The sequence below is a fragment of the Thunnus albacares genome, chromosome 15 (assembly GCF_914725855.1).
Source record: "Thunnus albacares chromosome 15, fThuAlb1.1, whole genome shotgun sequence".
In the NCBI taxonomy this organism is placed as follows: Eukaryota; Metazoa; Chordata; class Actinopteri; order Scombriformes; family Scombridae; genus Thunnus; species Thunnus albacares.
In genome coordinates, this window is record NC_058120.1 from 15,655,879 (window position 1) to 15,943,925 (window position 288,047).

The 288,047-nt window shown below is 39.4% G+C and overlaps 13 protein-coding genes and 1 long non-coding RNA gene across 48 annotated transcripts; 6 read left to right on the forward strand and 8 right to left on the reverse strand.

Moving 5' to 3' along the window:
- Positions 1–12,186: 12,186 nt before the first annotated feature.
- On the reverse strand, positions 12,187–99,277 carry LOC122998366 (doublecortin domain-containing protein 2). Of its 26 annotated transcripts, XR_006407406.1 has the most exons (14): positions 98,701–99,257; positions 98,278–98,326; positions 97,891–97,967; positions 97,622–97,753; positions 96,871–97,026; positions 96,706–96,754; positions 92,978–93,110; positions 91,047–91,147; positions 86,988–87,116; positions 86,638–86,724; positions 83,915–83,984; positions 81,790–81,844; positions 80,781–80,810; positions 80,507–80,653 (listed from the first exon to the last, which is right to left on the reverse strand). XR_006407406.1 is itself a non-coding variant. In XM_044375225.1 (13 exons), exons 1-13 carry the CDS (start codon positions 98,982–98,984, stop codon positions 12,202–12,204), a joined length of 1,422 nt encoding a protein of 473 aa, XP_044231160.1. In that variant the 5' UTR covers positions 98,985–99,274; the 3' UTR covers positions 12,187–12,201. The 26 variants fall into 26 exon arrangements, 18 of the variants coding, with proteins under 18 accessions (XP_044231160.1, XP_044231159.1, XP_044231158.1 ...); XM_044375225.1 differs by lacking the exons at positions 80,507–80,653; positions 80,781–80,810; positions 81,790–81,844 and adding exons at positions 12,187–12,206; positions 63,219–63,368 and having other exon boundaries at positions 98,701–99,274; XM_044375224.1 differs by lacking the exons at positions 80,507–80,653; positions 80,781–80,810; positions 81,790–81,844 and adding exons at positions 53,063–53,477; positions 63,219–63,368 and having other exon boundaries at positions 98,701–99,277.
- Positions 99,036–101,836, forward strand: LOC122998368. Its single transcript, XR_006407414.1, has 3 exons — positions 99,036–99,131; positions 99,442–99,591; positions 100,320–101,836. It is a non-coding gene; the product is annotated as an uncharacterized LOC122998368 (long non-coding RNA).
- A 36-nt stretch (positions 101,837–101,872) lies between these two features.
- colec11 (collectin sub-family member 11) lies at positions 101,873–105,127 on the reverse strand. The gene is made up of 7 exons (XM_044375242.1): positions 104,458–105,127; positions 103,649–103,811; positions 103,473–103,544; positions 102,858–102,929; positions 102,704–102,757; positions 102,494–102,589; positions 101,873–102,283 (listed from the first exon to the last, which is right to left on the reverse strand). The coding sequence occupies exons 2-7, from the start codon at positions 103,779–103,781 to the stop codon at positions 101,892–101,894; spliced, it is 819 nt and encodes a 272-aa protein (XP_044231177.1). The 5' UTR covers positions 103,782–103,811; positions 104,458–105,127; the 3' UTR covers positions 101,873–101,891.
- Positions 105,128–106,627: 1,500 nt separating this feature from the next.
- On the forward strand, positions 106,628–146,080 carry myo6b (myosin VIb). Of its 2 annotated transcripts, XM_044375582.1 has the most exons (33): positions 106,628–106,934; positions 111,772–111,918; positions 115,346–115,415; positions 115,531–115,604; positions 116,042–116,171; positions 116,511–116,616; positions 117,224–117,279; positions 117,373–117,470; positions 117,594–117,758; positions 118,459–118,539; positions 120,218–120,398; positions 121,463–121,607; positions 123,092–123,249; positions 123,621–123,712; positions 124,203–124,275; positions 125,666–125,793; positions 126,743–126,838; positions 127,345–127,515; positions 128,672–128,710; positions 128,900–128,993; positions 129,859–129,989; positions 130,265–130,342; positions 130,490–130,619; positions 131,978–132,068; positions 132,715–132,865; positions 134,122–134,330; positions 134,462–134,540; positions 136,761–136,921; positions 137,073–137,123; positions 141,080–141,183; positions 142,588–142,722; positions 143,738–143,956; positions 144,532–146,080. In XM_044375582.1, the coding sequence occupies exons 2-33, from the start codon at positions 111,802–111,804 to the stop codon at positions 144,729–144,731; spliced, it is 3,813 nt and encodes a 1,270-aa protein (XP_044231517.1). In that variant the 5' UTR covers positions 106,628–106,934; positions 111,772–111,801; the 3' UTR covers positions 144,732–146,080. The 2 variants fall into 2 exon arrangements, with proteins under 2 accessions (XP_044231517.1, XP_044231518.1); XM_044375583.1 differs by lacking the exon at positions 137,073–137,123 and having other exon boundaries at positions 106,629–106,934.
- A 524-nt stretch (positions 146,081–146,604) lies between these two features.
- On the reverse strand, positions 146,605–167,930 carry impg1b (interphotoreceptor matrix proteoglycan 1b). 3 transcript variants are annotated; one of them, XM_044373929.1, is made up of 18 exons: positions 167,518–167,930; positions 162,941–163,156; positions 161,590–161,756; positions 161,406–161,434; positions 160,627–160,661; positions 160,470–160,516; positions 160,212–160,361; positions 158,518–158,576; positions 158,034–158,233; positions 157,507–157,935; positions 155,872–156,422; positions 155,409–155,498; positions 150,833–151,052; positions 150,111–150,321; positions 148,721–148,906; positions 148,416–148,599; positions 147,852–147,935; positions 146,605–147,259 (listed from the first exon to the last, which is right to left on the reverse strand). In XM_044373929.1, the coding sequence occupies exons 1-18, from the start codon at positions 167,582–167,584 to the stop codon at positions 147,176–147,178; spliced, it is 3,009 nt and encodes a 1,002-aa protein (XP_044229864.1). In that variant the 5' UTR covers positions 167,585–167,930; the 3' UTR covers positions 146,605–147,175. The 3 variants fall into 3 exon arrangements, with proteins under 3 accessions (XP_044229864.1, XP_044229865.1, XP_044229866.1); XM_044373930.1 differs by lacking the exon at positions 155,409–155,498; XM_044373931.1 differs by lacking the exon at positions 148,416–148,599.
- Positions 167,931–186,481: 18,551 nt separating this feature from the next.
- On the reverse strand, positions 186,482–189,211 carry htr1b (5-hydroxytryptamine (serotonin) receptor 1B). Its single transcript, XM_044375398.1, has one exon. The coding sequence runs from the start codon at positions 188,790–188,792 to the stop codon at positions 187,659–187,661; it is 1,134 nt and encodes a 377-aa protein (XP_044231333.1). The 5' UTR covers positions 188,793–189,211; the 3' UTR covers positions 186,482–187,658.
- Positions 189,212–200,694: 11,483 nt separating this feature from the next.
- LOC122998127 (snake venom 5'-nucleotidase-like) lies at positions 200,695–208,074 on the forward strand. Its single transcript, XM_044374764.1, has 9 exons — positions 200,695–201,582; positions 201,721–201,943; positions 202,209–202,397; positions 202,769–202,966; positions 203,391–203,545; positions 203,895–204,003; positions 204,115–204,264; positions 205,598–205,798; positions 206,912–208,074. Exons 1-9 carry the CDS (start codon positions 201,238–201,240, stop codon positions 207,067–207,069), a joined length of 1,728 nt encoding a protein of 575 aa, XP_044230699.1. The 5' UTR covers positions 200,695–201,237; the 3' UTR covers positions 207,070–208,074.
- Positions 208,075–208,916: 842 nt separating this feature from the next.
- On the reverse strand, positions 208,917–226,661 carry LOC122998126 (sorting nexin-14-like). 5 transcript variants are annotated; one of them, XM_044374759.1, is made up of 31 exons: positions 225,474–226,658; positions 225,133–225,317; positions 224,883–225,003; positions 224,594–224,667; positions 224,064–224,142; positions 223,927–223,970; positions 223,746–223,833; positions 223,568–223,652; positions 223,327–223,483; positions 223,052–223,127; positions 222,776–222,820; positions 222,600–222,680; positions 222,246–222,360; positions 221,651–221,806; positions 221,421–221,545; positions 220,698–220,756; positions 220,136–220,162; positions 219,159–219,305; positions 218,336–218,468; positions 216,086–216,272; positions 215,341–215,424; positions 214,936–215,036; positions 213,646–213,757; positions 213,387–213,427; positions 213,016–213,135; positions 212,067–212,190; positions 211,164–211,328; positions 210,636–210,731; positions 210,414–210,505; positions 209,965–210,021; positions 208,917–209,168 (listed from the first exon to the last, which is right to left on the reverse strand). In XM_044374759.1, the coding sequence occupies exons 2-31, from the start codon at positions 225,267–225,269 to the stop codon at positions 209,127–209,129; spliced, it is 2,970 nt and encodes a 989-aa protein (XP_044230694.1). In that variant the 5' UTR covers positions 225,270–225,317; positions 225,474–226,658; the 3' UTR covers positions 208,917–209,126. The 5 variants fall into 5 exon arrangements, with proteins under 5 accessions (XP_044230694.1, XP_044230696.1, XP_044230695.1 ...); XM_044374761.1 differs by lacking the exon at positions 225,133–225,317 and having other exon boundaries at positions 225,474–226,661; XM_044374760.1 differs by lacking the exon at positions 220,136–220,162 and having other exon boundaries at positions 225,474–226,654.
- A 540-nt stretch (positions 226,662–227,201) lies between these two features.
- Positions 227,202–235,887, reverse strand: LOC122998128 (heterogeneous nuclear ribonucleoprotein Q-like). Of its 3 annotated transcripts, none has more exons than XM_044374766.1 (12): positions 235,749–235,887; positions 233,816–233,975; positions 232,706–232,824; positions 232,324–232,431; positions 231,942–232,055; positions 231,448–231,624; positions 231,085–231,220; positions 230,366–230,571; positions 229,917–230,066; positions 229,703–229,824; positions 229,263–229,588; positions 227,202–228,729 (listed from the first exon to the last, which is right to left on the reverse strand). In XM_044374766.1, exons 2-12 carry the CDS (start codon positions 233,961–233,963, stop codon positions 228,704–228,706), a joined length of 1,632 nt encoding a protein of 543 aa, XP_044230701.1. In that variant the 5' UTR covers positions 233,964–233,975; positions 235,749–235,887; the 3' UTR covers positions 227,202–228,703. The 3 variants fall into 3 exon arrangements, with proteins under 3 accessions (XP_044230701.1, XP_044230700.1, XP_044230702.1); XM_044374765.1 differs by having other exon boundaries at positions 227,202–228,732; positions 235,749–235,886; XM_044374767.1 differs by lacking the exon at positions 233,816–233,975 and having other exon boundaries at positions 227,202–228,732; positions 235,749–235,886.
- Positions 235,888–243,019: 7,132 nt separating this feature from the next.
- On the forward strand, positions 243,020–245,236 carry cga (glycoprotein hormones, alpha polypeptide). The gene is made up of 4 exons (XM_044374769.1): positions 243,020–243,104; positions 243,204–243,315; positions 243,608–243,792; positions 244,334–245,236. Exons 1-4 carry the CDS (start codon positions 243,078–243,080, stop codon positions 244,406–244,408), a joined length of 399 nt encoding a protein of 132 aa, XP_044230704.1. The 5' UTR covers positions 243,020–243,077; the 3' UTR covers positions 244,409–245,236.
- Positions 245,237–245,426: 190 nt separating this feature from the next.
- znf292a (zinc finger protein 292a) lies at positions 245,427–257,192 on the forward strand. Its single transcript, XM_044374757.1, has 8 exons — positions 245,427–245,642; positions 247,543–247,697; positions 248,615–248,693; positions 248,989–249,124; positions 249,296–249,498; positions 249,866–250,002; positions 250,349–250,490; positions 250,604–257,192. Exons 1-8 carry the CDS (start codon positions 245,493–245,495, stop codon positions 256,757–256,759), a joined length of 7,158 nt encoding a protein of 2,385 aa, XP_044230692.1. The 5' UTR covers positions 245,427–245,492; the 3' UTR covers positions 256,760–257,192.
- Positions 257,193–259,712: 2,520 nt separating this feature from the next.
- On the forward strand, positions 259,713–266,430 carry orc3 (origin recognition complex, subunit 3). Its single transcript, XM_044376046.1, has 20 exons — positions 259,713–259,921; positions 260,028–260,082; positions 260,189–260,286; positions 260,943–261,081; positions 261,220–261,324; positions 261,433–261,596; positions 261,691–261,824; positions 262,589–262,748; positions 263,024–263,137; positions 263,269–263,402; positions 263,594–263,657; positions 263,782–263,898; positions 264,018–264,097; positions 264,468–264,601; positions 264,750–264,844; positions 264,940–265,037; positions 265,133–265,274; positions 265,429–265,545; positions 265,813–265,892; positions 266,183–266,430. Exons 1-20 carry the CDS (start codon positions 259,898–259,900, stop codon positions 266,286–266,288), a joined length of 2,160 nt encoding a protein of 719 aa, XP_044231981.1. The 5' UTR covers positions 259,713–259,897; the 3' UTR covers positions 266,289–266,430.
- A 446-nt stretch (positions 266,431–266,876) lies between these two features.
- Positions 266,877–269,731, reverse strand: LOC122998850 (akirin-2-like). The gene is made up of 6 exons (XM_044375886.1): positions 269,537–269,731; positions 269,018–269,197; positions 268,703–268,846; positions 268,471–268,620; positions 267,687–267,758; positions 266,877–267,527 (listed from the first exon to the last, which is right to left on the reverse strand). Exons 2-6 carry the CDS (start codon positions 269,193–269,195, stop codon positions 267,517–267,519), a joined length of 555 nt encoding a protein of 184 aa, XP_044231821.1. The 5' UTR covers positions 269,196–269,197; positions 269,537–269,731; the 3' UTR covers positions 266,877–267,516.
- Positions 269,732–270,587: 856 nt separating this feature from the next.
- LOC122998463 (cannabinoid receptor type 1B-like) lies at positions 270,588–274,436 on the reverse strand. Its single transcript, XM_044375376.1, has 2 exons — positions 273,738–274,436; positions 270,588–273,004 (listed from the first exon to the last, which is right to left on the reverse strand). The coding sequence occupies exon 2, from the start codon at positions 272,926–272,928 to the stop codon at positions 271,504–271,506; it is 1,425 nt and encodes a 474-aa protein (XP_044231311.1). The 5' UTR covers positions 272,929–273,004; positions 273,738–274,436; the 3' UTR covers positions 270,588–271,503.
- Positions 274,437–288,047: the final 13,611 nt, after the last annotated feature.

Here is a 288,047-nt window from a genome sequence, read left to right on the forward strand (position 1 = left end):
TGCATGTTCACAAAGAATCTGTTGTGTTGAACAAATGGCATTAATCGGGGATCATTCTAGGCTCAAAGGTGAAAAGGAGAGAACAGAACCTGAGAGAGCACTTATGACAGACCTTAATGACAAAAAAGCAGCAGGCTACTCCTTTCCCCTTTTCCTCTCTCTCTCTCTCTTTATAGCTTATTTGCCTTTGCTAGTTTCTAACCATGTCTCCAGAGGATTATGCAACGGTGGCTTGCCACATATCTTTTTCCAGGGCTATATTTGTGTAGCTCCACTTACCCTTTACACAAACTCTCAAGGCACACCCAACATTAAAAACTAGTTTTTGGAGTGCCTCTGTACAAGCAATTCATCTCCAGATCTCTTGTTCTCCTGCTGAGCTTGTCTCACTGCTTCTTCAACAGTAAGCCAGCCAGCATACTCACATGTGCTGCTCAACTGCTGCATTCCCCCTCCTCTACCTCTAGCCCTTTCCCTAAAATAGACCCATCGCTGGGCCTCTGAACATTTGGCTGTTTCCTTCCTCCCATCTCGTCCACGCCTGTTAGAGGGTTACAGCTGCTCTCTTGCTGACCACAGTTTCCATTGCTCATCACTGTTTAACTCCCAGACCCCTTCTGGAGTCCATTACCAAGGCTAACTTCCCCAGATTTATCACCACTATGACCTGCTGCAGCCAAAACAACAGCAGCATGAACACGCTGAAGGCTGAATGGGCTATTCTGACTGTTTGTAGGCTCGATGAAAGTGCTGCAAAGAAATGAGGCCTTTGTTTATTAAAAGTATATTTCAAGGATACCTTCTGTACAACGTGCCTGTGTCTAGACAGTGTTGTCTGTGCATGGTGCAGACATTTGGAGGAAGCATGAGTGTGCGACATTGGAGGGATGTAGCCAAGATGGCTTTGATTGAGTCTGTGCTCCAAGTGAGTGGATGATGGGATCACTGCCATGCTTTTTTTCTTTTAACTTCATCCATCGTTAAGTAATTTCCATCTACATTTTTCAGCCACACTGTTTGAAACTCACACAAATCAGTGATGGAAAGAAAATGTGTTCTCAACATAACCCAAAACACGCCCCGTTTCAGTTTGAAGTTCCCAGAACCCTATGTTTGTCAGTCACATCCCGCTAAGGTTATTGAAATGACATGAATTCAAACCATATTGCCATATTGCAAAGGGCTCATCAGCACTTTTAGTATCTTGTGTTGGCTTGACTTTTTAGTATTCACAGCACAAAAACACATCTATCCTCTATAAGTAATGCATACTGGATGAGGTGCGGCTGATGGTCAATAGATTTGCCACCCCGACCTATACCACTGTCTCTGTTTGTTTCCATTACAAAGCAATTCTTATCATGCATAATGCATTTCTAAAATCACTCTGTCATTAAATCATCAAAAAGTTAGAGAGGCAATGGTGAGAGAGAAAGCAAAGGACGAGGGGAGGAGAGAAAAGCATGAGAGCAGCTAGATTATGCATCCCTGAAAGAGCTTATGGGAGAGACAATGAGTCTTGAGATGCAACACTAAAGTATTTTTGTTTCACATGATAGGCTTATTAATCACAGTAATGAATCACAAGACGGTTTGCAGAGCAGTGATAAACAAATGCAGATGATAAGCCATGTATAAGGCCCTCTGATCCCGAATGCAAGAGGGGGAGACAGAGAGAAGAAGAAGAAAAAAAACAATGTTTGAGGAACTGGGGTGACCTTATATCCAACCAATAATGGCTCTAAAGGTAGGAGATGCCTATGCTTTGTTTGTTTTTTTCTATTGGCCTGTGTCCACATCATGTGACTGTCAAGTTTCTGTCTGCGAAAAAAAACAAAATTGTTGACATTCCTTTTATTCTTGGTGGAAAATACAATATTTTAAGATTGTTTCTGCATTAAAGTGTGTTTTGATATCATTTCTAGCAAGAAAAGTGCATTTTACTTTTGTAATCTTCATTCAGTTACTGTATATGATGTTGAGATTGTCAGTTATTATGAAGATTGTTTCAGTTCCCGCCAGAAAAATGTTGGAATGCAACGTTTTCTATCATTGCTATGGTGGTTGCTATGGACTCATTGTCTTTGCATTGTGTAGTTATCTGAGCTGTTATGTTATTTGCATTATTTCTTATTTTATTTTTTTAATTTAAAAGGGACACTGTACGGTTCAAACATAAATGTCACCATTTGATGCGCCGTACCAGATTATAGCTGTGAGCTAATTTGCATCTGGAGTCCCTTAGCAGGTCAAAGCAAACAAGAAAAAAAAAAACAGCACAATAACAAACAGTGCAGAGTAAAAACAACATGCAAAGTTATGCAAAAAAGAACACACAAGACCCACAATAGCACATCACAATGTATGCTTGTCAAAAGTCAGTGAGTACAGAGCTGAGCAGCTTTTAACAGACTTTTTAAGTTGGTTTTGAAAGTGCTGATAGAGCTGCAGCTCCTCACATCGTCAGGCAGGGTGTTCCGCTGATTTGTGGCTGTTACAGAGAAAGCTGATTGCCCAAATGCAGTGCAGCGAAATGGTATAGTATAATCTCATATAGAGGATATTCTGGAGGATCTAATAGAATTTAGTAGTAGAGGAGGGGCCAAACCATTTAAAATTTTATAAACCAGGCACAAATTTGAAAATAATCTAAAATTCTTGAAGCTCAGTAAACTGTATTTCTACACTTTCCAGTATCCTACAGTGATGGAAATGCATTAGCTTTTTGTCCAGGATTTTTAAAGTTTGTTTGTATAAAGACTCAAGAGGGCTTATGGCTGTTTCTCCAGCTTGCCCCCAACATGTAATGCAATAAGACATATGGGAAAGAATCATTGCATGCATAAATATCTTGGCTGCGTCCAGAGAGAGAGACAGTTTCTAATATGTCTGAAACTTTTATGTAACTATTTTATGATGTTCTTTCAATAAAAAACATTGATTTTAGACTGCCCCAGGGAGGACATATTTCTTCTTCTTCTTGGATTTCCGACAGACTGCATCAGTCCAGTGGGCAGAAGACAGTCCGCTTTGCATATGTTACAAAACTTTTATTTACTATCTACTATTTACTTTTAATTACTGAGTTTATTCCAAACCGATCAAGATTTTTGTGTGCAGCTGGTTCAGTCCCCCTCATTCACACACACACAAACACACACACACACAACATTGGCTGAACAAACATTTTGAATCCATAACAAACAAGCTCCTTAAACACAGTTTGAAGCGTTGCATAAGTCCCACCAACACTGCACACCAACCCAAAACCCAATTTCTAGAGCACTAGCTAAAATATCTGAAATAAACCAACATTTTTTACTTTTTCTTAACATAGATTATCTAGATGCAGTGTAATTACTAATTTGGCTGTACTAGATTTGATATATTCAGTAGATGTATCTTTTTACGACCCACCCTGCTTTGCAAACTGGAAGAACTATAACTGTGGGGCTGATTTGTATCAAGCTGCATGGCGCGGCTCAAGGGAATTGTGGTTTTTAAAACATATTAGTGTTTTTTCTAGAATTGGAAGTTGTAAATAATGAATTGAGAGTACAATGAGGAGTTTACGGGGATAGTAAACACATTTGTTTAATCAGATTTTAAATATCTAATTGTTAATTTTAACCATATTGTACTCATATTTGACAGCACCCCCAGTTGTTGAATATACTCACATGATAGCTGAGGTCAAAAGCTCTCTGTTGGTCCCATGTCTGTAGCCTCTTTTGTTGCTGAATTATAAGCCTTCAAATATGCACAGAGGTCAAGGTTCAAAGGTCAGTATTTCAAAGCAGGAGCCATGTAGAACCTTCATACTCTCCAGGCCGAGAACTTTCCAACAATGTATTTGGTTTAGCTCTATGACAAAGTTTTATGAAGCCTTTTGTTTGTTTATTTGTTTTTTTCTTTTTTTAGTGGAAATAATGATCACAATGAGTCACCTTCAGAGATTACAATACTGCTGACAATCTAGGGCATTACTACAGTCTTGGAGGAAGGCCTGAAGTGTTTGGGTTAGGTTATGTTCAGGTATATTAAAATTAAATTGGAATTTTAAAATCTGTTTACAGAATGGACTAGTAATAGTAATGAAATGGGATATGAAACTTGAAATAAAATATTGACTGTACAAATGAAATATAGACTGTGCTATGGACAAAGAAATGAAGTTTATGAAATATATGAAAGTGACAAGAGCAACAGGAACTTCCACTGAGAATAAAAGGAATGCCAATCATTTTGTTTGTTTTTGCAGGCAGAAACTTGACATGTCATGTGATGTGGACAAAGGCCAATCGAAAAGAGTAGGCCAAAAACACATAGGCATATCTCAATTTTAGAGCCATTAATTTGAAACTAACGCATTTAGCACTTTGGACCAACGTAGCTATTACAGACTGGGTTGTCACATGCTGCAAATCCTACCTTTCAATTTAGGTCTGTTTGTTTGCTCCATCTTTATCGCCTTGTTTGCTTGTTTGTTTGTTATTTCACTTATTCATTTGATGGCTTGCTTTATAATATGGTAAAAAGCTAGTTGTGCATCTAAGTAATTACACTGTAATTGATGAGCTAATAGACATGTAAATTATGCAGTAGTGTGATGGCAGCAGAGTAGAAAGAGTGGATTGTGCTGTATAATTACAAACTCCAGCTGCCACGCTCCCATGCAGGAGTCATAAATTAAGCACACAAAATTTGAATAACTATGATTGGAGCAATTGTGCACTGTACCTTATGGCAATTATATTCCATGTGGTTCCTATATGCTGTGGTGTCTTTTGCAAACACACAGCTCACCTTTACAAGGTGCAGAACCATGTGGTCCGGTGTAGTTTAGTTGATAAAGCATGTGGTTGTCCTGCGTTAGGAGTTCACTTCCCAGTGGGGTCACAAAAATGCACTCAAATTACAGTAAGTTCCTTTGGGTAAAGCCATCTGCAAACAGCATGTAGGCCTATTTTACTGCTTTACTTGCTGCACAAGCAGGGTGTTTAGTCTCCTTTTTGAGTGAATATGATCTTTGTACCTGAACTGAATCTCTGTGGTGGTTTAAACACTCCTTGCTTTTAATGATCTGCTGCCATATCTGACAGTTAGAAATTTTCTCATTCACTCTTGCAATATAATTCAAGACCAGCTTGAGCCATGTTTAAAGAGGCCGCAAAATTCATCAGCAATCAATCTAGTTTCTGTACACAACCCAACCCCTTTTTTTTCCTTTTTACAGTGAGGTGGGGTAGTGGTGGCCTAAAGGTTAGAGAAGCGAGCTTGTCAGAAGGTTGTCGGTTCAACCAGACCGGCAGGATAAATCTAGGTGGGGCAAAATGAAAAAGCAGCACTCGCCCCTCTCCAATGCCCTTCTTGCCCCCACTCCCTCATTATCACCACTGAGGTACCCTTGAGCAAGGCCCTTAACCCTGACTGCTCCAGTGGAGCTGCTCAGTGGCTGGCAGATCAGACTGTGGTTGTACTAGGGAGCTTCCAGGTGTAAATGTGTGGAACTGTGTAAATGTGATCAGGGCGTTCCTACAAAAGAGAGGCTTCCTCTCAGTGAAACTTCCTGAATAAATAAAGGTTAAAAAAAATGTACATTTGCAACCCTGCTCCTGCAAAAAGCACCAGGCTGTACTGTTGTCTATATTGACAACATTTAAAGCCCAGACCTGTTGGTAGCACTGAAAGCAGAGCCATGATTATAACCCTGGCATCAGTGGAGTCATTGGTGCAGCCTGATGGGTTGAAGAGCTCTCACGCTATCTGTTACTCATACTGTCCCAGTCCTCCTCTGTGCTCCTGTGCGTAATTACAGCGGTTAATCTTCTGATCCTCCCTTGTCTCCTGCCTACTCTCTGCCTTCCTTATTAGCCCTCTCTTGCCCACCTGAGATTTTTGTCTTCCTCCTCTCCAATTTTTCCTCTCCTAGTAGTCCAATCAGAGTTGCCATTGTTTATTGTGATAAGTTGGGATAATGAACAAATGACCTGCCACCTGGAGCACTTAGAGCCTGGTGTTAAACTCGGGTTATAAAAACCTCTTCCAGCTCTATTGATTTACTGGCAACATTTGATTGTACCCACGGGGCAGGGGGCCTGCAAGGCTGCACAGAGCTCTTACTGTTTTACAGTCCTTATTACACCAAACAAATAAATCTCCTGACCATTAATTCACTGCCTGTGCCCTCACTCTCCAGACTGATAGGCCAAAAATCAGAGCAGATTCAGACTGCTTGGCAGACCCAGCTAGATAACTAGGTAGTTAGAGGCAATGTTTCTTCTCCTTGTCCCTGTTCCATATTGGATTAGCACACCGCAGACAACTTTGAGTGTTCTCGGAAGATTTTATGATCACTCAGGACAAATACACAAGGAAATGATTTGAGTTGGACTATCCTGTTTTTGCAAACAACGGTCATTATTTCTATATCCTGTGAGGCCCTTTTACGATGCCCCCATGGTGCTTCTTTGGCTGCTTCTCCCCTACATATAGAGAACTAGGACGTGGCACCTCATAGTTAACAAAAGTCAACCGCAGGGAGAGTCAGACCAGTCTGATTTTTACAATGGAAGGCAATTGTAAACACTCAGGGGGCCCGACAAATGGAACTGAGAAGAGCATTGCACTGGTCCCAGAGCAAAGGCTAAATCAGCAATACATTCAGCCTGTAATTTCAGAATGAGGCAATCCTCTTGTAAAACATTAATAAAGGGCTGTCCAATGAAATCCACTCCACCAATTAATGATTCGAAGTGTTTGTTGGAATAAGCTGCTTGATGAGGATCTTGCCTGCTCTGAAAAAAAAAAGGTGTAGACTGTAACGCTGCTGTAAAATGAGTGTTGTTAATTATTTATGGGAATAGACATGTTTGTGCACCTTCAAACCCCTATCTCTCTCTCTCTGTCTTTCTCCCTCTCTCTCTCTCTCTCACACACACACACACACACACATTACAGTCCCTCTACACTCCTACATTACAGTATACAGTACTGTGCCAGAGTGATGAATAAACTTCCTGCAACACTAGAAGATGAAAGATTCACTGATTAGTTCTTGCCAACATGTTTACCATACTTTGAATCACTACCATACCCCCTGATTGTAGACTTATGTAACGTGGGTTCAAATACACTTTACATCCTGTCCACTGGTTTCCCTGTGGAAACTGACGTATAATTGTCAGCATATGTTTAACATACACACATTCTGTAGCTTCACTCACATAACGTATACACAAACACACACACACACATACACATAGCATGCACACTCATGTGACGAATCCTCAGTGATGTCACCTTCAAACGAAAGATGAAAAGCTGCCAAAACCATGCTAACCTCAATGACTGGTTCAGATTAAACAGCTTGGTTAGCTCACACAAATGCATACACACACATACACAAACACACATGTATACACAACATGCGTTTATAGTATGCAATCCCGCTCTCAGAAGTCATCACTCAGTTCTGATGTCTTCATCATCCAACAGGGACCGTGCTGGAGGAGAGAGATGCCTGCTTATCATGCAGGACTCACTGGCCACAGCGTGACAGTGGCTTTGAACACTTAAGCTCTGCTGGATATACATAGGCTACAGCACCTGGAAGGTATAGGAGATGTTGGCTCACAGATACCTCTGACTCCAGTTGAAGGATAAATCCTTTTCCCTTGTGGCCAAACATGACATGTAAATATTCATACACATACATCAGTGAAGTTATGATCAGTCAACGTTCAATGTAAACATTTAGAGACAGCATAATCCATCCGAACCTTTCAGAATCTCAGACCTGATCAAAAGTAGGTGTGCTCCTTGACTACACACCACCTGGGATTGCTGCCATTATGACGTGTTCAGTCAGGGCACTCAGTCGCTGGATAAAAAACAAGACCACCAGACAAGCTAACCAGCTAATCTGCCGAATATTCTGTTAATCTGACAGGCCTTGTTGAATAATGAATATGTACATTATCACAGAGGGAGGTATCGCAGGGGACGCAGTGGATCACTTTCCATGTGGTAGCTGGACATGACATGTCTGTTATCAGCGTGATTTCTAATGAGTTAATTCGCAGGTAAGTGTACATTTAGCAGGCCGTGTATGTGTGTGTGTGTGTGTGTAATTATGACAAAGGTGGAGCTTTCTTTATTGGGAACATATCGTACTTTTGAATTAACCAGCAATAATTCTTTCAATTACAGTAAGATGGCAAGTACAGGGCTCACAGGTTCAGTTTTAAAAAAAAGATAACCTCTAATCGATGCGTATGCTTGTGTATGTGCATATGTTTGGGCCATTAATGTAGCTCTGAATCTGCCAACGATCTAATCACCAATCTAGAACAATATGACCCATGAATGATAAATGAAAGCATGCATGCTGCCATGACAAAGGACCTCGTCTTGTCAGCTGCAACAACGCTAAATGACTTTCCACTCTGAGATGGTTGTCTCAGTGATTTACACCATCTCTTTCTGGGGCAGTGATTTAAATCAAATACACATTTTATTGTTTATGTATTGATTATCAGGATTTTTTCCAAGCTCAGTTTGAAAACATCTCATATACAATGTGACATTTTACAGCCGCGGCTTCTACTGACAGCCTTTTGTAAAGTTCACGCTGAACACCAGACAACAAGGTGTCTACATCCCGAACCTATTTTCATACAATTCTTTTTATCCCGGTGCCCCTTCCCCCTTTATTGGCCCCCATTTCATTCCATTTCCTTCTGGGAGTAAGGCCCGGCTTTACCTTTCAACCACAACACGTTACCTGTCACAGCGCAGAACACACACACGCACATCCCTGAGTGTGGTGCAAGAGGCATGTGACATCTGTTCTCTCTCCGGTGGGCTCCTCGTGTCCTCGACCTCATCCACATCGTTTCTGAGCACCTGGGAGGGAGGAGGGGAGGATGTATGACAAGGGGACATAGTAGAGAAAAGGGGGATGAAAGGGGGCTTCTATGTGTGTGTGTGTGTGTGTGTGTGTGTGTGTGTGTTTGTTAGTGGGAGGTAGGTGAGGTTATAGAGAGAAAGCAGTCAACCACAACATCAGTCAAGACTGCCACCACCCTTCCTCCCACCATCACTAACTTTTCCCTCCATGACCTTGACCTGAGTTTGGTGCTTTTTGACAGCGTAGGTCCTTGTTGACACCAGCTGTGCTTACCCACTGTGCCAGATGCACAGAATGTAGGCTACTGTGAGGTTGAAAAATCAGAGGGTGGAGTGACATAAAGTGCTATACCGTAAATGCACGCTGAGGTATAGTGCTGCAGTTCAGTGACCTCAATGTTCGAGGTAGTCTGATAGGTAGTAAAATGGATAGCTTTGCAGACTTTTGCTAGCTGGTGGTTAGAAAAGTAGGGACATGGAAAGCCAAGCTGGAAGCGTCAGAGCAGGGAAAGTAAATGCACACTCCCAAATAACTACTATGGTAGCGCCCTTGAGCAATAGAACTGCTTGAGTCATACTGCTTAGCAGCAAGCAATGACCATTATGGCTCACCACTGAAGCCGACACAGAATAGCCTTAAGTTGCAGCTCATGTAATGGCTAGTAGACGCTGGCTCCAAGAAAACTCTATATTAGTGTACACCCACGTCAAAAAGGAGAACTCTCTATATAAAGCCAATACAAAAGGGTTTCAAAATTCTTCCATTTCCTGCCGCTATGCAAAAGTGAAGCGAAAATATCTAATTTCTGGGAGCTGCCATCTTGCTTGTGTGATGTCATTTGGAGCCAGAGTCTGTGCAGTAGAGTCGGGTGGCGGGATGACGGCCCGTGGGACACGTCCCCTCAGCCGTCCTGCCACCTGACGGAGGTTTGAGAGCGGCGGTCACAGCTGTCAATCATGATGTCACACCCCTTTTTATATCAAATAACAAAATTATCAGAAAAATGAGTACTTGAATGAGCATGTCAGATGTGTTCTCACCTATTGGAAATACTCCATTTGGTTTAGGCCCCGGTAGAGCATGCAGGAGGCAGGACATGACGCAAAAAGTACATTGCAGTTGTAATTCTGTGTTTTTAAGGTTTTCACCAGAAATAAAACAGCTTTTATTTTACGAGAAATCACAGAAAGTCCTCTCTCCCATTAGCGCTAGCTTCACAGCAGAGCATTCAGGCCCAGTCAAAACAATGCAGCTTAGCTGGCTTTGAATTCTCCAGAAAATGATCTCCTGTATTCACACATGGGCTCAATTGGACATTACACAGACTTTGTACTAAGAAAATGGCGGGGTAAAGTCTGCTTAATGTCCGGTTTGATTGATTCACACATACAGGTCCTCTGGGTAATGTCCAGAACATTTCAGGGTTGCAGTGCATGTGTGAAAGGGGCTTAATATACAAGTTCCCTATGTCAAATAAATCATCATAAAATAGCTAACTTTGTATGTGACATCACCTAATATTTTTACTAGTTTTAAGAGGAAGTTAAGGCTTAAAGTATATTTTGGTGCATCTTTCCTTATTTTGAAAAGTCTGTCAGGCTATCAAACTCAACGTTTCCTCTATTGTGGAATAACCTCCCTACTAATTCTAGCATATTATGTAAATAAAAACAATGCATTTTGGTCAAATCCAGAAGTATAACACCTCTAATCTCAAGCATAGGAGGACTTTAGCAGTATTGGTGGTGAAGGTGTCAAAGTGGTCATGTTAGAAATAGAAGTTGCTTCTGTCAACAAAAAGAAGCTGTCTTCACCGGAGCAGTTTGAGACATTTACCCAGTTAAAGTTACAGAAATTGAAAGAGACCTAGAGTTTGCTTTTCTATTACTATGCATACCATTATAAATCTCTATTCTTAAAAAACCTGCAATAATTGACTTTCTGGTCACTTGGGAACGGAAACAAGCTGCGACCACAACACTGACATATCATCAATAAAGTTAATGTGGGAAATGTGTTTGCAATATGTCTATTTACACATTCAGCAGACACACAGCAATGTTAGCATGCATTTGGAGTCTTGTTTGTGTCCACGTGATAATTGTAAGTCTATATTCACTCTGCTTTTAGCTCTGCTTTGGCATCCACCAACTCCTGAGGGAAATATCTGGCTGCTTAATGGCTCCACTATGTTCACCAGCTAGTCACTAACTTTGTCTGTGTCATTTGTTCCTGATAAGTAGTGTACAGTTGGTTTGTGGAGCTTTTTCTGTGAAAATACCTGCCTGCTGCAGCTGAAAACGACACTATAAGAGCAGTGAGAGTGAATTAAACCAGTAAAACCAAAACAATGAGCTAAAAGATGCTATAATGCTCTGTAGAGCTCAGGGGAGCTGCAGAGTTGTTGATAATTCTCTTTGTCACTACAAGTGACCCATTTGGCAATGATCTATTGTTATGAGAAAAATATTGATTAAAGGTGATTTAACAAACTTAAGTTATATTGGTACAAGCCATTGTATTTTCATCAAGTCTAATGTAGCTTCCTTTATTCCATACTCATGTGTCATATTTTGATAGTGTGAGAAGCGTAACTGCTTGAAGCAGAGCCTGTGTCTGTTTAACACATTGACTCAGCAGGGTCATGGGTTCGTTGGCTCAGGCTCAGCTTCCTAACAGCCTTTTCAAATCATTAAGTAATGAAGTGAGTGCCATTCAAATATAAATGCATCCACAAGCCAGGATCCTTTCATGTTTCAAACCATAAATAGTCTTGGTTTTTCCTCAGAGCAATATACCTATCAAAACCATTTCCAACATCTGTTATCCCTCCTAAATAAACTGCAGGATGCTGAGCCAATTGCTCTTGCTGTGCACCAAAGTGTTTTATAATGCATGGGATACAAGGCAGTTATGCTTACTTTTTCTTAATTTGTTAATTGATTATTGCCTAATCTGTCAAAGATCCTGGCTCTGAGCCCTTGTGACTGAACGCACTGTGGTTGTGTTTGAAGTCGCTGAAAACACACACACACAAACACACACACACACACACACACACACATGCATGCTGAGACACACAAACACACAGTGAGATAAGCAAACCCCCAGATGTAAGTCTCTTGATACTTGCTGATTATTGCGAGTGCAGCCACCACTGACCTTGGCACACATATCCATAGCAGCCTCCTTCCCTCTGCATCCATCTCGCTCTCCCTCTCTCTCTGGAGTGGCCCCTGGCCTGCAGCTTATTGGGGGGCCTGGAGCCAGCTTCCCATCTTAGACAGGCCCTAATCTGGGAGGCAAATGATAAGGCTGAGGTTTACAGGAGGGGCTTTGCACACTCACCAAAATTTGCATTTAAAGGCCCTCAAGTAATCTTTAGGCTTATTTAAATCTCAGCAAGACACTAGCAGGAGAGATGGAGGGGGAAAATTCTGCAGATCCACCTCCAGTGCTTCTTTCCCATGGTAGACCAAATCCCCGCCATAAATGAGCGAGGATGTGGATTGCTTTGCTGTTCTCACAGCAGCCCGTCTCTGTGTTATCAATGGCATTTAATTGACTGAGAATTATTTTTGCTCCCCGCATCCAAATAAAACCGCCACATGGGACAAAAGCTTCAACCATCACTGTAAATCGGTTTGTGAAAAAGGCCATTTTTGCCAGAAAAATACAGAGCTATTGACACACAATTGGCTGTGCTAGAATGGAGTTTTTTTGCTTATTTGTTTGGCTGCTTGTTTTACATGAGTAGGTTTGACTATGTGTTTTTTTCATGTGCTCTTTGTTCATGTGATTAAAATAAATATGAAAGAAACATTTGCGAACATTTGTGTTTTAAGCCCCCACAAAGGATTGCTGCTGTATGACCACCTAAGCAAGACATTATTGTCATGCAGGTTCTTTCTATTTTCTTTTTTTTTTTTAAAGCCTCCCTCAAACTTACAGTTTCTCCTCTGTTATATTTATTCTCTCTGTATTTTCTATCACCAGTCAGAATTATTCATTCGATGAAAAAGCCAAAAATGGAAAACACAATAATGAAAACAACAAACAGTTGCTGGCACACCGCTAGAATATATTCTGTCCCAGTTTTTGTGTAAGTGTGTGCATATTTACCAGCTGCTGCAGCTATCGAAGGTACTGTATTGCTGTCAGCATATTCACTAGTTTACTGGCATCACGTCCTGCAGTATGTATACCATAACAGCACAATGCTTCTGCTCAGCCGATTCGCGTCAGCGTCAGGGGGGTTATTTTCAGTGTGGGACTATATGGTGGATCCTACACATCCAGAAGGGATTTGAAAGATTAATCCTCACCTTTCCAACTGAATGTATGTAATTTGGTTTGACAAACACCAGCCCTACAGGGACATTTTCTTCATTAATACTTGACAATGTGCCTTGCGTCTCAGGCCTGAGGAGATGTAGCGGTGTGACGGACGAGAGCATTAAAGTGACCCAGATTCAATCTTTCTTTCTTTACTTGCAAGCTTTTAACACTGAGTATAGCACCTGTGATACAAAATTCAGTTGAGAAAGCAACAAAGATGGGGTGTTAAGGGCCATTATAACAGGCCACAGAGACGAGACGCGATCTGATGATCCACTCAGACTGTAATACACCCTTAAATATTCAAGGGCTGCAAGGTGTTTAAAAGTAGCTTTTGAAGAGCTTAAAAAAACATGTAACAACCTTGCGCACGATATCAGCCAACAGAATACGATGGTTGTCTAGTTCAAGTTAACAATGTTTTAGAGTTTTAAATCTAAATTGTTCATTACACATACATCTGCAGAGGAGGTGGTGATTTTAGTCTTAACAAACAACTTTGCCATTAAAAAATTATGTCAGTAACGAACATTTACGTCTTTCCTCCACCACAGGGCAAAACAAACTCTACAGAAGGAGCTGTAAGTAGAAAAACACACACCGTACTGTATATATTCTTTATCAAAACAATAAGACTAGACAATATTAAAGCACATGGAAAGGCTAAACCTGATATCATATTTAATATTCTGCCTGATTTTCTCTTTTGCATAACCCTCTTCACAGCCTGGAGACAGGTCAAATCAAGCTCATGCATATAAAAGCTGTTGCCCTGGGCAAAGATTTAACCAGCCCGGATGAGTCTCAAGGCTCATTGCAGTGAACAAAAAAAAAAAAAAAACATTCTTGCTGCCATTCTAGCTCTGAGAAATATGAGGAGACACGAGAAAAGAGATCTGGACAGAAGCCCCCTCCACCTCCGAAACTAACCGTTAGCTTGGCTTCTCAGTCACACTATGGAGACCCTGCTCACTCTTCCATGCCGCAGCCACTTCCTGCTGGCTCTAAACAATGCAGACTCCATTTGGGCCGCCGTAATGGCTGACTGCTTGACATAACCCTTGTCAGTGAGAGCTGAGATAGGTGACACTTGACAGATGTGTAATTGCTGGAAGAGCTCACTGACAGGTGGATGAGCTTAAAGACACCTGATATGCTTCTGAGGCTGTTGACGCAGGGGATTACACCTTTAAGAGGCACCGGCTTCCCCCGGTTGTTGTTGCTTTTTTTCGGTGTACTTCAAGTAAGGGAAAAAAAACTATTTGGGTAATCTATTGGAAGAGAAATTGGTTTGATTTGTTTGAGCCAAGATATGAGTCAAGCATGACAGCGAGAAAAGGTTAAGTCTCCTGAAATAGCCCTCATTTAATACATCTAGATGTATATTCTCTGTGAGGTAATGTATGGTTTTGACATCATCCCGCGCTGGCTTGTAAAGCCTGAGCCGAGGCGTGATAGCTTTCCCTCTCAGGTCAGCCCAGGTGAGGCGGTACCAGAAGCTGGAGATAACACTCCACCCCTATAAAAGACAGGAAGTGAGATAAACATTCGCTCCTTGATTAGGAGCCGAGGTGGGGGCTGCCAAGTGGGAGGTGGTGCAGTCATACGGGTGGAACAGTAAGATGTGGATGGGGGAGCGTGTGTGTATATATGTGTGTGTGTGTGAGTGTTGTGTTTTATGTGTGGGACTGTAATGCAAATCAATGATCTCCTTCAGTGCAGAGCAGAACAGCACAATGCCTGCACACCTGTCCATCATTCAACATCTCCTGTTCCACCTCTTAAAGCTGGGTGGGGAAAAAAAAAAATTGCTTTAGCTCACAGTCAAGGGGCTGAAAGCAGGGGAGGGGAGCGAAGGAGGTATGCTTAGAGGCCCAGACATTCACTTTTCTTTTTTCCTTGCCGACAAGACCATGTTATTAGAACTGCAGTTACTAAATTGGGAGGAGGGAGACCGATGCTTTTGGATGTGACCTCAATTGCACTGGCACACTATCTCAACCAAAGTCTCATTTCACCAAGCAAGACAGGGGAAGAGAAAAGAGAAATTGACAATATCTTTTGTACCATCATGCATAGACACCAGATAGAGATTTAGTGATGATATAGGGGGGGTGGTGGCTCTAGCTGTACCCCAGAAGCTCAGCTCAGTTCATTGGGGGTATTTTCACTTATAATTGGGGTAGCTTTCATCTTGCCTGCCAAAAGGCGAAGCAGCGAAGAAGAGCACCAAGAGGGAGCTATCACTTCCCCTATTTCCTGGCCCCAGACAAAGGCATCCAGGCAGGCAGCCTGCTGAAGATGATGTATTTCTGATCAAAGAGCCTGGAGTTGTCAGCAGCCCAGGCTAGCACAGCAACCTGATTGCTCCTGGATAGATTTGTCCCTTTGATCAGAGCAGACTCTGACTGCAGGCACTGTTTATACAAAGGGAAGATGGCAGAGCGAAATCTACTCAGTGTTATGTGGAAACAGGCGTCGGGCTGGGGGAAGGACTTTTGCTTCAGGATATGTTGGCTCACACAATAATACAGGATGATATCTGTTATAATTACCACTAATGAGATAACATTGCAAAAAGCCTTTACTGCAACTTGTTGCTGTGATGCTTTTGCGCTGACAGCAATTTTTTTTTTTTTTTAACTTGCATATTACTGTTGATTAGCTGATAAAATTCTGTGTCTAATTACAACCACATACATCAGATATGAGAGTGAGATAATGTAATGTACTTGAACAACTGGTATTTTTACAAAGTGATCAGTTAGTTACACTAGGCAAACATCTTACACATAATCCAAATAACCACTGGCTATGAATTTATGTGGGCTTGAGATGGCACATATTTTGTCATGATATATTGATGTAAATTCAGTTAATGGTATGAGTTAAGAGTAGTTTTATAAATGTGCTACAGAGAGATATTAATGCCATCAGTCTGTGGGATTGTACCTACAATTCCCACTGTGACCTCGGCCGTGTTTTGTCGGGAAAGAACAGCCTGCTTGTACCGAGCTACACGGGTTCAAACACTAAAATGTCAAACACACTTGACTTTAAAACACTCCTGGAAGGTTATGGTGGGGTATGAGACACAACATGAAATACCAAGAGACTAAGGCTGTAAGACTTAAGATGTCCAAAAGGGTCTTCCCAGTTCACTAGATACTGGTAGAATTTGTTAATGCCAAAGACATGCATAGACTCAGTGTTGGAGAGGCTTCATTAGAATAAATTTAAGTACAGAATTCTTAGATCAAGCTATGAAAATGATATTGTTTACATCCTTTTAAAACTATCTTGGCGATATCTACATAAATACATATTTAATTATCACTGTCAAAGTATTTCTTGACAGACAGAAAAATAAAAAAGAATAGTCAACATAACATTTATCTTGTTTTCCTCCTCCTCATTCTGCATGTTAGATAAGTTCAGGCCATAGCTTTCAGGGACATCAGCCTTTTCTGTTTTTCTGTATTTTCTGTCATGTTAAACATTAAAAAGGTACAGCTCAGCACACCTCCCGCCGAGCGACGTCAAAGTCAAGGTTAATTTATGGATGCAAAATACTTCATCTCAAATTTTTCTTTTATTCATTTTTTTTTTCTCTTTATTTTGCTCTGTTGGTGACAGGTGCTATTTAAAGAGGTTCCAGGCACAAGCATACACACAGTTTAAGTCAGTGGAAAGAGGCCTGAGTGGTTATGTAAGCTGTGATTAACATATCTGACGGCTGCATTTGGGTCAAACAGTGATGGGTAATTCAGGTCATTTCTGACAGCTGATGAAAACAGAAATCATCATGGCGGGCGGTGGGCGTAATTATGTATTTATGAGTGGAAGAGGACCTTGGGGGTAGCAAGCAGAAGAGATGAGCACATACAGAGAAGTGCGCCTGAGTGCTGCGTACCCTGCCTTGCTACTGTAATGACAGCTCATTTCCCTGTGTGGATGTTTTTCTCAGCTCGGTGCCAAGCTTTTGTTAGCCCCACCAGCTTACTGTACCTGCCAGCCAAGCCTTTTATGGACAATACAGGAGGGTTAAGTGTTGTATTATTAAGGGATGAATGCTCTGCTGAGACCCCGACCAAGGGAAACGAAAGCATGTAGGTTTTACCCAAAGGGCCCTCCATGGCAGCTTGTTTGTGTTATGTGAAACACTGTTGGGGTTTAGGCAGATGTAAAGATGCATTTGATGTTGAATAACTCCACGTATATGCGGTTTATGCATACATGCATACATCAACCTCCAGCACCGTATGGATCTGCTCCTTCCTGTAGTATCTTATTGTCCTACTGTGCTCAGCACAACATATAGATCAATATGCAATAACCTACAATAAATGCTGTGTTTTTGTAGTTAGTTAATTAGTTAGATTAATTAATTATTCTTCCAAAATTACTTGTGTGTTTGTGGCAAATGTCAGACAGATAAAGCAATCACAAAAGACATTACAGCTAAAGACAGGTATTAAACAGCATAGTGCTCCATAATATCAGGTAGTATAATGCCTCATGGAAATATCACTTTTTTTTTTTTTTTTTAAATTTATATGCTCGTATTCGTAACTTCAGTGTAGCACTCAAATACACAGTTCCTCGCCTCACATACAAAAGACAGTGAACTAAAAAAGGAGAACGGATAAAGCCGAATGCAAATAACTCTGGAGTAAAATCAAAGCCATCTTCAAATCAAACCCCCAGTAACGCTCTCCCCTTTCTCTGTCAATCCACTGTGACATTTGTGATATGGGCAACACTTTCAATCTATGGCTGCCTACTCCATTGGCTATGTAAAGTTTAATGAGCACCTTTTGTGGAGTGATATGAATAATGTATACATTACGGAGCTTTAAAGCGCCTATGGTGCATCTGTCTCTACGATGGACGGAAGCCGTGGGAAGGACCAGTGAAAATTAAAAGGCCTGAGGGTAAAGAAGGAGAGAGATAGAAAGAGCGAAAAGTTGAAGGCAGTCACATTAATTTGAATGCCTCAATGTGCCACTTTCAATGCAGAATAGAAGTCATCAGCACAAGCACAGACCCCCGCCCCCTACCTACACAATCTATCTCTCGTCTGTTGCTCATCTGTGTCAACCTGCTCTTCTGAACACGCTGTGACATGGAGGGGAGGGAGAATGTTTTCTTGGAAATTCTGGAGAGCGCAGCAGGTGATGGGGGGGAAAACACAAGTCAGTATAAAGCAGACAATCCTGTTCCTGCACTCCTGCAGATGCTCATTGATCTCTGACGTAAAAAGGAGATGGAGATGCACTGTACTCTGAATGACAAGCTCACTGTTGTAAAAGGAAGTGTTTTAAAAAAGACTCAAACTCTGCACTTTAAACACAAAGAGCGACGGAAAGTACGCACTTCAAAGTTTACTGTAACTGAGGCAAGAAAATAAATTATTTGAAATAAAATTCAAAACCAATGTTTTAGGAGTTGCATCTTATAAAATAATCTATCTATAAATGGCGAGGATAAAAGCAGGTTAATTGTTACTTGCACTTGATGCTAATTTTTTCCTTAGAACATACTTTGGAAACCTTATTGGAAGAGAAGTACCCAAGCCTTTAACCTCTAAGAGCATTACAGCAATAGCTCTTCCTCCTTTGCCTGTCCTCTCTACCTCGCTCCATCCTCTGCTCATCCAGACCGCTCTGTCACAAACCCCCTAAGCCGAGAGCTCACTGGCAAAATTAGAAATCTCCTGCACGTTGGCTACTGCTCCACCAAAACCCCCCATTCAAAAGATTGGTGGGCCTCTATCTTCTTAGAGATCTGCTCCCTGTTGAATAAGCAATGGAGCGTTCCCACTTCACTTGTCCACGCCAGGCTGGCCTGAGCGACCCTTCCCTCCCTTACCCTCTCCCCCACAACCCCGTCACCCCCCTCCCCTAACCAATGTTTCCATCTCCACAGATTGACCCCCCTCTCCCCCTCTCCCGTCCTCCTCCTCCTCCTCCTCCTCCTCCCTCAGCCCTCGCTCTCAGCCGACAGGGGTTACATGGACACACAAAAGAAGGCTCCGGCTTAGTGGCCTTGTGATGGATGCATTTTCATAGGCCAATCTCTGTTATCTTGGAGAAACAGGTCTCAGCCTCCATTCTCTCAGGGCTTTACAGTTTTCTCTCTGCCACTCACCCCACCCACCCTTTCCTTCGTTTTTTTTCCTCCGCTCCTCCCTCCCTCCATCCCTCTGTCCTCCTCCACCATTTTCCGAAGGTCACTCATTAATACTCCTGAGCATTGATGCTGACCCTGTGACCCTGAGCTTGAAAGCCTGGCTCTCCCATATTGAGCATCCCCGCTCTTGTCCCAGTATTCTCACCCCGGCCTGAGTGCGGAGGCCTGGACCCCCCCAAGGTCAAGGACTGGCTGACATTGGGCCCCAAAATAATAGGAGGCCCTTCCTCTCCGCATCCCCATGGACGCCCCCTGGGTTGTCCCTCTTTAGATTGATTGGCTATGCAGCAACATCTCCAAGTCAATCAATTTCATTCATTTAATGCAGATGCGCCAAAGTTGAGAATTTATCCATGGATTTCAATTTCTCCTGGAAAATAGAAACTCTGAAATGTAATGGATTTGTCAATCTCAATTCAAGTGCAAACACGTATTCTCCTTTTTATACCTCTTATTAGATGTTGCACTTCATTATCTTTAAATTTACACTTAAAGATAAAATTGGATGCCACTCAGTTCACCAGACTGTTTAATGAATTTACCCCATTTCTGTTTCAGTGTTATCTTGTTATTTATTTGTAAATGATTGAAAGTAAGGAAGGCGAAAATTATATGCAAAGCTTGTGACAGACAACCTCGCATTCATATCAGGTTATTTACAGAGTAGAGACATTGCAACACATTGCCATACAGTGTGTAGCAATCAAATAACAATCAAAAGACAAAACTTGGACTAGAACTGGCTTCGATCACACAATGTATGAACCTTTGATTCACCCTCAAATATGAATTGCAGTGTTAAAAATCCACCTACAATAAGCTCCTTCATTTTCTGCTCACTCTGCAGTTTGCAGCTTCCTCATTTCCCAGCCGTAGAGTTTCACTAGGCCTTGATGTATCATATATCTCTCTGTTTTTCCTGCGTGGCTCTTTTTGGGCCTAAGGTCAAGGGGTGAAATAAAGCAGACCCCATTTTGAAGCTGACAGGGTCTCCAAAGCCTGAACCCGAGGGCAGTCCCCCCAGCCCCGGCCTGACAGAGGCCGCGTCCGACAAAGGTGCAGTTTGTTACAAGCTTCAGAGGAAAAAAAAAAGAAACACAACAGGGAGGGTTATTTGGTGTTCCTTTGACCCCTTAAGCCCTCTGAGATGAAAGGCTTTCAATTTTTACCAGACGAGGAAGACCACTTCAGCACAGAACACGAGTATGGGCTTCAAAGCTCAGCAGAAATTTTAATCAGAGACAAATTACTGTATATTGTGTGGTGTACTGTGCTCCATCGCCACAGTCTGAAGGGGCAAAGGGGCAAAAATAGTACAGCATTACAGAGAGGAGAAACGGCGTAGTAGTAAAGCTCATATGGTCACTGTCTTTTTAAATTATGAAAATCAACTGCAAGATTATGTCAGAGTAGTTAGTTGTGAAAGGTAGGGGAGGTAAAAGCCTGATGGGCTTACATGTATCTGCCATCTTAAATCATGCAAGCTGAGGGCAAATATCAATACCACAATGCTGCTTAAAACAGCATTCTGCCTAATAAAAACATATCTATCATTTACAACACAAGGGTAAGAGAAAACGTCCATGAGTGCTCTGTGCCTTATACCATTTGCTAAACATTTTATCAAATTTTACAAAGCCTGCTTAATATTTAAAGCCTCGGTCATGCAGCCTAATGGTCTAGGGCAGGAATAAGCTATTCAGGGGTCAATTGTTTTATTAAGATTAATGAGGGGGAGCAAGAGGGTACGTCATATCTGTACTGCTTTCCCTCTTTCTCTGAGCACCAGTGAGGCATATTAAAAGGAGTGAGTAAGGTTTGCCACTTAGCTTATCTACGTAAGTGGCTTATGGATGTATTTGTCCAGGACACTCAAGGTACATTTTTTTCATCAATTCATTTTTCATCAACTGATGAACTTACTTCCCCCGCAGAATATATCAAGGAATGCTTCAATTCTTGACTACCTTTAAGTATGTTAGATTAGCATAAAGCGAAACATAAATGCTGCAAATCCACAGCATATGCGCAAGTGTTCTTCTCTGCTGGAGATTAGCAGGATATGCACCACATATTAAAGATTTGAACTGTTGATTTTTCCTCTTTTCAGAATTAAAAATGAAGAGCAACAAGGCTATTTTATTAATTCCTGCCCGTTTTATTAATACTACAAAGGTTTTACTGCATCAGGCATAATTTGTTTAATGCAACCGTCTATTTGTCTCCTCAATCAGATAAGAAAAGACTGTTAGAACCTTATGAATACAATTGTGAGGCTGGAAATAAAAAGCACTGAATGGCGGTTGCAGATGACTAACGGCCACCTTTAATCTACCCAGCAGCTCAAACTGCCATGACTCTGATGGACTGGTGCATCTTTTGTCAAAAAAAATACCCAATCTGATGCATCAGAAAGAGGAGCAGATGGAACTAGAGGGTGGGCGGTGACAACTGAGAGCTAGTAGGCGTTCATCTCCGCAGACATTTACACTCCATCAGCCATAACCCCCAAACCACACTGATGTCATTGTTGTAATTGCTTTGACACTTCGAAGCTGGCACTAATCCTGTTTGGACAGTGACTTAAACTGTATGGAAAGAGGGGACACATTGGTTATGTCCACCAGTACATCTGTCCCTATTGGCTGGGACAACATCTGTTTGTGCTGCGTGTGACTGTGGTGTAAATGAGAGGCCAGAACTTATTATAGCGCAAGTTTAAACGGACCTTTTCTCTGTGGTGAAAACCCTCTTGAAATGTTACATGATTCAAATCCCAGCTTAAAGCCCACAAAAAGAGAAGAGTTTAAAAAAGGAATGTTTTTAATGGTGCGGTGTCTCTTTTGCTCACTGATCTAATGTGATGCGACACTGAAAATGTTTTTGGTTGAGGCAGAATGACAAGACTTGTTGTGAGAACAGTTTTAATGTGTCTGCTTAGACATGCTGAGATTATACTAGGGCTGCAGTAAAATGCACGGTGCACAGCGTTTCTATGGGAGCATTTACATGATGATACATAACTGTCAAGTATGTATAGCAGTGTAATGAATTAATTTTCAAGCCAAAGCAATAGCAAAAAATAGATTAAGAGAGGACATTTGATTCATGCTGCTGGGACAGGTTTGAGATACATAGGGGTTGGATTGCAGGCTTGGAAAACAAAGATGTCACATGACAGCAGGTCCAGAGGGGTCATTTCATTTCCACTGGACTGCCTTTTTTCTCTAGGCAGAGCATAATGTGAACAATGTTTTAGAGGGCCATCTTCAACCACCATCTTCACAACATGCAAGCCTTTCATGTGTCTGTCTCTCTCCTCGCCTCAGCCCCATCCGTCCTCTCCAGCACGCCTGCATGCACCCTGACACGTTGACAAGCTGGGAGCAAGTCAATGTTGTGGTTGACCTGGGAGGCTAGGCCAGAGACGTTTGGTTCGCAAAGTGAGAGGTAGACAACAAAGTGCAGTGAACTAAAATGCCCCAAGCCAACCTTTAGTCTTGGTCAACATCTGCAAGCCGTTGGGGTTGGAGGACAGAATTGGTGAGTAGACATGGAAACTCGACCTTTGCCTGTCCAGACCACAACAATAGTGCTTAACAGGACAGTTCATATTAAACCTAGTTCCCTTACACTGAATTGTGTTGCAGATAAATTCATAATGTTATTTTCATGAGTTCAGACCCTGTTTTTGATACTATTTATCAATCGTCATTTTTCAGAAGTAGCCACCCAATGCATTGATTACCTCTCTAGTAGTTTTCATTGTTCAAATCGCCTTCACATGCATCAGAGTTCACAGGAAACAACGCGTGCATGTGAGTTGCTGTTAATTTTATGTAACTGATGACAGCCTCACTGTTTACTGCTGTTCACTCTCCTGCAGCCGTATCACAGTTGCAAGTTACTGCTGATGCAAACCAAACATTTCCTACTGCTACTAGTTCATATTAAAAGCATCAACCTGGCTAAACACAATGTGGTGTTTATTGTGAACAGTTACATGAATCGCAGTTTCGGATTGCTTTTAAATATTACAGGAAGTGATGGAACACAAATGGCCTAAGGGAGCTTGACCTTCAACTCCTTAACAATATAACCAACTCCATTATACTGTGCTGTTGTGTGGAAAACTACTGGTGCTGTGAGCAGCATGAAATAAGATCACATTCAAGTTTGTTTGTGCTGCCACCAGTGTCGCTGCTGTTCATTCATATAGCATTTCAAAAGCCCCCACAGCATCATCCTGTAGGCTCTGCGTCTTCCCCCTGAAGGGAAAGCAAGTATAGCTGTTTGGTGCTTCCTTGTGGGGAGCGACGAGGTCAGAGCCCGGACGCCATACATCATGGTTTACATTCACATAATAAACTATTCCCCATGAGTTGGCTGACTGAAGTGTGGATGGTTATCTGGAATGTTAGCGGTATTTAAAATAAGCAAAACAAATAAAGATTAAGATTCGTCTCATCATTCATGTATTAACTCAACAGCATTTATCTAATCCAATCATTAAAGGGTCAGTTCACAAAGATGGTATTAAAAAAATAATTTTCTAATTTAGTGGTAATACATGTAGCCATGCAGATAGTTTTGTTTTCATTTGCCAAAGACAAAGATATGTATCGACCTCTGAGACCTCTGCCTCCCTTCCAATACATTTAAGGTGAATAGTATTTTGTTTTCGGTGCTCACAGCACTGAAAAAGATAATATGAAAAATTCAACAGCAGTGTCTCTATCCATAGACAATATCTAAAATACTCCCAGACCTTTTCATTGGGACTTTTTCTTCGGGTGAAAATAATTCCAAAACTTATTTTTAGAGATATAAAATAACAGTCTCCCTTTTTATGTTCAAATTTGTATGTAAGTTTATCACACCAGTCCTGACTGCTGTTTACTACAGATGTTTGGCTTTAGAAACATTAGTGGGTAAAACAATAAACTCAACCATGGCTTGGGATAATATGTAAATGATCAATATTTCTAATTGCAGAGAGGAATGATTGCCATAATTATGTTGACTCTCTAATGAGTCCACCTGTTGGCACCATGCAGAAAACAATTTTCCACTTGAAGAAACATAGCATATGTAAACTCTCATGAAATGTAAAACCAATGGAAGGTCTGCCGTGCTCTGGCAGCTGCAGCCTACAATTATGCAGCATCCGACGGTAACTTGAATACCAATCTGACAAAACAGTGTCTTTCCTCCAAAGAAATGGGATGCCGTTTTACTCTTGAAAAGAAAAGTTATAAAGTACATCAGTCAAACCTAGAGCATCCGTTTCTATTACTATGAATGTAGTGAAATTTTGAAACTCAAGCTTGAACCCAGAAGCAACTGATGTTGCATGTATTGGATATGTTTAGAGGACTGTTGGGAATATAAAAAAGCTATGAAGTTTAATATTTGGTTTATTAAGTCTGTGAAGCATCAATTCCGGGAAAACAAAATATACAGTATTGTACACATACTGTAACCCCACTGCTCACTTCAAAGGCTTGTCCTGAAATTCAAGAGGACAGTTATTGATCCAATCCCTCAATGAATCGGGAATTGATAACTGGACACTTCAGAATGCACTTTTATGTCTTCTCACTTTGAAGCTCTCCACTCCCATCTTTCCAGGGGATGTTATTTTACGCAAGCGCCTCTTTAATGTTCGAAACCCACACTCCTCTTTGGTTTCACCAGCATTTGGAAGCCTTGTGTCTATACATTCTCACACAGCATATTGGGAATCCTTATTCTGAATGTAAATGTAAATTAGTGTTGGGCACGACAAAGGGCACCTTTCTTTCATTTGAGATGAAGTTGAACAGGTTCCAGGGCAGGATCAGGTCAGGTGTAGTGAAGGAAGAACCCTTCCTTTATTGTCTCGCACTCCCTGCCAAACCATCATTTTCAATATCCCACTGGGGCCTCTCTAACCCTCAACATCTGTCCCACTTTACCACTCGGATGGTAGAAAGCCGGCTAGTATGACGGGGCACACTGCAGCAGCGCGCAGGGTTTAGAAACTGCTTCCAGACATCTCAAAGTGCTGTCATCTGTAATTTCGTGCATTTACTCGTTCAATTTATTTGTCTGCAATTTACTCCAACTAATCACAGGTGTGTTTGCACTATCTCTGTGAGAATATTTATATGGATAAAACACACATGAAACCAAAGGCCACGTTGTTTAGAAGTGAACCTGGGATGAACAGTCTTCAAATATTTTTAATTGCAAAAGTTGTATTCAATCCATCTTGTCCTGGAAAACCATTTATTCTGACTGTCACTGTGAAGCACTGTTTTTCGTCTTGAAATGACATACTTTTCACAGCTGGTGAAAAAAAAAAAACAACAACCTGCAGGTCAGTTTAAAAAGTCTTTGCCCAGTTGAGTAAATAGACTATAAGGAGACAGAAAGGGAAACATCCACAGTAGTCGAGCAACACCGTGGTACCATGTAAGACATCATAAACTCATGTAAGTCAAAAACAGGATGCTATATATTTTGTGAAGGATGTTTGGGGCAGCTAGAACATTATAATTGCATGCCAGTTTTCCCTTTGGGAGAAAATACCTTTCCCCATATGTGGCAGTGATAAAGTATAGGTTTCTCCTGTCTGGCGAGAAAGGTATATCTGCCCTCTAACTAGACAAGGGGGAACAGTAGAGAGAGGGAGAAACAGAAAGAGAGACGGAGGTGTATTAAGGCTGCTGGAGACAGACAGGAAAAAGAGAAAGTGAGAGAGAAAGAGAGGGAATCCAAACCACTGTCTGTGCAGTTAGTAGGTCTGGGGTGATTGCATGAGGGACAGGAGGGAGCTCCATTTACATTGTAGCTGCAGAATAAAAAGCAGCTTTGGCTTGTCAGTTTTCTGACTAGCGTCATGAACCGGGAGATGCCCATGGCTGCTCGTTCTACTTCAACGCAGTTCAATACCTGCCATCCTTACCCTTCTCCTAGTCAAAGGGAGGAATACACAGATGCATACACACACACAGGGTCCCTCTGGTGTGTTTGTGTTTCTGTTTGTGAGCATTTGTTCCGAATCAGGCACCTGGCATCTTTTGGGAGAGCAGGCATCACCAATGAGGCCCCCTGGACTGTCACATGTCTGGATGCAGACCAATGCCCATCACGGAAAACTGATCAAAAGCAAAGGAAAGTGCGAACCTTGAACTTCACAGTCCAGTATGCATCCCTGTTGCTTATTATATTCACACACACAAACACACACACACACAAACTCACAGCATGTAACCATATGAATATCTCTCTGCTGATCAAATATTCTAGAAAGCAATTTTTTCTCTTGTTTTGAGTGAGAATTGAAATTCACTGCAGGTTAAATTGGACCCTCTCTCCAGACTGCTGTAATACCCCGTAGTAGGTATAATCAAAGTAATTACAACAATACACAGGTGTTCCACGCCGCACGCCACTGAACACAGCACACGTCAGTGACAGTGGATGGAGTAAACATCACTGGAAAAAAAGAGGAAAAAAAACCCTAACTAATTCAAATCAAGTGTCATTACGGTTACTTTATTGACAGACCGTAAGTGCACAAACAAAATGGCATTTTTTTGTCATCTGCTGCTTAACATGGACATTTTAGTCTCCGTCTGTTCACGTTGCTTTGCTTCCACTTTTCAATTATGATAATCTAAATCTGGTAGAGTGAATTATAGACGAACGACATGATTTTTTTAAGCCCTACAGCAGAGAAAAAGAAAGTGAGTACAGTATATAAACAGTATCAGCAATGCTGATAAGCTCCCTGTGATGAAAATCCCTCACTATTACAGTTATAAGATATTTTCTTTGAACATTTTTAAAATATTTGTATATTTAAATTTGTCTTATTTATTTCTATCAGATCACAGCAAAGATGTGAAGAGGCATACAATCACATTAAAAGCTCCCCATCTGCATTCTCTAAATCTCATCTTGGTGAGAAAGAGAATGAAAAAAATAAAAAGGGGAAGCGTGAAGGGGGGGGGGGGGGGGGGGGGGGGGGGGGTCAGAGAAGAGAGAGAGAGAGAGAAGAGAAGAGAAGGTGCAATTACCAAGAGCGTAGTCTGAGGGATCAACTTCACTTCAAAGAGGCTGGGCCCCGCGTCCCATGCTCCACACAGCCCCAAGTACCAGTGTTGTGCGAGTAGGTAAACATGAGCAGATCACAAGACTGTTAATAGCAGCCAGATCTGAAGAGGTCTCCACCTTGTGCCTTCCTGCCTGCCTCTTAGATTCTCAGACAAGCCCTTGCCTGGAAGGAACAGACTCACCCGGCACACTCAGCTACTTAATATGTGTGTGTGTGTATGTGTGTGTGTGTATGAGCTCATGAGAATTATCCCAACAGCTTTTTTCATAGTAATTCAACAGCATAAGCACACACAACTCCATGCTGGAGCCTTTTAAACCCTCTCAGCATGCAAAACCAACAGCATGCAATGCAAACCCCTAAAATATGTGCATGGTAAATGTGCTATATGATATTTCTGAATCAAAAGGATAATGCTGCAAACTGTATTCATTTTTAGCAGTAGTTTCAGATACAGCAGTCACTGGGTACACTACATTTATCTATCTGTGTGTGTGCATTGCTGCTGAATTATTACAGTGTTCACTTTGAGACTTATTGCCAAGAATTATCTTGTTCCAGTATGCAGCCAACTCCACGAGTGGATTTTCATTCATCTTTTTTTTTTTTTTTTGACAACAAAAAAGATACTCCGTCTAAGCCCACCCTCCCCGAAACTCGTTGTACCAATCCAGGGCGATGTCTACTGTATGTGAAGTGCATTTAACGCCCACTAATCTGTCATCACTGGATAAATACGATAAGGATAGCAGCGATTCCCCAGGAGTTATCACAGGCCTGACGGCTAAACAGGATTAAACGGTTGGCATTATGCAATGCAAAGAGTGAATAGCGACATTTTTTAAGGAAACACACGCCAGCTTGTAACACACAGCTTGTACACTGACATTCACTACCTGTGATTGTTGTTGTTTTTTCATTTCCCTGCACAACTGGGGTGGCATGGTGGCATAATCCATCGAGGGGCTATTTTCAGTCACATGACCAGGGTTCAAACCCCCCGTGTCAGGACGTATTCACCCTGATGAAGTGTCACTAGACGCAGGATTCCTACCAGCTCCGGGGGTATGAGGTAGGGGGGGTGGTGCTGTATCTGACCCTGCTGTCTGACCTCCCCCAGAGGAGCCATGCAAAAAGAGACTTTCCCTTGGGGGATCAATAAAGAATCACATTAAAAGTGTAAATCTTAGACCAGCATGTCCTCAGCATTGCTAATTCTAAGTCTCAGTGCATGTTTGAGGCTGTAGATATGAAGGCACTGACAGCACTGCTTTCTCAAAGCAATATTTCAAGGAAATCAACTGGAAAGGCTGACATCTGTTGGCTAGGATTTGTAACTGCAGCTGAGTGGATCTTAGTGGAGGCAGCATGGTGACAGACTCGGGTGTTATTGCACTGAGGTTTGAAACAGTTCAGAACTGCTGCCCTAGAAGAACAGAGCAGAAAAAACACTTAAAGAGACACATGGGGCAAAACTCCCGAGTCATGAAGCGAGATGAAAAGATGCCTCCAGGCTAACCTCACAGCTGAAGCGGAATCACCCTGAGTGCTTTTAGTGTGCCTTCTCCTCGGATGTCATTTGTTAAGAGAGTAAACCCCTTCATGCTTGTGTGAAACTTAATTCCCTGTTCTGTCCTTGAGCAGTAAACTCTCACCCACTCCCCGGCAGTTGAGAGTGACCCCTCCGTTAAAACAAAAAAAAAACAACAAAAAAAAAAATCACACACAGTCCTCCTTTCCTCTTCGACCCCTACTCCGCCAGATGTTACTTTTTGTCTGTGATTTATCGTGCAGTTTAGATAAGGGTAAACAAATAGTCATCACAGTTATAACTGCAAACACTGCTTTTCCGTCGGGCTTATCGCAGGTCACAGTATACAAAGTTAACCGACGGTGTAGAGACAGGAGGAGGGAGTGGAGTAGGGATGGAAAAAAAAAAAAAAACTGACAAAATTGCAGCTTTTTCTCTGAGTCGCCAAATCAGCCTGAGCATAAACACACCTAAAGTCCTTCTGCACACATACACACACACACACATAAATACAACCCTGAGCCCTGACCTGTAGGAATGTGTGCACTCTGTGGAGGACGATTAGCTGGCCTGCCTCTAGCTTCTCCAACACAGAAACCTCATTGTGATAAAGCCCAGTCAATGTTTGCTGACACACGTTATCTCCCGTCCCCTCTCTCCCTGGGCCTCCGGTCGGATCGAGCTGCCACAGCTCTTTACAACAATTTAGGGAACCATTTGTTTTTCAAGGAGCTGTTTACACAATGGCCACCTACAACACAGGGGACACAGAGGGAGAGGCACGGGAGAGGGAATCGTTTGAAATATAAATCACAACCGTTGCCGGCTTTTATCGGCAACAGCTCTGCTTTTTTTTTTTTTGTATTCGACTTTCCGATCTGCATCCTTTATCGTCGGGTGAGGCGATAAGAACAAACAAGATGAGGTTTTGTCAGCCACTGCCAATGTATGTAACTACGAGAGAAGAGGGAAAAGAAACACTTATCTATTGTATGTGCATGTGTGCGCATGTAGAGGAGGGGAGGTGATAAAAGAGAATATTCCTCAAGGAGGATCAATAGTTGTTATTCAGACCTGCATGGGTCCCTCCATAGGAAGCACTGACACTGTCCTAAGAGTCTGCCAGCTGTATTGATTTTAATTTATTTTTAACTTAGTGATGGATATGGGACATGTCATGAGAGAGAGGCATTGGTCAAATAATTACCAACATCTATTCATTAATTGGAAGGCAAAAGAGATAGAACACTCAATATTCATTAAAGCCTGCAAAGACTTTGCAAATGTGCTGTCTGACACAAGGATGTCAGAGAAATATGTCGATCACCTAATCACACAATGCAAATTTGTCCCTGTGAACCAAAGTGGACACAACACACTGACCTGTGAGTGTTCTTCACTTTGTTTTCACTTCCTGTTCAGTGAATAAAATATATAAACTTAAAACATATTAAATAATTTATTATTAATATCAATATATTATTAATAACTTATTAAATTATTATTATTTTAATTCCTTTATCTATTTCTACAGTATATTCTCTACTTTTGTTTATGCTGCACAGTGCATTTATAATGCACAGTGCAATATTTTTTAATAATCAATAATGTAAAGAGTCTACACCTGCTCTATATGAAAAGTGCCCTGAAATAACCTCTGTTATGATTTGGCGCTATATAAATATAATTGACTTGACACTGAATATTCATATTAAACACATTTAATAAGATCTACTTTGCGATACAACTAAAATTATTCATGATTATTCGTGATTCATCATCTTTAAACACTGCTTTGCCACACTGCAGCATTTTTTTAAATCTGTTGTTTAGCCAAGAAACATTTTTTTTTTTTCTTCTGGCAGAACACGTTCAAATATTGACACACATCTTGTGTGTGGCGCAGCTGTTTGGTCAGTAGGTACCAAAAGTAGCAACTGGCAGAGACAGAATGCTCAAATGCACACGAGAGGCGGCATTTTCTGAAAAGCTTACAAATAACATCTTCAGTTATTTCTTGATTAATCCAGTTTATGAAATTCAATCCCAAATAATGAGCCGCAATTAAACTCAAACACTGTTTGAGAGAGGTAAATCTAATTAAGTGAGTGTGTGAAAAGTGATCAGATGACAATGTTTTGTATTACATCCTTGGAAGTTTCTGGCCTCCACAGAATATGAATCAGACTATTCAGCAGATGGAAGGTGCGGCTGTTATTGCTGTAACAGAATCAGCAGTCTTGTCATACATATGCTGCATAAATATATCATCAAAACCCTTGTAACCTGCAATTACCTGATTGGCTCACTGAGTGTGAGTTCCTTTGGTGTGCATCAAGTCAAACTGACCAAAGTGGCCTATGGGTTCTTGCAGACAGGCACCCGTGGTTATTGAGTATCACAACACTAATTATCCTGCATGCAAGCTACTGCAGGGCTTTGCCCTTTGAGAGAAGCAATCAAACAGCTGACGAAAGGCTGAATAATCACACTGCACTGAATGTGCTGGGCATAGCACATGTGTGTATGTGTGTGTGTTGTTGTTGTTGTTGTTAAGGGTAAAACAGGTCAACAAGTAAGTTTGGTGATAAATATCGATCGCAATGCTCAGATGAAATCAAGCAAGTTTAAGTGTCTTTTTTTTTTCAGGTCATGTTTCTTTTGGGATTTAGATGAGAGAAAAAGCAAAGAGGCTGCTCATCTGTGTGAAAAACCAAATCAATGTCTTATGTTGCATCATACAGCCTCCTTTCCCACCAAGCTAGGCCAAGGTCGTGGTTAAGTTATGATTACAGTATGATGCACTCAGCGAAGATACGCAATAAAGAGGTCTCTGCTGAACCATAAAACTGTCAAAATACATCACAAATTGTCAGATGCACCACGTACAACATCGCAAAAAAAAAAAAAAAAAAAGACTCTCACTCTTTCTCCCACTCCTCTCTCGAAGCAATCATCACTTCCTCAACTTGACACAGGCTGAATATTGCATTAAACGAGTATGTGTTGGAGAAGAGAAAAACTACATTGATTTTAAAATCCCTTGGTTCTGCTATAGTGCCATGCAGAGTAATGATCAATTATTTGGCCTCAGTCTGACGTTACTTAGAAGCCCCTCTTCCCCTAACAGCAATATGAAGTCTACACTCACTATACAAATCCACCAAAGAGAATCCATTGATTTAATCCTTGGCTGTTCAACTCCTGCTCTTCTTTATCTATGCATTAATGCTGTAAACATCCACCAAACTGGGGGAGGTTAGGTTCTTCCTGCAAACCAGGAAAAAACAAGAATAACAAGTTTTACTGTAGCCAACATATATGTACTATACTGTATATACAGGCAGTGATATGCTGCAAAAATAAGCCTTTAAAAAGTGAAGCCTTTTAAATGTATATTTAAATGTTAGTCAGGCCTCAGTGGCTGTTGCAAAGATAGAGAATAAGACTGACAGAAAGTGGAAGGAAAAAATGGAAGAAATTGTGATGTAACATGATCTTCTGAAGTAATACAGTGTTTTTTACTGCTATTTATTAAATGTTACCACAAAAGGTCTCTTTTCCTCTCTTTGAATTCTAACATAACTCACGGCAAATGTGCTATTAGACTTCACTGGCACCTGCCGTGGTTTCATTTCAAGGTGGTTAAGATACTTATCAAATTTATTTTGCTGGAAAAACATCAGTACGAGGAATATGATTTTTTTCAGATCCCTACAGAGACCAAATTTTGACACATTTCCACACTCAGTTTGAAAGCACCATTTGAAGATGACGGTAAATCACACTACACCACAGGGGCCATGAAGCAAACTGCACTTCGGTCCAATTTTTAAGCCTGGCTACAACTCTCCCCCTTCGCACCTCAATCCACTAGCCCAATGGAGAGAGGCAGCCTAAATGCACCATCAGCATTGAGGTTTGGCTGAGCTGCTACAAGGGTATTATGTTCCAAATTCTCTCCAGCTGGAGTGAGGAGAGGCTCGCCCATCTCCTTTTTTTTTTTTTTTTTTTTTAAACCCATTCCCAAATCACAAAAAAATACCCTTCTTTTACACCATCCATCCATCCCGTTCTTGTCTTCCCTTTCTCTCTCTCCACAATTCAGTGTTTAAACAATCAGGCGCCCAAGAAGTAGCGTCTGAAATTTGGGGGGCATCAGGGAAAGCCTTGTTACAGTGGTCGGGGGAGTGATGGAAAGGGAAAAAAAAAACATAGAAAGAGAGTGAGAAGGAGGGGGTTGAGAGGAAGAGAATTGGAGAGTGAGTAAGGAAAAAGGAGAGAGCTGCTGGGGCAGGTGCAAGCCGTCCGCATACAAGGTGGCGATTAGGGGGAAAGTGGCCCTGTGTGAGGCAAGAGGAACATCTGTGCCTATTACCGCAGCACACAAAAGACTAGGAGGGGGGGTAGGGGGAAAGACCACGGTCTCCAACATGAGCAGGGCCTCACCAAACACCACAGGCTGAATTGCATGGCCCAATTTGAGGCTTTCAGCGCTGCTCGTCATTAGCATTTGAAAAAGCAAGGCAGGAGCTCGCTCAGTGAGTAACTCATGGGTCGTAGCAAGAGAGTGACTTAAGAGCTTGGAGGAGGTGGAAGCCCCCCCCACCCACCCCCCACCCGGCCTTATGCCTTAAGCACCTTTCAGGCAGAGGTCTGTTGAATGGAGCATGTTGTGGAGTCATATCTACATTACCACTGCTTAAGATTATGGATAATTATGTAAGAATCAGTGTAAAAAAAGAAGAACTGAACACACTAGAGTAGAGAAATGGCAACCGTATTTGTTGATATAACTGGTGCTGTTTAAACATGATCAATAAATGACATTCTCAGAGAAAGTGTTGTATCCAGTGAGGCTTTTCAGACTAATACGGCGCTATCATCTAAGTAGTTGTCACAACTGCACACTTTTAGCATGTGTCCGTGAATGAACTCGCTCCGCTGAATATAAACTCAAAGCCCATGATGCGCTGCGTCTATACGCATCATTGCTTACTGTATCTCCGCGTTGGCAAATGAATGTTCAATTTGACTCCGACCTTTTCGAATAACTGTATTTCAAAGTGTGTCAACCTGGTTCAAAAACACAGCTAATGGATGGCAAAAGCATGAAAAATAAAACACTCATTCTGGTGAGCGGTGCATCAAACTTGTATACTGGATTGCACTCTTTTTTTCAGAATTGAGAACACTTGGGAGGGAGATGTATTACTTATTTAAATGCCACAAGGCATATATCTGTTTGCTTGAATATTCTAATTTATTCCAAGACAGTAAGTGCCTTGCTGGAGTGAATTATGGATGGTAAATCAAGACGCTGAGTTATTAGTTATGACACCATAAGGTTCTGTCTTAGTCAATATATCTCTCTTGGAAATTGGTATTATTTAAATGGGTTAGAGTGTTGAACTGGTAACTCGATGAGAAATCCTGATTTGAGCAACACTTTAGAGGTAACATGATGATTCATAATGTTACAACAGGAATCACAAACCAGTGAAAACAAATGTCTGTTGTCAGCTTTCTAAATTAATTTAACAGACTGATTTCACAGCAAAGAAATAGAGAAAAAAATCATTACGGTGGGATTTAATGTTAACTATGACCACTGCAATTTCATTTGCCATAAGCAAGGTCATATCAGAGGCTGCTCAGTGTTTTAAATTGCAACAGAGACATACAGGTGAACTTCAGCTTTACACACACCCCAAAAGTTCTTTTGAAAAATTACCTTCATTTTTGCCATAAGGCTGGTGCCCGGTAACTCTCTCTGTGGGACTCATCTGTGAGAAAAAAAACATGGTGCCTATCTTACAGCCCAGAGCTAAGCAGTCTCTATTGGATGGGGAAAAATGTTCAGTATTTTTCAACAGTTAAATATCTAAAATTAATTTGGCCTCAGGTTTCAATTTAAGCACCTAAACATTAGTTTTTGTTCTAGGTCACTGTGCACATACTCTATGCTTTAATTGACTATTTATGACACATTTAATTTCTATAGAGATATTTTGAAACCAGGGATATTACGCTTGAAGGCCAAAACATTACCTGATTAATTAATATCTGGAATGGCTTTAACCCAATCCAGAATATTTTATTATGTTTGGATGACAACACCTGTCCATTCACTTATAGTTGCAGTGCTGTAAGTATAGCTGTTACATATGTAAATCACAGTGCCAGCACACAGCAGCTGTTAAAAGTTAAAATTCAAAACACGGCATGATTACTCCAATCGTAACATTTTACCTCCTTAAATATCAATTCACTATCACAAATATCACTGCCTTCTGCGTATGGGAACACAATAGGTAACAGTCACAGGCAAATCAGCAGGAAGAGCTGACCCTTTTCCTTTTACATAAGTACATTTCCTTGATCTTGAGTAAGATGTGTAAAGACATAACAATACATTATGCATGTTAGAGAAGTAATTTGGTCCTATCTGATGAAATTCTGCATTAGCGAACATTAAAGCAGGTAAATTCAAAGGCAGGTCTTCACGCAACTATGACCATGCATGCTGAAACAGAAAGAGATCAACAAGGAGGCTTGAGCTCCCCGTTACTTCAGCTGGCACAAGGTGGTTTCATTCATTAGACTGTTTATGTTATTGGGCCATGAGGTTACACTGGTGAAACATTAAAGCTGGTTTTGAACAGATTAGTAAAACCCCCCTATTTCATCATTTGAGTAACTGCTTTCAGAGGGTTTCAGGATTTCAGTGCACATAAATGTTTGATATGCTGCAGGAGTGATGCATGTGGGCTGCATTGTGCTTGAGAAGCACGCTTCCTGAAGGTCATCAGATCTAATTGTCAGATGGACCAACTCTTGATTGCTGCAACAAATCCCCACAAGGATCGTAGGAAGCCTGGTATAAGGAAATTGCAGAGTGTGTTGTCAGCACAATTTCATGTTTACTGAAAATAAAGCAAAAAGGAGGGCATTTAGGTCAAGTACTGTAAAGAAAAGCCAATAGAATTCAAACGTGGCACCATGTATATTGACAAAACAGTCACTTTCTGTCTTAAAGAACTGTGAAGATGTGTATGCTTTAATACACATCGCATCTACTGCACTATAAGTGTGTATGCACTTGCATCCTTGCAAATAGTGATCAATGCGCACTATCAGTCCTCTAACCTCTCCATCAGTGCAGCAAAGCAGGCACTGGCTCAATCCTTTCCCAGCGTATGATGTAAATGTCCTGTGGTGCACATTTAATGTGATGTCACTGTACTATTGACATGCAGGGATGGACCGGCGGCCGAGGCTGATTTGTTTAATATCTAGTTGAGAGAATTCTATTGACTTTCCTTTTTTCCTCATCTGCTCACAAGATGAAAACATATCTTCCTACGCAGAAGCTCTGACCTAATATGCCTTTCTAATGTTTTTCAGAAGGACATACTATATTGTGTGTGTGTGTGTGTGTGTGTGTGTGTGTAGGGGGACGAGGGGGGGGTATGTGTGTTTTTGTGCACTGTATGTGTATGTGTGTGTGTTTAGGTCCATTCAGGACTTATATCGATATAAGCCAGGCTTAATCCTTTCACTCTGATGGCTTCAATGACAGCAGCACACCATCAGATAAGAGGTCATTGAACTGCAGCAGCCACCTCTTCATTCAGAATAAATGGGGTGCACCAAGAGTGCACCTTACTATGTGCCACATTGCTCTGGTCATAATGAAAATGTAATGCATTTTAGGGTTCCAGCTGCCATCGCTACTGCGCTAAACAGAACTGATACTGTTGATATTACTCGTATAACTTGCCCCATTTGTTTCTAGAAATGATGCACATACAAAAGAGAAATTTCAACATTTGGTATGTATGAACTTACTCTCCAGGTGTCTTTTCTCAAAAAAAGAAAAAAAAAAAAAAATCAATTGAACCTATTTGTGAGTATCTTGGCTCAATATTGGCTGCATCATGAGTGCACATATCTGTTTTTTTTGTATGAGTACACCATGATTGGTTAGACTTTCAGCCTGAAATTGAAAAAAAAGGTGTATCTCCTAAATATTCCAGTATGTCCATCAACCTTGAGGCCAATATGAAGCAGGCATCTATCAAAGCCCGTGTCAGACTAATGCTCTTTCCTGTATCTTGGCACAGCATGACCATATGGAACTGTAGATGCTTCCTTTTGCTTGGCTAACCAGTCAGGTTGAAAGGAGTGAGTAGCGCGGGGCAGAGAATTCTTTCTAAAACCATCTAATATCCACACGGGTGTTGCTTTCTGCTCTGTCTGTCTCCAATCCCACTGAGGGACATGAAAACCAGAGACCACAGACAACCTTGATTGAGGCACAGCTGAAACATGCTAATGCTCTGATTTTGTTTTCATTGGGAGGGCTCCCTGGCTGTGGCATATCATTTGATTTTTGCATGCATCGAATCGCTCCATGTGAACTGTCACAACATGTGTTTCTGTCTGCTGACGCCTCAACGAGCACCTCTCTTTGAGCAATCATCTGGGGACAACGCTGGATGTTTATTTTGGCAGAAATCCCATCATGCATTCATGCCCATTTCCTTTGGTTCGAGTAGTGGCCCTGCATGTCATTGTAAACTAGACTGAAAATAGAATATGCACATATGGAGTCCTAAGCCATGCACAAACAGGAAGATTTGAAGATCCCCACAAGCTTTGAAGTGCTTCACAACCTGAGCAATTTCGCAGTAAACTAATTATAATCCAATTTTCTAATCTCTCTTTTTTCTTGCTGCAATATTCTACCTCTCTCTCTCTCTCTCCTGTTCTCTCCACTCTTGATAGTTTAAGACCTGGCCCATTAAAACAACCGGCGCTTTTAATGACAGCATGTTAACGCAGCACAAAAAGAACATTCTCCTTTGCCTTTTCTTCATTTAAATTCAATTATCACCGAGAACAGTTAGACAGCAAGGGAATAATAATAATGAGGGGTGTGCACAGGATGAAGGTGCGCAATGGCCGCACGGTGACATCTTTTGTTCTGTTTTCGGATTGGCAAGATAATGGCAAGGGCTGCCATGAGGGGGGCCAGGAAAAGTGGAGCTCACCACGCAGGTTATCTTTCATGCTGTACAGGATAATCACGGAGTGGTGAAAGCTGGGGAGCAGCAGAGACATATCTTCTTGGAGATCAAGGTCAAAACAACTCAAAGGAAGGTGGAAATTCAGTTTCAAAAACACTCACAGCTGCCTGAAACATATTGATCTAGCTCCTCTTCCCTCTACCTCCAAAGTCATTTCTCTGATAGGCCCTGGTAGAAATACATTATTTTCTTGTCATAGGCACCACAATGGATCACTGTTAAGAATACACTGCACTTATAGAGAGAGGAGAGGGAGGAATGTTAAGAGCATTGCGTGCTATATTTGAAATAGCAATTCGCAGAGTGACCCCTGCTTCCCATCAGTCCTGTAACACTTTACCATTCAACAAGCTGAATTTCCATCAGTCACAAACATATGACTAGAAATTAGGACCATCAAGAACTGGACATCTGACATCTGGACACAAATAAGCTAGGTGAGCTCAAAAAAACAACAATTTGTCAAGTGTGGAATTGCTATAATTAAGCTTTAAGGTATAGATAAATGTTACGTGTCCAGACTGGACTCAAGCTTGCCTTTAAAAATGCATAGCTGCTTTATACACGGAATCACTCTGCAGAAACTTTACACAGACAGATCAATAACGACGCCTAGCACTGAGTCCTCTAAGGCATTGCAGTAAGCTCAGTCACTGATGTATCTGAGCCAAGTGGCCTTTGCAACAAAGGAATAGCAACTCCCTCTTATTCCTTTGATTCATGCCCTTGGAAGTTGGCACATATTCCCACCAAAGCATGTCTAACTATCTGATTGAAGTGCTTGATGTTAAGCAAAATTGTTATCCTTAATTCACAAAGAGCTACAGATCAAAGTATATGAGACAAGCTTTAGTGAATAGATTATTTAGCATTTGATTTAATTCGCTCAAACTGATAAAACCAGTTTTCTATTGCTTAGCAGACAGTGATGGACAGTGACCATGTTTGTGAAGCTGCACAGTGTGCTGCCAGATGTAGTATCAATAATCAAGCATTTAGCTCTGTTGTCTTTTAAATAGTTTATTGTTCCTTGGTATATTTTGGTCATCTCAGGCTGACTGACTGCTGGATGTTGTTCAGACGTTGTCACTCCCAAGTCCTCCACCTCTCCTCTTTTGTTCTGAGCACAAATCCTTCTTTTATTATCCAGGCAGCAGCATAAGGTCCTGACCCCACTTCCCTATTGCAGTTTCCTCCACATTTGATGCTTGCCTCCCCCCTCTTGGATTATTGTAATACTCTATGCACTTGCTTTGATGTAATAACTATGTGCAACTTGTAGTCGGTGTGGAATTTGATGGAGCAATGACCTGACAGATGAGGGAGCGCAACAGACAGCTTGTGTCAAATGTATCCATGTTTTGGATTTGTCATACAAGCATCTATTCTTTATGGGGATTTTGTTGGAATGTTTTATTGTTTTCTTCTTGTTTACTCTAAACAGAATTACACTTTTTTCTGTAGCCATCCGTCATATTTTTGGAGAAAGGCACAGCTATTTACAGCATGTCAAGTAATTGTGCTTTCCACAGTACATTTAGTTGACTGTTGTAAGTACTACAAATGATCCATTGCTGCAATTAATAACCTTGAATATATCGAGTGACCAACCTGAAAATGAACAATACAAATAAACATTACAACCTTGTATATTGTCATCTTTTTAAAAGTAAGGTTTAATCATTCAATCAATGTGTCAAAGTCAAATCCAAGACTAGGTGGTGGCACTACTGTATATACAGTACTTCTTATTATCTTCTGCCATTTTAATTTATTGACTAAGGACTTAATTGATTTACTGACACCATCCTCAAAGTCACCTCATCTGAAACGTTCCAGAGGAACAACATCACCTCCGTGGATGAGTAGCTTATCCAGCTAATTAACTGTTGTTAATCAGAGGAAACAGATCTAATGAGATAATCCCTTACAAAAATGTAATGGTTGATATCAAGCAAAGCACAACAAAACATGCATTCTGGTGATTCGCTAGGTCTGTATACAATAATACAGGAATGTTACAGTATATCATTATCATGTTTACATTCTACTGTATCTGAGCATCAACGTGGATACTGTGAGTCCGTGTATTATTCTCTTACAAGGTTGGGGCTTTTATAGTGTGGCAAAAAAAATAAATTGCTTATGGCCAAAAACCTGACTTCAAACAGCACAGCTGACAACGAAGTCAATAAATGTGTCACATCAGGCAATCCAGGGAGCAGACAAGGCCAGGCTATTCTGAGATCAGAACCCCTTACTGAACGCAAGGCATTCTAGGTGACTGACTTCATGTTGATGAAACTCACCTGTGTTGGGATCTGACAGGGCAGTTCTACCGAGATTTGGACACATCAATCATTAATAAGAAGAATGTGGCTTTTGTTGGCTTCATAGGGACTTGCAGGAGATGGTGACACAAGCATACACTCTTTGAGTCTTTCTCCCTGGCTTCACAAACACACAAACACCTCACCTACACACACCCATTGACATGAAGTTTTCTCCGGTAGAATAATTGTGTGCCACCCCTGGCTGTCAAGCCATGTCAGTGTCTCGTTAGCACTGGTATTGGCTCTGTCGTAGCTGGTAGCATCAGGAAAGGTCAGAGTGGCAGTGTCTGCACTGTCACACTGAGCACAGGCTGGACAGACACAGCAAGGCTCTGCCCTGTCTGTCTGGGCAGATCCCAGACAGACTGATCCATGGAGGCTGAGAATCCATGGAGGCTGAGTTTTTACAGAAACACCTCAGAGAGGACCGGATGTGTTTGGTTACTACTGTAAATAAAACATAATAGAAAGTAATAAAGCAATATTGTAGTGGTTACCAAAAACAATGATGTACAGTAAGTAGTGTAATTCGCACGGTTTGAAAGAGTATCTTAGCTATACTCTTACAAAACGCAGCGTGGCCATATTCTCTACAACAATTAATACTGCATGTTTCAGGCTGCCATGTTTCCACTGTCTTGTTTCTCTCCTTCACCAATCTGAGTTTGACTCGCATAAGCAGCACAGAATGTATTTGAGTTTTTGAAACAGTCATGATATAACAGTATTCAGATTGGGGAGTGGATGAAGGCTGACAGGTGGAGAGACACAAACAGGAAACCTTGCTGATGCCCTGTCTGCCAAACCCCTCTGATACATGTCCAAAACTCTGACGGGACTGAGACAAAAAAAAACTAGACCCAATTTATTTCACTCTGTTGCTAGCCTTTCATTTTTGTGACTGGCGCCAGGGTGCTTATCAACTGCAAGACTATTAGCCGCATCAAATCAATGTGTTCATTGCTTTCTCTTGCCTCCATTGCTCTCTTCCTTTTTTTTCTCCTCCTGTTCCTCCCTCTCTCTCTCTCTCTCTCTCTCTCTCTCTCTCTCTCTCTCTCTCTCTCTCTGCCAGACAGGTCAGATATTAGAAACCTGTATTATCAGGTCTTCCCAGGATGCTGGTGGAAAAGTTGATTTGCAACGCCCGATTGAATCTACTTATCCTTCATCCCTTTCCAACCCCCAGCCAGCTGCCCCAGCAGACAGAAGCCCAATGGCCTATCTACACTGAGGTGCCAAGGAATAAAAATATCTATCTACAGAAAAGGGGTTGGGGGGTGGGGGGTGGGGGGTGGGGGGGGGGAGGCTGGGTGAAGAAAGGGGAAACGAAGAGAGGGACAGAGTGTCGGCCCACATGTCACAGATTTGGACAGCTTCGGGGGGACAGAGGGGAGGGGGTATAAATGTACTCCTTGCCTCTTCCCATCCTTACCCCAGCCCCATCCCCTTTGCAAACCTTTATCTACTTGCATTATACATCCATTTATCAGTCAGCAAACAAAACATGTCAACCCCTCCCTCCCCCCCCCCCACCATCCTGAATCCCACCAGCTCACACTGCACACACATATGCGGGCAGTGCTGAGCAAATCATTCAGACAAAGTTAAATTAGTCAAATCACTGAAAGGAGGCGAGCAGAGCAAAGGTCACAGAGGACATTCATTAAACAACTGTAACTTGTGCTAATTGAAGCCAGCTTGCGATAAAGGAAAAAACGGAGAAAAGAAATATTTATCTGTTGACTGGGCTGCCACGGCTGAGTGGCCGTCAGTAGCACAAAGGGAGCCATTATGGCTTTATCTTTGTAAATAGAGGGGAAAGTGAGTCTTGGCTGCAGACGGAGGGATGAAGGCTTGACGGAGGAGTCGGAGAGGAGAAAGAGGGAAGGGGAGGAAGTGGGTGAGGTGACTGATGAGGAGAGTGTGGAGCTGTGGCTGGTGGAGAAAACGGGGAAGAATACACGCAGTGGCAGCAGAGGGGGAACAGCTCCAGAATGCCGCCTTCATCAGGAGGCGATGGCAGGGTGTGTGTGTGTATGTGTGTGTGGTGGTGGTGGTGGGGGGGGGGGGGTGCTCAATTTGTGAATGCAATTACTGTAGACCTCCCAAGTCTGACTACTGAATCGAATCAACACTGTGGTGGCAACTCGAGTGCCTAATTTCATTCTGTATGCCCTTCATTCACAAGACAAAACAGACAATTAAGAGTTCTGACTATGGCAGGTGTCCTCACATAAAGAGTGTCACCAAAAAACTTCTTTGTAAGTGCGATGGGTATGAAAAGTAAAACACTGAGTTACAGCTAACTGACTGGCCTGGAGCTCTGTGCTCTGCTGCAGTGACACAGCCACAGATCTAAAAGGACAGCTGTCAATGGAGACACAGATGTCACCGGACCAGAAATCTGTGGTTTGGACAGGGCTTACTGAAGTTTCAGTCTTTGACTTTAATCTCAGACACGGTTGCTCCCTTTAACAAATTCTCCTCCGCACAGAACTCTTTGAGTTATTGGCACGGCTGCACCTGCAATTAAAGCCCAAAAAAGAAACCCTATTACTACCTGCGTATCTTTGGGGTTTCCTGCAGACGTTTTCTGACATCCGAGCCAAATGATGTTTGACTTTTGGGCCTTGGAAACTTTTAATGGAGTTCATTGTGCAATCAACCTGGCTGGAGGAGCCAAGTGAACTCTGACTTTGTAGTATTGATCTCCCCCCAATGTGTTTACTGGCTGAGGTCACCAGAATCCCTTCTCCAGCCTGTAAAGGGGTCAATAATGTCAATACAGTAAATTAGGTAATTCTGCTGTAAAACATCTCAGGATGGTCAATTTCCATTTTAGTAAACTTTATATGCGTGACATACAATTACGTCCACACGTCAACATGTCAAGTTGTCACACACTTCCAGCAGACAGAGGAGATTGAATCTGGACCAGGCGTCTGGATGTATATCTAAAGGGGCGGATCTATGAGTAAACAAATCACCTTTTGTCAAGTCCAATGATAAATCACTCCTCTATAGAAGATGGAGGATTAGTGGCATTTAACCCTTTACTACCTTGCCTCTAAAGAGATAAGGGTCAATAGACCACTATACTACTGTTGCTGAGGGGAAACAGCACATTTTTGCAAAGAAAAACTGAAATTAGATGCTTATAATGAACACTTACTTTTGTTTCTTTGTTTCTAAAGACTTGATTTAATCCATTTTTACACATTTGTTTTGCTGATATTGGCTTTATTTCATCATTGTTTGGGGTCTTCTAGATATTTCATGTTTTATATGTTATACAGTACCAGTCAAAAGTTTGGACACATTTTCTCATTCAAGAGAATGGGACGGTGTGTCCAAACTTTTGAATAGTGCTGTATATATATATTCCTTTTGTTTGCCAAAAAATCATTCGAAACACAAGGTAACATTATTTATGTATGGGATCAATTAGAACCCAAAGAGGTCTAACTCCCTGTGAGACCTATTACGAGTAAACTCTTAAAAAACTTCAATATCAGAAATCCAAACAAACAAATTACAATGTGTGTGCCTGCGACTCAAATCATAGATGTTTTCAGAATGAACAGTAATGTAGCTTTTGCATCCAATGTAAAAAAAAACATTTGATGAGTGAAAGTGCCACAAGTAGTTTGGCTCCTTTTCTTGATGTGGCTATTGTGAAAAGACATACAGTATATTCTAAGACTGCTGGAACACTGTCTATACCCTGATATTATTTAATATGCACCAGGTAATTAAAAAAGTACTTTGAGTATAATTTATCTCTAGGTCCATCTAAATGACACCTTTATTCCTTGTGCTTCTTTGCTTGTACCTATAGATAGGTATGCAGTAAGTATTTCATTGGGACCCTGAATGTATTAAACATTGACACAGTGATGTGTGAGCTGTAATCTAAAGTGTTATTGAAAATCTTTTATATTTAACCATAAAATTAGGAAAAGTCTATAAGTGTCAAACTGACTAAAAAATGTAAAGTGTGATTTTTTAGTTTTAAAGGGCATGGGGTGTCCAGTACCCTAAACAGAACATTAGAGTTTGTCCATACTGTATTGTAACTCTGGTATACACTATAGGAGTGCCTTCAGTCAACCATCAGCACTGCATGTCACTGCAATCAGCAATCAGTTATTTCTTTTCCAGCACTCCAAATATCTCCCTTTTTACTTTTAGAAAAAGACGGATGATTGAACCATCAATCTGGTGCTTTGGGGTCATTTTCAAGACATAATTCTTGCTTAACGGCAATTTATAGAGTAAGGAATAAAGTAGCATCAGTAGCAAATGCATACTCCAGGAGACACATAATGTAGGCACCAGAGGACTAGCAAAAAGGTAAGTGTAATAAAAAATGAAAACGTACCGAAGAGAAATATTACTTTCGCTACAGTGGAATTTACATAAAACTGCAGCATCTAATAACGATAATACAGACCCAGATATAACGTCTGTTCACATTTTTGAAATATAAGACTACTTATCAGGAGATAAGACTTTTTTGTAGGTGAAAGAATCATGGCACCAATCCCGTGACAGAGAGACTAGATGGATCTGTATTACATCTGTGCCATTTCACTCTGCCTCTCTGCAAGACAGCTCTACAATTCAGGGCTGTGAGATTAAAAAAAATATATAAAAAAAAGGGTACAAAAAAGTGCCACAATTTTCTGAAAGCACTGCCCATTTAGTTCTGCTCAGGGTGGACACAAAAGGTTGAGCCAGCGGCGAATATTGGAAAAGCTAACGGTAGGGCTTGTATAATCATTGGGAATGGTCGGGGGCGGACAGAAGCATAAAGCTCCAAAGCACTCCAGACAGACACACATCACACCAGGCCTTCTGAGATGGAAGTCCTGGGTAGGGCCTATTGCTTGATACCACAAGGGAAATAAACTGCTTAAAATAGGCACGAGGGCAGGAAATGGATTTTATTGGAGAACTAATCAAGGGCGCCGTTTTAGTGGGGCACAATTTAGATTTTGATTGGATTCCTACTGACATCGGGGTTATCAATGCGTCTCATACTGGGAGGTGTAATTTGATCTTTGATGTCCACACGGTTGTCGTGATGTATGTCCTGCTGCATGGGCAATGACTGCTGTGCATGTGTTTGTAACAGCAGCACGTGTGTGTGTGTGTGTGTGTGGGTGAATGCCAGTGTGTACAGGGTTTGTGTTTGGGTGAATGTCAGACAGGGAGGTGCAGAATATAGTGGCTACTTCCCTCTTTCCCTTTTTTGTTTGAAGTGTCCCTCTGGACCCAACTGAGTAAATAGTGATAATAATTCTAATCAGTATTAGTTGTTTCAAAGAGAGAGGGAGAGAGAGAGAGCCCAGAGAGCATTAGGGTCCAAAAAAAGAAAGCTACCTATCACAACCTACTGCACTCACTAACCGTATCCTTATAATTCACACCAGATACTTTAGAGAGTTAAACATGTTGAAAAGAATAGGAGCAGGTTTAGTTCAGATGATTAAAGTCCACCAATTAACCATTCAACTAACTGAAATAATTGAATCAAAAGTCTACAAAAGTGGAAAAAGTAGTGCATTTATAAGGAAGTGAATTACTTTGCTTACCATGATAATGAAATCAAAGAGATAAGAAATGTTTGTAGCATAAGCTTTTACCCACTCTGGCTTTAAAACATCTAAAAAATAGCAGGGCGCTGGTTGATGTTTGGTTATCAGTAATGAATCACATTAGTTGTTACATACATGAACTATGAGTTGCATATTAATCATGATGAAATCCTTTAAATCCTGATTGGTTCAGAATATTTTGCACTCTTATTCTGTTCTCTTATTTTTAATGATGATATGATGTTAATAAAACACACGAACACTTCAGCCTTTTATATAAGAAAAAAATAAATGCACATGGAGAAATGAAGATGTTTCCCCATTCAATTATACAAGAAACATTTGAATCAAGCAGTCTCCTCTTGAAGCCTTTATTTATGCAGTTACAGTACTTGTCATTTTCCTCTCTGGTTTAAGCAGCGGAAAAATTGTTCAGTGTTTGTTTCTTTATCTATTCATAATAGTTTGTTTATCTGAAGACACGTAGCACATGCAGTATGTCAACTTAATAAAAAAAAAAAAAGCAACAGTAATAAAGTGACAATAAAGTTACCAATAGGAATGGTATTATCATGAGTTTAACTTGAGCTGCTTTTCACTCATTGTTCTGATTTTCCAGCCTGCATATAGACTTTATCATTGGCAGTTGACTCTCGAAACAGCAGAGAGTCAAAGTAAACTTGTGAAGAGAGTAGTGGTCCAGATTACAACTTTAAGTCTATGTAAAAGAAAATCAGAGATTTCTTTCACATTATACATGTTAGAAAATAATTGCTGAAAACACACGAAAAGACTGAACTATGTAGTACTGAATTGTAGAGTCAGAGCATTAAACTGTTTTTAACCATTTCAGTGTTCAGGATATTTTGGGTAGGCCTGAAATGGTGGGTGGATGATGTACAGGGGTTACTAGCATGACCCCTCCCCACTATATAAACACTAGAATGCACAAATTCATAGTTACTATTTTTACACCGGGTAGTTTTACAAACTTTCATCAGAGACAACCGGGATTCACTTCAGATAATCTGCTGTTGTTGGCGAATGGGGACATTTTCGGTCAACATTAGCACTCAAGGAGTTATTTTAAACCCAGATGAAGCGTCCGCTGACGGCAAATGCTCCAAGGATGACGGCCACAATGAAGCCACTTTTCAGCAGAAAAGTGAGTAAGATTAAGTTCACCAAACTCCATTGAAAAAAATATGAATTTAACATAACGATATTTGGTGATGTTGTTAACTAGTCATTTAAGATACATTTTTACTGAAACAAGTCCACATTTACCTACAAAATATGTGCCGAACTAAACAGCAACTCCTAATGTTATTTATTTTAAAAAATATCATCCATCTTGCTTGCCTAAAACCTACAAACAAGGCCTATTTTAAATTGTATATTTATTATACAGGACTTTGGTAACCCAGATTTTAAAGGAGAATGAATATTGGACTGTTAGGTAAGCAGAAACGTTACTCCAATGGGTTCCTCATGTTGCTCTGTGTCACCTGGATGTGTAACTTTCATCTTAACAATGTTTGCTGTGTTTCTGAAAGTTTGTTTTGGAGTCTTTCTACCCTCTAATGGTCAAAAATCAAGCAATGCAGCTTTAAATTTTCCTTTTTGGGGGGCGGGGGAGATTAAAGTAGTTTTTGCTGCATCAGTAGTGCTGCTCCAGCCTTAACATGGATCAATATTACAGTCAGAAACTAGCCTAGCTTGGCAGTTAAAGAACAATAATTAAGAACAGAATGAATTGGCAGCTAGCAAACAATGTAGATGCACATCTGTGAACAGCACGTACTGAATTTACTTTGATTTTCACACTGGCTTCTTCCCTTGACTTGTCTGTTCTGCCCACACCATCAGGTGTCACGAAAAACGTTTTTATTGAATTCGACATCTGCTGTGCTGACTCGCAATATCTGAACCCAGTTTAGCTTGTAATAATGTTGGCAAGCAACAGAACTCAGTCAAAGCTCTGTCCAAAAAAGGTGCACTCGACTGGACTGTTACTGGACTGGTCTATCAGCTGCATGTGTCTATAACAATAATAATGGATGGAGCAGAATAGCTGAGGATGAATGAATTGCTTAACACACTGTACATTTACAGACTCTGTGGGCCTTTTTCTGTTTTGCAGCTTCCTTTAATATCTCACAATTTTATCTTATAACTTCTGACTTTGAAAAATACTTATAATATCCTGTTATGCTGAGATGAAGAACAGCGGCCTTTTTTAATGTGCAACATTCTAATCCCATTTAAGTTGCAGCCAACACAGACTAGTGCCAAAATATCATCAAAACCAGGCGGCTTTGATGCCCGGGCCAAGGCTTTAAAGACAGAGGAATGTGGTAGTGGGGGCTAGTGCCAGGTGTATACCACAGCGTAATTAGGCCTGAATCGAATTATAAAGCAGCATATAAAATATAATGTCACTTATTAGCAACATATTTTAAGTGTATTACTGTTAGTATGATTGCAGATACTCTAAGAATAATACAGAGAACCCACATCGGCTAACAATTGAGTACAAAGGGTCAAACAAGTCCTCTGCATATAAAAAAAGCATGGCACTTGAACAATCCATATGAGCAAGGAACACGTGTTCCAAGAAAGGTGTCAACAATTCAGACCAAACTCAACTGGATAATGACTTAAGAGATTCTGAAGGGAGAATACAGGCGAAGCGGACATCACGTCTTCAAAAGGGGGAACAGACTGACCCAGACTGCTTTTCATAGCTTGACAGCTCATTCAGTGCCTACACATTTCCATACAACTATTTTTCACATGTGGGGTGTTTGTGAGATTAAAAGCACTTCAGTGCAACATGCTATGTTTGCATGTGAATGGAAGCCATACAGGGAATGTCACATCACTTATCTTTTGTATAAAACTATGGTGTTCCTCTTGTCAGCCGCAAATAAGCCCATTGTATCCTGCTGATAAAAGGCAATCAAACAAAGTATATAATTGTGAAGTCAAGCATTAATTGCCTGTATAACAACCGCCTAATGCTGAAATAATTAAGAATGTCTCTTACTGGGGACTGGCAATGCAATTATCACCTTGATGACTGTGCCATACAAAGACATTCAGAGGAGGGAGACAGAAAATGAGAGAGAAGCAAATAACTAAAATGACGGGGATAATGCAATTAGAATATGGCTGAGAGGGGAAGGAAACAAAGGGGAGACAGCCTCAAGGCTTTTTCCAACAGGGTTGCCATGTCTACATGCTTAATTTGCATCCTTATAATGTCGCACAATTATACTAGATAAGCATCCAAAGTGGTGCAGGGAGCTTGTGCAGCCCTTACATAACTATTTCATAGTTTGTATCTTTGTTTCTTACTTTACTTTCAATATCTGCAAAGACGCCGCCGCTTGAATTGTCACTTCCTGCTCCTGTCTCTAACCTGCTAGCTGATTCAAAGTTAAATCCAATAAATATTCAGAATGAGCAGGTGTCAAGCAATGCTTCACTTTAGACATTTACTTAAACCTTCATCATTCTGATTCACTACGTTTCAGTGACAGCCAATATGCCCTAAGCTGTGCCATGATATCCACTGCAGAAGGTGCCACTTTTAAACTACACCTATATTACAGATACCACAGCTTGTAATGCAGTATGTGATATATACAATAGTGGACAAAGTCATCATCTATAGGAAAAGCGGGGAATGTTCTATTCCTCATTTTGCATTATTAAAGGTGGAGATCAAATGAAATATTCAACAGATGATGTGCTGCTTTAATATTCATAGAAATGAACTTTATATTAGAGAACACATTTTTATGGGAAGTAGACTGGAGGCCACTGATTAAATTTCATTGTTTGATCACTATGCAGGGACATTATGGGGTATTATGAGAGCCAGCCGGTGCCCCCCTTTAGCAAACATTTAGGGGCAGTCTCTGAGGCCACGCCACTTTGACAGGGCACATCACAAGTTTACGATACTTAGATGTGTTTCAAAAAATGGAAGAAAAAAAAAAGCTGACTTTTTAATGCAGCGCCCCAAACGTTTTTGAATAAAGATGGGAGGTGTGTGGGAAATATGTAAGTCATAGCATGTCTCAAAAAGCAACGATACATATTCATGTATTTACTGGCAAAGATATCACCTAAGGCGATCATGATTCTGTAAATATGAATAAATCAGATAGGTCCCTGTAGTGCAGTTTCTGTACTTTTATATGCTAGAGTGGCTCTTGTGTTGTTTTGTTTTATTTTGTTTTGTTGTGTTTACATAAGAGTATTAAAGAGTTAATTAAGTTTAAACTAAAAACAAACACAAGCTTCATTACACAACTATCAGGAGAGACGCTTCAGACACTGATCTATTTTAAACTTGGATGAGATGTAGACTAGCTGTTATACAGAGTCTGGACCATTTATTGCTCTCTCTTTCTCCCTGTCTCAAACACACACACATACCCTCTGGTCAGAGAGATCAAGAGAGGGGGATAGGGATCCCTGCTGCGACTCTTAACAAGATGGCATTCTCCGAGGTCACAGAGGTTGCCAGAGTTCGTGTCTACTTTTAAGGGACGTGAAACTCTACTCACGGTTTTCTAACAGTTGTCTAATTGGATTAGGCCTCAAAGAGAGGCCCCCTTTTTTATCCCTGGCTTTTGTCCATTCGCCTCAGCAGCGAACGGAGCTTAAAGGGCTCCAGACACTGAGGAGGACGGACGATGGATTAGGTGAGGTATCCTGACCAATTAAGACGAGGCCAGGTGTCATGCTGATTGCAGGAAAATTGAGACCTCGGCCGACATGTGTCTAATTCCCCGCTCACTGCCCAGCAACCACTCATTTGCCTGTACGCCACACACTGCTCCCTCCCCACCCCCTTTTTCTCTTCCTTGCCTCTTCTGCAAAGGTAACCTGAGCTGTCTTCCCTTGACCCTTCTCTTCCGTGGAGAGCTAATCAGACCCACCTGGAGCTCCCCAGGGGTGTGTTAGCTGCTGGCTCAGCTAGCAACAGCTGATCCAAGAAGGAATCCCTGGGACCAACGCTGCAGGCCTGGCACCCAACACACATTGACTCAGGATCAGCCAGGGAGATTTTCCAACTGATGGTTCATTGAACCTTGAGCAGAATCACCACCTAGCTAAGATAAGAAGGAGAGAGAGTGTGTGCGTGTGTGTGTGCATTTTTGTCACCTCATGGGGACCTTTTCCAGTATAAACACCAACCTTGTCGGGACCAGTAGTCCTCATGGGGACCAAAGCCCAGTCCTAATGAGGCAAAAACATCATTTTTGAGGTCCTGGTTAAGGTTGGGGCAAGGTGTGAATTAAGGTTAGGTTAAGGTTAGACATGTATTGGTTAGGGTTAGGGCTGTCCACAATGAATGGAAGTCAATGCAATGCCCTAACAATGAAATCTGCGCAAACTTATAAACAAATACATTCATACAGGCTATCATGCAATGTCAGGTAATAAATGTACAAAGTTTTGCATATATTATGCACCAAATGGTAAAAGAAGAAAGAAGAGAGCTGCTTTTAATATAACCCAAAGTTTTATCCTGATATAGTTTTTTTTTTCCTCAATTCCCAGGCGTTCTCTACCTAACTGACTAACTTAAAGCAGCTGTATTAAAAATGTTTATTCTAGAAATGGCTCACAAGACTGCTTGTTTGTCAAAGGGTCGGTTGTAGTGACACACCCAGAGAGACTCTGTAGTTCTCCTCAACTCTGTGGGGCGTTTCAGCAGCCGAATGTTTTGGTTTTCTAACCAGCAACTTTACTGGTTCGCTCTCACCACTCTCATAGCGTCAATTTTTGACACAGCAGGCAGCTGTTTCAGTGAGAAAGTATCAGCACCATACAGCACACAAAATTAGCGACTAGCCGGTGAACAAAGTGGTGCATTTTAGCAGCCAGATGTGGAGATGGAGACCAAAGACAGAGCTGAAAGGAGAATAAATATTGAACTTAAACTTGCCAGACTGTCAGAAACATGACTCCAAAGGCCTGATAATGTGGCCAAAAAAAATATCGCAGGTTATTGCAGGTGTAAATGTTTCAAATAGAATAATAACACTACTAATAAGATACTAGGAGTATAGTGCCGTGTGTGCCAGAATGTGACATTAAAAAACACTACCCTTGATATGGTATCCATAAAACAAACAGTAAAAACAACTAACACCTCATTGTTTCATTATAAACACGCGGCACTGTACACAGGTATAAATAAATCAAAGAGAATGATTCATATATACTTTATATATGTGCTTTTGCTTTACACAATTTTTGTTACTCGGGCTCAGGCTCACTAACATCACAGTCAAATGACTGTCACATGCAAACAGCCTCATATTCCATAATACATGTAACACTGATTCCCTTAACTATTAATCAAAAAAAGCAATAATAACAACAGCTTTTTTCATATTATTTGAAGCATTAAATTATTCTAATATAGCCGAAGGCCAACTGAAATGGAAACAGGAACATGCAGATCCAGTCCATTATGCATTGTTAAACGTTGATCTATGGTTTAATATTTGCTTCCCAACAGCAATGACAATGTGTTATTACCTTGACAGAGGGCCATAATGTTCGTTGACATGTCGGTGATTATTTAAATAAGCTGCAACAATAAATACGGCTCCACATGATCTGAGGTATGAGCCTCACATGGAAAATGTGCAGACAGAGGAGTAAAAATCTAAGTTTGGAACTGAGATCATTGGAGGCTGAGAATGAAAAATATTAATGAGGTGTATCAGAAAACCAGCTCATTGTAATACTGAGATTAGACTCCAGAACAAAGCTCAAGTATGATGTGAAGGGAAATGACTGAAATGAATGATTTAAGACTTGTTAACGTGTTAGAGCAAGAAAAAAAATGTGATTATGTCTGTTGTCAACATGGAAATAACTAGCTGTATATGCCTAAGGCCTAAGGAATTAGTGAAACTGGTAAGGCTGCTCATACTGTACATTGTTTAATCCACACAGCTGTGCTGCAGCGCCTCTATATTCTTCCTCTATGTACAGAAGTTTCTTGTAAATAGTTACAGAAAACACTAAATCAACATCAGATTGTTGCTGGAAGTTTCAAAAGTGGCTGTTTCACTGAAATGTGTCTCAGAGCAGTTGGCATCCACATGCGCAAGGGACACACATTTCACTTCGGCTAAGGATGCAAACGTATTCCTTTGACAGAGACACAATAAGTAGCAAAGCATCAGCTAAAATAAACATAAAAGCCTCTTGCCAAACACCAACTGTTATGAAAGGCAGCGGATAGTGAGCATACTGGCATCTACAGCAATTAGAGGAGAAGGGTTAGCGAGGACTCCGCCTGGCCCAGACTTGCACGCCCGCTCTCACACCTGTTTCTGCTCCTGGTCCAAACCAAAGAGAAAGAGAGAGAGAGAGAGAGAGAGAGAGAGAGAGAGAGAGAGAGGCTGGTTACTTTGTCGCAGTGCCATCTTAGCCCAGCATCGTCTAATGAGATTAGATGGTTCACTAATGAGCTCTACAGTGAGGAGAGTCAACTGTGAAGTGAAGGTCAAAAATTTCATCACTCAGATGTGCTGTTGGACTTCAGGAGTCATTAACTAATAACAAACAAATGATTTAAAGGAGCCCAGCTATGGTATTTTGGTTGGCCCCTTGAGACTTTCTCTCTCCCTCTCTCTCTGTTTTAACGAGCATCTAAAGTATGGAAGTAAAAGAAAAACACTGAGTAGCTCCACTTCATGAATGGAAGTGATTTTGGGGAAGACGTGCAGACTAAATTAAATGGTCAAATGCTTTTTTCTGTAGGAAGCCACAAATGACACAATTCAGTTGACTGTAAAGAAGTTAAATGGTATCTGGAAATTAACAATGCACAAGTAGTTTATATCTTCTCTGCAGATTCAGATCAAATCACAAATGTAGGCACATTGTATTCATTATGGCCCTTTGAGAGGGTACAAAATTGCTGAGAAAGACTGCAAGCTTTTCCAATAACTTTTTTTCCCCACATCTCTATCTGGGATCTTTACCAGATGCCCCAGTGGTGAGCTAAGCATCAGGGCAGCAAATGAGCATTTTTCGCTGGCACCTTTATTAATGTGCTGACATAATGTCATACATGTTTAACCAGGTAATAGAAGGCTGTAAAATAATGATCCATATTGGCTTTTAAGACAAGGTATTAATCTCCGGCACCTCTTTTGCCCCTTTACTCTGCCACTTCATTCAGCGGGGGTTAAAGCAGATTGACCTCCCTTCAAATAAAATTAATTGTTTTCGGTATTAATTTTATTTGCCACAAAGAAAAGCTGCAAGGCTGGTGAAATGTTTACCCATATGTCAGCATTTCCCGTTATTGGCACACAACTAAATGTTTGCATTTTTTTTATTCCGGAAGGATTTCTTATTATGTGTAATACCCTGTTAACCAGTGATAAAATGAATTTCATTTTAGCAATATCAGGAAGATGTAATCAACATGCAATTTGCTTAAGTGCACAAAACTATCATTTTTGTTAGCACTGCATATTTGCTGAAGAAATATCGCATGCCAGAGTGTATTAACACAGGGAGGATGCCATGCATCTTCCCATCAGACCTGAGAGATCCTTGTCACCACTATCTCCTGTAATCTGTTTAATACTGTTTATGTCTGTCCAAATTGAACATGTGGTATGGAATGACTAATGTCAGTCTCATAATTTAGTCATAACGCTCTGTACCCTATAGGGACCATCTATGGATGCTTAGTCCATGAGTGCACTGCATGAATAGTGATCCATTCACCCTTCACCTTTAAAAGCCTTGATGGCGAGCCCCATTCAGATGCAACTACTCTATCAAGCCCAAACCATCTTTTAGATAAAACAATAAAGATTCGATGTGGACGTGTGTGTGTGTGTGTGTGTGTCTTCATGCCTGCGTGCATGTGTGTCCACAGAGCCAGCTCCTGCGTGAGGATGATCTCACTGACCCACGTGCTGAAGGAGAGAGAGAAAGAGAGCACTCGAGGTGATGACTTCTCCACTCACTTAGAGAACTTTGACTTATGAGGTGCACTGCATTTAGCCAAGCTAATGCAAGTGAGGGCTGTGCCATTAACCTCGGGAAGAGAGGCAGGCCTAGGCAGTATGATGCATTCAGATTGGCAGAGAACAATATTTCACCATGACAAGCATTTCCAATGAATAATTAAGTGTTTAATATAATGATCTTGAGAGAGAGTGAGAGAGAGAGAAAAGAAAGACAGAAAGAGAGAGAGACAGAGACAGAGAGAGGAGAAAATGGTAATTCCACAATTCATTGCCCTTAAAACCTATCTAGCATTATTACCCAGCAGCATTGCATGGGGGAGAGGGCTTTTGTTGAAACAAATAGGTTTTTGATGGCTCCGCCAGAGTAGGAACGGTTATTAGGTTTGAGAACTCTTTCATGATGGAAGTGGTATCCTGCCGAGCGGAGATCATGAAATTTTAAGTGGGGAATTTACAGCAGAAAGACTGCGGGACAGTGAGGCCGTCTGGGCAATGCCTGGGGACACATGTGTTTTGGTGAAGCATAATGCTCGTCTAATGTCACTGCGAATAAATAGTTAACAAGCTGGAGATAGTTGTGCTTGTTGGAACTGCAGCCTGGTTCACAAAAATATCTTCTTTTATCATTGTTACAAGAAGAATTTGGGTTTAGAGTCAGTTGGGAGAGATGAAACACATCTACAGCAGGGCCAAATCTTACTCTGACAAAATAGTGTCAAGTTGCAAAGTCTGCGGGACAAGTTGTTCAATCAAATGCCAATAACAGAAAAGCAAAAAGATGCTGAGATAAAGGAAAAACTACTCAAGCTCCTTCAGTGTGACTGGCATCATGTCAATACAGTGCAGAGTTTGTACTCAGTGCACGTTTGTTTAAAAAGAAAAGCTATAAAAAGTTTTGGGATTTTATATTTATCAGAGGAGCAACTTAGATCACAGAGCATATACCTTCAATCATCACATTGATGACAGTGGAGCCTGACCACTACTGAAACTTTTTAGACTGGTATCAATATCAATATATGAGATTAAAAAAAAAAAAAAAAATTGATAGGGATGCTCTGGAGGCGTGGGAGTTAAGGCACTGACCACAAACCACAATGTCCCAGTCTGGTCAGGACCTTGCATGTCCCTCCCTATCTCTCTCTCTCTCTCTCTCCATATATCCTGCCTTCTCTCTACTGTTAGCTATCTAATAAAGGTATAACATGGCTGATAATGATATATTGGCTGATAATAGTTTCTAAACAACATAAAGAAAAATTCCTGATATGTGATGTATTGGGTGGCAATTGAACGGCACATTTTACAGCACAGAAAAGAACTAGTGGAGACCTACAGTATAGCTCAAATAGTGATATCACAAAGACTCATTTCAGAGTGTTTGTAATGCTTATTTATTTACATAAATAATATGCATTTCTTTCTGTGGCCACTACACCACTACGCCTCACAGACCTGTAATGTTCCTGAAGCCTTGTTTTACAGTTAAAAAACTTTGTCAGTGCTCTCCATTGGAAACATTGTGTTAGAGTGACAGTTTCTAAATGATTTCAAAGTAGTATATTTATTGTTATTTATCAGCCGGCACATACAGCAGTAGAATATACTAGTAATAAGCTAAAATTGTCAGATAGAAGCAGCTATGCTAATGTATCTGTCAGGCTCTACTTTACAGTACACAAGACAAGAGTAGAAGACAAGTTAAGTGTTAGCAAATACCCAAAAAGTTGCTTAATTTTGTTTATCAGAGGAGCAACTGTTGGATAGTCCCATTACATTCAACATACAGCATCACCTTGGCTTAAAAAAACAGGCTATACTAGCAGTTGCTACAGGAAGACATACACATACATTAGTGGACCATCTCTTATGTGGCCTTAGTATATCTGAAACATGCACCGATGGACTTTACCATTTTTCCTCTACCTCTAACAAACTTCTCAATCAATGTTGTCCTCTAAAAGTAAGCCAAGGACTACATTCACACATTAGCATGATTCACAGTCCACCCACGCCCTCCAAACACAGTCTTACATGTCTCCAAATGCCCAACAGAGAGCTAATTTCACTCCTCACACTGGTGACCTTTGGCATCATATATATGTAGTGCTTGTTGCCTGTATGACAGATTCCCATGCATATTCATACCTACATATGGCCCGCCAGAATGAAGCCTGTCTACTTGCTGCAGACTGTAAAGCGCATGAGGCAGTTCATTACTGGGTGTTCTCAATCGGGTCCAGTCGAACCCTTAGGATTTGCCGGTGTGTATGTGTGTGTGTGTGTGTGTGTGTGTGTGTGTGTGTATGAGACGGGTTGATGGTGATGAGATCATTTTTGGTTGTATGTGTGTGTACGGGGAGGAGGATGTATTGATGTGTGTTTTGTTGTGGGTTGCAGGCGAGAGTGGGATTGCATTGAAAGAGGGGAGGGATAAGTTTGTGTGTCTGTGGTGGAAGTGATGGCGGCGGTGGGAAGTGTGCGTGTAAATGGCGGGGGTGGGTACATGTCTGCGTTTGTGCATGTGCTTGTGTCTCTGAGCGGTGTGTGTGGGAGTCTGTTTGTGTGTGTTGTGGCACACGCTCACAGGCTTTCTCTTGTTTGTGAGGTGAGAAGAGAGAAAAGTGGAGTCCCTCAGCATGCCTCCACCTCCTCTTGCTCCATCTGCCCATTTCGCTCAGTTCTCCATAAATTAAAAACGCTCTACATCTGCTTTGGGGTACATTGTTAGTTGTGTGCATTCAGTGGTTCCTCTGTTTATGAAAAATTAAACACTTTTCTGCATTCGATTATTCCCCAACTCCCGAAAGCCCCTCTGCAGCAAACATGACAGAGGCCCATGCTTCACCCCAACATGCTGAGAAGAAGACCAGGGCCTCCACCTACGGGAGTGAGGAACATCTCAAGTAAAGTGAAAAAAAAAAAGAAGAAGAAGTAATTAACATCTGTTCATGGTAATAGTAAGCACATGTGTGAAGCTAGGAAATGCTATTCAGCACTGGCAAGTTGACATGCTTTCACAGCAGAAATCAGCCATGACAAAAAACAGTTTGATAAACACTGACAACAAAACCAAGTGCGCTACATGTGTTGGTGTATTTATCTAAACTGTGCATGATACACATGCCTGTTTGAAAGCAAGATGGTAAAATAGCAAAACATGTTCACATTGACTTAATAGAGAATGAATGGTGAGGCTGCAAAACAGCAACCACTCTTAAAACGAAGGAACCTCCACCACTATTTCCCTCGAACTGTCAATTAAACAATCCCCATGTGCCGCAAAATTCCCCAATGTGCACTTGTTTCCCTCCCTGAATGGATTCACTGAAGACAGGACTGGCTTGATGAAATATCATTTCCAGTAAGTCAGAGCATCTGTATGCAAGAAGATGTGTGCCTGCAGATGAATAGACATTTTAAGGGACAGTGTAGATAATTGGGACAAAAGGGACCACAGGATGCCCCCTTAGAGCAGTCAGCCTTGAGTGGAATAATGAGTGTAATCAGAGGTTGTGGTCACAATGCTGCCCTATACAGAACACCCAGGCCACTGGGGAGGACCTGTGTTTGTCTTTGACATTAACATGCAGGGCTCCAGGGCAGTCATATTTGGCCATGGTTTGGTAACTGTGAGCCTTGTAGCAGAACAGGTGTTGCAGGCCGACGAGGCCATCAATCTCTCACTGGCCTGTCTCTGTAGGATTCAGGGTTAATTATCGTCAAATAAGCCATTAAGGAGAAGGATGGAAGCACAGAGGATGAGGGGATGCTAACCTTGGCAAGAGAGGGACAGCTGGGTGGCTGAGTTAGGTTAAGTTGGCTTTGATTGTTGCTAAGGTACTAATTCTGCCTTGGTCATGTTTATATAAAAATGTAATTTCTGGAAAGATTAACTTCTGTCACAGAGCCAAAAAGAATGTATCACTTTTTAAGAGACAGAATTGAAGAATAATATTTGAAATTTATATGTTTGCATTATCGTACAATAACCTTTTAGACTACATTCCACAGTGTGTTTGTAGTGGTTGAGTTGCACCAGCTAATTATAAAGCCAAGTTTGTGTGGGAAGTCCTTCCTAAGTTCTTCGTTACTACAAGCTAGTTTTTGGGAATTTACTAGATTTGCTCCATTATAACTTAAGAAATGTCTTAGCTAGTAAGGACTTTAATCATGTATAACACTGGTGGCTAGGAAATGTTTGATTTGCGGTGCCATCCAATCAAAAGCAATAAACTAAACAGGAGTACAGTGACTTCCAGTAAACAAGAAGTCTCTGTGGCATCACAAGCTGTAATGTAACTACCCACAATAACAGTTTTAGGAGGCCACATATATATATTAAACTGTCAGTCCTTTGTAAATGTAGTTATGACTTTGTTTTAATTATGGACAAATATCTGTGTTTTAATGCAGTTTAGAATGAGGGGGAAATATCTAATTAACCTATGCTAATCTAACCAGTACTACTTAGTCATTTAGACTGTCATTTTCATAATGCTTTGTAATTTGAGGTAGAAAAGTTTGGTACTGGTACTGTATAGTGTGTCATATTTGTGAAAATCAGCTTACATCATTATTAAACAGCATTTTGATCAGATATGTTTGACCATATTCCAAATTACATTTTGGACTGATCACACATTAGCAAGATAACGTTATAGTTTTGCCAGTTTGTTACACAACAGTAACACCTGGCAGTTAGTGGGTGTAAATACTTAGTTAACTAAGTTAATTAATAATTATGTAGGAACTACTTTGTGTTTGTTTTTTTTGTTTTAACTAGACTAAGTTTGAAATTGGTGGTGCAAACAGCTCCTGAGTCCCTGCAGTACATGCCTTGATCACTTTTTTCCAAGAATAATATGATAAACTGGGAAATAATTTGACCACTATACTCAGGTTATCAAGAGAGAACACATGCTCAGGTAAAAAGTAATGACTGAAAGCATCAAAGGTGAGAGTCTATGTTAGAATTATATAGATTCATACCTATATAAAACACCCTCATAAAGCGCACCTTTTTATTGCTGTTCACCTTTAGTCTTAACAGTATCCATCTCATTGTGGATTACTTCATAATGCATAAATGGAAAATGCCATTAGGGTTTCTTTTCAAGCTCTTAACATATTAATTGGCATTACAGCGAATGTCGGATCATACAGTAAATTGTATCCGGTGAAGTCACTGACACCTGACCTATTGAAAATTTTACAGTGTGCTTATACCTTCATTTATCTACTCAATGTGCCCATGAATATTTAAGGCTGACAATTAAACCCCAGCTGACCTGCAGGATGGAGCTGGACCAGCGCTGTCAAAGTGATGCTGCATAAATGCGCCCACACAATCGCACTCATCAAAAACCCCAAAATGCACCCCCACCACCCTCCTACCCATGCTCCCACCTCTCACATGTACACAAAATTGCACATAGGCATATGAGCTTTGTCACAATGTCACACGGTCACAGTGACACGGCCCGTGTATGACAGGCACATCACATATGTGTCATGTTTAGGGGGCATCAACAGACATGGTTTGTGTTTTGTGTATGTAAATGTTTGGGCAGGGTCAAAGTTAATGCATGTCAGTATCCTGCTTCACCTTGGTTTGGTGATGCAGACTGTGTATGGGGTATATAACTCGACAATGGAATATTGAACAATGTAATAACATATTGCATAAAACAGCTACATACTGTGTGTAGCAGCTAAATTGTTTTGCAGTGACAAATGACAGGTTTGCAAAAATTAGAAGAATTATCACCTGACTGTGCGGTTTCCCTCAGTTCTGTGGAGCTTTATAGCATCTTTTAGCTGTTTTGGTTTTCCATTCTCACCACTCTCATCGCTGTCATTTTTGGCTGCAGAAGGTTTTTTTGGGTAAAAGCTCTCAAGACCCACCGTACGCTACAGTAGCACCAAATGTCAGGCAAAATTAGCATCTACTGTAGTTGGTGAACCTAGTGGAGCATTTAGCAGCTAAAGAGACAGATATTTTCCTCATGAGTTGGTGGAAACCAAAATCAGATCTAAAAGGAGAGAGGATATTGAACCTAAATTTGCCAAATGGTCAGAGACACGACTTAAGATGAATGCTACTGTTGTTCCGTATCTGCCAACATGTTCACCATATCAAGTTAAAAGGTAATATTACGTGTATCAGTGTTGTGTTTACAGCTTGTTTCTGCTGCACCAAGGCCAAAAAACTGTTATTGCCGGTTCAAAGAATGAAAACCTCAATTGTGAACTCTTTGGTGACATGATAATTGTGTAGATATTGGCTCTCCCATAATTGAAAGAAAACTGTTTTAGCAACACATCTAATTATTTAATCAAAAGGGTAATGTAGTGAAAACTGATGCACCTCAACACTAATAATATATGGAGTTCAATCAATGTCTCTCTGCTGTCAAACTCTCAAGTTATATTTGATGTGATCCCAGATCAACAGCATGCCATATTCCCTGACAGATATCCATACACACAGTCTGAACGTAATAACCATCACATTATGTTAGACTGATCAGGCTGATTAAAGATATATCTTCGGAAAGTGCCCATGCTGTCACCGTATTTTCATCTCCAACCTTGTATTAGTGCATTTGTCCCCTGAATATGGGTTATACAGTATAGTCTTGGTTTTTAATGACATAAATAATACAGTAAGTCCATTGAAATTAAGCAGTCTTATACAGATGTAGGCTTTCTTACTTCCCTATCCAGCATGAACCACAGTGTCTATAGGTCAGATTACTTTTTCATATGTTATAAAATATAAATGAACCAAAGCTTTTTCAACCCCCCTAATCACTTTCCTATATTTTTATCACAGTGGCCGTGAGGATAGAGGGGGAATGACTTCCCATTCTAATCATATTGTCATACCCTGAGGTTAGACCTTCCATTTTGCATACTAGAAGAAAATGGCATTGAATGAGAGACTTGATATACCGTGAGTGTTAAATATATGTAAAAAGTATTCCATTTATTCATGCTTCAGCAGTGCATTATGTCAAATGTCTCATCATTAAAAAAATAATTTAAGACAAGCCAGATAAAAACTCACTAAAACTTCTCCTAGCCTGTCAACAAGACTCTTCAAACTTTCATGGATTTACTGATTCTACCCAGATGTGAACTCTATTACTTTAAAGCATCCCGAGCACCCACGATGTGGCAATTTAGTACAAAAACATTTTCTCTAAATTGTCTCACACGTCGGCATACCCATTCTAGACTCCTTTCAGGCCCAAATCCAAGTTTCCATACATGAAAAATGTCTGGTTAGGGATCTATCATTATGGCAATCACTCCCTCACTGTTGTATCATTTCTTCTCAAACACACATCTCATCTGATGGCCTGTAGAATGTCTCAGCTAGGGCCAGTATTTCCAGATACACTATTATTTTGCACAAGCGGTGATCTCCACAGGCAATCTGCATCTAGCTGTGGCGTGTGTTTGCCATGGGAATAGAAATCAGACACCTGTCGGTGCATTTGGAATGTTTTTTTTTTTTTTTTTTATACAACAGCTACCAAGCAGCCGGGCATATCAAAGGAGCGGAGTGAAAATGTCTCCTTGTGGAGTAAGAGAAAGTTATGTTGTAAAATAGGAAAGATATTATGGTTTACAGGCATTGGGGACTAATATAACACTCCTTGTTGTTGCCTCCATCATCGCTGACATCTGGGACAGTAATCATACCTTAAATGGAATCACAGCAATGATGACAGCTTTTCGGATTTATCACTCTTCTCTAAATACCTCTACATTATTCTGCCAATTTTCTATCACAGAGGATCAGTGAAAAAAGAATATGCACCTCTCAATCACAATAAAAACAGACCCCTATAAATGCAGTATATATACACACACATTGTTTTATATTATTTTGATTGAAATGATTCTAATTTGTTCTTGTGTCTATTTTTTTATACATGTGTTAGTGCAAATAAAATAATCACATATTGTGGCAGGCGATATGGTCTATATCTCTATTTGTCGCTCTTCATGTTTCTCTTTTTCCCTTTTTAAAGTCTGTTAAAAGCAGCTGTGTGACAGTGACGTTTGAGTTACCAGCAGTTTGGATCGGTCCGTTGTCTAAATTTGTCCCTGGAGGATGTTTCAAATGTGTGATACCAAGTCCTGGGGGAAATAACAGCAGCTGTGAATGCCATATTGATGATGTTCTTTGCCTCGGTGTTTTCACTGTCAGATCGGCAGCCACTGTAAAGCACAAGGAGAAAAAAAAATGATGTCATAGGGTCACGGAATAGAATATCCGACTGAGAACCTGGATCATGTGAAGACTATGTGGTGAAAAACAGCTTTATGGTATAAACAGTGTGAACGCTCATAGTTTAACCAAATTGATGTCACATTATCAATTCAATCAGATAATTAAAGGAAGGAGAGCACAGTGTTTTCTGTTCACTTAGAGCATGTTGTTACAATTTAAATTTTAGTAACAGTGCATACCATCATATACAGTCTAAAGGTCAGATCTCAATTTATTCTGCAGCAGTTACCCTACCTATATTACATATATAATACCATTAATTCTTGTTGAGTGTCTTATGCAAATTCAATCCGTTCTTATCTCTGCAACTTCATTAATCTGCGGTTACATCCATCCTCGCCTACTTCTTGATCAGGCTGGAGCTCAATACTCTTCATTAACTGAACCTTTTTCCAGGGAATATTCAATCTTACATGAGCCAGGTCAAGCAGGACTACACAGCCGGGGATTGTGATTCTAATCATGTAGAGGAGGACAACATACACCCGTACTTGTTTAATTGGCTCATATACCCATGTTGAGCAGGTGCTGATAACATCCCACATGCACTGTTTTTCATAAGTGCGTGGCTCCTCCACCATCGCCCTCCACGTGCCCAAGAGAAGCGAAGAGGGCAAGTAAACGGATAGTCTGCTTGAGATACCCTCTGAGTAATAGCACCCTGTACGTTTGAGGCTTTATAGGGGCTTCATTTGGAGGACCCTTCCCCCCCCCCCGTCCCCCTTCCCTCCTCCCCACTCCACACATACACTATTATATAAAAAACATTATTAATATTCACCAGAAATTACTAAGGAGAGCAAGAGAGGGTTGCCATATCCAGATGGATGCCCCTTAAATCTGTCTTCAATTAGTCTCCACTAACTTACATCTTCCAGTTGAATTCTGATTAGCTGATCTGGCAATTTACTGAGCCTAGCTGGAGAGCACTTGGTCCCCCTCCTGAGTGCAACCTAGCTGCATTTGAGTATTATGAACCTTTGATCAGTGCGCCCTTATTACCTATAAAAGCCAATACCATTAGATTTTGCATTTCCTTCCATAGTGCTTTCTCCTCATTTATATAAAAGATCATAGGCTCATGTACAGAAAAAACGTCCAGTGAAGTAAAACAGATGATAATACCTTTTAGTTAATATATCTCACATCTCTCTAATGCAACTATGAACCTATGGCCTATCCATCTGTCTCTGTAGCTAGCTACTTCCCTCTTGTGGCAAACCAGGACACAGAGACGCCTGAGAAAATTACTGAGGTCAACATGTTCACTTTCCTTCTTCTTGCATTTTTTAAAGCTTGAAAAAGGAGGTTAGAAATGTGTATATCAAAACAACACTCTACTGACATTCATCTTCACTGCCGACCCCGTGCTCCTTCCCTCCCTCCCCACTTCCTCTCCCTCAGTCCGTGTAGAAAGTGGCTCACCAGGGGAGCTAAACCCCTGCCCATTAACATATAGAGTCTTTATTTAAATCCCATTCACTTTTCTATCCATTTCCAAGAGTAATGCCAGCAGGTTACAGTGATGGCATTGCATGAGGCCCTGATTGAGCTTCAATTTGAACATTTTATCTGATTGTGAGGTAAACAGTATCATGATGGATAAGATCTCATTACAATAGGAAAGTGAGAGTTTAATTTCCTGTACATGTTCCATCTTTATTAATGTCAGAGGCAGCTGGTCGTCAATTGCATTACAGGCCTTGGTACTCTGGCTAGGCATCCTGCTTGACACAAATGAGGCCAGAGAGCCAGCTTAAAGGGATTACATTTGGCACAATCCTCCAGCCAATTTCGATTTTAACATTGTTGTATATAAAGCATCACACATTGTAAAATGCTTAACAACTTAGTGAGTTAAAATAGCCTACAAAACATTAAGTGTTATGCCATTCAATTAATCTATGTTATTGTTGTCTTGATGAGTCTTCTCCTAATGTCTTGAAATGGCTGCCGGAGTGGCGAGAGACCAGCTTGCGTAGAAGCAGCGGACTTGTGTTGTTGTATGTCAAGAAGGAAACTTACAGAAGAAGACAGTGACTGTCACACCCTGACATTATTCGTCCACTGAAAGAAAGAAGTGAAAAAGAAGAAAAAAACCTTCAATAATAAACCTGTCAACACTCAAATCTGAATACCCAGGAGCCACAGCTGTCTCAACTCTCCTCCCCTGGCGATAGTCATCATCATGGACACTCTCCTTAGAGACAGCATCTCATCTATCAGTCAGTCACATACACACACACACACACACATCAAACACACAGCCCTCCTGATCACATCATCCCTATTCGTCCCATTATATCTTTAACACGGTCTAAAATACCTCTGCTTCTCCAGGAAGGGAACAGTGGAGGATTGAGGTGCTGTTGAGGTGTGTGTGTGTGTCTGTGCATAAGTGTGTGCCAGTCAGTGGCTTCATTACTAGCGCAGCCTATTGCCTATGCCTGTCGCTAAGACTCTGAGACAGCCTTGTTTGTTTGTTTCCCTGCTGTAATCCTCAGTCGAGGTTTGACGTGCAGAGGGGAGCCTTGGCTGTGTTACCCACAGGCCTCTGGGAGCTGGAGCGCTGTGGTTTGTACCAGGAAAAGAGAGAGAGAGAGGCACTGAAGACTTACACCCCCTGCACCTGATCATTACCATGCTAAATTTATATTGATTGCTGTAGCTTAAGAGCTAAATGTGAGTTATTCCCCCGGCGCGGTCCATGTGTAGGATCTGTGGTGCTGGGCTGCTGGTAATCCAGAGAAACCACAACATGTAGACTATGTTTGGCCATAGATACGGCAGTACACATTATACAGTGCCAGGGAGCATTTATGTTAACCTGACCACCCCTTCCAGCAGTGATTTTCAATGATGAGTTGCACAGCTCTTGGATTTCACATTACATCCAACCTTGCGTGCAGAAACTTACATGAAGCAGGGAAGGTTGCGGACCTGGAGGAGTGGGCAGTCTTCAAGATGTTTCCAGCTTTTCCCGCCCTTGCTCCCCTGGATAAAGTTGTGTATTTGCAGTGTCTCTTCTCCTCCAGGCAGCTTTCATCACACATATGCATATGTGCTTGCCCTTGACATTATCATCAGCAGATTTGTGCTAGGGGCCCCGAGGTAAGGTTGAAATACTGCTGAGGCTTCTGAGAGAGTGGCCTGCTTTAGAGAGAGTGTCCGAGGGCTAAATAAGCACCCAGAGACGAAAGCAGAGGAAGGGAAAAAGCTCAGTAACTGAACCTAGCAGAGCGCCCCTCAGGGGACAGCAGTAATTAAACAGTGATTAAATTAAGGGGCAACGCGGGCAAAACGCTGGCTGATTGACACTCTGCTGGCTCCTCTCTCTCTCTCTTTCTTCCTCTATCTCTCTCTCTGCCTCGCTCTCTCTGCGGGTTCAGCTCTGTCGTGGAGCATTGCTTTCTATTGACCTCCAATTACACACCCACTCTGAATTCTTCAAGGTCCAATTTTCGAAAACTATTTTCTTAACTGTGTTAAGAACATGGATCACTGCACATTTGCTTCTGAGAAGGCTGAGCTGCAGGACTGGAATACAGAAGTTGAGTAAAGGAAAAAAAAAACACTTAAATGCATAGTGTCTTTGTTCTCCCAATACTATCAATGTTTACTTCAGATGAACTCACAAACTACAATCGCTCTAGCGTTGCACACAGAGTACTATCAGTCTTTACTACAAATAGTCTCACAGAAGTACAATCACAAGAAGCTGCCAGTGACTTAGAAGCCGTACTCATGCGGAATCCAAAGTGAGTCTCACCCTTTTCAAGCCTGTAGTCGGGCAGCTTCAGAAGTGCCTTATCAAATACTTTCCTATGGGGGGAAATACCATAAATTACCTTTGGTGACTCCTTAAACCCAAAGCAAATAGACAGACAGAAGAGCTGAGAAACAGCAATAAAACCAGCTTTAACAAAACAATCAGAAAAACCGAGACACTGAAATTGCCTTCCTTCGAATCTAAAATTCTCCCCACGTTCCCGGCTTACCCTGCTTGCCACAGTGCCCTAGGTCTTCAGGCCATTGTATAGATTTTTATAAACCAGGTCTTGTGCTTATGAAAATATTGAGGGTCCTTAAACAATCTGTTAAGTCTTCTGATAGTGAAGAAGGTCCTCTTAGTGTGTAATACAAATTCAAATAGCTGTATGGAGATGGATTATGGGGCAGACAAAGAACAGGGGCCCACTTTAGAGGATGAGTTCAAGATGACAGGTATTGATTAAGTGCTCAATGAGAGCATGCCTATGAAAGGCCAGCCACCACACAGCTCATGAAAGAATCATATAGCTCATACACAAGACGCTCAGCAAACATACAGGCGTGGAGTGTAGGCGTGAGCACATTCGAGCTTGTCATATCGCAGGCCAAATAGCAGACAACCTGCTCACATTTCTTGGTTTTCTGTGGCTAAAAGTCATTAAAAAATGATATCAAACTTTTCTTATGTATTTTGAAAGCCTATTAGTACCTATATATCTGGTTAACTACTGAAGGCAGCAGACATTAACAGCCAGAAGATACGCTTTTGTGGCTTTTGTGAGTTTGCCCAGTAAGACAGAAATGATTCCTTATGCCAGAATCCATTATTCTTTGGTTTGAACAGCACAATTTGACGCCGCACATTCCTTTACTCCTGACACTGGTATTGGAGGTAAAGGGGGAAGGATGTTCTCAAAGATAACATGTGAATTTAATTTCTTGGTGAAACAGCGGAACTGGGAGACTTAGCTCTCCCGAGCATAAATTGTGCAGTCGATGCGCGGTTGTCAGAGTTTGTGATGATGCTGTGCGCAGACAGCCGTAATCGCAACAGCACTGCCAGCCTGACCCACCTCATCATCCTTGACATTTAGCACAGCGCTTTTCTCTCTCTCTTCCTTCTTCACAGTAAACAAATGTTTTAACCCTGATTTGTATCAGCGTAACCAGAGGACATGCGGTGACGTAAAGTGTGGAAAACTTATGAGAGAGGGTGGCAGAAAGAGGCAGACGAGGGAAGAGAAACACAGAGAGAGGGGAGGGAAATTGAGTAAATGGAGAGAAGGGAGTGAGAAGAAAAGAGATAAAGACAGAGGGGAGGGAAAACAGAGAAACAGAGGGAGAGAACAAATCAGCAGGGAGAACAATCTGGTCAGACTGCCACCTAACAGGGGGTATCTGAGACTAATCTCTAAGGAAAGCTGTCAGGTCTCTGCAGACAATGTTCTGATGGAAACGAGGCAATAAATGCTTCTGCATAAATATGCAGCTTCCTGCCTAACAGTCACTGCCCAGACCTGGGTCCGACCTCATTATCCGTCGCTAGTACTGGCAGGTTTGCATGCCAAGTTACAGGACCACTAAAAAACTCCTAATGCTGACCTCAGTGGGAGGTCCTCTCCAGAAAAAAAAGTTAATCAAATCAGAGGGGTTTTTTTTTCCCCTTTTAAAAAGCGTAAGTTGTGTTGAATAAAATCTATACTTGACTTGTGAGGTTTGGTTAAATTTCAAAAGCACTCAAACAAACCGTAATTGTTCAACGAGCAATAAGACTTTCTGAGTGGAAACCCAAACATTAAGTATGTATGGTTACTCTTTTTCCCTTTATATATGTAACTACGTGTGGTTTAAAAGTGGATCATATGAATAATCAAAGAGAATGGAAACATCTCCGCTTAAATCAAATGTGTCAGAAAGGAGCATTTTCACGTAGCCATCACCCAAATATTTTCAATATACAATTTCAGATCCATGAATAGCATTGACAAAAAGGCACATTTGACTTGATTACCTCTTGGCATTTCCCGCCACGAATGACGGCAGCAGTAGATAAGGCAATCACGGCACTGACATAGTGTAAATATATGAATATGCTCATTTATCCTGCTCTTCAGATAAAGATATAAGGGCACGTAAACGCATGAATGGACAACGTCTCCCAGCAGCCAGGTCCCTGCCTGCCTGCCTGCCTGCCTGTCTGTCTGTAGAGGCTGACAGTACAGCAGCGTGCCCTTCATTATCACCGGGTAATGCTCATCACAACGGCCATGGCTTTTCTCCATAAAACCCCCAAGTCTCACTCACAATGAGAAATAGGGGAGATAAGGTGCAGGAGACCATTTCTCTTGACATTCACAACGGCAAACTCATCAGTCATGCTGTCAAAGGCACTGGTGTTGGCTAGTTTGGGATTTATGAGAAATAATGATGGGTTGAAAATAGCCGGTAAGGGCTTTGCTTTTACCTTTGGTTTGGGAGTGTTGTGTATTGAGACACGCTCTGCATAAAACCCAATTTCTTTTGTCAGTGACCCTTGCACTGATTTCACATCCAATCTCACAATGTTCGGGGAGGGTTTGGCTGGGCCTGTTTAAGTTCGCGCTGACATTTCCTCCTCACATGATAAAAGAGTACGTCAGCAATAAGTTTATTTAAAAGAGAGAGCATTAAAAATGGTCACCACTCCCTTATATTCGCAGAGTATTATTCAAGTGAGGGTCAAGGCCTCTGTGCTGTTAATCACTCTTTAATTCATCTTAAGAAAAGAAAAAAATAGCTCTGACTAAAGAACATTAACACGGACCTGTCCTCTCCAGGACTAGATCTGAAAATGGGAACAACAAAACAGTAATAGCATGTGTCAAACACTCACATTTTCACTTCACACTAGTGACAGGCAATGACAGATGCTCCCAGTGCAATTCCCTTTGTAAACATTCTGGGACACACTATCACTCATGTACGAGCGGTTATTGTGATGTTCCACAAGGTCTACAAACTTAACATAAATTATTAATTTTCCAAAGTCATTTGAAAGTGGATTTCAATATTGTTGCAAGAGCAGCATGCTTGAATCATATAGCACAACTGCACAACTATAGATTATAGTCAGTAGGACTTTTAATAGGATCCCTGTGGGACCATACTGCGGGGATGTCCTCAAGCACCAAATTATTAGTCAATTTCAGATTATCGACTTTATTAATTACTTTTCTTAATATATCTTACGAGAGTGCCAGGAGATATAGCCTAACTACCTAAAAGCTGCAAATGAAATGCTCCACATACATTTATATTAAATATATTAATGAAATACTGGATTGCTGCAGTGTGTGGCTCACATGTAACTTGAAAGTTTATGAACCAGTATTAAGGTGCACCTGCTAAAAAGTGTTAATGCTCTACCAAACATTGCTGATAACCAAAGTGTTGTGAAATTACTGGACAAGAGAGCTCTGGGCAATTTTGTTTCAAGTGTGTGAATGAGACCTCTTGAAGCTCAAGGGTACTCGGATCAGTGTGGAAATTAAGCCGTGAGATTGTAGCTGAGGGGATGGTGGATTGACAGCGACATTAGCCCCTTAGCACCTCTGCTGTATCACACTATAGCTCTGTAAAATAGATGGACAGGAATAGCAAATTAAATCTTCTTAATAGTAGCAAGGGATGTACAGTCTGGTTGGTTTGAACTGCAGCACTGTACAAGTGCGGGACATGAAGGGTGGTGTTTTTAGTGGAATAAAATGAAGTGGCTCTGAAGTGTTTTGGTTAATGGGCCTACTCCAACCAACTTCACACAGACGGGACAGTAATATTTATATCAATTTGAAATGAGCTCCTTCACAATGCCTCCTGCCCTATTCTTGAAAAAAGTTCAAAGGTCATGCTCCATTCTTTGCTGTTAATTTGGATTGATTTATTAAATTCATTACATTACTAACATGAACAGACGCTAAAGGGTTACTCAGTAACAAAAGAGTGAGAAAATACTCATGGCTACTGCACTGAGAGCACACTGAGCTGCATGCTTTTGTTGCAGCTTTGTTGTTGATGGTTTTCTTACTACCTGTTTTTCTTTTCCAGGTTCAGTGACACCACATTGCTTTGCTACAAAGACCGACCTTAATGTAGACAAAGCCAAGTCGGCAAATCTTTGCACAAGCAACATGCATGCACGCACACACTTTTAACAGTAGGAGGTACACTGAGGGAGCAAGGCGTTTTTCAATGCATTTAGATGAGACCTTTAACAAAGGTCCCTAATGCAGATATCAATGAAGCAAGGGACTGGGCTATCGGAGCGAAATTGGCTGACGGAGGGATGTCACCCCTGTGCATGAAAAATGATGGATCCCATTTGTAAACTTCTCTTCTACCCTACTGCCCCCCCCCCCCTTTTTCCTCATGGCCACATGCACATGCATCCCCCCCTCCCAACCCTCCATCCCCCCTTCATCACCTTCTCTGCCATTGGTTATTAAACAAGGAAGTAAACCTATGACTTTGCTGGCAAATAACAAGTGATCTGGTAAAAAAAAATTGGCACTTTACTGACCATTTCATGTGACTGTCAGGAAGCCCACAGAGGACTAGGAGAGTTCAGTGACAGGATAGATTAACATCATGGACCTTGTTTTTCATCTTCCTTTCATTTTTCATACTATTCTCCAAGGACAACAACAAAATGAAACCAATATCTATGAATCCACAAACAAACAAACAACTAGAGCTTTCCAAATATTAGATTTTGTATGTTGGATTGGACAATCTACTGTTTCTTTCCACTGACTCTGAGGTGGGGCTTGATTTGCGAGGCAACACCTAAATCTATCTAATGCACAGAAGATGAGCAGACTGCTGCATTAGAACATACGCCTTTGTACTCTGAAATAAAACAGATTTATACCTCCTATATAAAACTTCTCTTTTTTGTAAGTGTAAAGATGACATCTGAATGCAAACATCAACTCAAACGATACAACACATGCACACATGCATAATACAACAATTTACAGAGCTTGCAGAAATCATGCTAAGCATATAAAGTGCAATAAGCAACATAATATGCATAGTGAGCATTTCTAAGGAAACAATGATATATTGCTAATCATCTTAGAAGGAATTACTGCATTTTTAAAAGCAGTGTGTTGAGTCAAAGGTGTAGAGGTTAATATAGGCAAACAGGCATCTCTGCTGGAAAATGAAAACTTCCTAGTGAAAAGTGATGGCCAGCCTAAACGCTGACATTGCGGTTTCGGTGATGGAGTGACTTTGGGAGGGTTTGTGGTCTGCCAGTGTTCAAAGCTGTGCCTTGAGGGTAAGAGGTAAATTTGCTAAGTTAATCACATAATGAGGCCAATTAAACATTGGAGAACCCTGGTGAAATGAGAGCTGCCATAGAGTGTTCAACAAATGAGGCTTTGTGGCTCTGCTGATTCCCTCTCTGGACAGGGGCTGGACAACCCAGTTTCAGCTGATCTGGCCTCCAATAATCCTCTACTAAGTATTCACTTCAACATTTATGCAGTGTATCTTGTTAATGTATGTAAAGTAGACTGGATTATGTGTCTGTATTGGGTGAATTTAAGCAGGAATGTGTACATTAACATCCAGGGCAGTCTGGATTAGAGCTGTATTTAATGATTTATTTCATCATCCATTAATGTGTAGATTATTTATATGTAGTAATTGACTATTCATTTAGTGTATAAAGTAGAAACTAGTGAAAAATGCCCACCACACTCTGAGAATCCACAGTGATGTCTTCAAATTGCTTGTTTTGTCCAAACAACAATCCAAAACACAAAGATATTCAATTTACAATGACATAAAACAGTAGTCCTACATGAAGTCTTCCAAAGTTAGATAAGTTTGAGTTGTTTCAAATAGGTTTCTGTAATTGTGTTTTTTTCTATGCTCTTATCACTTGTCACTGAAGTGGACAATGATGTCAGGTGCTTATGCTTATCAGGATTTATTAATATTCTAATCACAGTCTGATTCTGATAGTTTGCTTAATTTATCAGTTGGCAGTCACATCAAACCAAACTCACATAATCCTGATTTGAGTAGTAAACTCTTAATTTATTCAATCGTTTTTTAAAACTTTTACTTTGATTATTGCTTATTAAGTCATTTATATGTAATGTCACTGAGGACAACTTTTGGATTTGAATTTTAAAAGATTTGAGACCAAGTTTTCATGGTCTTTAGGAAATTCAACAAAGCAAAATCAAAAATTAAACAGTTGATAAATATTTTTTTAGCATCCAACTAAGTGACTGGTTATTTCAGCACTAGACTGGATTCATCCTGACGGTGTTCAAGAGGAGTGTTATGCAGACTTTCACTTGAACCCTGAATGACACTAGACTTGTTTCACCAAAATGAATGCAGAAATTTACCAAATATTTCCTGACATTGCACCTCAGTTGGTCCCCTTGATGATAACTGCTGGGATGCGTTGTTGACAAGAGTATCTGAGTGTTAAAGTACTCTTGGGGGGTCTACAGGAGGATAAATCACTCCAGCTGCAATTAGACTTCCCTGAGTGCTTCCTACACTACCTGTAACTCCACAGGCATAGCAGGCCTGAGGTCAAAGACTGAGGGTTATACACTGAACAAGATGAATGGCAGTGGAACAGTGTATTCATGTGCCATCATCTTACACATAAGAGTGCTAAGAGCTCAATAATCCCGGGGTATTGTCCTCTTCCGAACCATCTCTTGTTCACATACAGACCAAAGGGCTGGAGTATTATGACTCCTCGCTTTATGATACTGAAATTTCTGCTTTACCTGTTCATCTACTGAGAGCTAAGGCCCGTAGGTGTGTAGGTTAATTTGGAATGCAGATCAGAACTAGCCAAGGATAGAATATATTGCTTGAAAGCTGTAGGGCTACCATAAATGAAAAGCCATATCACTGTCACAGACACAACACAAAGCAATAAGGAACTGCAGAGAGAGCAGTACATTAAAACATGAATACATGGGGAGATATATGGACACTAATGAAAGAATATTTCAGCGCCATCAAGGGTTTATAAAAGGCCCACCACGCTCCGCTAATCTGGATGTAGAGGATTTGCGCAGAGTAAGATGGACAAGGGAAATTAAGGCAGGCACATTTTACCAGATCATATGGCGATGATTTGTTAATAAAATGCAAAGCGACAGGCTAGATGTGAGACAGCGACTAAAGCATGGCCGTGATTTAGACTTAATCCGTTATTATCCCGCCTTTGAAGTGACCTCGCTGTGCATGTTCCCACTGTGACCCAGAAGCACACTCACAGCTTCTTCATTAGCCAGGATGAAACAGAGCCACAGCACACATGACTTTGATGTCCTGACCTGTCCACACAGATCCACAGACATACAGATGCACATGCACACAGCAATACCTACATACACTCACACATCACTGGTATCCTTATCACTGACTACACTGAGGCATGGAAAAACATTACGGTTTTTAATCAATTACGGCACTCACCTTTGGGGCAGCACATTCATTACATATGATAGGAGCAGCTAAGGGACAATATTCCGATTGCGTGCTGAGATTGAAATGAAAGAAATTGTATGGTTAGAGGGTAGACAAAGACTGCAATTTCGCACAGCTGAACATCTCGGGCTGAATTTACATATGTGCACACAAAAGGGCTATATCGCATGTGATTTCACTGATATAATTTATGTGTACCTAGTGATTTATCATCCTTAGATCACTGTGTAGAAATAAAGCGCAGATCTCCTAAAGAGGTCCACACATGCTGCCAGTAAATGATAGCTGTTGTAAAAGTTTATCATGGCTATGAAATGGAATGAATCAATCAAAAAAAGGCACAGGTTCCCGTCGTGCAAAATGGTGCCCCAATCAGAGGTAGTTATTCGGTAAGGGCCCGGGGGTTAAAAAGATTAAATACATGCAGCACATGTACACAGAAACACCGGTCTTTGTTAAAAACAAATCAGAATACTCACAGGCTGTAATTGAAAAATGCAAGTCGTTGGAAGTAATATTAAACCAGAAGTTTCAGAAACTTAATCTGACTGTTCAAAGAAGCATTCCAGATGTGCTGATAACCATTTATAATGTATGTATATATACTAGCATCTACATATACAGCTTGCCAGTAAGCTAACAATTAGAGATATGTTGATGTTAAAGTACTTTACTGAATCCCCATGCGAAACTATAGATACATACAACATAAAAGGGAAACAGTTCTGGAATTAGGTACAGTACATGGTAATTATGTGGGATAAAATCTTGGAGGGCACAATTTTTACCATGACAGGTTATGGTTGTGTTAGGTAAATTAAAATGTCAACAGACAGAATTAACATAGGACATTCATAGTAAGCATAAATACCGGCTTAATCACGCTTTAATGAAGGAAGCTGAACATTTGGCGGAAGATGGCTCATCGGCTGACATGACGGTAACAGACACAGGAACGGAAATGACAACGAATCACATAATTGGCACAGAAACAACAGCTGCTGGACACGAGCTCTGAACATGTAGCTGTGGCTGGTCCAAAGTAACATCTCTCCAAGGCCTAAGACTACACCAAGGCCAGATGAAATGCCTGAAGCAGGTGAGACTGGGACCTTGCATCAACCAGTGTCTCCTGAGAGAAGAGCCAAATCAGTCGAGTGAAGCTCAGCGGCAGGACACAACCCACAGTCCACCGAGCATCAATATTCCAGTTGTTGAAGGAAGGTAAGTCATCCATGAAATCTGAGAACCTGGAACCAATCCAGACAATCCAGAGGTGTCATGGGCCTATCAATGAAACACCAAGGGAGGAGGGTGCCCACCTGATGACCCCAGTGAAGCTTCTACCCCTTGTCCCACTGCTGGTTGTGATTTACAGTCCGCATAAACAGGACTGAATCATTGACAGAAGAAGCCTAGACTCGACTGATCCTCCTGAAGTTCTGTTGCTACTAGTTTTGATTTACAGTCCACATGAACAGAACTGAAACATTAACAGAAGAAACCCGGATTCGACTGATGTTCTTGAAGTTCTAGGATTGTAAAACCAAGTCCTATGACCTCAACAGTGAGTACCTTCCAGTGGAAGTACATGAAAATTTATCTCAAATAATTTTAACACTTAAATATAATCTTAATATCAAATTTGCTCAAGTCACAAAATGATTTCAGTTGACAGAAATACTTGAAGACATCATGTCTAACAAACTCTGGGACAAATAATATCATTGGCAATAGAGACTCTCAGGTGGGTCACACAGACTGTGTCGCAGTTCAGAGGTTGGATTCTGCAAATGTTGTGGCCCAACATGATGGGTGCTTCGGAGGAATGAGACTGCTCTTCCTCCCCAAAACCTACAGAGCAGTGCATTCAGGCAGTCCTCCTCACCAACTTGTAAAGTCAAATACTTTAAAGTTAAAAACTTCCTTGAATGGCAAGTTTCATGATTGCTAGATTTGTGACTTTTCACTGTGACACAAGAGGGAGAACTAGCAAATAATGTACCAGGTTTCTGGTATAGATATTGTACATTTATATATATATTTTATTTATAATGTGAAGACTATAGGAACAAGAAATGTCTGGGAGATGGCTCTGGATTAAACAACTGGTTACAAAAGTTGACAGAAACATCAGTGATTATGGGGTACTTGGGAATACATAGGATACCTTTTAGTATCCTCAATATTAAGGCAAAACAAGGCTCTATTTTTCAAGAAAAAAAATGAAATGGGACATTCCTTGTGGTTTGTTGAAATTTATTTGTTCTAAAAATTCAGACACTTTAGATGATCCATCCCCTGAACTGAAACCTGGCAACTGTCTACAAGCCATTAAGATACTATTTGCTCATATTTTGACAACTTCCTTTCTAACAGGAAATGGAGGTCATCAAAATAGTCCATTTCTAGCAGATGCCACTAATCTAATCTAGTCACCAGAGTCAATACAGTCCATAAATACAGTTTTCCATCTTTTTCTGGCTGCAGTGCCAACTCCTCTAGTCAGGGGGCTGTAGAGATCATTATTTTTAAGTATGTATGTTACTTTGGAAATAATATTTTAAATATCTCCATGAACCCATCAAAATTTCCAACACAATACGTTACTCACAAAGTGCATTAATGTATGGTTTATGTATATGTAAAGCTTTCCTTTAACAAAACCTGGAATCCTTAAAGAAAGAACCCATCTGTGTATTTGGCACACAGTCTGGTAGAGTCTACTCCCTAACAAAAAAGGTGTGAGCACCCATGCGGTTAGCTGCACAACACACATGTTTGCTGCACCTTGTAGAAGTGGAGTTCTTTCCCCAGGCAATGGCCCGTCAGGCCAGACAAGCAGGCCGGGTGTTAAAGTGTGAGCTGGGTACACAGAGTAACAACAGGGCCATCTGCCCTGGGAATGCACACATCCATCTTACTAAGGACACCAAGTCTGGGAACAGATAAAGGAAAACAAGGGGGGGCGAGAGAGAAAGAGGGAGACTGATGAAGCAAGAGAGGGGCAGAAAAGGAGGCAGTTCAGATGAAAGGGAAGAAAAATAAATAGAAATGGAGAAACAAATGTATACACGCATGTCTGTGTGTCTGTGTGCACAATGTTGATGATGGACTGGAACTGCAAAGGAGAAAATGAGTGAAGACAAGGTGAGAGAAGAGAGAACAGAGGTTGGTATAACAGTAATGTAGATAGAGTTGCACTACATAGAGAAAGCTTAATAATTTCAACAAGCATAGTACATATGTAGGATTTTTCTCTCACTGATGTGATCATTTACAGGCTTACAAAACCTGAAGTGGACATTAGACAAGTAGGTAGTCAGAAAAGAGCTCAAATGTCACTATAGATTACTTTTAAAGCTTAATTTTGCCAATTAATACACCACAACACAATTACCACAGTGCCACACTAGGAAACTTGAGACTTTTGTAAGGTTTTAATTTAATATTCACACTTTTATTCATAATTAATTAATGTATTTGAAAAACAGAATGCTATTCTCTTTTATTTTACCCAGCATGACATCAGGAAGGTCAGCAGAGATGACAGCAGCAAGTCTCAGCTCCCACCGTCATCCCTGCTTCATAACCATCTGTATACTGTATGACTGTAAACTCTGCAGTCAGCAGAGTGATATCATCTAGCATTCTCCATTTGTTTTTATTTTTAGACCATTTCCTCATCGCTGTGTAATCAGTATATATGGTCCCACTGATATAGCGCTCTCTCTCTCCCTCTCTCTCTGACTCCACATTACCTTATCACACTGAGAGCTTTTAGCTGTGCTTCCAGCCATTAGCCTCAGACAGTAGGTAGCTACCAGGCTAGAACAGTAAGTGAGAGGGAAAAGTGGCCTCCTGGTGGCACTAGATGATGTCAGTGGCGGAAAAGGGCTTTTTATAACACCACCTGTCCATCTTGCTAGGAGGCCTGATACAGGTCTTGAGGCATGTGGAGCCTCTCTATGAAATTACCTTTGACAATTTTCATTTCACTTACACGACATATAAAAGTTCACAGACACTTTTGTCCTATTCAGCCTGTGGCTGCAGTGGGCTATAAAACTTCCCACTATGTGCCCTTGAGCAAGGCACTCAACCAAGAACCTGCACAAAAGCTGCCCAGTAACTTTTGATACAAGACTGTGATACTACCGGGGCAGATCCTAGGTCAGCACACCTAAAGCATTTTTTCCAGATGTTTGCTGTTAAAAGCTGTTTGCAGTATGTGGGTAAAGGTCATAAAATGAAAATATGTACTTTATATGTGTATATTCTATTCATCATCAACTAATATTTTGTGTGTTATAGAGTGAACTGCACTCAACACTGTAAGCCATCATTTAAAATCACTGTAATTCTAACACAGAGAGAGAACAGAAATAGTGTGTCCATTATTTCCAGCAACTTTGAGGCTCTCCGGCTGAAACAAACCTAAAACACTTTAAGCTTCCAGCCTCCATTCAGAGCAGAATAGCTGGTTTAACGTCACGTTGAGAACAATTGTTCAGCTGCTTACTGAAGCGTTTGAGCTGGTCAGAGTGCTTGCCATGTGAAACGACTGACGTGTTATTGACAGATGGCCAGGCTCCTGCCCTCCACGGGAGACTTCTAAACAAAACAACTACTGGATACACCAAGGTGATCCTCACATCAATATCAATCAATTATTCACTTATTTGTGCTGGCTTGCGAAAAGCAGCTTGACTGCATCTCATAAGTGCTAGACCGACATGCATTTTGTAAGAGGAGAATGGAGGGAGCTCGGCTATTACCCTGCGTTTCATCCTACAGTTGTGGTGAACTAACTTTCACACTGTCACAGCGTGACATAGAACTGCGATTAAGTGGGTCAATGATTCTTATTGTCTACATTACAGCCATTAGCTTTTATGGAAGAATACATCATGTGCGCCAGCTCTATATTTGAAGTAACATGCAGAGAAGCCTGTTTTATTCATTTTCAAATTTCTTTCGACACAAAACTGGGGTCAAGCCTTAAACTTTTCTGCATGCTAAGTGCACTTGAACTGAATACATAACTAGGGAGGAATATTTTTGTGTGGGTGCCTCAGATATAATACATGCTGAAGAGGAAGAAGTGGCAATAGTACTGTAGTTATACAAGCAGCTGTGTCTAGTGGCTTTAGCAGTACTTGAGGGAGATCTAGTTTATTATTCCTTGTTTAGTCAGCCTCTCTGGACTTTTTCCTTGAAGTGCTTCATGTGAAGTATAAAGTAAAGAACTACTACACTATGTTTAATATGAGGTGCCTTGGTTTGCTTTAGCACATACCATCACACAATCTCTTTCTCTGCCTCATGTTACACAGAAATATTATAGCTGTGCCCTGAGGTCAATGGCAAAGGCCCTCATTCTACACATCACTACACCCTTGTGTTCTTCATAGCCACCACTATGAAAGGGAGTGATTCACTTTTTTTGATCCACTCCAATATCATTAAGTTATTAGTTGATTTCAGTGGATTTAATCAGCATAGTAATTCCTCTCCATGGGAAGATAAGTCTCTCTCAAGAGCAGTTACGCCGTCCACTATGCCTGCTGATTAGACACAAGCCCCCCAAAATAATTCATCAGAAAACTGCAAAAAATAATTTATCAAAAGTGCTTCTCACAAAACCCGCTCAGGACCTTTGCTTCTTAATAATTAAAGTCCGCAATTAGGCATCTTACCATGCGCTCAGTGTGAGGCTCCATGTAATATTCATAACCATACATAATTATGCAATATATTCACTGAAATAAGAGGCCATATATTCACGGTGGGGCTGTCAAGAGGCAAGACATTTTTATTTGGTTTATAACACTGTTTCATCTTATACATGAGCAGCTGGCTTCTGGAGACAGAAGAGAAGGAGGACGTCTGGTCCTTAGCAGTCTGACACTGTATTCTATGGCTCTGGCTTTTAGAGGAAAGAGAAAGAGAGAAAGGGTGAGAAACAGGGAGAGAGAGAGAGGATAAGTATTGAGTGATGCTCTAACCATGGGAACCTCTAATATCAAAGTCTGCTGGAAACAACTAAGACATACCTTAGTGGTATCATACACTGACCACAAAGTCTGTCAATGCAAGATGCAGAAAGAAAAGTAGGGGCATTAAATTAAAATGGAGACGAGATGGGGTGCTGTCTCACTTGCATTGTATGATAAATTATACATAATGCTCATACCAGCATGGTAAAGAACTATAGAAAAAAAAATAGTCCCAAAGCCCTTGATGGAGCCTGAAGCAAATAAGCAAAAGCAGCAGTCTACAGTGGACACACTGTGGACAAGGTTGGCTTTCATCTTGAGACGCAGTTCAAAGCTACGGGCTACGCACAGAACAAACTGGCAATCAAAGCTACTGTGTAACTGGGCAGTGGTGTACTTCATAGAGCCTGTCGTCTCGAGTGCAGCAGAGATCACACGCAGACGCCTCTCTCACATCACAATGGCTGATTTTCAACACAGTCTTTGGAACTTATTATTTTTCACCATGTTAAAAAAAAAAAAAAAAAAAAAAAAGAAGAGACTTATTGCTGTTGGGACCTGCTGCATTTTGAAGGCCTTTCATGACATGTATATGATGAATGAGAAGAAAAGCATACATTTTTATCCAACTTTACTGTAGTTAACAAAGCATCTCATTCTCCTGCAGCGAAGCCATACCCAAGGATACCATTTGTCCTTTGCCTGAATAAAAACTCCACCAGTATTACTGAATGAAAGAGAGGAAGAATATATATTCTGTATGATAAGATGTATTGTAGAGGACTAAGATCCACAGAATATGTGATTACTTGCGTGTCATGAATATCATGGCGCTCTTTGTGGTGAGATTTCATAAGCATTTAATATCCTCACCACGCATTTATTGTGCTTACAAGTTGTTATAATTTGTTACAATAACATGGAACACGTTGTATCCCCATATGGTTGATGAACACTGCTGTGCTCTACATGGAGCTCTACTACACAGCATTGTGTGTTATGTATTTGAGATTACAATTTGGATTGATGACATATTTAATAATGGTATTATTTGCTTAGTACATACCTTTGGAATGAATGTCATGCCGATCAAAGCAAGGAATGTTAATTTTTGACTTTTTCTGTGAAAAAAAAAGAAAGGATAAAAACAAATTTGTTTATATGTAAACATTCAAGAGTCATTTAAGGCTTCTTCCTCTTAGTAACACACAAAACCAGTGTGTTTTTTAGTCCCCATTGTATGCTGTGCAGCAAAACAATGACCTTTTTGAATATGACACAATTTTACTGTCGATATAATACAGATGTGATTAACATAAATAAGAGTTAAAGTCAAATAGGCGTAAAGGTCATCACTCAGGACTAGTCTCGGGTCTGCAAGGTGATTTACAACAACTTAATTTGACAGTGTGGAGTAATTTATCTGTGACAGAGCAAGCCATGCAACTCTCTGCATGTAGTGTGCACATACAGGGGACAATATGCCATGACTGCACACATCTCATATCTACCCAATCAGTCAAGATGCTTTACAACTTCTGTCAGAGGCCCTAACAGTTCTCATAAATTACAAGGCTATTGTACATGGTGCCAATAACTTTTGAAGGAGAATCTCAGCCAAACTGAACCTAGTAGTATCTCTTGCTTTTATACATGGAAGTCAAAATGGAATATCCCTGATAAAGTATATGCAGGAGGCAGGGCAAGTACTTTGATGGTAGATTTGCTTTTAAAAAGGCCTCCTTTTTTCACTCAGCTGAAAAATTCCTTTCAAGGATAAAAACTGGCCCAGATATTGACATTTTGATGCAAAGCAGGTGGCAGACAGGTTTGATTCTATCTCTTGCGTTTCCTTTCACATCCCACTTCCCTCCACTACAGCTCTGAGTCTCAAGTTATGCTTTGCATCTGTGTCATCTGCAGATCCACTGCGACAGCTGGGGAATATGAGGCATGAATGATGCAGAATCATTTATAAACAGCGACAACATTATAATGTGATAGGGACAGAAAAGTGAGTACGTGGGTCTGGAGTCTGCAACCAATAATGGGCTGTGATTTATTTCAAATGCCCCCTGCAGTGCCCATTGATATTCTGTAGGGAAATCATAACCCGTACTAGAGTGTACAAGGCTGTATCTGGACCACTGGTACAATCAATATGTGGATAATTGAAAGAGAATACATGTATATACGTCAAAATCATGCACACATGTACGAGTGAAACAATACTGATAATGAATGTTGTCAGGTAGATACATCTGCACACATGTGCACGCACATGTATGTGTATTTGTGTACTTTTATGATAGCATGGATGACACATGAGTGAAGTTGGGAGCCTGCTGTTAGCGCAGGATGCAGTGATTTTCCTGGTGTCACACTGACATAGCGAACCTCAGATTGAAGGGCAGACAGTGATAACCACCTGCAGGGATTCACATCTCGTTCCATTTAGTCACCTTTGGAATTTTCACAAGGGACAATAGAGGATGCCAAGAAACCACTGAATGGGCCTCACTACCAAAGCCTATGTTTTGTAGGCAATTAGAATGAAATTGCCTGAACCAGCTGAAAGGCACACTCCCCCAACAGAGGAGAATGTCAAGTTTACATCATTGCTTCGGTTTGTATTTTACCACTATGCTATCTTTTTTCCACCATAATCAAATGTGTATTGCACTTATTTCATTTTTTTTTTCAGATGTGTTCTTCTTTAGATCAATCAAATAAATGTCAGACCATGCAATTCTACTTATAATAAGAAGTCCTAGAGAAAGAAATGGATTTTCACAGTAACAAGGTACATATTCCTCTCATTCTGTCTGAGTGCTTCCAAATTACAAACGACATGGGAAATATAAAGAGTGGTGAATAATCCCTGGTTCTCAGCATGGCACACCTTGATGTGCAGGTGCCTTTAATACTAGAATAAGTCATCGGAGATTGGGGAAGCAAAAAAAACCCCACTCAAGCAGATGGTCTCCATAAAGCATGGCGTAAAGCTCTCCCAGATGTTGAGAGGTGGTTGCGGATCTGGTGACATGCAATGTGAGAGAGGAACTGGTAATGCAGAGTGTATTAGTGGTCTCTTTATGGGTGCATTAGATGCTGTGGAGGGGAACGCGGGGGCTGCTGCTGCTGCGACTGCCAGTGAGCTACTACCAGGCTTTATGCTTTGATGAACCTACCCTTGAAAAACCAGAACATCCGTGACCGTAATTTGCAGAGCCTAGAAGACACCTCCCTCTCTTTAGCCTCCTGGAAAACATAAATCAGTTTCTCATATCATCATCTAGTCATATTCAATGCATATGCAGCTCTAATCAGTAAATGTCAGCTTTCTCCTCTATTAGTGATATATCAGATTCATAATACTCTTCCACATATGCAGTAAATCTCCAACATAGCCTATGTTTCTTAAAATTCAAATACAGGGCTGCATGAAGTGAAGAAGTGAGGACTTCACTCGAAAGTTAAGATACAGGGAGTGGAGTAGCAGTTCAGTTTAGGATGCCTCTGTAGTGAAAGCATCAGTGCATTCCAAAGTGTCATCTCTCTCCTTACCACTAAACAGTAGCCCAGACAGGAAGCCAGAATAAATTTCCCCAGTTCACTGTCCCCGCTGAGGACTCGCAGAACATCTCAGTCTGATTAATGGCTGTACACTGTCTAATGAACAGTAATTGAATGGTATAATGCAGTAGGTCCTTAAAAGCCCAGAGGAGTCGTCTTCTTCTGCCTAGCTCTCTGGAAAAGCAAGGCAGTGACATTGTCTAGAGTTGATTATAGTTGACCTTGCATGGGGAGAATAGGGCCTCTGAAATGGCTAACCTAAGCTTCGGGGAATAGGAGCACAGAAAACAGCTGAAAGACAAATGAAATGGACTTGAATTGGAAAAGGAAAGGAATGGATCAATGCAGCGGTCAATAATGATTCGATTTTTTATCACAAAATTCTTAAGAAGAGGAAGACAATTGATCAAACATCCCTCGTCGTATTGGCATTTCTAACAATATTAATTAAGAAAAAATGCTTAGCTGACTGGTTGATAAATCAGTCAATATTGTTAAATCAAAACAAATGATAGTTGTAAACACAATACCACACCAGTGAGTACAAATCTACCCTTGTCCACATTTCCTACAAGTGTATGACATCTACAACATAGACAGAGTCCCCCCTCATAAAATCAATCAGCTCTTTAACAGAGTGCACTCTAAAGGAAAACCCAACCTTCAGAAAGTCCAACAAAAGTCAGTCAAGTGATTATAAGAAAAGCTTTGATAAATGTGCATCAGGCTCTGGCCCGCCATCCTTCGCTCTCTTCCACTGAGATAGCCTGCCTTCACTCCCAGCGGACATCTCCACTTGGCAGAGATGCTGAATCTCGTTATTCTTTATTTGGCCTGGACCACACAGGTCAATATCACACGCACACACACACTGCCTCACCAGTGTACTGTCTGTAAATATATTCACTATTTAAATTCAATGCAATAAATCATTTAAAGCTTCGGCTGAAAATGTAATCATGTAATTGAATTTGGTCATCAATATCTACTATATACATGCACATATACCGACTGCATGGGGTATTTCACAAGCACATATGAGCACCAGAGTGGGAGGAAATCTGTCCGAACTCGGCTCAAAGTATGAGTCATAGCAGTGCAGTTATCCCTCATTATTATTCACAGCCCTCTAAATGATGAGGTTGCCGACAACGAGACAGCGACAGTCTGTTTAGCCTCAAAGGGAAAGGGGAAGCATATGCATGAATGATGGTTAGACTTTCAGTTAGGTAAGTTTCACCTGCAATACTATTATTTCTGGTCTGACAACAACTTTTATCAATCTAAAACATAGATGAATATAAAACGATTGCAATACAAAATCTTGGTACACTAGAGAGTGGTCTGATTTTTTTTTTTTTATTTCTCTCCTTCATGGTGTCTACTATAACTTTCCACAGTTCAGGCTTAAATTATACTGCACAGTACTGTAAACTGGAATTACCTGCTAAATCCTGCTTAAGATGTGGTGAGGCATGATGTTTTCAACTGAATAGCTTGCTACCAAAATCCTACTTTCTCCCTATGTCAGTCTTCATTAGCTGACAAATCAAAAACATTCTTGGTAAGATGATTATTGCAAAAAGTAGCTGAGTCTGTACAGGGATTATTATTATTATTATTATTTTCCATTACCTAATGGTCATTCCTTGCAATCCATAGCCAATCTGAATCAGCAACATTCATGTATGACTAAAAGCGATAAGTAATGAACGAAGCTATTGATGAGGTCTTTAGCCAGGGTCATAACTGGCCCCCAGAAGTCAATAATTATCCTGATAAGAATATCTTTATTGCAAAAGTGCATACGGCAGCAAAATCATCACCACACCAAAACATTCCCCTATGGTGTAATTGCCACTGCTTGAAATTATAGTTTTCATTAAAACGAATGTTCAAGGTTATTGATTGCTTAAATAAGACTCAATATCTTCTCATTTTAAAAGCTAAATGAAATTGCTTGGAATAGTAATATCACCCAACTATTGTGTGCATTCATCACAGTTACACTGCTTCATATTGCTGTCCCTCGAGGATTATTAGACCAAAATAAGCGTATTTAAATGAGTGCAATTTCTAGGAACCACAGATCCATGCAAAAACATCTGTATACACAGCTCAGGCCTACTTCATCACTGTGAACATACAAAATAATCAGAGTAAAGGGCAAACATCAAATACAACAACATACTGTTATGGGGCTCTACTCGAATCACAAAGACACACTTTTGTGTATTTTTTAAGCTTGATGCTGTGGTCTAACAGGACATACTGTACATACTCACAGTATCGATAGCTACAGCTAAGCGCTATAAACTCCTACTCTGTGAAGTTGTACCTGGGGCTCAGGTGTCTTTGATTCTGTGTCTCCAGTATTGCACCCTCTGCCTTTTACTGACTCTGCTTGCCCTGAAGAAAGGCTACACTGGTAAATACAGAGTACACAATACGCAGAGGACCATGGAGAAAGAAAAACAGGTTACACACCCATTAGATAAAAGTATAGTTGCTGGAAGCAGGTCTATGTGACGTTCTTGTAATTATGGAAATGGTGATTACCATAATTGCTGGTTAGACCATTTTTATGTGAACTAATCTAAAAGCAAATGAAAAAAATGGACATAATAATAAAGTAAAAATGAACTAAACATGAAATAGTGACTACAAGAAACTTATAAGTGTACTTACATTTTTCCTGGAACCACCAGACAAAGACCTCTGTAAACACAAACCATCTGAATCATGGAGGGAGGCCTTGCAGGGACTTGCAGAACATCCCCTATCCTCATACTCCTCATCAACTATCTTTGCCTCAATCTGCAGAGAGGGAAAAAACAAGATCCCCCTTGGCTTACATTGTACTGTTGTATTGATTTTGTTATACACATTTAGACTGGGGAAGAAAACATGGACGTAGTCACCGTGACGTCACCCACTGGTTTGTCGTCTGCGGTTTTGAAGCCTCGGGTTTAGCAATATGACCGTCACCATCTTTGATTTTTTGAGCCAGCGGTGACCATTTTTGGACGAGAACGTGGACCTGATCCTAGCGCTAGCTGCTAGCTTGGTTAGCATGGTGCATTTACAGCATCAGCAGTCTATGGTTAACTGTGATAATACTAATGCTAATTTTCGTTAGCGAAAAACAGGCCTAAAACCATTAAAACAAAATGTACTTACTGGACAAACTGAACGGCCAACTCCTTAGAGCAGGGGTGTCAAACTCAAATACACAGTGGGCCAAAATTTAAAACTTGGACAAAGTCGCGGGCCAACACTGATATTTATTGAAAAAATATTCCTCCAGATATGACAATGAACCTTGTGCCATGCATAGATTTTAATCCCAAAAGTTCCTCCGCAACACACAGATTTGAGTCCACTCCAAGGATGAAGACTGACAGCTGGACAGTATCAGATGTGTCGCTGCTCACATCCACAGCAAGGGAGAATGCAACGAAATCTTTTCCCTTTTCCATCAGCTGGTCATATAGATTGATGGCAAGATCACATGTGCGATCAGCTATTGTGTTTCAGCTCAGGCTCATATTTGAAAATGCTTGCATTTTCTCTAGGCACACGAAGTCACAAACTTTCATCATGCACTTTTTCACAAACTCTCCCTCACTGAAGGGCCGGGGTGATTTTGCGATATCAGCTGCCACAATAAAACTAGCCTTTACAGCAGCCTCACTTTGTGATATGGCTTTTTTTGAACATAGTCTGTTGTGAAACCAAAGTTCTTTTCATCTCCTCTACTTTCTGGCACCTTTGGGTCATGTCCAGGTCTTTGTACTTGTAGTGGTGTTTCGTTTCATTGTGTCGTCTAATGTTGTATGCTCCACATACAAGACAAACAGGTCTGTCTTTTACATATGTAAACTGATATTCAGCCTCCCACCTGTTCGGAAAGCTCCTGTTTTCTGTCTTTCTTTTCGCCACTTTTAGGAGGGGTAGCACGGTGCCATTAGTAGCATAAGGAGAGGGTGTTTCTGGGTCCTGTCCTGATTGACGCGCCAAAACACCAGCAGAGCATTCTGGGATTTGTAGTATTAGCGGTACATGCGCTGTATAATACCGGCGGGCTAGTTCTAGTAGTCATTTGGTATTGCCTCGCGGGCAAAATATAATTACACTGCGGGACTTTTAGTACAACCAAACGCTGAACAAACTTTTTTTAGGCGACCAAAATGTTACACTTTACTTTCATGAACTGAAAACACACTGTGAAAAAGCAGTAGGTACGCCTATACCCTGTAAATCTGGGGTTTTGTCATGGTTATGTTGCGTAACGTTAACCGACGTTGTCGCCGTGGCAGCAACTTGTCAATGACATGGTAGCCACGCCCAAAAGCATACGTTGCTTTATCGTCTATTTTACTTTAAATGAGACCATAATTTACAAAATGAACATCATGCTGTATTGAAAAAGACTTGAAAATTGCGATTGAGATTTTAAAGTTATTAGGAAACAGTTTACTGACATAATACATCAAGTGAGAAGTAGGGTAATTTTCTCATAGACTTCCATAGAATCGGAGTCGCCCCCTGCTGGCCATTAGAAAGGCATGCAGGTTTACGGCACTTCCGCATTGGCTTTATTTTTCAGACCTTTACATTTTGCTGGCATGGTTTGGGTTCACCAGTTCCCTTACAGCAGTGGTTCTCAACCTTTTTTGGGCCAGTACCCCCCTATCCGTTATCCAGTTCCCCCATGTAGGCTAACTGTCTTCCCTCAATGTTAATGTTCATTATTATTCTGTTATATCATTAAAAAAGCATGTCATTAGAAAAAAAGCAACAGGGTTATAGTGAATGGATTTGAACATTGATTTTCTCATCCTCCCATCGTCAGGCTTTAGCCACTAGCCAGCAGGATGGCAGGAATTTTGTCTTTATCTTATCCATAGACTTACACCTATTGGCCCAATTCTTTATCAGTACTTTTATCAGTTATTTTTAATGACTAAAGATCTTTTTTTTATCATCTTTTTTTCATAAAAGAAATTAAGAGAATTCAGAGCAGAATTACAATAGATTTCTATTTTAAATATGACAAAATATTGTTTCTATAGCAGCAACAGTAATGTTTCAATCAGCAAAGTCACTATATAAATCCAATATCTTACTAGAAAGAAATCAGAAATATCAGTAAAATAAATAATATTCCTGACATTAAAATACCGAGTGAAGTTTAGAAGGAATGAAGAACACAGATATCAGTCACTATCAGGCATTCCTCCTGTCCTCCTCCCTCTGCTGCTGGTTGAGAGGAGGAACTGGTTTGAGAAGCTAAGTCTAGTCAGTAGCTAAGTTTACAAGAATTTGACAAATTTTAATACACATTACAAACTAAGCTAAACACAAACACCGACAAATAGAGCAGAGTAGAGGACAGAGAAGCTAGCATGACCATAAATGACACAAAAAAGCAGTAGAGACTCAGCATAGTTTCCTTGTGTCTACACAGAAAGCAGAGCATGTTTAGCAAAGCAGCATCAGCAAGAGCTCCGTGTCTACACCGCAGGCATTCAGGTACAGTATTGAGCATAGGTCACCCGCGTTTTGGAAGTGCTCAGAGCCCAATACACAAATTTGACTGTAGTTACGCACGTAAAATGGAGGAAAACAGACTCTGATGATAAAATTGTGAAAATGTGCATGTAGGACTAAACTGGCATTAAAAACAGACACACACAAATGCTCCCCAACACGACCTCAACACCCTCCTTTTCAAAAATATTGGTTCCGGCACCCCCAATGTTCTCTGAACATCCTCTCGGGGGCAGTACTGCCCGCGTTGAGAAACGCTACCTCTAAGGGAAGGATCACTGCAAATCAACACAAAGTTGTTCTGAGTGATCACCTTTATCCTATGATGAAACATTTCTATCCTGATGGGAGTGGTCTCTTCCAGGATGACAATGCCCCAATTCATAGGGCACAAAGGGTCACTGAATGGTTTGATGAGTATGAAAATGATGTGAATTATATGCTTTCTCCTTCACTAGATCTCAACCCAAGTGAACACCTATGGGAGATTTTGGACTGACGTCTTAGACAGTGCTCTCCACCACCACCATCATAACATCAAATGAGGGAATATCTTTTGGAAGAATGGTGTTCATCACTCCAGTAGAGTTCAGAGACTTGTAGAATCAATGCCAAGGCTGAGAAACACCATATATATATATATATATGTGTGTGTGTGTGTGTGTGTGTGTGTGTGTGTGTGTGTGTGTATATATATGCAGCTTGTTGTATTGATCTTTCTTGAGCCTTTCTTGGGCAGAAAATTATACTATACTGCACTAGAGGTATATTCTTGATTCTGTTTGAAGGTGAAAATTACGCAGACAGGTAAAGCTTAATGGGAAGAAGATGGAAAGTCGATGCCATAATGGCAGACACTTTCTTCATCTTATAAATTCACAACTGGCATGAAATGTAAACAGCTTGCGGTGATATTTTTCAGTGTTCATACTTTTGTGTGTTTGTTTGCTTCCAGTGACAACAACCTCTAAAATTATGACAACTGATGAGCCTGTATAAAGTCAGAAGCGTACTGTTAAGTTAAATGGATTCAGGCAAGTGTCCAGGTGGCCTGTGTTTGTCTGCAATGATGCTGATGATAGTGTTTTTAGAATGGAATCAATTCTTACTTCCTGTCTGATAACCAGACCCAAGCTGTTTCAAGATTGTATGTTAAAGATCTCATCAGGCTGCAGTATGGGGTTGCTGTTTTACCTGATCAATTGGCAGGTCCACCTTCAACTGGCCGTCTTCCTGAACCTCTGTTGCTCCTGCCGTCTCACTTCTTTTGTTTTGTGCATTGAACACACTGCATTCTGAGAAAAGTGATTAATCACAATTACCTCATCTGGCGGCAGTCACTGCCTCATTCTTTTGCACACTCTCATTCTCTCTCCCTCTCTATCCCTCCATCCCTCACTGCCCTCCTGTCCTCTCCCTTTTCCTTTCCTGTTCAACTTCACAAGAGATCAATGTTGCTGTCAAGCCATTTATTTATTTAGAGTGGTCCCGCAGACGAAAGGGCCACAGAAAGCCACAGCTGCCCTGCCACAAATATGGCCAGGCAGCGTGAACTTTAAGTCTAGGGTTAGTTCTTGACAGTGACAGGTTGCTCTTGATGCATGTAGGGAATAGCTTATATGGCAACGTCTGTTTTTTCCTTGTAAACAAACTCCTTTTGTCTGAAGCTGCTGGATCTGATACGGGGTGGAATGTGAATAATGAAACACACTATTGGACTTGAATCTACTTCAATAGCCTTAAGTGATTTCATTTAAATAATAAATAACCAAGCATATTAGATTAATCGGTGATAAAGACAAAGGAACAATGTATGGAAAAATACATTTGGTTCAAAAAGTAGGTTTAGCTGAAAGAGGCAATTATGCAGCTATAGGCTTTATTGTAGGCTTTATTATGTTTTCCAATCAAATATTACTTTACTTTTTTCTTTCTAGACCAATTTCAGTTGGGAAAAGGCAAAATGATTAAAGAAAGCTGGTGCCAAAAGTGCTGCTCCCGTACCAGGTGATGCTTGTGAGCACTACTTTGAGCTATTGCCTGCATGGCATCTAAGAGGTGACTGAGTTATAAAGAAGACTTATAAATGTTGTCTTTTTAACTCTGGGGCCTTTAGAAACGTGTTTTGTGGGAGGAAACCATAGTATAAGTGTCCAAAATGTGACCAAGGAACTGCACTTTGGCTTAGATACAAACAACAGCATCGGTATGAGCTGAACAAGAGAAAGAAAGTCACTTATATTTAATAATGTCACCTAACTTAGTTGTAACATATGAAAGGATGTCAAACTGTGGTAATTAGCCTAGCTATGCTACCATATAATGTATTCGTGGCCCGGGATGAGTCTTTCAAGTTGAGTCACTGTATTATTGTGCACAGATGGTAAAGCGAACACCCATTAAACAACAGCTACTGAATAACAAAATAGCGGAAGCAAAGACACAATTACTGTCTATTAATGATATACAGAGTATCACTTTTAAACAGCACAACCGCTAATGTTCAAACCCATCAATATATAGCAGTATTTTGTCATTTTTATGATCCTTCGTCTGCGTTATTTGTGATTAATAACTTATTACCATTTTGATTCCCACATCAGAGGAAAATTAGAGCATTTTGTTTTTCTCCCACATAGTTAACAAGGCTTTCTGGATAAATATTCAACAAAATGGCCTGATTGAATTCATCTATGATTTAAGCCTCCTTGACGGTGTTTGAAGTCTTGTTCTGTTTAATATTCACAGAAAAGAGTTGTGTTTCTTTCAAAGAGCAGGGAGCTGTGTTCTGTTTGGACTTTAAAGAGCAGGTTAAGAATCCAAAGAAAGCTCCGTCAGCTGGCAAACTGGTTTTTCTCTACGTTCCCAACACACACTAGACCCATATTACAACTAATTTGACATGCACAGATGGAGGATTGTACAGTAAAACGGTACATGAGTTCACATACCCAAACATTCGCATATACACATAAATTTTGTAATGTCTTCATAAGCCAACAGGTTTATTCATATCCGCATAGTGAGAAAAAGAGGTGTTGGATTAAAAAAAACACTATGACGACAACAAGGGGCAGGGGAGAGAGCCAGGAAGAGAGATATTTCTATAGAATTGCTCTGCTTACCGCCTGCTGGGAAGAGAACTGGGTTCCTGGACACCTGCCTCTGTTGTTTGGTTCTCTCTGACTTGGCTGTGTGTTTCTTCATCTGGCCCCTGGCTGTGTGCTCAAGGTCCTCTCCAAAGCCTGTGTGAGCAAACTACATAGAGAGACAAAAGAGAGGAGAAAAAAGGAGCACAGATTAAGGCATATCTCCTCAGATTTCTCTGTGATTCATTAATGACTTTTTTTTTGGTGTTGTTTTGTTAAGAGGGAGAAGAAAAAAAGACAAAACATGGCGGGGCAAAACTTGTTTCTCCTCTCTTTTCAAAGCCTTTTTACATTTTCCATTGATCTCTATTTTTCATGAGCTGATATGCTTTGTAGCTCCCCCGTGACTCCTACTGTATTGAATTCATCTGGTTCCAATACATCCCGTGCACAACCTATCAATCACTAGGGAGTGTGGCAAACTAATCATTTATTGATGAAATGGGGCAGCCATGAATTTCTAACTGCATTTGTCTTATTTATCAAGCCAGATCAAACAATGAAAATCCAAACAAGCTTTAAGGGAAAGGGAGGGAGTCGGAGGGAATAACTTATTCTTCAGCAGTAGACAGCAGAAGGTTATTGATGGAGAGGGGAGGGAAAAAAAAGAGGCTTGGGACATAGTTGCATGGTGGGAGAGTGAAGGAGTGAGAGAGGAAGAGAGAGAAAAAGAGAGAGAGAGAGCAGTGGGGAGAGTTCAGAGTGATGTTCAGACAGCAGGGTACACATCTGAATTAATGCTTCCACAAAAGGCAATTTTCTCCTCACAGGCTCCTCATCCCCTCTGTAGGTAGCAAGGTGAGGTATGTCTCCCTTACAGAGAATGAGAGACACAGACACAGAGAGCAGGAGAGAGCAGACTTAATGTTTCTTTTCAGCTACAGTGCTCTTTACTGCAGCTGCCTGGCTGGATCCCTGGGCTGGCTCGGGGGATAGTGTAGTGATCTCAGGCTTCCACCAGAATACACTTCTAGCAATGGTGTTTGCAAGCTCACTAACATGGAGTCTGGGGAATAGCAGCGTTGTTTCTTCACTTGTTTGCTTTCTTTAATGTACAGGCAAATTCTGTTGATATTCTTTTGAATTTCTACAGCCGTTGGTGGGCTGAGGGAGAAAAATAAAACAACAAAAGAAGAGTGAAGTTTGCCTGGTATATTCAGCGAAGGCGAGTTGAAACAGAGTTCACATTCTAGCGCTGTAGTGTCCACAGCCACACGAGATCAAAGACAGAAGAGCAGTGGCACTGTCGCAGTGGTGAGCTGTTAATTCAGTTTCAGTAACCTCAATTCATCTGTGAGTGATGTGAAACAACTTCACGGTAAAGTTCCAAATCAAAATACATCTGGGCAATCAAAAATTGAACAGCTTGTTCTCTGTGTTTACAGCCTGGTGGTGAGATGTAAATAGATCTTATTTAAATCAACACAGTTAAATCGAGAATGTCTCACTCAGGGAGAGTGGTGAGGAGGGCGCAGGGGAGGAGAACGCGGAGGACAAGGGGTGCTGCGGAGCCAAGAGAGTACCGTACAAGTAGCAGCACAACTAGAAACACGGGAGTGGAAAAGCTGAGGTCATCTAGTCTCTCGCTCTGCATTACATATCTACAGTACCGTGCCCTGTGGGAGCAGACAACTGGGTGTATCAGGAGGCCCCAGAGAGAGAGCAAGAGGGAGAAAGAGAGTGCTAGAGTTAGTGTGAAGGGGGCTCAGGGGGACCGAGCAGCAAGTAATCTGTGGCCCTCTCAAGTGGCACAGAACAGGAGTCAACAAGAGGACACTGTGATATGATAGCCAAGGGAAAACGGGGGTCCCAACCAATTGGGCCGACCAGCCTCCAGCCATACTGGCTGTGGTATCAGTAGGAGCCACTCCCTGGCTAGGTCCTCAGTGAGCAGACATGCTGGCAGCAGTGAGGGGGTATAGTTTTCCACGGGGCACTGCTACTTCCCCTCAATGAGATCATCCAGGAATAGCAGAGAAAAGGGGAGCAAGTCATCGCTGATGTCAGGGAGTGCAGCTTACATACTGTTTTCACAGTATGCGTCATGTGAGGCACATGTGAAGCACAATTGCACTGCTCATTATGATTACTATAATATGAGAGTACTTTGCTTTGATGCACACCATTATTCTCCTTTTCTTTGTCTATTTGCATTCCTCTCTTCCCTATTAATCTTCTCTTTATGCTATGTCTACCTCAAAGGTTTCTACCTCATCATGTCTGTGAGCACCTAACTCAGCATATATGCTTGCTTCCAATGGGAACATGGTGTGCTGGAGAGTTTCAATATTACTCTCTGCAGAGCCTTCAGTTAAGACTTCAGTGGATACACTGGACCAGATGTCCCATTCAGCTACACAGTCACCGGTGCAGACAGGACAGACACCACCGTTCCCATACAGGGAGGTTGTGAGAGCAAGGTTACATTTTATGCAGCCTCAGTGGGCATGTTTAAAGGATCTTTTTACAGGCATTTCAAACCAGACTGCTGTTGTTTTGTGAGGTCAAACTGAAATTAATGATGGACATGACCCTATAAATGTATGTGTAATCAGTAAGCTAAACAGCTGACAGATCAAGACAGAGTGGGCAATTTTTGTCACATGTATCTTTCCCCCTGAAAGGTCCTTATTAACTGGTCAAATCATGTTTACAAATTCATGAGGGATCAGATATAGAGGCAAGGAGAGTAAAATGCGGCAGCATCATGTCTAGTGAATGACTAATACTACAATGAGCGGCTGGATGCAAAACACAGCCATAACTCTGTCTCTGTCTCCACCTCATGGTATTGTGTGAAATGGCAAAAGCTATGGTAGTGTTGACTCCAAATTTCCTACCTAAAGTGTTAGGGCTGAACCTTGGTTAAGCAGTTAAGTTCGATAACAGTATCTGGGGTTTAAATCTGTTTTATGCTTGGATAAGTTTTAATAAAATGAAGAAAACTTACAAAACAGCCACAAACGGATTCTAATATTATTAATAAATATTAATCTTATTTCTGAATATAATGATAATCAACCACAGGTACAGCAAGTAATAAGGCAAGGGGCATTTTTCTCCATCTGAAAAAAATTGGCATCTGCCACAGCACTGTCATCTTTCATGGTTAGAAAAATCAGATGTCAGACACATCCTTCACAGGGGGCCCCCCATCTCCACCTCAACCTGCTGAGTGGGCATGTTCTCATCTTTACTGTGTGATTTGGTGTTCGTCTTGGGCCCACAGCAGTGCAATCCTCATATGGATTCAAAGCCTTTCACTGTCTACTTAATCTCAATACAAATTGTCCCAGTTCTGGTTTGAATAAGAGATTTTTTTTTTGTTTTCAGTCTGTGAAGTCCCCCTGGTGCATATGATCTGTCTATGAGGCTCACTGCACTTGATCAAGTGGGCCAGCCTGTCTCTGTGGGGATTACCCATCAAAGTGGAAAGCAACGGTAACTCAATGCCTCCTGCAGACAGTGATTGATGATAGCGCTGTTTCATAACGAATTGCACCCCCACAACAAGTCTCACACGTGGGAAATGTTAATTGAAATGCTGTGTGTGCAAAGATACGCTTTTCAAATGTGATACTACTAAGGTGTTACAGCAATAAACTAGAGGGAATCTAGAGAAAAAATGCAACAATTTCACACGTTGCAAGAAAGTTAACAGCCAGTTGGCAAACTGCACCCAATTCTGAAGCAATAACACTTACCGCAGCCTTAGCATGTCTTGTCTTTCTAATAGCGGGCAGGAAGTCTTGGCTGCGGGGAAAAAAACCAAAACCAGACTTGACAAATTTATCTTCTCTTTCATTTTCACATCGATACAGGAATGATCCAGTGCTTATTTTCAACAGTATGTATACATAAAAACTTACCCTTCAATCATGTGGTTTTCCCTGCTTAAATCCCTGCTGGGGACCCACTGGTCATATGGGAGAGCTTTAAACTTTTCTGCACCAACTGCGACATAGTGCTGGTTGTTCTCTAGCTCAGTGGGACCACAAAGAGCATGTCCATTAAATGTGCAAAGCCTGGGGACTCAAATAAAGGAATATTACAAACTGGAGTAATGTTTTGGGGTGGTTTGAACTACATTTATATGCATAAGTGTATTGAAGGAAAGAGACATAGTTAGATGTTCTCAAATAGTGCTCGAGTGTCTTAGTTTAATGTTTGCATATTTTAAGAATTCTTTCCAAGCAGTGTTGGCCTAACAAGCAGTTCTGTATTAACTCCAGTGAGCATGTCACAACCAGACATCGTTCCAATCACAAATTAATCAGAGAAATCCTTCCACTCTGCTACATTTTTCTGCGTTTGAACTGTGTAGAAAACCCTCTATATTAGATGAGGAGAGTATTGTGACTGGTTAAATCTTAACACCTCAGTCTTAAAATTCTTGCAACTAATACAAGTTTTGATCAACTACACTTCCTTGCACAACAAGAACATTACTTGTGTCATGAAAAAAAAATCACAGTAACAAAAACACAGAAAAATTCTTTGGAGTCATGGCCTATCTTCTTGCTACGGAGAAAATACAGGTATACTTTTGCCCACCACTCACCCACACATGACTAATTTAAAAACTGTAAGGGTTCATAATGTATCGATGCTGTACAGTACCTTTGCACAGCACCAGTACGAAGACAAACTTTCTCAGTCACCATGGCTAAAACATTCTCCCAGCTTCTGAGAGTATACTTTGGAATCCGTATTCGAGCCGGAGGAACCAGGACTTCTCCGTTGGTAAAGACACTGTGAAACACAACAATACATGAGACATGGAGATAATCCCATCATTGAAAAAGAAAAAAAGAAAACTATACCAGATTTCTATCACTGCATAACATAACAGAAAATAATTTTGTATTCAGCTTAAAATCAATACTCACTTTATCGTGCAAGACTCATCTGTAGTTCTCCTCCAGCGAGCTGAAACCACAATTCTGCTATGAACAACAGGACGGATCTGAAAATTTCAAGAAAATAAACATACACCAGTGTAGATAAAAATGGGCCATATTCAGATGTGTGATTCAAACTCTCTGCATTACTTCACACAACTAACACAACATTTGTGTTTATGTTATAGTTTTATTCTTATTACTGTCATTCAGTCCACTGTAAAGTCAGTGGTCTGGCTTCAGCCACCAAAATAATGCTCTATATCATCATATGATCACACATTAAGTTATAGGCCTAGCACCTGAAAATAAAGGTAGTTTAATCATTTTCTGTACTATATAACTGATTTAAAAAACACAGGAAGTGGCCCATACCTGTTCTTTCTTCTTGTTCTGTGGTTTCTTGGCTGTTATCTCGCAATAGCTGGAAGGCATTAAAAAATCATGTAAATGACTCAAACAGGCTTCAGGTGTTACAGGTGAAAATATACAGTTACCGATGGTCTAAGATACACGGAAGACATCTCTAGACTTGAAAATGCAAGTTAAAATAAAATACTTTACTAAAGCTATGAAAAACTAATTGTACAACTGAATATATAACAAAAAATTGCTCTAGAAAGTATGCTAATTACGTAAAACTAAGGTTAGCTGAAAGGAATATGGTCCGCAAGACGGCACAAATACGCAACCGTTAACGCAACGTTTAAACTACTGCAATGGAGTTAACAGCTATATTTTGAGGACTAAGTTAATTAATGTCCATCCACTAAAAGAAGCGAACAACATGGTACCTACTCCAGCTTTTTGAACTGCTCATTTCCCGCTGCTACATACACACCGCCGTGCGTCAAGTCGTCCAAATGCTGAACTCTGTGGCCCTGCCTGGGAGTGTACAGCTTCCTCACGGCGCCAAACGGAGCTTCAATTCCCCTGGTTAAAGAGGTCATGAAATTGTCAAAAGTCACCACCTGACGCGGGTTCACAACTATTTTTCTTCCTGGAAAGAAAGCGTCCCCGTTCCTGTAGACAATTATTGTTTTTGTCGGCGGCAGGTCACCTCTCCCTGATGTCCCGGGCATAATTTTTAAGTTAGCTTTAACAGTTAAAAAAACACTATAACGGCACTTGGTGTCAAAAGTAAATGATTCACTAGCAGGTGTTTTGAGCCTCCGGAGACGTAACTGGAGATAGCATCTGATATGGAAACCAGTTCTTCCACATCAGAGGTGTAGCATCAGGAAACCTATACCCCGTCTGTGTTGTTGTTGTTTACTGGGGTCTTCCTTTTGTATGAAGCTGATTCCAAAACTTAAGTGTTTCCAAGGCAACCAGAAGGGGAAAATTAATCGACTGTAGTAACCGCAGCAGCTTTAAGATGACCACAAAATAGGCCTATACAGCTAATAACATATCTGGCATCCATTAATTTGAGTTCTTATGTTTACAGCTAATTCAACATTTTGTGATATGTTGAAATGTCTTATTTCTTTGCATGTGATATAATAGGCTGTGTGATAAAAACTCAATTTTTTACAGGGTTTTCTTGCCAGTGGCCCTTAATCCACATTCTGTGATCTCTGGACTCCTACCGTTGAATGAACCAGATTCAGAAGTCCATGGTGGTTTGCATTTTGAAGGCTGACTGGTTACTGGTGTGTATCATGTGCTGGAGCATATATACAGTGGGTGAGTTTTACATTGCAACAACACATAGGCCAAAATGTAGACTTGTAAGTTTAAAAAGAGAATAGATTATAGCAAGATTTAGTTTGGGCAAATTCCCTAACAGTAAAATAAAAAGTAACACTAAAACTGGGTCAAAACAACCCCTTCTTGAGTGGCTTTCTGGGTAACATTGACCCAGTATTGTGTTGGTGCTTTACTGACCCAAATTGGGTAAAATTTTAACCTAGTCTGTAGAGGAAAACCACAATATGGGCATCTGGTTTAGCTGAGTCATCCTTCTCACATTCTCAATGTGTGTCTAATTGGCTTTAGTTTAGCCTGGATTTGCTTCACCAACTTGTTCCCCAGCGCCACTTTTACTTATTTTCACACAGGCTTGTGTTGCTCTTCTGACATTCTGAAATCTACCAGATCTATGAATGCTTGTTTATGTCACCTAAAAATATTAAATACTGTGGCAAGAGCAAGTAATGTTATCCATTTGTTTGTTTATGTTTATAGAATGTTATGTTTTATTTAGGTGTATGTCTTAAGTACACCTCTGACCTTTCATCCCTCTATGCTCCATGTTTCTTTACACATCCACCGTTAAACACCACTACTTCTGCATTTGAATTAAAATAATACATTTCTGTAGTGGATATAAAAGTGATAATAAAGTCACATGCAGTGCTGAATGTGTTTTTTTCTTGTTTTCATACACTGAAGCCCTAATCTCCCTTTTGCAGGCCACTTCACCACAGACTGTCCACTGTTCGACAGAACTGTCTAAATTGTTTACCACAAAGGTAACCAGAGATTGCACCAACAATGGCACCTAATTGGTCTATGCCAGACAACTCCTGGTCAATTAAATGCATAATTCATCTTGGCATTAATTATTCATCTCTTAAGGGACTGGTGCTGTGCTTTATTAGGAGGACTGCATCATGCATATTCAAATTCATTTTCTTAGTGGGACGCAATAGGATATCATCTCAGCTGGGAGGCCCATCCTAAAAACAATACGACTGTAAGACAGCTTGTATTGATCGCACAACTAAACCAAAGAGGGTTTGCAAAGAGGAAGGTGTGTAATGTCTCATTTTTGTCACTCAGCAAACATTACACTGTCTAACGGTTGCTGTATAATTAATCTGTTATTATTGCTAACTCTCTTGTGTTTAGATAATGTTATTTTTAAATAATAGTCATGTCACTGTAAAATTGTCTGTTAATTTAAAAAAATTAACACTATATGCCATTGTGTTTAGTCTACACATTGTGTTTTGTAGTGGTATTCCTTCACTGTTACTGCACAATTGCTCCTGTGTCTTGTTGAGTAGAGAAGCAAGGGGAAAGTTTACTTTAATACGCTTAAAAGTTAATGCCACCCACTTTAAAAACCACAATTTCTACAGTAATCACTGTGCCCTGGTGGTTAAGTCAATACTTCACATTCACTCTAGAGATTGAAAAGTGAATGTTTTATGATGTGAGGTCACTTTGATGTACTGCTCAATAGATATAGATACTATATAGGGCACAGCCTTTGTTGACCCACAAGGTTTTTGTGTGAGTTATTGCACCCAAAGGATTTTTGCATACTAGAGAAGGAGGACTTATCCGTTAGCATTAGGTTAGGGTTTTGAACAGAAGACTGAAGCAGCAATAACATTTTTTACCACTAGGTGGAGGCTTTTTCAGGATTTTGATCGAGGCGCTGCTCCACAAAATAACTGTAATCAACACAGGCAGAGAATAATGTACAGACACTGTCTCTCTTTTTTAAATTATCAGTGAATGTTTATTGTACAGCAACCACCATAAAATGTATAATATGAATATAAAATGCATATTGTTTTCTATTTCTCTGATTAAAAGCACCCAACTGGAACAAAATTTTTATTTAATTTCATATTTTATGCAGAATATACAGGCCTCTACATGGATGGATTTGTCTTGTTTGTTGATGGCATGGTTGCAGATATTGCTCAGTAGATAGTCTTCATAATATAAAAACTCAATACATTGCCTGGCAAGCTGCTGGAGACACTAATGAATCACACAGTATGGGATTAAGGGTGCGCATAAAATAAGCGAAATTCTAACAAAAGAACAAAAATGCCTGTATAAATAGCTCATAAGGAAAAAGATAGAAAATACAGTATACTACTTTCCACAATTTGTGTGTCACTTTGTCATCTTATTTACAGATAGAAGATAGAACACAGAAAAGTTCATCTTACTTTTGCTTTTTCATATATATATATTTAAGGTTTTATCCATTCTTTCAGAAGTCTCTTCAACATGGACTAAACTCAGACACTGTCTTTGTCAAATTCACAAACAAAATACATGGTGGGGTGGCACGCCACATCAGTCCACTCCCCAGAGGCCACCATCTCAGCACAGTCCTCATCATCATAGGCATTGTTGGGCTCTCCTTTCCTCCATTTGCTGAAAGTGGACATGGGAGACTGATCCACATAGGTGAAAACACCCTCACGGTCCAGGTCATGAATGCCAATATAGACTCTGCTCAGGCCTGCTTCTGTAATGTACCCTGCGATGGCAGCGTTGGCTCCCTCATCCTTGGGCATGGCCAGGTGCCCTCCCCTCGTCTGACAGTAGACTTCGGCATCAGTGTAGCGTTTCTCCTCCTTCACCAACAGATAGACCTTACTGTCTGTCTCTTTTATGCCAGCAACAGCTGCAGGGGAGGGCAGTGCTGAAAAATGAGGACTTGTATTTCTATAAATTTCACATTGACATGCCCAGCATTTGCAGTTCTTTGAGTATAACAAGTGAAGCAATAGCATGGATATATGAAATGATAACAATGAAGAAAAATAAACATCAAAATGTTTTCAAAATTGAGGACAAGTATTTTTGCGATAGACACAGAATGCTAAAATCATACCATTTTTAATGAACTTCAGTTCGGAGGATAGCTGTGCCACAAGAATGTCCATTTCTCCAATCATCTTTCTCATTGGTGTGCACTCACATGGAACACCTAACAAGACAAAAAATGTGGGTGATTACCATATTAATTAGTTGTCAAATTTCACCAAATGTGTGTTTAATCCTGCAGAAATGACAAACTGAAGAAGATGGTTTTATATTTCACCTGGCTCTCCATCGGGGCCCCTTGGACCTGGATCTCCCATATCTCCCTTTGCACCTGAGATAGAAAATATGTGATTATTAATCAAAAATGAAACATGCTGTAAACTATGTATTCAAAACAGAGGAACATGTCTGAAGAATATTTTTATAATGACCTTTCATTCCACTTGGGCCCACTTTTCCATAACGTCCCATTACGCCTTTCTGTCCTTTAAGCCCAGGTGAACCTAAAAAGGGTGTGTGTGACATATTTTGTACTGTGCAATCTATTACAAAAACTATATAACATCTAAATAACATTTCTGTAGACATTGCACACCTTCAAAGATTTTCAAGTATTACAGATTACCTGAAATTTTCAAACTCGCTACCATTAAAAAGCTGATGCTGTGTAATCTCCTCTAGTATGTTAAAAGTATGTGAACACCACTCCTCATTAACGTCTTCAGTAAACACTTCAACACTGAAAACCATTTCTCCTCCAACCTCTCACCCAAATGTAAACACACGGCCATCTCTGGATGGCTTGTTAGTGATGTAACAGCACATTATCAGCCCGAGCAATGTGATCTTTGCTCCAGTTCTTTTTGTTTTAGCCAAATGGTAGTGGTGAGAAAATAAGGAAAAGCATAACATTTGGGTGTATTGCAACTCCTTTTCACCGCAATGAGAAACAGTATATTCTTCAAGAGGTATGATATTCTAAGCAAATACATTTTTGTTGAAAATAAAAATCAAGACAAATATTCTGCAGTACAAAAAAATGATACCAATTTCTCCTGGAGGGCCAACTCTTCCTGGTCTCCCCGGTGCCCCCTTTTGCCCTTTCTCTCCTGGTTCTCCTTTTGCAAAGAAGACAGCAAAGAAAATTCAGAAAACATGAAAACAGAGTCTATTTGTGTTCAGTTTGTATGGTGCATGTGTAAAAGCATGTAGAACAGCATGCCTTTGAGTCCCGGGACGAGGATCTGAACAGTGCAGGGCTCCTCTGTCAAGTGCTGTCCATAAGATGTCTGCAGTGTTAATAAACTCAGCACATACATTAGTATAATTGGCAGTAAATGCTTCTCTCCTCTCATCCTTCTACATGGGCCGGTTGGTAGGCTATACTAAAGAAACAGGAGAGATTGAGAAAATACAAATTGTTAAGAATTATGCACAAAATAACTCAATCTTGACTAGATATCTCTAAGAATATGCAGTATTTCAGATCTGAAATAGGGGAATCAGAAGTGAACATTTGTTTCAACAGCAAATAAATAACGCTACAAGTTAATCCCATCATATAGTATAAACCTATCTTCCATTACATCCAGTTTTACTGAGGCAGGCTACCAAATTCCTGCAAGAACACACCCTACTATAATCAAAACAAGCAAACATCCCTTTGAATAAGAAACTATACATGCAGCATTTATTTCACAAAAATATACCCCAAAAAACTTTGAAAAAAGCATCATTCTTTTCCCTGAGAAATACTCGGGAGTTGCCTTAACTCCTTCCATGTGTTCATAGCCAGAGACACTAGTTTAATGAAGAAAAACATTGTTTTAAACCAATCCATATATATCTTTCCAATGAAATAATGCTTGATGTAAACAGCTAAGGATATGGAAGCCACATTCAGAATCTCATTCACATAAACCAGCCTTGCTATAATAAACTTGGCATCACTAATATCAGGAATACATATAATATCTGAAAAAAGTTATTATGGCTTGAACAGTTTACTGCATTTCAATGTGTATAGCTTACCTGTAGAGGAATTATCCAAACAAGAAGCAGAAACTGTTGCCAGCTTGCAAGAGCTTTGAATGCTACTGGTCCAACAGAAACATTTCATGCTCCTCCACAGGCACGGCAGAATGTGTGTGATAGGACATTATAAACACAGATAAAGTCCAAAGCAGCTGGGGCCCCACAGATAATTAGCTGGGAAAGTAGTTGAGTGATTGACAGCAAGAGGGGCCGATAGCTACACTGACTCAACTGCAAACTTTATCAGATGGAAAAGCAAATGAATCTACAAAGCTTTTTGGATCATTTCAGACAATCATTCTAATATTTATTCACTCTGATGTTCACTACCTTTGTAGTTGTAGTGCTATATTACTTTGCTTTAGTTTGTGTAGGGTGCCGGAACTTTTTAAAACAATTTAATAAGGGTGTGCCTATAGCTAATGCAGTTTATTGTATTAATATGCTAGATGACATAAGAGTCCCAGTTCTCTTAAAGCTTTCTGGGTCTATGTAGTATGAAAAAATTACTTATCTCTATATGCTCCTCAGAAAAAATGGAGTATATTTTGTATGAGATTAATGATACAATAGAGCCAAACATATAGTGTTGTTTTTCTTGGGAGGACAGGTTCATATAAATGTGCAAATGTTTACTTTCTACAGCAACACAGCAGGGAACCATGAAAAGTTGTGGCAGAATCTAGTCCTCTCATTCCTCCACAAAAAGCTCACTGAATTATTCAGGGAGTCCATTTGATGATTTTTCTTAGTTCTTACACAAATAACAATGTGATTCAATGTCAAGTAAAGAGTATTTATATTCCAGTTGCAGTTAGGCGTGTGTTTCTGTGGAAAAGCAGAGATACTGCTGAAGCTGGCACGGACTGTAGATCTTTCACAATCTTTGTTCTTATGAGTGATGGCTCTATCTTGTTCATATTTTCTGTGGTGTAACTGCACATTTTCTGCACTTTGATGTCCAAGAGTCAATCCAAGTCAAGCATTTAGATAAATACACTAGTTCAGTTGTGCTGTATAGCATTTGTGCCATCATCATTTCCCCAGAGTGCAGTGGTTCTATGTGATGATTATCTCTCCAGTGCATCCCTTCTCCACTCTTCACTCCTCTGCATTCCCATAAGAGGGTAGAGGGAAGACTAAGCTGGTTAGGGATTTGACTTCAGACATATAGATCTGCTTCTCCCATATTTGGCCACCTGATGGAGCTATTGTCCATGCAAGCACATCAGTGGACTTCAGTAGAAGTGGACTTCAGCAATGGAAACTGTATCAGCCTTTTTTTTTTTTTTTGCAAAATATCAGTCAGTATAACATTACCTCACATACCACATCATCAAAATAATAAAAAAAAAGTTGCCAGTTGTTGCTTGAGGATGTGCTTTTGTTTCCAAAGATAAATTATATCAGCGTCTGATATGGTCAAGTGATGCTTGTTTTTGTTGTGCATTATTTAAGATGACATGCAATTACTAACTTGGACTTTTAACTTGTGAACAAAAATGCCCTGTTAGTTTTTATATGCTGTCATCTAGTGTCAGTAATCAGATACGCTCCAATACAGGGGTATCAGATATCCTAATTAGATTTACAAACCCAGAGGCGGCTTTCAATGGTGGATTGGGTGTCTCCTTCAAAAATCCCCCCAAAAGTTTTAGATTACCTGTCTCTGAAATATTTATGACTCTCAAGGCAACATTTACTGTCTTTTCATTGCAGCCAATGCACCCAGTAATCGGGTGTGTACTTAATAGACCCTCTCTCAACTTTGTTGAAGTTTAATCTATATCATAAGCTCCAATGTCAATATATTTAGTAACTTCAGTGGTATAACAAGACTCATAGTGAGTGTAATTGTATAGTGCATGTGGTGACATATAGATAAAGATCGCTGGTTGCTGACTTGATATTCTTTATATTATTTATTATTTTTTGACCTCCCACATTTTTTAACAATAAAAGCAATAATAACTCATACTCTAAAACAAACAAACACAAAACAGCCCCACCCTAGAGCTAAAACTGCATAGTTTGATTTATGTATAGCCTGTTTATGCTATATCATGCATTTCAGTCTTCATCAGATTAAAAAATATTTTTTAATTTTAGAGCACTCATACTCATGCATATTTGTAAAGGGATTCATTTGTGTGTCATTGTGTTCTCTGTCATGTCGCTGTAAGGAAACTATGTCAAGTTTGGAAATATGTCTGGGATTTACCTGACACAGGATCTTACGAGCAGCACCTCAACGCACCTTTAATAGTTTACAGTCAGAGTGACGTCACCTGTGCTCACCGGAGCGTGAGCACAGCCTGTCATCCAGACAGCTTGCAGCAGCTCCGTCCGTCCTGCACCGGGAGGAAAGAACGAGAAAGCTGGGACTATTGCTACAGCCACTCATCCGTATGAGGGACCTAAAACTCTTCACTGTCGCCCTGAAAGTAAATTTGACTGTCTGAAGGATACGAGTCGTAAGTGTCCACGCTTGTGTCTAACTTTTACACTTTTTAATAGGCGAATAGCCAGTTACAGAAACAGCTTCAGGTACTTCGTGTTATCTTTACAGTAACCTTATCCTGAGATAGCCTAGAGTGAGTGCAGTGTCTCTATCTGCGTATGCTAACTATAACTTTAGTCTTTAATCACAGCTTGCTGACTTAATGAGTGTTTGGTGTCACACTCTTACAGTAGTCATTATGGCTTATATATAGTGTTTATAACGTGCCGTTAGTCTCTTGCACAGAGGTTGTTGATATGTTTAAATTCACCTAATTATGAGGTTGTCTTGAACTGACCCTAAAAATCACAGTACCTCTTTTGAACTTGTATGACATCATACACATTTATAGTGTCTTTATAGGAATAACATGGTTACATTAGGTGTATGTTCTGTAATATTTATTTCATTCAATTGCGTTATCTCCTCTGTCTGCCTAAATTTTACTACCTCTTACACATAACCACTCATGTCTAAATACCAGAACACCATCTTGTCTGACCTTTTTTTTTTTTTTTAAAGATATACCTCTGAGAGTGTGACCTGTGTGTACTGTACATCTCTCTTCCTCCTGTTGGCCTGTAGCTGATATGCATTTTCCGTGTGCCTTCCCCTGGTAGAGAACAGGAAACAAGAGGCAGGAAACAAGAGGCGTGTTTGTGTGTCCTGCTTCAACTCTGACTCAGTGTCCATTCATGTCTGTGTATATTTATGTTTCCTTCTCCCTGTACTGGATGTCTCTGTGTTTCACAGGACATTTGACACCCCTCTGATCTGCATTGCCTCGAATGATCACTGACTTTTATTTGTTAGACTTGGACCTCTCTTGAAGCGTCTCACCTCTCTCTGTCTGGATTAGGGTCAAACACTAAGAGGATTTAAGGCTGCAGAGTCAAAGTTACTCATGAGACATCGGTCTCAGTTTTGTTGAGAGCTTTGAGATGCTTTGAGATGTGACTCCCTAAGTGATATACCAGATTGTTTGGTATGCTTTGAAAGTAGCATATGAAAGCTCTTGGTTCAGAGAACAGAGCTGTATATCATGAGGGCAGATGTGTCATGTATGGAGTTGTGTTTGCAGCACATGGGCACGCTCTTTGTGTATGAGGTTCGAGCATGAATTTCGCCTTTACTCTATATGGAATATTTCCATTATATGAAGATGTGTGTAGCTATGTAGGCTTTCAGTGTTCATGTAGATTTGAACTGGACATGCTGTAATAAAAGCTTTGTGATAGGCAGCTGTCTAACATAAACAGTCTTGAGGATTCCTCAGCCTTGATCTCACGCTTGGAGGTCGAAGATAAAGTAATCTTATCCTCCTTTCTCCTTCTGGTGCATTTACTCAAGCTTTTCCTTGCCACTCCTGCTCTGAATGCAGAGTTGTGCTATGTATAGTTTTAATGTTTGTTAATCAAACGATCATCACTGCAACAAGTGGTGTGCATGCAGTCTAAGTTTCTAAGAGCAGATAAAGCCTCCGCACTTGTTGCAACCAACTCTGATTAGTGTTGTAAATTCAGATTTCTGTATTTACCTCTTGTGTCCTATCAGTGTTAAGACATTTCATTGGCTTTACTGCTGCTTTTTACAACTAGCAGTGAAGTTCAAGAGGACTGGTATTATCTTTCAGAATTGATAATTTGCTTTTATGTGGGCCGCAAGGTGATAACATTGTAACATTGGTGCGAGGGTTTCCTCTGGTTGTCTTCAAACATACCAAGAACAGGCAGTTTAGGTTGATTGGCATCTCTAAATTGCCCATAGATATGAATATGAGTGTGAATGCCCTGTGATTGACTGGCATCCTGTGCAGGGTTTACCTCGCCTCTCGCCCAGTGTCAGCTGGGTCAGCTCCAGTCAAAACATTTTTTTTTTTTTATTCATTTAACCTTTACTTAACCAGACATTATTTTACGAGAGCATCCTGGCCAAGACAGGCAGCAGCACAATTAACAGGGTTGCAGACATAAAAAAACATATCAATTTACAATGAAAATAAAGAAGAAATTACAGAATTGTAAGATATTGAAATATTCATCAGTGTTTGTTGAAATCATCAACATCAGGGATAAAACAGGGACAATATGAGTCAGTAAAAACATCTACAGCCAGATGTGCCTGCCTCCAAGTCATCTAGAATTACTTTAAATGCATCCAGTGAGACCAGCTCCCAAAGATTCAGGTAGTTTTGCAACAATATCCAAACCATATTTAAACACCTAGCTCAGTAGTCCAGGCTTTAGGGACATCTACTATAAACAGAAGATTAATGCTCTAATAATAAATGGGCCATGTAACAATAAATTGAGATAACAGCATGCCCTTTGTCCGACATAACATTCACTTTTTGCGGAACCAGTTAAAATATTAAGCTCATTTAGGCCTACATTTTTGTAATAAATCCATCACAGATTACGTAGATGCAAACTAGGTTTTCACTCATTATTCATACAACTAAGTTGTTAATTATTTTGTACATCATTACATATGTTTATTTTGCATCAACATAGTTAGACAGGTGCTCTTCAAATAATCCAGTTCATTTAAATTCGTAACAGTATTCTCCTGAAGCAAAGCATTTGATGAAGCTTAATGTAGAATTTGTAGAATGTAGAATGTTTTAGATTTAGCCAGACAGCACCTTTCTACTCTGATGGGTTTACCATCTGAGTCTTGTGTTACAAAACCTTTGAAAGGAGTGACAGACTGAAAATTGCAATGGCGTATCACTCGTCAGTCCGCAGTCAGCTCTTGCCAGATGTACTGTAGGTGTACTGACCATACATGACATGTGTTGATAATAAAATCAATTAAAGTCTGACTGCTGCTGCCTTATTACTCTTAGCACTAACATGCAATAATTTATCTTTAGTTTAGGAGGACAGAAATGATTAACTGGTATTACAACAAAGTTATTCTGCTACAAAATTAATCAACTATTCAAAAAGGCCTTTTAAATTCCTATTTCAGGAATATTATATAACAGAAAATGTTCAATAATGCAAGATCGTTATTGTGTTGCCACATCTATGTCCAGAAGGAAGACAGAAACAGATGGAGATGGTCACAGGTACAGGTTACCATCTCCAGTCTGCCCCTTCGTTGGATCCAACATAATACTGAGTTGATATACCTGGTGAACTTTGGGTCCTTATTGAAGGCTGCATCAGCAGTTTCAAGCACCTGTCTTGTCTGATATTTGACCTCAATCCCTGAAGCTAATTAGACACTCAAGCATAACGTCAGCACTTTTGCTGTGAAGAACTCTCTGGTTGTAGGATTAACTGTCAAGAGCTGTCAACGACACGCATGTGAAAAGCATGATTTCATGCTGATGATGCTTTGAGGGTCTGCCAGGGTCTAGCTGCTGTTGTCAATTACAAAATAAAGCCTTGCAGTTTTGATATACAGTTGAATTCATAGTGTGTGTATTTTGGAAAAATAACAGTGTTCATTGATACCCAGGTTGCAATATGTTTGTGCCTGAGTCAGACTAAACTAGAATGATCAGAAAGCTTTATGTGTATTCCCTCTAGTGATTTTAGTCTGCTGCCTGTATTTGTTATTTGTAGTTATACAAAACTTAGATTTCATCTTCTATACAGTTCAGTGTTTCTCTGTATTCAGATGTGAATAATAAACTACAACTATACTTTCATAGCATGCATCCCAGATTAATCAACATAATATAATAATATCAACATATTAACACATTTCTGACCCGCTTTAAGTAGCGTTGCCTATTTGAGAATTTGTCTTTACTTTGGCTTAGGTGTAAGTAAAAAAGATTAGCTGTCATTTCCCTGCAAGTGTGTGTTTGCCTGTGTGTGTGTGTGTGCGTGCAGCCTAGGAAGTAATTATTACTACTTTATTTGTGATCAACACTAAACTTTAAGCTTTAGCAAAGGGCTGACTCCAATTTAGGTGCATAAGAGCCAATATACTGAAACTGCTAACTTCTATAGTACTCCACAGAATTTTACATACTTTGCCAGTGGCCATTGACAGAGTGATAAGAATTTGACAGTCAAATTTTAAATGGTATAGTCGCAGTCTTAGGTGCTTTCGCGTGAACACTGCAATCCAAACATCGACTGACAGGCCTGAGATGCTCCAAACATGGCTGGACAGTTTATGTCAGGTCACTTGGGATAGTGTTGTCCTCACTAGGGATTGCATAAGTCCCTCAGGAGACAACTCAAGTCATGCTCCACTGGAAAATCCTCTCACAGAAGATCAGTAAGAGGAATAACAGGTTAATGGAAAGCAAATGAAACAGCAGTAAGTGGGTCATGTCCCAATCGCACCATGTAAATGGCTGAGAAATGCCACTGTAGATCAGTTTGACAATAAAATCCTACCTATATTTGTTTTTGTAGGATTTCAATCAAGGTTCAGTCAGAGCTCTGATATTAGTCCCCATTTCAAGCAAAAGTTCATTCTTTACACAAAAGGTTATTGTGGCTTTTCACTGTATTGTAGGGTTAAGCAAAGACATGGATGTTATGAAAGGACACAGGAGGACATTTTGCCATGCAAAAAAGGTTCAGGTGCTTCTAGCCAGGACAGAGAAATGGAAAAATAACTTACTGAAGATTCTTATTCATGCAGTCTTTATATTAGCAATGTTGAAATGAAAACATTTATTTGTTAGGTATGCAGCTGTGAAGCAAAGTTGAAGTTATAAATTCAGTTGCACTTCAGTAAAAATGCAAAACTGCGTACAGCACTTTGCATATTGCCTATTTTAATATATATGTACTTTACTTTGTTCCTGTTGTGTCTTTTCCTCTTTCTGTTTCTCCCAGTTGTGTGGCTGTGCTGACTGGAGGTAAGCCATGGAGGATGGGAAGCCAGTATGGGCCCCGCACCCTACAGACGGGTTCCAGCTGGGCATGATTGTTGACATAGGAGCCGACACGCTCACCATAGAACCACTGAACCAGAAGGGCAAGGTGGGTTACCACTCACACACACACACACACACACACACACCCTGGCTTTCCATTTACAGGCAAAGTGAGTCCAACTGGGAAAATGGGCGATGGTAATGTTTTCCTTTCATGTGGTTCTGCAAGTTGATGGGAGAATTGCGTTCACTGAGTGGGTCACATAAATTGGGTGTTGTTTTCCTCTATCCCAGGAGGGGACTTACTACACACGCCAATACATACATTTATAAATTAATTTACAGTTTCATGAAGATACTGTACTTACAGTTTTTATAATTTTGTCAAACTGTCTGTATAAATTGCAATTTAAGGTTATAAAGGCACAGCAACACAACAATGTGTAAAACGTGAGAAACATGAGAGACCTCTTGTACAGAGGCATGAATAAATAAAAAGAAAAGCAGCAGGTGTTCTGATAGTGTTGCCTAGAGGGAGAGCTGCTCATTAGGAGGTAGAGGCCACCTGTTACACCTGAGCCATCATGTGTCCCCAGCAAGCAGGCCTCTGATGTTTACACCCGACATGTAGCAGTTGCTTTTGAATTTGTTTTGTTTCAAGTGCTCTCATCACAGCTACTGTATATGACTTTCACACAGCAGGCTTGCTATAGAAGGAATAGCACAGATGTATCTAGTATCATTAATGATGGCTCTGTTCCATGCAGCTGAGCCAGTAAACAATTATTATGAGCCAGCATGCAAAACACCAGGGCACTGTAACTGATATTATATACTAACTTTTATGTTCTTTATGTTCTTCCATATGTCATGTTCATGTATGAAGTATGTATTCCTTGCTTGACAAAAATATCTTAATTCCTTGACAAGTCACTTTTTGTCTAGTTTGAAACCTTATTTTCCTTGAAATATGTCTTCAGAAAAACATGTCTTTCCCTAGAAATACAGTCTCTTCTTTTTGAGAATCATTTTGAATCTTTTACAACATTTTTATATATTTAAAATTGATACTGTACTTCATTCTAATCTCAAGATAACACCAGTTACAAGAGACCTGTTGGAACAAAGTTGCATTGGAAACGGGCAATTATCTTACCCAATTGACAGAAGATAGCATAATATTAAAGCCTCTGGAAACGTGACTTGAAATCATAACAATGCATATATGATATCAAAGTTGAGTGTCTCATTAAGCATCCACAAAAATCTGAACGAAAATTAACATTCATAACTATTAGAAAACCTAGCTCAAAAACAGCTCATTTGGCTGCTCAAACCATTTCGCAGGACTGTCTGGGCATGTCCAGATCACGTTTGTATGACAGCTCACTTTCAGCTCAAGTACCACTTTATTTTCTATTCATTCACTAAAACGTTTTGCTGATATGGAATAAACTACTAAATCTATCAAATGGACCCTACTTGGTTAGAAAGCTTGACTAATCGACTAACTAGTAAAACAGGTTAGACCACCCAAATCTGTGTTTTTATTTAATTATACCTCCCGGAGTATGATGCTAATCATTTTAGCATTCTCCATTCACATACATGAAAAGGTTAGCATAGCTTAAACGTTTTGCTATTAACTACCAAATCTATCAAATTGACCCTACTTGGTTGAAAGCTTTAATAATCCACTAACAAACTAGGTACCACTTGAAACTGTGTTTTTATTTAACTATACCTCCTGGAGTATGGCGCTAATTGTTTTAGCATCTTCCATTCACTTACATGAAATGGTAGCATTAGCTTTTTTATTCAAAACTTTTGAGCTTATTATCAACTACCCCAGTAGTCTACTAGTTATCTTGACTAATTGGCTAACTAGCCGACTAGAGTAGACCACACATATCTGTTTTTATTGAACTATACCTTCCAGACTATGAAGCTAAGTGTTTTAGCATCTTTCATTCACTTACATGAAACGGTTAGCATTAGCATTGCTATGCTACACTTTTGAGCTACTTATCCACCCCGTGATTAATACAGATTTGGATGGTGTACCCAAGTCTGCTAGTTAGCTTAACACAGTAAATTTCAAACCATATCAGGCTAATTTGAATTCTCATTCTAGCTAAAAGCAAAGAAAAGTGCAGTGCATTGTTTTCTCATGGGGAAGATGAGAGTACGTGTTGTGAAGTCAGTCTGGCCAGATAGCCACGTCAATCATATTTCTCTTAAATATGATTGGGCAGGTATTTATTACGTAATAAATTCCCTAGTTTAGCCCCACCTAACTGCAACCCTGTAACAAGGGAAGGGAGAGAAACTTTTTAAAGAATTACATAGGCTATGTCAAAGGCTATGTTCTCATACTTTTTAGGTGTTTACTATATGCACATTTGATCCCAAATTACATGATTAATAGCCAATCATGGATTTGCCTTTCCAGGGGCTTTAAGACTGAAGCAGATTTGAATAAGTAAGAATTGAAGCTCACTTCGAATAGCTGTGAACTTGGACTGATCGTCGCAATGCATAAACTCTGCCCCATTTAGTGAGGGAATAAAAGGCCCATTGAGTATCTTTTTTTATTGCAGTGTTGAGCTCATTAGTGTCTCAGCCTGGTTGTCTCTTCTTTGTCAGTTTTATTACTTAGACATTTCTCACATTATTGTTATTGTGGCTGATTTGAGCCAAGTTACTGTAGAAAGCACACAAAGCAGATTCTGTTTATGCCAACAGCCTATTAGTGGTAATAAACCATGCATCATAGCACACACTGGGTCACACTCACACACACAAGCAGTGGTATTTATATCGGAAGTGTATAATGAAGATGTAAAGAAGTTTATTATATTGATCTATAGGTAATAATCAGAAGGTCATTGTTCTGCTTTTACCATGTCACTTGGTCCGATTGCCTTCCTATATGTGCAGCGTCAGTAAATTCCGTGGGCCTGTTTAATTGTTATGGTTGGAGTTTGGTTGGTTTTAATAATACAGTGACTTCATTGGTTCCCACAAGATCAACACAGAGCGCCACCACCGTCTCTTCTGTACCACACACACACTCACTTACTCACTCAGGTGTTCAGATCCTGTTGCTCTCCCACCAAATTATTCATTATCCTGCCATGTCCCCCCTTGTTTCTCTCACAGCCGGCTTGTTCCATTGAGTTTATTTCCATTAACTCAGACTCTTAAACAATAGAGTGAGAATATCAGTAACTAATTTAGCCTGGGAACATGTAGCGCCAAACATCATTACTGTGATCTTTAAGCATGATGAATGATTCATGTTTATGCATGCTTGCTTAGCTATTTTATGACTTTTTAATATGTATTTTTTTTTAATGTGTCTGCTACCAAACATTTGTTTTGTGTCGTAAGCTTTTCAAAAAAACAGAAGTAAACATTAATAATCTTGTACATGTTGACACAGATAAGTAGAGACAGTGCTACTTGTAGTAAGGCTATCCATCCTGGAAGCCATTTTAATGTTGTAGTAAGGAAAACTATTTATGTTTCAGACCTTTCTTGCTCCGATGAGTCAAGTCTTCCCTGCAGAAGATGATGTCAACAAACATGTCGATGACAACTGTAAGTTACAGTAATGCTCAGTCGGTTATTAAGTCCATTTTTACAATCAACAAGAGCTTTTTTCCCAGAAATAATTATATTTTATTTGTCTTGTCTGTTTTTTCTCTCTTTTCAGGTACCCTTATGTACTTGAATGAAGCCACTCTTCTCAACAATGTCAGAGTGCGGTACAATAAAGACCACATCTATGTATGTTTTCTTCTCCTGTTATAGCACCAGTATAATGTATTCTGTATATGCTCTTGCCACAGTTTAACGCCACTGCTATCCAGTTGCATCATAAGTAGATTCTTGATGGAGGACAGAAGGAGAGAGGATCCCTATCCTTGTTCCCCTGAGGGAAAAGTGCCAGGTGGTAAAGAGGGAAGGGCTAGCAAAGGGTCACAGAGTCAGACTGGCAAACCCAATCCTGATCCCAGTCACTCATTTAGGAAATGAGGGACAGCTGGTAGATGGGAAAAGTAAGGCAGGGAAACAAGTTAAGGCGTGTCTCACCATCCTTCATTGGACTCTTTTTCACCTCTGTTGTCTCTCATTATTCAATAATTGATGTATTTTTGCTATTTATGTATTAACTTCCACTGAATGCAGTGACACTAATCCTACCTATATTTATATCTTTACAGACTTATGTGGCCAACATCTTGATAGCTGTGAATCCTTACTGTGACATACCCAAACTATACGGCCCTGATGCCATCAAGTCATACCGAGGGAAGTCACTGGGCACTCTGCCACCTCACGTCTATGCTATAGGTGAGAGCTCACACCTAAAAGTAAGAGCTAAAAAAATAAGTAACAGGTCTATGTGAAACACATTATTTTAAAAAATGATAAGCACTGCGAGGTTACTTTCTAAACTTTATTAACATAACTGAATTGAAACATTTTCATTTGCTTGTTTGTTTCTTGAGGGGATTGGCAGGCTTCACCTTGTCTTTTTGTAAGCCTTCTTGTAAAAGTCATTCAAAAGTAACAACATGAAATTGAGCCCTGATTATTCCCTGTAGATGCTGTTATTCACACAGTACTACACTGTCATGCTAGAGAGGCAATTAATCTGTGATATGTTTTTTTTTTACTTGTTTGTTTTAGCTGACAAAGCCTACAGGGACATGAAGGTTCTAAAAATGAGCCAGTCAATCATAGTTTCTGGCGAATCTGGTGCTGGAAAAACTGAAAACACCAAGTTTGTTCTCAGGTATGAGCCTACATGACATGATGCGTCTCATTTCTTCCCTTCATCCTCACCTTGTGCCCTCTCCATTCAGGTTATGTGTTGAAAAATCTCCCTTTCCAAACCAAGATATTTCACCACCATACCTTCACTGCACTGCATTTAGAACTACTAATATACCTTGCAAATATCTCACAAACCAAGATGAAGAGTAGTAGAAGGTAATAGAAGATTAAACTGGATGCAGTTGCATCAAAAAGACAACTCTCCTCACACTTGCCATCAGCCTTATATGAGTCACAAGTGGTATTCTATTCCATAGTTTGTTTTTTCAACTACCCATCATAACTGTGTCTGTGAAGGGTGATGCCAAATGTTACAGAAATCAAAAGAAAGGTTTTCAGAATTGTTCAAATTGGATAAAAAAAACCCTTATGCACTGCAGTTGTATGTCTGGAATGTGTTAGTGTGTCACTTTGTCATGTCATAGCTGCTTTGGAAGTGAAAACAACTGTCATATAGTAATCTTTAAACTTTTTGTCTTTTTTGTCTTTCTATTTTTATCTTCTGGTGATTTGCTGTATAAATTCATTATTGTTGCTCTTCTCCTAATTTCATCCACATCCTGTAGATATCTGACCACAACATATGGAAGTGGTCAAGATATTGACGAGAGAATTGTAGAAGGTAATACATTAACAGACTAATAACTCATCAGTACTGTATGTACTGTGTGGGGGCAGTGTGATCCTGATTGTGTTTTTCCTATTCAAACTTCAGCAAATCCCCTTCTTGAGGCCTTTGGAAATGCAAAGACAGTCCGGAATAATAACAGTAGTCGCTTTGGAAAGTTTGTGGAAATCCACTTCAACGAGAAGGTAACAGATGACCACTGATTATGTTCTAGGTCGATCTGTTGTTGTTGATCTGTTGTATGCTGTGTATGGACCATGAATTGTAAAATCTGCTTTTAAAACCTGATTCTTCTCCTGTGTCACCAGAATGCAGTTGTGGGCGGATTTGTCTCCCATTACTTGTTAGAGAAGTCGAGAATTTGCATGCAAAGTAACGACGAGAGAAACTACCACATCTTCTACAGGCTGTGTGCTGGGGCATCTGAGGACATCAAGAAGAAACTGCACCTGGACTCTCCAGACAGCTTCAGGGTCAGTGAGCTCAGCCACACAGCAGCATCTTCAGTTTCAGTATTTGTCAGAAAAAAAAACACATATTGTGATTGTGTCAATAATTTTGTCTAGACTTTGCCAATATGCAGTTTTAATTAGTTATTTGGAGCAAACATGGGTTGGCAGTTCTGTGGAAACCCACTAGATGTCACATTAGTGTATTTTTAGTGGTATCTTGACACAAGTCAAAACACAAGTCCTCTCAAGCGGAATCAAAAAATCCCTTCAGTAACAAAATTTTTCAAAATTGAATTATGCCCCCGCCCCAAATGCAATTATCAACACAGTGGGTGCAGTCAGAGATCATAAAGGTGTTTATCCCAGCCGTTATTTTCTTCTGCATGCTCTACAAAACAATACTTAATGGAACAACAGGCAACTCGAGCTGTTCCTTTAGATGTTTATCATAGTATCATAATATCAGGTCCCTTAGGTGACACCCACATCAACAGAGGCAATTACTTCATGCGATTCACTAGTAGACAGCTGTGAAGCAATATTGAAAGAAAACAGTAAATCTTTCAGATGATGAAAATCAATACAAAAATCCCACCAAGAGTGAAATGCATTTACGTTATTTCTGATACATATTTGATTTGAATTACATATTTTCTGATTTTAATTCATGAAAATACTAATTTTATGTAAATGTTTTTAAGCTGCTTTTTCTCTGTTGCAGTACCTGAATCGAGGTTGCACCAGATATTTCGCCAGCAAGGACTCCGATAAACAAATCATGCAGAACCGCAAGAGTCCTGAGGTAATATCAAGCTCTGATGTAGTGTAAACACTCTAATCTGATACATTATTATTTTACTTTGGATGAGTAAGTGTCTAATGTCAAGAAAATAAAAGTAGTTTTCGATCCTTTCCTGTGGAATAAATGATTAAGATAGATATAGAGTACTGTAAAGCAAATCCCAGATCATATTTAAGTAAATCAGTTGCAGGTTAAAGGTGAAATCATATGCAAGAATTGGTCAGTAGGAATATTTTATGCCAAGAAATTAGTTCAGGTCTGTGTATTTGAAGAATTATGTACAACATGAAAAAGAACCAGTGCCTTGTTGAGTTGAGCTGCAAAGCCTGCAGGAAATGTGTAATTAATATCAAGAAACTATTAGAAGAATAAGTGTGATGTGTTGCTCTCTCAGGGACTAATTATGAATGTTCAATTCACTTCTTGTTTTCTAAGATGGAATGATATCTTCTTTTATGCTGATCACATTTCTGGAAAAATCAGATGAAGTAGTGGTAAACAAAAGAGCTTTCAGGTCACTATTAATGGATTTACTCTTAATGGGTTTTATTTAGCCTAGAACATCAGGAGCAGTACTATGAATGAAATGTATTTGACCTTTAAGGGAATTCATAACCTCTATTGTTTGAATTGTCATTCACACTTAGTTATGCTTTTTGTATATAACGGTTGTAATGTATTGATGGAAGTCATGTAAGCTGTGTGGATGTAAGTACATTGTGTGCCATAATTATGATGCTAATTAAGTCATCGTGCATCTTTCTGTCCCGCCAATCGTCTGTCTTATATAGGACAATAAGGTGATGTTTCTTTTTTTATCAGGGCTTTGTGCTCCCTGTTCTTTATCCTGTATTTTTTCCAAAGTAAACACTGAGACCCTCAGGTTTTACGTACTGCTCTTTGTAGTGTAAACAGGGAATAAGAGTGCATGCTTCCTCTTTGTCTGCATGTGTCTGACAGGTTTGAGTGGAATTGGTGCTGGGTGGTGCTTAAATGGTAAAAAACAAAGGACATTTGCTTATTCAGCTTGTTTCAATCATACAATACAGGGCTGTACAATTATAGTATGTGGTGGTTTTTTTCATAGTTCACAATCAATATATGTTAAAGATTGAAATGTATGTTACAATCAGGAGTGAAAATGTAGTCATAATTGTGCAGCCCTTGTTAATTATCACTATATGATTAATCTACGATCTTGACTCCTTCTATTCAGTGAAATTTCACACTGCATGCCTGTTCTTTCTGCTTTCATCATTCCTGAGATATTGCAAAACACTACACTGGCTCTGTCTTTTTTTGATGCATGAATAGTTGTCAAGACATTTGGAAACAAAACTACTGAAGCAGAATAGCCTTAGTTCATAGGATGGTGTGTTTGCTGTGGCTGCTGGTGGAGGCTAATTTAACAAATTGGTCAAATATTTTGGTTTATTGAATGTGCAAAGTCCACGTTAAACACGTGGCTTTTGTTGTTAAGTATGGGCTCTTGTGCTCAATTGAGAATCAGATTTACTCCGTATTTAAGGAAAATTAGATTAAATCACTTAAATACAGAACTTAGATTGCTATTCATAAATTGCATCTTGTTTGAGTAAATCTGAATTGAATTCTCACACATCGCCTATTTCTCTCTGTGATGTCTGTTTAGTTTCTCACTCAATTGTATGTTTTGCAGCATGTAAAGGTTGGTGCACTGAAGGACCCTCTTCTTGACGACCAGGGTGACTTTAACAGGATGTGCGTGGCCATGAAGAAGATTGGTCTGGATGACACTGAGAAGCTGGATCTATTTAGGGTAGTTGCTGGAGTTCTGCACCTGGGCAACATCGACTTTGAGGAAACAGGAAGCACTTCAGGTAGGACAGATGCTGAAACTAGAGATCTTTACAAGAGTTTTAGGGTAATCTGTGATCACTTTCATGTCCTTTGCCCTGTATTTTCTGTCTTTTTTGTAGTTTTTTAGCCACAGCCAAAGTAGTTATCACTGCTCATGTAAACCACCAACATCGTCTTATTTTTTCCAGCTTTTCTGCCGCCAGAAATAAGAAAAACTTAACTTTCTCTTCAAGAAAGTTAATTGTACAATATTTTATGAAGTTAATATATAGTCAGCTGAAATGAACTGAACAAATTAGCTTTTTCAATAAATATGATCTCACATATTTCTGCAGACATGTGTCATCAGATCAGTATAAGATTTTTAAGAACAGATCTACAGTATGTCCTTGGATATCACCATAGTTTAGTCTGGAGATAAATAAGACTTTGGTTACCCTGGCAACCATGATATCTCTCTCTCCTTGTCCTTTCTTGCTCATTCTTTCCCTTCCTCTCTCTGCAATCAAGGTGTTTATAATTTATTAAATAACTATACTTTAAAACTTTCTTCAGGGCAATTTTCAGTATTTTCTCACCCGCTACAATTGGTGTTAGCTCTTGCATTTTGTACACTATACCTTACACACAGTGAACCTGAACACCAGCTCTGCATCAGGTTGTTGATTTCACTTATTCATAGCTATAAGATCTAACCATTCACTCTCCAACCTATGAACGTCTCTCTGCTGTTTTTTGATGGGTCCCAAGAAAGTAAAAAAAAAACTTGACTATGCATGTTCTATTTTGGGACATAGCTATAAAACTCTGCTATGTCTGCAAAATCAAATTAATAAATCATGGTCTGTAAAGTGTAGATTCACTACTCCAACATCATCATCCAACATCGAGTTACAGTTACAGTACAGTAGTGTGATCACATTGCGGTTTTGTTATGAAATGTGTTTGTAATCATTTCCCTTAAAACCTGCTGATAGGAATTTATAAAGTACAGTTGGTACAAAGAAAAATAAAGTTATTTTGCAGAACCGTGTATTGTAGTTGGAGGATTATTAAGGCTTACATGTCTGTCTGTCTGTTTCAGGCGGCTGTGTTCTGAAGAATCAGTCCGGACAGACTCTGGAGTACTGCGCTGATCTGCTTGGTCTGGACCAGGATGATCTGCGGGTCAGCCTCACAGCAAGGGTCATGCTCACTACAGCAGGGGGCGCCAAAGGAACAGTTATCAAGTAAGAGCAAAAGCATTCCGCTTTAAAAACCGGTGACCCTTTGCAACTTTTGTTTTTTGGAGAAGAAATGATCCTCTTAGTTTTGTCCAGAAGCCACTGTTATTGTTTGTTGATAAAAAAAAACTGTCAGCTGTACTCTCCAAACTAACTGAAGACAATGAGTTCATGATAGATTTGTAAATGCCTGATGATCCTCAGACAGAGATTAACGAACAGGAATTTAAGCTAAGCAGTTGTTGCTGTACTTATCAGTATTAAACCACAACATACTAACATGTCTTTATTGTGTAAGACATTTAGATTAAATCCTCAATTAAGCCTTACTTCATGGTCTTAGTATGAAGAGAGAGTATGGTTGATCTAATTATTTTCTGCAGGCAAGTGCTCTGTGAGTCTGTGCCTCAAACACCATTGCAACCCCCAGTGTAAAACTGACACACTAACACAAATGTTGACAGATTTTGGCGATATCTTGCTTAGGTAAACTGTAAAAAAAACACATGTTCAGAGGAGAATATGGTGCAGTATCGTCACTGCTCCTGTGTACTTTGGTAGTGATGTGGTGTTTGAGTGATGGGGCCAGGTTTGGTAGATTAATATTTCAGGAAGGCCAGATGCTGGCCTGGCCTGGAAGTGTTTTCTCCACATAAATAATGCAGTCTGTATCTGAGGAGGCAGGCAAGCATGGCTGCACTACAGTAGAGGAGCAGGTGGAGCGAAGGGGGCTTGGCTTTGTCATTAAGCCCCAGACAGATCCAACCAACACTTGGGAGGGTGAGGGCAGCTAGAGGGCGGTGGATGTGATGGTATCAGGGATGACTGAGTCCCCAGCTAGTGTGCATATGAAACATTGCTATGGATAAAAATGCCTGTCAGTGAGATGAATCGTAAATATTGCATGTGTTATGGCATTCAACTCACGGCATAGTGAAACGGAGAAAATGTAGCTTACCCTTTGTTGAGCTTCAGTAATGATAGGTGGACTGTTTGAAATGGACGAGGTTTTTTTATGAGGACCAGGTGGGTGGAATATCAAAAGAAAAAAAGCAGACAAAGATCTATCATAGCAAAAGACAGACCTTTTTAATTTCAAATTCACCTTCTTCCCACCGGGGACGGCTAAGGTGAACTCTGGGCCACTGTGGAACTGCACTTTGTCCATACAGTCAGCCCCTTCTAAATAATTTAAAATAAATGGTGTTAAATTGCCATTAGAGAGTCTAGTAGAGTTCAAGGTTCATATTTTAGTTTTAATACCTTATCTTTGGCTCAGAAACTATCATTTGAAAATCATTGCCTACAGTATCTTGAATATAGAGATCAGACGGACAACGGCACTATACAGCACAAACTGACACAGCTAAACTTTTGCTACCATATGAAAATTGGGTTGATTAAAAAAATAAAAAAAGAGGTTTAATAAGAGACCAGAATGTCCCAGTTTCTGACTGTCTGTCACTGCCCCACTTTGTGTGTCCCCCCAGGGTGCCTCTAAAGGTGGAACAAGCAAACAATGCCCGCGATGCCCTGGCCAAGGCAGTGTACAGCCGCCTCTTTGATCATGTGGTCAAACGAGTGAACCAGTGTTTCCCCTTCGAGGCTTCCTCCAACTTCATTGGGGTGCTGGACATCGCTGGCTTTGGTAATAAAATGCAGTTAGTCTTTGATAAAATGTGGAAGTTGTAATTAAACTCAAGTCAATGTGTAGATTCACATTAAATTCATCTTACTCAAAAAGCAAATTCATGTAACACAAACTTTAAAACTTGAGTTTGTGCAACTTTCCAGGTTGACTTCATTTTGCTGCTATTTCATTGGTTTGTTTAGAATTCAGTCTAATAAAGAGACACTTGTCTGTGCAGCATGTTTCTCTAATGCATATACTCACTTCATTACCAGGGCTCTTGCTTGTTAATTAATTTTCTTCGTCTGCCATAATTAACACAGGCTTTAAAAATGTTCATTTTGGAAATTAATTTAAATATACTGCATGTTTTTCTTCCCATCTCTTAGAGTATTTTGAACATAACAGCTTTGAGCAGTTCTGTATCAATTACTGCAATGAGAAACTGCAGCAGTTCTTCAACGAGCGTATTCTGAAAGAGGTGGGTGAACAGCGTCTAGATTAAGGTGATTTGGTGTGATACTTTTCTTTATACTGGGAAACCTGCCAGTCTTGTCACTCACAAGCCAAACTTACTGGCTCTTTTATTAGACAGGAACCACAGAAGTGGTTGGCACTCTAAGCTTCTCTCTCTCCCTCTTGCTGTTTTTTCACGTGTATTTTCCCTCCATCTCTTCTGCGCTCTTTCATTAGAATGCTAATTTCTCAAGGGACATGATGAAGCCTGTTTCTCTCCTGTGATCTCTTAACGTTATTCTCTTCCAAGGTCTCCAATTAAAGCTCCACAATTCTGGTTTAAGCCCCCTTTTCATTATCTGAATCGTGTGTTGTCGGTTTAATGTTTTTTGTTTGTTTTTTTGAGATGGATAATGTTCTGAAGCCACTCCAAAAACTCTGAGCAAATTTGCACTTTTTAAAATAAAATACTCTTTTTACTTGTTAATTTTTGACTTTTGGTCATGTCTGTGCAGGAGCAAGAGCTTTATCAAAAGGAAGGGCTGGGAGTGAATGAAGTGCATTACGTTGACAACCAGGACTGCATTGGTAAGTTCTTCTGTGCCACCTTCCCTCCCTGCACCTCGTTAATCCTCAGACTCTGTGCACTGATTTAAATTTCACTCCTTCACTTCTCAAAAGTTCCCTGCTGAAAATTTAAAAAAAACTATTGAAGCACTGCATACTACCAAATAAAAGAAAACATAATGCAGGACTTTGATCATATGTGTCTCTAATGTTCTTGAGTTTGAGCTGGTTTCTCAAATGACCAAAATCAAAAGTATATGTGTGTAGGAGTATGTGCATTGATATCTCCATGTACTGCATCTTTACCATCTGTGATTCTCTGGCATGAAAAAAAGTGACAATCAGTGTCACTTTAAGTGTTGCCTTTGAGGGCTTGTGCTGCAAAACACAAGATGTACTGACAGAGACGCTGCCGTCTGGAGAGCCCACACACAACAAATGTATTGAGGATGGTTCAAGAGTAACATCAGCTCACGCACATGGTATTCATCTGGGCCATACCTCATGCTCAGGGCTGGTCATCAGAGCAGTAAAAATACACCTGTCAAGGGGACAAAAATACCGATTTCTCATTATCCAGGAAGTTTGTATATCCATGTATCTGAAGGGAGCAAACATAATGAGTATTTGTGGGTTTTATGGCCTCTTTTGTGCTACAAGAAGCCCGGAGAAATGATACCCCCTTGTTTTTGTTGTTTCTGTCGTCCAATGAATCCTCAAATAAATGGGATGAAGTAGTCAGTGTATCAAGGTGAAGCAGTCTGATTTGTATTTCAAAGGCTGTGATTATTCAGGTACGAGGTTAACTGACAGCCGTGAATAACATTTATGACTTGCAAATGACCGTTTGGGTTAGCCATTAATTCACTCTTCAATCTTCAGGATTTATGCACAGGTGCTTGTTCATGCAAATTTTTTCTGGGGTCCTTGGCTATTAGATGATATTCTAAACACAGCATTCCGTATGAATAATTCAGATATATGGCTAAGTGAGCATCCTGATGAACATGTTTTGTGCTTTGAATATTCACATCCAGAAACAGTAAACAGTGGAAATTTCCAAGAAATCTCACATACATAAACTGAATTTTTAGTGATTTTTTAACCTCTGTATTATAATCGCCACTGAGATCTACATCTCACCCGTTCCAAAATACTTCAATAGGGATTCATTTGTTTTTTTTACTCTTTGTAAACATTAGAGAAAGTTACGGGTAGGAAATATTGCCAGTTTGGACATATTAAGAAGACTAATTTCCAGGTTGTGTCCTGAAAATATGAGGCATCTTAGAATAATTGATAGCCTATAGAATGAATTAGTATCCAAAGTGTGGTTTGCTATACAATACATTGTAGAGCTGAATTGAATACTGAATACTGTTGCTGATACACATATAATTATTGTTTCCAGACCTAGTTGAAGCAAAGCTGGTGGGAATCCTGGACATTTTGGATGAAGAGAACCGTCTTCCTCAGCCCAGCGACCAACACTTTGCACTGGCTGTTCACAACAAGCATAAGGACCACTTCAGACTGACGGTCAGACCTCTAAGCTGTACTCTCTTTCCATCACCCTCTCCCTCCCTCCTTCTGTCTTTCCCACCCCTGCTCTCTCTTCAGTACTCTGCTTTTGTTCTCTTTCTTCGTGTATTATGTTCTTTTGTGAGAGCAGGGAGATGCAACTGCGCATTGGTTTTGTCATTGTGATCATTTTTACTCTGCCTATTTGTAACAGCAATTTTTGTGAATGACGCACAGTCCCAGTTCCTCCCTCTGTCACCGTCTTTGTCGCTATTGTTCATCACTCTGCCAGTATCTTCGCAAGCATGAAATCCTTTTAGAAATGTAGCCTTGACACCAATTCAAATTGAAGATTAGAGGAGCTAGCTGCAACCACACTCAACTGCAGGGAGTTATTACTCAAATAAAGAACATTTTATACATTTAATAGGGGATAAGACATTAATCTTAATGTAAAGTGCTTGAATTTGCTAACATTTCTGCTATACAGTTTTCACTTCAAGGATAATTTATAACGGCTCTCTTCACTGATGAAGCTAATGGAGTTTAAAAATGTTGGGTGCTACATTTTAGTTTTTATTCAGAAGAATACTGTTGATAATGGATTTTTGGGGTCATTTGTAATACTTTGGCCTCATAAGAAAAATATGGCATTTAAAAATATATCTGAACTGTTTGCAGTTATTTTTTTGTGGATTCATACAAGTAAAGATGTTCAATAACTACAAATGACCTTGTATAGATTTTGTGAGAATATGCCTGTATTTATCACATAATTTCTGGCTTTTTTTGCTGGATTTTACTGCACCTTATTGAATTGAGTGTTTCATTCCCCAAACTCATTCAGTAGTGTTGTGTATAAACAAGATTCTTCTGTAGAGATAGCGATGGACGGAATTAGAAATCAATGCATATGTGTTTTAGCACTGTCATTAAATATGATTTGCTTTCTTCTTCTCCCTCTCAGGTTCCCAGAAAGTCTAAGTTGACGATTCACAGGAATCTCCGGGATGATGAAGGCTTTATCATCAGGCACTTTGCTGGAGCAGTCTGCTATGAAACAGTAATTATTCACACAGATATTATTATATAGGGATATACGGGCAGGGTAATATCCACAAAATCAAATATTATAATATTTTTCACCATAGACCTCCTAAGACAGTGTTAGTAGTAGTTAAAGCTGACTAAAAGTCTAAAATTATAGTTTAGTGGCAGCCATCAATGACAAATCACAGCAGAAGCAAAAAATCCGGATGTTTTGGAAGTTTTATGTTTTGCAGCCTTTTCTTCATCCAACCTTCATATTTTTGTTCCCTGAAACACATTTGTTGCGGTAGCACAAATGTCACAACAATAAGTGCATTATCCCTACGAAGGCTGCTTCTATAATGTGCATTTAGAGGCATTTTGGCAGTATGGGGAGCTACAAGGATTAAGGCATTCTTTCTTTGTTATCTGCATTTTGTACATTTGTATAAAAGTCTGCCAGTATATACATGTATGCATTTGTGTTTGTGTGTGTGTGTGTGTGTGTGTTTGCCTGCCTGTGTGTGTGTGTCCACACAGACTCGGTTTGTGGAGAAGAATAACGATGCCCTCCACATGTCCTTGGAGAGCTTAGTGTGTGAATCGAAAGACAAATTTGTTCGACAGCTGTTTGAGAACTCCAATACCACCAAGGACTCCAAACAGAAGGCGGGCAAACTCAGCTTCATCAGCGTTGGCAACAAGTTCAAGGTCGGAGTGACTGTTGGAGTTTGTCAGTTTTGATTGTTAGCGTAAGAGCAACTGAAATAAAACCTGCTCATGATTAGTGCATAATAATAGATTTAAATTTTTACATAATAAATAATAATTAGAAAATAAATTGTAATATTTCACACTCATGATGAATCCAATAAGACACTTAAACGCTACTGTCTTTTATTTCAAAAGACATGTGAAATATAATTAGATTAATTTTATATTTGCATTTTTAAAGAGTTTTTGTCCTACTGGATCTGTGTATATAATCCAAATTAAACATGCACAAAAATACATGAAAACAAAATCCAATTAAATAGATGTACAATTTGAAATACACATTGCTGCTTTATTAAATGTTTACAGGTTTAAAAGTGCAAAATATTGTGTTTTCAAGTATTTACAAGTACAGGTGTTTCACATTGCTCTTTTTTAGATTCTTTTTAGACCCTCCTAACTCTAATCTCTAGACCTGTTCTGTAACTTTTCCCCTTTACACTCTTCTTCCCATCCCTCTTTCTTCTCCTTATTCAGGGTTTCCCTCTTAGATTTCTTCCAGTCTTCCTCCTCTTTCCTCTGAGAAAACCTTCCTTGGTGGATAAAGCTGGATAAAGTCTGCTTGAGGTATAATAGAGAGGAGATGAGAGAAGTAAATAAGAGAAAGAAGGAATGAGACAAGTTCAGAAGTGTGTTGAGTGGAACAGTAGCACACAACTTTCAGCAGCATGTCTTATGTTTCAACAGAGACCAAGAAATCCAACTCCTGTGTTATTTTGTTCTTCATTTTCCTATATGTGTTGAGGCAAAGTGAAATTAGATCTGTTTTTTCCATCAGATAAAAGCTGTTTGTGCATCATTTCTAAACTGCATCTTTTTCTACAGACTTGACGTTTCTTTATCACTAATTCAGCTTATTTGCTTTTATCCTTAGTGCACCAGACACAAGCACAGAGATGATGTGCATGTTTCAAAATGGGAACAATAGCTAGAATGCGTTCAATATGGAGAGGAAATGTTGGACTGAGTGTGTTCCTTCCCTAACCTGTTGACAAGGATGTGTGGCGCTCTCAGCTCACGTGGAAACAGCTTTTTATTATATGCTGTAGAAACAAATCATTTAACATGTCCTTTTGTCTGTTTGCATACACAGACGCAGCTGAACCTGCTGCTGGAAAAGCTTCGCAGTACTGTGAGTTTGAGTATTTTGCTTTTCTCAGAATGAAAATAATGTAAATCATCCTTTACAACATAAACAGTATGTATTGTAGATTAATGTCCTCTCAGATGCTAATTATTGAGATGACAGATACAGGATGAGAAATACAGCATACAGTGGTGAGACAGATGGATTTTTCCTGATTAACATTTATGTTTGCAGGGCTCAAGTTTTATCCGCTGTGTAAAACCCAACCTGAAAATGGTTAGCCACCAGTTTGAAGGAGCTCTGATTCTCTCACAGCTGCAGTGCTCAGGTAGGACCAAAAACAGTGTGTGCAATATGTAGAATTAGTTTTAAGTTGTTTTATTTACAGTTTATAATCTTTTGGATGCATAGTGGACCAACTTAAGTAGATTGTCCCTAAAGTTGGTCATTCTCATCCCTCCCGCACTTGTATTATTCGCTCTAGCATATTTAGGACCTACAGTCTATTGGTGGAGATACAGGAGGCGGGCAGCAATAAGTACCCAATAGTAAAAATATTTTAAATCCAGCTTTGATGCAATTTTAGATCTGGAACTGAATATTGGACCATTTTTCAGTTCTTTGTGGGAAGTAATATTTATTATACTATATTTGAGTGCAATTTGTCATGATTTTTGAGTCAGTTTCTGAGTCATTTAAAATAATTTTTATGTTTTTATACGCAAATGTTGCACCTGCACTTTGTGCACTGACTATACTTATATTTGGAGGTCTGCTATTTGCTTCTCGTTGATTTAAAAATCCATATAAAGAGCGCTTAATTATTCATTTTAAAGTCGATGCATACTGCTGATTGGCACAAAGTTAATTTGATCCCCTAACAGCCTGTGTGATTGTGATCATTTATATCAAAATCTTTCACTTCTTTCACGTAGTTTTTCTATACTTTGCCCCTCTCCTGTGGATATGGAACTGCCCTCACTTACATGCACACACAAACACACACATTAGACATTGATAAGGTGCTTGTCAGGGATAAAACAGAATAGTGCATGCTGCATGTAGGGGAACAGAATTCAACTCATAATGTTTCTTCAATAGACTGTCAGTAGTGAGAATGTTTTAGTGTACTGTAATTTATAAGCTTTTTATATGTCAAGAACATTTTTTCTTGGTTTGTTTCTCTTGATTAGGAATGGTCTCAGTGTTGGACTTGATGCAGGGAGGGTTCCCCTCCAGAGCCCCCTTCCATGAGCTCTACAACATGTATAAACAGTATATGCCCGATAAGCTCACACGACTGAATCCACGACTCTTCTGCAAGGTGGGATTACTTAAATAAAATAGTTTAATTAATTGACAAGACTTACTTTTCTCCCCTATTGGAGTAATGCAAAGTGTATTGCCGAGTTTAAATAACGATCTAATCAGTTTAAAATAAGGCCTAATTAGTTGTGTAATTTGTTCAACGCAAAAAAGCCTATAGCCATACTGACACATTTGGGAAATGATTAACTAACATAAACAATTTTGTGCCCCAATTTCTTATCACATATATGATATTGCTGTGTGACTTAACATGAATTTATTCCTCTGTAGGCTTTGTTCAAAGCTCTGGGACTGAATGATCATGACTTTAAGTTTGGATTGACCAAAGTGTTCTTCCGCCCTGGAAAGGTACAAAAAAGTCAACAGAAATAATCATGCTCTACCGTTGAAGGTTATTTTGTGTAGCTGCAGCTTCAGAGAACACAAAAATGCCCCAAACTAACAATTATAGCTTAATTACTGATTGTGTGTTGTATGTCTGTGTGCATACGTCAGTTTGCTGAGTTTGACCAGATCATGAAGTCTGATCCGGATCACCTCGCAGAGCTGGTGATGAAAGTCAACAAGTGGCTGGTGTGCAGCCGCTGGAAGAAGGTCCAGTGGTGCAGCCTGTCTGTCATCAAACGTAGGTTGACTCCACTAAACAACAGAATTCTCAATGTATTACTCAAGCTGCCTCAAACACACCAACACACAAAAATCCCTCACTGGAAAACAATCCACATCTCAGAGAGTATTTCCTACATGAGACTTTTAGACAAAAACTGCAAATGAATAATTGAAGAAAGGCCAGTAACACAACTTACTTTTCTGGTTAAGCTATTTCACTTTTCATTGCCAGACTATGAGATGATTTGTCATTTCCTCCGACTTTATTATACAGCTTCGATAGCCATATTAAATCATATTTCATACCTTTCCTTGCATTCTGAATATTGAAAGGAGCCTCTAGCAATACAGAAGAGTGATCTAAAAGCAGTTCCTTGAACCATTACTCTTTATGCCAAGTTATTGATTCCAACCATTGAACAAAGTGTAGTCTGGCTTCTGCTTGTTGGTGTAAAAGCATCAAATGAAATTATATTGCAGTTATAACAGAACACCGCCTCCGCATGACCACATATTTCTTGCATAAGTGACATTTAAGTGTCCCCAGTCCTGGTCATTTATTCCCTTCAACACTTCACCTTATTATCGCAGGTTCATTTGTGTGTGCTGTGTGTACTTGGTGTGAGCTTATACGTGTATGAGCAATATTCTGTACTGTTTATATTTTGCATCCCAGATCAATAGTATCCATTACAGCAGTGTATACATAGCTATGTTATTACTGTAGCTGTATAATAATTTGAGCTTTAACTTTTCAGGCCAGTTTTTCTCATGGCTGTCTGCTATTTATCTTTAAAATAAAGTTTTTACAATCATATTTTATATTTAAATCTCAAGAGGGAGTTTCTGGACTGTTTTAATGCTATTATAGCAGTTCTTGCAGATTAGTATATTGATTCATTCAATAACATTGTGTCCAATAAATTATATGAAAATATGAAATGTATTAATTTAGATCTGCAACAATTAATCAATGAATCAATAAGTCTATCAACAGAATATTAATTGGCAACAATTGTTTTAGTCATTTTTTAATCAAAATTGACAAATATTTGGTGGTTTCACCTTCTCATATGTGAGGTTATAATGCTTTTCTTTGTCATACATGATAGTAAACTGAATATCTTTCTGTTTGGGACTGTTGGTAGAACATAAAAAGAAATATGAAGATGTCCCCTTAGACTCTGGGAAATGATTATGGTCATTTTTCACATTTTATAGACATAACGACTACTTGATGAATCAAGAAAATAATCCTTAGTTGTAGCCCTACATTAATTTCAAATGTAGAAGTTGTGTTTGTTATGAATGCTGCAAGAGACAGTATATATATTTGTTTGAATCCTGCTGCTTTTCTCATCCTATTGTCAACAGTTAGGAACAAGATAAGTTACAGAGCTTTGGCCTGCATTAAGATTCAGAAGACTGTCCGCATGTGGTTGTGTAAGAGGAAGCATAAGCCGCGGTGAGTCTCCTCCTGGTTCTAGTATCCAACCCCCACACACACACACACAGGCACACACACTCACACACATGCATCATTTTTACCATCTTTCAGTTTGTCTGTGCCTTTTGCTCTCATATTTTGTCTTTCACCCTGTACTCTTAATGGGTTTTTTTATATAAACGGATTCACACTTGGTGGGTTTTGATGGCTTTCCACATTGTGCATGTAGGAGTTCAAATCAATCTAGAAAGTCATTGTGGAGACGATGTCTCACTGCACTGCTTTGAGAAATATAGCATATCCTGCTGTATTGGGTTGCATTCAGAAAAATGGCTTTAAGAAGCCAGAAGAGTTTTTGGAATCAGATTTTGATTATGAGTAGTAGCATGTATGGTTGCATGTTTTATACCAACATTCACTCATGTAGTTCAAGGATGTCACAACCCAAAAAATATATCTTTTTTTTTTGGTAAAAACAAAAGATAGAATAAAGTACCAAAGATATTATCTAAACTGCATCAAGTCTTTGAAAGTATGGTAATCATTAGAAAGTGTTTTTAACTTAATCACTTACTTAATATGCCATTTCTTTTAGTTTAATTAATTTAATTGCTCTCATTTGAACATGTTTATGTTTAATATAAAATGTTCACTCCTCTCATAGCATTGATGGTATGGTGAAAGTTCGAAACCTGAAGAAACATATGGAAAGGTTCAACGAGGTGGTGAACGGGCTGAAGGAGGGCAAACAGGAGATGGCCAAACAGGTCCAAGAGCTGGCCACCTCCATAGACTCTCTGTTAGCCAAAATAAAGGTGAGTCATTGGTATGTTGATGTTAAACCTCTTGCACATCACCCAAGGATAATTTCGAAATTGTAGAGATTAAGTATCACCTTTTAATGATGACTGAAAAGCTGCTTACAGTATGTCATAGGTTTTTAGGTGCTTTGAGCATGATACAGGCTCATGAAACATTTTGCTGTTCTGTTTTATTTTTATCTATCAAGTGTACTGTGTCGTTCTTTCTCTCAGAATCAATACTTTCAATCACCTCAGGATAAAGAGCGAGGTGAAGAGGAAATCCTCTCCTCTCCAATAATTTAATTTAGTGAGGCTGTTTTGCTAAATTATCAAACTTGGTTAGTGAAATCCCAGCTCTCCCTGTGCAATAAGCATGCATCTTATTGGACCCTCTAGGTACAGCGGATCATCACAAACAAATCCACATATTTTCCAGACATCTGGCTATAGAATTTCCCAATAGGTTTGATTTTTTTCTGTAGTGACTTGTATGCAACAGGTATGATTAGACTGCTCATGGATCCTTGAAGTATCCTGATTGACAATGAAGCACCAGTCTTCCCTTTCTTTCCTCTCTACCCCAATCAGCTTCCCCACCTCTCCTATGTTCCTCTGTTAGCCTATTAGCAGCCCTACAGTCGCCACTCGTGATGCTCTGGGTGCTTAGAAATTGCTCCTGGCGTGGCGTCTCCGAGTGAATAATGTATGAGATGCCAATGCCTGTCATTCAGGCCTCTGTACATTGGGGACAAGACCTTGTGATCTTCCCTCCCTGCATCACTGTTAGAGACTCACACTAATGAATTTTCACAATATGGTGACCTCTTCCCCCCCTGATGATTGTCTGACAAGTATAGAGGGGAATTGAGCATTGTGGCTGCAGTGTGCAAGTGACAGGCACAGTGTCAGTCAGTGTCTCCCTCATTGCCACATGGGAAGGCTGCGCCATGGTAACAGTGGAGCATGGGCTGAGTCAGGGAAAGTGCACTTGGTGTCACTACCCTGAAAATGTACCTTTCCTTGATTGAAAGTTGGCACAGGGTTTAAGTTTCTTCAAACAAACTCAGCAGAAAATGCTAGGCATCCTGTTTTTATTATTAATAAACACAGGGCAGTAATGGTGTCCAAGGCAACCCTCTGCTTTGAACTCCACTGAGCCTTGAGGCTGAAAATAGATTGAAGAGTTAGATAAGTAAATAAAAAGTAGGTCTTCATTTTGCGACCATGACCTTTAATGCTCTTCCTTCTCTTGACCCCCCCCCCCTCAGGCCACAGTCATGACCTGGAAAGAGATTGACACAGAGTACCAGGGGCTGGTGAAACGCTCAGAGCACCTGCTGTCCTCTATGCAAAAGAAGAAGCAGGAGGAGGAAGAGACTGAGAGGCTGAAGCACATCGAGGAGGAGATGGACAAAGAGAGGAAGAGGAGGGAGAAGGAAGAACAACGACGCAAACAGGAGGAAGAGGACAGAAGACTGTAAGGGGAAGATTATCAGTAGACATTTTAATAAATATAATGTTAAATGTTTTGAGATTATAAGCTGAATTTCAGTCTCAGTCAAGTTTTCTCAGAGTAACAATTTTGTCCTTTTTATCCAAACATTTTAGGAAAGCAGAGATGGAACTGAAGAGGAAGCAGGAGGAAGAGGATAGAAAAAAGCGAGAGGAGGAAGAGAAGGTTATACAGGTTTGGACAACCCTGAAATATGATATTTTTCCATTCTGTACTATTGTAGTCTCCTGCTGAAAAGTTGTGATGCCCAAGACAGAAATTTATGACCATGAAAAACAAACAAAATGTTTAAGGACACTCCAACATCATGAGATTTCAGAGTTAGATGTCGAAAAGTGCTGCAATAAGAAGCTACAGTATGTTGTAGGGAAATCGGTCTAGAAGATCAAGCAAGCAGCAAAGGCTTTGTGATTTTTGAGCTTTGCTGTTTGGCTACTAACTCTCAAAACTCAAATGTCAGAGTTTCGTGTATCCATTTGAACACATCAATATAAATACATTTTGATACAATAATAGCATATCAGATTTAGTTTCTCTCAAAGTTGATTTTTATATAGTATCATACTGGTACAACATGCAATATATGTGGCTTCCAAAGATGTAGTATAAAATATGTGAATTTTGCAGTTAATGGGCATTGAAAAAAAAGCCTTCATTTTTCCTCTTGGTTGCAAACTCTGCATGCACTCCCACCTGAGTGAAACATTCACTTGCTCAAAGGTCATGACATTGGTCAGATTCCCAGAGGGTTGCTTACACAAGTTTGATTGATGATACCACTTCCCACCAAGCTTCTCCTAACTAAACTACTTTGTCCCTCTGTGCGCTCTCCTGTGTTTTATTATCACGCCTCTTACTCGCATCTGTGCTTTGTTACCTTTATCCGTCTCTGCCTGTCCTACTCATTCACGTTTTATTGCACTTTTTTGTTTCATTGTTCTTTCCTTCCTTCATTTCTCTCAGCTGACATTACAGTTTTACACATTACTATATATTGTTTCCTCTTTGCTTTTTCATTTCCTTTCTTTTCCTTTCTCCTTTTTGCTACATTCAACCTGTTCATCCATCTGTCCATACATCCACCTTGCACTTCCTCACATCACACCTCCTGCACAATCTACAGCCTTTTTTATACACCCAAGGCCAGTTGGATATTTGCATGCTGTAATTTTTTTTCTCTCTAGCCGTGAAACAGTTGACATCAGGTTGTCATAAGCCACATGTCTCAGGAGACTCTTAGTTTGTTTATCCCCAGCTGCACCAGTAAACTCTCTAAGTGTGTGTTACTTCAATGGCATTTTGCTTTGTCTTCTCTGTTCTTTTCTGCTGTGTTGAAGGTTAGTCTAGCACGGTATCTTGCTCTCTCCAAACTTTTTATGGTGTCTTTCATCCTAAACTTGTTTATTGTAGTGTCACACTCAACAGTATTTATTTTCTTGAAGGAGAACACAACTCAATCAAAGGTTTCCTGTGTGTTATCTTTATCATCCGCAGTCATGTAATGAGTATTTGTGAACATGAACAACATGTACATAATCGTCTCTGACATCTGGAGCTGTTTGACTTTTTTTCCAGGATCTTCTTGAGAATGAGTTCAAAAGTCTTATCCTGCAAACAATGAATGTGATTTGAGAGATGGTAAAATTAATTGAGAAAGTAGGTTTTATGGTTGGTTTAAAGAAGTCCTTGCTGTAGAGAAGCTATTCCAAGTATAATTCAAGAGTTTTGCGGGTCCGTAAAACCTGTCTTGTATTCAGTGGCAGTAGAGCAGCTCAGCATTCAGATGGTGAGTTTGGGTTCTCATGCTTCAGGCTAGTCATGTATCAGAGCTGCTGATCGGACCATCCCACAATATGAATAATATATTCTTAACTGGAAAGGTATTCATATTTAAAGCTCCTTAAAAAAAGTATCCATTGTGGGCTTCATTAGTGGCTTTATATGATAGGAGATAGGAGATGTCTATATATTATATGTCTATATATTATATATATATATATATATATATATATATATATATATATATATTATATATATATACACACACACACACACATGTATATGATATTATAATATTAAACTTTGTGCTAGTACCAGATGTGTCTGCTTAAGTGATAAATAAAAACCCAAAGTTTGAATCTAGGTCAAGTCTGCTGAATGTTGTTGAATTATTTGTCTGTTGTGTCTAGACAAATAACCAGTAAATCTTTATTAATGCCCTTTCCACCAGGATAAATAGGTTTAATCAGGATTGGGCACACAGCAGTCCTGTAATTGTTATGAAGGTTCTGGCAAACAGGGCAGAATTAGTATTTAGACAGGATCTAGATTCGTGTAGATTTTATGAAGTCACATTAAGAGCGGAAGTGTTGTGGTGATTGCGTGTGTTTACAGGCGGAGTTGGAAATCCAGCTGGCTCTGGAGCGTGAGGAGCAGGCCCAGAATGCCGCCATACTGGAGCAAGAGAGAAGAGACAGGGAGTTAGCCATGAGAATCGCCCAGAGCGAGGCTGAGCTGATCACTGAGGAGGGTCAGATGGATCCAGGCCTGCGCAGGTATTGTATACGTAAATATAAGATACACGCAGCTCTTGTGCATGATCTGCAGTGTACAGTCAATAAGCAGTGTGAATAATAACCACTGTGTCATTTGGACCTCATCGTGCATGTATAACTGCATTTCTTCTGTTGCTGTGTTCTCTCCCAGTGATGAGCCTTTCTCAGATCTTCCTATCTCTTCATCCTCAGCCAGAGCCATGTAAGATATCAGCACAGCTTTCTATAACTGCCCACGTCCAAGTGTAACTAACACCAGCAGTAATCACTCACTCATTCCCCTGATGTCTGTCTTAATCTCTATCGTAGTCCCAAATCTCTCAGCCGCTTTGAATAGATGTAAGATTATACCAGCAATGCAAAGCCACCATAAAATCCTTTCATTTTAAGAAATCTCCAGTCAAATTTTGAATGTATTCTGGGTGTTCTTTTATGTGGCACGAATCATGAGATATGCCATTTGCAGAGGATAATTATGTGTCATCATGGGTAACTGCAGAAATTAAGGTGGCACACTAAATCATAAATGAGAGGTGGATCAGAATGTCCAGCAAGTGATTTTTGTGTCTCTGATCTGAATGTGCTCTGCATGAGTCTGCAGTGTTTAAAACTCGTCTCTATCCTTTGCAGTGCTGGTGCACAGCACAAGCCCATCAAGGCTATCTATGTGATTTTCTTGTCTCATACATTGAATTTTTAAACTTGTTGGGTCATCATGTCCTCTGGATACATGTATAGTAAATAACCACGTTACGTGTTTGATAATTACAAGAGAAATTTTGTTGTAAGTCGTAACTAACTAGCTCTGCTTGCACCTTAAATCTCATTAGTGATATCTGTGTTCCCTAATTACCAAGAGCTTAGCATTGTAGCTATTAGTAGACTGTTGTTTGCAAATATTTGCTCCCTGACGACAACTCACAATATTCACATAATAGTCGATATTGTTACAAAATGTAGGATGCTACCAAAAGTGTACCATTATTATCAGTGCTGTTTTGTGTGTAAGTGAATACAAGACAAAGTGTCCTCATTATAGACAAGGTGGAGGCAAGGAATGCTTATTTATATCAGGACATCTCATCATGTGTCACCATGTTTATACCATGCAGGTAAAAAGGAGAGCTGTGTTCAAAATGTCAGAAAAAATTCTGACATTTGCATGTTTGTTGTCAGTTTAACCCAGTGGTTCCCAACCATTTTGGCTTGTAACCCTCACAGGTTATGGCCTCAGTGTGGAGTTGTGAGCAGCTCAAGCAGAGAATAATCTTGTAGCAGTCATCCATTTGTGGGACTTGCTATCATTTCCCTGTGCCAAATTCGTGTCCCCCTGTTCCGAATTCGTATTTTATGTCGAAATCCCTCTAGCTGATTGGAGGGTTATTCAGATCACCTGTTGTGCAGAGTGTGAGGACTAGCTCCCAAATAGTAATTGAGAGCAGCTGGGTGCATTCCCCTCTTGGCCAATCAGGACGTGACACCGCCCTTTTTCTGGGGTTTAAGAGAGGAGAGAAAGTTCTTTCCTCAACTGGTTGCAGACCTCATTTTTAGACAGTGTCTGACAGAAACTCTGGTCTGTTCAGGCCCTTCTGAGTCTTCCTCCCAGTCTGTTGCCTTTCTGGTTTGAGGTTACCTTTGAGGGAATACAAAAAATAAATCTTTTGACCAAGCGACCTGCATTGGGTTGATATTAGTGCTATTTGAGTAAGAGGTTGTGCTTGCCTCACAATAGCCTAACACCTGCAGGCTTTGTATTTTGTTTATTTAAAGAAGCATTTTTTCATTAGAATTATCGAAGAGACATTTTCTCATTATTAAAGAGGCATTTGTTTATTATTATTATTACTGAAGAGGCATTATTTCATGACTACTAAAGAGGCATTTGTTTGTGAAGGGGACGTTTCCCAAGTGACTATTACTTGTTTTTTATTTTTTTATGTGGCCGGGAGCTGGTTCTCAGGCTACTTTCCAATCAGCTGTGGTCTGGAGGATCAGTACCACCACAATCTTTCCTTCTTAAACTTTTGTTTTAAGGATTTTTAGAGGCCTGAAGAAGTCCTGACCCCCAAGTTGAAAATCACTAGTTTAACAGGTGGTTTGGGTAAAGCCATTGTAGTTTAATCAAGGAGGGTTAACAGATTATGTATAGGAACACAATGCATAGTACTGTTCCCATGGTTACCTACAGTTTAATTTACCTTACACACTAGCTGTGTTCAAAATCACTCTCACATTTACTCATTCACTATTTCCTGTATAATAAATACTCAATATTAGTAGTGAGCAGTGAGTTGAACTTTCTAACAATCATTGTCACACCATCACTGTCAGCTGTAGAACTGCACAATGTAAATTTTTGCATCTATAAAATGTGACTCCTTGCATTGTGGGATATTTCGCAAAAAATAGTGTACATGCCATTGACACTATTTTTTTTTTTTTTTTCCTTCCATTGTGGGAATTTTTGAGGGAACTACATAATGTGCATCACACTCACAAATTCAGACACTCAAATAAAATGGTGGTTGGTAAATAAATTGCACTGTATAGTAGATAGAGTGGTTTCAGACACAGTGATTGACAGTGTTTAAACTTCTGACTGAAACCACTGTATGTTTAACAGACACATGCCTGACAATATTCAATCAAACACAGTATCATCATAGCTTCACACCTCATACTCCTAAACCTTAATCTCAGTTTGAACTCAGATACTGTCAGTGTATCTGTTGCACTCCATTTCCACAGCCTCACTTTGTGTTTTAAAGCCAGGAGAAATCCTTTCAAAGCCTTATTTGTTCGCACAAAATTACATTTGATCCAATAGTCTGTACAGTAATCTTGTCAGTGTTGGCTCGGGCATCCACGGGCCATGTTGCATTTGTGTCCTACTCTCCCTGTGAGTCAGCTGATCCCTGGCAACCAAAAGGAGACTCAAAGGACACGTGTGTTGCATGTGCACACCACAGTGCTTTAGCACATGAAAGCATGCATGCAGTAGATGCATACCCACTGGATGGTGTTGCTTGTGTAGTAGCTGAAGGACAACAAAAAAAACCCCGGCCTCCCTCCACCTCCCTCTTTCTCCAACCAGCCATTTCCTATTCACCTGCTGCCAACAGTAAAGCCTTGGCCATCACTTCACTTCTTTTTCCCTTCCTGCAGCAAAAGTAGAGCCTCAGCTCTGGTTCATCACACACTCACACATGTCTCAGCCAGAATGACATGATCCCGAATCGGTTTTATCTTTTCAGTCTATGGGAATTATAAATGGTAATGGTAATCTGGCTAATGATTCGTAGATCACTAAACCTCTACTCTGAGACATGAGCAGCTATGCCGACTGTAAATAGGGAAGGTAAATCCTCGGCGTTATTGAATTAGCAGCCTCAACTCAGCAGGGAAGCTGGAGATACGATTGACACAAGCTCAGACCTGCTGCGGCAGTCTGTTAAGTAGCTTAAAATCTGTGCCTTCAGTTTGATTCATAAATTGAAGTAGCACATGAATACACCTCTCTGACTCCTGCATAACATAAGCCTGGCAAAAGAAACGGCTACAGTAAAATGCCAGCAGATGTAAGCCGACATCTGGCGAGTTGTAACATTAGAAGAGCTTTGCATCATTTTAAGTGGAGTTGAAACAGGAGGCTGCAAGGATATGGACAAACTGCTTCTCAGCTCCCCTGCTGACCGGCCTCTAATGTGAATTTAATCGTCTGAGACAGTGAGGAGGGCGCGGAAGACGTGAGGCATCTGTTTCCATTTCTCACCAAGGGTGGCACACTTAATATAGTCTGTTGTCTTTTTAATATTCATTTATTTTCTCTGAGATTGAAATTCAGTTTATTTCTCATCACACTATGGTTGAAAATCATTAGAAGCAGGATTATTATACATGAGGTGTTCCTTTACTGTCAATTCTTGGCTTTGTAAATGCTGTTAGATGCTTTTTCTGCAGTTCTTTTAGAAGATGACACTGTTGTGAAACTTGAATCATATTCAGTGGTAAAAAAATAAGAAACCTAATGTCCTGAACCTCTGTTACTCCCACCTTGTCACACTTGTACCTCTCTGCTCTCTCGCTCTCTCTCTCTCTGTCTCCCTCCCTCCCTCCCTCCCTCTCTCTCACACCCACTGCATCTGTTCTTTGCCATAGGGGTCCTCAGGTGCAGGCAACCAAAGCTGCTGCTGGTGTGAAAAAGTATGACCTCAGCAAGTGGAAGTATGCTGAGCTGCGAGATGTCATCAACACTTCCTGCGGTGAGAATTCCCAGCATGTTCAGCATCAAACATCTAAACACACACAGGATAGAGTGTTTGTTTGTCTGTGTGTGTGTGTGTGTGTGTGTGCACACTGAACCAGCCATTACAAGCAGACCAAGGTGGTAGAGTTCCTACCCTCTTTCCCCCACATTAAATAATTCAGAAGTAGCTCATGTTTTGGCACTTTTTATACCACCAACTCTGTACACACAAGTGTTTCATGGGCACTCTGTGGCTTTTTTTTTTCTCTCAGTAATTTTTTGAGTAGCCAAAGTGGCTGTTAAAAAGCTGAGACTGCAGCTGTACAGAGCGTGGACACAAGATGTCTTGTCTGACAAATCAAAAGGCCGATCTGAGGATGTTCCCACAGCTGCTGCAGCTCATCACCATTTGTTTTAGTGGTGGAGAGAGGAAATTATCACCATTATGGAGGATGGCTTCTGCTCTTCCTAGTCATTCCCAGCCAACCTCTCCTCAGTCGGCATGAAAAGCAGATGCCTTTCCTCCAGCTCCCTCACCAATGTCTTTATAACTGTCACTGTACTCTGATCAGTATGAGGGACTCTGATATCCCCTGTGGGATTCCAAGGACATCTGGCTAATTTGTGGAACCCATTTGCTGTGGTGGTGGTGGTGCTGGTGATACCAAAAAGCTGTGTTTTAAGTCCAACTGATGATAGCCTTATTTTCTCGGACCCTAACTCCTCATTATACTACATTATCTACATCATCTTACAGCTCTTATTAGCTCCAATACAAGTTTTCTCTTACAATTACACCATACTTTATTCCCTAAACATTTTTGTCTATTTTACCTTCATCGGGGAGGTATCTGAGGTTGTTTATTTTGTTGATACACAATACATCAATTAGTCATGAGCCTTAGAAATCATTACAGACACCAAATGTTCTCAGCAATAGTATTTTTTCAAATTACTTTTCATAGAAAACACAATATTTACCCCCAAGAGATAAAAAAAAATGAGAATACAAGTATAGATACATGATATACAATATGAGAAACAACTTTTCAAAATGTTTTTTTAACATACAGTATTTCATAATTACATATAACCCATCAAAAGGCAGGTTGACGTTTTCAGTACAGAAATGCAAATTCTACTCTTTTGAACTAATTTTTCAAAACACAATATACTCTTCCATCTCTTTACACTTGAAGTCAAACTGCAGTTGACCTCAATGCATCGCTCTTTTAACATACTCTTAAAAAAATCTAGATATTTTTAGCTTGGCATTGTAAAACTCCATCCTAATATCAAAATTAGAAACATTATTTTTCAAGAAGTGAATGTTAACAATCAATGTAGAGCTAATACCTGCAGATCAGTCAACATAGGATAGAAGTGATTATGAAAGTCATTTGTTATGTTGTGTGCACAGACATTGAGCTGTTGGCGGCTTGTAGAGAGGAGTTCCACCGCCGTCTGAAGGTTTATCATGCATGGAAGTCCAAGAACAAGAAACGCAACGATGATGGAAGTGATCAGAGGGCTCCAAAATCTATCACTGATTACGGTTAGTACAGTAAATGTCTGTATTGTCCTGTTGCTCCACTGTATATTACCTCAACGCTTCGCCTGTGGACATGAGCACAAGTCTTTACATTTGCATATACAGCACATAAACATACTGTTCATTCACACATGCACCCTACACCTCAGGCACATCAAGTTACAGGTGACAAGTGTTTATTTTCTCCACTTTTGCCCCATGCTTTCACTGGCAGGGATTAATGACCTGCACACAAATAACCTGCCTGTGTTTCCTAACTTTCAATTAGCCGACGAAATGCAAAGGCCGAAAAATGCAGCTGCCTTCTGTCTGGCTCTGTCAGAAATATTTGTTCTAATTAGCAAGTAACTGCCAGCTATGCCTTGTCAGGTCCAGTGGCTGCTAGTGTGACAGCTCGCCGCTTTGCTCATTTCATTCTCAACTCAACCAAGCATGCTCTCTGCCATAAACACACACACATGTACACGTTATTTAGATGCTTGAAAGCTCACTGATGTGCTGCATTTCCCCTCTTTTTCATCTTAAAAACAAATATTAAGTTTGATGGGGAATGGGAACATTAGATTTAGTGTTGCTTCTACTTTCACTGTATTTACTTGCCTTTCTCTTTTGATATGATGGCTCCTGAAAGCTGTGCTGATTTTGTTTTCCTTGTATTCGGATCCTGTTCTTGGCCTCTGCTGATGCAGCAGGGGTCTTATAAAGGCCATTTCATAAGAGGCTAAAAGCTGCTTTACCTGGCTTTTCCATGTGGTATTTACTTGGACATTTCCTGGATTCTTTTTGATCTTGTATGTTTTGAAAGCTTCATATTTTGTTTTCTCGCCCACTCGCTCCGTATTCTTTGTTGTTAGCAAAACATGAGTATTCTAAGGTTACATTTCTTATAGGTTGAATAATAGATCCTTTTTTCCTGAATACTCCCCTAACAAATCCCTAACAATGCTACAACAATCTCTACTTCAAACTCAAATCTGATATTTTAATGATCGCTCCCAAACGCTCTGTCCCTCCGCAGCTGAACAGAACCCAGCTCCTCCGATAACAGCCCAGCATCAGGAAGTGGCCATGAACCGCCAGCAGCGCTATTTCCGCATTCCTTTCATCCGGCCAGCTGACCAATACAAGGACCCGCAGAATAAAAAAAAGGGCTGGTGGTATGCTCACTTCGATGGTCCCTGGATAGCCAGACAGATGGAGCTCCACCCAGACAAACGACCCATTGTGTTGGTCTCAGGTAAGTCACAGAGAGAATATCTCTTGAAATCATGTTCAGATTGCTTTATATTCTGCAACTAAACGTTATTTTCATTAAAGATTAATCACATCCCAGGTTATGGCCTGTAGTTTGAACAAGAGTTGTGTCTATTTCAACACAGGAAGGCTTTTTCCTTTTCAAAATGCTGAGGTTTTTAAGGATTTTAGGCCTAAATCTAACAAGTATGCAGTATTTCACAAGAAAAGTACAAAAATCAGAGAAAAGTTAGAATTTTTTTGTTTTACATAGAACTCAATTTTGTGTTTTCATCTGGTTTTCTTCCATTTTTTTTATCTTGGGACCCCTTTCTGTGTCCCAGCCCTCAGTTGAGGAACTGCTGGTATAGCCTATAAAATGTCACAAGCCCAAGGTGAAGTCTACCAGTTGCTTGAAAAGTCCAAAATCCAAAGAAATTTGCAGTGATATAAAAAAGCAACAAATCCTCACATTTGAGAAGCTGTAACCAGTGAATGCTCAGCACTACACGTGTTTATTCTTGTGTACAAGTACATGTCCTTTCAGTGAGAGTTTGTTATTATTCGTCCTCTACTCAGGGAAAGATGACATGGAGATGTGTGAGCTGAGTCTGGAAGAGACAGGTTTAACCAGAAAGAGGGGGGCGGAGATCCTGCCCAGGCAGTTTGAAGAAATCTGGGAACGCTGTGATGGAATTCAGTACCTCAAGAAAGCCATTGAGAACAAGCAGGCCCGTCCCACATACGCTACTGCCATGCTTCAGAGTCTCCTCAAGTGAACCAGAGCACCCAGATAAGCGCGCAACCACGAGTCTGGTCCTGAAGCATGACACTTGTGGACACACTCACAAACATAAACATGCACATTCAGAGACACAGCGTACTTGTGGTGTGAGAGATGGGAAATCTTACTGTAGGCACTCAGTGTTTCATTCACTGAAATATCTCCTTTTTAACTACCTGTATGTCTTTTCTCTTGTTTTATTTTCTGTTTTTTATATCTTTTTATTTTGCTGTGTAACACCGTATTGGTGTAGACTTAGATTTGTAGACTTAAGATTTATTTGTGTTCACTCCTCTTCTCAGTTTATGTTTTAATGGAATACCAGCCTGAGGCCTTAAATTGCAATAACACTGCACTACACCAAGGAAGTCTTAATTGGTGTGTAACCTATATAGCTATTAACCTGAAATCTTAATGTTCGAGAACAGGGGCAAAATATAATTGACTTTTAGAGAAAATGTGTAGAGATGCTTTAAATAGTGTGTAACAGTGTTGTTTTTCTCAAGTCATGCTTTATGGTCTTTAATTATTAAGAATCTAATTACTGTTCAACCTTCACATATACATCCAATTATAATTTTTGACAAGCATGTAGTTTAGTATATTGGATGACAAAATAGTTTTTCTTCCTTAGTTTTGAATCAAATACTGAGGTGACATTAATCATGAATAGAAACACAGTAAATAAGTTATATTTACAACATACTTACACAATGTTATACTGTATTTTATAATAAATAAATTCTAAAAGGTATAATATTATATCTCAGTTCTCTCATCTACTACACATGACATCAAGTTGGACAAAATCATGTAATGGCTAAATTTCTCCTTTTTCATGACTGCACATGAAATAACACCTCCAACTCTTTTTGCTCCAGAGTGCACCTTAGAGATTAATCCTTTAAAGGAGTGCTGGGTTTATCTTAGAAGTTTTGTCTTTTCATCTCATATTTTCTTGCTGCTTATACGGCTCTTGAAATTCTTGAAAAAGGAAACTTTTTTTTTTTTGTATCGTTGCTCATTTGATATGCAAGATTGAAAGGTAGAAGTTTGTTTTCACGTTTGCAGTTTGGTGGGTTTGGGGTTGTTTTACAGACAATGTAATTTGTGTGTGTGTTTTTGTCCATGTATTTTATTAAACTGATCGCTTGACGCCTCTGTTAGGCCAGGCACATTTCAACCATCTCATTTTTCTGATGACGTCATCTGATAGCAGTACCTTTGTTTAGGCTCACACTTATTGAGTTACAGCAGTTGACTTTTAATGATTCACTTCCCTCTTTGATCTTATGTTGTATGTTTGCCTTTGCTCTGGAATACTGTAGAAAATAAATGTATGCCCCCCCCATATTCTTCATTGTTTTGTCTCACTAAGTTACTGTAGATAATTGACAAGTGTGAACAAGTTAATTCACAAACTTAGTATAATACATTAGCTATTAATGGTCAGTGCCCTGTAACTGGATCTGACATCCTAATGGTAAGACCAGCAAACAAGATTAGCATGTAGATTAATTAAACAACAAAGGCTAATGTACTGCTGATGTCATCACTGAGCTGAGGCTCACTCCCATTAAGTAATTAACGGGATTAAACTAGACTTAAGGTTCTCTTCAGTGCATATTTTCTTCATATTATAGATTTCCTGTTGTTGTACCAACAAACAACAATAGATAATCAACACTATTAAACCATAAGTAAATGTGACCTTTCTTTATCCCACTGAGATTATTGTCTATGACAGTGATTAACTAGATTTTTCATCTGTTACATCTGGCTCAGTTAGACCAATCTAACAAGCTTTGAGCATTCATAAACAAGCGGAGAAATATTTAGTGCAAAAAAGAAAATATTTTATTGTTTGCTTTTAAATGTAAAATGTGTAAAAAAAAAAAAGAAATTGTCCAAATCTCAAAAGACAAATGATTAGTGAGAAATTTTGAATAGGACAAACTGATGGAAATATAACACAGCAGCCAATAGTTTCTTTTACAATATGTCATGACCAAAGTCATCAGCTTATACATTCTTTCTCTTTTTGAGACACAACAGTCAAGTCAAGAACGGCATTAAAACAATAAACAGCATGTACAGTCTAAACTTAAAGATACCACCATGTGTATCAGTTTGTAAATAATAAATACCTCATTGTGAGGAAAGAACAACCTTTGCCAAGGGTTTACAGGAAATGTTCCTACCATTCAATATATAAAATAAATATTAGGTTCCACTTTAAGACAACCTAAATCAACCGTGTACTTTAACATCCACTTTCATCACTATGAACAATGAATCTCAATCACTTTAAAACACCATTTAACTGCTCTACTGTACCTGTGTACCAGGTGTCCCATATACAGTTAAACAGCAACAGCTCAGTCTCTTCTTCCTCGTGTTTCGCACTGCGTTGCTGCGTCGGCTGTTCCTCAGAAGTTATCAAAGAACTGTTACTTCAAAACATTCGTTATCCGATGCCCTCAAAAGACAACACGTTCTGTATTCATTTGGCAGTCGCCACGTCTAGGGGAGACAAGAGGGAAAATGACAAATAGCTCATTTCAGGTGGAATTAGACAATAAATGACAGAATACTCTCGTAATTATATCTTCAAGTTATTTACAATTGAATACTTACTTAAACTCAAAAAGGGACTATTTTTCATGACCCTAAGTACATTGCAGATCAAGCCATGCATTAATTTATACGACTATCACATCAGGAAATGATTTCAAGGTTATAATATTATATTTGAATAATATTTTTTTTAACGGTAATGATTTAAATGCACACCAATGATTTGGTTTGTGAGTGAAAAATCAGCAGCAGCTGCATGCACAGATGTTTTACCTTTGTATGCGTCATAGAGCTGTAAAATATTTGTAAATGTTAATGAATATTAACAACACCAGAAGATAAAATGCATATTGAATGTCTAAACTGTGAAGATATTGTACTATAGTCTTATTTTGGTTCATTCCCTGAATGTATTTCATCATAGTACCCAATAAATCCCCAAATTATCTCCCTTTCACTTTTCTGAGGGTATGTTTTGGGATTTGGGGTCGAGTGGATATTTAAATCAGCTTCAAAATCAGTGTTCATTTTTCCTCACCTCATTGTGTGGTATGCAGTGATGGAAGTCCACCATTTCTGAGACTAACTTTTCTGATCTGGTTGTGTAGAGTTGTCTGGGGATCTATTAAGACAGAAAGTAGGGCTTCATTAATACATTATAGAACCAGAGGCACTTCAACTAGATAAGCAGATGTAAATAAAAGCAAGCACTATACAAATACAAGGGATCGGTGGAAACAAGATCTACTACAAGCCATTCATTTTACCTACAGCCGCAACTACCTCTTGTTGGATTTGGCAAAAAAAGATCTTCAAAGTTCTGGATCATAAAAAGGCTTGAACTGTGTTTGGATCAAGGCCTCTGAGCAACTTCTGAAGATCGGTATTTAATTATGACCATTAAAGCCAAACTGCTTCAAAAGATATTTTGAAGACACAAGTTCTGAATGCAAAACATAGATGAAACATATATGGAGGATGAGAGTGATACAAACTTTGCATTTATTTGGTGAGAGTTTGTTAGAGCAAATTAGTATTAGTTGAACATTCGAGGTTAGTAGTTTGGTCAGTTTAGCCGTTTGTGCAACACAGCACAATGTACCTCAATACTCAGATGTATATTTTCAATTGAGGCAAAATGTTCTTGTTCAGACTGTTGGGATTGGGAAGAAGCTGAACTTGAAGGACACGGCAATGTGGACACTTGATTTAAGACACCATCATCATTCTCAAACACTGGGTTCACCCTCAAAGTATTCTCAAAGGCATAGGGAGCAAGGGTGTGCCTACAACGTAAAGGAGATTAAGTGGTGAATGAAAATACATCACACAGCGAATCACAGCAAAAGCAACACCCTGTGATAAAAAATGATTAAAAATATAAACGACAAAATGGCTCCTACTTACACCAAAGTGACAGCCTTTCTCGTCTTTACGCACTTCTTGTTTATGAATACTAAGATGCCGATGACGGCGCAAACAAGGCAGAGACTTCCCACGAGACAGGTTATAATTAGTGGAGGGTCTACCGGCATTGACACCAGCTCATTGCAGCGTTCTCCGTGGTAGTGCCAGTATTTACCTACAGGGCATCTGAAACACATGAGGAGGAAAATATAGGTTAGAGAGAAGCAACCTACATACACAATGTGATCACGTTTTCAGTCTCCGGAGAGTAGTACCATGTAAGGCTGGGCATGCATGGGAACACTGTTCTGTTTACAGACCTTCACTAGCTTGTTGTGCTACATATCACAACCTCTTGACTTTGTACTACATACATTTCTCGAAGAACTTCAGTATAAAGTCAAGAGGTTGTGATATGTAGCACAACAAGCTAGCAAAGCACTGGCACAGTGGTGTCTGCTGTACACAGAACTACTCTCCTGAGACTGAAAACGTGATCACTGTTATTAGTCTTTGGAGATGTTTCTTAACAAACTAACATGACCATAATCGTCGGGGTTAAGGAACATGTCACCCAGTGCAGCAGTGTGACTCACTGACGTGTTTTTAATAGTTTTGGAAAAAAACAGAGGTCTACAGCACAGAGGAATATGATATATCAGGCTTTGGATACACACACAAATACTTGTAAGTAGATAAATTCATTGTTGGTTTGACTCTGTACATGAGATTTGATGACAATAAGAAAAATATAGAAAATCACCAGCCATATTCTTTAAGTTAGATAAAGATGTGTCATTTTCTGGGCTACAGTCAGACTAGTTGGCTGATCTTGTATTTTTCTTCCTATTGGTGCATTCAAGGAAAGTCTGACATTTAAGATTTAAAAGTTGGCTGCTGAACAGCAATAATAATTGCAAGAAACTAATAAATACACATAATCCCTTCCACAGCATCAATATTTGCTTATTGTTTTTGTTCTGGGTGTTACAACGCTTGTTTTTCAGCAGTCACCTCTCAAATCTTGGACATCCTTGATTTGCACCACCAAGAGAGGTTTTTCAAAGCAGTCCCTCTTTGCATATATTGCATTCATTACACTGCATTTCAGCACAATAAAAGAAGTTTGAGAATGACTTTTTAAAAATTGTGATGGATTTCCAATCTCAAGCAAATCTTAAGTCTTCTCAGGTTACAATAATGAAATGAGTGCAAAATAATGGCTGATAGGAATCTGTAAAATCTGTAAAAAGAATAATTCTTTTGAAATTGTAAAAAAATAGAAATGTACAAATGAACTGTAAATACACCTTTTGTAATTAACAATGCAAAAAGCTTTCGCTTAGCCCACGTGGTTTGTGTTTTCTTTTCATCGTTATCTATTGAGTACCTGCAGGTGGCTCCATGTCCTGGGATTATTTCGCACAGGCCTCCGTTGAGGCAATAGTTTGGCTGCACAGTGCAGGTGCTCTGACAAGGCAGGCCATCCACGGTGCTGTAGCCTGGATCACACAGACACTCTGCCTCATTCGTCCAACTGTTTACCACACAGCGTGAAAACTCATTGCAGGCCAGGAACTTGCAAGGGTCTGCTTGGTCAGCTGAAACCAACAGAGAGGAGAGAATGGAGACGAGAGGAGCAGCAGATGAGAAGAGAGAGGTAGGAGATATTCAGTTGCGTTAACATTAATGCAGTGCCCACCTGTCTATCACTGTCTGCAGATTTAGAGGAGAAATTAAAGGGCATTTTGATTGATGAGAATGAAGGTGTCTGGATCACACAGAGTCATGAACTCAATCACATTTATACTGCACCTCACCTACAGACTGTGAAAGACAGCAGAGTGAGGATGTGTGATGTGGACAGGGATTCTGATCTTGTGGCATGAATGAGCATAATTCACTTTGAGTGCAGACCATGGATTTGTTTTATTCTGCATGGGGTGTCTGCATCCTGTCATCACATCATCCAGAATTGCCATATTTCACTCACAAAACCGGGAAAGATGTGTCTTTTAGAAACTGTGAATTTACTTTTACTTGAAGAATCACAAAAATCGAGTGTTTTAAGGGCAAAATGGTGATTACATATAACAATTGAGTGCATCTCACCTGGTTCTATTTCCAAGGAGCGACTGTCAATCTCAATGTCAAGCCGTTTAGACGCAGCGTTACAGAAGTCTTCGAGCACACAGTGAACAGCTTTGGTCACATTATAAGGTACTGGCTTGTCCAATTTCATCCTGCTGTTTACGACAACACTGCCATTCCTAAAGTTGAGGATCTCCAGCTGCTTAAATCCAGTCAAATTGGACTGTAGATAGGGTAGAAGCTGTGGGGAAAGGAAGGGAAAGCAAATTAATTTTTCCTTATTTAATCACTTTATTCAAATATACCCTTTTCATTTTTTCATAGCTTATGTAAAGCCATTTTCTCATTTGAAAGGATCAGCTGTATGCTCTGTTAGTGATCAGCAAGAAAAATAAGTTAAATAGGCAGAGTCCTATAATTATTTGTTTGTAGCAGGGACAAAGCGGTTGTAAAATCATGACTGATTTCATCTTAAAGGGTCAATAGGGTATCCTTCTTGATCCCAGGAGGACAAAGGTTTCCACTTGGATATTTAGCCTAATGAAATGACGTCAGATTCATGTCAGCGCCAGTAAAGATCTGTGTCCTCCTGAGAAGAAGACCAGAGCAGCAAAGATGTACATTTAACCCTCTGGTTTTACTTCCACAATGACAGGACGGAGGTTGTCACAGCACGGCTGATTCTGAATTATTCAGGTCACATTTTACAGTGTGAATGCTATGAATAGTTCATAATTAAATTTTGATGCAAGCATGAAATCCTGCCATTACTGTGCAGAGTGTGTAATTAGATCCAGCACAAAATTAGGGTTAGCTTTATAAGCATTAGTATGAGAGCACAGAACGTGCTAATTCTAGTCACGGAGGAGTGAGAGAACACACGATGAAAAGATCAGACACAGCATGACAACAAAGCTATCTCCAGTCCAAAAGAAATCTATAATAGATGCTGTTTGGTGGAGGCTTTTGTCTAAAGTGTTAGGCCAACTATCAGCAATACGTCATCTGTAGTACGCATGATCACCAACATATGCTTAAAAAACATCACTGCAGCCACATCTTAAGTCATATCTTTTGATTTTCCACATTTTTGCATTTTAAAATGTCCCCACTGACTCAGACTTGCAGCTCAGATAACTGATAAAACAATCTATTAAGACTGTGGACTCGCACTGATGATGGTGGTGATATTTAGGCGAGGAGGGAGTCAACCAGCTCAAGTAATGGACTGCATCAATGTTCATCGATCTGAGACGCTCTCCTTCCAGCCACTTCACATTGACTACAGACAAGGCAAACATCAAACCGCCGCAGTGTGAGAGGGGGGAGATTACGATGCTTTAGCTGGCCTGGCTGTGGAGCAGGAGATAAGAGGCCTTAAGGAGCTCTGCTCTGATCGGGTTACTTCACTTATCACTGGCAGACAGTTTACTGAGGGCCAGTTCCCTGTAGCTAATGGTCTCCAAGGTCTAACATCCCGAACAAATGGGCATCAGCATGCAGCACAACCGGACACACAGCTTGCCGTTTGGTCTTCCATTTGTCTCAATGCAGAATGTCAAGTTATACAAGAACCCTGTGGATTAGATACCAATCTGTACCTCTGTTGCATTCCACACAAGGTCAAAGTTCTTTCACAATAAACCTCAGCGCTGTCTGTATTGAAGAAGTACAATAACAATAATATAGATTCCTTCATCTCTTCTATATAAGACAAACATTCATATGCTCCGTCTACAACATGACACAATCACATTTGCTTCTCTGAGGTTACACATGTATCTACTGGTTCTTGTTTTGGAAAAAAAACAGTAAAACATTCCTTCTCTGATGTCTAAAAAATGAAATGTCACAAGGAATATTATAATAACACTGCCATGAAAATTTTTCTGATTTACAGTAGTGAAATAAAGTCATTTCAACCTCCATGTCCAATTTTATTGGTTGCTTCACAAACCAGTAGGTACAGGAGTAATGGAGGAGTGTGGCAAAGGCAAACAGGGGAATTGCAAGCTACTGTAGGCTAATGGTTCATATATACAGATGTGTATATATATGAGAGACAGTAAATGTACAGTATCACAAATGGGGTCCAATATCCAGCAGAACGTGACATTATGTCCATTTAAATGGGCTGCATAATGTATTTTATTTGACATTTCTTCATTATTGTTCCTGTTATTTCTCTGTGATTTATAAACCAGTTTGAAATAGTGTCCCTTCTTTCTCAAAATAGCCCATTTAAAAGAAGATATGTGGACTATTCCTAATGGGTTATTGACCATAGATAGTATATGGTAAATACTTACCAGTTCAAACATCTGACCACATTAGATTTGGCAGGAAGCTAAATACATCAATTAATGAGTACAAACTGCAAAGATCTCAGTTTGGGCAACCATTAAAGATTGGAGCTGGAGTGTTATTTTATTTTTGCTTCGATTTGTGTGTATAATATGCCTCTGTGCATGTAATTTGTGTCTGTGTATCCCTCCCTCTTCATATTGTATTCCCTGATCCAGTGCTGACAATGATTATTTCTATATCTGATAGGAAACATTAATTGACAGGAGATCTCTCGGTATGATAAATAAGTGAAAATACATTATCACCTATTTATCTGAACCCTGAAGGCTTGTCACTAAGAGAACTAAGCCCACCTGCCCCAGTAGCTCACATTCCCTCTGCTCCTTGGCATTTCAGCAAACAGAAAATCCAATTTGTATCAATGCACCTCCTCAGTTAGAGGCTGAGGCCTTTACATAACACTGAGCACAGGGTGCCTCTGAGCAAGCCTAAAAATACGTCTCCACCGTCAACCTGGGGGTAAGCCTTGAAACTAAGTGGGGATGTCAAGTAATGCTTCTTTCTTTGATTTACGCTAATCAGTGCAGGTTTAAAGAGATACAATCCAGCCGCTTGCCAGCAGTTATGGCACATTTAAAACTCTTGTTTAGAGAAAGAGAGGGACATAGCCTTTTCTATCCTGTATTGATTTTGACACAAATGCTCCAACACCAAATGACCTCGACCAGTCTTTGATCTATTTTATTTAATTGCCTCCTTACCTACAGTCGCACATACAGTACATAAAGTATGTCTAAGTAAGAGCACGGCAACATGCATACAGATGTCCACACAAACCTGACTGATGTCGCACTAAGCAGATTGGAACCATTAATAGCACAATGTGTGTGCCGTACTGGAACTGGCCAGAATTACTTAAAGCTTCTTACCAAGAGTCACAAACCTCTGAGTCGCACAATGACTATGGCAGACCCAGGTCTCATGATTCAGACTACGATGGGCTAGTTTGCCCTTTGCCATGTACAAAACAATACATTAATAACAACACAAAATGCTTAAAGCTGGGTGACTTTCCTATTATTGGTCTGTAGCAGGTTTACTATGCCTTTTATCACATTATTCTGCTCCAAACTGATACATTTCTTTCAGTCATTCACTCAACAAATGTATCATTAAGGCCTCAAACATACTAGTCCATGTTGTAATACACTTATTAGCAACATGTACAAAAACACATTCTGGACATTATGGATGAGTAATTAACTAGCCTATAGACCTTGTTTTTTCACAACATAATACATTTCTCATTTCCAGGATGCATATACTATACACATTAATATAAACTTTCCATAACACACACTATATATAATAGATGCAAACTACGTTATGATACAAAGAGACTTCAACGAGCAGCAGCTCTACAGTTTATCACACCAAAGAGCATGTCTGTACAAATAAACTGCAACAAATGCTTTGCTTATGATGTTCTTAAGGGAAATAGTTCAATGCTCTGGGAAATATGCTTAATTGCTTTCTTGCAGAGAGTTAGATGAGAAGGTCTGTATTGCTCTTATGTCTGATAAGGCTACAACCAACAGCGGGCTAGCTTGGCTTAGCTTAGCTTAGCATCAAGACTGGAAATGAGGGGAAAGAGCTAGCCTGGCTCTGTCAAAATGTAGAAAAAAGTACCTACCAGCACCTCTAACTCTCACTTCACTTATTAATACAATATATTTTGCTTAATCAGTACAAAAACTAAAGTGTGTGGCGGTTTTCCCGCTTTATTTGGGACAGATGTGAAACTGGTATCAGTCTTCTCATCTAACTCTTGGTAAATAAGCATTTCCCAAAATGTCGACCTACTCTTTTAAGCCATTTTGCATGTTTACCATTGTTGGTTCATGAAACCATTAAATAACAGAAGCTTCTTTTGATTTTATAGCCCACATCTCTTAAACACACGAACTTTACAAAATTACATGGTGGAATATGAGTCTAACAGAGTCTCCACAGTCCCTAAAAAAGCCAGAACTTAAGAACAATTCAGAAAATTAAGGCAAAACACACCAATACAAGCTTGCCAAATCAAACTCACACATAAAACCAAAAAAAGCTGCAGCACGAAGGTCTAATGTCTAATGTGAGGAGAGAACAAAGCTGACTATGTTAGAAATGTTAGGTGCTTGTTAGGTGTTTATTAGATACTGCATTTCAGAAAGGTTAGTTAAGAAATAGATGGGTCATGCTCTCCCTGAGGCATCACAGATGTTCCAATATGGAAAAAAAATACCGGTATGGAGGCTAAAGTCGTCTGTTTCTTAGGCCCAGATTTACGGGAAGCTCCAGGGTTTGGCGATTTTCTGGACCCAGAGTGCTGTGTCTAAGTGAAACACAATAATTTGACCATCTCTTTTATTCTGTTGACACTCTGACTCAAAATTTATGACACTTTTACAAAAAATAAAACTTACTGAGGAAAAAATATAAATTTAGTATGATTTACTGATATTTTTAGGAGAAAATGGCAGCTGTGAGGATAAGGCTTGCAGCAAAGTGCATCCTCACTTGCGCAGGACAACAAAAGAGATTAAGTACCCATCTGGGGCTACTCTCAAATTACTAAAACCAAAGTTAAACAGTAAATATTGCACACATGTACTTTTACCACACATTTCAGCTTTGGGCTAGAAAAGAAAGTATGAGAATAAAGCATGCAGAAGCATGATATCCAGCACAAAAGCTTGTGTACCTACCAGCTCAAGAAAGGTATTCTCCAGTGATTTATACTCTGGGGAGCTCTTGTTGAACAGGTCATCAGAAAACATCATGTTAGTGACCCTCAAGCTAAAGAAAACCACTAACTCTTTGCTCCTGTCCACTGTTGCCATCAGAGGAGTGCTGGCTTGTCTCATTGCCGGTGCAGCCGTAGATTCGTACGGCCGTTCGTCAGGCTCTGATGAGAATCCATTACCGCTCTCTTCCTCCAGAGGCTCGGTCACTTCCGCCACAGTCCCATTCTGACTTTGTCCTATATCCTCTTGAAAATTGGAGTTCTCAGGAGGATGGTCCGCTGAGGCCGGGGTCCCTCCGCTGTGTCCTCCACTAGACTCATCTCTTTCCTCTGGGGCTTCTCCGCTCTCTGAAGGGGATGGCAAAGGCTCTATGTCTGTTTCTGGTTCAATGCCTTGAACTGCATGCTCATCAGTTGATGGTGTGGAGACTGGGTCTGCTGCTTCTACAACAGATATCTCCATAATTACTGAGTCTGTAGACTCATTCGGTTCCTCATCGGCTGGTTCAGGTTCTTGTAAAATAAAACAAAAAAGTTATCATACAAGAATCCATGACATGACCTTGTTTCCCACATTTACTCTGTACACTGTTGACTTGACCTGATTGTTTCCCCCTTCTTTTCCCCCCTTTTAAGCTAAGCTAATCACCTCCTGGCTTGAGCTCCATACTTAATTTACAGAATGAGAGTGGTATCAATCTTCCAATCTACCCTTGAGACAACACAAATAAGCATATTCCAAAAATGTCAACTTATTCCTTCAATTAGCTTTAGGGTTGATAAAATGTTCTTTTTTCATACTGCCATACTGACAGTATCTTTCTATAAAAACGTGTTCCAACTCTTCATTTAAGCTGTATGATGTTTACACTTAGTTAAATATTCAACCCAAGACTCTGTCTTTTAGATGTTTTGTGCATCATTTTCTAAACATTTCCCCCCAAATTCAGCTTGACAATCCTGAAATATTTGGTATCTCTGGAAACTCCACTAGACTTTAAACTACAGTTTTTTGGGTTTGAGTCAAATTTGGCTGCTCAGCATGAGTTTGTAATGACTCGACCACCGGCAGGCTGCTGCTTGTTAATGGGTTTTAATATGACGTATTGCAACAGCAAGGAGCATCTCAGACCGCAAAACTGAACCACCAAGTCTAATTGTATTGCCATTTCTATTTCCTGTGATAGCTGGGTGTTCCTCACTGATATGTTTTGCTGGAATTAAAAGTAATGATTTATTTGTACAGTCCAGTCCTGACCATGAAGACTTGACATTCAAAAAAGTAAAAATGATTATCCACTAATTACTCTAAAGGTTGGGTTTGATTTAAGTTTTGTTAAATTGTAATATAGTAAAATGAAGCTTACATTTTTATCTCCCCTTCATACATGAGTTCACCCTCCTACCAGTTTCCCAGAATCAAGATTCAACCAACATTTTGCCATAATCATCTGGTTTTGAGGCACACTTCCTTTTATCTGCCAGTTGCTCCAAATGGAGGCCACACCACAATCTAATGTTTGGTTAATCAATAAATGTGTCTCTCCTGATTGAATCTCCTGCTTTAAAAACAAGATTAAACCTGAGGCAGTCTTACCGTCTGTCACCAGCTCTTCAGCCTCACCTCCGTCGTTAAGTTCAATTGGTGGTATTTCCTCCACCTCTGGCTCTTCTTCCTCTTCCTGCTCTGTGATGGTTTCCAGTGTTGCATCTAGAGTTATAATGTCACTGGCCTCCCCTGCAGCATCCTGTGCGGACTCCTCCTCCACCACTGTCATTAGAGTCTCATCAGTGACAGCAAAAGTGGCCTCTGGGAGGATGCTTGGGATGAAAGGCACAACGGTGTGTGTTGATTGATCTGGTTCAATTGTGGAAGCCTCCAACGTGTTTTCTATCATTGCCACCGTGGGGAAGAAACTTTGGGTGGGTGCGCTGTCCTCTGTCATGGCCTTCGTGGTGTCGTCCTCAGATAATACGCCCTCAACAGGATTTATACCGAGCGCCGCGACTGGATAAACTGTGGTAACTGAAAAGAAAGAGTTGTAAAATGAAGAATGCTATAGCATTTACACAACTTTAAAATCCTACTCTACCCTATTATTTTATTCTTGCTATTATGCTTACCAGCCTCAAAGCTGAGTGTCTGTATGTCCAGCGGTAGTGATGGCTCCTGTTTTAAAGCCTTCACAATAATGTGCTTCAGTTTAGGTGCATTCACATCCTCATCTGTGTCTGTGTCAGGCTCCCCAATACCCTCAGGGTCGTCATTGAGCTCTGTGTCTCCATTAAAGACCACAGCATAACGCACAGACACATCCTCCGATCTGATCAACAGAACAAATCACGTCACAAACCCTCTTAACAGACAGACTGCACTGGTAATGGATGTCTGCAGAGGCAGAAATTCCTGAGTCATCTCCCAAAAGAGGATATTTTTGAGGGATGTTATAGTTTTTCTTGAGACATGAGCAATAAACCACTTTAATAAAAGTCACTTCAGGGGGAAAATATGAGAAATTTATGTTTTGAGTCTCTTATGGTATTTACTGTGTTGTTTTGTCAAAATCAATCGTCGGCCAAACTTCTGATACAACCTCATTCAACTCACCGAAATCCCAGAACACGAATTTCTTTGAATCCTGGAACTTTTTGAAACACATGAAGCATCTATAGAAAGAAGAACAAGAAGAGGAAAGTCTGAATAAAGTAGGTGTCAAAGCATTTTCTCTTCATCAGTCTGTTTTGCGGTATTGAAAATCACTGTCCAGAGAAAAGCACGTTTTCACATGAACTGAAGGATCAAATGCTAAAGATAATATATCAGATTATCTAAAAATTGCATTGTCACACAGATTATAACAGGGCTGCTTATTTTATCTTACGAAAAGCTGTCAGTTTAGAGACGCATGGTTTCACTGGACAGTGAAAGAGAAGTCGACAACATAGTACATTTGCATTTGCTGCATCATCATCACACTGCTTTTGTTTCTTTATCCAACAGGATTAGCAGCAAAAAATCTGCTATAAATAGGAAAAGGAAAATGTCCATTATGTCCTTTTACATTAAAAAATCATGTCACAGTGGTGATTTTTAAATGTATTGTTAATATTTTTATAGTTTAAAGGAAGAAAAAAGGTCTTGGGAGAGTTATCACAAATCTTCTTCCTCTTCCTCTTCTTTCTCTAACCTTCTCTCTAGCCCTCTCAGTGAGCATTTCAGTGTCTGTGTTTGACTGACAACAGAGCCAGCGGGCTGAGGCACAGGACACAAAGTAAACAGCCAAAGGCAGACAGCATTTTGTTTGCATGAGTGGCTAATTAGCTATCTAGCTTGCAAACTGATGTTTTTTCCCCAGTGGAAGGTGCAGAAAAGAAGGAAATATTAGCAGGAAAGCTAAAGGTGGTTGTTGGTTGTTAGTCAGTGCGACTGCCTACTGTATGATAGAACGGTGACATTGCTGCTTTATGCAAACGCAGCTTGAAATGAAAACATTTTATTGGATGTGGAGAACTGACAGCATTCTGATTTCTGTTTAATGCAAACACAGGGGATGCAATCATGAAACCAAATATGTTAAATATACACTTCCTTCTTTTGAGTTCTGATTTTTCTCAAAGGAGAGTACATTACATGTGATTTACAGATAGTAGCAAAAAAAAACATAATCACAACTTTATAGTCTTGATAATTAACCTGATTAGCATAGTACTGCACACATTTATTAACTGTTTGTAATATTGTGTGGTGGTATCTTCAGGCTTTTCTGTAGAATATCCAATGAAATTGTATCCTAATGGCTTTACACCATCAGAAGTCATCCCTGAGAGCAGTGGTAAGAGTCCCACACAATGCCTTCTGAGTTAAAGATAATCTAAATAATTAGATTGTACTATTCCAGGCTCCTGGTCATTTACATATCCCTCAGGTGAAACTTTAAAGGTGTTAAATCAATCAGGGTAAGTTTTACACCTAACAATACAATATAAGAGAAGCTAGCAATCACATTGAGGTCATTGTAAGACAATGAATAATAAGGGGGGTAATACGGACTAAAACTGGTGAGGAGAAGTAACAGGTGACGAAACAGCTGTTGTGTGAAATAAAGTTAAATAATACACTAAAATTGTATCCACACCTGCTACTTTCACCCTCAGTAAAAAATTTAAAAGCTTTAAAGTTAAAGCAAATGTTTTAAAGGGATTCCGGTGTCTGCAGAAAGGTAAAACATACAACCTAGGGGGCATTTTAAAATTTACTGTGCATCTGGAAACTGGATGGCTCATACTGTTCTTGGCTCTCACCTTATCTGTGAGCTCTCTCGTGATTTCATTGTACACTGGAGTCTCGGGGTCACTCTGCAGCGTGCTGTAAGTCGGGCTCACGATGGTGACGCTGAATTCAACAATGTACTCCTCATAGTTCTCTTTTATCATGTTGGGATCTTCTAGTATCTGACAAAGAGGAAGTACATTTCAACAAGTAATAATCATATCAGATATTTTTTGTCCAACAGAGAGTCAGTCTGAAAAACAAGGTTAAAACTTTGTGGGTTATCTTACCACGTCAGCCCCCGTTGGAAGCAGAATCAGTGGGGGAGTCCAGGTGCCTGAGACAAAACAGCAACTCACGACTTAATTTTATGACACTATTATGAAAAATGATTGATAGCATTTAAGTTCAACAAGTAATTTATTTGCGCTCATTTGTACAACTCACAATCTATTCCTGGCTCCGGCGTTCCAGCGACAACTCTGGAAATGAAAGAATATATTTGTTAGGAATTAAGTTTCTCCTTTTGTTTTCAGTCATTGACCAAACTGATCTGATCCAGGTTTTCATACACAATAATGAACATCTCTACTGTACAAGATTTGTGATTTAGTCAAGAATCTTCATCCGAAACATCAATATTTATGTTATGTTATTTTTATTAACTAGGGTGGCAAAGATTTAGTTGGTGGGAAAGTCCTTTTGAGCATAGGTGTTAATAGCTCCTTTGATGACTTCATTGCCATCAATTGTTTTCTATGAACATAATTTGCTTTAAAATTGTATCTCAAAACCTGCAAACACACAAACAAACAGGAAACTATTTAAAGATCCCCTCTAGAAATGTTTAAAGACATGTAAAAATACTCTGCTTTGAATAATAAATTGTGTCTGACATGTTTTCTTTAGACAAACAAAAATTCAATTACATTATTGAAAAATTGCTATTCTTACATCTCTTCCCTCGTTCTCATTGAATAAAACAGAATATATGAATATACAAATATATACAAATTGTTCATTTCAAACTGCCTGACACAAGATATCTCTCACTGAAAAGTCTGTTCTCAGTGTATGCGCACTGGAGGCTCAAATTTAACTTTCCACTTTCAACGTCTGCACATACATCATTCTGCATAGTGAAGCTCAACCATCCAACTGAGGGAACAAGAAGAGAAACACATTTTTGAATGGAGGGGGACTTTAAGAAGCAAGTTTGCACATACCCTTCACTTTCGCCCTGCTCTGCTACTCTCTGGAGGTAAAAAAAAAAGACAAAATCAACTCTTTAGATTCACACTACAGATCTATTATGTCAAAAATTATGATATAAAAAACCAACACACACATGAAAGTCGTGTACGGTAAAATGGACTGAATGTATGTGGGTCATGTTGGTGCATCACTCACTCTGGCCACCATGTCCAGGTGCTCTTGAGAGCTGCTAAAGTTCTGGGCCAGGTCGTCCATGCAGAGGTTTTCATGCTGGCAGGTGTAAACCCAGGCACCATACTCCTCTGAGTTTGGCACCCTGTCCAGGAAGATGCGAAACGCTTCCCAAATTGCTTCCTGACAAACTGAAGAGATATTACATAACGTAATGGATTGTTTTCTTTTGAAGATTTTAGAATAAAAATCTACCAAACACATGAGATACCATCTAATCTCTCGTTAAGAGAACACATACTGTACAGAGGATGACTAGACATTTTATTTCTATATTGGGAGTTACAGCATGGAGAAATCAAATAACTGCAGATAAAGAAGATTGTTCGTACTGATCTTGGCATCTCTGCATGTGGGGAGTTCGCTACGATTTAGAGATAATATGTAAAATGATCTTATTATTCCCTTCAGAGAACAATTTTAATGCATCTTTGCTTCTGAATCCACAGCACATAGCAGTCTGTGATGTTTTAGAAATGTGTTAAATCACAAAATGCATTTACCATGATACAATGGAGACAGCACAAAAAGGTAGTAACATCTGTTTCAGTAAATGTCAAACTGTACATTTAAAAGTTGTTACATGCCCATGACATTTTTTGCCAATATTAAAATCATGAGCCGAAAGACCCCCCGAAGCTACATTATGTTTTATATGCCTCTGCGGGGGGAACAAGCTCAACATTGTCCAATATCTTGATGCTGATGGGAAATTTATTTTCTGACAAACTCATTTTCTGGAGCGACGCGATTACCTCCAATACACCAGATTAATCGGCCTCATTTTTAAATCACACGCCACAGTAGCTCTTGTGGAACAATTTGTATTACCAGCCAATTGTAACAGCCAAGGTGGAAAATCTTAGCCACTTAAATCACTAACAATCCATCTCTCTTGGACACAGGATATTTGCATATAACTTCATTACATCAAGTGTTTCTCCGTGTGTGTCCCTGAAGTCAGTAAAACAGCATCAGTGCTTCATTCAGTGGCGTCCTGTTAAGGTCATCAGGGTCTAATGCAATTAAGACAAATAATTAATCTCTAGATAGGATTATGCATATTTTAGAAAATTAAATATCTTTTGTAATCCTTTAAATTTCTATATCCTTGTTGCAAAAAAACCTACAAAAACATCAAAGCTAAATCCACCTGAGATATCTCTGGTTCTTCTTATTAGACACAGAGTCAGTGTTTTGGTTATTAAGGCTTATTCACTGCATCACGTTCAGTCATGATTATGCATAAAACTTTAAAAGGTTAATTCACAGTAAAAGCTCACATCAAACTCTAACAGTGGCCATTTCCTTTTACCTCTGAGCTTGTAATAGGCCCGATGGCTGCCGATGACTGCTTTCATCGTCTCCTGGGGACAGACTTTGACCCCTGTGGTGAGGAGCGTTGACCTCTTCGTCCGATGTCGCTCCTGATCTGCTCTGACATTGGTGGTGTGTCTGATCAGCCTTGAAGCTTCTAGAAAATGGCGGTACCTCACATCCCTGAGTCCAGAAAAACCGTGGTCATGAAGGTCTGCAAGAGCAGGTGGTTGTAAGTTGTAAGTTTAGGAGGAAATATAATAATGTGCTCTAATCTTATTAGATTAGATCTTATTAGTATTTAGCACATGCAACTATCACGTAAGTGTGAGATTTCTCACTCAGCGGTACAAAGTGTTTGTGTGGATGATTGTTATAATTATAACAGCTGAAAGGTGACAACACAAAGCCAAAATTGCACTTTTTGTACTAATTGCTCAGTCGTTAGTGAGTTGAATGGTTTGAATTAGTTTTGAGTTTGTGTCTTTGGTATTTCAGTCACATCCTAAATATATAAGTTGCCTCTGCAACTTAAAGTGACAGCTGATGACTGAATTATGACTGTATTTAAATCCTTTGAAATGATGTATGAACAAAAATACTGGATAAAATACTTCTTAAAGTTTGCACTTTCCATCACATGAAAAAAGTGACTTGCTATCTTTGTTAGTCTCATGGTGTGTATCCAGGAATCAGACTTTAAAGGACAGTTTCACAATTTTTTAAGTCTGTCTTAGAGCAACAGTCAGGTGCCGAAATGAACAATGAACAATGAACAATGAAACAGGTTTTTCGTGCTTTAATCATTCCTCCTGTTCATACTGACCATTAGAAGATCCTCTACAAATGTGCTTTCACATCCACAGCCCTCATTATGTGCAAAAATGTATTTAATAGTTTATCTGAAGAGAATATGAGGCTTCGGTTGTCTGAGGGAGGCAAAACAAGTGGGAATCTTCCAAAGCTACAGTCTTTTTTAGACAGTGTTTCCTTGATGAGCTGCAATGGAGAGATAGTAACCAAAAGAGGGGATTCTGAACTAAAGAGTCTCATATAAGCTTCAGTTAAACTTTTAGATCATTTTTTGCTGGGGAGGACTGTGGGTTTTCTCCCCAGTCACTTACTTTGACAGCTAATCAGGAAGGGATATTTTAATAGTCATTTTGTTTTAAGACAGACTTGAAAAATTGTGAACCTCTCCTCAGTCATGTTTTTCTCTGAGTAATGGGTTCTTAAATGAACACACACATTTTTGAGTTTTGATTATATCACAGAAGAGATTTCTGTCTGTGATCTTCTGACTGGTTTTAAGTTGGCAGAGTTCAGTTGGAGTTCAGTTGTCACATATTTATGTGCACCAGACAGATTTTGCAAATATCTGAATCTTATGACAGTCAGAGAGATTGTTTGCTCATGTTATCACCAGGGAGATGCCATTGTCAATCAAATCTAATCAAACCACGCCCACACAGCTTTTCACTGTTCAATAAATAATAGCTTTGGGTGTTTTTTAAGTTATGAATATCTAATGTTATATTTAATATTGATTTGAGACAGCTTTTTAAGGACTTAGATGCCTATTATCACTAACTAATATTTAATTTGACAGATATTTAATCCAACAAATGGCATTTGTTCAGCCCTCTTACCATGAGTTAACTACTATTTGCTGTTTATAAATAGCATCTAGATTTGCAAAAGTATATAGTATAAAAAGTATAAAAAGGTCTGTGACCTGAAGCTATAAAGGTGCTGGTTTGTGACTGGAAGGCTGTCATTTTAAATGCTGGGAAAGTGCAGAGATGTGCAGAGAAAGTGCATGAGTATCACTCTCTGCTCTCGAGGGTACAGTCGCTGCGATGCTCTCGGGTGACTTGACCCAAAGTGCATCAGTAAAGCTGCTCAGTGGCCAGCAGTGCGGCAGAGGTTGTGCTGGGCAGCATCCAGGTGTGAATGTGCAGAAATACACACATGTGGATTACAGCTTAAAAAGGAAGTGCATGCACAGCAAACCTTAAAGAGCTTAAATTGATGTACATGTGGGCAACTAGCAGATTATACTTTAACAAACAAGCAAATTTCCATTAATTATACCACTGAGGATGAGCTGCTGCACACATGATGAGGAGAACTGCCCTCATTTTCTGATCACCTGAGTAAAGAAAACAAACTCAGCCACACAAGAAGGTATTTCCACTCCATTAAACAAGCCAGTATGCCAGTCAACACTCTCCAACACAGTCACACCATTGAATAAAGCTATTTCGTAAGAAAACCATTCATTGTGATGCCAGGTGGCAAACCTCAGAGGACTTCTTAAGACAATAAGCCAGGATTTATGAGCCCCAAAACACAGACTTGAGGTATTCGGATCCAAATAACAAACTGTGCCTCCTCTAGATTAAGGAACAAAATGAAGGTTACAGAAAAATATTAAGATGAGTGCAAATAATATACTAATCAGCATTATACTGGCATGAGACACAGAGCCTGCAGCTGTAGATGCAGTTTTTCTGTGGAGATAAACAACACAAGAGGGCAATTTTCTGTGTTTGAAGCTGTGCTGAGTGTGTTTGCATCTGCAGTTGGTGGACAGAATATCATAGACACCTTTATAAATGTCTGCAATGCAACACAAAAGCCCAAGATTAAATGATCTTTGTTATTATTAATAACAATATGATAATGAAGTGTAGTTGATTGTTAAGTTATTTTGGACTGTTGGTCAAACAAAACAAGCTGCTGAAAGACATCACCTTGGCCTGTGGGAAATTATGATGTTCTGACATTTTATAGATGATTAAACACTTGTGTAATGGTAAAAGGTTGAACTTTTGTATTGCCAATCACACTTGTAAATGCTTTTCTTAATTGTGAAAGATGTATAATGTGTGTCTGTGCGCCTGTCTATGCTTAAACTGTATATGTTTATTTTTTGTACATAGGTCTCTCTTGAAAAAGAGATCCTGATCTCAAAGGATTAAATAAAAATATCCCAGATGTTAAAAGATAATGTTTAATAATATTTTTTTCTCTTAAAGTATATGTGTTTGTGTCTTCTGGTATTTGCCTTGTTTAACATGTGATACTACATTGTATGATGTTACAGTGTTAACCAATCAAATGCTGCAATGGAAACATTGTAGCTCTTAAACTTTGTATTGTTACATTTATATTATATAAATTATGAATGTGTATTTTTTGTACTGTCACATTGTTAAATACTTACTGTATGTAAGAATGGAAGAATAGGTGTTGCTATGGAGGAGCTGTGAATGCTAATAAACAAACTACCATTGTGAAGCTTATAATGTTACAGTATTTTTATGTGTCCATGAAACTGTATCTGTCTCCTATATGTTGAAACAGCAAAAATTGGTTGCTGAATGTGTGTGACTGTTGTGCAGAGTACTAGTAATTATTAAAGAATTAGAAACAAAATCTGGGCACAGGATAAGGTTCACATGCATTCATTTATGTTTTTCTTGAAATTAATGGTGGTGCAAGAAAAGAAAACTGTGTTAATCACTCTACAATGAACAATATAGTTTTCCTCAAATCCAAACTTGGCCTGACACCAAGAACATGCAAAGAATGTGTGGGCACTGAGATTGTGTAGCCTGTATCTTTGTGGGCTAATATCCCCCTGCTCAGGGACTGTCAGGCACTTCCAAACATTTTAGAAGGTCAGAAGGTGTGCTGAAACCTTGCCAGATCATGTGTGTTTTCATGAACAGTCATGCCACCAAGACAACATTTGAAAAGGTTTTTAGAGCTCAGTAAGCCTGAAGCCTGGCTCGCACATGCACAGACACGAGGGCCTGAGCGAGAGGAGGGAGTGTCGGAGCGGGCCTTAAAGCCCAGTGCAGCCGCAAAAGGCCTCACAGCAGAATTACAAGCCAGAAAAGATTAGCGTCCTGCGACACTGGGAACAGAATGGCTTTTGTTTCCTTCAGGATAATGAGCTCACCCGGGCACATCACACTGAACAAGACAACCAGTGCAGACGCAAATGTTATCATTGGTCAAATGATGCAATCTGTCTCAGTGCACTTCTATAATATGTCGCCACCCCCGCTTTATTCAAGCTGAATATTCATGACCTTAATGTACCGAACAAGCTGTTTCACATTGTTCACAGGATGAAAAATCTGAGTTAGGATGAGCAAGCATTGTATAGTTTGCAGAGAAAGTTCTTTAAACTGCAGAGTCATACATACTTTCAACTGGTTGTCCTTGAAGTGGATCTCTTAAGTCTCCTGTCTCTTAAAGAAAGTGGATTTCACATCAACTTAAATGCAAGAAAGGTGGACTTTTTTTCTTTATATTTCTGAAAGTGTATAGAAGATGTTTGTAAGAAAATATATTAGACTTAATATTTTATTGACAGAATCCACTTGCTGCAACTGTCTGCCGCTTTTCTAACTTTTCTCAGAAAGAAAGTTGCCCAGCACAAACACTCAGAATATGCTGTGTGAAAAAAGCATCTCTTTTTCCAATCATAACACAAAGGCAATGACTGAAAAAATCATCTCAAATATGTGAACAGCAATTCCAGCCTCCTTTAAATCTTACCTTTGATTTGACTTGCTTGGAGGGTAAACAGACACAAAGTGAAGAATAGTCCCGACTTCAAAAGCATGATGGGCTAATTTATGTGGTTTTCAAGCCCAAAGTTATCATTTGTGAAGAGACTGTTGCGAACAACAATAAAAATCCAGAATGTCTTTATCTCGAGTCAATGCTGAACAGGTCATCGGCTTGTTAGCATGTACCAAAGGAGGGAGTCCAGTCCGTTCCTATCTGTGCCACAGCTCAGTTCCTCAGCAGCAGTTAGTGCCTGGATGCTGTTGGATCCCTGTAGACAACAGAGGTGGCTGCATGGATGGATGAGCAGAGGGAGCGATGGAGGGAGGAGAGGTAGAGGAAGGAGAGACGGGGAATGGCTGAAATTTTGGCTTTTCTTCTGCACTGTCAGTGTGACAACAGTGACAAGGTTAAAAAAGCAGGTTCTGTTTTGAGTCTAATCTCTTTACCTTCTTCTTGCTGCTTGTAATCCCTGCGGGGCCACGTGGCCACTCGGCCTCATCCTGTTAGCCACCTTCTGGACCCTCATCTGTCAGCTGAAAAAACTTGATGATCTGCCAACAAGCCTAGAACAGAAGACTATTCCCCACAGTCCCCCCAAACTTGTCTACTGACACCCGGCCTCTTTTTGTGCCCAGCTCTACATGTCACTGTCCAACTGCCTAACTCTTCCTCTTTTCTCTCTCAGCTAGATTTCCTTTGCCTGGGTGCCCACAGTAAATCTTTTCCTCTCAGGTCAGAAATGTTGGGTTCAAAGTGAGGTCAGTCTTGCAGTTTTGTTCTGTACTGCAAATCCAAACAATTTGCTTTATTCTTGCTCCGGTTACACAGCCAAACCCTGCTCCTTGCTTTTTTCTGTATGTTAGCTGTCGGAGAGACACCTGTTGATCCTCTGTTGGATGTACCTTTGCCTGAAAGCTGAAAATGAAACCAAAAGAACTTCCCAAGGTATCCTTTTGTTGCTCAGTTATTCCAGTTTCACTTTGAATGCGGCTCTTCTTATCTTGCCTCAGCCAAAGATATTTTGACTTTGACAGATATGTGTCACATCACAGAAAAAAGCAAAAAAAAAAAAAAGCAATTAGGATGTCTTCTTCTCTGACTGTAGTGAAAGCAGTTGTTGGAGGCATGTGTGGCCTCTGCTGTTATGGTGTGTCATGGTGGGAAGGCTCCATATTGTAAGTCCCCACCCTCACCCCTTCCTGTGCAGGGGATTAGCCCTTCTTGTTAACAATTTGCTGCAGTAAATAAGCCTCTTCAAGAACGACATAATCCATCCCGGCAGTTTTCTGACACAGTAATCTGAACTATGAACTAATGATTGCTGCTGAAGTGTGATGCATTTTAGAGCAAAATTAGGCCATTTTTTGTGTTTTTTTATTTACACATCCAGCAGACACTGACTAATATTAGCATTCATTTGGAGTCGTGTTTCTGGCTATCTCACTGTTTTAGTCTTCGCCAACTCCCGAGGGAAATATCTGGCTCTTTAGCAGATAAATGCTCCACTTTGTTCACCAGCTGGTCGCTAAGTTGCCAAACTGGCTGTGGCAGGTAGAGTGGCTTTTTAAAGTTTTTTTTTTTCTTCTTAAATTAGCTGCTGGGTGTTGCTGGAAACAACACTGATGAGAGCAGTGGGACTGAATTGAAACAGTAAAGTTGCAGGACATAAAACCAAACTAAAACTTTCCACAGAGCTTTGAGTCTGGTGATAATTATCTGTGAGTTCTTCACAACAATCACACATAGTCATTGATACATTGTTAGTGCTCATGAATATAATAATTAGCTTTGCTTGATTTTCACATTAGTCATATTCAAGATTTTCCATTTTTTTCCACCACTTAACCAGGACTGGGTCGCGGTGATATCAGACTGGGTAAGGAAATCCAGACATACATCTCCAGGGCAATGCTCCTCCTGGGGCATCCCAGGGCATTCCCAGGCCAAGGGAGATAAGTAGTCCCTCCAGCATGTTCTGGGTCTGCCCCAGGGTCTCCTACCAGTTGGAAGTCCCGAAACACCTCCAGAGGGAGGTCATGGGAGTTCACACATCCAGTCTACATGCGCTTTGTGGACTTGGAGAAGGCTTACGACTGTGTCCCTTGGGGCAACTTGTGGGCAGTGCTGCAAGAGTATGGGGTACCAGGGCAATTGATGCAGTTTAATTGCATTGCATCTAACTGCAGTGAGAGCTGCACTCTTGGCAGTAAGTCAGACTCACTCTCAGTGGGTGTTGGGCTCCACCCAAGCAGATTCTGTGTGATTTTCATGGGGGGAGGAGAGTGTCGAGTTTGGGGACCTCAGGAATGCTTCTCTGCTTTTTGCAGATGATGTGATTCTGTTGGCTTCAACACATCATGACCTCCAGCAGGCACTGGGACAGTTTTCAGATGAATGTGGAGCAATCAGGATGAGAGTCAGCACCTCCAAATCTGAGGCCATGATGCTCTGCCAGAAAAAGGTGGACCGCTCCCTCTGGCTTGGGAGTCAGTTGCTGCCCAAAGTGAAGGAGTTCAAGTGTCTCAGGGTTTTATCCACGAGTGAGGGTAAAATGGAGCATGAGATTGACAGGCGGATTAGTGCAGCATCAGCAGTAATGTGGGCGTTGTACCAGACCGTTGTGGTGAGGAAAGAGCCAGAGGGCAAAGCTCTCAATTAACCATTCAATCTACATCCCAACCCTCACCTATGGTCACAAGCTTTGGGTAGTGACTGAAAGAACGAGATTAGTTTCCTCTGGAGAGTGTCCAGGCTTAGCCTTAGGGATAGGTTGTGGAGTTAAGACATCCGAGGAGGAGCTCAGAGTAGAACCGCTGCTCCTTCACCTTGAAAGGAGCCAGCTGAGGTGGTTTGGGCACCTGGTTAGGATGCCTACTGGGCACCTCCCTCTGGAGGAGGAAGATTTTATTTGTGATACTGTATTGATCGCTGAGTGACACATTTTGATTACCTCCCTCCACAGGAAGGTGAGAGGTCATCAAGGGTCACCTGCAGGTCAGCACTATAGCTTTTTCTTTTTTGAATGTTTTGCAACCTGCATTGTTGACAGTGGCCTTTTGTCTTCTTCTCCTCTTTTGTTTGGGCATTTCTACCTTTGAAATTGATGTTGATTTGCATTACCACTCTCTGCTGTTGGTGCCAATGCTCTACAGCGCCAATAGTGATCAAAACCTTCTTCTAACTTTGCATTTATAAAGCAAAATTACTGTAATATTTTAATCATTTGCTGCATAATATTTTTATGTGCACAGTTTATGAAAGTAGTCTGAAAAACTCATGTTATATAATCAAACAGGACCATTTCAGTATACGGTCCCAGTATCTGACTCTGACCCAAATCCCCCAGGATTAGGGTCAGAGTCACAAATCAGGTCTAGGTCAAGCTTAAGTCAAAGATTTTTGGGTTCATGGTGAGGATTAAGAATGAATTTGACATTCAGCTGTGAGCTTTATTATCAGATGAAGTTAAAGTCTAAAATAAGATGACATTAATGCAACATGCATAAAAGAAGCCCATGAGATTAATCATGCATTTTCAGCACTACGGTATGGAGTCACTTTTATATTTAGTCCAAAATAAACAAATACTTTTCAGTCTCAAGCAGGATTCAATCAGACAAGCTTGACCTTCTCCCAATGACTTGAATCATTGTCCAATTAGAGAGGTCAGTTTCAATTATGCAACAGAGGGAAAGTGGTGCTTGCCATCTGTCAGAAGGGGTTATTTCATCAGGGACAGAGTTGGGGTGTCTCTGGCTGGTATAGTGCACAGCAAAAGACACCTCTGCTGTTAAATCCATCATCTGTAGCTATTACTATATCTATGTGTGCATGTGAATGTAAATACCTGCACGTGTGCATTATTTATTGCTGCAGTAACAATGTTTTTTGTTTGTTTGTTTTAAGGATATTTTTGTAGAAATAAATGGCAATTTTGATGCTAGTTATTGAACTTCAATTCAACTAATGAACACTCTATAAATTCTCTGAATGTTAGTGATTACCACTCGTAAAGAATTGCGTTTTACAAATATAACGACAAAAGTCCAAGCTGCCTCATTAAGCCAAAATGCAGAAACTAAACTTGAAGTAAGACCGGACTCTAACTTGTTGGAATCTGTTTTGCCTTACAAAAATGTATTACGCCATAGAAATGTATGATTATGGTGGAAACAGCATGTAAAACTTGACAGCTAATGTTAAAGCAGTAGAGCTAAGTTAAAGCTAGCCAGGGAGAGTTGGCTACATCTAGCCTTAGCTGAGCTAAAACTAAATTTACTTAGAAGCCATATTCTGTAAAAATATTCATTTTGATGAATCAACCTCTTGATTAATTTTGACATTAACTAAATGAGGCAGTGGCTAAATACAATCAGGATGTAAAAATTTAAAAAACAGACTAGCTGTACCAGACATCTCAGCTTTTGACTCTCATAAAATTCATAATTTGGTGCAGTTAAGCAACATATCACGTATTTCAATGTATTAATTGTAGATTAATTCATTATTGATTACAATATCCTGTAAATATGCAAATATGCAACACTTTGTTTTATGTGCTGTTTACAGTTTTTTATTTTGTTTGTTTGTTTGTTTACGATTTTGCATCTCTCCATATCCATGTTTATGGTTTAAATCTGTGTACCATATATAGTATATTAGCAAAACAAAGCTACATTTTCATAACTATACTGTAGGTAATCAAAATGAAGTTTATATTCTTAAAATTTTATTTTTTTGTGAAAGAACACATATTTCTTTTGTAGGCATCGAGTTTTCCCCTGAAGATTGGCCAAAGGCATAGTGCTGCATACACATGTATCTGCATATTTTAGATCTTAATCAGGCTCCTGATCAGCCCAATAAAGGTATAAAATTAAGGCATTACATCCATTCTATCTGTTACCCAGTCTACCATGTGAATGCTAAATGTTGGTACATGCCATTTGTAGATGTTTAATTATTAAAACTCAAACAACTACAATTTTGCGAGGCACGGTTTTTCTGCTTCTGTAGTTACTGCTGTCAGCTTTTGCAGAGCACTGAGACACAATGAAACCTCAAAAGATCTCAACATTACATATAAAAATCTGTGTCATTCATTTCCAGTGAGGTCTGAGCTTTTAACCCTCCCTTGGTGAGCTAAGAAATACGAGTACCTCAGGGCTATAGCAGTCTAATATTAGAGTCATCTTTGTCGTAACACTCCACTTTGGGAAAATCCACTCTGGGCTGATTATCAGTGTGATCCGCTCTACTAGACCCACAGCAGTGAAAGTGCCATTGCCAGTATGGAGTCTAAGTGCAAGTGCCAACATCATCTCTGTGACCTGGCAGTGGAGTTCATATGTGAGGATGTTTTTAGTCTGTGCCATAATCTGAGATGAAGATCTATTTAATTGTAGTAGCTTTTAGATTAATGCCACTGAACTTGTGAAGTTCTTGAACCTGTTACACAGGTTATAAACACATATTAACTGCTGAGTGGACAGCGAACACTAAATGTCAACTCTGGCAACATGTATTTGTGGATAATAACCATCAGAATAAACAATATGTAAAGTAAGTATTATGTCTGAGGTTTTTAGATTGCAATATTATTTTTCTGCTTTCAAATCTTTATCAGAGTGGTTATTACATTAATGTAATACTTGGAGTTCTACTTGCCCTCATCTCCAGGAAGGTCAAAGGAGTCAGTGCTTTGCTCAAGGACACTTCATAAGGGCAGGTGGTTGCTGTCAGATCTGTCATGTATTCAGATTTTACATTCTGTTAAATACTAAGATGTGTTTTTTTACAGGCTGATTCTAGTATGTTTATATACTTAAATTTGACTATTTTTTAGGTCTGAGTATTGGTGCATGAACAATACCTTACTTAAGATATATTTTTTGACCCATTTCTTTTCCATTTAACAAAATATAGAAAAGTGCTCAATCAGTGTATCAGTGTTATATAAAATGCTTGTACTCAGAAATGTTTCCTGTTTTAAAATCAAGAAACCTGGAGACTTTAGCTCATGACTTCAACTATTTCATCCTACATCCTTGGTCCTGCTCTGCTCCTGCTGAAGAATTACTGCTGTAACCGCAACCCTGCCAAGTCAGTAGTTGTACTCTACAGACATCCAGTAAAGTGTATAATAAAGGGGTTACACTCTGTCCCATTCATAATCTTGTGCACCAGTGTGTCCCAGTTTGCTAAAACGCCAACAGAGGGCAGCATGTTAAACAGTCCTGGCAGGAGGCAAAACCACAAGTGTTTGAAGTCAGTGAGGAGGAAAAGTATGTTCAGGCTCTGCAGATACACAAATAACTCATTCAGAAATAAACCTCTTATTTCCCAAGCTACTTTTTCCTAAAACTCATGACCCACTCTCTTTTCTTAGCACTCAATAAAGCACATATTTCAGGAAAAAATGTGGAAATCAATTATTTCTACTGTATAAATGAATTTAGAAATTATGAATGGAATGCAGTATGTGAAGTTGGTGAAAAATTAGAGCCTACATGCTGAAAAGCTGAAGATGAAGTTGTCAGGAACCTTAAGCAATGCATTCCAGTATTTTCTTCACACTAAATAGTAGATTGCTTGCAGAATGTGTTGCCTTTTACAGAGTAATGATACACGTATGAGTGCATGTGCAAAATGAAATACATCTGTCTTTCTTCTACCATTTTATGTTGTTAAGAAAGAGCTAACTAAAGAGGGAATAGAGCGGGAATAACATGCAACAAAAGTTCGTATCCGGACTTAAACGGGACATTGCGATTATGGTCAGTGTCTTAAACCTCTAGGCCAGCAGGGCATCCAAAAATACATCAGTTGTGATGGTCGCAGATGTTGGTACATGTCATTTGTAGATGTTTAATGATTAAAACTCAAACAAGGCACAATGCAAGTCATAATGTTGCATTATAGTTTGTAAATGTGTTAAAAACTATAAATGTGAAACATGCTTGAGTTAGGTCACTCATCTGAGTGAACATTTTGTCAGTGTTAAATTACTGTTGGCAGGCAATGTAGTGTGGAGTTTTCAAGTCAGTCTTCACTTACAACTTCCAAAACACAAAGATAATAGCATATGACAATAATAAATTTTGACATGATGTTCATTGTGATGGATTACCTAGTGTTCAACTTTGAAGTCTAATCTTTTAATACCGTACAGAAATCCATGGAATCCAAATTCTCTCTGGAATATGCTAAACATGCCATGGTCTGAAAATGATCAGCAATAACGTAAGAATATTTATTCTGTAGAAAACAGGCTGAATGCTGCAGGAATACTGGTATGGCCATTAAAAGCCTACCAGGCTCTGTAAATAATCAGTTCCCACTTAAAATACAGTCTAAATGCTTAGACTTGCAAAAAAATTTGGCAAGCAGTGACTCCTGATAGAGGTGGTGGTGGTACAAATTACAAGCACGTATAATCTGTCATGTGACTACGGTGATCGAATAGAACAGAATAGATGAGCTGAACCACCTGTAGACACTACTGATGGTTACATTAATATAACACTAATGTTATATTAATGTAAAAATGTCATCATCTGTACAGCTGTGACCCCATCACATTCAACAATGGCGCAACAACTCCTTTCACTTAGAATATATTTTTTACTATATCCTATTTTTAACTATAAATCTTATTTATGTATTTATATCACCTGTCTTTTGTACTAGTTGTATTTTTGTATCTTACTTTGTACTTGTAAAGGTAATGAAAGACCAAAGGGTTGGCTTATCATTTTAATGTGCAGAGTTGTGCAAGGATGATCATTTGCTTTGTTAATGTGTGCATGTCTTTGCAAGAAGAAATGTGTTTTAGGAGGCCCACTCCTCTCTTTCCATTCTTGTTTAGGCTCAGATAAGGTAGCATCTTGGGTCTTGGAGTAAACAGGACAGGTTAAAGGGTCAAAAGTCACAGACAGGTTAGGGCTCTTGCTTTCCTGTATCCTTGGGAGATGTGGTTCTTATCTAGCATACATGGGCATGTAAATGTATACCCGTTGGCTGTTTGCCATTGGTTTTAATCCACAAGTTTGTATGATTTGACCAATCACAAATCATTTCCCTGTTCCTTCTCTCATTATAATAGAATAGATTTGTTCTTCGTTCGGTGAGACGAACTGATACATGTGTTCTGTCTCAATAAGATTTTTTAATCTTCAACCCAGCAGTGTTTTGTGTATTATTTCATATGTGTGTTTAGTGTTTTCAGACAATTTCCACAACATATTGGTGCAGTTTTTTTCTTACCTTCTATTTTTTTGATTGTTATGCTTCACAACACTGAGCCAAATTCCTTGTATGTGCAAATCTACTTGGCAATAAACCTGTTTCTGTTTCTGATTCTGATATTTGCACCACACAGTTTTGACATCTGTCTTGCCTCCACCAACATGGCATCACCACCTTGTCAAACTTACTTACTTACTTGAAATCAACACCCACTTCAGAGTTTCAGAGACTTAGATTACTATAAACCTCCTATAAGCAAAGCCCTTTTCTCAATGGAGAAATCTGTAGAAAACTTAAAGATGCAGAGTTTATTAATTCTTTAATGAATCTATAGTAGTGTTGAATGGATTTGTGGTTATCATGGGGAAAACTCACAACAGAGATGCAAAACCACATAAAATAAGTCCAATGAGAACATTAGATATCAGACAAACAAGTTAACAGTTAAGCTAAACTTAATTAGCAGGTGAAAGAATTCTAAAAGTATGACACAAACTGTCTACAGACCGACCTCCTGGTTCAACTTTGACCTACAATAGTTGTTGTAGTTTTGCACACTGGGCAGTTTTCTAATGAAATTGGAATGAACATCATTACAGGTGTGTTCACTTTTAGTTTTACCTCTAAATAAAGCTTGTTTACAACTTGTGTGACCTGTGTCTGTGTTTGTTGCCCCATTCCAAGATCTCAGCCATTACATTTGAGAGTACAAAGTTATCATGACCATTACAATGGCTTGTGGGATGAGTTACAAAAAGAAAACCCAAGTTTTGTAGTTTTCCTTTAAAGCCACAGATTCATATGAAAACAAATTGTTTTGAAACTCTCATAATGATTACACAGCAAGGCCTTTTCATAGCAAAAACGTGCACTTTAACATTCATGGTTCAATTAATGATAATAAAGTCATTCAAAAGAAAGATTGTTTCCATTTAGGGAGCAACAAAATCAGTGCATCCTGGTGAAGAAAAGGAGGAAGGAAAAACAAATGAAAACAGGAAATCTAAATAATGAATTTAGAGTGGACAAAATGCTGTTTTTAATCCCAGGTTGTGAGTGTGTTTGGATTGGTCTCACAAAGCATAAAAATGTGTCCATGTACGTCTTACATAACATACTAAAGGTTGACCTTAAACTCTCCCATAGTTCCACATATCACATAAAACCTTCAATAACATGATTACACACTCTTACACATCAGGATAGACCAAATCTAAAAACACTCAGGATGTTTGGATAACTTAATAACAGCACTTATGATAATGTTGCAGAAGGTCAAACCATACAGGGGGGCACTTCAACACTACAGGTACAGAATATCAAACACTGATTAGATTAACTATTGAAGGATGGTTTGAAAAGGCAATGATGACATCAATTAATAGACCAGGGAAATCTATCCTGGAGAAGAAATGATTGAGTCATCATATTATACATATGACGAAATGTCAGATAGCTTTAAGATCAGGGAGTAAATGGCCTAAAGATGTCACATGTGATGAGGGCTTGAATAGGCTTATGACTTTGTGATGTGAGGAATTATATCTTAAGCTGTCTACAGTTGACAGGTGGAAATCCAGAGATTAATCACTCATGTCTTTGTTCTCCATAAGAGATGCCAGTGTAGATGCCCTGGAGGGTTTCCTCCAGCTGTCCAAGCTGAAGAGGAGTTAAAAGGCTGTGGTCCCATGCTGGTAGAAGGAAGATGGAACAGTGATTCCTGGTATCCAGTGAAATGGAGCCTGTTTATCATGTTCATCTGTGGGCAGGCTTTATTCTATGTGTTAGGAAGGGAGTAAAGACAGTGATAGAGGGTGGGTAGGAGAAAGACACAGGAAAGTAGACGACATAAAGAAATTGAAGATAAATTGGGAAAGGAGGAGATGAAGAAACAAAAGAGAAAAAGGAAGAGGAGGAAAAGAGTAAAAGCAAGGAATGACAGAGGGGCAGCAGGATGAGAGGCAAATATAAAGGGAGGAGAAGATGGAAAAATAGTGGGATGAACCTGAGGAAACAAGACTGTATGGCAAGGGAACAAAGAGGAAGAAAGAGGGAGAAACAGAGAAGGAGGTCAGGCCAATTGACAGTCCATCAGGGATGCATCTCTGTCCTGGCATATTAATCCACACCTGCTTACAGCCCACAGCAGTATGACAGAGGCAGCACAGGAAGCACAACTTAATCCACTGCAGAATATAAACCTGTCAAAACTGCATCAGCCACAGGCCAACACACATATCGCTGTGGTGTATTTTTGGCAAGCTTGATTACAGCGTGGTTAAGCATGAACATTTATAGAAACAAGGAACTAATTTAGACATTATATGTTTAAGTCACTCAAAACACAGAATATAGGAGCCTGAGCTATGAATGCCACAAAGGTGATCAGTGCTCTTGTTCATTTGCCTATCTGTGTGCATTTTTGTAAGCTTAAGTGGATCAGATATTTTTAATCATGTCAGCATGGCATTACTGAGAATAGAGAGCTCTCAATGTATCTGAAGATGCTCAGCTTTCTCACTGCATTTGAAGTCTGACTGGAGAAAGGAGTGAAATGACTGTCATGTGTTGGTTATTTATGGAGATTTTCAGAGATAAGCAAGGAAACATATTGTATGTACCTGTCAGGATGCTAAATGGCGAATGTTGACACTATGTCCCAGCATAATGATTAAACACAAACAGACTTGAGCTTAGTGGCAAAAGTAGACAACTTTTAAAATTTGCTTCCGACTATATTTGACATTTTCACTTTGACATATAGGTATTGGTTTTCTTGTCAGCTCTTCGTAACAACCCTAATGTTTATATATATGTATGTATGTACGTATGTATGAATGTTTGTTTGTCCTTCGCATATCTCGAGAATCGTTCATCCGATCTAATTCACGCTTGGCAGGTGTATTGCTGAGGATACAAGGGAGTTCATTGTCAAAATTTGGTGCAATTTGGACAGGCAACATGTTTAATATTAATACACTTTGAATAAAAAAGCGAACAGCTCGGTGTGTCTTGATATATTTGTCAATTAATACATATATATTGGTTCTTGAGAAATAATAAGCAATCGGCCTGTTCCGAACAGGCACGATTTGAGCAGGCACTAGTGATAATGTAATTTTGCTTATCTGCTGTACAGCACGTAGCCCTAACACCTGTGCTAAAAGTGTGTCTGTGGTGCAGTCAGAAAAATGCAAACTCATTGTGAATTTGAAATGCTGTATTTCCATGATGACCAGGTACATCCGTAAGAACAAGCACTCGTGGTTCAGCTCTGATCTGATCTGCATAGGTGATCACATATAATTCTGTATTTGCAAGGAAAAATCACTATTCCTTTCCATTTCATGATATTATCTAGTTTATGTTAACTTAACCCAGTTTTGTGACTAAGTATGTTTATTTATACCTTGACAAATGCATTACATTATTGTAAATACATTATTAGTAACATTTACTAAATGAAGATGAATTTTTGAGGAGCACAAAATAACACTGATTGATTTGTAAGTTGTGTTTGAATATAGGAGGTAGTATATTTGCTGATATTTAGTTGCAGACAACAACAGTCTCCTATAAGACTTGTAATGGTTAAGTCTAATAAGATGAACATGTGAAAAGTTGAGGTGAAATTATTATTCATAAACTAAACAGTCGAGCACACTGCAGTACAAGTCATTTCATCTTTTCACTCAAACACTGGAAATCGTTGGACAGCCTTGGCTTTTGGCTCAACATCAAAATCCTACGCAAATTTGCGAAGAAGGTGAGACATAATTTGCAACTACATTTTCATGTCGTTTAGCATATTTACAGAGATAAGGCAGGTGTTCGCTGTGGCTTCAGTCACGAAAGCAGCATAAAGAGCCTCTGTTGGTGGATAAATGCAGCAGACAGGATGGAGTATTTAACTTCCTAATATGCAAAAGGACTGATGGCATATTGGACACTATGGTATCTAGTAATGAATAGTTCTTACTGAGTGATTGGCTCTGAGGTGCTCACAGCAGAACACCAGCTCTTGCGTCTTGTGTATCCTGTTTCCAGGAGAACAAAAGTCTGTCCTTGTCAAACATGTGAAATTTGAGATTAAAGTTGCTCTGCTCTCTCTGGTGACCCATGGAGAGGCTCATGCTCTTGCACAGTTTCTGACTTTGCCAGTTTGGCTGCTAAAGGAAACTTGAGCCTGCACTGTGTCTTTTCTGACAAGATTTTCTGTGACGATGTGACACTCAGCCCATGCATTTTCTTTACTTGCACCTGAGGCAGCAATGTCTGTAGTATGTGGGCTAGGCTTCCACCTGTTCTATTTATATATATGTAGCTGATTTTGACAACAACTCATCTCTCACGAGATTTCAGAACAATATTTCTCTTTGAGCGAGACTTCATGAGACACAATAACGAACAGACCGACTCAAGCGACAGGTAAAAAAAAAGTTTAATTTCTCTGTATGGTCCTTTCCATAATGTTGTCAGACACTTATAATTACAATCAGAGCCTGTCAGTGGCAAAAACAAGCCCTTTTAGTGGACGTACATTGACGGAGCACTATTGTCCAATCGGATTACATTGCAACCTGTTTTGCAGCTGCCAGTTTAAATTCTTGCTCAATACTGGATCAATTTAAAATATTGTTGTCCCCATTAGTCACTTAGACAAAAAAAGATGGGGAAAAACGGGTCCAGGTTGAAAAATACCAAAGTTTCCCCTTAATTAGGATATTGTATTAAGAGGTGGTTGGTAGGTGATTTGAATGCTGGAAACACGGCTGAGGTTTCCTCTGTCAAGACAGGGCAAAGTACTGGTTTATCACAGTTTTGCAGCATTTTTGCCTCACTGAAATCTATTTGTGGGTTGTGCACGAAATTTGTTGTTCTTTTTCTTATAAATAATGGAGCAGCCCATGTCCCAGACTGCAGAGGGGCATTTATGCCCAGCACAGAATCAAATCAAGAATTTAAAAAATAAAAAAAATCTTGTGCACAGATGGGTCACATTAAAAATATCTATCTGGTATTGTATGATTAAAATGTCTATATCTATAGAAAGATGAATTTTTTAGATGTAAATATTGGTGAACTTATACTCTACACAAACAGATTTGAAAGAATTACATGTAAAGTTTGGCAGTTTTACATTTTATTAAAGGTGGACCTCTTTCTCTACACAAACAACTGCACAATAAAAATTTTCTCATTTAAATGGTAGTCTGTGGCGTGAACACACAGCATTTGTACACTTTCCAATGTACAGCCAATCATAATGTGTGACATCATCTGTAAATGCAGGACCCTGACCCGATCTGGCAGGCTGAGCCGATCTGGTACCTACACATCTTGCGAGGCAGGTGGATTGCAAGATCACGAGACCACACAAGAATCTTCATGGGACACAGATTGGTCCAAACCACCAGTGGTTTGGACACAAGCGCATAACTTGAAGCCTGACAAGATGGATTCTCGTGTGATCTCATGATCTTGCAAATCCAGCTGCCTCGCGAGGTAAAAATGCCTCTTGATCCTGTTTTAAATACCAAACCTGTGTCAAACCAAAGCAGGAAGCTTGTTTTAAAGGGAAATGTGGAGGTGGTGAGGAGAAATTCCCTTATTAAGAGTGACAAGAAGCTTGGGGGTTTGTGAACGAGGAAAAAAGGCTGAATTAGGTTGTGTCAGGCAAATTTCATGCTAATAGCTTCAGTGACATTTTATGTTGTTATTGCTTGTGAAAATAGGAAATTACAAACATGCTAGTCAAGTTTCCATCTCAATGCACCTTCTCATGCTTAATATCAAAAGGTTAATAGACAATATGTAAATTATCCCCGAGGTGAGGGAAAACCCTAATTTATATTCTTCAAAGCTCTCGATGAAACAGAAATCCATCAGTGTGTGATGTTTTTTTTCCACAAATGTATTGCTTTATTATTGCAGGAATTGTTCTGACAAATGTCCAATTGATGCAGCCATAGTTATAACACAAAAAATTACTCCTATAACTGTATGTGTTATAGCATATACATTCAAACCAAGATTGTGAATATCTGCAACAATGATCGGCACTAAGAAAACCTTTCTCAAGCCAGTGTATCACCACATGCAAATATATTTGGGACATAGTGCTGGAAAAAGGGAAGCAGACATATACGGAGAAATAAAATGACCTCTTGTGTTGAACTGCCGTCTTCTCTGTTGTAGTGGTCTTTGTGCTCTGCCTTTTAACGAGGACTGGATAATGTGCTTGACCTTTGAGCAGGGGCATCTTTGAGTTCGACACAAATGTCAGCCAAGAACAAGACATCCAACTCACACCAGCTCCTTATTCGACAACAGTTTCTTTCTTACTTTCATCTTTGTGCACCCTGAGTGTCCTAGTAAGCAATGGAAAGATTAGAACGGCACTAGACTTGGCAGGATTTGGTAAAGGAAGTTAATCAAGGTCAGTAAACAGGTGACTTGCAAATTAAATTGTGCACATCAGGCCTAATTTTACAATGTTTTGTTGCTTTAAGTAATTCATTTGTCCCTTAAAGAAAGATTTTGTGATTTTAGAATAGCGATAGCTAATCCAGAGTGCTCATTTTTGTGTTTACTACAGGTCAAACTTAAATAATGTTGAAAACTCACATGTACATTTATTCATCAATGGCAGGGTAAAGTCTGCTCGAGTTAAGCTACATGTGTGTATATTTTACCGTCTGTTAATTATTTTTCATTTAATGTCTCAGCATACAGTATGTCTCTCAAGAATGGATACTGCAGCTGGCAAAGAATGTATTTGTGATTGTGAAACCCTGACCAATGTCCAGATCACTAGCTTCATAGGAAATACTGTCAGAAAACTCACCTTACATTTTAATCCAAGTGGTTTTAGGGGTGTTTAACAAATCCAAGTCATCCAATTTTTTCAGCCCACAGCGGAAGATTTAATCTGTTATTTCATGATAAAACCTACCATAATATGATTTTCCACGACCAAGTGCAAAATCAAGGTAACACCCTTCCGTCTCTCACTGGTAATTGAGTACCCATTACCAGTGATGCATGTATACAGTATAGATGGATGGATCATATAAGCACGTATGCCCACCTCCACTACCACAACTACTACTACTGCCTAATTTGGTGATATATTGCTTGTCAGGCCAGAGTTGATGTTAAGTGTGATAGATTCAGCAAGCTCCAATGTAAATGCAGCCAGTCAATTGGATCACCAGCACAGTGAGATTATTTTACTTTATAATTCTCAAATAGCTAAAGGCAGTCAAATACGATGTGTCTTCTAATTTGAAATGGTCCTTTTTATGTTTCAGGGAGATTTATAAGAGAAACATATTAGAAACATAGGTGAGCATATGGAGAACTAATAAAAAGCGCTGTGGGCCTTTAACCCACTTTGTTGAAAGGCAAGATAAACTGCTTGTGGACATGGATCTGAAGTGAAGCACGGAAAGAACATGCATGACTGAAGGCTGTGAATTACCTCACACACACGTTTTCAATAACATAAGTATATTGTCTCAGTGAAACCCAATTCATCCACACATAAGTTGAGGTGCGTTTAGTGTTTGTGGGTGTAAATAAAGCAGCGAATGGCTCCACCTTCTTCAATTTTAGCTCCATATTGTCTTGTTATCATTAGTGTGGAACATAGATTTATGGTTCTGCCATTAGGTATTGATTACAATTACATTTGTATGATGAATTTCCACTGCGGCTGTTATGTTTGTGCAATAAACAAACCTGCAATGCAAGCGAATGGGTTTGACCGTATTCCTGAAAGAGCTAGTGGTCAGCATTTGAAAAACTCAGGTAATACGCCTTTAATTGTTCTTCACCCTCAATCTTCTTACCTTCCCATGTTGCTTAATAGATGACATGCTGACTCGTTTACCATCCTGTCAAGGTCAATTGCTGTCACCTTGGCAAGGTAATTTATTAATAGAAGATGGGCCCTTGCACCTCCATTTTCAGGTGATGAATGTTGTGAACCTTCTTCACCCGGAAAGGATGAAACAATAAAGCTGTTAACCAATACTACATTCAGCGAAAGAATATTTTATGGGTTCATTATCCATGTGTTCAGCCTCACTAGTTGTTACGTCAACAACGTCCTTCACTCCACAACAAACCAGTAATGCAGCACATTCAACCAATAGAAAAAAAGAGTGGTTGTATAATTAATGTATTTGCTGGCACAATGCAGTCATACCATGATAATAACATGAGGTTTGTTGCTCTGCAGCTGAAGATGTTACCTACATATGCCATACAATACTTCTCTGGCTGCACAAAATCATAAACCAAACAGCAACAATCTTCCTGTATTAAATATTTATCTGGTTCGTTGACATCTGTGTGACATCCACAGTATGTGACCCTGTGCTACTGCATGTGCAATGACACGGGAGAAAAATATTCAAGCCTCCAAAATTGTCATACTACATTTCCACCTAGAAGGTCTTCTTCAGCCAAACATCTATATGACCAAAAACAGGTTATAGAGACAGAAAATGACAGCTCCACCTACAATTAGGAGATCATAAGATACAAGATAAAAACCATCATCCCCACACAATTTATAATGGACAGAAAAATGACAGAATGCACAGTAGCCTATATAGGACATATGTGATGCACATTTTTTGCTATATACATTTCTAAAAAGTTTTAAAAAGAGAAAAATGAATACTATGTAGAGGTATCTAAGATGTAAAAACCTAGACCTATAATAAAAAAAATTCCAAAACAACTGAAGATATGTATGACACATGTCCTGTATGGGCTACAATATCTTCTTCAGTGTGTTATGTGTTGTAAGTCTGTGAGCCTGTATTTTTCATTGCCTGAAGAAGACCTTGTATGGTGTAACGTTGCATAAAATGTTAGGAGTTTGAAAATTTAATTTTGTTTTTTTTTAAGATATGTTTTTGGGCAGTTTTGCCTTTAATTGACAACTGAGAGGGAGAAGTAGACAGGAAACAATAGGGAGAGAGAGGTACGACATACAAGAAGGGTCCCCAGGCAGAGGTGAACCAGGGACATTATTGTTATGTGGCATGCACTGTAAACATTCAGCTGCCACAGCGCTCCTGCATGCTGTTTTTTGTCCTGCACCTGTACCCAGATGGGGTTGGATGTGCACATTATCCACAACTTTGAAAAAATGCATGAAATTCCTGTGAAGGAGGTCAACCACAGCTGTTGCCAGTCTTGTTCAGAGACCCTGTTTAGTCGCCTAAAGTGACTGTAATTTGAGGTGTTCTTGTATAATTACATTGCTTATTTTTTTTCTTGTCATGAAGTCTGATTGAAAAAAATCAGTGGTTTTAAATGAGGAGTTATATCATTAAACATCAAACTATCATTGTTGTAGCTGCTGGAGGTGGAGCTAGTTTGAACTACTTTATATACAGTTGGCTAGTTTAGTCCAGTGGTTACCAACCTAAGGGTCAGGCCCCTTCAAGGGATCACCAGATAAATCTGAGGGGTCGTGAGATGATTAATGGGAGAGGAAAGAAGAAAAAACAAAGTTCTGATACACAAATCTGTCAATCAGTCATTAGTCACTCATCTTTGATTTTTGGTGAAATATTGGATCATTTGAACATTTATTGAAATGAAACCATGTGAGAAGTTTAGAGGGAAAAATCACTATTTGGTGGAGCTGTTAACAACTCATAGACATCTGAAATGTGACCCGACTACACACTGCTTTTTGTAAGATGTCAAAAAGGTTGAAAACCACTGGTTTCACCTTTAACAATGTGTTGTATTTTAAAAGCTTGTTATTTTATCCATTGTGTCAAATCTTCATCTGTGAAGTAACTAAAGCTGTCAAATAAATGTAGTAAAGTAGAAAGTACAATATTTCCCTCTGAAATGTAGTGGAGTGGAAATATAAAGTAGCATCAAATGGAAATACTCAAGTAAAATAAAAGTACCTCAAAAAAGTACAGTACTTGAGTAAATGTACTTTGTTACTTTCCACCAGGGAGTTCTGGGAGTCCTTGCTCATAAATTTTGCAGTGGCTGATCTTTGAACCTGTCACTTTCCTCAGTCTTTCAGCTTACTGTAACAGCCACAGAAAATCCTAGACATTGTGGTTCTTTGAACATCTGCCTGCTCAGGTGCAATCATCTTTCATGCATGATGAGGCGTATGAAAATTCATATATGGAAAGCCAAAGGGTGTGTGTGTGTGTGTGTGTGTGTGTGTGTGTGTGTGTGTGTGTGTGTGTGTGTGTGTGTGTGTGTGTGTGTTGACAATACGAGTGGCTCACTCTGTGTATGTGAAGTACACCAGAAGAGCATTGCCCATCGTCGCTCTCATGACTTATTGAACTGTGACAGCTGTTGACCACATAGACTGTGTCCTCCTCTGCCTGCAGGAACGCAGCAGAGCGACTGGAAGGACAGAAAGATGGTGGGGAGTTCAAACCATATTGAAAATCATAACCTCAACAGAATCCCAATCCTGTCTTAGAATAAAAAAGCCAGGAGGAGCTGATGTGTCAATGACGCACATTCATCTGAACTGATGTGTATTGTTTAATTCTGTGTCATGTCTGTGAGTGCCTCAAGAGCTTGTTGGACTTCATCTTGACATCATCATGATACGCTTGGCACATTACTCTAATCCTTCATTACATCTAAAGGTAACAATTGTGAACAATTGTGACAAATACTTGAAAGCCTTTATTGCACAGCATCTCTGAATGAGAACAGATAAATTCTTAGAGCAACATACTTTTATTTCTGACAGATCTCCAGGATTATTTCTGTAGCTCTTCAGGTCGAAGCAGTAAATCAGATTCTATAGCCATGAGATGGCAAACCATTTCACGCATGAACATGACATAGATACAGATTTAATGTAGCAGCAAACAAACCCACACAAAGCAAAACTGACCTTATCATCAGCTTTCAGCTCTGCTGAGTGGATATTAGCCACAGTTTCTTTGTTTGTATGAATCTTTTCTTAATGTCTGGAACAACAAACAGACTTTTGTCTTTTTTTTTTTAGCTGAATATGGCTCTCTAAATGAAAAAAAGATAATGCCAACCATAAAGAGTAGCAGCAAGCAGCCCAATACATAATCAAAATATATATCCATGTTATTATTTCTCAGGATACATCAGTTTCAAAAAAATAAAATTAATAAATATACATTATGCAACTGAATCTTGGGTCTTTTAGATTAAACTTTATATATTTGACTGATAAAACTATGCCAGATGTTTATGATCTGTGTTGCTTGGTGCAGCTGGCATTACTGGGTCAATCATCACTCGTCACATGGGAATAAAGCGCCTTGTGCTGCTTTAACATACTGTACAACCTAAACAGGGATCCGTACAGAATATTAACAACCCATCATTGGATTTTCTCCTTCAACAGAGCAAATGCACCAATTAAGATGAGAACATATGACAAGTTCAAGTGAAAGTGGAATTTCCAACACTCACACTGCAAAAAAAATGTCCATCTTCATAGGTATTTTAGTGTTAAATTCAATATTAAATCTTATTTTTTTAATATAAGCAAGTTTTTTTTTGTTTTTTTTTTTAAAGAATTGAGCCTACCAGTGGCTTGAGCTAATTTCACATAATTATTTAAGAAAATAACTATGTAGGTTTAAATCCGTGAAAATCATGTGGAACAATTTCACTGCAGATTTTCTTTTATGAAAATTGTCATTTTAAGTCTTCATACTGAACATGGATTTTTTTTTACCCTTTGCATGCACAATTTATACTGGTTTGCTAGACGCGAGTCATAGAAATGTCATTTATTTTAACTATTCTACACTCTAATGCTTTTTAAAATGTTATATCAAAAAATAAATCTTATTGGAGAATGAAGGAACATTTCACATTCACGACCTGCAGCATCTGAAGCGTACGAGTTTATGGAAAGCTTTCTTGAAGTCCTCATTAGACATCGTGTATATGATCGGGTTGATGAGGGAGTTCAGATATCCCAGCCAGGTGAAAAAGTCAAATAACTCGGGGATTAAACATGTGTCACATGTGGCCACCACCAGCGTGTATATGAAAAACGGCAGCCAGCAGACAATATAAGCGCCGAGGATTATCCCCAGTGTCTTTGTCGCTTTTCTCTCTCTGGCTGCTGAGATGCGCTTCTTCTCCAAAAGCGCGTCCGACACCGTCACCTTCACCTGGTTCTCGCTTGTTGAAGACCCGGTGTCGCTTGAAGGAGTGTCGTGTCTCTTGCACTGCAGAGAGGTGGTGGACGCCACGGATCCGGGGGAGTTGGTGACCAGGTGCGCCGAGGTGAGTCTCTTCCCCACTTTCTTTGGGGACTGCTTGAGAATCCGCTTCCGAGCTTCGACATATATCCGCCCGTAGAGGACAATAAGCAGCAATGTGGGGATGTAGAATGCCCCGAAGGTGGAGTAGATGGTGTAGAAAATATGATCCGTGTTGACGTTGCAGTCGGTCAGCCCCCCCGCCTTCACCTGCCTCCAGAAGAGAGGCGGCAGGGAGATGGAGATGGCGATGACCCAAGCTGTGGCCACCATCCCGGCTGCGCGTCCCGTCGTGCGCTTTTTGGAGTACTCCACCGCGTCCGTGATGGCCCAGAATCTATCCAGCGCTATTACGCACAAGTGGAGGATGGACGCGGTGCAACACGTTATGTCCGAGGACAGCCAGATGTCGCACACAATTTGCCCGAGCGTCCATGTGTGGTTGACCGTGTACGAGACGCAGATGGGCATCACCAGAATGGACACCAGCAGGTCGGTGACGGCCAGAGAGGCGATCAAAAAGTTCGCAGGAGTTTGCAGCTTCTTCGACTGGGAGATTGTGGCAATGACGAACGCGTTGGATAAAGTGGTGGCGAGCGTGATGGCAGAGAGAATCATCGCCAGACTGATCTGATAGGCGAGACTCTCTGCGCTCTTATCCACCGTGGATGCATTTGTAACAAAACTGTCGTTTGTGGTGTTCACCGGTTGAGTCGGCTCGACTTGACCGGAGTGATCCATAACTTTTAGTCACTTTTTGTCATTTTTTATTTCACCCTCTGAGATGTCTGTCTTTAAGGTGCCCCCTTTTCTCTTGATGAGGTGGTAAAACTATCCGTGCCATCCGGCCAGATGAATGGCACAGTCTGAAGTATAAATATGGATTCCTTTCTTCCTCATTTTCTTCTGTTTCATTAGATTTTAATACACAGATGCCGATGTTTGGAAGTAAATATCCATTCCTCGCAGGAATTCACACTTTTCCGTTTTTTAGCCATAAAAGCAAACTTTTCTTAACTGTAAATACACGCAACAAATAAGTCAGAAAAAGTTTGTGTGTAAGTGATGAGCAGTGCGTCCTGATGTCCCAACATCTGGGGTAAGATGTCACAGATAATCCGCATGTAGGGCAGAAGTTCTCCAGAGCTGTGTCTCCTGAAGGCCCCTGTGGTTGAATGGTGAGCCGACCCAAAGTCTCGGTTTTATACACACTCCGCATCAAACAAGCACCACTGATCACAGCCTTCTCTCTCTCTCTCTCTCTCTCTCTCTCTCTCTCTCTCTCTCTCTCTCTCTCTCTTTCTGTCTCTCTCTCTCTCTCTCTCCAGGAAGAGTAGGCTATCTGCTGGGTCATAGTGCCCAGTGTCTCTCATTTGTCACATGTGCACTTTAAACATTGTGATTTGAATTGGAAAACTTACCTTCTATCACCATGCACCATGTACTTCTCCCTAACAAGTCATTAGCGATTCTCTATAGATTACTTATAAACCATAAAGAACAACTTTTTGGGCTGCCATATTGTGAAAAACCTCTCTGGCTGTTGAGTCATTAACAGTCAAGTCATTATTAAGTCATTACTGGGTCAAGAGTTCTGCTCTTTCTAATAAGACGTCAAGTCTGCAGTTATAAGTTAGTAAAGCGTTTATAAAGGATAATAAACATCAACTCTGCATTTACAAATTTGTGTTGCCCATGTTCTAATAAGTCACCAGCAAAAGTTAGTAAGTCATAAGCACTTCTATATGTTAACATCCATTAATAACTTAATTCATCCATTAATGTTCCTACAAAAGTTCAAATCTGCAGTTGTAACTCTTGAATACGTTGTGAATATATATACGTTTTGGTCTAAATGCCCTTCAGTTATGTTGTCAGAGGTCAGACTTTCTGTTGGAGGTGTTTTTATTCATGTTTATAACTGATCTATAAAGCATGTAATAACTATTAATGAAAGCCATTAGTTATAATTTATAAACCTCAAAGATCCCCTCCAGACATGTTATAAGATTTTTTTTAAAAAAAAAACAAAACAGTCTGCTTTGAATAATAATGTGTGTCTGATATAGTTTTTCCACCAAAAAAAAAGTCAAATTACCTCATTAAAATCCTTAAAATTATATCTGTTCCTTATCTCATTGAAAAATCCAGAATCTATAAATATGCAAATATTGTTAATAGTTAATAGTTTAACTGGACACAAGATGTATCCTACTTCACTGTAGAGTCCAATCTCAGGGTTTGTGCACTGGAGGCTTCAAGTTTCCACATCACACTTGTGTAAGTTGAATACTGGACCAGGATTGGCTCTAAACTAGTTGTGATGTCACAAATCATGCTCGTAAGTACATGGCTTAAACTCAGATTTAAGGTGAGCGCAAAGAAACTTTCCACTTTCAACAGATGAATATGAAAACTGCCTTCTAGTGTCAAAACATCACAGCATCCTTTTAAATTCTCAAAACAGACAATATACTGTAACTGAATTTAGGATGTGGGATTCACACACTTTGACTTCCACCACTTTTGGCACTTCTGATGTGTGAAACCGGCTATCATTGACGTTGGTATTGGGTCACTGTCAGTTACACACAAGGTTGTGAACCTCTTGCTCTCATGCAATGCATCATGTAGGTTCTCAAGTTCACATATTGCTTTCACAGAGGCTGCAATCTATTCGATAGCCTGGTTATTTTTGTGAAATTAATTTCTAGTCTGCTCAGAAAATAGATAAATTAATGAACCCCCTCCCTCCACCAACACACACACACACACACACACACACACACACACACACACACACACACACACACATTTGTGCTAGGTCACTTCTGGGGACATTACATAGACTTACCTTCATATCCTGGAGACTTAACTTAATCTTAACCATAACCACTGTCCCAAAAATCAGCGTTTTACCAATGGGTGACACAGCTTTTGTCCCCAATCAGACAAGCCATATCCCCAATCAACTGGTCTTCAGTCTGAAATTTGTCCCTAAAAGTAGCCTATGACAGACACACACACACACACACACCAGGACATTGTCCATTTTCCAAAATGAGGAACTGAAATGACTTCGAATAATGAATCTAGTGTTATATATTTTCTCATCTCAAGTGGATTGTAGCAATCATATCTCCACTTCCACTTTTATACATTTCCTCATCAGCAACTTTTAATTGAAATTGACTCGTCACTTCCATTGACTCTGACATTATTCTGATTCACTCTTTACTGTCTACATCTGTGGTGCTCAGCTGGTTTTGTTAACAGCTGAAATTTGTAGAAGTTTTAGAAGTTTTGAGGCAATGTTCCAGAAATCACATTATTCACACATACTTTTTAAATTGATTTTGGCCTTTGACCTCATAGTTGTAAAACCCAGTCAAGTTTGATGTAGGCTGTAAAGTGATATTATTAGATAGTGATAGATAGGGACACATTAAAGATCCCCTCCAGTCATGTTTTAAGATGTATATAAAATACTCTAATTTGAATACTAATTTGTGTCTAAGCATCTACTCTTTCTCCCTCATTAAAAAATCCAGAATCTATGAATATGCAAATATTCTTATGTCCAGAAGTTTAACTGCTGACCACAAGATGTCTCCTACTTCACTGTAAAGTCCATTCTCAGTGTATGTGCACTGGAGGTTTCAAGTTCCTACATCACACTTGTGTAAGTTGAATACTGGACCACATCTGACTCCGAGTAGTGGTGATATTACAAATCCTACCTGTAGGTGCCCACCTTAAACTCTAAATTTTGGGTGAGCACAGAGAAAGTTCAGCAGATGAACATCCTTCAAGTGTCAAACGCTGCACATACATCATCCTGCACAGTAAAATTCAAACATCCAACCGAAGGAACAAGAAGATAAACACATTTACGACCGGAGGGAGACTCACATACAGAGAAAAATATATGTGTTATAACCACGACATGCCCTGCGACTTGTTGATACTTTGGCACTTTTCAGCACTATACAGTTAATGGAAAACAGCTACTGCTAAATCAGGACCAGGGACAGCTCCCGGTTTTTTCTCTCACCTGAGCTGTCTTCTCTCCTCTCCTTTCTTCTTTTCTTCTACCTTAAAATGATGAATAATTACCTTACAATAATGAACGATACCTTGTTACTCTGTTAATACCCAGTCTGTTTCGTCCATTGTTTTTCAAGACTTTCCAGAACAGCAGCTGGTATTTCCACTGAAGCTAATAGTAAGCATCTTCAAAGCTTAATCTGGATGAAACAGACATGATTTATGCAATCAAAGTGTAGATGACTTGCATAATATTCACATCATGACCAGTCATGTGAATCATGTGTGGTCATATGAATGTATTTTTCAACATTTTTTTTTCATTCCTCATGTTGCCCTTGGGTCAGTAGGTCATGATCTTAAGGTCGTCGCTGTGCCACATGTTCAGGCCACATGTGTAGTAAGCTAACAAACATGGTTTTGTCTTTTATAAAAGTCAGCACTACATAATCACTGCTATTCTTCTCTTAAAAGAAAACTAACCTCTGTGACTGTCCTGATATTAATCTCATGCATTTGATTCACTGCACACAAAATCCAAGACAGTGATCCATGAGTATGCTGATTTTCCCTCCAACCAAAGATGGAAAAAGCTGATTTCAGTCATTATATTTTCTTAGTGAAGGTGTTCTCAACAGTTAAATTAATCTTTGTCATGAAAAAACTTCGGACAAGCCCATTAAAAACTAGCAGGGGCATTTGTGTCAAATAGTTGAGGGTCATTCAGAGTTTGATGTAGCATGAAGTTATGTCGCTGAGGTGCAAATTAACGATGCATTCATCTGAACAAATAATCTATGGCAGGAAAAAGGGAACGGACCATCAACATCTCTCTAAGACATGTGCTACTGGGAGGCTTGTTTCCACTGATGTTGAATGAAGTTGAAGTTTCCCTAGAGGAACAGTACTTTGAGGACAAGTCCTTGTGTTTGGCTAGTGTCTATGTCATGACATAAATGTGAAGTTCTGAAATTTTCCAGTATATAATCTTCAGTTTATAGCTGAACTCATTCATAAGGATCAACATTTACATGGTTAAAAAAAACTTAACATACCGTAATGGGTTAGAGTTATGTAAAGTTGTGATACTTTTCTGAGGAGATTGAACATTATGGAGTGTAATGATATCTATTTTATTGACTCAACTACTAAAATAATCCATAAAGCATTCATACATGACTTTGATACCCTTGGAAATTACATTAGCAGTGTGCCATGTCTCCCCCATCACAGATGATTGCTTTTAGTGTTAATGATTTCTTTTTTGTGGATAGACTGCATCTGTTGCAGAAAGCTGTTATTGACCTTGTTGTACAAAATATAACTGTATATTTTGCTTCTGCTGGACATTGAAATGTTTACTTTTCAGTAAAGTTATCATATACAAAGTCATTCTGTGTTCTTGAATTTCCCTGCAAGCAATGACAAACAACATCCTCTGTATCAAAGCTCAACAGAGAGTATAGTCGGGCAGGGCTCAGTGACTTGACTGACCATGACTGTCTGGCCCTGCTAATGCGCACCCCCTCACACAAAAACAAAACAAAAACACGCACTCTTTTCTGTTTTCACACCCTCTCTTTCACTCAGAAAACATGCAAAAACACAACATTAATTGCTGAGGTATCTGCTATCTGTATCATCAATTCTGCTCTAAAATCCATTTTTATTAGGTGCTATGTGCAGCTGAACAAGAAGAAAACACACATTTAGACGTACACATGAAACACTTCATACATCTTGTGAACCTGAATGCATTTGTATTAGAAACTAGAGTCCTAATGTGATGTTTTATAGTTTTCTGTGTGAGAAAGCTCCAGTGTGAGTGACCCAGTTCAGTAGGAGTAGCATGGAGCAATTTCTGTGACTCTGTTTCTGTTATCTCTAAACACATTGCAGCACAGCACAGTCACTGGCTACATCCAATCTCACATTGGCCCTGCAAGTCCTATTTATAGTCAAGTAATGAGGTATCCAGCAAGCCTTAAAGTCAGCGCATTATACCACATGCAAGCACTGGATGATGCGGATATTTTGAGATTTTTTAACAACTTTTTTATTCATAAAGTGGGGAATGTTATGCAAATATATGTTTTCCACAGTTTATTTGTATTTTAATTCATCCACTTAATGATTTAAAATTCTAAATATATAGTTACATATTTGAAACTGGACATCTGGCAGAATAAAAGTCCATGTGGATTCTGGCATGAGTTCATTCATTTTTAGACACTTCAACATATCCTGAGTAGGTCAGCTAGTAAATGGACCAAGTTCTTGCCAAGAAGCATCCACATTGTGTTCCAGGTGGAAAACATTTCTGCAAGACTCAATATCAAAAAGGGAACTAAATCAAATCTTAAACAGACATGCAGATTTTTGTGGCCACTTGGGAGCAGCACAGCAAACTATAACATAACATTTACATATTATTACCTAAGTTCTTACAGTTGCAACACACATGTCATGTTTCTGGCCACCTGGTGAATGTAGGTCTGTTTTGGTCTCTGCCAATTCCCAAGTTAAGTATCTGACTTCTTAGCTGCTAAATGCTCCTCAGTGTTCACCAGCTAGGCAGGTAAGATATAATGGGGTTTTTAGGGATTTTTTAGAGCTTTTTCACATAAAACAGCTGCCTGTTACATCTGGAAATGATGCTGAGAGAAAGCAGTAAAGTTACGGGCCATAAAACCAAAACGATGTGTTAAAAGAAGCTGAAATATAGACCTGAGAGGAACTGCTTATTCAGGTGTGGTTCTCTGTGGTTCACCACTGTGAGCAACACATTTCACTTTAGTCAAAAAATAGTGAATGCAGCTTTTAAGTGACAGTCGCAACACACAAAGGTGTGATGTTGTATTAACATGTAATTATAAGAAGACTGTTTCGACAGCACTTATTTGCACTTTAGCACTTTGTTAGACGTCATAAGCACTTTTAACACATTTTTGGGGTGACCTTTTTGTTCTTGTGGTCGTCTCTTTATATCCCTGATAACTGACAGCTGAAAGTGACTGAGACCAAATAGGGCAAACTCAAATCAGGGCAGATCCCCTGTTGTCTAGACATGCAACACTCCCTCTCCACCTACCCAAAACCATCGCTGTAGGGAATGGTTCTTCCTTCTTATCTAAATGTTTATGAGATGAGACACAGGAGGAATGACCAGGCTTAGCTGAGCTAGGTCAGCCATGTTTGGAATCTGGATTCTAAAAAGATATCATCTCTACAGCCGTAGAGAGGGGTGTAATCTGGTTGTAATCTGCAACCTCGCCACTAGATGCCACTAAATCCTACAACTGGTCCTTTAAGTACAGTTTTGAAATAAGTATTTCCAATAATGCTACTTTATATTTCTACTTTTCTACTACACTATTTATCTGATAGCTGTAGTTCCAGATCAAGATTTTAAGTCCAAAACATATTTTTGGGTTTATGAATATTGATACATTGTTATAGATTAAACTACCTAATTATAAAGTAATTAACCAGCTACAATATTTAAAGGCTGCTTACAATAATGCAATAATATAATAATACAATAATACAATAGTGTGAAAGGGTCCATGCTGCTTAACACATACTTTAACTTTTGATAATGAAGTACATTTTGCTTACGTTTCCTTTTTTTTTATTATTCAATTTTTAATGACAAATTTTTACTTTGGAGTATTTTTATAGTGTAGTCTCACTACTTTTACAGAATAAGATCCTGCACCACTGTGTATAATCTGAAGGCTGCTTTAAAGCACAATGACAGAACCAGATATAGGACAAATGTTGAGAACCTGTCCCACTGCAGTGCGCCCCAGCCTGGTCTGATGGCATATGTCTCCTTCTGCTCCGCCAATCAGCTCTCGGAGGCATCCAGCTAAAAATGTATCAGAGAGTTTAGAACTGGACTCTTTTTGGGTTGAAACTTTCTAAATCTGATGATGATCCTATGAAGGAGCTGTTGCCACCACGTAGGGGACTATGTCACTTTTTGGAGGGCTTTTTGCCCCATTTTTTGGAGACCCTCAGTGTGCATATTGTGTGGGCCACTCAAGTGAATGAGGTCTGCTTGCTGGTAGAGCGTTTTAGCACACAGCTTAAGAGGAAGGGAAGAAATGTACACTAAATGCACTGTATAGTGCAGAATTTTATTCCCTGGAGCATGTGACAGGAAATGAGCTAAGTGGTAACTGCTGATTGATAACAGGCCTGCATTACTGTGGTCAGACTCATTTTGGCTTAAGTGGAAGAGGCCGAGTCCATTTAGAAACTGTATGGTCAGATGAGAAAATGACTGCAGGCAGTTATCATTTTTATCAACACTCTGAAGAGCTAGAGCTGGTCCACACATGGCAGAAAAGGAAGCAAGCGTAGAAATTGATTTATTAAGCTGTGGCGACGATGCTGCAGTGATACCATTGTGTCAATCACTGAGGATTTGTTGCATAATGCAAAGCATTCTCCCTCTAAACATCAACGGTATGCAACTACAGTATCACAGATGGCCTCATTTTAACAATTAAGGGAAGATTACCCAGCGGTATAGATCGCAAACATTGTAATTGACATGTTGCTCTGAGATGTGAGCAGAGGAGGACTTGAGTTTGTGTGATGAAAATTGATTATTGCCTCCTTGAGGAATAAGCTGATTTTGTTTGTGTGTGTATGTTTGCTTACATACGTGTGAAGTTCATGTGCTAAAAAACACAGGAGGCGACCGGGCTAATCCTCAGTGGGCAGACAAGCGCTAATAGCACACATCAGTGTTGGTGTGGGTGATGGCTCGTGGAGTGTGAAAAGGAGAAGCTACTGAGGGGCACGAGGTTGATGTTTGGCTCTGTTAGAAACAAGCTACACTGAAATTTATCACCCTGTCAGCAATATCTGAAAATCAAGGTTGGGATACATTGTTATGTATGTAATGTAAATGTTAGAAATTCTTGTTAAAGGTGAACTGCAGCTGCTGTTTCATTCCAGGAACAACTCAAGAGTCTAGAACAGATGATTAATTGGGTAAACACTTGCCCATGAACACCCACTAGCAGAAAGTTAACCCACTCCACCACAGCTGCATTTACTGAAAGTTTACATGGAATAAAAGATTATGGTATCACAGAGAGAGTCTGTACAATGAATTGCCTCCTTTAGAGCCCCCCAAGGAGCACTAAACAGGAGAAAGCAGGAGGACTTAGTGTTCCTCAATGGCTGGAGAAACCCAATATCTCTCTGTGTGTGTGTTTGTGAAGAATGTTTATACCTCAGCTTCATAAGTACAACACCATCTGTCTAACTGTGTCAACTCCTGTGTCAAATTGCACCAGATGCAACCTTTAGCAGTCTTGTGGGCTGTTCTGCACCAAATACTGCAAACTGTTTCATGTCAAGCCTACACCAGTTGGTGTTGCTGGCTTCTCTTTCAGGCCCATCGCTTTCGGGCAGCACTGGGGTGCAATGGCCTCCGTGACACATCTTGTGCTCCCCCACCCGTACCCACCTATCTATGCCATGTTGCACCCTCCATCTGACAAAATTGAAGAAAAAAATATGTGTTTTGAATTGGTGGTTACATTTGAGATTATGCAGATAAAACCTGTTTTTGTGCATAATTTAATTGTGATTTAACAGCCTAATTTAAGAGGTGCACCATAACCATCAAATCTCACACATAACCGCGAGATTAAGGGTGACCCACAAGGTTAAAGGTTAAGCTCGCCGCTCAAAACAGTACATAGTTGTTTGTATAGGTTGCATTAGATAAATACGTACATAAAACATCAAAGTATCGCTTTTATTATTTTTGGAAAGTGTCCAAAAATTTAAAAGCATGAACTGAGTGCTTTTGTGATCGTTGACAACTGATGTGGCCCCTGAGGGTTAATATGAGGGGTTCTCTTGTCACACAGTGATATTGGCATTTTTTCCCTGTAAAAATATAGATTTCCAACCATGTTTAAAGTCCAGTCCCCCTGTGAAAATTGAATGCCTCCCTGTTCAGTTTGTTCTGGCTACAAGGCACAGTAACTTTCCAGGCAGTGTTCATATGTAAAACTACAATTGTGATTAAGTGTGCTGTTTGATCTTGAGGACCTTTAAAGGTACCCTGTAGAGTTTTTGACCACTAGTGGCACTATAGAGCAAAGTTCTGATGAGCAGGCCCCATTTTGTTTGCATCTTATACTCCACTAGCTTGCACATAGTGTTGCCAACTTAGCAACTTTTAAGACCCTTTTATAGCATTTTATTTTTTCAAAAAAGACATGACATGACATGAAATAACATGTAAGAAGTGACAGAAAACACATGACTCATGACTGTCACAGCTAAAAAGTGTCTTCAAAAGCCAAAATAGTTAATTGATTTATTCAAGTTACAAGCAGTGGTATAAAAAGTACAGTTGTTTACTCAGTTTTATTAACATTCACTGTAAGGTTCAGTTACTGATGAGGACATATCAGCCATTAAAGAATTGGTGGCTTGTACTGTTTGTGGTTATGTCTTTAGTCTGTCCACTGAGGGGTGCTAGTGGGTGGAGGGCATTGTATCAACACAACAGACAAATAAGTTCAGCACTTTTACTCCATATAGATTGTAGAGAGTAGTGATTCATTCATTCATGAAACTGAGGGGAGGAGGAAACTCTACAGTGAAGGGCACTTAATAAATACTATTCTCTCTGTGTTATGCTACCTATAATTGTCTCTTGAAGTGTCTCTTCATAATTTATTCTGGGAAGGAGAGCCTCCATTAATAGAAGCCTAGCTCTTCCAGAAAAAAGACAAAATAAATAAATACAACTATGAGATACTAAATCAAAATTAAGATAGAAAGAAATATTTTGACTTAATTAAAATTATGAGAAACTGAGTTAAAGTTAGTCAATTTTACTTTACCAAGCAAAGAGAAGAGATGCTTTACCAGGGTTAACTACGAGCTGCCTTCCATAAAGTCCATCAACTTTAAAATACAATAAATAGTCTACTAAATGCAAATGTATAGAGACTCTCATGCTGAGATGGCTGGTTAGCCCAAAGTCCACTTGGGCACAGTTACAAAGTGTTTTACAATAAAAACAAAACACATTAAAAACAGAGAGATTAAAACAAACTAAAAGCCATAAAATATTCACATTATAAAATACAAAGGGAGTAAAATGCAAAATAATACATAATAAACATTAAAAACAAATAAAGTCAAGTAAAATAAGCAAGCAGCTCAGGTAAAATGCTTTATGATAAAAGTAGGTTGTAGGAGGTGACTTGAAAGACACTGACTGACTCAGTCTTATTCCTCGGACAGGTCACACCAGAGCCTCGGGCCCTGATGGCAAAGACTCCGTCCCCTTTAGTTTTCAGCCCGGACTTTGGAAGAGACAGAAGACCTCTGCCTGAGGATCTCAAACTACACAAAAGTTCATAAGGGATTAGAAGATCTAAAATATAATCTGGAGCCAGGTCATGAAGAGCCTTAAAGGTAATCAATAAGATCTTAAAATCAATCCTAAAACATGATTGTGATTGTGCCTCTTAGTTAAGCCTGGCAGCTGAGCTCTGTATAGTCTGTAGTTTTTTGATTAAGATAAGAGGCTGTTGCAAGGCTGCAAATAAAATAAAATAAGATACAATAAGATGAAACTTTATTGATCCCACAAAGGGAAATTTAGGCATTACAGCAGCAAACTACAAGTAACAATCAGGCAACAAACACAACATATGAATGTCTATATAAATAAATAATGCACACAAAAACAGCAAATACATAGCAGCCAAAAGTGCAAAAACCCGAGATGTAGCTGCTCCAAAGTGACACGTGCAAGGATATGTAAAAAGATGACCTGGAGTTGGGTGGGTCAGTGTGAGGAGATGTAACACATATCAATAGTATTACTAATAATATGATAATATTACTACTACTACCACCACTAATGATACCAGTATGACCAGTCTGAGCAGTGATGACTGTTGTTGTAGAATCTGATAGCTGCAGGGACAAAAGATCTGCAGAGCCACTCCTTAGAACAGATTGGGTGGAGCAGCCTGTTGCTGAGGGAGCTGCCCAGGGCACAAAGGTACTCGCACAGGGGGTGGGAGGTGTTGTCAAGGTTGGCCCGGAGTGTAGTCATCATCCTCCTCTCACTCACCACCTCAAAGGTGTCCAAGGAGGACCCTATGACAGATCGAGCCCTGCTAATCAGCTTATTCAGTCTCTTTTTTTCTGTTGCAGCAATGCTACTGCCCCAGCAGACAACCGCATAAAAGATGACTGGTGCCACCACTGAGTCATAGAATGACTTCAGAAGTGGTCCCTGTACACTAAAGGACCTCAGTCTCCTCAATAGGTAGAGACGACTCTGGCCCTTTTTGTACAGGGCTGTGGTGTTCTCTGTCCAGTCCAGCTTGCACTTGATAGTGCCAGGGGAGTCACATGAATAGGTTGCCTAGAGGGGCTAGGAGACGGTAGTGTGGGAGGGGCATCGTTACTGAAGGTGGTCTGTGGACTAGAGTTGGGGCAGGAGTCTGGAGGTTGAAGTGAGTGTGGTGGCGGAGTGGGAAGGGGTGGCAGAGACATGTCACAGAGTAAAGTGGAGGTCTGAGGGGAAGGGTCAGAGTCAAACCTGTTGATAAACAGATTTAACCTGCCCAATCCACATCCCCCACCAGCTGTCCGCTCCTGGATTCTTTGTATCCAGAGATACTCTTCATGCCTCTCCAGACATAGCATAAGCTGTTCTGTTGAAGTTTCTCCTTCATCTTCCTCATGTAGCAGTCCTGGTTTGATCCCACAAAGGAGAATGAACGATGGTTATATGATGCTGATGGTTGCATGTGGCTTAACTGTGTCCCTCCACTACTGTATTTTACCGTCAAATCTTACAGTAGCCAACGGTTAACATCTGTTCTTGGTTTTGGCTCCAAAAAGCATCAAAATGTATTTCACCGTATTTAGAAAGAGAAAAGCTACCTTACTGTTTGAATTTGGCTGTTTTTACATTTTTTTCCTTGGTTGGAACGGGTTCGCATGGATACAGACGTTTTCTAACATATTGTGATCCTAGAGTATCCTCCCCACTTAAGAGGGAAAGCCCACGCCTTTTTTTCTTGTGCTATACATTCTTGGTCACTGGTGCGTTTTTACGCACAGCCACACGATGAGCGTCTGGAAGTGTCGGCGCGCTCCCTTCACCTCCCTCTGCCTCTTTCTGCTTTTAAACATTTTGGGCCGAGGGTCGACTTTCGAGCTGACACTGCTTCACACCAACGACAACCATGCACGGATCGAGGAGACCAGCGTGGACTCGGGGAAATGTCCGGCCGGTGGTCCCTGCTTCGCTGGGGTCGCCAGGAGGTTCACCAAAGTGTCGGAGATCCGGAAAAAGGAGAAGAATGTGTTGTTTCTGGATGCTGGAGACCAGTTTCAGGGAACTGTCTGGTTTAACTACTATAAAGGCGCTGAAGCAGCGTACTTTATGAACAAACTAGGTTATGACGCTATGGTAAACATTCTTTTAATCGTGATTTTAAATGTGAATCAGAAATAAACATGACTGAACTGCGCGTTGGAAGAATGGTCATTAATTGAAAAAAATATTGAATCAGTTTTATAAAAATCCATGTTCTTTTTGTGTTCATAGGCTTTTGGAAACCATGAGTTTGACAATGGGGTGGAGGGTCTGATCCAGCCCTTCCTCCAGAATGTAAATTGTTCTGTGGTGAGCGCCAACATAATACCTGACCAGACTCTGGCAACAAAACTCAGCGGCTACTACAAGCCATACACAGTCATCAGTGTGGGCTCAGAGAACGTGGCTGTGGTCGGATACACCACTGCAGAGACGCCATTCTTATCCATGCCAGGTAAAACATGTTCATCAGCATCATATGGAAGTTAGTAAGAAAGTGTTGCATGCAGCACTTCATGTGCACAATGAGTTTAAGTTTTATTAGGGCAGTACCTGAGATTTTTCCTTCTGTTTAATGTTCAACAGATGCTATTCAATTCTTTTTAACCTTTATCAGTCTGTTAATTAGTCACAATTTATCTTTCTTCCTCTTTTTCTCACCACTATTTAGTTAATGTAAACTTAGTAAATTCCCTTTCTCTCTCTTTTCTGTGCTTAAGGCCAACACCTAAAGTTTGAGGATGAGGTGAAGGAGCTCCAAGTTCAGGTTGATAAGCTGGAGACTTTGGGCTATAATAAGATCATCGCCCTGGGACACTCTGGCTTTGATGTGGATCAAGATATCGCCAAGCGAGTGAGAGGAGTTGATGTTGTCATTGGAGGACACACCAACACTTTCCTTTATACTGGTAATTGTACTGTACTGTACTCTCCGCTAATTTATTTTGTTGGATAAGGTTTATATTAGTTGAAATTCACACTGGTAACTCTTAACTGGGATTGATTTTTATCAGAAATCTGTCTTTTTTAACTGTCACACTACACTCTATATATACTATACTATACTATATACAGTATATATACAGTATGTATATATATATATATATATATATATATATATATATATATATATATATATATATATAGGTAATGTGCTTCACAGATGCATGAAATAAGTTTAAAACTGCAAGAGCAGAAGCATGGTTTCCCTTACCTGTTACCACTGCAACAGGAAGTGAGAAGCAGTGCACAGCAAACTTCAAACTGTTTCTCGCTGCAGGAAAGCCCCCATCCACCGAAGTGCCAGCAGGTCCGTACCCTTTCATGGTGACGTCTAATGATGGGAGAAACGTACCGGTGGTCCAGGCATTTGCATTTGGGAAATACCTTGGATACTTGAAGGTTACCTTTGACAAAGCCGGGAACGTGGTAAAAGCTGATGGGAACCCCATCCTAATGGACAGCAGCATACCTCAAGGTAAACTGCAGAAGCAGCCTGTGCTTCAGTAATTACACACGGCCCATGTTAGACTTTGGTGCGTCACTGCTTGAAAGGACAAAGTTGAAATCAGTCGTTAAATCAAATATAATGTTAAAATGACTTGATGTGATGTTAAGATATGTCAAGCCATGTCTGTCTGCATTTCTCAAGTAAATAAATAATTAAGTGTACATCCTGGAATAATTTTGGTAATTGATGATGTTTACACAGCTGCTGAAACAAAAGTTTGGACTTCCACCTTTAGATTATTCATTAAAAAACACCATGGGACAGTATAATGCATGCTCTGTCTGCTAAACTATTGCAGCTTTCTTGTGGTTTCATTTAAAATGCAATAAGCTTGTCTCATGTTTTCTTAAATCATTGTTTTCATAAGCTTAATTTTTTTTTAAACTCTAAGACCCAGAGATCCTTGCTGACATTGAAAAGTGGAAGAAGGGCTTGGCTCAGTTCTCCTCACAGTACGTTGGGCAGACGTTAGTCTACCTCAATGGGACATTTGAGGATTGTCGATTTTGGGAGTGTAACCTTGGAAACATGATCTGTGATGCTATGGTAATAATTACAAGCAACCTTCAGTACATTCATTCAGCCAGTCATTCACATATTTTAAAGGTTTTAGCTGCTCACTCACTCTGTTGTTTACTTTATTAACCACGTGACAAAAGGATTTTTTTTCTGGCATACATGAACATGTTTTCTGTAACAGAGACCATCAACTTCACCCTGTTTGTAAGCTCAGATCCTGTCTGTGCATGTCCAGTGTTTAACATTAGAAGGGAATTCATGGAATTGAGAAGGCTGAAGGGATTTGGAGGGGCTGACGTAAATACCACTCACCAGATCTCCAGGAAGTCCCCAGTCAACATGTAACATTTTCTTTTCTATTGTGTTGTGTTGTCAGATTTATCACAATTTAAAGCATTCAAGTGAGCAGCAGTGGAATCATGTGGGCATATGCATGCTGAATAGTGGAGCCATACGAGCAGCTATAAACGAGCGCTACAACAATGGTACTTTAACAGATTTTTCTACAGAATAATGTAGAGTTTCACTACAAAGGCCACTTATTGTACGTGAACTGGCCGCAGCTGTTTTTATAATGTACTTACTCTTGCTCTTAGGTACCATAACTATGGAAGAGGTTCTCACCGTCTTACCATTTGGAGGAACCTTTGACTTGGTCCAGATAAAGGGATCAACAGTGAAAAAGGCATTTGAACACTCCATTCACAGATATGGAAGCATGTCTGGAGAATTTCTGCAAGTCTCAGGTGTCCTTGCGCTCCTGTGCTCATCTACCAACACTGTTTTATAATTGAGTGACTCTTAGAATAATATTAAAGGATATGGTTGGCAGTTTTCTGCAGTACCAGTCAAAAGTTTGGACACACCTTCCCAGAATGAGAAAGTGTATCCAAACTTTTGACTGGTACTATGTATTTTTCCTCTTTCTTTCTTTTCTTTCCTTTTTCGTTCTTCTGTGTGTGTATCCAAAGCTTGATATATCATATTCTTCTGTGCCACAGAGCTCTGTTGTTGTCCAAAAACTATTAAAAACATGAGAATAAGCCATACTGTTGCACTGGGTTACCGCCCCAAAGATTACTGCCATGGTAGTTTGTTTCAGTGATCACATTTTCAGTCTCTAGAGAGTAGTTCTATGTAAGGCAGATGCCACATATGCATGTGCGGGAATGTGGTTCTGTTTACAGAGCTTCACTAGCTTGTTGTGCTACATATCACAACCTCTTGACTTTGTACTACATTGTAAATGTCTCAAAGAACTTCAGTACAAAGTCAAAAGCACTGTAAACGGAACTGTGTTCTCACGCACACGCAGTGGCATCTGCCGTACATGGAACTACTCTCCTGAGACTAAAAATGTGATCGCTGTTACTAGTCTTTGGAGCCATTTCTAAACAATCTAACATGCCTGCAGTCTGCATGCTGAAGGAAGATATCACCCAGTGCAGCAGTGTGGCTCATTTATGCATTTCTGATAGGTTTTGGACAATAGCTGAGGTCTGCGGCACAGAAGAATAAGATATATCAGGCTTTGATACACACACAATACTTTCAAGTAGGATGAGTTAATTGTTGGTTTGGCTCTGCACATTTGTTGACAATAAGAAAAATACAGAAAATTGCCAACCTTATCCTTTTAACTAATAGCTTACCTTCTCTGTTCAGTTTTTGTATTCAAGAAGTAGTAGTCTGGATGAGTGTTAGATGAGAAGATTGATACCACTCTAATGTTTGTACGGTAAATATGAAGCTTGAATTACCTTAACTTAGCACAAAGACTGGAAACAGCTAGCCTTGGTCTGTCTGAAGGTAACAATATGTGACTAACAGCACCTCTAAAGCTCACTTATTAACAAGTTATATCTTATTTGTTTAATCCACATAAAAACCACTGTGTAAAAACCATGATTTGTATTTCTACAGCGTGGGAAGCAATTAGCCTAAAACCAGGAAGCATTTGGAAACAGCTAAGCTAAACAGCTAACTATTCCTCTGTTTTACTTGTTACTAATGTGCATCGAGAACATTAATACTTAAGTAAAAGTAACATATCCATTGTTTTCTCTTTGACATTTCCAGGCATTCATGTGGAGTATGACCTCTCTAGGCCAGTAAACGAGCGTGTTGTGTCTGTGTCCATGCTGTGCACTAAGTGCCGTGTGCCCAAGTATGAACCATTGGACCTGGAGGAGACCTACACTGTGGTCATGCCTTCATACATAGTGGGCGGAGGTGATGGCTTCACTATGATCAAGGACGAGTTGCTAAAACACAACACAGGTGGGAAGCAGAGGTGGTTCGGTAATGTGATTGTGTGAGATGAGATTACTTGAAATGAAAGTTCCTTTTTGTTTGTAAGGTAAATGTGTTTAGTGTGATGTATAAAGACAGCCTATTTCAGTACTTCCAGAAAAATATCTACAAGCTGAGCAAGGAGACAGTGTTTGCCAACCAATGCTTTTGATGGACTCTGGGAGAATATTTGGAAGATAAAGTCAAATTGAATCATCAGTGCTTGTTATAGGGGATATATAGGAGTTTAAAGAGTGCAAAACACTTGGGAGGCATGTGAAATTTCTGTATTGACTACTAGACTTGCCACCACACATCACATTTAAGTGTCTTTGCAAAAGCACTTGAGAAGTGAATTTCCCAAACAGGTCAGCGAGAGCGCAGAGATGAAAGAGAGGAAATGGTTTTAGTCCAAACAATTCTTAATGCACAATGGATGTGAATGCATTTTTGTTTGATGGAAGAAACCAATGACTGCAGCTTATCATATGGCCTAGGAAAGAGTGCCTGTACATACATTTAAGAAAGCCAGTTAAATACTATTATTATTTATTGAACTTACTTAAACTCAGTCTGGTGATTATGTTTTGATATGGCTCTATACTGCAGCTGTCTCATACTTGCAAACACAGCTTGTAGCACTGTAAAGCACTGAGAACAGGTACTTTTAAACATGCGCAGAAAGGAGTAGTGCCAACATGGCTGAGGTGTCTGTTTGCATTTTCCCAGTAAACAACAACACACAGCTAGATGCAACATTAGATCACTTTTTAAAAAAAGACCAGAGCCACTGGGAAGCCAAGAGAGAATTGGCATCCTCAGGAAGATATGTCATTCCAACAGTGACGGCTCACATTGACCTGGGGAGAAGCAGCTGGCTGGAGTGCTAGGGGGGCAGGTGGTTATGATAGCGGTTGGGGAGGGTCGGTGCGCCAGTCATGGAAGCAGATATTCACGATATCTGCTTCCATGACTGGTGAACTCACAGAACACCAAAAACATCCAGATGACAAAACAAGAGGCCATGAATCAGGCCCCTGATGATGGAGATGGAAAATATTTTTTAAAAACTAACCAAGCTGTTTTTCCCACCTCTTGTAGGTGATATGGACATCACTGTTTTCTCCAAATACATCACAGACATGAAGCGCGTGTACCCTGCCGTGGAAGGCCGGATCACTTTCAGGAACTCGGCTGTCTTTGCAGCCCACAGCCTCTTCTTGTTGCTGCAGGGTTTATGTCTGTCCCTGACCCTCTGATTGGCTTTGTGCAATCCAGGAAACTGTGATAAACTGAAGGGCAAGTTTGGAAACTCCTCTGGGACTTGCTTAACTGCCTTTCCATCTCGCTGCCTTCAAGGATAACTAGCAGACAACAGTAATCCCAGGTTCAGCCTCAGGGTAAGTTCAATAGCCAGACAGCATTTTTTCTAATCCCACGAATCAGCTAATGATTTAAACAGCTGTTTAAAGGAGTTCTGTACACTATTTTACACAAAAATGTGTTAGATGAACAACTTAAATATGGAAAAAGTATAGAAATAAAGTGAAATAATGTTGACTTGAAAGTGCATGTCATTTTAGTATCTGAAAAAAACTGAAAAATACCCTCACCTTCTTATGAATGTCTAAAATCCAAGACAGTGTACAGACAATGCTTTACTTTATAGTATAAACTGCAGGGCAATGTCCAGCTTCTTGGTGAGATAGTGATCAGAGGGAAGGCTGTGGGACTGCTTGACCTCTGCCTCCACTCACTGAATAGCCATGAACTCCAAAGTGTTTATACATCTGAATTCAAATGAACTTACTTAAATTTAGTTCCAGTTCATTGGACACCACTTACTCAGAAAGTTAACACAGCACGGTTATTGTTTATAAAACCTTAGCTATTTGACATCAAGTTGTTCATCAAGTTCAGACACAAATGTATTGCTACACAGCAATATATTGTAAATATGAGCCTTAAATAAGCTGTCATTTTTTAATTTGTTTTCATGGGTGAATTATCTTTTTGAGAATCTGCCAGTATACATGTACGCAGAGAGAAGACACACTGAGGTGGAAGAAGTAAACACTTGTTCAGAATCTGTTAAACACTGAAGTTTTGCGGTTGTTAAACTGATATAACAGATATGTTTTTTTTATGTTGTAATTTTGTGTTATATGTACTACTGGGAAACTACTATGAATGTGTCAGTTGTAATCATCTTTGTTCATTTCAAAGTCATCTTTATAAAGTACTTTATTGTAAGTTTATCATAATAAATTGAAAATGGAAATGGAAGGTGTTCTCTCACTTTTTTGCATATTGAAAGAACAGCCTGTTGTGATGACAAATCAAAATAAGTCATGACTTTTCATGTGCATAGAGCCATAGGCCTGCAATTAATGATTATTCCATCATTCCTTGTATCTTAGCTAATAATCAAGTTTTTGTTATTATTATGTACTAAATGATGTTATTGAATCTATAGTATTTTAATGTATTTAAGTTAGTGAGCCAAGTACCATCTTAGACTATCTAATTAACTGTAACATATCTCATAATATAGTGCAATGACATCAAACTGGTGAAAGCAGCAAATCTCCAAATCAAATATTCAGATTTTTTACTTGAGTATCATTCAGCTAATCATAAATGGACCCAATTGGAGTACTAAGAGACATTTGCATTTAGCAGTAAACTAAATGTTAAGCTGCCACTTGGAATTACAGATGTCATAAATCATGATCATTCATTTAATTATAAACTGTAACATACTTAATTTTTTCCATCTTGCTTTTCTGTATGAAATTAAAAATAGTTCCTTTCCTCATCATTTCTTCCTGATTTATCTTTTAGCACAGTCTTTAAGATGGTATCACTACAGCCACTACAGCGTGGCTCTGAAAGCTTAGCCGAACATAACTGAAAATTTAAACACAGACATTAAGACATAAAATGCTTTAGAGGATAATAATGTCTGCACTACTGGCAAATTTTAAAGCATGTAATGGGAGTGTTACTATGAGGTGATGCAATGGTTTTACCATGTGATTTCACGCTCAGTTTACACTTAGACACTGTTTACTTTTACAGTTAAAAATAACTACACAGGACACACTTCAGTTTCTCAGTGCAACACTGATGTATCATTTATTTTACACATTAAAAGACACGTACAGCAGGAAAAGCCTAATGTTTTCTCGCTGTGACGGGTATCTAGATCAATACTGTACATGTAATCTACAGGTCAGTTTCAGGTAACCAGACCAAACAAAGTCTCTGCAGATGTGTAGATGTCAGCATGTTAGCTTGTGTCTGTTGGTCCATTTTACATCCATGGAGCCATCACAGACGTCTCCTTCTGTACTTGCTGAGAAAACAAATAATAATAGACATTCAATTATATATATATTCATCACTTTTAGTTATAGTTAATGTCTAATGGCTAAGGTATTAATTATTCACTGTTAACGTCACATCTGATTTGATAGTTTTAAATTCAGAATGCATGTTACTATTACAGCATCTATTAATTAAACCATGATTATATTGATCTATCTATCTACAAAAATATGTATCTTTATAGTGTACATCAAAAAGAGAAACACGCTTCAAGTGCAAAAAATACATCTAAACAACAAAAACATCTTGAAAATGAATCTTTACGAGAACCCTGACTGCAATATTGTTACCTTATAACTATGGTTTCTTGCTCTAACATCATAACATGATTGATTTTTGATAATGTCCTCTAAACTGACACAATAATATGATTTAAAACATACCTAAATAGGATAACAATGTGTACTGTATATATTATAAGACTTTCAATCACTGAAATTGAGTCATAAAGACATACTTGCAAACTCATTTGAAGTTCTACTCAGTCATCTATCCTTCATGTTTCTTGAACCAACAAGTGCATTTGAATTATATTTTACAGATTTAACATTAAGCTATGATAACGTATCTCTGTATTTAGTTTTAGTGATCTGTCATTTGTGAGACATTAGCAAACAGTCACAGGTTTCAGTCAATGAATTATGCCAGGTGTAATAATCATGACCTTGCAGATATGATCAAAATCAGATGAATAAACATCATGTTTTGTCCAAATATATTCAGACTCTGCATTTCTTTAGAAACCAAGGCCAGCATCTGTTTACCTTGTTTAGTTCAGGAAAAAGCTCTTGAATAGCGATATCCAAAAGTACATATGTCAGCTGAGGGAGGCAAAAAATCAGGGAGAGGATGAAAAGCATTAAGGCTGGTGATTTTTTATATAGAAATGTTTACAGAAAATGTATTTCAAAACAATATACAAATGCTGAATTGCAAAGGGATTGACACTCAAAATACACAACAGATTTTAGGATTTTCCATCTTTCATGTCACATTATGAATAGTACAGACATACAGTATAGCAGAAAAAAGAGATTAATTCACTTTCTCTTCACACAATATCTGCCACAGCTTTCCTCAGGTCATTCTTCATCTTGACAAGAAAAGTTATTCAGCAGTGAGGTACAAAACATGCTGAAGAAACGAGGGAAGCGTTTTACATCTGAGGCGTGTGTGCATGTGTGTGTGATTGTGTGAGCAAGTGTCCTTGTACCTGTTTGTTGAGAACTGGCTGCTGCAGTCCGTCGAAGAGGAGACGCACCCCTTCATACTTGGCTTCTTCTCCGATACACTTCCCCAGAAAGTCTAAAGACAAACAGTTTATGAATTTCCAGCCCACACACAAAACTGACCACTTTTTCTTATATCTGTATATGTCTTGTAAGCGAAAAATGCTGACAGTAAACTGGCTTCCATACTGAATATATATATATACCTGGAATATATCTCATCATCTCCTCAAAGGTCTTCTTCGCCCTCTTCTGCTTGTCGTGGACCGAGCGGGGCGGACTGCTCTCACAGAAAACAGTGTCTAGAGGAGCAGAGAATATGCACACCTCATTTAATGAGTGTGTGTAAAGGAATAGTTTAACATTTGAGGAAATACACTCCCAGAGTTAGACGAGAAGATCAACACCACTCTCATTTTTGTGTGTTAAGTCCAGAGCTGAACCCCAGCGGGTGATTAGTCTACTTTAGCATAAAAACTGGAAGAAGGGGGAAAACAGCAAGCCTGGCTCTGTCCAAAGTTTCAAAATATACCCACAAGCATCTTTAAAGTGTACTTTATGACAGATTGTCTCTTTTTATAATGTGAAGATAAAGAGAAATGTGGTTTTAGGGGGAGTTATGAGCTGTAACTAGTAATTTTCCCCTGCTTCTAGTCTTTAAACTGTGAGAGTGACATTGATTTTTTTCATCTAACTCTCCCAAAATGTTATTTCATTGTGCATCTGCAGTGTACCTCTGAGCAGGGTAATGAGTGAGACTAGCCGGTGCTCCTGGACCACCTGGTTCAATTTGTACTGAAGGTAGTAATCTGTGTAGGCCTCCAGCGTGTTCTTGAACAGAATCCTTCCACCCATTAGCAGGTGGTGCAGCCAGTCAGGGATGTGGAAAACAACTCGGGCTGACAACCATGAAGAAGAAGGAGGAGATAACGATAAGGGGACATAGAGAGAGAGTGTGTTTGAGTAAATTATGGGCTCTGGTGTAATTGTCTAAGTCACAGATTCTTAAGGGAGTAGTGATCTCCCACCTCACTACATTCATAGCTCTGAACAGTTCACACATTGTAACGGGGTTTTTTTCTCATAATTACAATACAACGCCACCTTTCAAACATAGAAACAAAATCACATCATAATACAGATGTTGTCACATTATAACATGTGTGACAGCTGGTTTTCATCTTTGTTTTTGCTGTAATAGCTTCTATCTGTGTTATATATTGCAACTGCAATATATTAAATGTGTTTTTGTGAGACATTTGTTGTCATTTGTTCAAACTGCTGATCAATGATTCACATTTCTACATGAAGTATTAAATCTGATAGTATAGCATTGATTTTCAAATTTAATATTTTTAATGAAGATGGTAATTATTCAGTTAAGTTAAATATTTTCTGTGCCAGCTAATATTTTTGTTTTTATTGAATTACTCTTTATGTCTTTGAGCTTATTTGTATTCTTGGTAAAGCAGGTTTATTATTCTTTCTTATGATATTTCAAGCTGGTCATGTAAAATAACCTCAAACTTTAAAACAAAAGTCTCAATGACAAAGAGAATGAATAAAATAATCCAATAAATGTAATAAATAATACATTGTGATGATTACAATAACAAACTCCATGAGGATTTACTTACCCACATACATTAAGTAGTCATACACCCCTTCAACAGTGATCATTTCCATGAAGTAGTTCTGATTGTGTCTCTTCTCAGCCATTTCTGATCGGCTAGCATTGTTTTTGAAGAGGTCATTGAAGAGCTGGGAAAGAGGGATTTATACATGTTTAGTCATTTCTTTGACTTTTCTGTTCTGAGTGACTGACAGAGCTCTGCTGAAGTAAGAATGCAAAATGTGAAGATTGTAAAATTGCAATTAAGGGTCTTCCTGATTAAGTTTTTAAACGGTATGACAAGAGGTTAATAGCATTTGCCCCTGTATTTAGGGACAATGACACTGATTTGATCAAGTTATTGAGCCAGAAATAGTCAACACTTAAAATAAATTTTAAAAAATAAGTAAAATCAATTCGGCCTCTGGCAAGTTTTCAAGTTACATGCTTACAGCCTATTTGGCTGAAAAGGAGGGTTAAGGATGTCATTGCATGTCTGATCAGATTACAGTTTTGTAAACTACTTTAAACAGACGGGTCAAATTTTGGCGAGCCAGTTTGATACAAAAAGAGTTTGTATATACATGATGTCGTGTAAATAAGATAGGAGAAAGATGGTTAAGTCATTACTGGCTGAGAAGTTGCCTTTGAACTGTTTCTCTTTACTTCTTTGAGGTCCAGTTCAACTTCCCTTTATTTGAAGACAGATGGACCAGTTGATTACAGTTCAAAAGAATCAACACTGCCAAACTAACAGTGTAAACAGTTCCTACAGTGATTTCATAACTTTGCTTTGAAAACGCCATTTAAAATATGTCAATCTTGATTGGATTGTGAGAACGCTTTTTTGGCAACCTTTCAGAAACTAATTACAAAAAGATCCAACTGCAATCAAACAATGACATTCCTGAGGTCTGTGCTTGCTGGGAGAGAGAGAGAGCAGATAAAAGATGTAGATTATATCATTTCCTAACCTTTTTATCATTTTCTGAAGTGGGGCTGAGGATAGTGAGCTCGGGGCGGCTGGGTTTGGGTTTGGGAGATTCACAGGAGTTGAAGAAGGACTGAATGAAAGGCTCCAGATGCTGCCCTTTCTAACAGAAAAAAAGCAAATCAGACAATCTGTATAAGTTACAATGAGTGTGTTCTTTCTCTTTAAGATGTATTTGTCATATACAAGTGTTTAATGGACTGTTAAGGATGTCAGAATTACACAAGCGACTGCTTAAATTTGCAGTGATTTGGTGGGAAACATCTGTATTAGAGATAGAGAGAAATGGGGAACATTCTGCAGAGTCCCATACCACAAACACACACACAAACCACTAAAGAATGTATTACTTACCTCTTTTATCAGTTTGCTGGGAACGGACTTAATGATTTTCCCTGTGAAACAGAAATACTTTATCTCAGTGACGTATGGTATGTCACATTTTGCCTCTGTTCGAGACACATGTATCTTTTCACTGCAACCGAAGGTCAGACTGATCAAACAAATTCACAGTGTGTTTGACATGTTCTCTTGTCCAAACATAATCCATCTCACTGGTCTTTGTCACATTCTCTTACATCCCCGCTCAGCCAGAATCTGCCTCATACTATACCCAGGTTTACGTCCGGTAACATCTTGTCCAGGAACTGAGACTCCATGCTGTGAGGAGACAGGAAGTCGGCCAGAAGCTGACTGTTGCTCAGTTCTGGGTGCTGCAAAAGTTTCTGCAAATCAAACAGATTTATATAAGAACATAATTCAGAGGACCTTGGATCAAACCAGCAGCTTTTCAATATATTTGACATTAGAGGCAAAGTTGAGTAACAGCAGGGACCGTATATTACTCAGGTTGCCATGTGAACACAGATGTTTTACTCATTTTGTGACAAAACAGACTTTTTTTCGAAGACCATACCAGTTATTCTGTATGTTTTATCATTACCGACCATTTTCTACAGAATACCATTGGCTTTTAAATGTTTTTTTAGCCTCTCAAGTAGCTTTTGCGGTCCATTAATTTCAGTATGTTATAAAAATCCCCTTACAGACACTTGAAACTCATTTAGATACCTATCTCAATCCATCACAGTGAATAATTTGATTTTTTGTTTCGTTATGATCTTGTTTTAATGCCCTTGGGAGCATTCAGGAACCGTTTCAAAATGTTTTCCTTGAAAATGCATTCAAGGTCGCTCCTGTTCTGACACATCTGGCAATTGTGAGACCATGGTGCTGACATACAGCATGCCTAGTTCTTCACAATTTCAAAATGAACACTTTTAAAGGTTATTTTCTGAAACCGGACATTGTGTGTTCCTGTCAGGACGATGGAACAAATGCTCAAAAAATTGACAGTGTCTCAATTTAATCTTGATGTCTCGTCACTCCTGGTGCTGCCTGTTCAGCTAAATGAAAATGAGCTGAAAGATTTGTCTGGAGCAGAGCTGTGAGAGTGTGAGCACATGTTAATCCCTCTTGGTCTGAGAAAAAATGGTATTTAAAGAATTACAGTACTGCACTTAACCTTTTATATTATTGTGTAACCATGTAATGCAAAAATGGGCTAAGGCTTGTATTTCTACTACACAGATTTTAGAGTGAATGAACTCCTGGCTTATCTCCATCCTACTCTACTTATCTATACAGAACATGCAAGACTTGTTTCCTATTTGAATTAGCCAGTGCTTGGTGGGAAACTGGCACATGTTCAGAACCTGACTACAGTTTGCTTGACAAATATATGCGCCTACTTTCATCACAGAGAGATCAGAGTAACAGCTGTATGTTTTAAATATCTTCACCCCTCATCACAGACGCATTGGATAATTCTGGCTCATTTCCAGACCCACCAGTCGGGCTGTCTAGTAAAATTCATAAGCAAAAGATCTCCTAAAACATCTACCTGAAGGTATTCCTGGAACTCCTCCCGCTTTGATGTAAGAAACTCGTAATTCTTGGGACCGATGATTCTTTTGGAAGGCAGTTGTGCATCTGGAAATGATCCTACAGAGGGTGTAAGATTTCACAGAAAAAAACATTGTTTTTTATTTATTCTTGAAGAACAAGCATGTCCATTTATTTCAAAGGGAAAATAGAGGTTGTGTGGTTTCCGATATGAGTTGCTGAATGATGACAACACAGTCATTGAACACATTAAACTTACTTGACTTCTAAAACAAAGGTTCGCTTGGAAGTAATGGTCTGTGAATTCTGGGAAATGTGTGACACCATTTTAGTGGGAAATATCTTCCTTATGACAAGAAATGAAAAAAGAATAGTGCGGAGGCCCTCTAATATGCAAACTTACCATGAAACTCAGTGAGCTTTGACTCGAGGACATAGAACTCCAGATATCTTCTGTACACAGACCAATGCTCAGTCTCATGTCCCACTGCAGTCAAACACAAACAGAAAAAACATAAAGACTTAACAAACGAAATCTGACCTCATTTAGCGCATTATCACTGCCACATGAGGCAACTATGCATGTTGAGAAGAACTGTTTTGAACTTAAGTCCTACATAAAGATGTAACAGGGTCAAACTCAGCTTTCTCCTTTTCACAGCTTTTTCTTACTTGGATATTTTACTCTTATAATTTGATTTGTTTGTGCGAAAAATTACTACATCTAGCACTTCAATGTCACTGGGACAAATCTATGGGGTCTCAGTTATTGGCAAGAAGATGCTCTTATCAGTTTTAAATTAAGATAACAAAATGTATTTTTTACTGTTAGATCATTACAGCAAATCTAAGCTTTAACTGACTTGAAAACCTAAATTCTCAGTAGAAAGTTACTGGATAGTTGGTGGGTTGTTTGCTAATGTTGAAGGCTACTGTCACTCAAATCTGATCAAACCACACCCATATTTTTTATTTTTCAGGGGCTTTAAACATTTCTGTGAATACAAACTTACAGTAATATGATACATTATTGGTCAAATCCTTATTCTGAATGCATGAAAGATAGCTAATTCTAATATATCATGTAGGAAAGCACAATGACCTCTCTCAGCTGACACAGTCAGACAGAAAGGCCCACTCAGCCTCACCTGCCTTCCGGTCATTGCGCTCCACATCAATACAGAACACAGGAATCCTCTCCCTTTTCACATCGTCGTCATAGAAATCAATGTAAGGGATGGTGATGTTCCAGGCTGAGAGGTTTCGGGGGGTGCTGGGGGTGGAGGCGGCCTCTACTGGGGAGTCATCCTCCAGGACCATCATGGCTTCCTCAACCTTGAATGGCCAGAAGTGAGAGGGGTCAAGGTCACTAACAGTCAGCATCTTCAGAAAGAATAGAACCCAGTCAAAATTCCTACTTTTGAGGTGCAAAACACTGCAGGTAAAAAAAGTGTAAAGAAAATAATTACAGTGGCAACATGGCTAATCTCAAGATCACCACTGGCTGGACAGCTGTGTCAATAAATCTTTCAAAAAAATGTTAGCGGAATTTCAGCCACAAATGAAGGAAATGCTTGAGAAAACACAGGATATCCACTTAACAGTAGGTACATGGCAGGTGATTAAAGAAATATTAGCAGACATTCCACAGTTTTACAGTATGTGTGGAACATTATATCTGCACATGATATCTGTGGTTGATTTTCCTACACACAACAATTGTAAAATAATTCAAAACAGCTGAGCACTCCCTTTCAAGAGATAAGTAAAAGTCTTCTGATCAGAACTCAGTAACACACCTGTTCAGTTTCTCTGGAGCATTTTCATGTCAGTATCTGAGGTGTTTTCAGAGGAAAATACTCTTAAGCCCCACACAACCCTCTGTTGGCTGAGCATGAAATCTCATGCATTGCTCAAACCCATGGAATCGCTTTTTTAAGATACATTTTCCATTTGAGGTGACGTAATGTATGCAGCCATAAAAAATAACAAATGATTAAGCTTTCATAGAACACAGAACAAGTAGATATATTTTATATATCTGATTATGTTTAAAAAGTGTGCAAAAATGTTTTGTCCAACTAGTCAACAAAATGTAAGGGTTGTACTGGAAACATTTAAGTTCAATTGGTTCTTCAGAAGAGCTTTCTTGGATCAAGTAAATATTTCAGGAAGCCAGACAGCAGTGATCCAAGAGTATAACCTGCAATATCATCAAAACAGAAATCTCTGGAGTTAACACATGGGAGACAGATTTGGTGAACGGTATGGCTTTCCTTTCTTTGCTTACCAACACCCCCATGTGGTGACTGCAGTATTATTGCAGAGAACTGCTTTTGCTTAACTTCCTTTTACAGAGGCTTGGCTGTTTACAATATATTCAAAATTGGTTGAATTTTATGTCATGAGATCCTTTTTTTATTCGGAAGTAATGACTTTAAGTTAACATACAGAATGAGTTCACATTCTTTCATATTTTCTTTGTGAGGAACACAAAGCAATGGAGGGTATAATTATATAATTAAATGTTTAAATAAAAGAATAAATATATAATTGTATAATACAATGCTTAAATAAATAATTATATAATTGAATGCTTAATTGTCACCATAAATAAATCAAAATTAAATTAGACATTATATCTGTAAATGTTTCATTTATTTGTGTATTTATTTATTCATTTATACATGTATATATTTATAAATTTACACATTTGTATATTTATTTATTCATTTGTACATTAATGTATTTATTTACTTATTCATTTATCCACACATGAATTATCTATTTATAATTTTTTTAAATAAACTTTCAATTATAGTGTAACTTTCTGCAGCAAAATAAATAAATCTTTCAAATCCATCCATCAAAATTGAGGGGGCAGACTTTGCCCTGCGATTGGTGGTTTGAATTGAATCTACTGCTTGTGCCTAATTTAAGATGGCAGCACCCGGTGCGGATCTTAATGAAAACTCGCATGCTACAATGGTAGATGTGTTGTCTGTAGCTGAACAGATGGAAGCAAATGCCATTTCCTATGTTTTTTTAGATCAGATTGAAGGCTTCGCTGAATGAACTGGAATAATATTGGCCCTGACTGACACAGAAATTAATGAAGCTGTATTCACAATCCCAGATCCTGCTGGGTCTGTAATACTGTTCATTCACCAAGGATGAAAATACTGGAATGAAAGACATTTTATCCAATATAAACTTTGACATCTGAAGGGCTGTTTTCAGTCTGAATACAGCCTTCAGTATGAGGGATACACACAGGACTGTTAGATTTGTGTATAAAATATAGACTCTGGTGTAATAGAAAACTAAGGAAGTATTATAACAAAACACTCTAAATAATCTAAAACTGAATGTTTAGATCATTTCTAGTTCAGCCTCACCATATCATCCTCTCCCTCTACCAGCCCATAGGATGGCAGCATCGCTCCCTCCATGGTTGTGCTCTTGAACACCCCTTTGATCTTACTACCAATGCGGCTGATCCCAAAGGACTCGCCCCTCTTTGACGTGTTCCTGCAGGCCAAAGAGGGAGGTTATTAGACAATGCTTGATGGGGGAGATCTGCATGGCTTCAGCAAAGCAAATGCAGCTTGAGAGAGGCGACAGGGGAGGAATCGTAGAGGAGCGGATGGGAAGAAAGGAGCAGTGTACTGCATTGGTATTATGACAGTACATGAGAGGGGGAGAGAGCTAAGGTAGCCAAACCCAAGCCAAAAATATCACTTCACAGCCATCTCACAATGAAATGCCTGGGTTGGTTAAACGCTGCCAAAAGCAAACACAGCACATGGCAGTGAGCAGTGATTTCATGAACAGATTTTCAGTGATCACAAACATCTTGGATGATCCAGTTACCAGTCAGCCAGGAAAGGCACACAGCATCACAGGTGTTCTCTGTGAGTGCCTGTTAGATTAAGTGAGATAAAAAAACCACCATATTTCTCATGGTGATATACCCAAAACGCAAGAAACTGAACATTGAAAAGTCACTGCATTGTCAAAAATCAACAGGCAAATCTTTTGCCTAAACAACACAACAGGAAGGAGGAGGAGGAAGGACACATGACATATAAACCAAGGTTCCCATGCATTCGTCTCACCATGCAAGCAGCTGGCTGGGACTGGGGTCACGTATGGGGGGAAAAGTGGACAGCATGACATCACACTGAGAGACCTGTGACAGACAGATGGACCCTGACTTACTTGGGTGATGAGTGGCGGTGGGATAGCGAGCCGTATGGGAAAGTTGTGAACGTGGACTGGGCATGGAGGGAGTTAAAGGATGCAGGTGAAGAGCTGCCAGAGGCGGTGAACAGTGAGGATGGGGACTCGGGGCTCCAGTCCCAGGAACTATAAGCAGAACAAGGTCACGTCCCCACGGGCAAAAGGAGGGAGAGGACCGTGGATCATACGGGGGCAGGCAGTGTGGTGGTTACAGAATCAGAGTGGACATTCAGTCACACACACACACACACACAGAGCACGGTGGTGGCAATACATAGATGGAATAACGGGCGGACAGACGGACAGAGTGGAAGGGGGTTACTGAACCGCAGACATGGAGTGAGTTTAGGAGCCATTATCTATTATCTCTTCTGTCTCCTTTGAGTGGAACAATTCATGCTGCTTTGAAAACTGCCTTCATAACAAGATTATTTTCCAAACCAGATGGAAGAACTGAAACATTAAACCAAACTTCCTTCTTGAAGTTCCCTTAATGTTTTTTTTTTTTTTAAAAATAAAAGAAAAATAAAGCCAAAACCTTCCTAAACTAAGATTTTATATTACATGTGTTGAGCAGCAAAACTCTTGATTAGCTCCATTAACATATAATTAATGATGACTCATGCTGTGATTAGCATGATTAGCTGATTAAGGTCACTTTTCTCAATCTTCTCTCATTTGCATTTACAGCACAAGTACAAAATATAACACGTATTTAGTGTGTGAAATTAGATCAGCAATAAAATTAAATATCATTATCATATTCTCGCCTAGTGCTCATTGAATTGAACCTCTGATTGCAGCGGGTCCAGGGAAGTCTGAATTTGTTAAAAAGGCAGTACATCTTCCTCTGTAGACCAGTCAAGCAAGAATGAAGTGTCTTTTGTATCTTGCGTGCAGCAGCACTGTTCAGCCATCCACTGTTTTTGATCAGCACACTGATGCCTTATACTCACCGGATGTCATCCAAACTGAGGCTATTTCTGGAACAATATGCACAAGGAGTTAGTGGCAGGGCCCCGTGGCCACATACACACCGCACCCCGTGATAGAAACATGACAGTTGTTCCCTGGGCTCGAGTCGCTTCACTAATTTAAGTGCAATTAAACCACACATTTGAAACTTCTCATGTTTTTATAGCTAATTTAGAGCTTGTTTTGTTGTGAATTCATATTAATATTTGCAGATGCATGCTAAATTCTTCAGACACAGATTAATAAAAACAATAAGTATAAATTATCAGTAAAATTCAGAAAGCTTAAAGAAACTTAAGTTGCATGTGGGTTCAAACACAGCAATCAATTTTGTGCCCCAAAAAATAAACTACCAGTGAAGCATCCTGTGTTTTCCTTCAGTGTTTATCAGTCTAATCTAATGGCAAACATTACAGTCAAGCTTTTCTTTTGTTTCACATACACATACATGCACACGCACAAGCACACGCAAACACACACACACACACACACACACACACACACACACACGCACACAGAGACGAGTGGTACAATGGCACATACCTGCTCATTTTGGAATTCCTGGCAGGGGACTCGGCCCCTCTCAGAAGCTGGCGGAAGTACTGCAGAAGGACATGGAAAAAGGAAATAAATGTTTGTATACAGTTTGAGGCAATCCAACACTGCAAGTATACAAGCAACATTAAAGACACTGTACTATGCTCTGTATCTGTGTAGTGACCTCTTCATGCTTTAATAACAATCATAACTGCACTTTTTTATCACATTATCCTATCATCTTATTTTCCAGACACACTATTCATGCGGGGCAGTGGCCTGCTGTGGACAATGGCTGCACACCGGTCCACCCAGCTGTATTCATTGAAACACCCTCTGAGGGGTGAAATTTGGCTTGGCAGCTTGGCATAATGCCAGTGTCGGCTCATTGGCCAGTTGCGTGTCTAGTATTGATGACACGGCTGATAGCGGTTGGTGGCTGAGAGATCGGAAGAGGACTGCGCAAAAAGGGTCAGTGAATTCACAATCACTTCTAACTCCAGCGTTTTCCAGATATAGTTTTGTTAATTCTGAGATGATCAAAATTCAAAAGCTAGAAGATATTAACATCTTTTGTGCTGCAGCAACCAAATTATGAAAGGACTGTATCTAGGAATCAGAGCATGACAAACAGATGTAGTAGAAATACAAAAAAGGTGATTAATAAATTGGGTCAGATGTCAGGGCGGTTGACAGCTGAGTGATTTATTTGATGGTTTAGATGCTAACCTCATCGCTGTGACAGAACATAGGTGTGAAAACATTCTCCAGGAGGGACAGGACGTGCTCATAGGCTTCAAACAAACATCTCATGGTCTGCAGTTTCACCACCTCTGAATACGGACCCTCAGCAACTGAGGAAGTACAAAACAAAAAACAAACAAAACAAAAAAAACTTCATAAAATCAAAGCATTTCATAGGTTATATACGCAAATGTTAATTATGGTATGTCACATACTGTTGCGTATTTCTTCCACAATAAAGGGGTCGAAGCGGATCTTGTCGACGCTCTCGTCCAAACAGTAGGTCTCATAGATCTTCTTCACCTCTTCGTGAAGCATCATCTTCTCAGAGTCAGACAGCTCTGGGCACAGTATCCTATCGTTGAACTCCTCTGAGACGTTAAAAGAGTCAGACATCTCAGTCTCATTGCGTAAGGACCTTTAAGAATGCATAAATGTGGTATCCAAGAGTGCCAAGGTTATGGACAGCCAGAGTTTTGCTGATGATTTCAGATTGACTGTGAATGGACGGTAGGTGATAGAAGAGTGGGGGTTGCTTCTATTCAGGTCATTTCTCTGCTGTAGAATAAATTGACAGCTACTGCCACTTACAAGTTCTTAAATATATATAAACCAAATAGGATACCTACTTTACCAAAGTGCTACAACTTATTTTGAGTAATATTTAGTATTTAAAACCTAAATTTCAGATGATGTTAGTCTCAGTGGTGGTGGGACACAAGATTTGCGATGCATCACATGACTTCAATCAGTACGAATAACAGCTTGACCTGCAAACATAAACACCTGAAAGGACTGGGACACACTTACCGACTGCAAGGCAGAACTGGAGCACGTGGACAGCCCCCTCTTGCTTCAAAAAGTTCATGAATCGGAAGAGAAGGTCTTGCTGTTCTCTGATTTCCTTCAACTCCAGCTTCAGCACCTTGGTGAGAGAGAGAGAGCAGTAGGGGATGTCGTAATAGAAATTACAGTTGACAGCTTCTTCTTGCTTCTTAAGAACCTCAGTGATATTGAGTTAAAAAAACACTCAGTCTGTATATTGTGATTATGTACTAGATATTATTGCATAAAATAACTAGTGGCTTGTTCATGAGTCAGTGATCAGAGATTATATACAAATTAAATATACAAATTTAAACTTTGATCTTAGCATACACTTACTGAGGGCTTTTTGTTGCGAATATCAGAGTATTTTTGCAGGAAAGGAACCAACGTTGAAGTTGGCTCTGTGGCTTCTTCAGGCTGGAGGGAAAAAAATACATCTTATTCACTCTAAAATCATGTTTAAGTACACAGAATGCAAATTGCGCTGCCTGTGCAGATTAAAAGCTACTTACTGGAGAGTTGTCGATGAATATCAAAAGTAAAAGATTCACTGTGTCCTGAAATGAAAAACCAGCAGTCAAAAAAATAATATAGCACACAGTAATTCCTTACTTAAAGCAAACATTTCTTGTTTAGTGTTCTGATGAAGAAAAATGTTTGGTGTTCCATTTGCATGCTTGTAGTAAATAACACTGATTGAAAGGTTTAGTAAATACTAATCAAATATGGTCTTGGACTGACAACGGTTTTGGCTTCAGAAAATCAGTCCTTAATGTGTCTACACTCACAGGATCAGCCAAGTAGTCCATTGAAGGAAGGAAGACAGAACCAGCCAAGACTTCTCTTATCAGGAGAGTAAGAGATCTAAGAGGAGCGACAGCAGGAAAGCAGGAAAAAAAGAAAATGAAAGAGTAAAGAATGACCCTTATCTACTTTTGACAATACTGTCAGACTTTCTCTTTTGAGGGATGTTAAAGTATACTGATGCTGTGATGTTTTGTGACACATTTTGACTAATATATGGGAGGGCTGTATGGCCTTTACTGTCACAGCAATAAGTTACCTGCAGTCTGTAGCCTTGGGTGGCAGGATGTAGGGGAAAAGCATCTCTGTGAGCTTCCTGAGGTAGAGGAGCTCATCTCTGCGAGAACGGAGTGCTACATGGAGGTCAGGACCATATTCCTCCAGTGCGGCTTGTTGAAGGAACTCTGTGTTCTTTACTGCAGAGGAGAGCAGAAAGAGTTAGCCTTTTATACAATGAACTACAAAGAAAATGACTCAGTGTGTGATCATAACAGCAGTACCTTTCTGTCTTGCTTTGGTAATTATTTCAATGTGCTTCATGGAAACTTTAAGAAGCTTTTTCGTGATGAGGGATGCAACATCAACCTGGAAGAAAATCAAATGAAATTACTTTACAATTATACATGTTAAGTTAAACAGCATCCCAAGATTTTAACTCCATACAGTCTGATTTGTCACCTTCTGGGTTCGACGGACCAACACAGCTGCGAAGAAACGCAAAGTCACTCTCAGCTCGTCAACAAACGCCTCATCATCTGTGATGTCTCTGAAAAAGAAACACTTTACAGTCACTAAATAAGATACATAATGACACTCTGATGTATAACGGAGAGGCAACAAATAAAAAAGAATGACTTACCTATACCATGGATACACAAAATTTTCCAGAACAAGCTCCAGAATCTAGAAAAAAAAATAAAACAGAAGTGGATTATGAGATAATTTAGACATTTAAATAATAACTTCAAAAATATGCTTCATCCACGTATGCTTTACCTCTGAAAGTGAAGCATCCACCTTAGAAGGAACTTCCAGGTCAAGCCACGGTTGATAGTTTTCGAGTAATAAAGTCGGTCTGTCATAAATTGAACAAACAAAAAAAAATCACTGTGTAATACAAAGAAAAAAATACATTTATCCTGTCTTAACACTAGAGGGCAGTGCAACTTCTCCCATTAGTTGATGATAAACAGTATGTAACAGTATATCATTGAGCACATGGAATGTATGTTGACAAACCAAATGCAATAAGATTAAGGCAAAATAATGTAAAAATCCTCTCTTTAGTGAATCCAGATGGGTGTTTGACTCTAAATTAATCAGTCTGCTTCATTTTTACCCTTTTTTTTAGTCGCACAACAGGATGGGCAGTGGCATGGTCACATACTGCCAGAGAATATCCAGGTGTACGCAATGCCCTCCTGTGTCTTTCTGCAAGGCTGTTGTTAACATAAATGTTAGGGTCACAACAAAAAAAACCCTGTTTTTCAATAACCACTGCACCACACCATAACCAGGTAACTCACCTGTGCCTTTTGCATTTGATTTTTCCACAAACAGCACAGCTGTGGCCCAGTGGAAACAGTTCCTGCTGGTATGACTGCAACAGAGAGTTAACACACATTAACATATACAATACTCTTTTTCTTGCTCAGGATCTATTACACAGGCAACTTATATTATGTGAAATCATTAACAGACCATCCCAAAACTCAGCGAAATTATTCATGTAAAGGTATGAAGTCAAAACACTTTGGAATTTAATTTTATTACTATCACCCAGCTCTATTCATTCGTTCTTGCTTTCTGACCTACCTTGATCTTTGGTTTGATGGAGACTAGGATGTTGGGCAGCAGTGACTCAGGCCCCAAAGAGCAGTAGAAAGTAACAACACCAGCCAGGAAGGACCAAAATACCATCATTATATGAATATATCTGTGAAAGCAGAGGAAACATTCTGCTTTTGAATATCTAAAATAAACACCACATAATTCACAGGAAATAGATGAAGGTGTCAGGGATGTCACATGCAGTGGCATTAAATAGCTACTGTGCTCTTCTAACCTGTTTAAAAGCACAGTGGACAGCAGCAGGACCAGAAGCAGAAAGCAGAAGACTGGATACTGTCGGCCCAGCTCTCTGAGCAGGTCCAGCTTTATCTTGCGTCTTATTCTCTGCAGACAAGCCCTGATGCATCCCATGTTTGTTGTTTTGGGAGCCTGTGCGCATCTATAGCCTACTGCATATTACTGTAAAATAAACAACGCATTACGGAGCGACTGTTAAATAAACAAGGGCGTGTAGCAGCGACACAAAAAGCTCTAAATAATGACATTTGACATTGCTGTTTACTTTTTCATACCAAGCAGGTTGCAGTGATTTCATTTGTCGAGTATTGCACTTACTGTAAATGTACGGTGGATGTCATGGGCCAATTTTCACTGTAATGTTATTCCATCAGCGACCATCATGAATTTGCAGAATAAATACGCAGGCTGCCTGTTTGAAGGATCAGCGCAGGCTAGGTGAGGTGCCGTACACAGCTGTAAACCACAGCAGGATTAGCGGCAATTACGCAGCATCATCTGTGTATACGCTCTGCTAAAGCTCAGGCAATGTTTAGCTAATGGCTACGGTGCTCGGGTTGTCACTTCTGTCCATTGCGGGGCAGCGCTCGCTGTCTGAGGCTTGACAGCGCTGGAGACGCATGATGTCACCTCCGCTCCTTTCACAGCAGCTAGTAACATACTAGCCGCTGTAGTAAACAAGCACACTCTCTCAAATGAATTAGCCAAAATGAACGACGTTTCCTGACAGAGTGGACAGGATGTGATGGGAGTGGTGGGCCTTATCCGCCGAGTAAAATTAAAAAACATTTTTCCTCAAATAACGGACTCGAAGCGCAAGCGCCGACGCCACTGTATGGTTAATAGCATACCATGTCAATTTACCGAAGAAAACTACACATGGAAACCGAAATTGTCATCCATTTTACGTTTTTTTCTAGCTAACATGGAGGGGTTAACCGCCAATTAATGAGTTCCGCTGTAGTAACCACATCGATACTGTTGCTATGGTCACCTGCAGGAAAGAGTGAATCAACCGTTATACCGAACGACATGTTTCGTCCCACGGTCCGGAAAGATTATTTTCGCAATTAATAAGTCACAAACACAATTTTCAAGTATTAATGGCCCCACTTGCGGTTATGGCAATACACTGACTGTATACGAATTCATTATCAAGACTTAAGTGGGACTAAAGACGTTTAAAAATAACGTGAATCAAACAATATCAGTCTTCTGGTCTGATAGGTAGATTACTGTGCTGGCATGAAGTGACCGACAGACCTACTGCAAAGAAATAGTTTAGTGGAAGAAAGTTATGGTCAAAAGTCCTTGAAGGACACAAAGCTGCTCTCCGCATTACAAAATATAGGCCACAGCTATATGATTTAGGGCACCCATCCTTACTAATCATTGTGGTTACACTGGTACAAACGGGGACCCAACAAAGTGTGACTGGCCACAAAATAACCTTGATAAAATTTTTGATTTCATATGTGCCAAATTGCTTTTAGGACTTTATTTTCTTTAAATTGGACCCTTTTCACACTCAGCAGTTGTAATTAATAGCATTAATAACGGCTGCATCCCATTTAGTTTTGCTCCTGGGACACTCAAACCTATTAAGCCTTAATGACTTAATTAGCTTCACCTGTGCTTTCCCTACTTAATTGACGAATCAATTAAGCAAGGCAATTAAGCTGCTGTGAAAAACATTTCTGCAACATTTCATACATTTGTTGGATTACATTTACTGCTCATATAATTGTAAATTCCTTTATTTAAATATACATTACTCACTTGGGTTCCTTTGGAGGCCTTAATCTCCTGTACTTTTTATACATTATGTATTGAAGTGTTACTGGGAGTATGTAGAAAATGGCTAATGACTCAAATTGTACCATTAGTTAAACAATGAGATTAACAAAGCTAATCACTTCATTAAAATAAGTGAAAACAAAGACAACATGTATGGTTTCAAAGATGCCAAACTGGATCAATCACCAGTTAATTAACATCATAGCACTGGCTCCTCATGGAGACTCCATCCAAAGAGTAGGACACAGATAGAAATCAAAAACTTTATTACAAAAATAAGTTACACTCACCTCCATTTTACAGTATAAAACAATTTATTTGCAGGAATGCAAAAAACGTTGTTGGCCACCAACAATAGTTTAAAACTGCTAACATCTTTTTTTCAAAAGGTGGTTGTTATGATTTTATTGAGGGAGTTAACTGTATAGAAAACTGGGATTGAATAGCACAGTTTCCTTTTTGCTATACCTGGAAATAGAAATCATTCACTGCAGTATCCCTTCTACCACTATGTGACAATGATCCCTCGCCAAATCATTGCAGCTAACGTTAGGCACACATGCTCACTGGTTGGGCAATATGGCAATTCAGTCATCCATCAAGATTAACTCGAGAGATCTTCTACATAGTTGCTGTCTTGGGAGGTGGAAAGGGATCATTCAAGGTTAACATGATCTTACATGATGAAGGATTGATTAGGTTGTTTTACATTATTCTGATGTTGGTTGAAAATGTGTTGTATCAAGATAAAAACAAACCCACTGGAATAATACAGTGGCACAAAAGGGACACTGCAGGGCTTTATTTTTGTTTTTTATTTTTTTAATCAAAGGCAGTTGGATGCCTGTGATGTTGACTCATTTACAAAAGTAACATTTTATCCGAAAACTATACAACCAGTAACTACATACTCTGAAGAAGCAAGGCGGCTAATTCAGTTCAAAATAGGATAAAAGCAGGGCTTGTTCAGACTCATCATATGAGATTGTTTTGCATGCCCAGTTTGACTGTTTGCAGTGTCAGAGCTGCAGCTAAAATGACTATATTACATTAAGTACATCGTTTTTGTGCTGCAGCTCTTGTGCATATTTTGTATGAAAACAAGCCCTGCTTTCATCAATATAGTTTCCCTATTTACAGTACAGGCCGGGTAGTTTAGTCCTCTGTACTGAGGTAGTCAACCAACCCTTTAAAGACAGGTTCTGAAAAGAACCACTTTCCTGGAATGCCTGACTTATCCATGCCAGGTGGGTACACCCTAAAAACCTGCAAATGTTCTCTTTCAAACATCCAGATCAAACGATTAAGATTAACATGGATATTCCGACAATAAAAATTGCGATTAGCACAAAAATATACAATAGCATCAAGCTCCTTTGAGCCACTTCAAACCTAAGAAACTTAAAAAGTGCAAATTCTTCAATAATTATTAAAAAAATGGCATGTTCAGGGACAGGGAAGGGGTAGATTGTTAGGGCAATACATAGAGCCCTGTATATCAGGGCTAGTTACAGGGGCACAGGGCAAAAAGAGGCTGTGGCGAGTATTCAAAATCCTCCGGTCATCTTTTTAAGGTGGCAGTTTCAGAAAAAAAATGAAAATAAAAAAAAAAACATGGGGGAGAGGGGAGATGCTTCTTCTGTAAGGCTGGAATATCATTGGACCTTTTTGTCGTGCTCTTTTTTTGTTTCAACATCCATTGCAGCTTACGGTGTAACCCCACACATCAAGTCAGTATCCACTGTGACAGGTCAGGACCGCCCTCGGCCCCGCTTCCCTGCTGGACCAATGAGAGGAGGGAAACTATTAGTACAGGAAAACCATGTTGCACATGTTCCCTATCAATCATCAAACTACCGTTTTATTTAAATTCCATGAAATCCAGACTGAAGCCAGAGTTTTGCCACTAAGGTGGGACTCAGCTAGCCTCCTTGAAATATAGCAGGTTGTGAATGACCTTTGTCTGCTGGCAAACAAGCTGACTGACTAACTCTGAAAGATGACACCTGTCAGGGATTACTTATGAGGCCAATAAGCAGGTGTAACTTTTTAAATTTAAAGCAGCGTGCATGCTTTTGTGCACTGGGTTGTGATAAATACCAACAAATCACTTCACCTCAATCCAATTAATCAATTCTTGAACTTGAAAGACTTCTAAGAAGCACTGACTCAAACGAGTTTTTTTTCCCCTCCACTAATGAACAGTAGTTATCTGGAACATCAAAGACAGGCTTCATTTGTCACTGCACTGATTAATTTAGCTTTACCCACTTGGAAATTATGAGCATCACAATGAAAAATTTTATCTACCTCTGCTTGTTCCAGGGCCTCCTCGCTGGGAGAAGCCCACTCGGCCCCTCGGTGTGATGCCACCGCGGCCCCTGCTCTGGCTGGCGCCGCCACGGATTCCTCCCCTCACTCCTCGTCCTCTCCCAGTCCCCTGGAAGTCGTCGTAGCCGTAGTATGGGTCATCGTAGCCTCCCCGGTAGTTGTGGTAATCGTATCCATAGTAATCGTAATAGTCTTCATAGCCGTAATAATCAGGAGGGTAGGAATAACCTCCCCGCCCGCCACGTCCTCGGCCTCTCGTGGGTGGTGGCATGTGGGGAGGCCCGTAGTAATAGTATTCATCATACCTGAAAGCGGATACGTAGATTCAACATAAACATGGCATCCTGCTTTATATCTAAATTTTAATTTGATAATATTACGACTAGATCAAAGGTTCGAGATGAACTGTTCTCTCTTACATTTGTGTTTTAGCGGCTTGTCTCTGGGCTTTGCGCTCTTTCCTCTTCTGGTCAGGGGGCTTGGCGAAGACGATTTCAATGTGCTCTCCCTCAAGGTCTTTTCCATTGAGATCAGCCAAAGCCTGTGAAATTGATCATGACAGCATTCATTGATGAAGTCCAGATTTAAGATTATGTCTGAAGACGTTTTTTTGGGGGTTTTTTTTCTCCTTACCTTTACAGCACCATCTCTCTCCTCGAAGTGGATGAAGGCATAGTCTTTCAATTTCTTCACCCGCTCCAACTTGCCAAACTGACTAAAGGCCTTTTCAAGTATCTCCTCTGTAACAGTGCTTGCTAGGTTCCTCACAAACAGCACCTTAACCTGGGAATGGAAACACAAGGTTAAGGTTTTTGCAGAACAGGGAACAAATACAACTGAATTAGACACTTATTAGGAAAACTCATTTATGCTAGACTCTTCAGATCTACGTCATGTCAGAACGACAATTTCACTGGAAGTGAAACAAAAGTAGTTTGGCCATGTTATTAATTTTATTGTCTTTTCTTAATCTTTCTGCTGTGCACCCCACTGCACATTAAATGATGTAAATGAAATACTGCTTCTACCCTTAGCACACAATTAACAGCATGCTACTGATGACCTCTGGCCCAGTGCCTTACCTTGGCCATGACCTCTGGGTCAGGGTCCTCGATGGGATCAGCCCACTCCACGGTGACCACATTTCCCCACACCTTCACCTTGCCGCTCATCAGCCTGCGCCGGGCCTGAGCTGCCGTCTTATGGTCTTCATATTCCAGGAAGCAAAAGCCACGATTCTTCTTCTTGTCGTCTGGCTGGTGGTACAATATGACATCATTTAGACCCTCTGTAGAAACAAACGGGAGAGAGAAGGAGAAGAGGCAAAAAGTGGTTAATTAGTGGTTAATTAATTCAACTGAAAATAATTGTTTGAACAACGACAAGCCAACAGACAACTTGTAACATGAAATCTGCCTTTACAGCCATAAATACAATAAAAATGATTATAAATGCTAAAATTTAAGACACACTGATTCAAAAATATGAACAACTGAATGGGTTTTATTTCAGTGGTCAATTTACATATTGATAATGGTGTTTTATTCTGGAATGTTAACTGATAGATATCTATCATTGAATGAAAAACAAGTCCATTGTCAATGATTTAACAAAGTTTAGTGTCCAGTCAGATCTTAGCGGTAAACCGTCATAGTAACGAAAGTCACTCCAGTGCAGTAATGAGGTCATCATTTGGACACATATAGGAAACTTTTTTTTGAAAGTCTTAACTCATTTTATAAGGAATGAGGCTGTTGGATAAATTACACAGAATAAGATAAGAAGGGTGGTGCTGACTCACCTGTGACTTTTGCAAATTCTTCAACAATCTGCTCTTTTGTTTTACTCTTGGGGATGGAGCCAACAAACAGTCTATTATTGGCCACAGAGATGCACACGCCGATGTGTTTACCCGGTCGAATTTCATTGTTGTTGCACTGTGGAACGATGAAGGGTAGTGTAAGTAAGAGACAAAAAAAAAAAAAAAAGAAAAAAAAAGGTGTGATAGTCTACATAGTGGAGCCTATGCCAAATTGTTTTAGAGAACAGTGCACATTTGAAGTACTGTATCTTAAGCACACTGTGTGGTACATTAGCTTACTTTGTTCTCTTAACAAACAAATCCTGCCTCTTTCTACTCAAAATTGCAGAAGAATAGACGTACCAATTTGACAGCCTGCTGTGCAGCTTCTTTAGTGCAGAAAGTGACAAAGGCGTAGCCTCTGTTCAGGCCACTGAGAGGATCCATCATCAGGCGCAAATCCCAGATGGGGCCTGCTTTCTCAAACAGCGGAACCAGCTCATCCTCGAAAAGGTCTCTAGGGATTTTGCCTACAAATATCTGCCAGGTTGAGAGAAGAGATTATGGTGTATGAGAGCATGTCTAATTTGAAATACAAGGTAAAGCCAAGTGAGAAAAAGCATTTAGGTTAAAAGGTGTCCAGTCAGGTCTTAGCGGTAAACTATCAGTGTAACCATGGTTACTACAGAAGATAAGAAGTTCTCATCATTTGAACACCATATGAAACCTGAATGCACCAGATCAAAGACTTCACACAAACTAACAGTTTAACACAGTAATTGAATGAAAGTGCATTATTCTTGAACTGTTAGAGAAATGGCACAACTTAAAGATGACATTGTTGACAAATTTTGTACCTCTGTACCGATGGTGGGCTGTGCCCCTGAATGGGCAGACTCTGGTGGAGGACCTCCATACTTCCTCTGGCCTGTTGTCACATCAAGTGTGTAGCCAGTCCTCTCCAGCAAAGCCTGAATGTCAGATGACATGGAAAAGAAAGGACCTTGTTTAATCAACAGTCATGGATCAAATAAGTCTTCTATGTAAGATTCACAGTAAACTTTGGTGTGGAAAGAATAAGAAAGGACCCAAAACTGTCAAATGTATCAGCAGCGTCTTGGTTAAATTTAAGAGATTACATTTATTTTTACTCAAAAGCACTGCAACAACATTCATACAAGTTGTCCCAAGCATACAATCAGTTCCAACATATATTTTAAACTCAGGTTTAGTTCTCACTTTGATTTTGGCTTCATCTGGTCCTTTATTGGTGTCTGACACTTTGGTCCCTTGTTTCTCTCTCTGTCTGTACGTCTTCATCACGCCACAAAGAAAGGCACTTTTGTTCTGAAAGGGGGAAAAAACAACTAAGTACAATAAATTATAACTGAAAAAAGTTATTAGGACAACTTCTGATTATTTGTTCCACACAAAGAGAAAAAGCTGATACATAAGGCGACAAAAAAGTCTGTCTTGTAGATAAGATCAAAGACAGCTAAGAGCTATTGTGCAATCATAATTCAACTACATAATTATACTTTACACTGCACAGAGGACAATCATCCACTTTGTGCAGAGGCATCATGATGAACTAAATACAGCGACAGTGCTACATGCATACCTGAACATGTGAGAGGTCGCTGTCCTTGAATTGCAAAAGGACTTGCAGAGCACCTTCCTCGTTGAATTCTTTCAGAGCTTCAATTGCTCGATCATCTAAGTCACTGTGTGACACCAAACCTGCAGGAGGGGGGCAAAGCAGAGAGAGAGAGAAAAGAGAAGCTTACTACCAAGACAAAAAAATCCTTTCATACCTTCCTTGTCATTCAAGCACAGAAATTACTGTTCAATTTAAAAAGATCAAAGAGAAAATTTACATGGAAGTCATTTTGCATAGCAAGTATCTTTTAAATAATGTAATGTACCAATAAACATTATAATTAGGACTGAGGGGTGTGACAGGTCTAACCTAATGGGGCTGTATACAGTAGACAGGCTGCACTTTACTCTCCAACCAGCACAGTTTTGCAGAACTAATCACAACAGATGTGATAGTGCAACTCGATATGCCAGTGCTCCTCTATACTGTGGCTGGGAGTTTCTAATGAGCCGGTCTGCATTCTCCTCTATGGAGGGGCCGTCACCTGTCCCAGGCAGCCAAACACCAGACAGCTGCTGCCATTGTTTCTGCCTCGGTCCCATCTGGCTGAAAAGGCCAGACCAGTACTTTTCTAGATCTGACTGACCAAACAAGTCCTGTAATGACTCCCTAACTCTGTCTCTGCAGCTCACTCCAGTACAAACTTGTAAAGTTCTGATAAAAGAAACAGATGTTTGAGCTGTAGCTGACTGCATCATACTTACACCTATTCATGCCTCTGCAAAAACTTAATGGAATGCGGAGAAATTTCATAAGAGATGAATGGGGAGACTGGACAGGCTCACCAAGACACTCACAGGGAGAGGACAAGTCACTCGCCCTGACACCAGTGATCATGCAACCATGTTGGGAATGCAAATGCTGCAACCATTTACACATTTTCACAGCAGTGATGTGTAATTTAACATTTTGTAGCACTGCAGTACCCATTTTGGTAGGAAACCACAAAAAGTTGCTTCAGGATCCCAATTCCCCCATTCAAAAAGGTGATAAAATGACAGTACATGCAAGAAATTGATAAATATAAAAAATTGCATATTTGCATATGCAAGTATATTCACTGTGCCTTACCTGCTATGTAAATTTCATCTAGTTTTTCAGCAACTTTCTGTGGTAAACCAGCTTCTAATAAAGTCTGGAAGTGCTCAGAATGGGTAACTGCAGCAGAGGTGTCCATTGGTTCTTCTGGACCATTTCCATTAATATGTTCTGTGGCCATGTCTCCAGAAATCTGTGTAAATGCAATGAGCCAAATTAATCCTGGGTCAAGGGCAAGACTTGTGATGTGTTCAGGACAGTGGAAAGCCTCAGACTTGACGGGCAAATCATTTAATAAAAAAATTTTAAAAAGAAAAAAAGAAAAATTTGGTTCGACCATTTATGATCTTGAATTCAGGGCAATTGTAATAGTGTTTAAAACACAATATCAGTTCGTAGAGGAAGCCAAAGTGTGCAAAACACGTTATCATGGCTATGTGGTCCTTTACAGTCTGTAGACGTTTCACTATCCTGACTCAACACTTGCAGCTCTCAGCTCAGATGCAGAAGCCCAGAAACCTGTATTTGGGCAGTGGACACAGATGTTTGAACATTGCGCGCAAGACAGAAAATACACATACCAAATTCCCCACGCGAATCAATTATTGGACATCTTGTTAAAAAAATGTTTTAAGTAAGCGAAACTACAGGAGGTGGTGTGTCCATGTGGCAGTATTTTCCGCTCCGGACTAAGAAGTTTGTGCAAATGCAGCCGCGTTCACTTGCTAATGCTGAAATCTCAGCCCTCTTGGTTGCTGCTGGTGCAGAAGCCTTGTCTGCTTTTGGTCTCTAAATTACATGTTAGCTTACCTTCTTCACTGCTGACTTCAGCACAGGCTAGATAGCTGATACACGTGTTCCATCAGAGAGAGAGCAAGTATGCACCCTTTACCTTTCTGTTTATTGACACTTTGGCAGCACATATTGTGACACTGAGGTAAATACTCCACAACTATCACGTTAAATGACCAATCCAGCCATTATTTCCAATGTGTTTGTATTGAGAGAGAGAGAGAGACTAGGGCAGCTACCTAACTGTTCTCTGTGCACATTACTGTATCCGGCACCGCTGGCCTCAGCAAAACGTGGAGTTCTTCTGTTTTGGCCTTAGCTGACGTTATCCTTTCCTAATATTAAGTTACACACGTAATGCAACCGATATCTTCAAGTATCTGCCAATAGATCTCGTATTGGTAAGCACGTGCTTTCTCAACGATTTTAAAACGTTTCTGCAACGTTAAAAGTAGATAACTGTAAACCCCGTGTGCAAATTCAACTTTGAAACTGTATCGTTAACAAATTTAATGGGAGCTAATTGTTTTTATCCGACGTTGATATGTTAACGTTAGATTCAGCAGGGAGGGACTGACTCGCACACGTTGAGGGCTAGCTAGCGGGCTAGTTTGCACAGCTAATGTTAGAGCAACTAGGGACCTTCATCGGGACAATAACATATGCTTTCTCTATTAATGGATCTGAATCTCATATTCTAGTACATAAGTCGTGTGTCCATTGGTACAGTAGCAAACGCGGGGTCGCTAAATCTTGCCAAGACAACTGGCTTTTGCCAGCTAGCTGCTGTTAGCACACAGTGACAATGAGCATGTCAATTCCATGATCTGTCAAAATAGGCTAGCTTCAGTTAGCATGCTAATCCGGACGGATATTTCAGTGAGGCCATTGTTAGAGCGTCATTTAGTCGGCACGGACTTCACCCGCTGACAAAGTACGGATTTTGAATTTAATTAGCTTCAAAGAGGCCTTGAAAGCTAGGGGTTTAGCCCGCTAGATGCGTGGTTTGTCAACGTGCCGCCACATAGGAAGAGTCCATTTTCAAAAAGCCGGTCTGGAGAACTCGTTCACCAACCAGTTTCCACATTGTTTCAAACAGCAGCCGCACGATTCACACTTTTTAGAAACCAATTAAGCAACAATCACGTGAACCAATTAGTAGCATTCGCCCTACCTGCCGCTGGATCACCAACGTGTATGGTGTAGATTATTTAGGAAGATAAATGTGATATTTAAAAGACAGAAAAAGTGTAAAACTCCCGGCACTGGTCCGGCTTCAGTCATTCACTCTTGATGATGTAAAATGGCTGCCACGTTCACGCCTCGAGTTTTGTCTCGTCGATGGGGTTTCTTGGACAGCCCAGCACGGGCTTGCCTTGTATGCATTTTACAGTAGAGCAGCAGGTCGGGCACAGCATCCATCATACTTACTGATGATGAGTAATTTCTAATGTCACGATAACAGCACAGTTTCTGCTTTATACGGGCTTCGCTACGGGGTTCCTGTTGTTTTAGCTATGAAAGTCTGCGGAACCATTAGTTACAGAAGCAAAACCTGAACTGAACTTAATACAAAAGTAAATCATTATGAAATAAAATGACGAATTATAACAATGAAATTAATTAATTATAAATAATTTACAACAACCCTGCTACCACCACCGCCCTATTGCTTCTACTATATATATATATATATATATATATATAGGATTTATTTGTGGAATTTTCAACACAAAATACACATACATAAACCCTCACATGTATAACTGAATAAATGAAATAAAAGAAAACATTTTGTTGAATGAGGTAAACATTGGCAGAGGTACTTATGATACTAAGACAAGAGATTCATATCAGCAATACAACCACAAGAAAAAGAAATAAAACAAAATCATAACATTAAAAAAAACATCCAATATACAAGACATTTTGGGGACAATAACATACTGGACATACTGTACTTCTGCTATTATTTAATGTGTATTTGTACAGGGACAAATACAGTATATGACATGAACTTATGCCACGTACCACAGCATTTATAGCCTAAGCTAGTATGCAATGTCCGTCCCTAGGTGGGCTTTTAAAATACGTAAAACTCAACAGTAAAATACATATGAACAAGACTCAACAATACATACACACACATTTTAGCAAAAAACACAAGACTCAATACATGTATACTCATTTTAGCACAATGCTCTACAATACAGATGCACACATTACTACACGAAACTCAACAACAAAGTATATGCAAAGCAGCACGAAATACAAACAACTCACAAACAAATATACCATAAAAGTTTCATGAAACAACAAGCAGTTTCAGTTTGAGTTTAAAATGTTCCCAGACTCCCAGTCATGATTCATTTTGGGTTCAGTGGGCAAAGAACAGAGAAAGCAGTGAGGATTTATGAAAGGGCACCTTACAATTCCCAGTAGACTATCACTACTACAACTACTACTACTACTACTACTACTACAACTACTACTACTACTACTACTACTACTACTACTACTACTACTACTACTTGTACTACTACAACAACAACAACAACTACTACTACTACTACTACTACTACTACTACTACTGCCACTACTACTACTACTACTACTACTAGGCCCACTAATAGCTAATAATAATAATAATAACCATTTCAGATGGTGAGTATTCTGTGACAAAATGTCATCAAATGCCAATCCACATCCATGTTTGTTGGCAAGGAGCGTTGCAGTTCTGGGAAAAACAAGGCACATTCTGGATCATAAAGCATTGTACACTCTGTATTGTTCACTTGTATTACTGTATCTGAATTACTGTGTGGAGGTGTGGGGTAACACATACAAAAGCAACTTACGCTCATTATGCATACTACAAAAAAAGAGCCATAAGGATATTTAACAATGTAGGACATCGTGAACACACTAACAAGCTGTTTTTAAAGTCACATGCTTTGAAGTTCATGGATCTTGTAGAATTTAAGACAGAACAAATAATGTATAAAGCAAGAAACATTTTATATCTGGGTAACATACAAAAAATGTTCTTAGACAGAGATGGGGGTTGTTATTTAAGAGGAAAGTTTGATTTAAAAAAAAACAAAAAACATTGTGTTCGTACTCTGAAGAGTATGTGTAATTTGTGGAATGCTTTTGATACAGAACTCAAGCAAAGACCACATATAAATCAATCCAAGGATATGTACAAGAAAATAATTTTTGGGAGGTACAGTGATGAGGAAGGTTGGTGGGATGAATATTTAGGTAATTGTCTAAATTATATCAGATTGACACTGGGTGGATATTTGGGTATTACATAATAACATTGGGGTAGTTGTGTGAGTTGTATATATGATAAACATTGAGTAAATTGTTTGAATTATGAAGAAGGGGTTGATCATATAAGTGTATACTTCTTCCTACTCCGTGTAATATTTATATATGTTGTTAAGGAGAATTTATTTATTGAGAGTTTGCAGTATATGTTTACTGTTCATTTTATTTGTTATTTTTGTTTTATTTTTATACTTATTTGTTACATGTTGGAAATAAACATAAACATATTTAGGCTGTATCTAAAAGTACATATGTGGCACCTTCAGACACTTATACCTTTCAGTATTTTAGCAAAGTGCTACAGTGAGGCAAGTCCCACTTTCCACCACACTGTGTCACTCTTCTCATGGTTTTAACACAGATCTGCTACATGAACAAAAGAATACCCAGAGATATACCGACATACTGGAGAGTTCCTTGTTGATGTGTTAAGCAAAAGTGAAAAGATTTTCTCTGATTTGTGTTTTGCTGTTTGAAAAAGATTCTTCTTAACACGATGACAGGGATAGTTTTTTGTTATCATGCCTTCTTTTCAAATTAGATGAGAATAAAGATGAGCTACTTGTGTCTGTGTTTGTTGCAGAACGGACAAAGTAGCAGTAGAAAGTAATGTTATTTTTTCCTCAGTGTCTCACTGAGTGTGTGTATTTATTGCAAAATGTGCAAAAGTCATAAATCGGTCAAATCCAACTTTGTGGTATCCTTTTATATAACAAATTTGGGTCCACTTATTTGTCCAGTCCAAGGTTAATTCATGCCTTGGTATCAGGTAATTATATATTATAATGGTTGTGTCAATGTTGGTCCTAACTTAAGTATGCAGAGTATGACTTTGGGTTCGGGTTATCTGCTATTTTCACCACAACTGGGTGAATCATGGACTTAATGTTTGGTTCATGGCTGAAAGAATAAAATTTTAACTGGGGACTGATTCCAACAACCCCCACAGGTATAGAGTATTTACAACTGGATGGTAACGGCTGGAAGATTTTGAGGAATCACTTATGCAGCTGTTGAGAAATACTGGTCAGGATCTCAGAGCAGCTAGAGAAAGACTTCTTTGGGAATTTGGCCCATTTTTTTCTATTAGTTATCATTTTTCATTGAAGGGAGGTGTGTTGCAACTTGTTTCACAAAGAGAAATGCAAGTTACTTAAACAAAAAGATCAAAAAAGGACTATATTGAAGTGAACAAAGTATTAAGAAAGAAACATGATTGGTAAAATATTAATATCTTCAAAAGAAAGACAGTTTAAAATCAAATCTCTCAAATTTTAGCTAAGTAATAGTATGTTGCTAATTAGCTAAATGACTAATTGTCCACACACTCTACAGGTGGAGTTACCAATAATGTCCATTTTGAATTTATGGGACGATATGAAGTATACTGCTCATGCATCTAAAGGCTCCCAAGAGAATAAACCCTAAGCCCACAGAGATATTCTGTTGCAAGGCAGGTGATTTGAAAAATAAATACTATTACATTCAGTTCTGAAATAGGCAGCTGGTGCCAAGACTGTGAAAGTTTTAAGGTATGTGCCAAAACTGTCTGCAGAATCTGTGATTCTGTATCGGTAGCACTATAAAAGAAACCTTATTCTTCCATAAAAAAGTCAAACAAAGATCCAATATCATGTCAGCATTATATTTGACGGACATTTTTTAATTGGTTTTGTTTGTAAATTGATAATCGAGTGCCTCCTGATGGGCATGAATGGGATGGCAACAATGGTTGCATTTTCCTGCCACACTGTTCATTGTTCCAGCAGAGCCTGTTCCAGTAACTGTGTTTCCAGAGATAATCGTTGCCAAGAATCTCAAGTAAAATGCAGGGTACAAAAAGTCACTTTTGATATTTGATGATGCAATCACTCTGAACTTCAGAAGTGAACAAGGTCTGAGCAAGATTAAATGTAGTATTTCATATGAAGCTGATATAGTTGTGGGTTACTTTTTGTTATGTGTATACAATAGCTTATTTTATCTGTATCTATAGCCCCTGATGACCAGTACAGCCAATTTTTAATGGCTCCATCACATACTCATGAATGAGATAAGGGCTATGATCTAACCATACTTGTTTCAATGTCACAGATCACAGATGGCTAAACGATCTGGCTCCTTAACGACTTAGCATTATGTCCACTTTTAGTCCTTCTTATTCCTCTTTAATGTTTCAAATGTGCCATTCTTGTGTTGGTGTCTACAATACAAGAGGTTAAGAGTGTATGTCTGCAAGATGTGAAATACTTTTACAGTTCTATCCCATCAAAATGGTACTTTACTTTTGAGGGAAAAAAACCTTAACTGAGCTGAACATTGTGTTCATTTGCTCTTTAAAAAGTCCCAACATATAATTAGATATTATAAAAGGACCTTAACATGGAGACATGATACAATTAAATACATATTTTGACTCGAGTAGGATATAACTGACATTACATTACACCAGGGAACTACTGAATTGCTACACTGGTCCGGAGTGCAACATTTTTAAATTTGCTAGACAAGCATACATGGTTTGTTCTGGTTAGTATATTAGACAAAATATACATTGTCTATGGTAAAATGAAATCCCATTGTTCATTTACCAACAACAAGGAAAATCTGCACTAAACACGACTTCCATGTTGTGGTGGTTCTGAGCTGGTTGAAAATCGTCCATTCAATGAATGTTTTAGCCTGTTTTGCTGTGTGTTTTCCATCATTATTCATTTTTTTGCTTCAATTCAGTGGCGGCTGTGGCTAACAAGGTCTACGACTCCTCTTTAACACATGTCAAAGTGTCCTTGAGCAAGACACTAAACCCCAAATTGCTCCCAATGGTTACAATGACAGGCAAAAACTACAGACCTCAGCTGACTACTTCATTTGCCTACTGGTGTGAACGACTTGTTGGGGGCCAACTTGGTGATGCCATCCTGAGATTCTTGGCTTTGAGTTGCGTAAAGCTTGGCTGAGCCATGACCTGTGTCTCCCCCCCACTTTGTCCTCTACAGCAACAGTGACAGCCTGGAGCCCCTGAGATTATATCTGACCAGCGTTTCATCAAGTACGACGTGACCATGAAGGCTACACCATTTACTCCCCGTCTGGGGCTTTCTTCATCCCTGTGGTCCTTATCCTCGTCCGGCCTGAGCAATGAGGAGAGAGTCGACAGTACAATGGAAAACAGGCAGCGTCAAGATAATGCAGGTTTACTTACACTAATCATGAGTCTGAGCATCTGGCCTTGCTACGTGCAGAACATAAACTCAGCACCACTCCTTGTTTTATAAATCAGGAGACTGAGAAAGCAGGCAAACAAGAGAATGAAGATGTCAAGTGAGCAGAAAGTTACACGTCCTAGAACTAATCCTCTGTGCTTCTATATTCACATGGTTGACTTTTTTCAATAAAAAAAAATATCCCTCATTTCAGGTGTGCCTCTTAAACATCTCATCTCATCTGTTATCCAAAGAAATGTGGCATTTTTGTTCTAATCTCGATGGATTTTACGCTGTTTTTTTGTGGTTTTTGTTTCGTTCCTGTTTACAGTGTATGTACATTTATAGCTTGTTTCACATTATTTTTTCAAATTAATAAAACTGAAAAAAACTCTTCCAGCTCAGATACACCAACTGACTCTCCAATTCACTCCATGATGATTTCAAGCACTGCTTCAAATAGCAGCAAAGTCTGATTCTAAATAGGAAACCCAGAAAATAACCATGATAGGATAAAAAAAAAACCCGTCAGACATTGAGAGAAGTGATGTTACTATTTATATCAGTTTAAGTCAGAGATTATGTTTTTATGCTTACAGTACACATGGATGTACTCAAATAATGTTTCTAGTGTTTTCACTATATTTTGGGGGCACAGTTTTGAGATTAAATACATACAGTATGACTTTAGAATGCATATCAACAGAAATGACAATCAGGAGCAAGTATTATAAGGTTCTTGCAAGGTTACAATTTTGCAAAGAAGGGTACAAATGCTATAATACAAGCCAAAAAAGAAAAAGCAGCAGTAAAATCTCAGTCAGTGAGGTAATCTCATCCTCTACACTTACTGAATTACGAGTCTTAGGCCAAGGATTTATTACCAGCACAACCAAGGACACAGCACATGGGTACTAAAGTAAATAGACAGACAAAAAATCCCCCAAAAATTCATATTAATCCTTGACATTTCAGATGTTGGAGGTGGACTGATGGATACTCCTTAACGACTATCAGATATCTTTCCATTTATTCATAACAACTTCCATCCATCCTTCCTCCGGTTTTTAAGGAGCCATGGCACTGAAACAAGGAGTTCCTCAATATATCAACTGAAAATAGAATTCAAGCTTATTTAGATTTTTATCATTATTGTTATTTTAGGGAATTCCTCATTTTAAAAACTAATATACCATATGTTAGCAATCCAGTATGCCTAATATGAAGTTACTGCATTAATATAGTAATTAATACATACTGTGTGTATGCAGGTAGATTATGTTATGGATACTCTTGAATCCTTTATTTAATTCATTCAATTAATGTGACAATGGCCCTCACAACTGGAATATGTCACAAAATCAATGAAAAGTGTGGTTGACTGATGCATGTTTGAAAATGGAGGAGAAATCATCATATCCAGTCAAGGTAAAACATCTGAAGTCTTGAACTATTTGTTTAAATGTTAAAGAATATGAGGAACATTAAATTTGCTTTAAGAAATGATATTTCAGCATCACTTTTTTTCCCCACATTGTATGCTCTTCATTATTCAGAAACTCAAACAGAGCACTTACTGAGAAACATACTGCCTGTATTAATACCCTGACTGCAGTAAACCAAAAATGACCAAGAAAATCCTAAACTAATGACCCCCTCTTTGCTGTGACATGACAAATAATAACAACCACCAGTTACCAAGTAACAAAAACCCAGGGATTAATCCTAGCATTCATAGTCAGGATGGAAGGACAGCGGAAATTGACTGTCCATGGTTTGTTCTTATCATTTTGTGCTTTAAAGGGATTATGAGAAAGTTAGCAAATTGGTCAGTGAGTCAGTGAGATCATTGATAAGGTTGGTAGGTTTCACTTAATCCAGGAAGGTGTAGCCGTGGACTGAGGGACGCAGGTATAAAATGAGACGGACTGACGCAGAGAGCCATCCTGCGCTGAGGCACAATGAAGGGGAAACTTTCTCTCAACATGGTAAGACTGCTTCTCCAGGTATGACTTACTTATTGACAGCGCTTTGATTTAATAGCTTGTTCAATGACCGTTTATTTTCTTTTGTCTCTATGTTATCAGGTGACTGCTGCAACCACGATGGGCTCAGTGAAATCAGCTGGACTGTCTCTTCTTCTGTTGTCTTTTCTTCTTTACCTAGCTGATTCTTACCCCAATGTTGACTTATCAAACAGTAAGATTTGTTTATAATAGAAATATTTGTGTGTATTGCATCAGCCTCTTTCAGAAAAATCATATTTATATTACACATGAAATGTAAATGGTCAGAGCCTAATGAAACAAGCTGAAACCAATGATTTATTTTAGTAAATTAGCACAATCTGCCAGTATTTATTGCAATCTTTACAAAGATGGTACACTTTGCTTTTAATTTCAGATCTCAAATGTTGCTGGCACGCTTTCACAAACTGTCACAATTAGTAATGCCTGATTCTGATTGTATAACTTCTATTATCCTTCTTAAGTGGGCTGTGAGGAATGCACACTGAAAAAGAACAACGTTTTCTCAAGGGATCGTCCGATCTATCAGTGCATGGGCTGCTGCTTCTCCAGAGCCTTCCCTACGCCACTCAAGGCCATGAAGACAATGACAATCCCAAAGAACATCACCTCAGAGGCAACGTGCTGTGTGGCAAAGCACAGCTATGAGGTAAAGGTACACACAAGTTAAATGTCAGTCATACTTGGTTACTAGGTTATCGTAAGGTTGAAATCAAATAATGGTCAAGATGCTGGTTTGAGTCTGGCTGGGGACATTTGTTTCCATTGTTTCCTGATTGTTTCTAGTATTGCTGTCAATGAAGGCTAAAATGTCCTAAAAAAATCCTGTATTGATAGGAAACTATAAGTTGACTAAATCTTTCCCAATGTCTGCTCCAGTTTGGAAATAGTCTGAAATATTGTTATAGTTTCAGATTCATTAGTTTCAATTTCATTCATGTTCAGTTTAGTTTTGGGAGATTTCCATGGATTTGGTAATGTCAACTCAGTGGTTTTAATGTACTGTTCTTTGTATTTTGTTTCAATCCTGGATTCTTTTGTTTCAAAAATATTCAGACATTTGTGCAGACATTTCAACCCCTCACACTGTGTTTGTATCATACATATACGAAACATTAATATGCTGCTGTTAACTGACTTGACTTTAATGTATGCTCTCGTGGTTTCCTCCTCATGTGTTCCTCTTTCAGACGGAAGTGGCCGGCATAAGGGTGAGAAACCATACGGATTGCCACTGCAGCACCTGCTATTTTCACAAGATATGACAGATGGGCGAGGGGTGTCATTCTGCAGTGCTCATCTTGGCAACGAATGGTGTTTCTTTTAATGTGCTCAAGCTCTTTTCTGTTTTGAAATTAACATGTCGCAAGATAGTATTTTTGGAGCAATTCTGTGTCTGTGATGTGTAATTAGACTATATTTTGGCATTGGTAGATGCATATGATTAATTGTAAATTGAAAAGCAATTAAAATGTGCACCCAGATTTTGTCTTTTTCATAAATGTGTGGTGTGGTGTGGTGTGTGTGTGTGTGTGTGTGTGTGTGTGTGTGTGTGTGTGTGTGTGTGTGTGGAGCACTCCATACATTACATTACTTGTAAATCACTTTGTGTAAAATAAGTTCCATCCTCTGAGGCTAAATAAAACTTCATTGAGTCTACATACTATAGTGCACATCATAGTTCAATACAGTAACAGATGTAGGTGATATTTCAGCATCACTCTTTTGAAAGTTTTTTATCCTCTTCATAATTTAGAAATGTAATAATAACACTTTTATGTCACTTATAGAGTAACATGCCGTACATTACATGTTAGATCAGGTGGTTTATCAGAAAAAGAGTCTTTCAGCTGCGTGATCCCCTGTCAGTGAACGAACATCTGTCCTTCTGAAGTGTCCCTGAGCAAGTCACACTGAATCAGGGCTGACTCTGCACTCCCACCACCCTGGAGGGAGGTGAAATCTTTCCATAGGGGGAGGGGGTATGAGAGATGAATTAAAACTTTAGTGAGAATATAACATATTTGGTGCATGTTGGTGGTGTTTTTTTCTGATGATGATCACTGCCTGGAGGTCATAGCTTACCTGCAGTATCTTTGCATGTATTCATCGAGGAATCCAATCATCCTGAGACTGTAGCTGATGAACAAACATATCACGTCCAGCTTGTGTGCACAGTGTGATTTTGTGTCATAGATGCTTTGTTGACATGAGGGGTGTGTACATGAGGGGTGTGTTGGGCACACATTTAATATTTTACCCCCACTTCCCCCCCTCCCCCCCAAATGCGTGCGCGTGCGAGTCTAGCAGCGTAACATCTGTGCGTACGCGGTCGTGATTGTTGTGAAGATGGCGGAGGGGGAGACAGAGAAGGAATATGACACACGGAAAGCTATCGAGGAGCTCCGAGAGCGGTTCCAGGGTTTGACCACAGTTCTGAAAGAGAGCTCGCAGTCTCCGCTGGACGCCTCTCTGCATTTCTGCCAGGAGTTTTGCCAGGTTAGCCTGTTCTCCTGCTGCTCATCCCGGGCAGCCTGCAGCCCCTCTGGCTTCCTGGCCGAGGATGCGCGTCTACGTTTGCTACAACAATGTAGCTAAGGGGGCTAGCTGACTAGCTAGCCTGGCATTTCAAGATGGGGAAAAAAAAGTCCTCCGTGGTTTTCAGCCATTCTCGCAATGATGTTTGTCCGTGGCGTGTACTTATTTGCAAAGTCTGACTATCCACGCGGCGGGAAGTCACGCTGCTGTGTGCGCACTGTGCATGCATTACTCGTATTTTCCAGGCCAGATAGCTAATAGCAGATGAATGTTGCTAGCTGGTATGCAGGGTCCCCCTGTCCTGTGCAGTGGTCGTGCTGTGCAAAAAATGGATAGCTACGTTAGCGAGATTTTACTGGGCGATAATATGCACCGAAATATACGACTGTACCAGCTGCAGAAAATACTCAAACGTCTCAACACTGCATCTCCGCGCCTGTTTAGGTTTTTGCTTGGTGTAAAAATGGGTTACTTTTGTGAAGCTGCTTCATTGTACGGGCAGGTCAATGGTTTTTTTTTCCAAGGTGCTAGCCCAGGCCGTTTGCACTAATTAATCCAGCTAAGCACATCAGCGGAGATGTTCATTATAGTCATATAACCATCGCCAGTAAAGGATGGTAAACAGATGTCAGTATTATAGACGCGGATCTGCCTGCAGCTGGCAGAGACTGTGATTCAAAAAGGGAAAGTGAGGCAGTGGCCAATGACTCCATTACACATCCTCTTCATTAATTTGCCCAGACCACGTAAATATCATGCGAGGTCTCCATTTACCTGATAATCTCGGCGATACTGCAAAGATGACTTATATTACAGCCAGTTCGTGTGAGATCATATAGTTTGTTTCTGTCCCACATTACCCGGCAGAGGGGAATTCATGCAACTTAAAAGTTATTTGGAAAAAGAAAAAAAAAAAAAAAACAGGGACGAGCCTCGGACTGTGTGCAGCTCAGTTGTGGCAGAGATTTGTTTGAAAAAGGAGGGAGGATAAAAAAAGGTTTTCTTTGCAGAACCACATATAACATTGGTGCTTTGTTGTCTTAGATGCTCTATAACTTATTTATGTAATTAGTATATAATAACGTTATAAATATTTATCAAAATGTGCTTTCTTTGTTCTTTATAGTTTGTGATTGCATTATATATAGTTTTTCCGTCATCCAAAGATTAGTAGTGACTTTTTGAAATTAAAGACAACCGCCAGCTGAAAAGTCTTCAAAATGTACATTGGTCCTAATGTGCTATTACACGTTTGTATTCAGTTCTAGTACAGACAAATGTACTTATAATGTACATTGTTTTGATTTTGATACTGTCAGCAGTCATAATTATGAAGCTTACTTGTTGTCTTTTACTGGTTAAGCCAAAATGTACTTGGTCTATGTTATTGATAAAGGGGCATCACTAAAAATAGTTCATTTATATGTAATTACATTCATACAACTCTTTGGTGTACTGAGCTATAGAAAGTACAAATAAATATTTTACAAAGATGAAAATCACAATTGCATCAAAAGTGATGTCTCCAAATTGGTTGTTTTTATATAGAAAGTTACTGAGAAACACAAAGAAAATTCAACTTTACAACTATATAAAACAGATCGTAATATGCAAATCCTAATATGTGGGAAAAGAATGTTCTGCATTTTTGCTTGATTAATGACGATTAATCGATGATTCCTATTGTAAAAGTAAAAATATTTGTGGTGTATGTACATAGTTTTTGTTTTTCCAAACTTAACAAAAAGGGAATTTGCCAAATCAGCGGCTGGCTTTGGCTTAACTTTTTCTGCCTTAAAATAAGTCGATGGCCTTTTTCTAAGTTTAGTATTTTAGTGTTATGTTTAATGTTTTTATCCAGGTCCTTGTGGAACATGCCGGCCGTTGGAAAACTGATGAGGATCCACTGCCTTTGCTGGAGGTCTACACTGTGGCCATCCTCAGCTTTGCTAACGCCGCCTCCTGTCTCTCCTCCGAATGTGAAAACGTGCAACTCCTACTTGAAAAGTTAGCACTGTGAGTAGAAACTCTGATATGGTTGTCTCTTGAAATTAGTTTTCTTTACTCGTTTATTATTTTTCGTATTCCATCAAACGGCGTCTGTGTAATACCGTGATCTCTAATGTGTGTTATACAGTAATAACATAAAAGTTGTATGTTGGGAAAAAACATGAAGTCTGTTTTTAATGTTAAAGTAAAAGTGGCAAAGAATGAGTCATAGGTTTGTTTGTTGACCTTTCACTTTCACTGTTGTAGTTTTGAGTGTATTCCTCATCAGTGATTGCCAAGACAGACAGTGGTGTATTTAGTTATTACATGCAAGATGCACAATATTTGACAAAAAGAATAAAACAAAACCCACCCAAAATCCACAAGGAGATGTTGATACGAAAAGTTTGGAAATACTCCTCAAACAATCTCCAAGAACTTCTCAGCTATTCACACAATGTGCACTTCAAGTAGTTATGAAGGCAAAGTCCTTGAGGCTATAATACGGAATAAAAATGTAGGCTACCTCTTGTGGAGCTTCGACATATTTGGGCTGAGCTGCAGAGTATACTTGGCACATGGAGATGCAGCATGTACACAAAATGAAATGAATCAGAGGCATACAACAATTATTAATGTCAAGGAACAGTTATGGATTACAGTGATTGATCTGGCCATTCTGAACATTATTATTTTCTATTGCTACCAGATTTAAAAAAAAGACAGTTGTGAGTGAACACTTTTTTTGATCCATGTAACTGAAGTCACTACTGCTGATTTACACCTCCCATTTTTCCTGTTCATCATCTCCATTATGTTTCCAAAAAAGCAAAACTGACTTTACAGCACCACACTTTGTGAAGTTATTCTTGTATGGTTACCCTTAATTTGTGGAGTGTGTGACCTAAATGTGGTTTTAACAAATGACTGTGTTGGATTCACAGGAGCTGTGCAGAGCTGGTACTCTTACTGCCCCAGCATGTCCCTGGTGCCTTATGGGAGGAGTTTCAGTCCTCCATGAAGGTCAGTATCCCCACGGCTGTTAGTAGACTTTTTTTTGTTGCTTATTTTTCCAGTGACACACAACGAGAAGGTCTTAAGTAATTAGATTGCATTTGGTTTAGCTCAGCTTTGAGAAGAAATGAAAATATGGACGAAAATGTTTGTTTGAAATGGTTCTCTGAACAAAAATTACATTGAAAAATGTAAACTCTAATTACTATAACAGTTATTTCATACTCTTGACTGTGTGGGCTCAGCATTTTCAATTAAGTTTTACTAATTTAATTATTACACATTTATTTGTCTTCTTTTGCAGTTGGCACACAGCCTTTTGCAGGAAAGTGGGAGCACACAGCTTCGCCTGCTTTCAGTTCTGGCACAGCAGGATGGCGTCTGGTCCAACACCACACTAAGCAGCATCCTGTCCAATACAATCCCTCAAACTGAGCAAGGTAAGTTCTCACTTGTTTACAAGTATATTGTTTTGGAGACACGTAACACTAACTTTTAAAGCTGAAGTTTCATGAAATTACTGTTGTTCAGTGTTAATAGTAATCGTTCATTGTCTCTCATCTGTAGTCTCTCAACTCTTGTGTCTGTCTTCTGCTTTTTTTCTTATTTAGTTCATGAGTATCTTGAGTTGGAAGGTCCCACACTTCTAAATATGCGAATAAAGCACCTTATCAAAGTGGACAGTGTTGATAAAGCTGCTGTCCTTGCAAAGATGTGCTCAGAATATCCGGGATATGAAGGAAAAGGGAACTTCAAACAAACCTACTTGCTCTGCATCTGCATGACCAAAAGTCAAGAGCAGCTAATGGATGAAGTAAGAAATGACACAAAACATCATTGTTCTTTGTACATACAAAGTCATTAAATTCAACACTTGAATGAGCGCTGTGCTTCTGAAGCAACAGATCTTTTTCTCTGCAAATCTCCTATCAGTAATCTTGAACTGAGGCCATCTTTTAGTGTAACATTATATTGTCATTACAATGTACTTTCAAGTCAAATGCTTCAGTAATACAAATGGAACTCAAAATTAATTGTTTTTCCATATCCCTACTGAAAGGGAACCCAACAAACAAAACCCAGTAGTTGCTCAATAATCACAGGTCCTAAGTGACAGATATTAATTCGATTCCATTTAAACTGATTGATGATTTGATTATTTCTATCTTTCTCTCCAATAGATATCATCAATAGACTGTAAAGATGCTCTTGAAATGATTTGCAACTTGGAGTCAGAGGGAGATGAGAAAGGAGCGCTCTGCTTATGTTCTGCCTTTCTCAAGCGACAGCTTCTCCAAGGAGATGTTTACTGTGCCTGGTAAGTGTTGATGTTTGTTTCAGCAAAATACTCTTAAAACACTTACAAAAGTACTCTTGCCAATCAAGTTGTCAGGGGACAAGTTATTTATTATGAAATTGAACTTGAAGCAATCACTGTAATAAACATGTACACACAGTGTCACAAGCACAAAGATCCATGCTCTGTTGAGCATTATTGCAGATCCCGACTGTTTGTTTTAACAACCATGTCTCTTAATATTTGAAGGTAAATAGTCCAACTGTGAAAGAATGGTTTAGTTTTGTGGTTATCTGTGATCTGAATTAACTATATTTACCTTTTTAATGTCAAAGTCTTTAACAGCTCTGTTCGTGATCTTTTCCAGGGAACTCACATTGTTCTGGAGTAAGCTACTCATGCGTTTAGAGTCGTCAGCTGATTCGTTTCTCAGCCACAGCAAAGAGATGGCTCTTCTCTGCAGAAGTGTCTGTCACATTCTATTTCTCATCAAAGTCATCCAAAATGAGGTAATAAAAAGTCTACAAATTTCAAGCTGATAGTAGAACCATTAAACATTATAATCCACACCAAAATGACCTCAGAATCCTTTGAATTTATGTTACCTTTTTTATTTCTTCAGGTTGGAGAGGTGGGGCTTCCAGTGTGCGTGGAAATGTGCATTCAAGCTCTGAAAATGACCTCCAGCGACCATAAGGATAGCAAGTCTACCATCTGCAAGACTATTTCCTGCCTCTTGCCAACTGATCTAGAAGTTAAGCGTGCATGCCAGCTGACTGAGTTCCTCCTCCAGCCCACGGTTGACTCGTATTATGCTGTAGAGTCACTTTACAACGAACCTGACCAAAAGCCCGAGGAGGATGGGAGTCTACCAGTGCCCAATTCTTTACGCTGCGAGTTACTGCTGGCCTTGAAGACACAGTGGCCTTTTGATCCAGAGTTCTGGGACTGGAAAACACTGAAACGCAATTGCTTGGCACTGATGGGTGAGGAGGCAGCTATTGTGTCATCTATTGACACACTCAATGACACAGATGAACAAGAGGTGGAAAGTGCACTTGGCAAGATCCCTGAATACAGAGACCTGGAGGATTTTCTGTTAACCACTACAAATGAACTCAATGAAATCACAGATGAGAGAGAAAAAAACAGAGAGGCTAAAAAACTTAGGGAGCAGGGATTTGTGTCTGCTCGGTTCAGAAATTGGCGAGCCTACATGCAATATTGTGTTTTGTGTGACAAAGAGTTCTTGGGTCACAGAATTGTTCGGCATGCTCAGAAGCATTTCAAAGACGGAGTGTATCTTTGTCCAATTTGTGCTGACAGTTTTGAAAGTAGGGAGGTTTTAGAGCCACATGTAGCATCACATGTAAAGCAATCTTGCAAAGAGAGACTGGCTGCAATGAAAGCTGCTAGGAAGGTAACCAAACCACCTCAGTCCCCTAAAAGCCCATCAAAAAATGCAAAAGTTGCTGCCAAGACAAACATTAGTCCTGTTAAAATTGAATCTCAAATTGGCAACCAATCAGTAAACACAGCTCCTGTTAAGATAGAACAAACTACATCTGACACACAAATAAGTCAAGACTGTTTCTGCCCTGTAAAAAACTGTTCCAAGGCTTTCAAGTTTTTCCGTAACCTCATGGCTCATGTCCGATCACACAAAAACGACGAAGAGGCCATGAGGTTTTTAGAGATACAAAAACAGAAAGTAGTGTGCCAGTATTGCAGACGGCAGTTTGTTAATGTCAGACATCTTAATGATCATTTGCAGATGCACTGTGGCACAAAACCATACATCTGTATACAATTGGATTGCAAGGCCAACTTTAATTCCAATTCTGAACTTCTCATGCATAGAAAAACACACCCAGAGTTTAAGGCACAATGCATGTTCCCTAACTGCGGCAAAGTTTTCAGTGAGGCCTACCTTTTGTATGATCACGAGGCTCAGCATTACCTTACTTACACCTGCCAAACGGATAACTGTGGTAAAATATTCTACTCACAGTCCCAATTCTTGTCTCATCAAGAGAATCACGCTACAAATGATGCAGTTAACAATTTGCCCATCACAAATCAAAACCCTCCCGTCACTCCAAACGTTGAACCAACACTTGCGAGTGCCCCGAGCAAAGACGATATGTGTTCTGCTGTTGATTGCTTTGAGAGGATTAATACAGATGTATATATGAACGAAGCATCGAAGGCAAGCACATCACCTTGCAGATCACCTGAGTGTTCTAAAGAACCTGGTCCTCTAAGAGTGAAACACTCAATTGAAAGTATGCTGAATTCTGTGGGAGATCTTGAAATGAAAGAACCAGAGAAATGTTACACTCCACTGACAAACCCCACTCCAGTACCAGCTGATATGGAACCAGCACCAGAGGCTCCAGATACGCACCATGATGTGGCAGGGCAAGGTGAGATTCCTCCCGTATATCCTGTACCTAATGCTACAAATCCTGTAGTAAGTCCACAGGGAGAGGGGCATAATAATGTGCAAGCCAATGAATTTCAGAAAGCGATACCACAAATCATTTCTCCATCTCAAATCAAGACAGAAATTCCTTGCTCACTACAAGGATATCCCTCCAGCACGCCTGCTGTAACTGGCAATGAAGAGAACCTGCACTGCTGCCCATATAATGTCTGTACACGGGCATACAGTACAAACAAAAGTCTATCCAGGCATGTGAAGAAGCAACACCCTGAAATATTTGAGGACTGGAAATTGGCAAAGAAATATAACAAAGTGGCCAAAATTACAGCAAAAAAGGCCCCAGTTGGACCAGCTTCACCCAATCTGTCCCAGAATCCGGTGAACAGGCCGTCAGATCAGTCGGGACAACTATGCAACAAACCCGGGATGCAGCAAATGGATTACCCAGTGGGATGTTCAGCCTCACATGCCCAATGTTATCCTAGCTCAATGGAGCCTGTGCCTATCACTCCAATGGTGAACCCCACACTGTACCCGTCATGGGGAAGCCCAAACAGTTCCAGTGGACTAATGCAGTCAGACATGTCCCAGTCTTGGTCTTCACCTCCTATCAACAACTGCTATCCAGATGCCTTCAACATGAATGAGTACCCCTCCCGCAGCTATCCTCAATGGCAGGCAGACCCTTATCAAACATCAGCGTCTCTCCCATCTGAAAGAGATCATTCAATGGCAGCTATACATGGTCCTTCTATGTCTAACGCTCCTTCAGATTCGAGTTTGATGTCTCAATATGTGTCCAGTTCTTTGATGCTTGACAATGGAGGGCAAATGCATAATGGAGGGCATCAGTATGGACTAATGCCTCCAGAGGGCAGTGGAGACAGTGTAAATGTGAGAAAAGGCAGTGCAAGTACGACAGGACAGTTGGATAATGGAAACAGTATCTCAACAATTGAGAGCCTACCTGAAGGAGGTTACCACACTCCATATGCTCAGAGTGAAAACTCTTGTCCCACTCAGAGCTCATCAGTTGATATTCCTTTGAAATGTCTGAGCCCAGAGGCCCAAGTTGCTTTAAAAGCTACAACTGAATTAATTAAAACAGAAAACATCCAAACTCCTGGTTATGAACAGATGGAAAATGCTGTGGATGGCATGCTTACTCCACAGAGTGTCATCAACACTGATTTTCCTTACGACGAGGACTGTGCTAATGCTGAATGCGAGGCCACCCCCTCAGATGAAAAGGGCGTTGACCCTGACCCTCAAAAAGGAAAACGCAGCAGGTTAAGCAAGCGAACCAAATGGCCAGCCATCATTAAGGATGGCAAGGTTATCTGTAGGAGATGCTTCAGAGAGTTCACAAGCACAAAGTCTCTGGGAGGTCACCTATCCAAACGCTCACAGTGTAGGCCATTAGATGAAATTGACCTGACGGCAGATTTGCCAACATCATTTCTTGATTTTCTTAATGACCCTCATGTCCCTGACACTAATGGAGCAACATACAATACGTCAAATGGTGATTTTTCTCAAGAGTCTTGTAGCTTGACTACTCTGACTTCACCTATGGTGTTGAAACAGGAACCCCAATATACAAATATAATAGATTACTCAAACTCCTTCTCTGGTGCCCCAGAAAACCAGCAAGAGAAGGCAGCAGAGTTGGCTTATCCAGCCCTCACTGTACCTTATCAAGAGGATCACTTGATGGAAATTTCCCATGCCTTCCAAAGGCTGGATTTGATTGAGGCTGCGCAAGAGAAGATGCGGAGTAATCTGTCCTTAGAACAAAAAGTCAGTCATTGTGATACAACTTCTGACATTGAAAAAAGTAAGATACTGAGCAAAATTGACGACAAGCCCCCTGAAAAGGTACCTAAACCTTTTAAATGCGACCAGGATGATTGTGAGTACTCATTCATGACAAAGGAGGCATTATTCAGACACTTGAGTAAAATGCATGATTACTCAAATGAGATGATAGAAGAACTAAAAAGAACCCCATGCAAACTGTCTCCATATCCTTGTCAGATTTGCCCAAAAACGTTTACGAGAACAACTGGGTTGAGAATTCACTATGAAAAAGTCCACCGTTTGTCAAAGACGGAAATGCAGAAGCTTAGGATCAGTGCTCGAAATAGGCGTGCATTTAGGCTAAACAAAGAGGATGTGTTTATTAGCCGTGCAACCACTGATGCCAATGCCAATCGCACGACACAATCTGCAGCTGTATTACCTGCTATAAAGCAAGAACCATTTGACATTGCAATTGCACCTCAAACAGATAGTGAGAACAATCCAGAAGTTCCTCATGTTACTTCACCAGGAGATGTAGTAAAAGAGAGCTTCACACATGCGGTATCAACTGTTACACAGCTACCGTCACCTCAAAGCTATATGAATGATAGGCCATTCGGCGAGGTGGCACCTGAGAAAGTTCCTGAGAACTCCCCAGAGCAACATAAAGTGGCTGTCATAAACAAGAGTCCAGATGTGAAACAGAAATCCAACTTAAAAAAGAAACTCAGTCCAGTTGGGGCATCAAAGGAGCAGCGAGGAAGAGCAGATGCATTATTAAGTAAAAGTCCAAAGTCTAGCCCTCCTACTGCATCTGCTTCATCCTCCCCAGAAAAACCCGGCAGCTCCAAAAACACGCCAACAAAGGATGAATCCCAGAAGAAACTTCAGAAACGACTAGGGCTCAAGATGTGTGACACAGACAACGCCTACAGTCCATACAGACCATATCGCTGTGTTCATGAAGGATGCACTGCTGCATTTACCATCCAGCAAAATTTGATTCTCCATTACAGAGCCATGCATCAGGCATCCCTGCCCCCAAGCAAAGCTGAACCAGATGTTGAAAAGACTAGTGTTAAAAATGGACCAGAGAGCAATCAGAGCATAAGTAAAGATAATGAAGTCAGGTGTCAAGTGAAAAACTGTTCAAGGGTGTTCATGGGAATCACAAGGTTAGTGCAGCATTACCTCTTACTTCACAAGTTTACCCGTGACAAAGCCACCGCCATGATGGCGAGCATGTCCATAGGGACTTTCAACTGTGACCGGCCAGAATGCGCTCTCCCCTTCAATTCTGTGGAGAAGTACATAGAGCACATTAAGAATTACCACAAGGAAATTGCCATCTCTGAGAGCGGCTCAGTCGATACCACTTTCAGGTGCGAGTATGAGCAATGTGACCGTGTTTACTCTACGAAATCAAACCTCCTCCGTCACCTGATTAAAAAGCATGATTATGTTTATGATCCGAAAGCAAGTGACGGAAGAAGGACTAAGTCAGTGGGGCTCTTCCCGGGGCTTAACAACGGGAAAGAAAATGTTGAAAACAAATTCAAAGTGAAGAAGAAAAACACTAAAAAGAAAGATGGGAAGTCCATTGAGCATTGGACTAGTTTTGGGAAACCTACACTAAAATCCCACGATGAAGCATCAGCCATGTGCACTAAGAAGTTTGCCTTGCAGTATCCATGCATGATAATAGGCTGTGATGCAGTGGAGCAGGCTGAAAGAAATATATTTAAGCATTACACCACTCATGGCCTCACAGAGCGTTACATTGAAGACCAGAGAAGTCAGTTCATATTCTGCAAAAAGTACTCACGTGCCAGATTTAAAGATGCAAACAAATCGGAGGGCGCGTCAAGTACATCCTCTGAGGAGACGGAGCCAGAAGATGGTGAAAAGTCCAGTGACCAGAAAACAGATGAGCTGGTGGATAGAATAGGCCAAGAGGACAGCAAGCTGTCCAACGACGACAGTGCAGAATCTCAAGCTTCCACTGGGACAGAAGGGGGAACCAAAAGGGGCCGTCCCAGAAAACCTGCACATCCTACACCAGCTTGTCCAGAGAGGATGCAGACCCTTAGGAATCGTACGACTGTTAACAGTTCAAGAGAGAACTCAAATCCTGGTACCCCTACAGCCCAAGAACAACGAGATGACGGGGTTATGCCAGGGTCTTTCAAACCTTTAGGACTTGAGGACTCTTTCCTTAAGTTCTTGGAAACCTCAGAGTCAACCCACTCTTCCAAACGGAAACTAAACGACAAATCTAGTGCCGAACTGCCGTCCAAAAGACAACAAACTCACAAACAGAAATCTGCAGTGAAAACTAAAATAACTGATGATTTTAGAGGTTGTGAAAATCTTGTCGACTTCAGAAATCCCCTTAATCTAAAATCAGTGAGCAATGTCAAGATTGTCATGGATAAAACATTTTCAGACGGTGCTGATCTTTTGCTAAAGCAGCTACAAGATATGAGGCCCATAGTCATAATAAAAAAGTGGCTTTATAGCGGATCATAGCCCGATACTTTCTTTTCAACTCAATCTCACTCAGGATTTGAGAAGTATGCTGCAGAATGGTTTGTTTGTTAATGCATCAGATTTCCAACTGTTAACAGTAATGGTCACAGTTAACGATGAAATGGCCTATTTTGTACTTATTGAAAAATGTCTTGGATGATTTTAAGTATGTATGTTAGTTATAATAACCAGGTAATCTATAGGGCATAGATTTTAGAAACATGTTTGTATTTATGCTTAGTACTGAAGATGTTTTTTTTTTCTTTTGCTAAATGGAGACTTTTAAAGAAAAACTGTTTTTATATATCCCTATGGGATTTCAAGTTCTGTTTGTATTTATTTCATCCTTTTTCAACACTAGTAGACCTATCTGTAATATTTACATGTCTTCCACAAAGTGTTCAATAAAATGTTACTGGTTCTTTTTGTAAAATATTGTCAACTGATATTTTTTGTGTCAAGTTTGTTTTCTGGTATCTGACTTTTACTTTACTTAACAGTACAGTAAACTTGTACAGACAGTTTTTTCTCATGCACTGTCCTCTGCAACAGGATACAGTTGGTTAAATATTGATAGGTTATCTTAATTTTCTTCTGGAAAGTAGACCAGCTTGTCATACGTCTAGCTGAACATAGATACATTTCAGACAAATTAATAAGCCAAAACTCGCAGCAGGACAAGCATAATGTAAATAATTAAATTAAAAATGGCCCAATTTCATTTAGCTGCTTCAGTTTCAGGGTCCTGATTAATGCTGCCTTGCTGTCACACTGTGGGACACTTGAATAGATCACTAGTGTTATGAGTCTTGTGAAAAAGGCTTAGAGAGCAAGGTCACCTAAATGAATGTCCTTGTTTACTGCACAAGGTACTAATTTGGAGGACTCGGATGAAAATAAATGACACAATTTAATTTTTCCTTAAACATTCCTGCAATAAAATCTACAATAAAATTCGTGTATGAAGGGACTCCAAATTGAAATCATCACAAATATAAAATTTGGAAAACATAACAGATGTCCCTGACATGATATACAACAGTGGTAGGAAAATAGTGGCCAAAGGGCCAAATAAGGCTGTGCAGGAAAAATATTTGGTCCCCTGATGAAAGCTTTGATTTCCATAGTTTACATCAAAACTTATACATACTTTTCACAAATCTACTGAGGATATCTTAACGCAAGGCTCCTGTAAATCCCAATTAATGTAATATAACCTTGTTACATCTATTTCTGCTCCCACACGAGGAGAGGCATTAAAACTATAGTTGCTCCATGCCATTTGAACAGCAAATGGTGCTGAAATTAATTCTAATAAATTTACCAGAAATTAAGTTTAATGTGTGAATTCAAAAACTTTAGCCTATGCAACCATAGCAATTTTGTTCTTCACAAACACAAATGCTTGGCAGTCAAACAGAAATGGTGTGTTGATGCCATTTCCCCCCCTTAACAGTTTTATAAATCTATTTTATTCATAAATGCATTAGAAGAAATAAATAAAACATATATGCCTTCCTTTCTACTGCACTGGTCAATGGCCCTGCAATGAAAAGCCCTGAAAAACTGGCCCATGATTGACCCTAATTGCTGACCCCAAGTATACAACATGCATAATGCACATTAAGTACCCTGACAGAGCCCTTTATGACATTATAATATTTGATAACATGTTGACAGAATATGTCTAAATATAACATATATCTAATCTTCACACACTGACTCATAGGTAACGGCAAGTCTTGACAACATCCAGACAGGAAACCAATGTAGACCCGCAGGGAGGCCACAGCAGGGGAAACCAGGGTGTGTTCAAGAACAGCAGTGTTTTAAAAAAATCCACTACAATCACTACAGAGACAAATAGAGTTAAACTAAATGAACCCAAAAAGAACACATTTGGCATTTTAATTTTGGTTATGACATTATGGCATCAGTAGATTTTATTAGGCCTGATAACTGAACTTTACAAACATGGATGAACAGTAGCTGTTAGCTAAAACTGACTGAAAATGTCCTCAACTCATACATCATGGATGTGTAATACTGCTGTATTTTTCTTTCTTTCTTGACATATAAAACAATTACAATTTTATTCTTCAACATAATGATCATACACAAAATATAAAAATATTCATCTTGCCGTTTGCAGAAGAAAAAAACAAATTCTGAGTTAGGGGGAGTTACAGTTCATATAAAGATTTTAAACAAAAAACAGGTATTCATAGTTTTTACAGGCTTTGGATTAGAGGAAAAACTAACTGAATCTATGTACTCTTTGACTTCCTTTGTAAAAAACCAAGAAGTTCTGCTTTTTCCTGTAAATTTGCTTTTATGAATATGAAATTTGCCAAATAGAATGAAAAGATTTGTAATATATAGCTGATAATTCAATTTACAGTCATCTTCTAGTATTCCAAACAGTACATGTTTCCAAAATAATATAAGATGTTCATCAGCATGACTGTTGATAAAGATACACGTTATTCCAAAAGAGTCTCACAAAAAGGCCACACAAAATGTGCAACTGATATTAATATATTTTTTAAAATAAATATATATATATCTTAGCTGGATAAAATCTATGAATAAGTTTGATAGAAACTTTTTTTCAGCTTGAAGAAAACTTTCTTGAACACAACCCTTTCCAGGCCTTTTTGGGTAGTGGTAGGATAATTAACTGTACTGCTGGAGTAGAAAGAAAATCTGAGAAAACATAATTGTAGATGCAGCAAGAGAAGGGGATTTCTGGAAGTTGTGGGAGTTTCTGGAGAAGGTGTCCAGCAGCTGATGAGAGAAGCTTTTAGATTCTCTCAAACACCTGAAAAACGGAGAAGTTATAGCAGAGTGGGAAATGGGAGGGAAGAGGTCATTATTATTTTATTTAGTCAGCGGATATTTGAGTTTAAATCCAGTAGGTGGCGGTATGCACCTTTATAGTTGGTTTGCGACCCACCAGTAAGAAGAGAAGAAGAAGAGCCGTTTCCGTCTACGTCATTCTGGCGCGAAGTAATAGACACTAAGACAAGCTGCAAGCAGGAGTTTAAATAAATATTTTTTTGTTTTCAAGACTCAAGCGAAATATTTGACATAGTCATTCAACGCGTAAAACTGCCGTTAAATGTAACTAGTGTTAAGATGAGCACTTCGTCAGTTTCAAAGGTAAATTTAGTTTGTTGACATACGGCCGCATATGAAAGATTTCTTCCTTTAACGTTACCTTCGTACTTACTGACACTTACTGTTTGTAACTTAATTTATATTTCAGGGCTGTTTTGTTTTCAAGCCAAGCGCCAAGAAGAAGAAGACCTCGCTCGGTTTGGGTGCGTTAAGTTATGTTCATTTATGTTAGTTAAGTTTAAAGAAACAAGCTGTCAGGTGATTTAATTGCCCCAGCTTATAGATATTTTTGTTGGCATTTGTCCACAGAGGATTATTTCACTCAAGGCTGTGAAGGTGCTGAGAACAGTGAAGTACGATTCAGACTGTGTCATGATCTGTGGGACAAAATTAAATCAGACACAGAGGTAAGACTTCATCACAACTATATGAAGCTTGTACAGTCATGTTGAGCAATGGAAGTACATCAGTTAAGAAAATGATTGTCATAATCATCTGATTTTTTTATACATGAAAAACATTAAATTTCATATGTGAAATGTTTTAGACTTCATAAAATTCATAGAATAATAAAGCATGTAAGTGATCTGTGTCAAAATCCACAGTCCTTCTTTTTTGCAAAAATGTATTTAGTTTTTCTGAAACTAATATGAAAGTTCAGCCATTCTTTGATGCTAAAAAGACTGTAAATGTGGCAGATATCCACTTGATATGACTAACTCAGACTGCTGAAGCATCATATAAGCTTTAGATAAACTTTTAAATGCATTTTTGCACAAAATAATTGTGTGGACACACTGTGGATTTCGGCCCTTTGAAGGAGATCTTTTAATAGCCAGTATGAACAGGAGGAATGATTACAGCGAGGAAAACCTCTTTCAGTGTTCATATGGACATCTGACTGTTGTTTTAAGACAGAGTTGAATAATCGTAAACCTATCCTTTTAATGTTAAAATTTAAACAAACAGTTACTCTACTTTGAACTTATTACTCAGGAAACAATGTGAGCATTTGAATTTGGCTGAAACATAAGCTGAGCAAATATTATTTGTTGACTTTAAGGTTTTACAGGATGAACTCAACAGGAAAATCCTGGACAGCCTGCTGGACTTCACCAGGAAGTGCTCTTCCACTCGCCAACACAGTGACTGGACATCTCAAATGAGGGCCAGCGAGATCCCTACAGCAGCTCTCATACTTGGTATGCTGGTGATGAGACAGTAACATTCAAAATTCTTTAATATAATCAGTGCTGTGCTGTGCATTTCAGGTTTTATTTTAACCTTCATTTTAATAGTGACATACATTTTGTCTGCTTTTCATTTGTTATTCTCCATAGGTGTGAATGTCCCAGACCATGACATGACCTTCCAGAGCCTGTCTGACCTGCTGCAGCAGTCTGTCACTCCTCATGTAGCCTCTATACAGGCCAAAGAGTGTGGAGGTAGGAGAGTAAAAACATTTTTGTCTTGGAGTACTGGAATTAGTTTGTACCAGTGTTACTGTTTGAGCTTTCAAGAGTGTATACAGTAGGTCTCCTTTATCATTTCAGCTTTGAAGCATTTGATGAAGAGGGTCTTGGAGAGGTTGATGGATACCGTTGTGGCTGTTGATGATGAGGATGAGGAGGAAGCTGAGCAGACGAGCACTCCGCTCCACAAGAGCGTGCATTGCTCCCTGAGTACGCTCTGTGATTGGTACAATACAAAAACAAAGGTGGGACCATAAAGCACAGGTTGTACATGAGGAGTATAAAAACGTTTGATTAGCTCAAGGTGCTTAAACGTCGTCTTTTCCTCTTGTGTTACAGAAAGCCAACACTCCTGGAAAAAAGCGCAGTTCTCCAGACAGCGACGAGCAACAGCAGCCTCCCGTCGTAATTATTTTCAAAGATTTGGAGGCTTTCAACCCAAGAGTTCTTCAAGACTTCATACTCATCTGCAGGTAACAGGGAACTCTGCATTTAACAGTTAAGCTGTTGCCATATTCCCAATGACCTACTAACTAATGTTCATGTTAGAAATATCTGGTCTAAATAGCTACATTTAGAGCTGCAACAATTGGTCGATTGAAAGAAAATTCATTAATCTTTTAGGTAATTTTTTAAACAAAAACGCCAAAGATTTGATGGTTCCAGGTCCTTAAATGTGATAATTTGCTACTTTTCTTGGTCTAACAAGATGGCAAATAGAATATTTTTGTTTTTTGGGCAGTTTATTGGACAGAACAAGACATTTAATGATGCCACTGTATGCTCTATGAAATTTTCGTGGACGCTTTTCACTGTTTTCTGTTGTTTTATAGAACAAACGAATAATCAGTTAATTGAGAAAATAAACAGACTAATTGATATTGAAAATAATTGTTAGACGCAGCTCCAGCTACATTTCTGATAATTCTGACATTGATTATGTAGTTTTTGTTGTTGTTTTCAATCAATATACAAAAAATAGAAAGCCTGAAAGCTCTGACGCTGTTAAATCTTTTTCACAGGAAGGTTATGCCAGAACTAACAGATTTTATTTCAGTTGGTTGTTCAGCCAAATGATAACAAAGATTTCTTTACAGGTGGTAGACTGGGAGTATTTGTGAACAATAGCTTTTAAGTCTTTAAACCAAGCGATATAAAACTTTTTGTTAGTAGTGCATGTTCAGGTTTATTTGGATGCTATTCTCTTAACTGTATGAACATGTTTCTTATTTCACAGCCGCTACATTGAACGTGTCCCGTTGATGTTCATCTTCGGTATCGCCACATCACCCAGCACCATCCAACACATGCTGCCCCACTCTGTGTCCTCCCTGCTGTGCATAGAGCTCTTCCAGTCTCTGTCCTGCACCCAGCACTTGGCCACAGTCATAGACAAGGTACTTTCACTCTGACACACACATGAACTTGCAAGATCACATTTATCATTGTAATCTTGTTTAATTTGTCAGATATCAGATTGTCTTGTTTACTTTATAGCCAATCTTCTATGAGTTATAATTGATAATTTTGTCCCCTAGTATGCACTTAAAATTAAAGGATACAAACAAGAATCAAGCTTTTTGTTATCAGACTTATTGCTAAGCTATTGGATTGTGTTTTAAATAGAATCCCATTAATCTTATTGTATTTTTTGTGTTACTTGTGTCTCCAGTTGATCCTGACACCTCAGTTCCCCTTTAAGCTCAATGGTAAGGTGATGCAGGTGCTGATCAGCATCTTCCTCTACCACGATTTCTCAGTGAGAAACTTCATCAAGGGTGTGCAGGTACAGAGTGGCTTCTAAAAGCTTTATATGTCGTGTGTCTTATCAGTCCACCCCGTGTTTGTCCCGTCTCCTTGTCTGAAGATTGTGTTCAGATATGTGTTTGATAGCATTTCTGCTCTGTCTCTGTGCAGCTGGCCCTGCTGGAGCACTTTCACTCGCAGCCTCTTAGTGTCCTGTGCTGTAAGAAGAAGGAGGCTCTGCTTAACGTGATGCAGCTCAGCCACAGTGACTTAGAGAGGATCAGGCAGCTGCCATCATTCAGGAGGTACACACACATAATATTTAGTTTTTACCTGTGTGCATTGACTTACTTCATATTTATTACTTGTCAGAAAAAACAAACCATGTAAATGTTGCTCAATTTGGCTGCTAGTAAACACACAGGTAACTTTTAGTTTTAGATTTTAGCAGCTTTTCTTTTTTTCAAATGTAAAACCAAGTGTTTCTTTCCCCCAGGTATGTAGAGAAGCAAGAATCTCAAGAACAGGTGAACCTGTTGAAGAATGACACTCATTTAAAGGTACATTCTTTGTTTTATCTCTACACCTGAGGCACCGGCCACTAAAAGGGCACATATCTAGACAGAATCTAATATTTGAGCTTTTTGAGCAAAAGATTTCATTCTCTGTTTTGTCTGTTTTCAGGAGGTGTGTCAGAGGCTGATAAAAGACCTTCGCAAATACCACAAGAACTATTATCCGGTCCTGAGGTGTCTCCACACTCTGACCTCATCATTACCTCGGTACCCCCTGGGAAAACAGGCAAGAACTAGCTGGTTTTTGTCTGAACAATAAAAAATGTGGGAAATGAGCTCTTGTGGTTGTTAGTCACACTTTCTTTTATTGCTTTGATGTAACACTGACTTATCTGTGTGTTGCAGATCAGGGAGCTCCATTTAATATGTCTGGAGAATAACGTATGGGAGAATGAGGATTATCTGTCGGCCTTGAAGCTTCTTAAGTAAGCCTGGATGATTAACCTCTATGCCAACACATGGATGACATAATCAGTATTAAAATGTACTAAATTAGAGAAATTGTTGCCACTTAAATCAAAGCCAACTGTTTAAACGTCTCAACTGTGTATGTGCCTCAGCTAACATTATTCACACATTTTGCCACCAGATGGTGACACATTGAGGGCTATTTGGGGATCATTGCACATCCTGGTGGCCAAAATATACATTAATATACAATAAAAAAATTGACACTGGGTTTTTACCATGCAGGGATCCTCCTGGACAAATCAGAAATTAGTCCAACAACAACTCAGTCTGATGTTAGACACTTGAGCTTCTATTCTACCTCTCAGTTGTAAACCTCTTCTGCAGGATGCTGGCTAAAGACGAGCTGATCACTTTGCTCCAGAGGTGTGCAGAGATCCTGCAGCCTGTCAAGTCAAAGAGGATGAAGAGCGCTCATGTCCAGCTGGAAGACCTGCTCACCAAATTGAAGCAGTTGGACAGTAAGTAGTGAAAAGTTGAGCATTCTGTTTATATTCTTGTTCATTCTTGTTTATACATAAATTCTTACTTTTTCCTCCTTTTTATGCTGACCCTGGGAATAGTGTCCTCTACCATCTCTGCTAGTAATTCTTGTCTTTTGTCTAACAGCATCCGCCACTGAAGTCGCCCCCAGTGCTGAAGACATTATCACCTCTCCAGTGAAAGACCTTCAGAAGAAAACCGATCTGTTTCAGCTGCAGAAGGTAGCTCTCTCCAGTACATCTAAGAGATTCTCTACTTCACCGATGTGTTGTAATACTCAAACACATAAACTGTCTGATTATCCTCCTGATTCTAGACCCTGCTGGAGATGAACGAGTCTCGGAGAGCCAAGAAACTGAGTCCGTTTGAGATTCTACGAAACGAAGCCATCGAGTTCATCGGCAGCTTAGTGACGTGAGACAGATTTCCTTCTGCTTGTGGTTTAAAGTGTGATACAGCAATTTAATACGAAGTAACAACATAAAAATGTACTTTTCCATCCCACCCAGGAGTCACCTCTCTCCCCCCGAGTCTCAGACGCTGAACGAAGTGTGCTATTACAGTTCCTCTGCCTCTGTGAGACGCCACCTCAACGCTACACCTCGCACGTCCATTCAGGCCGCGCTCAGCAATCCCTACTATTTTCTTCAGGTACATCTGAGTCAAATTATCAAGCGTGTAGCAGGAGGAGGAACGGAGAGTAAACTGAGTTTTATAAACGCTGTTATCTTAAGAAATGTTTGGAAACGTGTGTGAGATATGTTCATTGAAACGAATAAAAACGCGTGAATCACTTTTCTTTCAGAACGACAGCTTAAAGACTGAAGATGGGACTGTCTCCAGTGCTGCTCCTGATATTTGCATCACATACAAACTCCATCTGGAGTGTGGCAGGCTGATCAACCTCTACGACTGGCTTGAAGTGAGTTTACAATGAGTCATTTGATACAAGGCTCATTTCCTGTATTTTAATCAGGTCAACAGGATGATGTTTACATAGCGTTCCTTTTTTTTTTTAACTCGTAACAATAACATCTTTCAACTTTGGCTTAAAAACTTTATTGATTTGAAGTTCGTTTGTTTAGAGTCTATTGATTTCTTGGATCAATGTGTCACGTTATTGATCTGTGGATTAAATATTGGCCCAGAATGGACTGGATACTGACATGAATGATAATTTATTTTACAGGCCTATTCCATCGTGGTTTCTGCAGCTGAGGGCAACAGTCCAGATTCTGACCAATATGGGAAAGTGGATGAGGTCAAACAGTATCCTTCCATAACTTTTATCTATGAGCATGGCTCTTATCTCATGTTAGTACATACTTGAGGTTTATCTGTGCAGGTCATTTCCAGATAACTGTAGATCAGAATTACAATAAAGTCAGAAGATCTTAATCTGATTGAAAGGACGTCTGGAAGTAACTGTAACATTAAGACAGTGACTGTGATTACCTTTGAGAGCAGAAACTATATTCCATGTGTTTTCTCTGGCAACAAGCAAATAGTTTTTGTTTTAATCAGAGTTAAAGAAACAGTGTTCCTTAGCCGTTCTCCAGTGCACGTTTCATCCGGGCTGTGTCAGAGCTGGAATTTCTGGGCTTCATCAAGTCCACCAAGCAGAAGACGGACCACGTGGCTCGACTCACTTGGGGAGGCTGCTGACCAAACTGTCAAAAATAAATAACTTTGTACATCTGTGGATACTGTCGCCTCTCATTTCAACACCTGTCAACTTTGTGACTTAGATTTATGTTTTGTATTTTCTTTTCACTCTAATAAAAGTTATGTGGTTAGTATCTGATAATCAGTGTTGTGCATATTTGTTTTTAGTCATACTTGTGTGTATATAGTAGAATATCGTACCTTTGTTTATAATATAGTACGACTGTTCCAAACAAATGTGTTGGTGTGTTATAAACGCATCACTAAGCTCGCATGTTACCATACTGAAGGCACAACTCAAACACAGATGCCTACTATACAGTTCATTTAAAGATGAGCCGAAACGTCTTTTAGTCTCTTTGATTATAGTTTAAGTTGAATTTAAGGTAATCATGTTCAATTTTTAGGAAAAGCCTCCTGAATAGGTGGCAATTTTAAATGTAAACAACAATCATACAATGCCAATTACACCAAGACAGTCCAGTCTTTTAAAAAGATTAGACTGTCTTGGTGTAATTGGCAACATTTTAAAAAGAAATTCCCTCAAACATACCAGTAATATAGAAACATCTATCATGCATTAAAAAGTTGAACTCTTAAAAGATTTTTTATTGTTTTTCCAATAAGTACATTGGTTTCAAAGTGATACCAGCAAAACAAAACAAAATCAAAATAAATAAAACACTGGTAGGGAGAGGAGAAAAAAAAAAAAAAAAAAAAAAATCAAATTAGCCCACTTAATGCTCAATTGAAAAAGCAGTGAACAGAAGAGGACAAACTGCAAACATATTCTCTCTGTTCAACTCGTGTCTTCCACTTCCTTTCAGATTGACCAGCAAACCTCATGTAAAAGTCTACGCTGCTGTATTATATTTACATGTAACAAACAGAAACGAGCGACAAAGCCTGGAATGCTGGGAATCGTTACAAAAGTGAGATAACTGTAGATACACGTACAGCAGGAGGAACATAGGCCACTGGTAGAGATAGGGTCCATTCATTTACATTAGGAAGCACCTAGTTGCTTACAACAGAGTGGTAACAACTGACAACAGCTTCATATAAACCTTTGCCCAAAGACAGAAATATGGCACAGTAAGAAAAGTTTCATTTAAACTAGCTAAACTGAATCTCTTACAATGATGAGCATTTTTATTTCTCGTTCTTGAGATAACACATGATAGCTTGCAGCAAGAGAAGGCCGTCTTGCAAAGATTCGGTGCCACACTCAGGAAACATCTGGAGGAGAAGAAGATGAAATAAATTCACAAACCAGACTTGTAACTTTAAACTTCAAAGGCGGAGCTCAAAGCGAGATCCAGGACTTTCTCGCATACAGTATGCCAGCGAGGCAGGAATGTGGAGAGAATTTAAAGATAAAACCGAAGAAAAACTCACAGCTTGCAGGTTGCTCCCCGAATCGTCGCATTAGCTGATCGTGTGTGAACTTCACAAAGGTGTCATATTGTTCTGAAATGTAGAGGATATAAAAAATTAGCACTGCTAAAGCCTTTCAGACTGTATGCATTATTTAAATTACTCTTTTCATTTTCCCAGGGTGTCCTCTTCAAACCACTATTGTCTATTAATGTTTCCATATTCAAATCTGGCTTTGTGAAGCAAAACACAAAGCCAATCTTGGAACAACCATTTCTCCTGCTGACTTCATTCACTACCACATAACAGAATTGCATTAACGCCTATTAGTGCTGAAGTAGCTGCTCAATTAATCAACTAGGTTTTCAAACAAGGCAATTCTGATAGATGAAAAGTTATTTGCTTGTCACAGCAACACAAATGTGCACATTAGAGAAAATTTTGTTTAATAGCTTTTGGTTTTGGACAGCTAGTATTACCATTTAATAAGTTTTATTATATGGTAATACTTTAATACTTTTGGCCTTTCATAACCTCATATTTTCTATACAGTAAATCATTAATTTAGTATAGCAATCATTTATGACTTCAAATATAAAACCTTCAACAGCACCAGTTTGTATAGGTCATAGCAGAAGTGCTCCTGTTACTAATTTTCTTCATCATAATCATTATTTACACCCCTAACTAATGTGTGAGACACTAAAACATGCTTAATTTATTAACCGACTATGTGATTGGACCTGGTTGACTTCCTTGACGCATCAGATATGTTTTGTGAGTCATGGCATCTCCTGCAACCAACCTGCCAATTTTGAAGTCATGGTCTCCTCATATTCCTCCCGCACCTTCTCTTCCCTTTCTTTCAGCAGGCGTTCACAGATCATTCCAACTTGTCTGAGGGTGAATAATGGCTGTTCTTTCCTAGTTGGAGAAACGCCTCCAGAAGACGTCCCTGTGTAAATCAAACAGAAATGTTGTCAGGATCTTTATATATGTGGTATTTCTGATAAATGTGCTTATTTTCCTTCACCAACCTGGCATGTTGGAAACATTCATAGTAGACGACTGGGATGGGGACTCTGGAGAATAGCAGCACTCTGACTGTTGGTAGCCTCCATCTAGATGCTTCCTCTTTTGAATGCGTTTGTACTCCTGCTTGATGCTGTTGAGGATTTGTTCTGGAGGGACAAAAGACAGAAAATAAAGTCAGTCATTCAAGAAATAACAGCTGTCACGTTTAGGGAGAAACTTTCTAATCTGAAAGCATCGTTTAAGCGTGGCTCAACATGTTGCTAATGCCTCTCAAGTCGCTGGCTGGTCACCAAGCAGGCCAACATTAGTAACATTACCTGCACTGAGTCTCGACGACGATTCCCCAAATGGCGAGGGCTCCATGCTGAGGTACTTCCTGGGGGATGAGGATGAGGACGATGGGGACACGGGGATGCATCTCCGTCTTTTGGGGGAAGTAGGACTCATCAGCGGATCGAAATCCATGGTCCTCTTCAGGGTGGCTCCACACGCCATGACTTCAGTTTGTTAAAGAGAGGGGGTGGGGGGTGTAAAATGCCGAAACAAGACAATAATGAGGCGATAACATCAGTTATTTTTCATAACCGCTAACTGTGGCTATTCTTTAACACAGCTCGCTCATTCTAGCGTGAATTGCTCTGCTAAAACCAGTTTCCTTCGCTGAGGAAAACATGCTAAGCATATTGCGCAGCTGAGGCTTTAAATATTTGCTAGCAAAGCTAACGTTAGCTGTGCTGGCTAGCCAATAATCAAAAAGAAAACAAAGCTAACGTTAGCTTTGGCTACCACTGGTAGGACAATACGCTCTTGTGTACATTTGAATAAAGCTGTCTTACCTTTGGGGGAGACGTTGGCCTGTCAAACTGCGTTTAACAACTTCAGTTGTTGTAAAAGTTGCTTCCCAAAAGTTGAGGTGCCGATCAGCCAGCTGTGGGCCAACTGTCTGCCGTTAGATAGGGGAGCTAGCTAACGCAACTTAGCTGCTTGTTTTTGATATGAAGCTGTCGGCTTCTCCGGCTCCTGACGTCACGTGTGAAACGCACTGCAGTGCATGTTGGGTTATGTAGTGAAAGGCTGTAGATGAAAGGTCCACAACGTCACTAAAGCGCTCTAAACTCGCGTTTTTAATTAAATTTGGTTACACTAAAACCTAATTATAGTATTTGATGAGCTACAACTCCATTTATGTTGTATTGTTTATGTTAATACTGTAGCACTGAGTTTTACTATGAATGAAAAGTGCAGTGCAAATTAAATGTATTATTATTATTATTATTATTATTTTAATTATTATTTTTCATTCTAATTCATGTTGTGTATACTGTGCCTTTATCTGTCCTGCACTGTGTAGATGTATATAGATATTGTACAATACATACAGTATATATCCACATAATTTATTTACACTCAAATTATATTTATATCTACATTGGTATTTATACTTCTGTTTATATTCTGCTTTTTTTTTGCAGTTTTTATCATATCAATATGCATGCACATAGTCCACCCCACTACACAGAAATGTAAATTACTGTCACTTTTTTACACTGTTATGTTTGTGTTTATGTTTGTTGTTTAATGGTCATGTTTTTTTATTTTAATTTTTTTTTTTTTTTTTACATTTGGACCACATTGAATTCCTTGTACTTGCTACTTGGTGAAGAAACCTGTCTCTGATTCTGAATTATTTGTGATCAAGCCACGTGAAATAGAGACAGTGTTTTTTGTCTCCACAGGAGGGCAGTATTACACAAAAAACGCAGTAAAAGTTTCCTTCGATCTAGATCAGTGGTTTATTGACCCGCTAAGGGTCCCATGATAAATGTGTATATATGTATATGTGTATATCAAGTTCAATAAATAAGCCATAACTGCAGATGCACTGGATTGCTGACATTTCATAGTTTTATTGAAAAAAAGATCACCAGGTATGTTGACAAGTTTATGATAAAAATAGACAAATTTCATAAATTTATTGAACTCATGTCACTGCTTACACACACTGTTATGGGACAACATGGCAGAATGGAAGCTTCACAGGAATCTGGCAGTGTAGCTTCTCACAAAACGCTGTAACTGTTTTATAAGCACATGTAACATTCCCAGGTTACTACAAACTACAGAAGTTTTGATGTGATTGAAAAGACATTCAAAATTCAACATATGACTCACCATTTTGTTTTGCAAAATACATGTTAAAAATATACAATAAATAAATTCAAGTTCAATAACATTGAAATGCCAAACTTCACAATATCATGGTCTTACAAAATCATCAATAGGTGATTTCAAATCACTGATGAGATGCTACTTACAAGCAGTGCGCTGTCACTCAGAACGGACATTTTGCATGAAAGTAGACACAGTTTCACTTGCATTACTGCCACAATATTGCTATGATGTAATGTGAGAAAAAACAGAGAATGCCACCTTTTTTCCACATTAAAGCTGAAATCTGTAACTTTCTGCTTATTCAAACAACAGCAAAGATGACATAGTGTATATTATTATATTTGTTAAGAAATTTGCCAAAATTGGCACTGTGAATCAGACATGTGCAACAAGAGTAAACCCATAAAATTCACAGTTTTTAGAGTTTCATCACACTTCACCATACAAAGGGGTATAATAATATATCAATATTACAGATTTCAGCTTTAAAACAACTAAAATTGTTTGTGTTGTCTGTATCTAAGTTATCTTTTGGCACATTTCACAGTCACAGAGCAGTGCACTACGAGGGTCAGGACTATTCTACAAAATATTTACTTCACAGTTGGACCAGAGCAGGGCAGCCTGTATTTTAGACGGGGTCTGGTGTAGAAGTCTCAGTCACTCCAGAAACTGTAACCTGGGCAACTTTTACTCTCGTCTTTCCACAGCCGGCTCCATCTTTCCCCGCCACGCCTGGTGTGCCTCTCACACTCCTGCTATTCCAGTCACTCTCACCGCTGCTGTCCAGCGACTGCGTCGCTCCCCGGCACATGTGGCAGATGTTGAGGAAGGCCCTGCGCAGGTCCTTGCTCCTCATGGCGTAGATCACAGGGTTCACGGTGGAGTTGAGCAGGCAAAGCATGCTGCAAAAGGCAAACACAGTCTTGATGAAGTCGTTCACCTTCCCAAAGAGGTCGTAAACCATGATGGCTAAAAGCGGGCCCCAGCAGATGATGAGGGCCACCAGGATCAGAACTAGGGTCTTGGCCAGACGCAGGTCCATCCGGGCCTGCTCAGGCCTCACTGTCTGAACTTTGGTGCCCTCTGCTGTGTAGACAATCACACTCCTCTGGGAAGTGCGGCTCAGCATGCGGACAGCGTGGTGGTGGGACTTCCAGAGAATGAATATGTAGGCGTAGATAATGAACAGGACCAAAATACTCGTCATCCCGATCCAGAACATCAGGTACTTCTGGTCGATTAGAGGGAAAATGTCCGAGCAGACAGAGTTGAGACGCTTGCAGTTCCAGCCCAGCAGTGGCAGCAATGAGATAACAATGGAGATGGTCCACATCATACTGAAGGCGATGACCGCTTTGGTCTTTGTGACAATGCGTCTGTATGCCATAGGCCTGTGGATGGAGATATAGCGGTCAATCGCAGTGAGGAACAGACTGCCCACAGAGGCAGTAAAGGAGGCGATGACCCCAGCCAGCTTGAAGAGGAAAATATTGGGGCTGTCCTTCCTGTGGAGCACGTGGAAGTCCAGGAAGCTGTAGACAAAAATGATGCTGCCTATCAGATCAGCCACAGCCAGGCTGCCTATGAAGTGGTAGGAAGGCCGAGATCGGAGTGTCTGTGAGTGCAGGATCACACACAACACCATGAGGTTCTCCAGCACTGTGAATGTCCCCAGAGTGAGTGCCAAGATAGCAACTGCGAGCTGCTGACCAGGAGTCAGAATCATAAAACACTCCATGTTGTCCACAAGGTCCTCCCCGCACTGTGCCACCCCTCGGTTCTCCACAGAAGTCCCATTACCCAGCAGAAAGTCTGATATGTTAGTGGGGAAAATGGGAGCAAGGCCACTGTAAATGACCTCCTTATTTCCAGGAATGAGTCCAGGGAATGAGTTACTAATGGAGCCAGAGTAAGGTTTCTCAAAGTGGAACCCGTTCTTGATAAGGCTTGAGTCAACGGAGGGGTCATCATAACTGGCATCGTTGGAGCCGAGATACTGGACACCTGTTGTTAGCGTGCTCATTGTGGTGCCTGCTATACTGTGCAACCTCATGGCTGGGTAGTGGCTGCAGAGACACTCAGAGGAGAGGTGTGTGGTGTAACAGCATAAGATCCATGCACAAGGACATCTAAAAGAAAAAAAAACATTTTTTTTTCCACAAAAAATGCGATACGTTACTCAAAAATGAACAAATATAAATAGTTAAATGAATATCTGAATGCATGAAGTAACTAGAGAAAAGATTAATATCTCAACATCTATATTTATCAATGTGAATGTTTTGCCGGGAGATATTTGGGGAATTTGTGCATCAGCCAGCTGACTCCATAGCAGATGCATCCCAGACAATAGTGGGAAACTGAACAGTTGATGACAAACCTGTCCTGCCTCAGGGGAAATCATTGCATTAAGTATGTAGGACAGCCAGGCTTTCTTATTAATTAAAGGAGGTCATTAAGCATTAAGCTGTTTTTTTTCAATAATCATTGGATTAATGAGGTATCAAGGGAGGAAAAAAAGACAAAGAGTGCACATATCTGTCCAATGAACCATTTCCATTTTAATGCCAGTAATGATGACATTAATTATTAACAGTTAAGTTTACATGAAGGTTTTGGAATACGATATTTTTTTGTAGAGAAAACATGACTTGACGTTTAAGTTTGCGAGACTATAATCTTTCATGATGTCTCTGTAGGCAAGCCTGTTTGAATCAAAGCTTTAGGCGCTGTTTGGACCATTATACGCAAATCAGCTACGAATAAATAAATTCATAAAACACAAAAATTAAAATAGAAATACAAATATTACCAAGATAAAATAAAATATATTGGAAAAATAAAATAAAAGCAAAAACGTACCTTGATTTTCTCAGCACAAACAACCCCGCTCCATGACGCAAAATACTAAACTGGGAGTAAACCAGTCTGTCGTCACTCTCCTCATCAATCAACAGTTACAGCAACTCTCAAAAAAAAGGGGGGGAAAAAACTGGAGGCTAGAGTGAAATCACAATAGTTGTTTTGGTGTTTTGTCGGGGGAATTATCCCGTGTTGGCTTCCCAGATACTGTCAATGTCAAATACAGTAAAGACAGGCAGCGGGTGGAGTGTGTGTGTTTGTGGGAGCGGGCGGTTATATGGCTCTGCTTTGTGCGCTCGGTCACGTGGTCTGAGGTGTTGCGCGCAGCATCCACACCTATTTATTGAGGAACAAAACAGCTGCTGCAGGCAAGATGTGAAAACCAGCCTTAACCCGTATGTTTATTTGAGATTAGCTGTACTTCCTCTTTGTTTGCTCTTTTTTCCCGACCTCATTAAACCCAATATATAAAGTATTGAAGTGGTAACACATCCCTTTGACACAAAACACAGAAATGACAGTAAGCATTGTTTTTGCACTAAATAAGGAGATATTGCATGTTTTGTAATTTATATGGGTTATGCATGAACACATATACTATATATACATTTTGTTTGCCAAAAAAGTCATTAAGAGATAAATAAATGAACTGTATGTTATCCTACACAGTGACATTATTAATGTTTTGGGTCAGTTAGACCGCAGAGAGGTCTGTGTTATAAAACTCCAATAAGAAAAATGTAAATTATTTGTTGTGTAAAAATTACTGTCAATACCAATCACAGATTGAGAGCATATGAAAATATATTGTATTTAGTCATGTTTTGAGACTCTGAGACCCCAAACAATAGGCCTATATTAAAATATCATTTTCTGCAGTGATTCAAAATCATGTCCATAAGAAATTTTTATAAAATTAGGAAAACTCATTAAATATCAAGGTGATGAGCTGTTCTGTATAGCGTCTCCATGATCCCAAATAGAACATAAGGGTGAAATGAAAACAATTACATTGATAATCTTACAATAAATTCAGATTATCAATATCATACAAATATGCAGGAGATGAGAAACAATGAAACCCACTTGCAATATTTGTCACAGTAATCTCATGCTGACAATTAAAGAAAAAAGACACCATAAAGGGAGATGGTATAATTTTATGTGCTACCAAGTCCATTCTGAATAGTCTGCACTAGTTATCTATTTATGAACTGCAACTGGGGTCACATACGCACACTATTAAGAGTCCTTTTCCTGTCCTGCGCAGCTGCGTAATTATTTCCACTATGCACTCCCAGCAGAGCTATCTCCCAAATTACATGTATCTTGTTGTGGAAAATACATGACATTTGGCGATGCAACATCATGGGAAAACAATGAAAGGCACTGCACATGATGCCACAGCCTCCAGTTTTGGCAGAACAGAAGAGGCTGAGGAGTCATCCAAGTAATTACTGAACACTTGTTATGCTGTGCTCGAAGCAGATTCAAGCAGCCATTGATCACTTGTGGCAGAACAGTATATCCAATATGTCCTTTTCATGAGGATAGTTTACACAGACAGTGTGAGTGAAACATCTTATTAATGACTGGCGATTGTGGAATTCATCTGCAATTAATTCTGATATATGCTAGATGACTTCTGTTTCATTGCTTACTGGTGTCTTCTTTTCCATCAGGATAAAGTTTTAACGTGGTTTTGGGGCTGAAAGTGGCATTTATCGTCTTTCAAAGCAAGGGGTGGGTGGGGATGGGGGTTGGTGGGGTGGGGGGATTGGGGGGGGGGGGGGCAGAATATTGCAATCAACATCCATCATAATAATTATCGTCATTATTTCAGTGTCATGAGGGAGGGAGGGAGATATTTTAAAGACAAAGCTGTCTGTGATGACAAAAGGCCTGTGTGCAACAGCGACTTGTAGAAGTTCCATTTTTCTAAATCTACTTCCACCACGTGGGCGGCGCAGTTATGGGAGGAAGCTGCTATTGTTTCACATCCATCTTCTTCGATGGTGAATATGGCAAGTGATTAGAGTGATTGATTTTAGCAGGATTCCTCTTGAAAAGCACCATAATGCATCTCATTTAATATTGATCCTCCCCCATTTACAGTCAATTGTTATTTGAGTGGTTGCCTACATTATGAAATCATTACTTTCAGTCCACACAGGCTCAAGTCCTCCAAAATCGGCTTCACATACACATCCAAGCACTTACATGCAAAGCCATGTGAATTAAATTATATTTCTATCATATTTTTTCACGCTGTTGCGCATCCACAAGATCATTCTGAGGGACAAGTTACTTATTTGGTGAAAAATCAGAAAGCCAGAGGCATTTTTGGGCTTGAAATATAGTGGTTACACACACAGCGTGTTAGCAGACAAGACTCTAAAGCAGGCGGTCTGTCTCTGATGTGTTTGTGTGGAGCGGCTGGAAGATGGGAGAGTGTGGGGAGGGGTGGGGAGGGGTGGAGAGAGGGCGAGTGAGGAGGAAAAGATGCATAAATAGAGAAGGGGAGGAGGCTGTGACTGAACACTGACAGCTCTTAACTGTTTCCTAATTTGCCACTTCTATATTCTGTTAATCCCCAGCTGGAGACACTTAATATTGTAGCCGAGGTGGCACCACAGAATGAGTTCATTTTGTTCAAGAACAAAAAGCCCAAATGTTTATGAAATGTATTCATTATTATTTTATTCACCAACAGATTCTCCATATCATCCACAGAAGAGTCATATGCATCATTACCTATCACCCATCTGCCTTCTCATTATTCACTTCATCAAGCAACTACGTGTATCAATCTGGCTTCATTAGGCAAATCAAAGGTGTTTGTTGTTCCATTTTTCAAAGATTTTTAATTGATCACACAGCTCCACACATAGGAAACTACATCAGGGAAATAAACAGGGGCAAGTAAAAGTGAAATCCGCTGCGGAAGTTCCCTGCCATGTTTGTCTCGTTTATCAGATTTTCTGCAGGGACAAGATCTTCCTCGCAGGGAGCAACAGCACAGCAGAAAGGATGAAAAGTTGTGTCTTGATACCTTCTGTGACTGAATTTTCTCTGTGTATAAAAAAAAGATCAGATGTGTCAACTAAAAACAGTAAAAATATGATAAAAAAGAAATAAATAGGAATTCATTGCACTTTTATTTGTGCTAAACATTTAAAGCAATATGTTCAGTTGCATGAATTTCCGTTGCAGAAACGGTGGATTTTCTTGCTACAAAACAGACATACTAACAGCATAATGGTCAGTGGGTAGAATCTCCTTCATGCACCATTTAGTCATATAAAGATTTCTTTTTTCTGTCTCGTCAGAACACAGTGGTAATCACAAAGACTTAGCAGGTGGTTCAGTGAATGCTCACTTTGTGCAAGCACCATGCAAATGAACGCTACAGGCACAGATGAATTACTCAGGCAGCAATGCAGAGCTTCAAATCACAGCTCTGTTGAACTGTTTCACTGCGTTATCCCTCATGGTTTTGAGGATGAAGAGCGAATCAGTGATGAAGAATACCTACAGTAGTAGCCCTGCGGCATTAGATGAGATCTGTATGCATGTGTCACCTTCCTGACTGAGGATACACTCAGGAGATGTTCATGAAACTTCACTCCCTGCACAGCCAGAGAAGCAAGAGCTTAATCCAAACTCGTCTTGCTATGTCACTGGCTGATTCACAGCCAAAGAATAATTCATTTGCCCCACACCCAGCCGCAGAGCTTCAGAGACTGACGAGAAACCCAAATGCACTTGACTGCCATAACACCAACAGTCACTTTACCTGTAATCACATGGCCCGTTTCTGTCATGATGAAGAGGAGATGTGAAATTGAATTTATTTTTAAATATCCACCTCCTCGTTTTTCCAGTTCTGATTTTCTATTAAATACACGTTTATTTTTAAAGTCTTACCTTTATGCAAACACTCAGTGTTTGTCATGCTGAAACATTTGTGGTGGAATATGTCTAAAAACCCTTTGAAAATTACAGAATTTACAATTTTATAAAGGAACTTTTTGAGACTTTAGTTCCTTCAACACAAAGATTATGGTCACAATAGTTTGTTTAGAAACAACTCCAAAGTCTAAAAACAGCAATCATGTTTTCAGTCTCAGGAGAGTAGTTCTTTGTATTGCAAATGCCACTGCGCATGCTCTTTCCAGTGTTTCGCTAGCTTGTTGTGCTACATATCAAAACCTCTTGATATTGTACTAAAGTTCTTTGAGAAATTTATAATGTAGTACAAAGTCAAGAGGTTGTGACATGTAGCACATGTGGTATCTGCCATACAAAGAACTACTCTCCTGAGACTGAAAACGTGATTGCTGTTATTAATCTTTGGAGCCATTTCTTAACAAATTAATGTGACCTAAAAAGGAACATGTCACCCAGTGAAGCGGTGTGGCTCACTTACGTGTTTTAAAGAGTTTTTAGGAAGGAGGAATAAGTTATATCAGGCTTTGGATACACACACAATACTTCATAGTAGTAGTAGTAGTAGAGTTCATTGTTGGTTTGGCTCTGCACATGAGATTTATTGACAATAAGAAAAATATAGAAAATCAACAGCCATATCCTTTAATTAGTCAGTGTGTTGCCTCATTAAAATGAAGAAACACAGTAAAGTACTCACAAAATACTGAATGAGGAAGTTTAGCAAATTGATTACAGATAAAGATTTACTGTACAAAATAAAGATACATATTTCTGTGAGTTGCAAAGGCTATTCGAACAAGGTATCTTATTTTAAAAACTGCAAAATAGCTAAAAACAGCTGTTAAATAAACATGATGTATTAAATAATGACACAATTTCAATATTTGGATTTGGATTGTTGGAGAAAAAGTAGCAGCTCTTCAACAATGAACTTAAATAATAATGATCAAATACAAAAAATGATTACAGTACTTGAGTAAATGTATGTAGAGACTTTCCACCACTGTTGCTTGTAATGTGCATCACAGCATGAGCTTGATTCCTACCTCACACATCCATGAATACATTTTCTACCCACCGCAGTATCAATTTTCATTCCGCTCACTCCATCATGTTTATTCACCCATTACTGGCAAATGCATCCAGCAAACAATTTCAGAGTGCTCTCACATCCTGCGAGAGTTCTTTCATCACAGGGATGTTTCAGCTTTATCACAAGATGAAGAGACTCCGCCACAAATTAGCTGACATTAAAGAACAAAGAGTTTAAAATTACTTTGGTTTCTTGGTTAGTGGAGAGGTGAAACTTTTATAATCATTTATTTATTTAAATTTCTTTGGCTGCTTTCAGTGCAATGAGGAATTTAAATGCTACATTGTCTTGTTAAAGATGAACATAAAGACGGTGCAAAATACACCTGGTGCGAGTGTATTTGTTTGCATATTGGGGAACAAAATAATAATTCAAGTGCAGAACAGACTGTCCAGCCCATCAGTCTATTGTGGTGAGCAGTAATGAGCAGCTTGTGGCAGCCTGACTTAGTTGGTCTTAGTGTTTTGTCATCAATTGCACATGAAGCATTAGTATTGTATGTTGGTCATGTGGGTTGTGTGTGAAGTCATCAGCGTGGGGTGAGAACAAAACCAAGATTGACTCATGGAAGAGAAAAAAAAAACATCTGATGCTAATAAAAGTTTCTTTTATCTCCACAAAAATGTTATTTTCCCTTGAAATCCCCCCACAAATATATGCATTTTCGATTTTTTTGTGTGCAATCAATTGTGAAAAGATCCTTAAATCCAATGATCTATGAATATTTCATGCAAGCTCGTTCCTCCAGGATGGCAATACACACTTACAGCAAGCCACAGGAGGTTGAATAAAGTATCAGGTCATGAAGATAATATCATATATACTATATGCCAAGACCCACTTTAGAAAAAGGTTAGGGTAAAAAATGAACATTAGTGGCGGATGACATTTTAACCGCTGTGAGGCCAAAGGTAACGTTCCAAAATCAAGCTGGTGGTGTCAAACAGTGAGTTGTATCCTCGGAGTTAAATCGAGTATCTGGTTCACTATCACAGAAAAAACACAACTGCAGGGATTCTTACTGGTGATTTGTTTTGTGGTGTGTAAATTATGTGAGCTTGTGGTCTTTAAACTAGAATAAACGTCTGTAAAACATAAATCGTAGTCCAATGTGTACATTACAATATTTGGGGTAATACTTTATTTTACAGTCCTTTTTTTGCTAATAGAGGAAGAACTTTTCCACTTAACCACAAAACTTTGTATGAAAGCTGATTACAAATCTGACATTTTTGAATGTTAAGCTGACCTGCTATGTACTGAGTAAAAGACTCTATGCTATGCTAGCTTAGCATTTAATTGAAAGTATACCAGTTGAACATTCTCTATTTCACCTAAAATTTAAAGTTGCATACAAGTAGCTGTTTCCAGGAAATTATCACTAAAAATAAAGCATTACGCAATTTTTGTAAATCAATTTTCACAAGTAAACAAAGGAGGAGGGTTTTCTCCCAATTCAAAATCAATATTCATGTGAATACTTTATTATGTCTTGATTTATTGCAGTGGGACCCATGAGGGTCTAGCTGACCCACACAGAGTGCTGGTTTTATGATTGCTCATTGTGATGTCTGAAGGCATTTTTCATTTTCCACACATCCTGGACGACTTGCAGGGTCAAAACTTGGACATGAGTTGATACTAACCAAAATATATCTGTGTACATCAGTAAAGCAAATAATAGCACACAAAGACAGATTTGATTATAATCCTTTTCAGGTGGGGCTCATATCTCCCCCTCCAAAAGTAATCACAGCCGCCTGGGCTGGAAAATAGATCGATGGCTTACAGAGCATAAACAACTCTGCTGGCAGCCTGCCGCCAGCTATCATGTTGAACTTGGCGAACGGAGACGATTCCTTACACCTACAACCCCCCACTTCTCATCACTTCACAGCTTGTGGCCTAATTGACTTCAGACTGACACATACAGTATGTGGACTAAACTTCAATAATCTGTGAATATTACTCAGAGAGACAGCGCTATGTTACAGTACATCAGTACACAATCAAAAAGTGAAGAAATAACTTTAGTACATGTCTGAGAAATCATGTTTTACATTTGAACCTTTTTAATATTAATCTGTGGTTCCATCTTGTCACTTGTATGAGACGCCTCACAGATGCAATTCCAATGGAATTCATATTTTTCAAGCTACTTTAAAACTTCCATTTTCCTTCCTTTGACAGATTTGTTTTCCACTGCTCTGCTTGCATTGCTGTATATATTTATTTCTTATCCAACTCTCAGGTAATAACACTAGGTGCCGTGCAGAAAGCTATTCGTTTTGTGTCTAGACAAGAACAATTATCAATTTCATTTCTGAGTTACAAGCTAGGGAGAAATATAAAGGCTGCACTGTGTCTTTGTTAGCATTTCAGGCACATCACCATGGAGACTCTGCTGCATCACAACTGCACAAGGTCACCTGTTTTACACTGGCTTGGTTTTGTGTGTTTGTGTGTGTGTGTGTGTGTGTGCATGTTTGCGTGTTTAACTCTGCAGAGACTCTGAGACAGCACAAAAGAAGTAATCAGTTTGATCATAGCGTATTTGAAAAACTGTGGATGAATGTCTTGAGTTTGGTTGGGCTTTATGCTTGTTCTCCCATGTCAAGATTGTTGTGATCCTTCATGTCAGATTGCTTTTTCTTTGCTTATTGATTGTGTGTGCCAGTTGGTCTGTTGTACACACACCTTCTCCTACCTTCCTTAAGCTTCATGCAAACGCCTCAGATTCACAGATGAAATCATTTCACATCATTATGACACCATGTGAATCATCTATAATGGAACAGCTTTTGGTCTGTGTTTATTTTCATAAGCTGGTTCCCCTCCATTTTTCTTGCATTATTTGTTTGCATGTGTTTATATCTCTGCCACTCCAGAGTTTAAATCCTTTACACAGTATTTTTTAGGGCTGAATAAAAGTGAGTGACTTAATTATTATGTTTGTATTTGATTGTGTGCTGACTCAGTGCTTGAAACATTTGCTCAGATAGATAATCATCCTGTTCCAGTGTGAACGTCTTTGAAAAATGGTTAATATTTGTATTTTTCTCCATTTCAGATGACATTTACAATTGCTTTTTGTCAAAAATTACAACACAAATACATATTTTGTAGATAACATTTTTTGTAATGAAGAACAATATTTAATATTTCACCTCTGTTGCACTATTGCATCACTACCATGAAGGCCTAAACCTTACATACACTTTATAACAAGGGTAGGCCTATAATGTAGGCCTATGTTTAGGTAATGCATATCTGATGCATGGTGCATGAATTAATTCATGTGTCATAAATTTCTGTCTGTTGCTCATCATTAACAAATGATCAAGTCACTTTTGAGTTCATTAGTGATTAGTGAACACTTCACTGATCATCAGTTAATGACTGACTGAATTTACAGTCAGTTCATACATCAATTTATATGTCAATAAATTATATGGAATCCAATTACATAGAAAAAGGACCTTTCAGACACATGCATCTCATAGAAATATGAAACTGCCAATATTAACTACTGATTCAGAATGAATATGATTTTTTTCTTTTTCTTCATCAAACTGGTGGTCAGATATGCAAACATCTATATGCTGCTGCATTATCTTACATTTAATTTTACCTCTCTCTATTTTTTTTTTATCCTTTACAGTGTCAATATTCCCATTTTGTTCTGCAAAACCATACCATACTGCTCCATCTTTCATAACCTTGTTCCATATCCACTTTTTTATCCACTTACATTGTTTAACTTCACTTTTGCTCCTAGTTTTTCCAATTTTTTCTACATTTGCTCTTTATATTGTTCCCTCTTAAGAAATGTTCTTGTATTTTATTATTATTTGCACAATGCTGAATGGAGATGGTAAATGTATTTCACCGTACAAGGTGTAGTGACAAGTAAAATCTTTAAATGCAGTGTAGTCATGTACAATCTGCAGGTTCACAGGTTTGCTTATGGCTCTTTCAGCAATGTTAGGACACATGTTATATCAGTTTTGGCTCATCAGTTTAACCCAGTTTGGGGTTCACAAAGGTTCAACCCTCATCAGTCATTCTCAAATACATGTTCATGGATGAGGCCAAAGGTCATGACCACCAGAGTCAGGAGTTCATTGTTGAGTTTTGATTGATTAATGGTGTGTCACCCAACAGCACCTGTTCCCACAAAGAAATCAGCATATTACATATTTGTTTTCAGATTATTCTCAAATTCAGATTCACTGAATGCGAGGCTTTCTGAGCATCATGATGACAATCTCAGATTGGTTTGCCAAGTGTGTGTGTGTGTGTGTGTTAATGTTTAAGAGAGTTAGTGTCTGTGGCGTCAGAGAAGGTGTTTCAATTATTTCTTTGATGTATGAGCTCTGGGAGTTTGGGGTGGACCATGTAATATTACGTTATTATAGCCAACAGGTTTTAGGCTTTAATCATCAGAAAATGGAATTCATGTGAAGTCGTAATGCATGCTGTTAAACGTATTAGCAGTGATTTATTTTTCATCTCATCTTTCAGGTGTCGTTACTGACCAAACTGCTTTTGCTCTAGAAAGTGAACATTAACACTCTTCTTTACAATAATGTATAGTATGTCTTCAATTTTCTTGAAATATCGAAAGCAAAATAGTTTAATCTGAAAGTTCCCTTATTGTCCAATTTTGAATAGGATCAAATGCCATATACCTCTGACAACTTAAGAAAAACCTGATGTTATTATTTATGTATTAATTTACTTTCTGGTGTAAGTGGGAAATGTGACTTTGCATTCTACCTCTGCTAACATAAAACAATGCCTCTTTTTGATTGTTTGTTTGTTTGCTTTATGTATGTTTTTTTGTGGCAGCAAAATACAAACCTACAGGGATGCCAACAGAATGACGAAAAAGGATGGCACCTTTCTTCCAGTCTGAAAATAAAAGGCATTGTCGCTGCTGCATGCACACAAAGACCCCAACAGATCAGGGGTGGTGTTGAGAAGAGATAAATACGGGGGGAGTTGGAAATGTAGAAGCAGGAGGTTAGATGTAAGGATTGAATGAAAGCTGGAGTTTGATAGTATGACTGTTTTCTCTCCCTTGAAGCTTAAAGCAAAAAAGAGAAAATAAGCAACGTGGTTTAAAAACATCCTAAAGCATCCTAATATGTTAAAATGCAGGCAATTTTCCGAATAACACGCCTCACAAGGCTGTTCTTTTTGCACTGTGGGACAAACATGATTTTGCTTTTCTACAAGCCTAACCAGAGATACTTTGAATGTGATGTTTATCCTAAAGTTGGTGGTGCTAGAAGAAAAGACACTAGGATTGTTAAAATCTGAAGGGCTCATCCTCTTGGGAGCCTGAATATGCTTAATAAATGGTCATCTGCCATTTATATTGTGACATACTGTATGCAAAGTTGATATTTTGACTGAAAGTGCTGCTAGAAGAAAGCTAATAGGAAGTCCACATGTGACGAACGTGATCAGTATATTTTGTGGCAATCTGCCCACTCGATGTTGAAATTATGATACTTGTGTACAAGTGAAAACTTTGACTTGTTAGAGTTGGTAGAAGAAAAGACACTGGGTCAACATTATTAGGAATCATCTACTGGAATCAATAAATAATGATCAACTGACTAACTGATCTTGCCATCTTTAGGTTCTGCTGCTATGGCATTAGATTTACATTTATATTTACTGTCTATAAATGAAAAATTATGATTTGAAAAAATGATTTTGAAATCTCATGGTGGCCCTTGTGGAAAGCCTATAAAATTATGAAAAAAAAAAGAAAATACAGCAACTGGTATTGACCAAAACTTTGGTCAGGGGTGATATTTAACCTGAAAGGGAGAGGGATCATCCTCTGATTAATAATACTTATAATAAGTTTCATGACATATGAGACTTATATATACTTATGATACTTAAAATTAATATTTTTCCTGAGAACCTGACCAGCAGCTGTACAGGTACAGTGCTGTGGACCACAGTGTTGGACAAACGGATGGATAGACCAATCGATGCCACAGTAATAGTAGACCAGTGACATGCAAGATTTGTATTTAATGTCCATTTAAGAAAATAAAGAATACAAAAGCTTTCCAGTTACTGCCTACACACATTAACACAAAACATATGCATCACAACAATAAAAGATGGGTAGGATGCATGCTGGATCCTTCCTCTCTGCAGTTCTTTTCTGACCTTGCACACTTTCATGTTCAATAAAGGAAAAGTACTTACAGAACAAAACAGAGATGAAGAAAATAGACTATAGCAGAGAGGACATAACAAAAGAATGTTCTGCACACATTTCTATGATCTTGTCACGGGAAGATAAACGAGCCAAGCTCAACATCACAACCACACATCTGTTGGTGAAAAATAGATACAAAGCTTTTGTCTTTTCTTTTTTTAATCAAGCTGTTATTAAGCTATTTTTTTGGGAGTAATCACTGATTACCCGAAAACAGGAAACACTTTTGCAATAGGCTCTGCATATGACACTGCTGCTTCCCATTTTAATCAGGCTGCGAACGGCATCCTGTGGTGTCTTCACATCCTGTATGATGACTGTCTGATTGTTAAAGTGTGAGTGGTATGATAGTAATCAAATGGCTGTTGAGTGAGTCTTTGTGTAAATTACAGCTACAGTAATGTGTATCTTAATTAAAGTGCCACATGTAATCTATAGCACTTTGAAACAGCATTATTTAACATTTAAAACCATTATTATTATTATATATACTATATATCATCTAGATATTCAGTTGTATGTATGTGAGGGCATTTATTTACAGTTACTTATTGAATATCAATACCAGTGGTGTAGAGTGCATGCTAGCATTGTTCTGTCTGATAAACAGTGTTGAATCATATTGTCTGAATAAACAACAGGCTGTGCAATAATAATTAGATTCATTTCTCTGCTGAAACACCATCTCACTCAAACAGGCCAGAGTGTGTTTAATGCCATCAAAAAATAAGATAAAAAAAATGGAAAATTTTATGAGAAGGATTAGCCTGTGACAGTATCTTCTACAAAATCTAATTAGACAAAAGCAATTTGATGTGCGAACATTATCTGTCTTAAGTAAGTGTGTAATTCATGCATGGAAAGACTTTCACTTCTCAGCCTTGAAAATGTGACCTCTGGGCCTGCAGGCAGCATAGTAGACAGACATGAGCAAAGCTTAACCGAAGATTTGTGGAGCGAAATTAATTTAATTTCTTTTTAACAATCCCCCAGTCACACCACTGAGGCAGCAGAAGATCCAGATCAAGATGCCCATGACATGTATTGTTAATGTCAGAGAGGATCTTCTTACAGTGAGTTAAGTCTCAGATATCAGCCCTGCATGATATCATTATCAGGATCAGCCATCACTGACTCATTTACAGGAATAGTTTGACATTTTGGGTAAAACGCTTATCCGCTTTCTTCTTCAGTTTCAGTAAATGAGAAGATCAATATAACTCTCATGTCTATACGGTAAATATAAAGCTACATCCCGTCGTTGGCTAGCTTAGCTTAGCACAAAGACTGGAAACAAAGAGAAACAGTTAGTTCTAAAGCTCATTAATTAACACTCTATACAGTATCTTGGTTGTTTAATCTGGATCTGGATCTTGTGGCCTGTTTGCTGTTTCCCTGTTTCCAATTTGTGCTGAGCTAAGCTAACCAGCTACTAGCAAGGCTGGGTTAAAAACTGGGCAAAGTGGGCGACTGCCCCAGGGTAGAATTCAGTTTTTTGCATAAAGCTTCAGGCTTGGTTTTTAGTATTTTCAAATGTAATTTAATAAGAAAATTATCTCTCTCTTCTCACTGACTCTCTGCCAATCATCTTAGACGATGCATGTCATGTGCTGCAAGTTGACATGCCGTGCCCAGCGGGAAGATAAACAGAGTGCAGCGAATGCATTAACATTAGCCTAGCAAGCTAGCGGTCAGTGATGGCTGAAATAAAGCAAAAACTTACAAAAGGGGACCCTCTTAAAATACCAAATGATTTGTGAATTCCTCACAAGAATATTAATATTAACAAAAATTTAGCCACGGTTTGGGTTTGGGTTCGAGTCTCAAATTCTGTGGGACCAGGCGGATTCTGTCAGGTTGGGTCTGAAAGGTACGGGTACAGGCCAGGTTTGGGTCTTTGTTTTAGACCCGTGCAGAACTCTAGCACATGGCCCCAAAACCTCCAGGTTCACGGATCAGTTAGCATGATGACGACCCTACCTGTATAACCTTTATAGCTTTATTATCTGATGTTTTTAATGAGTCTTGTAATTGCTTTTAATAATTCTTTGTTGATTGTGGTTGTCTGGCCTGTTTTGAAGAAGGCCGCGGTGTCAAAGACCTCAGTTATTTCAGATGATTTTTTGTTTACAAGGTGCATACTCCTTAATTAATTTGTGTTTAATTAAATTGGCACAAAACCTGTATAATTCATACTGCACAGAGAGGGCAAAGAAAGAGGGGTTAATAGGGGCCCAGCAGTTCATTTTTGCCCAGAGGCCCCTCAGCTGGTTAATCCAGCCCTGGCTGCTGGATAGCTTCATATTTACCATACATACTTAAAAGTGGTATCAATCTTCTCATCTCAGCATGCAAATCATATTTAGTAATAATGTCAAACTATTCCTTTGAACCTACACTATTTCATATGTGAGATGATTTCTTGAAAAGACTAAAACGCTGCAAGAGGGCATGCATCAAAACTGGTTTCATGTAGCCCAGGGACAAAACAACCATCACAACACACACACACACCACTGTGTCTCTTGTAGTACAATAAATCCAGTTGTGTCAGCTGGGGTGTAATTTTTGAATGCTTAAACATTATTCATGCACAACAGGTCACAAGAGTCTGAAAGGAATATTAAGTATGATCATTATTCAGGAGTAGCTATGAATCCAAGAGAGCCGTGGCAATCACATTAGCCGATAAACACAGAGGACAAGGACAACGCCTGCGAGTTCCCGTGGGAGAGCTTCCAATTAACACTCAAGCTTTCTCCCTGACATGTTAGATGTCTCAAGAATGTGAAGAGATGGAGAGACACAGAGAGCACTCGGGCATAGAGAGGGAGTGCATTGTTTTTTAAATGTATACGTATCGTATGTGAATTTAGGTTTAGGTAGAAAAATGAATGCACCGAAGACACTGAATTTCATATTTTCTTATTTACATGGTCAGGTTAACCTTTTTTATTATTTCCCAAGTGTCCTTTTTTGTTGTTGTTGTTATTATTGTTGTTTTTTTTTTTGCACT

Coding starts and splice junctions, on each gene's coding strand:
- LOC122998128 (XM_044374765.1), bottom strand. CDS start 233,963: ATGGCCACAGAACATATTAATGGAAATGGTCCAGAAGAACCAATGGAC. Junction 231,221..231,447: donor CACAGCAGGCTGTCAAATTG/GTACGTCTATTC, acceptor ATCGTTCCACAG/TGCAACAACAATGAAATTCG. Junction 228,733..229,262: donor AGGCCCTGGAACAAGCAGAG/GTAGATAAAATT, acceptor TCATTGGTCCAG/CAGGGAAGCGGGGCCGAGGG.
- LOC122998366 (XM_044375222.1), bottom strand. CDS start 98,984: ATGCCCGGGACATCAGGGAGAGGTGACCTGCCGCCGACAAAAACAATA. Junction 97,027..97,621: donor CGTACTGGTGCTGTGCAAAG/GTACTGTACAGC, acceptor TTGAGTCCCCAG/GCTTTGCACATTTAATGGAC. Junction 83,985..86,637: donor CAAAGACACCTGAGCCCCAG/GTACAACTTCAC, acceptor TATGTTTTCCAG/GAGGCTAAAGAGAGGGAGGT.
- LOC122998850 (XM_044375886.1), bottom strand. CDS start 269,195: ATGGCGTGTGGAGCCACCCTGAAGAGGACCATGGATTTCGATCCGCTG. Junction 268,847..269,017: donor GTCGTCGAGACTCAGTGCAG/GTAATGTTACTA, acceptor TTGTCCCTCCAG/AACAAATCCTCAACAGCATC. Junction 268,621..268,702: donor GAATGTTTCCAACATGCCAG/GTTGGTGAAGGA, acceptor TGATTTACACAG/GGACGTCTTCTGGAGGCGTT.
- colec11 (XM_044375242.1), bottom strand. CDS start 103,781: ATGAGAGGAGAGAAGCATTTACTGCCAATTATACTAATGTATGTGCTG. Junction 103,545..103,648: donor CCTCGTCCCGGGACTCAAAG/GCATGCTGTTCT, acceptor TCTTTGCAAAAG/GAGAACCAGGAGAGAAAGGG. Junction 102,284..102,493: donor ACTGAAGTTCATTAAAAATG/GTATGATTTTAG, acceptor CCTCCCCTGCAG/CTGTTGCTGGCATAAAAGAG.
- znf292a (XM_044374757.1), top strand. CDS start 245,493: ATGGCGGAGGGGGAGACAGAGAAGGAATATGACACACGGAAAGCTATC. Junction 249,125..249,295: donor AATCCCTCAAACTGAGCAAG/GTAAGTTCTCAC, acceptor TTTCTTATTTAG/TTCATGAGTATCTTGAGTTG. Junction 249,499..249,865: donor AAGAGCAGCTAATGGATGAA/GTAAGAAATGAC, acceptor TCTCTCCAATAG/ATATCATCAATAGACTGTAA.
- orc3 (XM_044376046.1), top strand. CDS start 259,898: ATGAGCACTTCGTCAGTTTCAAAG. Junction 261,082..261,219: donor TACAGCAGCTCTCATACTTG/GTATGCTGGTGA, acceptor TATTCTCCATAG/GTGTGAATGTCCCAGACCAT. Junction 263,899..264,017: donor GGTACCCCCTGGGAAAACAG/GCAAGAACTAGC, acceptor TGTGTGTTGCAG/ATCAGGGAGCTCCATTTAAT.
- htr1b (XM_044375398.1), bottom strand. CDS start 188,792: ATGGATCACTCCGGTCAAGTCGAGCCGACTCAACCGGTGAACACCACA.
- LOC122998463 (XM_044375376.1), bottom strand. CDS start 272,928: ATGAGGTTGCACAGTATAGCAGGCACCACAATGAGCACGCTAACAACA.
- impg1b (XM_044373929.1), bottom strand. CDS start 167,584: ATGCTTTTGAAGTCGGGACTATTCTTCACTTTGTGTCTGTTTACCCTC. Junction 160,362..160,469: donor TTCCAACGGGGGCTGACGTG/GTAAGATAACCC, acceptor CCTCTTTGTCAG/ATACTAGAAGATCCCAACAT. Junction 151,053..155,408: donor CGACTTTAGCCTCCATACCG/GTATTTTTTTTC, acceptor CTTTCCCCACAG/CTTCTACCCTATCTACAGTC.
- LOC122998126 (XM_044374759.1), bottom strand. CDS start 225,269: ATGGGATGCATCAGGGCTTGTCTGCAGAGAATAAGACGCAAGATAAAG. Junction 224,668..224,882: donor CCATCAAACCAAAGATCAAG/GTAGGTCAGAAA, acceptor TCTCTGTTGCAG/TCATACCAGCAGGAACTGTT. Junction 210,022..210,413: donor AGCCAGTTCTCAACAAACAG/GTACAAGGACAC, acceptor TGCCTCCCTCAG/CTGACATATGTACTTTTGGA.
- cga (XM_044374769.1), top strand. CDS start 243,078: ATGAAGGGGAAACTTTCTCTCAACATG. Junction 243,105..243,203: donor GGAAACTTTCTCTCAACATG/GTAAGACTGCTT, acceptor CTATGTTATCAG/GTGACTGCTGCAACCACGAT. Junction 243,793..244,333: donor TGGCAAAGCACAGCTATGAG/GTAAAGGTACAC, acceptor TTCCTCTTTCAG/ACGGAAGTGGCCGGCATAAG.
- LOC122998127 (XM_044374764.1), top strand. CDS start 201,238: ATGAGCGTCTGGAAGTGTCGGCGCGCTCCCTTCACCTCCCTCTGCCTC. Junction 204,004..204,114: donor AAACGAGCGCTACAACAATG/GTACTTTAACAG, acceptor TCTTGCTCTTAG/GTACCATAACTATGGAAGAG. Junction 205,799..206,911: donor GTTGCTAAAACACAACACAG/GTGGGAAGCAGA, acceptor CACCTCTTGTAG/GTGATATGGACATCACTGTT.
- myo6b (XM_044375582.1), top strand. CDS start 111,802: ATGGAGGATGGGAAGCCAGTATGGGCCCCGCACCCTACAGACGGGTTC. Junction 115,605..116,041: donor ACAATAAAGACCACATCTAT/GTATGTTTTCTT, acceptor ATATCTTTACAG/ACTTATGTGGCCAACATCTT. Junction 116,172..116,510: donor ACCTCACGTCTATGCTATAG/GTGAGAGCTCAC, acceptor TGTTTGTTTTAG/CTGACAAAGCCTACAGGGAC.